Source organism: Triturus cristatus, chromosome 2_2, assembly GCF_964204655.1.
Source record: "Triturus cristatus chromosome 2_2, aTriCri1.1, whole genome shotgun sequence".
Lineage (NCBI taxonomy): Eukaryota > Metazoa > Chordata > Amphibia > Caudata > Salamandridae > Triturus > Triturus cristatus.
In genome coordinates this window covers 599,692,946-599,981,303 of record NC_140582.1, presented here as the reverse complement: position 1 = coordinate 599,981,303, position 288,358 = coordinate 599,692,946, and the positions used below count along the sequence as shown (strand labels likewise).

General features: G+C 43.0%; 1 protein-coding gene across 4 annotated transcripts; it reads left to right on the top strand.

Annotated features, from left to right (window-relative positions):
- The first annotated feature begins 117,522 nt into the window (after positions 1-117,522).
- NPY1R (neuropeptide Y receptor Y1) lies at positions 117,523-262,401 on the top strand. Of its 4 annotated transcripts, XM_085641776.1 has the most exons (5): positions 117,523-117,693; positions 171,276-171,357; positions 189,269-189,355; positions 243,315-244,163; positions 261,241-262,401. In XM_085641776.1, the coding sequence occupies exons 4-5, from the start codon at positions 243,468-243,470 to the stop codon at positions 261,655-261,657; spliced, it is 1,113 nt and encodes a 370-aa protein (XP_085497902.1). In that variant the 5' UTR covers positions 117,523-117,693; positions 171,276-171,357; positions 189,269-189,355; positions 243,315-243,467; the 3' UTR covers positions 261,658-262,401. The 4 variants fall into 4 exon arrangements, with proteins under 4 accessions (XP_085497902.1, XP_085497900.1, XP_085497901.1 ...); XM_085641774.1 differs by lacking the exon at positions 189,269-189,355; XM_085641775.1 differs by lacking the exons at positions 171,276-171,357; positions 189,269-189,355.
- The last annotated feature ends 25,957 nt before the right edge of the window (positions 262,402-288,358 follow it).

Below are 288,358 nucleotides of genomic sequence, written 5' to 3'. Positions count from 1 at the left end.
ATAGACTGAGAAGGAGTATACGTCCGCAGTGTTAGACCTGGCATCGTTGGTGTGGCATTCCCCCAATCATATTGTCTTCACCCCTCCGGTTTGCTGAATTCATTTTCGTTGACGTTAGGATTCTGCGCACTTTACCGCTGCTGACCAGTGCCAAAGTACTTGTACTCTCTTCTTCAAACATGGTAAAATTGGACAACACCTAATAGATACATTTAATTTACCTGTAAATCCCTAGTAAATGGTACTACCAGTACCCAGGGCATGTAAATGAAATGCTACTAGTGGGCAGCAGCACTCATTGTGCCAATTATGAACTTTAAGCTCTGTAAAATATGGCTCAGGCAGCCTGTGTGGGCAGTTTTAAACTGCAATTTCGACCTGGCAAAATAACCTGTTAACTGGCCAACATCTTCCTTTTTAAAATATATGTATTCCGCAAAGTAGGCCCAAAAGGCTTATACGGCAGGATGCATTGCATTTAAAAAGTAGGGCATGTGTACTTAAGCCTTACATGTCCTGGTGGTGAAAATCTCAGTTAGTCTTTTTTCACTTTTGTAAGGCCTATCTCTCCGAGTGACGAACACTGGGTTACCTTATTAAATGTAATACAAAGTAACTCCAGATTGAGAACAGATAGAGATATGCTGTGTGTACTCAAATTAATTGTAATTTAAATCCCTCTTTAATGGTAAGTTAAAATTCTGAAAATGCTCCTTTTAGAAAGATGGCATTTTCTTGTTCCACCTAGCTGTGCCTTTATGTCAGTGTCCTGGGTCACATAACTGTGAATGGCACAGCTGTTGCAGGTTGTCTGTTGCTTCCAGGCAGTGACACAAAGGGGACTTAGATGTGGGAAGCATTGACCATCCAGAGGGAATGGCTAGGGAGGGCCTCTACCCTGCCCCACTTACAATTCAAAGGGATTTGCCTACAGGACACCCAAAGGAATCTAACACCAGGCCTGCACTGCCTTTAGTCACCCTTGTAAGTTTGGAGCCTGGACCAAGGGAAGGGGAGGAACTTTCCAGAACCAGTTGTGGGAGTAGGGAGCCACCAGCACAAATGCTTGCACCAGTTCTAAATACTGGTTTTTCAGAGCTCTGATTCAGAACACTTCTGAATCTGTGAAAGATTTAGAAGGACGACCTGCTGCCAGAGGACTGCCCATCTACGTGAAGGACTGCCTTGCTAAGAAGGGAGATTGTACCTGCTTGCCTTCTGGCATCCGCTGGATTAATTCATTTTCCCCAGAGGTGCCCCTGATGCTGTTGTTTTCCTTTTCTGGGCCCTAAATTTAGAAAAAAAATTTTTTTGTCATTGGTCCTTCGATGGATCCTGCTCATCACACTCAGGGGTGAAGGACACTAGAGTGTCTCTGTTGGCTACCCAATGAGGACCAGGAGTTGGTAACCGACACATAAACTTGTAATCAAATTCAGATATATTACTTTCAAAATCATGCTTTAAATATTCAAGATGGCAACACGAAGTCCAACTTTCTCGAAGAAATTCTCACGGGCTAGAATCAGAAAGACTAACAACTCTGTTACCGCAATACAAAGCAGCAACAACGGAACCGAATGTTCTGTAAAGAACTTATAGCTGTTACTACTATACATTTAAATATCCCACTCACAGTCCCAGTGAAAAGAATGGTTATGCAAGTTCAAGACTTAGACATTTAAAGAGTTCCAATTAGATTTTATATTAATTAGTAGTAATAATAATCAATGCATCACACATCATTTAGAAAGCTAATTGATGAATCTCGAATAATTCAAAAAGTTAAAGTTCTCCTAGTCCATAGTAAAGAATAAATCAGATGAAAAGGCTTAAATGTGCAAGTTCAAAGGGAATCTAAGCAGGACATTACAAGATATGGTTCGGCCAAGAGTCCAAGGAAAGCTCCCTAAGCTGCCGTTTGAAGGGAAAAAAGTAGTCTGTAAAGTTCCCACCATATGCAAGGCATCTGGTCAGGAAACCCAACTGACTGTACAGGGAAGAAGAAGTAGTTGCATCAAAACTCCATCCACACAAGAGAAGAACCCCTGTATTGAAGTCTTTTTAAAACATTTCTTTCCTCTTCCAGCAGCAAAATCTGGCTGACGCGCGCACTCCGGTCCACCCTGAGATTTTTCCCATTTGTGTGGAGAGTGCGCGCGGTCTAGCTGCTGGAATCTCCTCATTCTGGGCACACCACTTCCAGCCTCGGAACTTTAGAGAGGGCGGTACTCACTCCCCGAGCCAGCCCATTTAATGGACAGAAGCTCACGGACGCGCCGCTGGCGCGCTGAAGGCGCGCCAAAGGCAAGCCCATCTGCGCCCGTCCATGCCCGGTTGGCACCAGGAGCCAGGCCCCCTGGTCCTGGGAACTCCCATTCTACATCCAGGTTCACTTACACTCACGGAGAACACAAACAGATACATCAGTTAGTGAGTTGGGATGGCATCCCCTCATAAATTTCTTGCTAACGCCTGTTTAGCCTATTTGGAGGGGCCATCCGCCTGCAGATACTGTTGCTACCAAAGTCTGATAGTAAAAGCCTTGGGGGAGGCTAAAAAAAAGGCTACTCTTGGGGCAAGAGTGAATAGAAAAGATATTATAATAAATGTGAGATCGCTACCCAAACACTGTACTGAGTTATGGGATATATTGAACTCCCAGGCCCCTGATGTAGGTTTCCTAACGGAAACTTAGTTGAAACCCTTTTCTATTTCGGCCATTGCCTTGGCCCTCCCAGAACAGTACCGCATCCTGCAATTAAATAGGGATAGTAAAGTAGGTGGAGGGGTTGCAATTGTGTTCAAATCATCTCTTGAAGAGACGATTATAAACACTTTCCTAGATAACTCTATCGAGATCTGTGTCTTTAGAATTGAATTCTCTCCCCAAGATCACTGGAAGGGCGCACTAGTATATCGCCCTCCAGGGCCCCTAAAAGATCTCTCCCTAAAATTGATGGAAAGGATCGCCCCCCATGTCAATGCATCCAAGTATTTTCTCCTTCTTGGGCATTTTAACCTACACAGCAAAGACAAAGAAAATACCGATGCCGCGCTGTTCTTAGCTGACATGGCTACGTTAGGGCTGGGCATTGACAACACTGGGTCGACCCATGTAGCAGGTCACACTCTCGATCTCATTCTTACCAATTTGCCCAATATATTTTCCCTTACCCCAGAACCAGTGATCTAGTCAGATCACTTTATTTTTTTTTTTTTTTTTAGTCCTCATAAGCAATTTTTTTAGGAGTTTTGGAGGTGTCGGGGGCCCCTTTAAACACTCTGTTTCCGAAGCGCCAATACCTTAGAGTGTTACATGGGGGATAGGTCCAGTCTTAACCTTTGGGGCCCCTTTTTGTCCATCTCCTGGCACAATATTGTTGGGATTGGAGGGAGCTAGTCATGATGACTACTCAGTTCAAGACCCTGCTTGAAATCTTTGTTACCATTGTCTTAATCATTGGACACCCTTTGTTTGCTTGACTATAATGTTCCAAGATATTCCCAAAATTTTTGTTCTTACTTTTTTCTCTTGTTTGTCTAATTTGTACACCCTTAGTATAGAAGCCAGCCATTCTCTGTGAGTTGGAGGTGTAGTTTTTACCCAATTAATACAGATCTCCCTTCTGGCGAGCAGAATGAACAGGAAAAGGATATTTTCCAGATCCCTGTTCAATAAGGGGTAATTTGTGTTTTGTTGATTATTCCCAAAAATAACGGTTTCCATGCTTACCTGTATGGGCTGCCCCAGCAATTCGGAAAGGGTCTTACCAATTTGTTTCCAGAATTCTTCCAGCTCAGCACAGTGCCGGAACATGTGGAGGTCATCCACTCTTTCTTCCCCACATTTAGGACACTTCTTTATCATGTTTCTGTTGATTTTAGACAGTTTTTTGGGTGTCCAGTATGATCTGTGTATCGTGAACAAGTGGTTCTTCTTCAGTGGGGCTGATTTTACCACGCGCCCAAGAATTGCCATTGAGGTGTGCCAGTGATGAGGAATGTCCAAACTTAGAAAAGCTTTTCCCCAGATTTCATTCAGGACTTTATATTCTGTTTCACCTGCTCTTTTAAGGGCCCAATACCAAAATGATATCTCCTTTTTGAAAGAATTTGTATTTAACAACTTTTGTTCAATGTCGTTATCCCCTTGTAGATTTTCCTTAATGTCTTTTACCCAACTACTGAGTTGGTAATATTTAAATCTTGCTAGTGAACCTGTAGTCTTTTTTTGCAGGGTCTCCCATTCTATGATTTTGTTGTTTTCTATTAACTGTCCCAAATAGTTTATGTTTCCTTTTCCCATGGGGGTCCCTAGACTGTCTTTTAGACACTTTGGGGTACCTGGTGAATGCCAAATGGGTGCATTTCTGCTGTAGTAGGGAATTTTCAGAATCGTTCTTATTCTATACCAAGTTCTTGCAGCTGAATTCAATGTCTTTGATTTGATCTTTTTGAAAAATTTTGGGTGACCAAATTTATAAAGGAAATGGTCTCCATCAGGTTCGACTAGGGCTTCCATATATGTAGGCCATGTTTCCCGCTTACCCAGGAGTTTCCTTATGTTCTTGAATTGGAAAGCTCTGCAGTACTCGAGTATATCTGGGCTCGCGATTACTCCTTGTACCTTATTTCTTCTCAATTTTTTCCATTGATCCTAACCCCCTTGGTCGCCCAAATAAAACTGGATATCTCCCCTTGCAGTTTTTTTTATCTGTTCCATCTTAAAATTCAATGGGATGGAGTTGAATAAGTATGTGAATTTGTGTAGTATATTCATTTTGATCAGGTTAGATTTACCCAGGAAGGACAGTTGTAGACCCGACCAGGCCTTGAGAAGTTTTCCTATATCTTTATGAATTCTAGTAAAATTCATACTGGCTATCCCGTCTAGATGTTTTATGTATTCTATTCCTAAGTATTTTATTTTTTCCTTTACTAATGGGTTTCCAGAGTCTGTATTCCATTCTAAGATTTCCGTTTTTGACTGATTGACAAGGTATCCTGAAACTGCCCCTAACTGGTCTATAACTTTTTCTATCTTTGGAAGTGAGCTATTTAAGTCGCCGGTAAATATCATTAAATTGTCGGCATATAGTGCTACTTTCTTTTCCCAGCCTCGATGCTTAAAGGGTGCTATCCCCTCTTCTCTTCTCAAAAGGCAGGCTAAAGGCTCTATAGAAAGATCAAATAGTAGCGGGGAGAGGGGGCACCCCTGTCTTGTGCCTCTTTTTATCTTTATATTATCTGTTAGAGCGTCATTAACCATTACTTTAGCTGCTGGATTTTTATATATATTTATGATTGCGCCCTCAAAGTTGTCCCCGAGATTGAATTTGGCTAGGGTTGCGTTCAGGAAGGGCCAGCTGACCCTGTCGAACGCTTTTGCAGCGTTGATGGTTATCATTGCCAATGATATGAAATTATGGGTTGCGATATCGATTGCACTAAGTAGCTCATGGGATTATTCATAAATTTGTCTGCCTTTAATGAACCCTTTTTGATTTGGGTGAATCAGAGACCCTGCCACATCCCCTAGTCTCTTAGCCAGTGTCTGTGTGTAGATCTTGTAGTCTGAGTTTAAGAGTGAGATGAGACAGTAAGATTCACATTTGGCAGGGTCCTTTCCTGGTTTTAGTAAGATGCTCACTATAGCGTCATTCCATGAGACTGGAAAGTCGTTTTTCCCAGAGAAGATATTATTTAAAAGGTCTGTTAGGGGGGATATTAAGACTTCCTTTAAAGTTGAGTATAGTTCATTTGGTAACGCATCCGGGCCTGCCGCTTTTCCTTTTTTTAGGCCTTTTATTGCATCCAAAACTTCTTCTCTGGTAATCTCCTGGTTCAGGGCTATTCTCTGCTCGGGGGTTGTTACTGGGGTTGTTATCCCATCTAGAAAGCTTTGTATTTGATCTTTAGTTCTAGATATCTCTTCCATATATAATTTATCAAAAAAATCCTTACATTCTCATCTAATTTCCATGTCTTCCGAATAGCAGCCAGGCAGAGCTTCCTTCTGAATTTTCGTAACCCTGTTACGTATTGATTCTGGTTTGACTTTCCAAGCCAGAATTCTCCCACACCCTTCGCCATACTCATATTGTGATAATTTACTGGCCTCCCATCTGTCTCTAACCTTTAAATCAAGAAAATCTGCTAGTTCTACTCTCTTCTTTTTCTTTTTTTCCTCTATTACTCCCTTTTCTTGTGCAGTTTTTGCTTTTGTGTGTTCTACATCCAATGTTACCAGATCCCTTTCGATTTCTTTAATAAAGGACTTATTCTCCTTGTTTCTATGACCTGTGATGCTTATGATCCTCCCCCTAATATAGGCTTTATATGCGTCCCAGGCTATTTGTTTTGTTGTACCTTCTTTATTTAGTTGAAAAAAGAGCTCCGTCTCTTCAACCAGCCTATCAATGCAGGATGTGTCCGCAAATATAGCTCTATTCACTGTCCATCTTTGATTACAAGGGGAGGTTTTTAAGTTGAGGCTGAGTTGCACAGCTGAATGGTCTGAAATATGTTCTGTGATGTGTTCAACCTTGTTTGTGCAGTCAACCAAACTCCTATCAATAAAAAAATAAATCAATTCTAGATGCATGCCCAAGCCTTTTATTCTGAAGGGTGAATCTATGATTTTTGTTTCCCTTTTCTTTCCAGATATCTACAAGCCCCAAGTCTCGAATGCACATCCAAATCCATTCTCTCATTTTTGGTAGATTGGGAAGATTTTTTACTGGACATCGATCTTCCTTGGGATTTAAAATTATGTTAAAATCCCAACCCATTATTATCAGGGCCTATGCTGTCATTAAGTGTGAATATATTTTTTGCAGCGGCTCAGGATCGTCCATGTTAGGGCCGTAATATCCTGCTATTGTGTAAGAATGATTGTGTATTTTTGCTTTAACAATTATCCATCTGCCTTTTTTATCTACTTCTGTTTTTTTGATGATCGCTTTCCAAGATTTTTTGAAAATTATTGCTACGCCCTTTATATCACAATCTTGGTTTGTGCATATACAGTGATCGACCCATCTTTGATTTTTGCAAATCAATGCCCATTCTTCTTTTAATAAATGAGTTTCCTGAAGTATGATTATTTCACAGTCGATATTTTTAATGTATTCCAGGATCTTCAATCTCCGTTTTGTTATCCTTAGCCCATTTGTATTCCAAGATGGGATGTTGAGCCTCTTTTCTTTGGCCTTATTACCCGTGGCCGGCATCTTTATCTTTAATCCTTTGTAATTTGCTTTTAGGACGTTTTTTTTCCTTTTTTCCCCATTTTGCTCCCCACCTCGTGTTATGATTTTTTTCTTTTTCCAAGTTTTGTGACATATATTTTTACGAGAGCCCCCCCTTCCCTGGAGAAGGCTCCCGTTTCTTCTTTTTCCTGGGCAGATTTACTGCCCCTTTGAGCTCCTTGCCCTTCACCAGTTTTTTACAGTGTTTGCCGTCTTATTAGTATTAAAGATCTAATCAGATTTTATATCTTATGGTTTAGGAGTGATCTTTTCTTTGTGACTTAATTTGTTCTATGAGGCCTTCAACCTCCTTCGGGTCTCTCATGTTATGCATTTTGTTATCCCACATAACTTTCAGGGATGCTGGGAAGCGCATTTGGACTGTGGCGCAAAGTGATCTTAGTTGTGGCATATGTTGACCCAGTTCCCATTGCCTGTCTTGGGTTGTTCTAGATAGGTCAGACCTGATTCTGTAAGACCAGTCATCCTTGGGAAACGAGCCAGCTTTGAGACCCTCGCTCAGAATTCTCTCTTTCAGGGAATATGTCATGAAATTGATCAACATTTTTCTGGGGTTTTTCGTGGCCTTCCCTTTCCTAAAAGGATCTCGATGTATCCTTTGGATATCTTCTGCTAGGTTAACTGATTTAGTCCAGGGGATTTTCTCCTCTAGTAACTGAATCATGAACCCTTTTATATCTTCCCCTTCAATACCTTCAGGCACATTTAGAATTTTAAGGTTCTTCCTTCTAGCGTGGGTTTTCAGGGATTCCATCCTCTCGCTGATTTCCGTTTCTTTAGTTTTCAGTCTAGTTATCTCTTCACGATTGGTCTCTGTTTTCTTGTTCAGTAGCTCTACTTCTACTTCCACCTGCGACACTCTATCAATGAGTGTATTTATTTTTTGGTCAAGTACTTCACAGGCTTCTTGTATTTTTGTTTGGTTTCTCTCTGAAATCGCAAAGTTAATTCTCATTTCCTTCATCATTTCGTCTAAGATGTTTTCTGAGTGGCGACTTACGGAGGCTACTGGGTTTTGACTTATGTCTGGAATGATTCCTGCCCCCTCCTCGGCTGCGACTCCTTTTGCAGCACCTTCTAGTGCCTCTCCTGCGGTTTTTAGTTCCTGATTAGAGAGGGCTTGGAATCTATTGTTCAACCCTGTTTCTGTGTTTCCAACCTTAGTTTTCTTTGCCATTTTTATAGTTTTTGGTTTAGTAGCTACTGCCAAAGGAGAACAAGGCAGACAAGATAATTCTGTGATGTTGTTACTTGTGATTTTCACCGGTGTCTTTGATCCTCTCCTTCCTGAATCTGGCTCCTTATCCTGAACCCTGAAGTAGGATCTCAGGGAGGGGGTGATTTTCTGTATTTTACCCAAACCCGGTGTTTTTAGATTAGTGCGACTTGCCCTGAACAGTGGGGCTTGTGGCTGCCCTGAGATATACTTTTTATTGTGACTTCTTGCCACTTTGAGTGGTGCGTTAGCCAGTGTTAAAAATTTCTCTTTGCTAACTTTATTGATTCTGGTATCTTTAATAGCTGGGGGGGTCCTGAGGTCTGTACTCCCTTTAGCAGGCAATTGCCTACTCCTGTGGCAATAACCCTCTCATTCGATGTATCCACTCTTAAAACCTATACTAGTAGTTGGGGGGGGTTTGATGCCTTCCAGGTTCCCAACCACAGCTACCCCTTGATTTCCAGATAACCCTGGGGAAGAACCCTGAAACACCCCTGAAAAAGTCTCTCCCTGCCCTGCCCCCGTTTCTACTAGCACTTTATCAGATTTTAATTCAGAGCCAGAGCCTAGCACACTTACCGGCTTATATTTAAGCTGTTGTTCAATCTTCCGCTCAGTGTTGATTGTGCAGTCTGTTCTCCCGCAGTCTGAGCTGCCCGTGCTACTGTAGTTACTATGGGTGTAACTGCACCGCGTTCTTCCCCTCCTGTGTGCTGCTTCAGTTGCTACCACAAATCTCCCCCGGAAGGAGACTCTACCGGCGGCCCTCCTGCTGCTGCAATGCGCTCCAGCAGCCTCCGCCCACACTCCCGCGGACCTTCGCTGCGAGACCTCCAGTGTGCTCTCCCGCGCTAGGGCCAGGCCAAAAAAAACCCTCCGGGAGGCCCCCATGCAGGCGATCCCCCGATGACAGGCAACAACAGCGCGCTACCGCTGAGATCGACGCCGATGTCAATCTGCAGTGAGGGCACCGATGCAGACGCTGGCAAGCAGCTGATCCATCAACGCAGGTATTTTAGTTTTTGTCAGTACGTTCTTTTTTTTGGGATCTGCTCCTAATCCATGTTGATTTAATCTTTAGACCCACTTTACACTTCGATATCGACAGCCATATCCCGATTCATTTGGTGAGGTTCGGGGCAGGGAGCTCCCGACCGAGCTCCTCGGTCAGCCGCCATCTTCTCCTCGCCCTCCTCCTGGAAAGAAATGCTACATTACGTATTACTAGGTGGTCAGATCACTTTATTATCAAGTTTCAGATAAACAGTCCATTTCAGATAGTTGCCAATCCTCCCTACACTGGGAAGGCTACACGCCAATGGCCAAAATCTGAGTGGCGACTTACGGAGGCTACTGGGTTTTGACTTATGTCTGGAATGATTCCTGCCCCCTCCTCGGCTGCGACTCCTTTTGCAGCACCTTCTAGTGCCTCTCCTGCGGTTTTTAGTTCCTGATTAGAGAGGGCTTGGAATCTATTGTTCAACCCTGTTTCTGTGTTTCCAACCTTAGTTTTCTCTGCCATTTTTATAGTTTTTGGTTTAGTAGCTACTGCCAAAGGAGAACAAGGCAGACAAGATAATTCTGTGATGTTGTTACTTGTGATTTTCACCGGTGTCTTTGATCCTCTCCTTCCTGAATCTGGCTCCTTATCCTGAACCCTGAAGTAGGATCTCAGGGAGGGGGTGATTTTCTGTATTTTACCCAAACCCGGGGTTTTTAGATTAGTGCGACTTGCCCTGGACAGTGGGGCTTGTGGCTGCCCTGAGATATATTTTTTATTGTGACTTCTTGCCACTTTGAGTGGTGTGTTAGCCAGTGTTAAAAATTTCTCTTTGCTAACTTTATTGATTCTGGTATCTTTATGAGCTGGGGGGGTCCTGAGGTCTGTACTCCCTTTAGCAGGCAATTGCCTACTCCTGTGGCAATAACCCTCTCATTCGATGTATCCACTCTTAAAACCTCTACTAGTAGTTGGGGGGGGGGGGGGTTGATGCCTTCCAGGTTCCCAACCACAGCCACCCCTTGATTTCCAGATAACCCTGGGGAAGAACCCTGAAACACCCCTGAAAAAGTCTCTCCCTGCCCTGCCCCCGTTTCTACTAGCACTTTATCAGATTTTAATTCAGAGCCAGAGCCTAGCACACTTACCGGCTTATATTTGTGCTGTCGTTCAATCTTCCGCTCAGTGTTGATTGTGCAGTCTGTTCTCCCGCAGTCTGAGCTGCCCGTGCTACTGTAGTTACTATGGGTGGAACTGCACCGCATTCTTCCCCTCCTGTGTGCTGCTTCAGTTGCTACCACAAATCTCCCCCGGAAGGAGACTCTACCGGCGGCCCTCCTGCTGCTGCAATGCGCTCCAGCAGCCTCCGCCCACACTCCCGCGGACCTTCGCTGCGAGACCTCTAGTGTGCTCTCCCGCGCTAGGGCCAGGCCAAAAAAAAACCTCCGGGAGGCCCCCATGCAGGCGATCCCCCGATGACAGGCGACAACAGCGCGCTACCGCTGGGATCGACGCCGATGTCAATCTGCAGTGAGGGCACCGATGCAGACGCTGGCAAGCAGCTGATCCATCAACGCAGGTATTTTAGTTTTCGTCAGTACGTTCTTTTTTTTGGGATCTGCTCCTAATCCATGTTGATTTAATCTTTAGACCCGCTTTACACTTCGATATCGACAGCCAGATCCCGATTCATTTGGTGAGGTTCGGGGCAGGGAGCTCCCGACCGAGCTCCTCAGTCAGCCGCCATCTTCTCCTCGCCCTCCTCCTGGAAAGAAATGTTACATTACGTATTACTAGGTGGTCAGATCACTTTACTATCAAGTTTCAGATAAACAGTCCATTTCAGACAGTTGCCAACCCTCCCTACACTGGGAAGGCTACACGCCAATGGCCAAAATCTGAGTGGCGACTTACGGAGGCTACTGGGTTTTGACTTATGTCTGGAATGATTCCTGCCCCCTCCTCGGCTGCGACTCCTTTTGCAGCACCTTCTAGTGCCTCTCCTGCGGTTTTTAGTTCCTGATTAGAGAGGGCTTGGAATCTATTGTTCAACCCTGTTTCTGTGTTTCCAACCTTAGTTTTCTCTGCCATTTTTATAGTTTTTGGTTTAGTAGCTACTGCCAAAGGAGAACAAGGCAGACAAGATACTTCTGTGATGCTGTTACTTGTGATTTTCACCGGTGTCTTTGATCCTCTCCTTCCTGAATCTGGCTCCTTATCCTGAACCCTGAAGTAGGATCTCAGGGAGGGGGTGATTTTCTGTATTTTACCCAAACCCGGGGTTTTTAGATTAGTGCGACTTGCCCTGGACAGTGGGGCTTGTGGCTGCCCTGAGATATATTTTTTATTGTGACTTCTTGCCACTTTGACTGGTGCGTTAGCCAGTGTTAAAAATTTCTCTTTGCGAACTTTATTGATTCTGGCATCTTTAATAGCTGGGGGGGTCCTGAGGTCTGTACTCCCTTTAGCAGGCAATTGCCTACTCCTGTGGCAATAACCCTCTCATTCGATGTATCCACTCTTAAAACCTCTACTAGTAGTTGGGGGGGGGTTTGATGCCTTCCAGGTTCCCAACCACAGCTACCCCTTGATTTCCAGATAACCCTGGGGAAGAACCCTGAAACACCCCTGAAAAAGTCTCTCCCTGCCCTGCCCCCGTTTCTACTAGCACTTTATCAGATTTTAATTCAGAGCCAGAGCCTAGCACACTTACCGGCTTATATTTGTGCTGTCGTTCAATCTTCCGCTCAGTGTTGATTGTGCAGTCTGTTCTCCCGCAGTCTGAGCTGCCCGTGCTACTGTAGTTACTATGGGTGGAACTGCACCGCGTTCTTCCCCTCCTGTGTGCTGCTTCAGTTGCTACCACAAATCTCCCCCGGAAGGAGACTCTACCGGCGGCCCTCCTGCTGCTGCAATGCGCTCCAGCAGCCTCCGCCCACACTCCCGCGGACCTTCGCTGCGAGACCTCTAGTGTGCTCTCCCGCGCTAGGGCCAGGCCAAAAAAAACCCTCCGGGAGGCCCCCATGCAGGCGATCCCCCGATGACAGGCGACAACAGCGCGCTACCGCTGAGATCGACGCCGATGTCCATCTGCAGTGAGGGCACCGATGCAGACGCTGGCAAGCAGCTGATCCATCAACGCAGGTATTCAAGTTTTCGTCAGTACGTTCTTTTTTTTGGGATCTGCTCCTAATCCATGTTGATTTAATCTTTAGACCCGCTTTACACTTCGATATCGACAGCCAGATCCCGATTCATTTGGTGAGGTTCGGGGCAGGGAGCTCCCGACCGAGCTCCTCAGTCAGCCGCCATCTTCTCCTCGCCCTCCTCCTGGAAAGAAATGTTACATTACGTATTACTAGGTGGTCAGATCACTTTATTATCAAGTTTCAGATAAACAGTCCATTTCAGACAGTTGCCAACCCTCCCTACACTGGGAAGGCTACACGCCAATGGCCAAAATCTGAGTGGCGACTTACGGAGGCTACTGGGTTTTGACTTATGTCTGGAATGATTCCTGCCCCCTCCTCGGCTGCGACTCCTTTTGCAGCACCTTCTAGTGCCTCTCCTGCGGTTTTTAGTTCCTGATTAGAGAGGGCTTGGAATCTATTGTTAAACCCTGTTTCTGTGTTTCCAACCTTAGTTTTCTCTGCCATTATTATAGTTTTTGGTTTAGTAGCTACTGCCAAAGGAGAACAAGGCAGACAAGATACTTCTGTGATGCTGTTACTTGTGATTTTCACCGGTGTCTTTGATCCTCTCCTTCCTGAATCTGGCTCCTTATCCTGAACCCTGAAGTAGGATCTCAGGGAGGGGGTGATTTTCTGTATTTTACCCAAACCCGGGGTTTTTAGATTAGTGCGACTTGCCCTGGACAGTGGGGCTTGTGGCTGCCCTGAGATATATTTTTTATTGTGACTTCTTGCCACTTTGACTGGTGCGTTAGCCAGTGTTAAAAATTTCTCTTTGCCAACTTTATTGATTCTGGCATCTTTAATAGCTGGGGGGGTCCTGAGGTCTGTACTCCCTTTAGCAGGCAATTGCCTACTCCTGTGGCAATAACCCTCTCATTCGATGTATCCACTCTTAAAACCTCTACTAGTAGTTGGGGGGGGTTGGATGCCTTCCAGGTTCCCAACCACAGCTACCCCTTGATTTCCAGATAACCCTGGGGAAGAACCCTGAAACACCCCTGAAAAAGTCTCTCCCTGCCCTGCCCCCGTTTCTACTAGCACTTTATCAGATTTTAATTCAGAGCCAGAGCCTAGCACACTTACCGGCTTATATTTGTGCTGTCGTTCAATCTTCCGCTCAGTCTTGATTGTGCAGTCTGTTCTCCCGCAGTCTGAGCTGCCCGTGCTACTGTAGTTACTATGGGTGGAACTGCACCGTGTTCTTCCCCTCCTGTGTGCTGCTTCAGTTGCTACCACAAATCTCCCCCGGAAGGAGACTCTACCGGCGGCCCTCCTGCTGCTGCAATGCGCTCCAGCAGCCTCCGCCCACACTCCCGCGGACCTTCGCTGCGAGACCTCTAGTGTGCTCTCCCGCGCTAGGGCCAGGCCAAAAAAAACCCTCCGGGAGGCCCCCATGCAGGCGATCCCCCGATGACAGGCGACAACAGCGCGCTACCGCTGAGATCGACGCCGATGTCAATCTGCAGTGAGGGCACCGATGCAGACGCTGGCAAGCAGCTGATCCATCAATGCAGGTATTTTAGTTTTCGTCAGTACGTTCTTTTTTTTGGGATCTGCTCCTAATCCATGTTGATTTAATCTTTAGACCCGCTTTACACTTCGATATCGACAGCCATATCCCGATTCATTTGGTGAGGTTCGGGGCAGGGAGCTCCCGACCGAGCTCCTCAGTCAGCCGCCATCTTCTCCTCGCCCTCCTCCTGGAAAGAAATGTTACATTACGTATTACTAGGTGGTCAGATCACTTTATTATCAAGTTTCAGATAAACAGTCCATTTCAGACAGTTGCCAACCCTCCCTACACTGGGAAGGCTACACGCCAATGGCCAAAATCTCAGAAGAGAACTTTCTGTAGGAGTTTAGACCTCCTACCTTCTCCAAGTCCAGAGATATAAATAGCAGACTCAATGAACTCCATCGTGTTATAGGGACGGTCTTAGATACATTAGCGCCTTTAAAGCCATTACAGCCTAAGTTGCAAAAAAAGCAGGCAGTTTGGTTCTCCCAAGAACTACATAGAGAGAAATTGAACTGTAAAAAGCTGGAAAGAACTTGGCGTAAATCTCATCTACAGTCAGAAAAATATGTTTTTAAAGCAGCAATAAGCGCATATCATAAGAATATCAATTAACTCGGAAAAGACACATCTATGTTAAGCAGGAAATTCAGGGAAGGAACTATACACAATTCTCATATCTTTTACTTTTCCTTTGGCTTTTACTAATCCCATTCCTGCCTCCCAGACCTCATGTGACAATTTCTCCAACTTCTTTGGTGATAAGACTGCAAAAATCTCTGACACGTTTCCTAGTGGGTTGAGTGTTGTCGATACTCTCACTCTGTCTCGTACAGACTCTAGCGAGTATGAAGTGCTGGCCCGTTTTTCTCCCCTGTAGGAGTCTGAAGTAGAAGAGTTGCTGAAAGCAGCAAAATCAGGAACCCCTACTGATATTATGCCGGCAAAATTGTTTGCCTTATTGGCTCGGCCTCTCGCCTTTTCTATTGGTTCATTACTCAACTACTGACTGAGTGAGGGTAAAGTGCCCTTGGCCTGGAAAGCTGCGCAAATCCTTCAGATTATCAAGAAAACCAATTTAACGCCCACTGAGTTATCTAACTATCACCCTATCTCGCTCCCCCCCCTCATGAGCAAAGTCTTGGAGGGACATATCAACTCGCAGCTCATGGAATTTATGAAAGCTCAGTCATGTTTGGACCCCTCACAATCTGGTTTTCGGCCAAAACATTGTACTGAAACGACCCTGCTTGGCATTATAGACATTATCAAAGTTGCGCTGGACAAGGATAAGGCAGTGTCTTTAGTTCTGTTGGATTTGCCCACAGCCTTTGACACTAGCGCATCATAGACTATTGCAAAGACTGACGGAAATTGGCGTAAGAGGTTCTGCCTTTCAGTGGTGTTCCTGCTTTCTGGAACAGCGAACCCAAACTGTGAATCTGGGTATTTTCCGCTCTGGAGCCAAATCTCTTAATAAGGGGGTTCCTCAGGGCTCATGCCTTAGTCCCATGTTATTCAATATATACGTGGCCCCCCTTGCAAAGGTCATTAGAGATCACAGCTTTGTCCCTTTTTCATATGCAGATGGCAGAAAACTTCTGTTTTCGTTTGATAATAATTCGGAAACAACTAAACAACTGTTTGCAGAGGGAATGCATGCAATCTCCAACTGGATGACAAAGAACGTACCCCAGTTGAACGCCAATAAAACCAAAGTCCTCCTGTTTGGCAAAGCTCAACTTCTCTGGTCCCCTGATTGGTGGCTGGCAGAATAAGCCAGGCTCCTATTCCTACTATCAAGGTTAAAACTTAGGAGTGTATCTGGACCTTTCTCTATCTATGAAGGACCAGGTGGCGGTTGTCTCAGGTAGCTGTTTTGGTATGTTAAAGTTTCTGCGGGGAGTGTTTGATCTTCTTCCCCTATCGGTCCAAAAGACCAAGCTCTGGTAGTTAGTCGATTGGACTACTGTAATGCACTTCTGGGACCAGCAAATGAGAGAGTGCTAAACAGGTTGCAAGTACTGCAGAACACTGCTGCTCGGTTGGCTTTAAATCAACCACCTACGGCTCCCTCCCGGACGTTACTAAAAAGCCTAAATTGTCTTCCCATTCGTGATCGAATGAAGTTTAATATTTGTAGTTTGATTCACAAAACCATCAATGATATTGGGCCCAAGTATATGACTGATAGTCTTGTCCCCTATCATCCCAATAGTGCCTCGGGTCAACAAACTTTGTGCGGGGGCAAATCCTTTGCCTATGTACTCTGCGCATCTTTGGAACTCACTCCTCAGTGCATTACATATGTGTCCTGACCTGCTTAAATTCAGAAACCTACTGAAAACAGATCTCTTTTAAAGACAATTGCTTTCTACTTCTTTGCCTCATGTTTCGCTGCTAGCTCGGAGATACCCCTGCTGGGGTGAGTCCAGCACTTTATAAATCCCTCAGTAATTAATTAATTCATTCATTCATTAATTCATTCATTCATCCAAGAAGCAGAAGGAGCAGAAAGAGCCGTTTCTCCGCCGAAGAGCATTCAATATAATAATTCATCAGTCCAGATGTAACACCCACTGTGTTAACATGAACCATCAGGCCTCCATAAAGCAATCTTCCGCTCATAAGGTGCAAAAGTAGAAACAATTGAGAATTTTCCCACCACAAGCATGGGAAACCCCTTTCCGTCTCAGGCACACAGGTTGGATCGCAAAAGGCTATTCATCACAGGGCCTTTCTTGTGTACTACTTGCTAATGTCTGGTTCTCATAGCAGTATCAATATTGTTAATACAATATGAATCAATAAAGTACAAGAATGTTACATGAGTGAGAGCTAGAACAAATTACCTTCTCACAGGCATCATGAGAACGTGCTGGCCTAAGAATGAAGTCAAGTTAATGTACTGGCAAAAGCATTATAGCATATTTAATGTGCAATCATCTCGATACATATACGCATGAGTATATTCCTTAATACATTTGTCAAAGCAGCCAGTTGTCACTGATTGTCTCATGCAACTGTTCAATAGTAAGTATGGCTGATTACTACATTGAAAAACATGTATGTGTACCATATGTGCATACATTTAGAAACTAATATTTTAGGAAATTTGAGACTCTACATATAAAGATTACTTCAGGAAAGTCATGGCTTTCTAACTATTTCAATAACAGTTTTACATCAACTTTGCAAAATAAAAAAGTGCATTTCAAAGAGACATAAAGAATAGCTTTTCGGGCATTTCAAATTTAAACTCATCATGAAATCATTATAGTTGTGAGTATCCTAATAATGTTTCATAAGGATATCTTCTGTACAAAAATTCATATTAATTCATTAATTTCTCAAGGTTCAGTTTGATAAGTAAATTCATAATACCTTTTGAGTGTTTAGCGTGATTCAACTTATACCAGAATCAACTGTTAGACATTTTAGTTACACATTCTGGTGCCGATCACGATCCGGTAAAAAAATCCCCGTACGACTCGTATCCGGTCTTTTTACCGTACGAATTGTACAAGTGCCGTACAAACTGCCAATTACGATTCGCATGGTAAAAAGTACATACAAATCGCATTGGGAATTATTCCCCACACATCCTCGGGTCGGAAAATGTGTCCGACACGTCCACGGACGATTTACCGTACAAATGTGAAAAGTGAAGTCCGACCGCGGAATTACGATCCATCCCGTGCGTCCGATGTTACAACCGTATGGAAAAAACACCGTCTGCACCGAACTCCCATAGCAACCATGGAGACATGTGCCCGCATACACGCCGAACACCCCCCCCAGCCCCCGTATGTACGCACCGATCCCCCCCAGCCCCCGTACGTTCGAGTCGAACCCCCCACCCAGCCCCTGTACGTTCGAGTCGAACCCCCGTGTATGTACACCCGTGTACGTGTCGAACCCCCCGTGTATGTACACCCGTGTACGTGCGAACCCCCGTGTATGTACACCCGTGTACGTGTCGTACCCCCACCCGTGTATGTACACCCGTGTACGTGTCGTACCCACACCCGTGTATGTACACCCATGTACGTGTCATACCCACACCCGTGTATGTACACCCGTGTACGTTCGAGTCGTCACTTCCCGTGTATGTACACCCCTGTACGTGTCGAACCCCCCCCGTGTATGTACACCCGTGTACGTGTCGTACCCCCACCCGTGTATGTACACCCGTGTACGTGTCGTACCCCCACCCGTGTATGTACACCTGTGTACGTGTCGTACCCCCACCCGTGTATGTACACCCGTGTACGTGTCGTACCACCACCCGTGTATGTGCACCCGTGTACGTGTCGTACCCCCGTGTATGTACACCCCTGTACGTGTCAAACTCCCCGTGTATGTACACCCGTGTACGTGTCGTACCCCCACCCGTGTATGTACACCCGTGTACGTTCGAGTCGTCACCCCGTGTATGTACACCCCTGTATGTGTCGAACCCCCCGTGTATGTACACCCGTGTACGTGTCGTACCCCCCGTGTATGTACACCCCTGTACGTGTCAAACCCCCCGTGTATGTGCACCCGTGTACGTGTCGTACCCCCCGTGTATTTACACCCCTGTACGTGTCGAACCCCCATGTATGTACACCCGTGTATATGTCGTACCCCCACCCGTGTATGTACACCCGTGTACGTTCGAGTCGTCACCCCCCGTGTATGTACACCCCTGTATGTGTCAAACCCCCCGTGTATGTACACCTGTGTACATGTCGTACCCCCACCCGTGTATGTACACCCGTGTACGTGTCGTACCCCCACCCGTGTATGTACACCCGTGTACGTGTCATACCCCCCGTGTATGTACACCCCTGTACGTGTCGAACCCCCGTGTATGTACACCCGTGTACGTTTCGTACCCCCACCCGTGTATGTACACCCGTGTACGTGTCGTACCCCCACCCGTGTATGTACACCCGTGTACGTGTCGTACCCCCGTGTATGTACACCCGTGTACGTGTCGCACCCCCTCCCGTGTATGTACACCCGTGTACGTTCGAGTCGTACCCCCACCCGTGTACGTGTCGTACCCCCGTGTATGTACGAACCGTACCCTCACCCGCGGACGTATGGAGCGTACCCCAGGCCCCAACACCAGCACCTTCACACAACATCGCGCATGTACGAGTCGTACCAAGCCAGACACAAGGACAGCACTGTACAACCAAATGGCCGAAGTACACACCGTACACAAGTTAAAAACGCACGTGCACAACCAGGACAAAGCAAAACAACACAAGAATACACCATTCGAATGGCACAAAGCCACTAAACATGTCCAACAAGCTCAAAAACAACACAATCACTGACCTGCAACTGCCAAAATCCAAATCAGAGGCCCAAAACACAACCACTCCTTATAACACACCCACCCAAAATTCAAACACAGCCACACCCACCAATGGACCAATAAAAAGGGCCCACACACACAAACCATGAGCCTTTGCAACAGACTCACTGCTGCCAGACCCCACAGACAACCTACAGCACCATAGTAGAAGCTTGACCACACCTTACACTTGCACACATTCACACACACACCTTCACAAACACCCCCACATCACATTCACACACACACCTGCACAACCACACCCACACACCCACAACCATCCCAACACCCCCCATCCACACCCACACCCCTTACCATGCCCACTAACAAGAATCCAAAGTTCACTAGCCGAGAGTTGGAGGTCCTTGTCGATGAAATCCTCAGAGTTGGGCCACACCTCTTTGGAACATTGGTCAGACAGACCAGCATTTCTGAAAAAACATCCATGTGGCAGACCATCGTCGATGCTGTGAATGCTGTTGCGGACACCAGAAGGACCAGGCATGAATGCCAAGCCAGGTGGTACGATCTGCGGAGGAGGGTCAGAGCCAAAATGACGGACGAACACAACCAGGCCAACGTCACTGGAGGAGGGCAGGCCCGCAGACCCGTACACTACCATCCCTGGGAGGAGAGGGTGATGGCCATACTGCCGGTGGTGGCAGTGGACGGATTAGAAGGACACCGAGACCCGGGTGAGTACACAAACAACTCACCTCACATGGGGGGAACGTCATCCACAACCAAACTCACAAACAGGCACGCAACCACCCCAAGCTATCGCATGACTCAACCACACTCCATGAACACGCACATGCCACTAGCGCCACCATGCCCCATGCACCCAGCTGGACAATGTCAAGTCACAGGCCACAGAAAACACCAACACAAGACACGGTAACCTGGATGGCGGGAGTGTGGGCCCCAAAAATCACATAGTGCAACTCAGAAGCAGACAACAATGCCCTCTGCCCATATGGCCTAGGTCACAGCCAATGCTGAACAAACTAACAATCATGTTTCTCACAGCAATTACAGTGATTTTTTAGAGCATCGCCCGAGGAGGGGAGCAAGGAACAACCCGGGACAGGGGAGGGGTCAATACCAACGGAATCCCCCCCAGGCATATCTCAAAACCCGCAACCAGCGATATTGGCGCTAAACAATGAAGTTAACAACAAATTTCCTATCATTAATTTGTCAGATAGGGCCCTAACTAACGAATAGATAGAAGTCCTTAGCAGAGGCTTTACCTTTGCACCTACGTCTAATGTTAACAAATTTACTCTAGAAAAAGATCTCAGAGCATTTTTTAGAAAAATCAGACTCACCAGATTTTTTGAGAACAGGGAATATGTTACGCCAACAAACATCTCAGGCCTTAAGGGTAGGTCTACGTTTACACCACCGATACACTCAGTAGACAAAAGTGTGGAAATATTTGAACATACCATTGACGCAAAAATCAAGGGTATACTCAAAAATGCCTACCCTGATAACAACAATATGGCTAAAAATCTGAGAACAGCCCTCAAAAAACTAAAGGAGGATTTAAACCTGACAATCAAACCAGCTGATAAGGGCGGTGGAGTAGTGGTCTTTAATACAAGAGACTATGACCAAAAAATGTTAACACTGCTAGGAGTCCAGGACCACTACACCAAAGTTCCACATTCCAAACTGGTGGATTTAAACAAACGTGTTAGGGGCATCTTGCAGGAAGCTGAATCAAATAACCTGATATGTGATGCTGAATTGAATTTCCTTCAGAATGAGAATGCTTTAACTCCCGCAATTTATGGACTTCCAAAGATTCATAAAAGTCAAACCAACCCCCCTATGCGAACAATTGTAAGTGGCATTGGTTCTCTTCTAGAACCTTTTAGCCAATACGCTGACTCATTTCTTAAACCCCTGGTAACTAAACAAAAATCCTATGTCAGAGATTCAGCACACATAATCTCGATGCTCGAGGGCACCAGTTTCCATGTTGAGAAACAATGGCTGGTGACCCTCGACATCAAAGCCCTATATACTAATATCCCCCAGGATGACACCATCAGGGTTGTCAGTCAACTGCTAACACCGGAAGCCACTAGGGGCGCCGATAAAAACTTTATAATTGAATGCATCACCTTGGTCCTTAAGAACAACATGTTTCTTTTTAAGGAAGACCTTTATCTCCAGCGCAAAGGTACCAGCATGGGGGCTACCTGTGCGCCGAGCCTGGCTTGCCTTTATGTGGGCAGTTTTGAGGATAAACATGTCTATAATGAGGCGGCGCCATTCTATGAAAACATCTTGATGTGGCGCCGCTTCATAGATGACATCTTCTTCATCTGGGAAGGTGAAGAGGCTGTCCTCCTAGATTTCCTTGAGTGGCTCAACCTGGGCGACGTCAATCTTAAATTCACGGCCCAATATGACAATAACTCTGTCAACTTCTTGGATATCACAATAAAAAACAACAAAGGTACTCTCAATGTTGAATTATTTACAAAGCCGACGGATAAAAACACATTGTTGCATTACAAGAGTTATCATCCCAAGGCTCAGAGAGACAACATACCCTTTGGTCAATTTCTCCGTTTACGGAGAAATTGCACATCCCTTGAGGATTTTTACAAACATTCTGAATCCCTGAAGAGCAAACTAATGGATCGTGGATATCCGAAAAAGTTGATTAAACAATCTTTTAAGCGAGCGAGATTTTTCAATCGGGAGAGTATGTTCGAACAGAACTATCCAAAACAGAAACCAAAGGACCCTGACAAACGTTTGGTGTTTGTCACACAATTCTCCAATATCAGCAACAAACTAAAGAATGTGGTCAATTCGAATTGGCATATCCTGAATGAGGGTATGGAAACTGTGCTCCCCAAACCTCTTTTTGCATTTAAACGAAATGACAACATTCGTAAAGGTTTGGTCACTACATACAGGACTAACAAGCCCCAAGTACAATCCACACTTACAATGCAGAAAGTTATCGGTAGCTACCCTTGTGGCACATGTAGCATTTGTGAACATTGCCATACCGCGAAATCCGTCACCTATAACGGCTTAACAATACTATCCAAAGACATGAGCAACTGCAGAAGCTGTAATGTAGTCTATCTCCTATTGTGTCCTTGTGGTTTAGCATATGTAGGCGAAACCGGAAGAGAACTTAGACTACGACTACTGGAACACAGATAAGCACTAAAGACCAAGAAACAAAACGCGCCCCTTGTTGAACATTACGATCTCTTGAAACACAAACACCCTGAGTTTAAGTGGTTTGTGGTAGAAAAAATCTCAGGAAACCCCAGAGGGGGTAACCTGGAAATGAAAAGAAAAAACAGAGAACAGTGGTATATTTCCATCCTTAATACCATCAATAAAGGGCTCAACACCAGGGAAGATTGGATGAAACTGATTATATAAAATATTTAGACTTATATTACATTCTGTCAAATCAATTGTGATCCAACGATGGCTCTAGAATTTGTCTGCTATCTCAGTAGTTTTTCCCTGAGATTAAATAACAAGAAACCCAGCTTGTCTTCCATTCTCGCAGGTTCATATGTCCCTTTAGTGCCTTCTTTATTTCCAACAGGGATCATGAATAGGATCGCATATATCACTTTGATGGGTTTTTTGGCCATGTGGTGCCATGAGACTAGCCTACCTTGAATGCTACGATAAACATAGTATTGGGCATTTTGGCCATATAGTGTCAACAAACTAGCCTATCTTGAATGCAACGATAAACATAGCACTGTGCATTTTGTCAAAAAGAGTTTTTTATTTTGAAAAAAATCTTTTTTATAAAGCTCCCAACAAACAGCCCACCGTATACATGTTACGAACATTCATCTGTACCCAGCGGATGTATAAATAAAGATGTAGGACAAATTGGATATTAGAAGGTAGGCACGGCATAAATGCACACGGGTATGCCGAGGTCTTTTCACCACTCCAAAATGGAGCGTGCTGTAACATTGGGACCCTATTTCTTTGTTGAATTCAACAATGAGGTCCCTTCTCACTTTCATTGCCCACTTCCGATATCATGTGATCGGATATGCAGCAGTTAAAGGAGGCGGACATGAGCAGGTCTTGTCACAAGCGGTGAGAAGCCAGCGACGTTTGTTTTAACGCGCACATCGAGGAACGGAGGTAAGAACATACGGAGGCTTTTTCCTGGCCTGTTTTCGTTGGTGATTTCACCGTCCTCCCTTTTTCTATTAGATTATATACGGGTTTAGTTCGTTAGACCCACTTAGTACCTATCGGCTTTTAGAACAGTTTACATCTATCAGTTAAAACTTAAAGTGCACTTTAACTAGAGGTCGCCTTTCACCTGCGTATTCTTTTTTTATATGTAGAACGTATCATTGATATCATCACACGGTGGATAAGCACCCATACTTGTGGCGCTTCAATGTATTTATGGAGTATAGAAAACTAGCCTAACCTTGTGCCTAATCCTGAATATAGCTGGTGATCGGACTATCATCGACACTATAAACTCGAGAACAATGTAGGGTCTTTCCTTTACCACTTTAATGAGGGAGAATCAGGTTCCAAATATACCCTAGAACAAACAGGTTCTGTATTTAGGATAATGCGGCTGTCTAACTACCCGCCGCGTACAATTTATTTAACTCAGCATTCATTTGACTTTCATTTTTTAGCCGTACCCAGAATTCCGGGCGGATTAGAAAATTACGCTCTCGCCTCAATAGGACGGCCCGCATAAAGGATGTATTGATACCTCAACAACTAACTTATTAAAGTATCCATATACAGGGTAAGTGTCACAGTCAATAGACTAAGTATGATCCTGACTTTTGACTAACATGTATAAGGCAAATTGGTTTCATTAGATCTCGATTATCATCCATCCCTATAGATCGTACCATCCCTGAAGTGCTATCGAATACATTGGAGACACTCTCCTTTTTTTAAATAAACGCCTTGGAATACTAAACAATGAATATGACCTCGTGGAGGAAGTGAGGCCCTATCTTACTGATCCAAGGTGAGATAATACAGTTAAAAAACACCCTGGTTATTTTTATCAACAATGAGTGAAAATAAGATTAACAATGAGTTTAATCTAGTTTCAAAAATGAAGCACGATATGACTTATTCCTTCTCCATCTTTTCTAGATAAAGTGATTCATCGCTAGTAGGCTTCTCCTTATCCTTAAAGCCACTTGTCATCAATTTTTATTGGGACAGAAATGTAGGTATTATTTTACCTCCCTTGATATAATTAGATTAAGACAATTGATGGCATACCCACGTAATAATAATAAATTGGGTACCTGGACCAAGAAGTTATGTACGCCTATATGGGTGACACTCACGAAAAAATTGTTCTCATTATAAAAGTTGTGAAACTTGCCAAAGTTACCGGTGGTGTGAATGAGGAATGAAAGTTTGTTTCCCTCCCTTTTTTGTGTAAAGTGTGGTGCTCCCAGTGGGATGTTGGAAATTTTCAGGTCATATTATTTAGAATGATGTTTTCTTTTAGAATGTACACAGGGTACTGTTGACTATTCAATAAAATAATGCATTCCCTGCTGTGTAAAGAAACGAATGTATATGTATATTAGATCATGCACTTTTCCCTTTCCTAATTTCCGTATTATGTTTTATATCTAGGGATTATTGTTAGAGTTATGCTGTGGAGGATTTAATTTGTCAGTCCTGAGGAAGGTGGATTTTATCACGGCATACCACCGAAACGCGTCGACGCATAGGTTGTGGGGTGGAATTTGTTGCGGAACAGAACTCCAAGTAACAAGGGTGCACTGTCACCAGACTTTTTCTGTTTACTGTAATTACGAATTCACACATCCAAGACATAATTTTGTTGTCTGCTATTATTCCTCCTGCCATACAACTGTATATTTGTTTTATTGTCTTTTTAATTTGTACCAAAAGTGATAGTTCATTATTGTGTTGTGCCTTTAGATATAACGTACATATACTGTCTCTTTATTCTCATCTTTGAGGTTTGATTTTTAGCCACTTGTCAATAAATCTTAACCAATGGTTTTTATGAAATAGACTTTCTTTACCGATTTTTTCCAACATTACATTTGGGGGCGTTCGTTATTTTATGTGAGAGTGCATAAGTGAGTAAACGTTATCAGATTTGTATACATGACATTTTTCTCCATTCTAGCCCAAAGGGAAAAATTCTGTTAACTAACTAGGTCACAGCCAGACAAACAGTGTGTCCCTACACAGGAAAGACTTGCCAGCAAATGGCGGACGCCTTGCATTAAGACATGGGGGTGAAGGCACTTTTTGCACATGACAGCAGCTAATGAACAGCCAACACTGTGAAAGAGTGGCAGCACACACCACCACAGCAGCAGCGCAGACACAGACACTACACCCAATGGGTGCCTGGAGATCAGAAACAAACTCACATCAACAAGCCAAGGGCCATTCAAAGGTCTGTTAACAGTCTGTGCCCAGGAAGCAGGGCTGAGGTGACAGAGGGTGACACACAGAGGGAGGGAGAGGGGGACAGAGAGGGAGGGAGACAGAGGTGGACACAGGGAGACAGACAGAGGGAGGGAGGAGGGTGACAGAGGGAGGGAGAAAGGGAGACAGAGGGAGACGGACTGAGGGAGGAGGTTGACAGAGGGAGACGGACAGAGGGAGGAGGCTGACAGAGGGAGGGAGAAAGGGAGACAGAGGGAGACGGACAGAGGGAGGAGGTTGACAGAGGGAGGGAGAAAGGGAGACAGAGGGAGACGGACAGAGGGAGGAGGCTGACACACGGAGGGAGGGAGAGGGGGACAGAGAGGAAGGGAGACACAGGGAGACGCACAGAAGGAGGAGGCTGACACACAGAGGGAGGGAGAGGGGGACAGAGAGGGAGGGAGACACAGGGAGACGGACAGGGGGAGGAGGCTGACACACAGAGGGAAGGAGAGGGGGACAGAGAGGGAGCGAGAAAGGGACACACAGGGAGAGCAAATCAGCCTTGTGGGTTATGTGAATGTCTGCTCGTCAGCAGGTGGACTGCGTGCATGTAGACAAGGGTGGCCAGTGCCAGAACCCCCCCTCTTCTCCATGGCTAAACACAGGGCCATGTCACAACCTGTGCATGAGCACAAAGACAGCTACCTGCATTATCTAAGTGTGTGGAACCACTCCATGTGCCCACGTACAGTGCAACACGGAAGGCGCCAATGCATGGCTCTCCACACCTGCCCACTCCACTGCTGACTGCAGTCACAATTGACGCAGCAAGTAAGACTGTGCCACACATAGGTAAAGTCGCTAAAGCTGTGGCCAAGGGACATACCCATGCACAAGTGCACTGTGAGTGGAATGCAAGACATATCCAAATTCCCAGAGGAAATGTGCCAACTTAGAAACCAATGAAACATGAATGTTGCATGGAACAAAATTAACATTGTCTCTCTCACACACAGGTCAACGTCGTGGATCACCCCCCAACACTGGGGGGGAAGACTCACAGGACCCGGCTCGGCGGGATGACGGAGCCACCGGCAGCGATGACTCTCACCACTCTGTGGACAAACCCGACCCCGACCAACCTGGCCCCTCTGGTGTCCAACCACCTGCAGCACCAGCGTCAGGTACAACTGGGCCAACCACCACCCCCACTCCTGCCACATCCCAGGAGACACCCAGGATCCCTGCCCCAACACCACAATGCAGCCAGGCTGGCCAGGAGGGACACGGTGTCCCGGGCACCCAGGAGGAGGCAGGCGACAACGCCAATGCCACCCCTCAGGGGTCCCAGAGACCCGATGTGCCCACAAGGGCAGGCCAGGTGCAAGTGGGCAGGGGTGGTGGGAGTGGAGGACGGCGGAGGCGCGAGCCTGACCTGTTGGCTGGGGAACCGGTATATTCCCATGTCCGTAACATCCTGGACACATACCGGCAGGACACCACGGGCATGGGCCAGGTTGTGTCCACCCTCAATGAGATGAAGGGGACCCTCGATGAGATCAAGACCCAGCAGGCCCAGCAACATGCGGAGCAACATGCCTGTCTACTGCAACACCAACGGCGGATGGAGGACAGACAGGCTGAGCTCGTGACGGTGTTCACAGGAATTCACAGTACACTCCGCCGGATGGCCGACAACATGGGCAAACCTCCCTGTGCCAGCAGGCGTAGAACATCACCACCCACAGGGAGGGATGAGGAGGAGGAGGAGACATCCGACGGAGCATCCCAAACATCGTCACGGCCTGCTTCTGAGGGTCCCCGCAGGAGGGCGGGTCGTCCACGGAAAAGACCGTGAGGGTCGGTGCAACAGCACCATCTCCCAGGACACCTGGCCTGGCACCTGGCCCACTGGAGCAACAGCAGCACAGCATCAAAAGACATTCTCTGCCACATGGACTTGTTGGTCACTGTCTGACCAATGTTGACAAAGACTGTGGCATGGACTCTGAGGATTTCAAATGGCAAGGACACCAACTCCCCTAGTGAACTTTGGATTCCACACACCCGGAAAGCCCCTCGTGTCAACCCCCCCCCCTACCCCAACTAAAATAAAAAGTCACACCATAAAGAGAAGATGCCTACTGATTGCATTATTACCTTACATGTGTCTTGTAAAGTCTAACTATGCCTGAGTTCTCATTTGACTTCAACCATCCACACCCTGGGGCCTGAGTCTGGCACAGGACACACATGGGTCACATTGTAGTAGGCAAGACAGACATACACACCTGTGATGGGCCCAACCAGCTGAGGGGGTGGCCGCACAACCGTGCCGAAAGACATATTGAGTACAGCTACAGCCATGCGCAGAGGTCAGGGATCATGTGGAGTGTCCTGGGGGGCACCCAGGTATGTGTGGACAGGTGGCAGAACCATGTCCTGCAAGCTTGAGTCAGGTGGATGCAGTGAATGGTGGCCTGGCCAACGTGGGATGCATGGGGATGGCACATGTCACAATACCCACACAGTCATTGACTACATGCACAATACACAGTCTAATCCCACACAAACAGCTTGCATCTTGCTACTCGACACATAGACACATAGCCACTATCACGGAAAACCATGCCAGACATGCCGGATGCACCGTGGCAACACACCAGCATTGACTGAGAAGAGGCACCTTGGAGGCATAGGGACACCTTTATTTGTCATGTATTCGGGATTGCAGAGGCAACTCGGAGTACACATGAACGGGTAATGTGGAGTAACATGTGGGTCCAACACTGGAACCCCCCTTCTGTAGCCCAAATGCGTGATAGCCATGGAACTGGCACACAAGTGTCGGCTAACAGCTAAACACCCCCTGCTGCTCACGGAGAGACTGCCATACACCATTGATCCGCTGATGTGGAAGTCCCACAGCATGTCAAGCCAAGGCAAACCGTATGTGTCCGAGGGCAGTGTAACACACATTGATGCCATCATCACATTCCACAATCCCATCACTGATGACTGTCAACAAGTCTGACCATCTATTCAGGTGTACCCAGCTGCATGTAATGTGTACCATGGTGATGCGACATGTCTGCAGAGGAACCAAACATCGACAGGGGCAGTGTGCATACATCATGAAAAACTGCCACACCCAATACACCCCTGATGCATCCCTTACCCTAAGGAGACTTCCAAACTTGTCCGTGCGTGTAACGCTGAGTCAGCACACGATGACGTGTCCATGAGGAATAGCAGTGCCACAACAATGCAACCAGCAGACGGCATGCGCAAGTACCTGGGGATATGAGAGACACAAGAAGTCAGCCACAAAAAGCACAGCCACTTGCATGTGCATGTACTCGACACATGTAAGGATGACAACACGCCAGGTCACAATTATGACTGGGGAAATACACATCACTGCCACCATCACTCCAGTGACACATCCACACACACCTCTGACTCACGTGCCATACATGCAGATGGACACACACATCGCAACACATGCCACATCACTAGCCCCATTGCCAGGACCTTCGTCCTCCACGGGTGGATGGTCCTGATCATCTTGATCCAGGATGAGTGGCACAGCTTTCTCAACTGCCATGTTGTGTAGCATGCAGCAGACCATGAAGATTTTGCAGACCTTCGCCGGGGCATACGGGAGGGCACCGCCGGTCTTGTGGATGCATCGGAATCGGCTCTTCAGGAGGCCAAACGTCCTCTCTATCACTCGCCTTGTCCGGCCATGGGCGGTGTTGTAGCGGAGCTGGGCTGGCGTGATGGGGTTGCGGAGAGGTGTGATCAGCCATGGCATGTTGAGATAGCCAGCGTCCCCTACATGGAAACCACATGGACATAAGTAGGACAGGAGAAGCGGTCGTGCTGGAAGTCTACGCAAGATACAGGACAGACAGACTGTACCCACCAACAACACATGCTCGTTCGTTGCGCAGCTGCGTCATCATTTCAGGCATCCTGCTACACCTCATGATGTAGGCATCGTGTGCTGATCCTGGAAAATGAGCACAGACATGTGAAATCACCATGTTGGACAGACACACCACAAGGGCATTGATGGAGTGGTAGTGCTTGCGATTCCTGTACGCTACCTCCTGTGCCTGTGGTGGTACCAAAGCCACATGTGTCCCATCTATGGACCCAATGACATGGGGCATCCCTCCCAGGGCATAGAATCCACGCTTGACCCCAGTCAACATTGCAGGGGTTGGGAAATGGATGAAGTCATCCAGGTGAATCAACATGGCCTCTAAGAAATCATGCAGCACACAGCAGAACATGCTCTGGGACATGCCACCAACATGAGCTATGGTATTTTGAAAGGTACCATTACCTTCAGCTTGGGTGTCAGTGCCGTAGGATACCTGTGCAGCGGTTGCAGGTGTGGTGCCAGTCTCGCCGTCAACTCCAGAATCAACCGTTGGGGGAAGCGGTAGCACCGGATACAGTCATTCTCCCGCATGTCAGCCAAGTCCGGAATTGGTCGGTGAAGAGGCGGCGCTCTGCAGTAATTTGGAAGTGACAAGGAAGAGTGAGTGCACCACAACAACAATTTATTTGTACTGAGCACATGTTAATCTGTCAATACACATATGCTACATACGGAGTCAGGTATGTGCCACATGCCCTGGACACGTATGGCTGCCAGGTGACACCCCTACCAAGACCAAGCTACACACGGAGATTGTGAACCTCCACATGCCATGGTATGGGATTAGCTGTGTCCCAGTGTAAGTGAACAGCCAGACGCAAGACAGGAGTGACATACATCCACACATCAGCAGAAGTAGGATGTCGATTGCAGCGACTGGTAGCGGAACACTAGAGCCACAGGTCACATGACATTACACTAGGACAGCCCACACACCTTGCCATGAAGGTGTGCATGTGATGACTCACCACACATTCATAGAGAGGATGTAGACATGTCCTTGTTACGCTACTCCGTGTCCCATGCATACATACGCACCTCACATCCAATACCACATGTGCCATGGTGTGCGGAACAGTGTGCCATGTCAATCTACACACAGACACATGGGGGTTGCTGCAACAGCTGCTGCTTTTGAGGGAGCTCCAACATCAACCTAATGGGAACCCCCCACACATACATGACATAGTCACATCGTGCACCGTGGGTAGTGACATGTCAGGTGTGGTAACCCCTGTACCGGGCCTCAGGGGACACTTGCGTGTGTTGTTGTCCGTGCCATGCCAGTGACGCACATCCCAAGTGTGCAGTACGACATGCACACATGTCAAAGGAGTCAAGGGCATGCCTGGCACACATTGCACCGTCACACATTACATGTGTACACATCTCATCATACATCTGGTGCCTTCTCCACTCAGGAGTAATGTGCCACATCACAGCCTTTCACACCTGTGCCCCACACATGTAGTACTGCCCAGACAATGCCTTGATGTCCATCCATGGACAAGTATGTCAGCCCTATTCCTTCCTGTGTGCTGCCTGTCACCACTGTGATGTGTGAAAAGCACCGTACTTTCGCAAAAAGGGCCTGTGTATGTTCCCGTATCACTATGGGAGTGCTGCCGTATGTGTACCCCTAGGGATAGTGAGCATACGCACGCGTGTACGCTCCGTACCACCATGGGTACGCATACGCGAGAACACCCATAGTGAGACGGGCCGTACACGCGTGTGTACGCTCCGTACCACTATGGGTGTTCTCGCGTATGCGTACTCATAGTGATAGTGAGCGTACAGGCGTGGGTACGGCCCGTACCACCATGAGTACGCATACGCGAGAACACCCATAGTGAGACGGCCCGTACACGCGTGTGTACGCTCCGTACCACTATGGGTGTTCTCGCGTATGCGTACTCATAGTGATAGTGAGCGTACAGGCGTGGGTACGGCCCGTACCACCATGAGTACGCATACGCGAGAACACCCATAGTGAGACGGCCCGTACACGCGTGTGTACGCTCCGTACCACTATGGGTGTTCTCGCGTATGCGTACTCATAGTGATAGTGAGCATACAGGCGTGGGTACGGCCCGTACCACCATGAGTACGCATACGCGAGAACACCCATAGTGAGACGGCCCGTACACGCGTGTGTACGCTCCGTACCACTATGGGTGTTCTCGCGTATGCATACTCATAGTGATAGTGAGCGTACAGGCGTGGGTACGGCCCGTACCACCATGAGTACGCATACGCGAGAACACCCATAGTGAGACGGCCCGTACACGCGTGTGTACGCTCCGTACCACTATGGGTGTTCTCGCGTATGCGTACTCATAGTGATAGTGAGCGTACAGGCGTGGGTACGGTCCATACCACCATGAGTACGCATACGTGAGAACACCCATAGTGAGACGGAGCGTACACACGCCTGTACGGGCCGTTGCTATGCATTTGGGGTGCCCTAGGGCCCCGGAACGCACTGTACCTGTGTGTGAAGCTCCAAATTACATAGGGGACACATGAGGGACAAGTATAAAGGCCTACATGCATGCTGGTTGTCATGGAGACCAAGTTTAAAGTTTGAATTTTTTCAGGAAGGTGCACAGCAGAAGTCAGTTGCAATGAATCTACTTTGTTGCAATGTGTTTGTGGAGTTGACATCATGCTCAAGAAAAAAACACAATAAGAACCCACTGACTGCTAGGTTTGAAGGGATTGGAGGAAACATAGGATGCAAATGTGAGTGACCAATCACTCTGTACTCCTGTGCATGAAACAGGCCAGCAAGGTAGATATAAGGCAGCCAGGTCCCATGAGGGAGCACTTGCCTGCACATCTCTGTATTCCACGACCCAGCTGCTGCTACTGATTCCCTGGAACCATGTCAAGGGCTGTGGAGAGGTCACAGCCATTCACCCTGGAGGAGAACCTGGCTTTGCTGGATGTGATCCTCCCACAGTACCCCCTGCTGTATGGGCGACCAGGTTCTCAGGTGAGTGCAGAGTCCACTAGCACAGACTGTGTCCCTTTTTTAAGACTGTGACTTCTGCCATTGTGTCCAGGTGTGACACACATGCCATGTCCTGTAGGGGGGGTCCCAGGGGGGGGAATGCCTGATGTCTCACAGCCAGAGCATGCTGTGGTGCATGTCTGCCTTCCTCACTAGCATGGTGTTTACTGTGACAATCACTGCATGGTGCATGCCACATTCTGCCTGTCTTGTCCTCCTGGGAATGTAGCCTCTACAGTCCTCATGTGATTCTGTGGTCAGCCCAGTGTGACAGGTGACTGTACCCACAGATGTGTGTTAGTTCTGTGTACCTGTGCTGAGAGTGTCCACATGATGTGTTCGTACCCTGGACATCGGTGTGTGTGTAAGTCCCCTGTAATGTGGGTGGGTGCATATGTGGAGTGTAGCACCCCAGCTGCATGAGGGATGGATAAACCCTGGCCATGTGATGTGAGCAGGGAGAAGTGCTGTGTGTCTGACGTGCAGAGCCAGCCCCACACCTGTGGCCCCCCCCCGTCTAGTGGCACATGTGCAGAGTGAGGTATGTCGCTGCATTTGGCAATGGCAGGTGAATGTCCTGTGCCTGTGTGTGTCTGTGTACTCTGCTGCGGTGGCGTCAGTGGCCTGTTGCATGTGACTGCTTAGAGGTGCTGCACATTATCCTGGTGTAGCTTGTGATGCACAGTGTGAGCAAGGATCATTGATTGTGTAGTTGCCCTCATTCCACCTGTGTACTTTCAATGGCACATACTGCTTTTGCCCTTCCGCAGAGGATCATGTCCCTATGACAAAGGTGCAATGCGTTGGATGCATACTATGCCTTGTTGTAAACAGCAAATGTGTTCTAATATGTGTCTCTGTGACATGTGCCAGGTGTATTGATGTAGTGTCACTTGTTCATCCTCACAGGTAGGCGCCTCTGCCAAGGAGCAGATATGGCTGACCACCGTCAGCGCCGTGAGGAGTGCGGATGGTCGGAAGCAGCGCCTGTCCCGGTTGAGGAAACGCTGGCAGGATATCCGGTGCTCGACGCGGAGGATCGCACGGGTCCTGCTGGGGGACTCACCTGAGAGCCATAAGAACCGCGGGCGCCGCCGACTGACCCACATCCACAAGCGTGTGCTGCCGGTGGTATTTCCAGACTTGGAGAGGCGCTTACAGGAGAAGCAGCAGCAGGAAGGGGGTAGGTACATGTGTGTTTGTTGTGTTTCACCAGCATTTGTAAGTGCACAGTTGCCTGGATACACTGCCAGGGTTTAAAGGTGCTGTGCAGATCCTGTTAGCCACAGTATAGCTGTGCTCTCCTGCCTCCCTTCCCCTCCTTGCAATGTGTTCCCTGGTCTGTGTGTAGTCACTCCTTCACAAGGTAATGTAGGCTGGCGCTTTCTCCACGTGAACTATGCCTGTAGCATCATGTGTGGGGGTGGTGTGTAACAGGTTTTGGGACCTTGGCTGTGCCCTGTCCAGTTCAGTACATGTGGGTTCCATGTCAGTTGGCAATGATGCAGAGTCCAGAAATGGTAGTTAGTCTCACAAGTGTCATGCCTTACAGCGCGCATGTCCTCTGTTGTGGCCTGTGACATGATGTGCATGAGTGTGCGATACGCATAGTGCAGGGATGTTGGGGTGTGTTGCAGTCATTCCCATTCAGGACCATCGAGTTGTGTTGTCACTACTGTCCCCTGGGGCATATTTTCCTAGGTGTCATGTGTGTCATCACAAAACGTGGACACTCTCAGTGTCTACAGCATAGGTTGTGCTCTGTGCCATTGTCCCCTGGCACCATGTATATTGACGTGAAATGTAGTACAAGTGTCCACTGTACAGCCTGACCTGATTTTCCTTGTTCATAGTCACAGTGGCCAGTGCCTGTGTGTCTAGTTACAATCCTCTGATGATGCCCATTTGTACATGATTATTTGGACAGGCGCACCTTGGGTATTTGGCGTCCAATCTTGCATTTCTGCAGCCCCTGTGTATTTCACCCAGACTAAGAGATGTAAGTGCCACCTGTGTCTCAACAAATTGTCTCATGTAGGGGGTGGTTGGTGCGGGCCAAGCCTACATGTCAAAACCAGAATTCTCCTTGCTAGGTCTGGCCAGTGTGTGATGTTTGTCTGGACATACACTGAAGGTGCAGTGAGCCAGTCATGGTGGACATGTTTTCAGTATTACCTATGCAGCATGTGCCTCAAGTTCATGGATATGGTCCCTCCTCATCCCTATTGTCGGCAACGCTGTGTGGTGCAGATGCAGTGCTGGATTGTCCCCAGGGCCTGGCTCCTATGTCAAACTCCATTTCATGTCAGTTGCTATTGTGTCATGCTCTCCATGGGTTTTCATTGGCATGGTGGGTGAACCAACTGTGTGTTGCATGCCCTACATCTGTATCTTGTTTTGTAGATGTTACTGATCTTTCTTTGCAGGCTATGCACTGTAACCTATGTAGATTGGACTCATGTGACATATGTATACAGGTGTGTGATTAATTGCTGTCTCTTCACCTTGCCCACAGCATCGTCGGGGGACACGGAGGGAGACATGAGCACAGACGGTGTGGAGGGACTGAGCACCTGTGCCAGCGTTGACATCGTGGCTGGCAAATTGAGTGGTACTGAGGCGGAGGAGAGTAAGGCCGAGGACCTGTCCACTGGCACCACCGAATATGAAGCGGACGGGTCCGAGGATTATCTCTCCGAGTGGGCGGAGGCTGCACCACCAGCTGACAGCGGCACAACATCGCACCCCGCCCCCTCCATTGCCATCAGCCGCCTCCCACTTGCTCGTGTCCCTTCCCAACGTGCCCCGTCACCACATGTCTCCTTCCTGCCAGGCACCGCACCCCCTGCCCCTGTCTCCACTGCTGCCGCCAATGCCGAGTCTGTGGACATCCAGCGGCAGTTGCAGATTGGTCAGGCTGCGATCCTTAATGTCCTCCATGGCCACAGCCAGGTCCTCAACAACATGGATGCATACTTGGAGGGCATTCACTCATCGCAGGCTGACCAACGCAGCATGCTGAGGTCGATAGACTCGACACTGACTGCAGCAGTGGGTCTCCTGCAGCGCTTCATCCAACCCCCTACCCCTGCCCCATCCACACTTCCCACTCCCATGCCTGTCCCATGTACACCCAGACGTCAGCATGCACCCACCACGACGGACACAGGCACCACACCAGCAGGGAAGGTCACCCGCACACCTCCTGGCACGCACACACAGGGTGAAGTAGGCACACCCACTGGGTCGGGGGGCAAACGTAAGACACGCAGCCAGAGTGGGAGTCCGCATTCCACCAAATCCACTCCCTCCAAATCCCCTCCCCTCAGCTCTCCTGGCCACATATCACACAAAGACTCCTTCATGGCCGCTCTGTCCCTGAGCCCCACAGTGACACCACCCCGCAAGCGGTCAAGGGAGTCCCCGGTCAGGGTGGTTGAGTCCCCCCCCCTGTCTACGCCCTCCCCCAGTGGCGCTGCGACCCATCCCTCTGACCCCCCCCTCCTTGGGGCCTGTGGTTCCTTCGGGTGCAGGGGATTCCCTGGAGGACCTTGCTAAGGTGTGCAGCGAGATCCTGGCCTCCGCCTTTGGCCCTGCCCCACCCCCTGTGGTGGAGTCCTCCATCCCTGCACCCACAACGCCTACCCTTCGCCCTCCTGTCCCTGCGGTGCCTGGTTCTTCCCCCCCACATGATGCCCTCACCCCTGTGGAAGACGACGGAATCTAACTGTGCAGGCAAGCTAGGGGACACGCTTCCCACTGTGTCCCCCATCCAGCTGTGACTTCTGGACTGCCCTATGGGCTTTGTAAATATTGAACTTCCTACAAACAAGATTTATTGGATCATGCTGAATAAAGCAATTTATTTTTTTCCCTTGGAACACTACTGCTTTGCTGGTATTGCTGTTGGTGGGGCTGCTACATGGTTTTGGGTGGTGTTCATGTGTTGGGTGTGTGGGAAATGTAGTAGTGTGCTGGTCATAGGGGGGACCCTGGGATCTGTGTGCCATCACATGGTGTTAGCTAGGTTTCTCTGTTCATGTAAGCAGTTGCTGCATGGTGAAATTGTCCAAAGGTGTATTCCTTCCTCTGTGTACCCTGACATCTTCCCTGCAGGGTGTTCCCAATATTTAGCGCTGAGCTGTGTGTACATTAGCTGGGTGTGTGACGGACTCCTTCAACTTTGCACATGCATGCTGAGCGATGTCTCCACCTGCATCATTCGTGGCATCCTTGGTAGTCATTGTACTTGTGTATGTGGACGATTGACATGACTTCATGTGGACATGTTTGCTTTTTGGCGCTATGCATGCGTATACTCCCAGTCTTGCACACATGTGGTACATGTACTGCAGGGTCTTTGTGCACCTGACTGACATTTGTGGGCATGGTATCTGTGGCTACTCCACCCTTTGCGTTCCATGGGCACTGCTGGGAGTGTTAGGCACCCACCCCTCCTGTGTCTGGGCACTGCTGGGAGTGTTAGGCACCCACCCCTCCTGTGTCTAGGTACTGGTGGGAGGACTCTGCACCCACCCCTCCTGTCTCTGGGCACTGCTGGGAGGACTCTGCACACACCCCTCCTGTCTCTGGGCACTGCTGGGAGTGTTAGGTACACACCCCTCCTGTCTCTGGGCACTGCTTGGAGTGTTAGGCACCCACCCCTCCTGTCTCTGGGCACTGCTGGGAGGACTCTGCACCCACCCCTCCTGTGTCTGGGCACTGCTGGGAGTGTTAGGCACCCACCCCTCCTGTGTCTGGGCACTGCTGGGAGGACTCTGCACCCACCCCTCCTGTCTCTGGGCACTGCTGGGAGGACTCTGCACACACCCCTCCTGTCCCTGGGCACTGCGGGGAGGACTCTGCACCAACCCCTCCTGTGTCTGGGCACTGCTGGGAGGACTCTGCACACACCCCTTCTGTCTCTGGGCACTGCTGGGAGGACTCTGCACCCACCCCTCCTGTGTCTGGGCACTGCTGGGAGTGTTAGGCACCCACCCCTCCTGTGTCTGGGCACTGCTGGGAGGACTCTGCACCCACCCCTCCTGTCTCTGGGCACTGCTGGGAGGACTCTGCAAACACCCCTCCTGTCTCTGGGCACTGCTGGGAGTGTTAGGCACACCCCTCCTATCTCTGGGCACTGCTGGGAGTTTTAGGCACCCACCCCTCCTGTCTCTGGGCACTGCTGGGAGCACTCTGCACACACCCCTCCTGTCTCTGGGCACTGCTGGGAGGACTCTGCACCCACCCCTCCTGTCTCTGGGCACTGCTGGGAGGACTCTGCACACACCCCTCCTGTCTCTGGGCACTGCTGGGAGTGTTAGGTACACACCCCTCCTGTCTCTGGGCACTGCTTGGAGTGTTAGGCACCCACCCCTCCTGTCTCTGGGCACTGCTGGGAGGACTCTGCACCCACCCCTCCTGTGTCTGGGCACTGCTGGGAGTGTTAGGCACCCACCCCTCCTGTGTCTGGGCACTGCTGGGAGGACTCTGCACCCACCCCTCCTGTCTCTGGGCACTGCTGGGAGGACTCTGCACACACCCCTCCTGTCCCTGGGCACTGCGGGGAGGACTCTGCACCAACCCCTCCTGTGTCTGGGCACTGCTGGGAGGACTCTGCACACACCCCTTCTGTCTCTGGGCACTGCTGGGAGGACTCTGCACCCACCCCTCCTGTGTCTGGGCACTGCTGGGAGTGTTAGGCACCCACCCCTCCTGTGTCTGGGCACTGCTGGGAGGACTCTGCACCCACCCCTCCTGTCTCTGGGCACTGCTGGGAGGACTCTGCAAACACCCCTCCTGTCTCTGGGCACTGCTGGGAGTGTTAGGCACACCCCTCCTATCTCTGGGCACTGCTGGGAGTTTTAGGCACCCACCCCTCCTGTCTCTGGGCACTGCTGGGAGCACTCTGCACACACCCCTCCTGTCTCTGGGCACTGCTGGGAGGACTCTGCACCCACCCCTCCTGTCTCTGGGCACTGCTGGGAGGACTCTGCACACACCCCTCCTATTTCACAATATGTACGCTTAGAACATACACGTGTGTGGGTTCGCTCCATGCATACGGGGTGGGGTTACGGTCCAGACGTACACTATTGGCATGGGGGTACGCTCCATACGTCCACGGGTGAGGGTACGGGTCGTACTTACACTGTTGGGGGTACGCTCCATGCATACGCGGGTGGGGTTACGGTCCGTACGTACACTGTTGGGGTGGGGGGTACGCTCCATGCATACGCGGGTGAGGGTACGGGTCGTACTTACACTGTTGGGGTGTGGGGTACGCTCCATACGTACGCGGGGGGGGTACGGGTCGTACTTACACTGTTGGGGTGGGGGGTATGCTCCATGCGTACGCGGGTGAGGGTAAGGGTCGTACTTACACTGTTGGGGTGGGGGGTACGCTCCATACGTACGCAGGTGGTGGTACGGGTCGTACTAACACTGTTGGGGTGGGGGTACGCTCCATGCATACGCGGGTGGGGTTACGGTCCGTACATACACTGTTGGCATGGGGGTACGCTCCATGCGTACGCAGGGGGGTACGGGTCGTACTTACACTGTTGGGGTAGGGGGTACGCTCCATACGTACGCGCGGGGGGTACGGGTCGTACTTACACTGTTGGGGTGGGGGGTACGCTCCATGCGTACGCGGGTGGGGGGAACGGGTCGTACTTACACTGTTGGGGTGGGGGGTATGCTCCATACATACGCGGGGGGTACGGGTCGTACTTACACTGTTGGGGTGGGGGTACGCTCCATGCATATGTGGGTGGGGTTACGGTCCGTACGTACACTGTTGGCATGGGGGTACGCTCCATGCGTACGCAGGGGGGGTACGGGTCGTACTTACACTGTTGGGATGGGGGGTACACTCCATACGTACACGGGGGGGTACGGGTCGTACTTACACTGTTGGGTTGGGGGGTATGCTCCATGCGTACGCGGGTGAGGGTACGGGTCGTACTTACACTGTTGGGGTGGGGGTACGCTCCATACGTACGCAGGGGAGGTACGGGTTGTACTTACACTGTTGGGGTGGGGGGTACGCTCCGTGCGTACGCGGGTGAGGGTACGGGTCATACGTACACTGTTGGGGTGGGGGGTACGCTCCATACATACGCGGGTGGGGGTACGGGTCGTACTTACACTGTTGGGGTGGGGGTACGCTCCATGCATACGCAGGTGGGGTTACGGTCCGTACGTGCACTGTTGGCATGGGGGTACGCTCCATGCATACGCGGGTGGGGGTACGGTCCGTACATATCCGTCCCCACGCTGTGGAATGCTTGTGCGGGCCGTACCCAGGCCTTCGCCACGTGGGTACGAGCCGTCCCACCATTGTTGGGGTGACGTAGGTGTGGGCGTGGTACGACTCGTACCCACGCTCTTAAGGCGTGGGTACGGAACGTACCTGTATTGTTGTGTTGCCGGTTCGCGTCGTCAAGAACTTCCGTTGTGGCAGTCGCTGGCTTAGCTGGACACGCCCCCACCCCCTCGTAGTGACCAGGGCCTGAGGGTCAGGTATGTCCAGGGCATGTGTGCTGTGTGACTTTGGTGGGGGTTTTGTGGCCTGCCCCTGGTCCTGCCCCCCCCTTTCCCCCCTCCATTTGTTGTTCTGACCTTCTGCGGCGTCTGCGTCCGAACCTCTAGAGGAGGTCGACTGCTATGAGGGCCGGGATGACACGTAGGTTCGGGTCCATGTCTGTCCGTCGCGTACAGGTACTCCTTGTTCGCGTCGTCCTGTCTGTCCGTCGCGTACAGGTCCTCCTTGTTCACGTCGTCCTGATTTCCCGGCAGTTTTTGGCAGCTGGAAAATATTCACCGTGCGGGATGACGTCGGTGCGAATCGTGATTCCTGGTTCGTGAATGGCAGGCTGCGTGCGTCCCGACGTCACGTCGGCGCTTTCCCGGATCGCATTTGTACATTTATTTTCGGCAGTCGGTGTTTTTTACGATTCGTACGGAAATGGTGTTTCCGTGCGAATCGTAATTCCATGTTTGTAAAGTTTTACAACCGGGTACGAGTCGGACGGAGAAAACGCTCCGACCGACAGTTCGTACCCGGTTTTTACTGGATCGTAATCGGCACCTCTATACTTCTTCTACTATTTCTATATTCTAAGCACTCTTTTACTGTGCATTTACTACTTTTTCTCATCGTCATTTTCTAAAACGTGTGCAAGGTTTATGTGCATGTTATCATTTTTGTTGTAAGCATATGTGTTGAGTGAAAAATGAGCAGCCCCTAAGCTGCATCACCCCACAGGTCCTGGACCATTGGCTGGCATCAGTGGAAGCTCCTTCAGAAGAAAAAGGAGAAAATACTGATGCTAGACTCCTCGAGACAGCCAATAGGCCCAACTGTGACACCCACCAAATCAAAGCTCTAGCGAGATCTGCTCTTTGTGCCGACAGTGACTGTTTGCGGTGACCAGCAAAAAAAAAAAAAAAAAATGTAAAATAAAGTCAATAATACGTAGAATTAAAATAAACATAGATAACAATATTTTAAAATGTTAAACAATTATAAGCAATATATATAATGTAAAAATAAAGTAAACATATACATATCATATATAATATATATACTTAGTAATAATTTTTAATAATTATTTTAATAACTTGTAATATTTTTTAAAATATATAAATTATAAATACATCTATAAACATAAAACAATAATATAAATAACAATTAAAAAAATATATATAACAAATAAAAAAAAAATCTGTTTAATCTTTTTAATAATAATTATATACTATATTAACTAAAATAAATTAAAAAAATATTACATAGCGGAGGTAATAAAATTACTATTCCCACTCCAAACAGTGCAACAGTAGGGAAAATGTTGGGTAGCGTAGGGGTAAAAATTATTATTCCTACTCCAGTGAGTGCAACAGTCGGGAAAGTGTTGGATGGCGTAGGGGTTAAAATTTCTATTCCCATTCCAGAGAGTGCAACAGTAGGGAAAATGTTGGATAGCGTAGGGGTAAAAATTACCATTTCTACTCCAGTGAGTGCAACAGTAGGGAAAGTTTTGGATAGCGTAGGGGTTAAAATTACTATTCCCTCTAGTGAGTTCAACAGTAGGGAAAGTGTTAGATAGCGTAGGGGTAAAAATTACTATTCCCACCTCAGTGAGCGCAACAGTAGGGAAAGTGTTGGCTAGCGTAGGAGTTAAAATGACTATTCCCAATCCAGGGAGTGCAACAGTAGGGAAAGTGTTGGATAGAGTAGGGGTAAAAATTACTACTCCCACTCCAGTTAGTGCAACAGTAGGGAAAGTTTTAGATAGCGTAGGGGTAAAAATTACTATTCCACTCCAGTGAGTGCATCAGTAGGGAAAGTGTTGGATAGCGTAGGGGTTAAAATTACTACTCCCACTCCAGTGAGTGCAACAGTAGGAAAAGTGTTGGATAGCGTAGGGGTTAAAATTACTATTCTCACTCCAGGGAGTGCAACAGTAGGGAAAGTGTTGGATAGCGTAGGGGTAAAAATTACTACTCCCACTCCAGTTAGTGCAACAGTAGGGAAAGTTTTAGATAGCGTAGGGGTAAAAATTACTATTCCACTCCAGTGAGTGCATCAGTAGGGAAAGTGTTGGATAGCGTAGGGGTTAAAATTACTACTCCCACTCCAGTGAGTGCAACAGTAGGAAAAGTGTTGGATAGCGTAGGGGTTAAAATTACTATTCTCACTCCAGGGAGTGCAACAGTAGGGAAAGTGTTGGATAGCGTAGGGGTAAAAATTACTATTCCCACTCCAGTGAGTGCAACAGTAGCGAAAGTGTTGGATAGCTTATGGGTTAAAATTACTATTCCAACTCCAGTGAATGTAACAGTGTTGAAAATGTAGGATAGATTAAGGGTTAAATTAACATACTTATTAATTAAATCATTTTTGTAAAATGAAAAACATATTAAAAATTATTTAACAAAAAAATTAATAATAAATACCAATAAAATTAAATCAATATTTACGTAAATAACATTAAATTACTTCCTACCCTATTCCCCCATAAACACACAAACTGCTACACATAAAAAACCACAATTAATGTAATTGTCAATTAGTCAATTAATTAACATAATGATAAATTCACAATAAATTAATTAACAATAAAAACAAATACAAAATAATCATTAATTAATAATAATTAATATAATCATAAACTAATCAATTAATACAAATTAATTACCAATTAATAATTATTTATCAAAAAATCAATGATCAATAACAATAAATAAAAACATATGAATTAATTAATAATAATTAAATTACTTCCCACCCTATTCCTCTATAAACCCACAACCCGCTACACATAAACATTAACATAATTAATTGAATTATCAATTAATCAATTAATAAAAATTCATTACCAATTAATTACCAATACATTAATTAACAATAACAATAAATACAAAAAATACATACATTATAATTAAAATAATGGTAAATTAATCAGTTAATGAAAATTCATTACCAAATAATAATTAATTAACAATAAATAATAATCAATAACAATAAATAAAAACATATTAATTAATTAATTATAATTAAATTACTTCCCATCGTATTCCCCTATAAACCCACAACCCTCTCTGATACTGACACACAAAATGTACTTTAAAAAAATTACTAATTTCTAAACATTTAATACATCAATTTAACAATATTAAAAATACATTATAAAAAATGTTAAACATATACATAAAATGCATGCTAAAAAACATAACACTAATCTAAATATCGATATTATTAACAACGATATTTTTGCTAACGATATTACTTCGATATTACTAACTTCGATGTTACTTATTTTGATATAAAAATAAACTATACTACTTACCTTAAGGTCAATATTCTGGTCACCGATATTCTTGACATCGATATTCTGTCCCTACGATATTAAAAACTCGATATATTGTAGGTCAATATAAAAAAATCGATATTTTGACTGCTCACCCAGAGAGGGCTAGAGGGTTTCCTTGCAGGTGTCAAATATTACAGAGTGCGCATCTGCGGGCCTTCGGATTATCACTTTAGGTTTGCTTCTTTCATCCATTTCTTTGGAACTGCATTTGTTGCATCTTAAATCAGGCTGGAGGAGTACTATTGGCCAGTAGGTTTATTATTCCACTTCATACAAAGTGCTTTGTTCTTAAGGCATAAAATGCATTGTTTCAGCATCTATCATAATTTATTGGGTGAATGCAGAAGCACTCTTCAAGCGAAGGCTTCCAACACTGAGGGGCCGATTCCGATGCAAAACGAACCGACCGACACGGACCTGGATCGGAGACCGACCGACGCGGTCCGGCGCCGTACGACCCGTGCAGTACGATGCAATGCATGTGAATTACAACCGACACGTACGGAATACAAGTTGTACGATTGATCCGTAGGGAAAACAGTGAGTCGCCCGGAAAACGGATGAGATTCACACCGACCGACACGTACCAGGAATGAACCCGACCAACACGTACCCGCGATGTCCGAACCACGCAGTACGATGCAATGCGTGTAAAGCCAGACCGACTCGCACGGAGCCCAAGCCGCATGACCGACATGCACAGAAAACAGGGACCTCAAGCAATAGAGATCTCCGCGACCGACGCAAATGAAACACAGAATAAAGTCAGTGTGAACGAGCCGGAGAAGCCCGCACGAGCCAACATCAGTGTCCGTCTCGGTCAGAAGAACGTCTCCTTCATGCCTATAAAACCCAAAGGAAAAAAGACAAAAAAAGGACTAAACAAGCAATGACAAAGTCAAAAAATATCAGGAAAAAAAACCTGGAACAAAGACACACCCACAACTCCACCTATATAAAGAACATCAATCACTACCATGATCCTTTGCAAATAGGAGACAACAGCCAGCAGAACACAGCCTTCACACAGCAACCACAGACACACTCACAACTCACCCATCACACAACTTTCACACTAATAGCACCTCATCAAAAGCACCCACACATACAGCTAGCACAACCAACACTAACCCACCCTCACTTGCACCCTCACACACACATCACTCATCACCACCACCCATCGCCATGCCCCCAAAGAAGAATCCAAAGTTCACAGATGATGAGTTAGAAGTGCTGGGAGATGAGATCATCAGAGTAGAGCCACATTTGTTTGGTACATTGGTCCAAAGGACCCCCATGTCACAGAAAACCAAGATGTAGGTGAGGATTGTGGACAAGGTGAACGCACAAGCACCAACATTGCGCACAAAGGACGATATCCAGAACAGGTGGCATGATGTGCGCAGGAGGGTCAAGAAACTCATTGAGAAAGATCACTCCTTGAGTCAGCGCACTAGCGGTGGCCCTCCTGCCAAACCTGTATACTTCAGGACCTGGGAGGAGAAGGTGCGGGACATCCTACCACCAGAGAGCGTCCATGGTCTAGCAGACATACCTGAGCCTGGTGAGTACACAAACAACATACTAAATATTGTGTGGCAAGGAGACAGTGAAACCATGCACCGTTAGCAAAGCCACAGTAACCAATATATAATCATCCCCAGATGTGTATGCTAGTCAGACAAACACAATACCTGCCATCTCATAGTGACTTGGAACTGTGTCATGACATGTAACAACCTACAAACAAATAGAGCAAGGCAGTGACACAAAGCCAAATAAACACTGCCAGACAGTTTGCCACCACAAACACACTACCTCACAGTGCAGCCGACTGACAGGAAGGAATATTGGGTATGCAGGTGAAGTGAGTGTATCCAATAGAATGATGGGGTTTGTAGTCACATATAATGCTCCCCCTCCAAATTGGCACATCAAGACCTCTCTGAACCATGCCCACATCACAGGGAGTGGAAAATGACTGACAAGATGGCTGACACTGGGTCCTGCTGTTGGGAGCACAAGGCCCTGGTAGGGCTTGTGCGCCAATCAGAAACAGGACACCCCTGACTGACATCCTGAAAGACAACGTGCACGCCCTCCAATGGAAGCATGTTTCATGGTGGGATGTCTGGCCGGGTGGGAAGGAGGAGTGACAGCTCTGACCATACTTACCAGCATGTGGAGACACATGCATCCCTCAACACAAACTCCACACAACTCACAGTGTAGAATGCATTGACTCACACCTTAGTGAAATATCAGCTGAAGATACACCGTACTGGGTGCTGCTGTGTGAAGCACAGGGGCTCTCTTTGGACTTGTAGCCAAACAAACACAAGTACTTCACAGTCAGCCATCTTGCCATTGCTGTCACACCCCCTCACAGGGAAGCAGAGTCAAAAGGAAGTAAGTATGGGTATGCTTGGAAGGAGGGTGTGGCCAAGAGCATGATGGGAGTTGCAGTCACAGACATTCCCCACCCACCCACATGGCCCAACAAGCTCACACTGAACCATGCTCGCCTCACAGGGAGTGGGAATGGACTGACAAAATGTCTGACACTGGACTCTGTTGTGGGGAGCACAAGGCCATGCTGGGAACTGGGTACCAACAAACACCAGGACTGCACAGTCAGCCATCTTTCCATTACTGTCACACACCCTCACAGGGAAGCAGAGTCAAGAGGAAGGAAGTATGGGCATGCTGGGAAGGAGGGTGTAGCCAAGAGCATGATGGGATTTCCAGTCACAGACATTCCCCACCCACCCACATGGCCCAGCAAACTCACACTGAACCATGCTCACCTCACAGGGAGTGGGTATGGACTGACAAGATGTCTGACACTGGGCTCTGTTGTGGGGAGCACAAGGCCATGCTGGGAACTGGGCAACAACAAACACCAGGACTGCACTGACTGACATCCTGAAAATTAACCTGCACCCACTGCAATGTTGGCACACTTCATGATGAGTTAACTGGCCTGGAAGAGAAGGAGGTCCCGACTTGTAAACAAATAACACCGATGCTGGCCATACACACTCCTTCTATGCTAAAACACATTGCACACGTGGTACCAGTCACCCACAAAGATGATGCCCGGGGAAGATGTCTGACACGTGGGCCTGAGAAATGATGTGGCTGACAATCACACATATGCACTGGCCAAACAAACACGGTCTCACACACAGCCATTGCAACCAAAAGTTTAAACTCATTGTCTGGGGATGCAGTGTCCAGGGGTGCCCCCTGGCCGGGCTGGGGATGTGTGTCTTGCAGATGACAATTGTGGAGAGCCATATATGGTACATTGCGCAGAACACACAGGAACTCACATATACATCATTGACAGGGGACATCTGACAGTGAATGGAATGGACAAACCAATATAGCCGACACCATAGCATGGTCTCATTCACACTCAGTGCTGTTGTGAGCTGTATTCCACTCTTACATCGTGCTGAAACAAATGCATCCTTCACACAACACACCGCTCACTGACATAGACACTGTAGACACAAGGTCCCACCTGGACTGCATTGGAGGAGACATGCTACTCACAGCAGCAAAAATGCAACACACAAACCACCGGCCCTCACTGTCATGAGCATTGAAAAGCCAGAGTGCTACCTTGCCCAATCCATGTCACCATGGAGAACATTGACAAGTCAAATCACATATGCACGTACAAAACTCAGCACCAGACTCATTAACGATGGTGACATCACCACTTGTATGAGATGGGAACTAGGAACACTGTAAAAAAACACTTTCTCTAAAGAGATCACAGGCTTACCGTACTGTGACCATGTCATACCAATACACCAATGTGGCACACAAAGACTAGCAAAATCTGCTACCACACATGCCCCAATCTTACAACATATCCTCAGTGGGATAGCACATATGTCCTTGTTAAAGCTCACATGTGTACAGGGATGACACACCTGTGTCAGCAACGTGATGGCCCTTGAGTAGTAATGGTCATGTACAGACAAATCTATACATGAGTTGGGCATGCACACACTTCGACATGCACATTGAAATCTTTCATTTTGGCTGCGCAATGTGCAACAACAATATCAATATCTGTCTGTGACAACCGTGGACAAAGCAGTGTACAGGCAGGCATCCGGACGTACAGTAGAAAATGTCATGTATGTGAGCCATTGATGTCTGTAGAAACCTAACTTACATTGTGTGTCTCTTCCAAACACAGGTGGTGCTGGGGACACAGCACCATTGAAGAGGAGTCCCGGTCCCAGACTCTGGTGGACCCTCAGCTCTCTGGTTTGAATCTGTCTCTGTCCTCTTCGGATGAAGACACATTACCTGGCACCTCCGGTGTGAGTCATCATGCAACACCAGCAGCACCAACATCTGCACCCCCTGTACCCACGCCTCCAGCATCTGGAAACAGACAGGGCACCCCCGCCAACACGGACAGACCAAGGCCACAGAACACTGACAGCACAGGGACACAGGACCCCCAGGAAGTTACAGACAACACCAGCAGCAACACCACCCAAGGGGTCCCAGTGTCACCTGTGCGTGCCGCCACTGGTCCTGCCCGTGTGGATAGGGGTGCTGGGAGAGGGGGAGGCAGAGGGCGCGCCTTTCAGAGGGGTCTGGACTGCATGATGACCCCCAACTGGCACGCATCATAGATGTGTACCAGGATAGCACTGGAGGATTTGGCCAGGGAGTGGGGATCCTCAAGGACATGCAACAGGAGCAGGCTGCCCACCATGCCCGCATGGAGGCAAAGTGGGTTGCACTTACTGCGGTGCGTCGGGACATACTCCTATGCCTCTGCCAGATCAGCACAAACATTTACACACCTCCCTGTGTGGCCACAACATCTGTTGCCACACCATCTGCCAGTGCCACAGGAAGGGAGGATGACTCTGGTGGAGAGTCCCCTGCACCGCAGACGCCTGCACCTGAGGATCCCCCCCCCCAAGAAGAAGAGGTGTCGCCCGAAGAAGGACATGTGAGACGCAGATGTCCCTGCACACCACCGATGCTGATACTCCCCATCTCGGGGGGAGGGTTGGCTAAGTCTTCAACCGAAAATACAATTGAAATGATGACAGTTTCTACTACTGCATCTTCTACAGTAATTTATACAGATCCACCATTGGTAGATCCACCTTTGTTGGACTTTTTGAGTACTGCCTTTGAACCTGGGCCTCAGGTTTTTCAACTAGGTACCACTGGGTTTTACATGGATCAAGACGATTTTTCTTCAGACAGTTCTTCTGTTTTGTCACTGACAACAGCATGGATTTGTGTCTTTATTTCATGGTTGAAACACGCTTATCTAGTTCCACCTTGTATATATGTCTGGATCATACTCTCCTTAGTTTTCTTGTTCAGGTGGATGTGATTTGTGACAGTTTTTTCCTGTGGATCAATGGCCACTACCTCCCAAAACATTCTGCAATGGTACTGGTCGACTGGGTGTTGGTCCCCCATTCTTCTTCGCATAAACTGAAAAGAGACCTCATCAATATTTCAGCCATTCAAGTGACTGATGGGATTGTTTGGGATAAATTACGCCTGATTTTTCGACGAGTAGCACACTACTCTGGAACCCAAAAAGGATCAGTGGTGAATTAGTAAAGGAAAATCTGAAACTAATTTGAGCGGTGGACATGTTAATCTGTTATATGGATTGAAAAGGATAGCAGAGGGATAGAAGAGGGAAGGATCTAGAAAGTGTTTTTTTCTAGCTCATAGCAGTAGGAGTTCTGGGATGAGTAAAGGGGAGGAGGAGGGGGAAGAGTTGGAGGGAAGGGTTTAGAAAGGCTTGTTTGGGGGATCCGAATAGTAAAAGAGGTATGAGATGTTGCAAGGAGGACTAAAGGAGGGAGAAGTCTAGAAAGGGTTACTCTGGGGATCATAGTAGTAGAATGGGTATTGGATGAGTGGGAGAGTGGAGGTAGAGGATACATTGGGAGAGCTTTATGGGTGAGAAATAGGGTAGTGAAATGGTAAGAGTAGTACAATGAGGGTTAAGATGAGTCAGAGAGTTGAGTTAGAGAATATATTGAGAGAGGTACAGGGTAGGAAATAGGGTAGTGCATTGGAGATAGTATTGGAATGAGGTTTGAGATGAGTCAGAATTGAGGGAAAGGATATATTGTGAGAGGAATAGGGTGAGATAAAGGGTAGTGATTTAGAGATGCTGAATTAGAAGCAAAGCAATACATATAAATATACATAAGTACATGGAAGGTATATGTTTAAGGAAGGTAATATATGCAGACTTAAGAAGTATTTAATAAACTTTCAAGTGTTGCTGTACTTTAAGTAATTTTGTTTTTGTAATGCAATAGTGGAGCAATTATAGATAAATAGTTATAATAAAATATTTACTTATTTATGCAGTCACCAATATACATGTGAAACATAGAATACAATAACTATAAGTAACATGTATATTTGTTAAGAGGCACTAACAAATAGCTATATATTTAAAACATAATTATTATACACCTTTACACAAAGCAAAACACATATGTAGGTACACATGTATAGTTTAAATAAATGCTTATATACAGAGGGATATGCTGTATATTTATGGCTGAGTATGGAGGTTATGTTGGGAAGAGCCAGCTCTTGAGTAGACTCCTGAAGATAAGGTAGTTATCTGTGGATCTTATGTTCGGGCTAAAGAGTTCCATAGTTTGGCTGCTTGAACAGAGAAGGATGTGCCACCTATGGTTTTTTTCTTGTATGGTGGGATTTTGAGGCGAGGTGCTGATCTAGTGTGGAGGTGCATTTTATTTAATGTATTTGGTGATTTTATTGCAGATGAAGAGCAGGCGTGTTCCATGAATGGCTTTGTGGGTGATACAAAGCAGCTTGAATGTGGATCTTCTGGCAATCAGTAATAATGTAGGGCTTTCAAGGCAGGGGAGATGTGGGTTTGTGGCTTTGTATGTAAGAGTAGTCTGGCAGCAGAGATCTGAATCTGTTGTATTCTTTTCATAGTTGTTCAAGGTGATTAATGGTAGAGGCTATTGGCGTAATTGAGTTTAGACAGGACAAGAGAGATAGTAGCCTGGACATTGTGTGAATATCCCAGCTGGGGGAAGATGCGTCACAGAGTTTTTATAGTAATGAAGCTTAATCTTGTTAGTTTGTCCACTTAGGCATTCATTGCTAGCTTGGAGTGCATGGTGATTCCAAGGTGTTTTACTTCCTTTGCTACTTTGGATGGTGTTCCCAGATCATCAGGCCAGGCGGCGAGTAGGTCATACTTTTTCCAATCGCCACATGTGAGTATTTCCGTTTTGGAACCATTACGTTTGAGATGTCTCCATGTCATCGATTGATCTACGGCTCTGAGACAACAGAAAATTTGTGAGTTTCCAATGTCTTTGGGTCTTTCCAGTTTATGGATTATTTGTGTGTCATCTACAGAGTTATAGCTTGTGAGGTGAAATTGATTGGTTGGTGCTTGTAATGACTTCTTTTAAAGGTTGAAAAGCATAGGTGAGATGATAGAGCCTTGAGGGATCCCTGCCTTTGAGAAGTACGGTTTGGATGAGAAAGGTTGCGAATGTATGGCAATTGTTCCTCTTCAAAAGTAAGATTTGATCCAGTCAAGGGCAGTCCCCTCTATACCGGCTTTGTAGAGTCTTTGTATTAGAGTGTCATCATCAACCATGTCAAAGGCATCTGAGAGGTCCAAAAGAAGTAGTGCAGCAACACCATTCCAGTCAACTGTGTTCTTAAGGTCATCACAGAAGCCAACGTGGAAAGATTCTGCACCTCTTCCTGAATGGAATACTGTTTGGAAGTCTGAAAGTATGGAATTATCTTCAATGAATTGGGACATGCTGTCCTTCCTATTAGTTTGTCCAGGAAAGGTCTATATATAATTGGTCTGTAGAGGATCCAGGTTTGTTTTCCTTTAGTAATGGGAGCAGGTATGACTTTTTTAGTTCTTCTGGAAATATTCCCGTAGTTAAGGAATTGTTGACTATTCTTCTTATTGGTGTGGCAGCAGATGTAGTTAGAAGAATTTTCTTGAAGGTTTGTGGTGGATATGGGTCAGAAGGGCTTTGACCAGGTCCATAAATTCATTGTGTGAAATATGTTGGAAGTAATGGAGGTCTTGGATTGTTGTTTTAGAAAAGGGTCAGTGCTGGTAGTTTTTCTTTGTTTTAAATAGGAGTCCAATATGTCTTCTTTGGTCATGTAATTATTTGCCAGTTTGTCTGTGAAATCTTTAGAAATGGGATGAGGTCCTTCTAGACGATTTGGTTTACGAAATTCAGTGAGAAATTGATAGAATTCTTTATTTGCACATTTAGGTGCCGATTCTGATCCTGTAAAACCCGGGTACGAACCGTCAGACGGAGCGTTTTCTCCATCTGACTCGTACCCAGGAAAAACACCTAACAAACCCGCAAGTACGATTCGTACAGAAACACCATTTCCGTACGAATCGTAAAAAACACCGACCGGCAAAAAATACATACAAATCGGATCCGGGACACCGCATACGCGACATTCGCATGGAGTCAGGCAGCGTTTTACGGATCAGCAAGTACGATTCGTACCCACAGCACTTCGCACGGCAAAATTATTACGGGACCCAAAAAGGGCCGGAAAAGCTAAGTACGCCGCGATGCATGACGAAAAGGGGGCCCGGTACGCACCGTACCCCCATCCCTACACGTCCGCACCGTACCCACAGCCCCCCCATGTACGCACCGTACTCCCACCCCACCCCCATAGGTACAGAGCGTACCCCCACCCCCGTAGGTATGGAGCGTACCCACACCCCCGTAGGTACGGTGCGGACCCCCGTATGTACGGTGCGTACCACCACCCTCGTATGTATGGTGCGTACCATGACCCCCCGTATGTACGGTGCATACCCCCAGCGCATAGCACTGAGGGTATGCACCGTACATATGGGGGGTACGCACCGTACATACGGAGGGTGGTGGTACACACCGTACATACGGGGGGTGGTGGTACGCACCGTACATATGGGGGGGGTGGTATGCACCGTACATATGGGGGGTGGTGGTACGCACCGTACATACAGGGGTGGTGGTACGCACTGTACATACGGGGGGTGGTGGTACGCACCGTACATATGGGGGTGGTGGTACGCACCATACATACGGGGGTGGTAGTACGCACAGTACATATGGGGGTGGGGGTACGCTCCGTACCTACAGGGGGTGGTGGTACGCACGTACATACGGGGGGGTGGTGGTACGCACCGTACATACGGGGGTGGTGGTACACACCGTACATACGGGGGGTGGTGGTATGCACCGTACATACGGGGGTGGTGGTACGCACCGTACATACGGGGGGTGGTGGTACGCACCGTACATATGGGGGTGGTGGTACGCACCGTACATACGGGGGTGGTGGTACACACCGTACATACGGGGGGGTGGTGGTACGCACCGTACATACGGGGGTGGTGGTACACACCGTACATACGGGGGGTGGTGGTATGCACCGTACATACGGGGGTGGTGGTACGCACCGTACATACGGGGGGTGGTGGTACGCACCGTACATATGGGGGTGGTGGTACGCACCGTACATACGGGGGTGGTGGTACACACCGTACATACGGGGGGGTGGTGGTACGCACCGTACATATGGGGGTGGGGGTACGCTCCATACCTACGGGGGGGTGGTGGTACGCACCGTAAATACGGGGGGTGGTGGTACGCACCGTAAATACGGGGGTGGGGGTACGCTCCGTGCCTATGGGGGTGGGTGTACGGCACGTACATGGGGGGCTGGGGGTATGGCACGTACATGGGGGGGCTGGGGGTATGACGCGTACTTGGGGGGGCTGGGGGTACGGCGCGTACTTGGGGGGGTGAGCTGGACGGGTGTTCGTCGCGTATGTGGGCACATGTTTGGACGTCTCCATGCTTGCCATGGGAGTTCGCTCCGTACAGTGTTTTTTCCATACGATTGTGCATTCGGACGGATGGGACGGATCGTACTTGCGCGCTCGGACTTCAGTTTCCCGATTCGTACGTAAAACTGTCTGGGGATGTGTCGGACACTTTTTCCAACCCGAGGACGTGTCGGGGAATTTTCCAAATGCGATTCGTATGGATTTTTTAACATACGAATCATACTTTTCAGTTTGTAGGGGACTTGTACGATTCGTACGTAAAAAAATACGGATACGATTCGTACGGGGAATATTTTTCACGGATCGGAATCGGCACCTTAGTATTTTGAATTCTGTCTGAATAGTATTTTTCTAGCTTTTTCGTTGCTGACTTGTATAGTCTGTTACGTTTCTGGATGTGAAGTTTGTCTTAATTGGTGTTTGTATTGAGCCAGGTATGTTGTAGCTTTCTAATTTTCTGTTTTATCTCTTTTAGCTCTCTGCCTTTTTTATTTTTTCTGTTATGTCGTTCTTAGTGGCATTAGGATATCAAAAGATTCCTGTTGCCACTCATATAGTTTCTGAACAGAATTTATTGTGTCAATAGCTGTACTGGATGTTAGCTATGTTTCTAAGTGTTAAAAATTGAGTTTGTTCCACAGTCACTAGATGGATGCCCGTAAGGTGGTTATAGGTGTGTTGCTTTGTGTGTTTTATGTTGGAAAACAAGCAAATAGTGATCTGACCATGTGAATGGAGTCATTCTTTAAAAGGTAACTTGTTCTGTATTTGCAAAAATTACATCTAGGATGTGCCCAGCAAGGTGTGTGGGTTTGTGGACGATCTGATGTAGGTTCAGTGCATCTAGGTCAGTATTGATTGTTTTTGGATGGGGCATACTGGGTCTATCAAATCAAATGTTTATTTCACCCAGAATGCATAGGTCAGAGTGTAGGGTTATAAGGTTTGAAACTGTGTCTAGAAGTGTGTCGGGGAGTATTGCATTGCTAGGTGGAGGTCTGTAAAGGAGCAGGAAGGTACAGGAGGAAGATAGTGTAGGGTTGCATCTGGTGAAGAGGACCTCACAACCTTGTATGGAGACATTAAATGAATGAATTTGAACTTATAGAGCGCAAAACTTTGCCCAAGGGCATCAGGGCGCTATTGCAGAACTGAAAGTGCAAACAAAATGGCATGCTCAAAGCTGAAATCTGTGAAAAAAGCCAAGGCTTCACGGAAGAGAGGATATGACACCTGACTAGAGAGCTCTTCCGGGAGGGAGTTCCGCAACTTAGCAGCAGCAGTAGAGAAGGCTCTACCTCCCCATTTTGCCTTTTTAAACCTCTGTACTGTTAACAGATTTTTTTCTGGGGACCGGAGCTGTCTGGTGGGAGCATAACAATGGAAAATTGCCTTAATACCATCTGGACCTGAACCATTATAGGCATTATGAGTTAGGCACAATGTTTTGAAGAGGATCCTACGGTCCAGAGGGAGCAAGTGCTGCGTCCTAATACAGGCTGGGACTGAATAGTATTTCGGTAGGCTCATCACCAGCCTGGCCGCAGCATTCTGCACCAACTGCAGACGTCGCACCAGGCCTTTATTAATGCCCAAATAAAGGGCATTACAATAGTCCAATCTGGACATTACCAAGGCAATAACAGCCTGCTTGCGTGAGTCATAAGAGAGGAAATGGGAAATTTTTCCGAGGATCCTGATAATCCCAAAACATGTGGACACTTTCCTGCTAACCTGCAGGCTCAGGGAGAGTGAATTGTCCACTATGACCTCTAGATTTTTCCCATGGGATACAGGGCAGGGACAGACACCAAGCGTGTCCGGCCACCAATCACTGGACCAAATTTCCAGTTTACTGCCGAAGAACAGGACCTCAGTCTTCTCACCGTTCAACTTCATGAAGTTTTTCACCATCCAGGAGGCGACTGCTTGCATACAATTTCTAAAATTAAGGGCAGAATCCCTGATACTGTGAGTGATGGACACCATTAGTTGGGTGTCGTCCGCATAGGACAACACCTCCAACCCAAAGGATCTCACAACCTTAGCCAGTGGGGCAACATAGATATTAAAAAGTGTTGGGAGGAGCCTGAGGAACACCACATGACAGGGGGTTGGAGGCCGAGTAGAATTGGCTGAATTTCACTGTCTGTGCCTGATCACTGAGAAAGGAGGCAAGAAGCCCCAAGGCTGAGCCCCCAATCCCTATCTCTCTGAGGCATTCAACCAGCCTCAGATTGGACAGGGTATCAAAAGCTGCATTGAGGTCAAGTAGAACAAGCAAAGTGGTGTGCTCTGCGTCCACTTGAGTACAGATATTATTAAATACGGCAGTCAGTGCTGTTTTCGTACTATGATGGCTTCTGAACCCATGTTGTGAGCCATCGAGTAATTGGTGATCCTTTAGGTAGGCACTGAGGTGAGAGTTTAAATAAGTTTCCAGGATCTTAGCTGGGACAGGTAGTAATGAGAATGGCCGATCATTTTTCAATTCTGTAGTGTCCAAAGCAGGCTTCTTCAAAAGTGGCTTAACCACTGCAGTCTTCCACAAGGTAGGATACTGTCCCTCTGAGATGGCTACATTCCGAAAAGCAGTAAGGTGAGGAATAATGATCTCACAACCAATTTTTAGCACCTTAAGGGTGCAGGGATCCAATGGTGAGCCAGATTTAACTCCTTCCAGAAGCCGATCGGTAACATCTGGCAACATACAAGGGAAGGGGAGTAGCCTGGGAGTCTCTTCCGTAAATACACCTTCACTTGGAAGGGGGATTGGCTGAGCAGGCGACCCCACGTTAGAGTTGGAAGCTTCCAGCAAGGAATAAATGTATGCAATTTTCATTTGAAAGAAATCGGATATTTTGTCACAGAACTCCTGAGAAAATTCTGAGGGATCTGTGACAGGGGGGGAAGTAGGAGAATTGATTATGTTAAAAAGATCCCTAGAGGATTTCATTGATTCTGTGATCTTTGAATAGTATAGCCCCTTTTCCTCCATAATAGCCGCTTTATACTCTTTCAAACACTGTTTGTGCAATTCCCTACCCAACGTTTCTAAGTCTGTGCGCCACAGCCTCTCCTGTTTACGGCACACCTGTCTCATCTTTCTAAGTCTCTCAGTGAACCAGGGAGCAGAGGGTTTTCTTCTTGTCAGTTTTAGTGAATGTTAGCTTGAACACAACAGCTAGGCCACCTCCTCTTTTGCCTATACAATTTTGTGTGATAGTTTGTAGTCCTGAGGAATGGCTTCATGAAAGATTGGAGCTATATCATCTCCCAACCATCATTCAGTTATGAAGAGTAAGTCAGGTTGTGTGTCAGTGAGAGGGTCATAGATGTGATGCTTGGTTTTTTGGGAGAGTGATTGAGCATTTATTAGTAGGCAGTTTAGACAATGTGCTTTGTTGATAGTGTGACTTTGTTTTGTAGAAGAGTGAGCAGTATTTTATGGGCTTGTAGCAGGTGTGTATTTAGTGTCGGTATTAGCTGTATGAGGATAGCATAGTGTAATTGTTCTCTATTGTGTTCCTTGTCCAGCAGGCTAAGAAGGCCTTTTGATGGGGCTGCATGTGTAGGTGGTAGAGATTGTGGTTGAGGGTGATTTGGTGAGCTGTGTTGTTTTGTAGAGTAGCCTTGTTGTGCAGTAGACACGGAGATGCAACATTGTGAAGGATGGCATGTTGCTTATTTTGTTTGCGTCTGTTTAGGGTGAAAGTTATATGAGTTAGGGGTGGTGGTGTAGCATGTGGATCATGTTGTAAGGTTCTAAATTGTCCAATAGATGAGAGACAGTTAAAAGAGAATTGCTGTATTGCTGTATATTTCTCAGGTATGGGAGAAGAGAAAGCTTGGCATTGGAGTTTGTTTATGGTGTGTATTGTTTGTGTAGTCAGGAAGGTGAGAGTGGGTGTATCTTTCTAGTTTGTGGTGGAAAGCATTACAAGGTGTTGTGTTTCTGAGATTTTGTTGGACTGGGGTGTGTGTTATGTTTTGTTTTTGAGGAGTAGTGAAAGGAGGTGATGATGTATTTGTTTTCTTTGAAGGATTTGTGTATAAAGCATTGTTGGTGATTGGAAGCTGCAAGGTAGAGTATATATGGTGTGTGAGAGGGGATACACAAGAGCTATAAGTGTTTGTGTTTGCCAACCAGAAACCAAACACTAAGCCCTAGGTCCAATAGAAACCCTAGCCCCAGAAATCAAACTAAAAACCTAAACCTATTCACCAATCCAACGTCCAACCCTAACCTCTGTGTTCCAAACAATCACCGTCCCAGGGACCAATCAGAACCCTAGATCTATAATCCAATCAGAACGCTAACCCTAAGACCATTAGAAACACCAGATACAGCCACCAATCAGTGCACAGATGTGATGTCCAATAGCAGTTTATATAAGGTGCGTGTGACTTCAAGCACAGGTTTCTGGGCAGTGGGGTCAGAGCTGTTCCTCAATTCAGAATCTCCTTGGAGACAGACAGGCTCAATCCACATTCTGGAGTTCTGCAGAAGACTACATGTCTGGGATTGGCAACAATTAAAGAAATTAATACCCCAACAATTCCCGCTATTGCCCGCTTTAGTAATTGGAAAAGTTTACCAAATTATACTGAAGAACAACTCAATAGCATGGTGTATAATGGTACACACTTTCAGGTTCTAACTGGTGTTTATTGTAGCCAGTAGACACTAATTATTATCATGCTTACTTCCCACCAAACAGAATAGGCAATTTTTTATGTGTTCTGAGCGGGAGAGGAAACAAATCTGCACCCAGCACTCACCAACCGCAGACAATGTTTTTTGAAGGAGGTTTATGGAGCAAATGTGCCACAGCCAGTAGAAGGTCCCCAGAGGCAAGATCCATTTCACTAGGAGCTGAAGCTTCCCAGGATGACTAAAAAAATTAATTCAGCAGCAATGGAATACCCTAGGACAACGATAAAAATGGGCCTTTAAGGGGTCCACCAGGACATCTATGTCTGATGGCTCAACTAATTGTGATCAAAGGAATACATTCAGGGTACATTCAAAAGTGCATAGCAGACAGTGGAATACAGGCTGCACGCAGGGCAGCCAGGAAGGCTGAAAGGACAAGAACAAATGCTCATTCAGTCCCTGAAGCAGAGGTGTGCTGAAGCAATGCACTATGCATTCATGGTCGAGCTGCACATGTGGTAGTGCTTGTTCAATTTTGTTCCAAACTGAAACATCCATTGTAGAGCAGGAAAATTTAAATCCCAGTCCATAGCAACCAGGAGCAGGACATGCAAAGACCTCCAAAGACACTTCCCAGTACAGAGTGTATAAAAGATGGAATTCCTCCAAAAACTGTCAGTAAGGTACTAACCAACCCAGAAGATATAGCTTTAAAAAAGTGTGTTACTCCCTTCGTATCAGACATATTAAAGATATGGAGAACCAGCTTTCCAAATGCAGTGGGAAGTTAGTATGAAGTAGCACCTTTATCTTAAAGAGGACCTCGCAACCTGGAGATCAAACTTCTCTTTTGCGGATGTTAAGACCACATCTCATTGAAACAACTTGGCTTTCAGTTCGCTCAGAGCATCAAAGCATATGTTCGAAACATTTATTGAATGCGACAGCATTGCCTCCCCAACTGTGCGGGCAGGTGGAAACAGAGCTTGAGTACAACAAGTAACTATGGAATTCACCATCACCAGACAAGCGATGCCTTGTTTCAATCCACAGCAACCTTGGTTGTTAAGTATCAAATAGCTCTCATAGAGAGCAATCTGAAAGTCGGATGAATCATGGCCACTGGGTAACGTTTCAGGTAACAGGACAAATTAGCCACAGAGGCATTATAAGCCTTGTACAACGAGATATCCTTGCAGATCAAGGACCCACTTAAAGTGTTCTTGCAGTCAGAACCACTGACAATCTCTTCAGTTTTCCCATTTCTACATTGAAACTTGAAAGGCAATTCCCAATACTCCTGGACAAACCCTTCGCCTGATGCTTCATATCTGCCTACTTTGTGGTGTTGTAGACAATATTGGAAATAGAATGTCAAAATTGGCAAAGTAATACACCAATGGATTATCCAATCCACAGATGATGTTTCCACAACATTGAAAGATAACTTCTCTATTTTTTTATTGTGTAACATGGTGTATTTTGCATTTTTATGTGCCATGAGTATCTTCTGTTCTGTCTGGCAGTATGGGGAAAACAGACTAGTGGCATTAATATGTCACCTTAGCACGTGACCAGAACGTAGTATTTGAAGTGTCCCACTTAATAGCATAATAGACCTAAATTGTAATGCGGACATGTCTTGGAGTATAAAGTCTAATCCAGATGACACTATGTTGCCCAAAGAGTATATTCTAGAGGATAAGGTGGTCATACCATTGTCAACAAATGCCAAAGCCTTTTCTAAATTAACCCTGTCAATTTTGCGCAGTCTTTCATCCGCATCCTACTGAAAAACTTTCCATAATTCATAGAATATGGCATACAAGAAGTACTTTTGACATGGGTTCTGGAGGTGAAATAAAAAGTCCCTGACATCCAGGTCATCAGAAAAAAGGTACAAGAAGTGTTTCACCTGAGACCATGTCAGGTTTCTAGCCAATCAAGGCACAACTTCCCAAAACTGTAAGTTGTCACCACCCCTGAGTGTTCAGACCGCACATTACACATGCGAGGTCTATTAATCTTGAAACCGTCAGTGTTACCCAGGAATCACACCCTCCCTTCAAATTGAGGTCAGATTAATTATGCCTGCCATTATGCCGCATGGCATCCAATTTATCCTCACTGTAGATTGTAAATTGTTGCCAATTTTTAAAATGTGCAAATGTGGGAATTCGTTTTACGCTCAAATCTTTCATCTTGGCTATTCCAAGACATGTTGCTTGTTGCACAGCTTTGTTCAGAAAAATCATTTGTTATGGTATCAGGCATGCTCTAAACAAAGCGTCAGTTCCCTGAAACTGACAGTCTCTCATTCCCCAAATAGATTTTACATCCAAGGTGTCCCTCCAAAAGTCTAAACCCTATACAGACAGCTGGGAAAGAAAAGAAGCAGAATATCTTACCTTAATGTCAGTATAATTTTCTTTGAAGATGTTGGTGCAAGCCTGTAAAAATATAAGGCTGGGTCAGCTGTATCGTAACAAGAAAAACAAGCAAATGATGGTGCAACTACTTTTAAAATACTCCGTGGTGGTGTAGGGAAATGTTCCCATTGAGTATAATTGTAAATAGTATGTGGACCACTTGCTTTATGCAGAAACTGATGGCTGTAGTGTTGAAAACAAAACATGCCATCATAATTAGATGTACCATCACATCATTCATCAGAGAAAAACACAGATGAATACTCTAGGGGCCAGATGCACGTTCATTGAATTTTGTGACTCGCAAATTGCGTCAAATTGCGAGTCGCAATTTGCAATTCACAATATTCAATGTGCAACAGTGTCCCAGACACTGTTTGCAATTCCCAATGGGATCACAAATTGCATGCCTCATGAATATTATTAAGGCTGTTGTAAATTGCGACCCCATTGGGAATCGCTAGCACTCCCAAGTATGGTGGCCTGCTGGGTCAGCAGACCACAATGTCTGGAATTGCTTTGTCAATAAAGCAGTGTTCTTTTTTTTAAATGCAGCCCATTTTCCTAAAAGTAAAACGGGATTCATTTAAAAAAAGAAAATTAAACTTTTCAGTTTCATTTTTTAAGGGCAGGCATTGGTCCCTGGGACCACTGTCTACTCTTGAAAAATATTTGCGCAGCCATTCACAAAGGGGAAGGGGTCCTCTTGGGACCCCTTCCCGATTGCGAATGGTTTACCACCTACCTGAAGTAGGTGGTAAACTGCTAGTGTTTTGCCACCGCAAATGCGGTTGCAAACCACTCAATCATGAAATGTGCACTCGCTATTAGGAAGGGATGCCCTGGGCACGCCCCTTCCTAATAGCGCCTCGCTAACCCTATTTTGCAAGTAGCTAATAGATTAGCGACTCTAGCAAAATAGGGTTAGTACATTGTGCATCTGTTTTTTGCAGTCGCAAATGGCCCAAATGCCCCTTTGCGACCACTAAAAACAGTTGTACATCTGGCCCTTGATCTTCTAGCAATTCATGGACTGCGCAAATGTCCTAATCATTAGAAACTGTATGAGGGGTAATGACATTATTCAAAGAAATTTTGAACAAATATGGAATTTGTAAAAGGCAGTGAGACCATACACTTCCTACAATACCATATCCCAAACAATCCCTTCGGGAACTGGAATAGCTGTAATGTTCACAGGAAAAGGTCTCTCCGTTCACAGAGTGATGGTGCATGTCATATGAGTACCAAGTTCACCAGTTTTACTTCAGAGCATTCTGGAAGATAATGTCCATTTAGAAGCAGGAAAAGGACTGTCACAAAACTAATTCAGCAGATTAGAAAAAGTAACTTTATTGTAATCAATAGATGTAACCAAGGAGAAACAAAATATGTCCTTTTCAGCCAAGGATAGAAGACATGCACCTTCAGCCTGAAAGGGAAATGTAGTGTGTTGTGGTGATGGATCCGATGCGCCGGAAGAGAAGTCATCAAAGTCGATGAAGTAGCCAGAGGCAGTCTGATCAATCATTGGCAGCTCAGCAGGTTTTGTAGAACTGGAGATTACCTGATCTGTGGTACATTGACATGAAGATGTCGTTACAATAGATTGCTTTCTTACGTTATTATTATTATTTTTGCCTCTGGTTAAATAGACTACAACTTCCATGATGCCTCAGCGCGTAACTAGGAGACATCTGGTCTAAGTAAGCGGGTGTATATATACAACGTTCCATGAGCTCTGGTGTTAAACTCGCTTGCTCATGCTCTTTTAGTGAAAGGGACCATAATTACTTTGACACCGCGGCATTGGCACGTAGCTCTGATGTAAGAGCTTCGTGCGAGTAAGTGTGGACTTTCCCTTAGGAAAGAAACTAAAATTCCCATGATGCCTCGGCACCGGCACGCAGCTCTGACGCAGGATTTTCGGGGGTGCAAGCCTGTGTATTTAAACCATTACTACACGTGCGTCGGCACCTCCCCATCCTGCTCTGTTAAGGACCGAGGTACCGACGGACAGGTTAGTCCACTGTGGAGATTTATAGGCATCGAGTATTATCTTGTATTACCCTTTGACTTTTTGTTAACTCTCCATTATTTACAATGTCAGATGACATATGGGTCTGTTAATGACTGGGGTTCCTTCCCACCAATAATCAGAGACAGATATCTAGACAATTCTGATTGTCACTGCTTTTTGTTTGTCTGTCTTTATAAAGAAATCACTTAGCAGCTGCTGCGGCCTATACTGTCAATGACAATTTTGCAGTAAATAGCACTTGCTTTATTGAGCTTGCTTTATTGAACTTATGTTGATAGAACTATACGGCTGATGCCTTTATCACACGATATTATCAGACATACAATCATGGTTTGATATTACGAGTAATATACCTTATCGTGAGCCTTTTGTAGTCGAGCGTGTGGCCTGATATCTATCTTGTTATGTGCTCTTAGAAATGCGTTGCATTCACAAATAAATGAGGCAGTGATCTTGGGCTGCATCATTAAAACTTTTTAACCCCCCCCTTTTGTTTGGACGTTTGGCAAAAAATGTGCTTGTTTTGTCTGTTTGATTTTAAGACATATGTGTGGCTCTATCAATAAGCTATATACCCGTTTATTTTCACTTAGAGCAGGGCCTCATTTCTCTGAGCGGATGCCAGGTGATGTGAGGAGCGCCCCCGTATACTGACGGGTAAGCGTTTGTTTTTGTCTCTTTGTGGGTTGCTTTAATTGTACACTGTAAATTACATAGTTGTACTAAGAGTTGCTAAAGAACCCTTCAAACATAGCTATAAACGTTGAAGCAGGTTGATGTATTACAATTGGCACTTAATGTCTTTCTCTACTTTTAGGAAATGGATGAACACTCCTGAAAAAGTCAAACAGAGTGTTGAATTATATCATCCGCAACCCAAGTAGGTTGTATAATTTCCATTCACTGTTGTCTTTTCACTTTTGGGGATTACACATCAACATATAGCAGTAGCATAAGTTCTTAGGTCCTGACGAAAGCCTGATTACCACATAATCGAGAGGCTGAAACATGTAGACCTCCTTTACTAGCTGGACTTGAGCAATTATTTTTTCAAAACAGCTCCTGCACTGGTTTTATTTCGTCACTCGAACAGAAACAATAAAGTACTATATCTGTTTTAGTAGATGATTTTAAATTTTCACTTTTTCATTGCACCGCTTCCCTCACCACCACTAACAAATAAACCACATTTTTAAGAACTACGGTAGATACTACATCTTAAACTGATAGTAAGGTTCTTGTTGCCCATTAATGCTGTTGCCCTGTTTCTTCTGGGGGGCACAGTAAGGGCTACTGGATCCCAGATGATGTGGGTTGCTACCCAGGTGGCTGATGGGATTCATTTTAACTAGTAGAAGTATTCACTCGCTTTATGAATTTTCTAGCTTTGACCCTAGGTTTCCTGTTTGTAGTTATAATATATTGAGAATTAGGGGATTAGAAACCTATTGGTCTATAAATATTTTCCCCTGGACCCTAATGATATATCTGGCAGACTTTAGATATATCTAGTTATTTAATACATTGACGTAGACCATGTTCTTTTCAGGTTTCCAAATTGAAATCTGTGTTTCTGTATTAATTGACTGTACAGTTGTAGTTGTAACAGGTAGAAGGCATACTTTGTTATTGGTAATTGTTGTCTCTCGTTTGGAGGGTGGCTGCCTCTTCTTTTATCAAGGCTTCCATCAGAACTTCCTGTACAGTAGTAAGAGGAGGCAGTTGGCTACTCAGGAGCCCATATGGTTTAATGTTGAGAATCGGCCACATAGTTAACCCTGGGCGAAGTTTGCGTAGTAGCGCTATACGTAGCTATGCAAAGTGCACTTCGCACTACGCGAGATACATGTAGCGCTTCACGAACTGCGTAGTGCGCTGTTCGGTATGATTGCACAGTGCCGGATGCTTGTCCGCACTCTGCAATCATTGAAAATGGCATCTCGCACAGTGCGAGCTGTTGTTTTCTGTCGAGTAGATTTTTACTCGCACTGGTAGTCTCTCATCGCAAGTGGTCGTGAGCATACGCGACCACTCGCAATGAGAAACCTGACCTCCCCGCATTGAGAATCTCGCCGGGAAGTTTATTTTCCAAGCTCGCGGACGCCAACTTGATGTTGCTGATCGCGAACGAGGAAAAAGTCTCGCCGGGATGTCTTTTTGTTCACTCGAGGCCGCCAACTTGACGTTGAGGACCGCGAGCGAGCAAAAAATGCCAACTATGCTACGCTACACATTTTTGCACTGTGCTACATGCAATTTGCGTAGTGAGAAGTAGCACAAACTGCGCAAACTACGCAAGAGTAGCATAGTTGGCCGCCCAGGGTTACACATAGTGTAGTTTGATCAGGTCAATGGAGACAAATATTTTGTCAATGTGACTGGCAATAAGCAGAAGAAGTACGGTTATGGTACCTTCAACACCCAGGACAGGTACAGGTGGATGGCCCAAATTCTTTTTTGTCTCCAATTTTCTTCCTGACCAGATCCCCAACCTTCAGGATCCAGACAGGCCTTGCCAGAATTATCTTCACTTCTCCAGTGGTGGTGAGTTTTATTTGGACGTTGACTGGTTTGTGCTGGTATTAGTTCAGTTCCTGTAAAACTGCCAAATGTTCATTCATGTCAAATGGTGTTTCTGCCGCCCCTGTGCTGGGATTGTCAAGGTCCGGGACCCACAACTTTACCCCAAACAATATTTCATAGGGAGTGCGACCACCCAGAGATTATTTGGGCATGTTGTAGACTGCCCCCTGGACCTCATATAGATGATTGACCCAACTGTGACCTGAGCCTAGAACCCTTGCTGTTAATGTCTGCTTTAAGTGGTGGTTTTTCCTCTCCACTACTGAATTTTCCTCAGGGTGATAGGGGGAGGAGTAACGCAAGGTCACCCCAAAACTTCTCATGGCTTCTCTGTAAGCCTGAGAGTTAAATGTCAGACCCTGGTCCGAGCGTAATGAGCTAATTGCTTATGTCCCGATAAAGACTAGTAGATCCTTTATAACAGTTCGGTACTCCGCCAACTGCTGTGACCATACCCACATGGATCGAGAGCAGCAATCCACTGCCACCAAGATATATTTGTAAGCCCCATCTGATAGTAGAGGGACACAATGGTGCAAATAGACACAAGCCAATAGCTTGTTTGAAATCTTAGAGGTGTCTGAGGTGGACATACTATGGTGGACCCTTCATCTGCTGGCAGATGTCACATTTATGGACAAAGTCCTTGGTCTGTTTGTAAATACCTGGCCACCAGTCACTCTGCTGAAACAATGTAATTGTAGCAGTCACCCTCGCATATGCTGAGGTTAAACCCTCATGAGCAGCTAGTATCAACCCCAGTCTGCTGTCAGTGTTTGGTATTACTCTATCCCCCATTCCAGGAATGTGAACATATGGTATGTTTTGTGTATCTTACTTGTAGGAGTACTTGAGTGGAAAGCCTTTAGGCAGGTGGGTGCCATCGCGTTGAGTGCTGACAGCCACCATAATGTCTCTGTCTACCCTTGTGCTAGAAAGAGTGATTGCAGCAACTGCAGCAGTGCAAGTGGTTGTTTTTGCAGCTTCATCAGCCATGGAATTCCCTGCAATGTGAAAACCAACACGTTGATGACTCAATGTGTGTATTACATGAGTCTGTAGCAAGCAATCTTTGAGCTTCACCGCCATTTCCCAAAGCAACTTGTGCTTTATTGTGCAACCCTTTGAATCTATAAATCCATTCTGGCTCCAAAAATGTAGATACTCATTATAGGATTTGGCACAGTAATACAAAGTACACACTATAAGTGTGGGGAATTCCAGAATTACAGCCTTGAGTTCTGCCAGCTGCGCTGTGCAGTCACACAAAAATTATGAGTTTACCCTGAGTCAGGACTTGCTCTCTCACTACAACTGGTACTGTGTCATCTTTGTTGAACATGACATAAGTGTACCCTGATGTTCCCTCGATGACGTAGATCACCAGTTTTGCTGTGTTCGCACAAGTGTGCAAATGTTTAGAAGTTATCATGTCAGCGTGTACGGAACATAAAATGTTTGTGCAATCCTCTGTCCAATGTGTGATTGAGAAGTATGGACGTTTCAAGTCATGGAATGGCTTAACCCGTTCTCCGTAACCTGGAATGCATGTTCTGCCAAAATGTGAATATGAATCTTTACATCGCATACCAATACCATGTGTACCATTACAACGTGGGTATTACTACACAATGTCAATGACAACGACATACCATCACATCACAAACTTTTACCACACCTATACCTTTACCACGCATGCAATTACAACTCAAAGACATGCGTGGTAAAGGTATACTCATGGTAAAAGTTTGAAACCTAAGTGACTCTAGCCTGCCCTACCCCAAACCCTAATTTAGTACCCCTGTACGACTCTCCCCCAACCCCCAGTCCTCTCCCTACATTTGCACTACCCTGCACAACCCCCCTCACACTACCCTAAACCCGAAAACACTACCCTACACTAAGCAATCACCAAAACACTACCCTAAACACTAAAACACTACCCCCAGCACGACCCTCCCTGACCCATAGTCAAGTCCCTACCCTCAAACACTACCCTGCACGACCCCCAACACTACCCTAAACTCTAAAACACTACCCTACACTACACAAACACCACAACACTACCCTAAACCCTAAAACACTACCCCAGCACAAACTTCCCCCTGCCCCCAGTCCAGTCCCTACACTTAAACGCTACCCTGCATGACCCCATGACACTACCCTAAACCCTAAAACACTAACCTACCCTACACAAACACCACAACACTACCCTGGACTCTCAAACACTAACCTCAGCACGGCCCTTCCCCAAGCCCCAATCCCCCTTACCTCTCTCTCCTCGTGGTTCCTCTCTCCTGTTCCAGTATCGTCTGAGGGGCCATGCACGTCCTTGTGAGGAAACAGAACAGCCTCAGTTTCCTCACAACAATGTGGATAGCCATTACATTGCATGTGTTGTAAAAGCGCATGCTTTGTAATGGTAGACGTAGTAATGGTTACGCGTTGTTACATCCCATGCATTGTAATGCATGCGATGTAATGACTTGCAGTGAAACAGCTGCGTTGTAATGGCTGTTTACCCCAAAATGTAAGAATCCTAATATTGATTATAGTCTTTTTAATGTTGTTGGTGGTTGAAGCAGTGCACATTTCTCTAGGACGTGTGTTGCAAGGATTTTGCCTTCACTTGACAGCTCAAATCCCAGAAAATGGACATTGAGATGGGCAATTGTTGATTTTTTTAAATTTAATTTGTAGCCCATGTGAGCAAATCAAAAGATAATGCTATCCACTCTTCTCAAGTGTTTCATTTGGACATCATTTGTCAGATATATGTCATTGACATAGGACAATGCCTGTTTGTCAAACTTTTGTAGTAGTTTTGTTACTCTGACTGAAACAGCCTGGGGCTGTTCTTATACCCCTGGGGCAATTTACAGAATTGCTTTTGAGAACCTAGTGCACTGATGCGGGCGGATATCTACTTCCTGGCCCTATATTTTGGCAGAAAATTAAATTTGCGATATCTAGTGTTGCTTTGTATTTCTTCCACTCAGTGTTATTAGTGCGACACTGTGTGCATTCTGTACTGCAAATGTGCGAGTAACTGTGTTTAAGTGTCTGTAATCTAATACTGGATGATATGAATGGTCTGGTTTCATTACTGGAAATGGATGAGGTGCAACTTTCTATTTGACACTAATATTCAAGTTGTTCTAGGATTTGGCTAACTTGATTTTTAGCTTCATGTTTAATTGAATATTGTCGTTGAGGTTGTAGGGTGGTCCTCAATGGGATCGCATGATGAGGGGAACCGTCATCCCACCCCATATGGTTGCGATATATTGCAGGAGCTACTGCTACCGCCTATTCCTTGGTAAATTAATGTTTTACTATTTCTGGAACAAGGTTGGCGAAAGCAGGTAAAATTACTGTTTCCCTGTTTGAGCATTCCATTACGAAATCAGGTGGCCAATCCATTTCAGCCAAAGCATACTTTAACCATACTGTAACTACTCCCAAAAAGAAAATTGATGTTTCTGGGTTTGTACCCTTCCAATGGGAGTTGTGTGTTTGTATAAACTATGGGGGACACTTACCCTAGTATCAGGTGTTTCCACCCTGATATTTTCACTCAGCACCACTCCAGAGAATCCGTCAGGTTCCGGTGAACTATTGTGACTGTTTAGCATTGTCACTGCCCATTCCCCGCTCAGAAGCAGAGTCCTCAATATACAGGGCATGTCTGACATTTAGTCTACCTTCTTCTTTTTAAATTGGGGCTTGGAAGCTTTCGGTTCATCTTCCTGTTATATTATGTAGCCAGATGTCATGATTGCTCAGCCCTAACCCTCATGCACTTTTATATCTTAGAACATTCACTTGGTGCACTGGCTTCAGGATGCGTGGTAATACCATTCTGTGCCTTGAATAGAAACACTGTGCACCTGCCTGTCTTCTATGGTTTGTGTGTTCACTCACCATGGTATGACTATAAGCGAGAGACTTGCAGTACATTTGCTCATGTCTGAGCTTGATTGGGTCAGGCTGTGTCACCACAATATTATATCCTGCCTTAACTCGTGCTATGCATGTCTCTATCGTAATGCCCCAATTGACCAAATTATTTATGTTCTAGTTGTGTTTTCTGTATGCGACCACCTCCTTAACAATGTTGTGGCAGCCGTCTTGCAACAGGCAAAGCAATTCTGCCCACATCCCAGTGCTTGTGATTAGCGATGAACCTTGATCCTGGCCGCAGTTTGGATAACGATCACCATCTTCACGCCGTCTGAGTCACGATAAGTGTGCTTTAACATCAGCTTAGATTACAGCGACAGTCACATATGTGAGTGTTGTAAAGAAGACATATTTCTAGAATCTTGATTCTGGGAGCGCTGCACAAAACTCAGTATGCATAGAGAACATTGATTATGGGAGTTAAAGCACTGCGCGACATGGTGTAATTGTTTGCAATAGCTCAAGAGAGAATATTGTAAGCTATAACAAAAACAAATTTCTCAGTAAAAAACTATTTATCAGAGTTCAATGTTGCGCTCATAAAACAGCATCCAATGATTTTTCTACCCTCCCATCCCTGCTGCACCAGTACTTTTCAGTGGCAGCCAATACTGTGTTTCTCGGCTTTTTGATCTTGGGAACCAGCAGCAGGCTCTGATTACTAGATCTCAGAGACCTCTTTGGAACAAACGGAGTGAGTAAGCTCCTCATGATGAGTACGCCTTTTCTGTGGATGGCCTGATGCACAATCCAGTGAATTCTCCTTTGGACTGTCAGCCAATGTAGGGCTGATAAAGCAGATCTTGCTGATTCGTGTTTGGGTATTTTTAGCAGAGTTCTTGCAGCAATATTTTACACTACTTGGAGCCTTTTTATCACATATTTAGGACTTCCTAGATAGAGAGAGTTACCATAGTTTAGCCGTGAATTTGTTAAACTCTGAACCACTACCCTCCTTGTGGATGCTGGTAGCATCTGTAATATTTTCCAGGGAGATCTCGGGATAACAAAACAGGCCATGGGCAACTTTCTGTCCAAAATCTCTATCATGAGCTTGTGGTCTATCTAGATGCCTAGACGTTTTACTGCTTTAGCTGGCTTTTATAGCTCGCCTAGTTATTCTGGCAAGGACAGTTCCAGCCACCTCGAGCTATTGTTACCTACCACCAATACCTCTGTTAAGTTTCAGGCTGCTTGCAGACATTCATTCTGTGACCTCCCTAAGACAAGAGTTTAGTTGAGTGGAAGTTCCACTAACATTGGGTGTAGGGGCCAAGAAGATCTAAGTGTCATCTGCATACAACACTAATACAAGACCATGAGACTGCACAATTTCTGCTAGGCGGAGCACATACAGATAAAAAGTGTAGGGCTCAATGGGGAGCCCTGAGGGACTCAATGCAGAGGGTATATAGATTCTTAAAAATGGACCTTCACACACTTGAAAGCTCCTATTCTTCAAGAAGGCTTTCAGCCACTTGATGGCGTCCCGAGTAATGCCAACTTCTATCACCCTCTGGATAAGCATGGAGTGTGATACTGTGTCAAAAACAGATCCATTTATACCTGATAGTCTTCCTGGGCTGGGAGAGGTGGTTCATACTTAAGTTTTATTAGGTTGTGTCCTGCCCTCACACAAAGAGCTGATTTACCCCCGATTGATCATCTGGAGCCAAGGCTGGGCTGACAGGGATTGTTGTGCACTTCTCCAACAGGGTTCTGTTGAAGTCACCCCTATCTCAAAGTCATTTTTGAGTATAAGCACTGGGGCTTATAGTGGAGTGGAAGTTGTAACCAGATGCTGCTGGCTATACAATCTGCACATTTCCAGGAGGACTGCTGTGCTGCCAGAAAAAGCTGCCATTTCTGCTATCTATTTTGTTGTGTTGGTTGCTGCCTGCTGATTGCTAGGCTGAAGGAGGGACTGTCACTTTGCAAACTATCTGGATGTGCTGTCCTGCTGCCTGCTACCTACGTGTGTTCCAAGTCTCCTTCAATGGCTTGTTGGCTTGCCCCCTGTTTTGCAATTTCAGCACCATCAAAGATTGTGTTTAAGCACTTCTGCCATGGTACTCTGTTGCTTCTGAGATTGAGGAGCTGTGATCAAGTGCCCCTTGCTCTACATTCCCTTGCTTGTTGGACGCTTCCTGGTGCCCCTAGTATACATGGATCAGCGTGTGTGAGATGCCCCATAAACTACCAAGACCAGAGCATGCTAAGCGATCTTAATTCAATGTAAACAGTGCATTTTGCCATGTCCTGTGCTTGCTGCAGCACCAAGGAAAGCCCTGTGGGTGTGGTCTCACATGGTTTCCTGTGAAAGGAGCTGCTTCACCGCAAGTTCTGAAGATATCCTCCATTGTAGCCCCCCCAGCAACGAAACTGTGAAGTAAAGGCATTTGAAGATATTGTGCAGTTCTGAAGCATCATCTCCCTGCATATTGAATGGATCAGGAGGGCTGGGTTAACACAGTATCCCATTGGGAGTAGTGCATTGACGTTACCACGTCGGGATATTTCGTCTTCCTGCTTTTAACCTACAGTCACAATACTAAAATCAGCTGCTATGTTTTGAGCACTGTGATTACCTTCACTGTGATATTTGACGATGAAACATTTGAAAAAGTATATATATATTGATTACTTGATTACTCGTTTCCCGCATTAGTCCTTCTTCACCTCATTCTCCATATGTCGTAGGTACGACAAGACAGCACTACTAAGGTAAGAGAAGCATTGAGGTCCATATTTGTTTTTTGGAAAACGGTTTATTCTTTTTTCATTTTTCAGATATCAGCAAAGTGCAAGTGCAGGTAGAAAAGAAAGATCAACACTTTTCGGCTAGGGTCCTTCTTCAGGGTCATAGAGTTGTGCTGTAAAGAGTGTCAATAAATAGGGACTCTCTTGGTCCTCCCACATCCATTAACAGCAAAATTTAAAGGAAACTGTACATTTAATTCATATATGTTGGCATTAGTGTTTTGAAGTCTATCTCATATATCTTGAAACTGCCAAAAGCCTGTTTACATGAGCAGAAAATCATTTCACATTTTATCACAGTTTAAGGTAAAGTACCCACATATATTCTTCGTAACATGTGGCATTCATCTAAAGGACATATGATATATAAAAAATATGATATACAGAACAAAGCATTAAATTTGGCTTACACGTAATCATGGTGAAGTAGCACATAATTCAGAAAGACATTAATAATATTTTGTTCGTAACAAACCCCAATTAAAATTCATTACTCTCCATGTTTTCTTACCTATTTTGATTTAGCCTCAATTGAGAGTACCTACCCAAATGTGTTTATGAAAAATTTACAATTACCTGTGAGAATTTATCAATATTAAAGAATGTAAAATACTTGAAAATATCGCAAAAATACCATCAGACAAAGTGCAAAAAAGTGCTCAACATTGGGCTGGGATGTATCAAAGTAGAATGCCGTTATCACAGCTTCATGATAATCGATCAAGGGGGTATGAATTGTATAAGTCACTGATTACATGAAGGCTTTAAAACAATAAATAAAGTATGCCAAAGATAATAATTTAAAGGCCAATTCCAGAACACTGTGACTTAACATACTCTCATAGCACATGGGTTTCTAAATTGCCAAAGATCTTGATGGTATTGTCTCACTACACAAGACTAGTAGATATCGATGTCTAATTTCACAGAATCTGATATGTATAAAAAGCACTTATATTAAAGTGCTTAGTTCACCATCACATTTTAAAATCAATTTGTACAACCATCTGTCAAATAAACAATTCATACAATCTCCAAATATATCAAGAGGTGCGAAAGAAGACCCTCTATAATCAATTTTCTATTTCATACTCTATTGAAGAAGTCCACGAAATCATTATTGTCATTAAAGTGCAAGATATTAAGATTGAATAGATAAAGTGCAAGATAGTGGGATTGAATAAACATAGATCAAATACACAGTACTTAATTATTGAGAGGCTAAAGGTATAGCATTTTCTATGTGTACTTCGAGTCATGTAGGATACTGTAACTTGGACTGGGAACTCAAAGAAAATTGTGTAGTTTTGCATCCATGTTGAGTCCCCATGGTATTTCTGTTTCCATCGTTATGATCCATTTGGATTCTGCAGTACACAATCCCCTCCTCTTATCTTCCAAGGCACATGTTCGATACCATAAAACGATAGCTTGATCAAGTCTCCTTCATGATCCTTCCAATTAAGTTTCACCATAGCCTACATAAAGTCTTTATTGTTCATCGCTCTTATATGTTGGAGGATTCTCAGTTTCAGTTTGTTGATGGTGTTGCAGATATATTTCGTTCCGCGCTGGCATTCCAGGATGTAGACCACATGGGTTGTTTCACAAGAGATTCTTTCTCTGATTTGTCTTTTTTCTCCTGTAAGGGTTGATACGTCCTGGTGATTGCATCCATACCTACAGGCCTTACATTTGTGACATTTGTAGAAGCCACTTGTTTTCCATCGATTTCCAGCAGCATTTTTTTGTTGTTTTTGTTTCAGTTTCCAAAGTAGCTGTGTGTTAACATGTCACCAGAAGATGGAGCTTTTCTGTATGTGATACTGAGATAATCTTTGGTACAGGATCTCAATTCTTCATCTTGTCTGAGTATTTTTCAGTGTCTTTGTAAGGAGTTCCTGACTGTATGACTTGAGGTGTTAAATTGTGTTATAAATCTCAGATTTTCTTTTTTCTCATCTTTGCCAGTGGATTGTTTCAGATATAGTAGGTCCTCCCTTTTTTTATTCATAACTTGTACTTTGGCATTTTCTAGGACCACTGTAGAATATCCTCCGCTCAAAAATCTGGTATACATTATATTTAATTGTGACATAAATGAATCCTCTTCAGAGCAGTTTTGTCAGGCTCATAGAAACTCGCCATAGGATACGCTCTGCTTCAAAGATCTGGGATGGGGCTATTTGCTACGAGAATGCTGTTGCATGATGTTGGCTTACGATACAAAGTGGTACAGATCTTGTTGTAATGTAAGTAAATTTCAAATGAAAAGCATTCTCATTGAGAGATTTCAAGAAAAAAAAGTTCATCCATAGCTCCTTGCCAAATTTAAAAAAGATTGTCTATGTAACGTACACATAGCACCACTTTGTCATGGCTCTGTTTTTTTCACACCAGACATATTCAGCTTCCCAGTAGCCCATGGTAAGGTTAGCATGCATGGGTGTGAAGGATGTACCCATTGCAGTTCCTCTGTTTTGTTTGTAAAATTTATTGTCAAATATGAACACATTGTTGTGTAGGCAGAAATTAATCATCTCAGAAATCATTTGTGTTTGCTCAAGAAGATCCAATGAGCGTGATCTCAAGCTAAATTCACTCGTTCTAATGCCATCGTCATGGTTGATTGATGTCTATAAGGAGACCACATCCACAGTAGCCATGATGCAGTCCTCCTTCCATGGTATTCCTCCAATATACGTTGGAAAAAATCCATTGTATCACAAGTATAAGATGGAAGGGTTTTTACGAACGGAAAAAGAAAAATATCTATAAATTGAGATTTTTTTTCCAAGAGCGAGCCACACAAACTGACGATCTGCGTCCCAGTGGATTCTCCAAACTCTTATGCACTTTAGGTAAGATGTATAGTGTAGGGATGGTGGGTTGTGTTGTAAGGAGATATTCAAACTTATTGTCATCCAATAGACCTCGCATCTGCAAATCCACAAGCATATTGTGATAGGTGGTGTTGGATCTTCTCTCAATTTTTCATAACTGTTGATATCAATCAGTTATCTTTTTATCTCCAAATAATACTTTTGGCAGTCAATGACTACAATGTTTCCTCCCTTATTAGAAAGCTTGATTACGATGTTTCGATTTTTTTGCAGATCATGTAATGCCCAATAATCGTCCTGAGTCATATTTTGCTCCCAATATCGCTTGTCTTTTTTATCCTTAATGTATATAGAGCGTAGCGTAGGTCTTCGTCATTAGTTCCTGAAAAATGTCCATGCTATTCCCGGGTGGTAATTGGGGACAAAATCTTTAACTTGTTAGTTCTTTTGGTCTTCGCTTTTTTGTCCGCCTTTCTGTTGTTGTTGTTCTTTCTGCAGTTGTATACCTCTGACCTTTCCACATGTAGTCATTCGAAGGAGACACTGTTCTCCAGAAAAATCCATCCTCTGGTGGCTATTGATTGGTCCCTCATCACCTGAGATGATTTCTGAGCTCTCTGCACTTGACACCCTGATTTGTTCCTGTGCCTGGACCCGATCCATAGATTGGTTGTTATAGTTGGTGTGAATCTGCGGGCAAATGTATAGACTCACCCTGTGGCATAGTCAATCTTGCTATGCTGGAACTTCTGATCCTTTTATTCTTTTTATTCTATACTAGATATATATATATATCTGATGTTGTTTGATCTGGTATTATGTGAAAAATAGATATACATATTTGATGTCATTTTGATCTTCCTTGCTTCAGAAGGAGAACTGTACTGTCTTGAAATGTACATTACTTGAGAAGCATACCTTGATTGCTATTGTTTTGTTATGAATGTGTTTATAATATAGATGCCTATTTTCATAACCTTGTGTGGAGTTTCTTTTGTGGTATATTCATTGTGTTACTGTGTGAGTGTGTTGCACAAATGCCTTACACATTGCCTCCTTAAATAAGCCTGACTGCTCTGTGCCAAGCTACAAGAGGGTAAGCACAGGTTATCTTAGGTGTGTATCTGCCTTACCCTGACTAGAATGTTGGGTTCTGCCTGGCTTAGGTGCATACCCTAGCCAACCAGAAAACCAATTTCTAACATTCTCTTTTTAGAAGACAAAAAACTCCAGCGGGATGAATCTGCTGACAAGGATTCCATGAGGCTGAAAACCCCTACTGAGAGGAGCAGCTGTACAGGATTTGCTGCTGCAGAGAAGAACATAGCTGTATCTCCAATGAAGTAAGGAGTCTGACGACGGGCAGATCAACAAGCAGGTAGATCCCGGTTTGCTCTCTATTCTCAGAGCACTTGTTAACCAAAAACTTTTTAGATCCCAAGTTTTGGATTTTTGCTATCTGGTTGCCTTTAGCACCACCTCCAATTGTCCATAACTGGAGAGGCACTATTTGGAGTGCCAGGACTCACACAGACTGTATCCAGGTGCGGGTTCAAGATAGTTGGTGCCTTTTCTATCCCTGCGGCTCACATTAGGTCAGCCAACTAGCCCATGGAGTCACTTCTGGAAGTCCTGGGTTCAAGGAAAAGAGCCGGGCTCCAGCAGCAGGGCAAAACTTTGGGGCTCAGAGCAATTGTCAGGTAGCAGAACAGTCCTTCTGGGTGCAGCAAAGCAGGCTTTTTGAAGTACACAGCAGGCCACAGCAGGAGGCAGTCTTTGGGTATTTCTTTCATACGTCTAGGAGTGAACTGTAGAGTGAGACTGAGGGCTCCTTTTTGTCCATGGTGCCTTCTTTGAAGTGGAAAAAAATTCTGCAGGCTATCCTCCACAGAAGTGACTGGAATTTCCTGCACCCCTGCCCTGGCTCCTGCTTGGGCACAGGCACAAAAGACTAGTGTGAATTTGAGTGTGAGAGGACTCAGTCTATTAATGTGTAAATGGGGTTGTGCACAGCTCTGCCCCCAATCCTGCTGGTGACGGCCCATTCATGCACACATAGTCCCTCTATTGTTTGGCTGTTTGGGAGGATTATACAAAGGCTAGCTGCCACCCACACTTAGTCATGAGACCCAAGAACAGGCTGCAGGCAGAAAATTGGTTATGACAAGAAAATGCCAACTTCCTAAAATTGCTGTTTTCATTTTTCTTTTTTTTAACACAGACTTTATTGGGTTTTACAGGTGCATCATTACATTACTTCATACATGTTGAAGTTTCATTAATAAAAGTCTCACATTATATACGTATCATGTCTTAAACTTGTTACGCAGGATATTCAACTGTCAGTGTTCAGAGTCACGCTATTCCATCAGGAACAAATTTCCATATAGTCTTGTTGCAACAATACAGCATAGATTGCATGAGTAAGGTATGGATTGACTAAAACCCAATATCCAATGCAACCCACCTACCCTATCCCACCCGCGTATACCCAACCCATAACAAAACGAAACAAAACAAGTGCCTCGGTGTAGTTACTACATTCAAAAGTGCTGTTTTCATAATTGTGACTTAAAATACAACTTTACCATAAAAGAGGCTTTTGAATTACAATTCTTCAGATATCAAACATGGCTTTCCTACTTGTTCACACTTGAACATTAGCACTTATTAAATGTAATAAGCTAGTCCAACGTTATCCTATGAGAGAGGTAGGCCTCACAGTAGCACACAACACATTTGTCGGATATTCACTACTAGGACATGCAAAACCTATCAGTACATGCCCATCTTTTTAATTACAATGCACTCTGCCCTATGGGCTGCCTACCGTTGTGGTGACCTATATGTCATCAAATTTGAGTTTTAGGCTTAGAAAAGGGTTATTTTGCCAAGTTAAATTGACAGTTTAAAACTGCTGCCCTTCTGCAATGGCAGGCCTGAGACATGTTTTAAAGGGCTTCTTAAGTAAGTGGTACAATTAGTGTTGCAGACACTCTAGTAGTAATTAATTTACACGCCTGGGTACATGGTATTCTACTGTTCTATGCACTTATGAGTACATTTAAAATATCAATCAGGTGTAAGCCAATTTTACCATGTTTTAGGGAGAGAGTACAAGCACTTTAGGACTGGTTGGCAATGGTAACATGCACAGAACCCTAAGGCCAACAAAAAACAAATTCAGAAAGAGAGGAAGCATGAAGGCAAAAGGTTTAGGGGTGACCCTGGAGAGAGGGCCAAGTCAAAATAAAAACCTGCAACCAAAACCTCAATTTCTCACATTGGGCTGTTGGTTAATCCATTCATCATCAACAGTACAAATATAGGTTCATCTTCTATAAGTAATTGAGCTTCTTCAATCTCATTGCTTCCATATCAGTTGGAAGAAGTCCAAGCTGACTCCAGTTCAAGACATCACGTTTATAGGAGCAAGATTGCAATCAGCCAAAGAAGTGGTGAAAGTTTCAGAAAACATAGTTCTGAGGATTCAAAAGCACTTAGGAAAATAAAGCTTGCCCGAATGTAAGAAAAAAAGGTCTTGCAGGTCCATGCAGACGATGCTATAACAATAAGGGTGACTACTTGGGTGGAAGTCCTTATGGGGATTTTTTTTGCATCATATCCTAGCATCTTGGAAGCCACCATTCTTGAAGCTAGACACCATGATCAATATGAATCTGTTGTGAACATTGTGACAAGTCCTGTTTAGTCCTCTTCTATTTTTATGATGTGCCTGCTTGCAGACTCATCAATCCCTTTTAGTAGAGATTGAGAGCTTTTAGACACGCACAGAACTGTAAGTATCATGACTGCCTCCTACCTAGGCTGGCATGTTTGTATTGTTTTGTTGTTACAGATGCTGCCATAACATTGTGGATGAGTGTAAGCTGACATGTTTTTATTGTTTTAGTTATTGGAGCATAGTATCCATATGTAAATCGAGATTCCACATTTATCGTCTTATTTGATTAGACTCGATGAAACTTTAGTATTTGCAAGTACGGTTTTGTTCTATAAATATGAGATAAAATCAGTAATCAGATTCTATGAAAACCCAGGTGCTTGACTACAATTTAGAGGGGCTTTGAGTTATGACTATCACACCAATGATCATGCTGGTTTTCAGTTTGCAGCAACAACCAGCCTCAGTCGGAGGCAAGTCTGTGGGTGGAGCAGAGAAGTGGCCTTTAGCCTTGCACTGCCTATCATTCCAGGGAAAGAGCTGTGTTAGACAATAGCTAAACCGCTATTTTTTTACTGAGATAAGGTATGCTGTGTGATGCAGCTTAAGAAACTTGATTTATAGGCTTGCTATTTTCTACTTTGGCTAAAATTTAGCAAAGTGCTTAGAAGCAGCAATAGGGTGTTAGGATGCTAGGAACTTACTAACCATATAAGGAATGTTCATATTGTTTTTGCTGTCATGTCACGCACTGCTACATTTCTAATCTCATTCTGTATGGGTACTGTTCATATTTTATGTGCTAGATTTGAGTTTTCGAAATAGATATTTTCAAGTTAATCTCATGTCTCCTTCTGCTATATTGAGTGTGTTATTCATTTTGAAAGAGGGTTTGGAGTCCCACTGTGTCCCTGAACTCTTCTAGAGTGACTGTTTGTGACCAGAAAACACTTTGTACGCAGTAATTCTCAGTGGGTTGTGTATATGTTGCAGTCCAACTAAATTTCTAATTCATATTGGTGCATTGAACTAAGTCCTTGCACCTGCAGGCTAGAAATCTGACTCCTGCTTCTCTTTAGGGGGATGGGGGGGTGCCCCCAGAACTACAAATCGAATAAACAGAAAAGAACTCCAGTGATGGCTATATCCAGAGCATATGAAATCAGGAAAACTCCTGTGTTTACTGGATCCATACATAATCACAATGGACACCAGTAGATATAGAGCCCAATTTACTATGGGGCTCATTTAAATTGCAGAGGATAGTCTATACTCAGAAGTAAAATACTCCATTTACCTAAAGCAGAACACACATTCTCTGAATCTAGGGATGTCCGTCTGCCCAGTAGACATCTCCTACATTAGCAGGAACCACCATCCCATCGGTTACTGTCAATGTAATTAAAGGTTTGATGGACTGCTCGGTCAATTTTTTGACCTGTTATTTTTCTTAATTCCAAAAATAAAATACCAGAGCACAATTTTGTTTTTGAGATTTAAAAAATCTCATGACCCCATAACCACAGGAGTTGTCTCCCATGGTGTGGGGGGCATTTTACAGTTTTCACCGCCCCTTAACACTTGGTTTGAGGTAATATAAAGCCATTGCTGAAACTGGGCCATTTTACAGCCCACTCTAAATTGAACAGATGGGCATATGGCCAAACCTCTGATGGCCCTTACTCTGTCAGGCTGTCTGAGGTATATTTCAGTGGCACAGACTCCGCCGTTGACATACTGTACATCTGCCTGACTCCAAATGAGGAAGGCCATCTTTAGTTTCAGGGAAAGGTTATACTCTGTCACATTTGTGAAACTCTAAATCAGGCCATTTTACTATAGGGCAGATTGCCTTCTCAGTACAAACAGTACTCCTCAAATTGGAAGGAGCTGGAGGTAGTAAGAATGGCTCCCCTACTGGTTGCAACTCATATTCAGGGAGCAGCAGTTCTGATAAGAACTGACAGTATGGCAACCAAGCCATACATAAACAGATAGTAGGAGCTCACTAAAGGAGCGTAGCAAAATGAGCTTGTCCTATATTCTAGTGGGCTGAGATGAACCTGAGGCCACTCTCAGATATTCACATTAGGAGAGTGGAGAACTCAGCAACGGAAAAACTAAGCAGGGTATTCCCTTCCTCACAGATTACTGTCTTAATCCAATAAGATACAACACAGTCTGCTGGAGATGGGGCCATCCAATGGTAGAACTGTTTACCAGCAAGGAGAATGCACTATGTCCAAGATTTATTTGAATAAAGTAAAAGTTCACACAATGCAGGTGGTTAATGCTTAGGACACATATATTTGAGTGCAATCAGAGCGCAACAAATATACTTTTTGCGACCACTGCCCTCATATATTTAATTGTGGCTTTGTCATTACTAAACATACACCATACATATTGGTTACAGTCAAATGTGCAGCCTAATTATGACCTCACATGATTTAATATGCAAAACGTTTGGGATGGAATAGAAACATGCACACTTTTGTCATCATGGGCTCTTACATTTCTAATATCAGTTATTCTCCATTAGTAACCTAACATGTTTTATTCAAATTAAGGATGAATTTAATGTGCTATTTAGAGAGTTTTTTCAATATCTACAATTACGTCATCGCTAAATAAAATTAGTCTATTAGACCTGTATGAGTTAGCGACAATATGCTCCTTTTGCTACAGGAAGACCCACTGAAAATCTCAAAGTACTTCCATATGTTGATGGAATCAAAGGTCGAACAGTTTGCCAAATGGGCACAAAAGTGGTCTAATGGGCTGAGAGAAGATATTGCACCGGAAACAATCTCTCGATCAATTCCCATAAGCTATCTGTCACTATCTAAGAGTGTCTGAACTTCAAATAATTTGCATTTGAGGAAAATTACATAAAATTACATGTAAACAAGTGAAATGCAAATCCATCATGCTTACGGTAACATTTTGCACTGAAAAGCAGATTATTATGCAACATGCCGTAATGTCATATTCTCAGGAAGTACGCGTAACAAGCGCAACATGAAATTACAGAATTTACATGAATTATGTTGGAGTAAATTTCCCCTGTGCCTCTTACTAATATTACCCAGCTCAGACTCCAGCTTCATCGCAACTTATTTGATTTACATATACTCTGCCCAGAATGTCCAAATGGGTCACTGATGGAACACCGAGTTGCCCTAGATGTAGGATCCTTGAAGTATGGGGTGTGCATAATGTTTGCTACCTATTGCAACCTTCAGACCTAGAGGGACAGGTTTTATATAAAATCATCTTGCCGCTTGGTATCCCTCTAATTCAAAATATGACACTGATTATGAACCACATTAGAAAAAAAAATAAAAGACAGCACGCATACTACTGGCTCAGTATTGGAAAGACTCTGTTTAACATACCATTAACTGTGAGAAACTAGGCTTGGCTGCTAGCAGGCATGCTTAACTTAAGAGACAGGTATGTAAAGCATTTAAAAACACCAATTCAGGGAATAATTAAGACATGACATATGATAAAAAATACAACACTAATTTATACAAATAGGAAAGATTTTTATCTTTAAAATGACACCAGAACGAAATAAATCCATGGATGTATGAATTTTTAAAGATTTAGCATGATATAGCACTTGGAAACATATAGCGCCACATTGGGATATCTGGTCGTGCTTGACCGGTACAAAGTCAAAGTTTCAGGCTCGGATACCCCTCGTGGTAGGCCTCCGTTGAGATTTTACCTTCGGACGTAGAAACTTTTGTGGAGCTTTTTCGGTGGGGGTCCCTCTATGCTCTTCACCAGTCCTGGTTCAGTGAGAGTTCACCGGCTTGCTTTCCAGGGAGCTCCAGGCCACACTCTGGAAGTCAGACCTCTGTAGCTTTTCAGTGAGATGAACCAGCAGGGCAGGCAAGCTTGCGTTTGAAGGTCGCAGGGTTGGCTCTCGTGGTTGAGTCGGTTCCCCACTGGAGCTCTTTTCCAAAGTTTCTCCATACTTCTGGAACTTCTTCCTGAAGTTCATCTGGGGGTTCCAAAGTGTCCACAACCCAGTCCACAGGTATGGAATCTCCAAGATGATCCTTGAAAGTTTGGGACTTCAGTTCCCACAATCCAGTTGGACAAAACCCATACAAATCCACTGGAAGCACTACAGGCTGGGGATTCGTGGTGGTGATGGTCCAAAGAAGCTCTGTTAACCTGTAGCTTGCAGGCAGCCCACTCTTTTCGCCTCTTAAAGCAAGGTACATCCAAGGGGCTGTAGTCCCAGATAATGCAGCAGGTGCAGTCAGTCAGAATGCAGGGCCCGATGCTGCAATCAAGTTTCTAGCTTGGAAAGCCTTCTCCTCCTCTTAGTTTCAAGCAGCAGCTATAAGATGATCTGTACCTCTCACATATTTATTCAGTGTTTTCTGGGGTCAAGCAGAAGAGCACTCCTGTCTAATGAGGTGCAGGGCAACACCCAAGGGCATGACCACTTTCTCTAAAGTGTGGCATAATCTTCTCACAGAAAGCACTATTTCTCCAAAATGTAATATGGCTGAACTTGCAGCAGAGGAGCAAGAACTAGTTAAACCAACCTCCAGTATTGCTCATTTCCATAGCTCTCCTCCCCCACCGCCTGCAGATTTCTGCCATAAGCCTGCCATTTGGTTGTGCCAGTGGATATGGTGGGTAGATGGGTCTGGCATTCCCTGCCTGTCCTATCCCCCTTTGAAGTTCCATGGTTTACGACCCCTCTCCTCTGCCCTGGCATTCCTGTGTAGCAGAGCTCTCTTCCAAGAGATCTCCTCTCACTGAGGAAACCACTTATCACTTCATCAAAGCAGCCTGGATAGTCCTCTTAACTCTGACCAATCAGAGGAGACCACGTGAAGGCTGAATTTTGGCTTACAGACAAGAAAGTCTTATAACATATTTTCTGTATATTTCAGGATAAATTCAACAATAGCATATTGTTGGATTTATGAATACCATTCTCCTAAGTCCTTGAATTATATTTGTTTGTGAATTCCTAGCGCATGTTATTCATTAATAAACTGTTGCTGTGTTAACCTATGCGACTGGGATCTACAATGAGGAAAAAGGCAATGTATAGTTTCTCCAACACTAGGGCCTATAAAACATCTTTGATAAGGACCCTTCTTATAGCTACATGACCCTCCCCTCCCCACCCTGGGACACCAGGGGAGACTTTAGGGGAACTGAATATGCAAAGAATAGTGTAGATCCTCACTCCACACTGCTCCTATCACAAAAGTCGATTTAGGGTAGCACTTTACTACAATGGGGAAAGTGAAAATGTGCAATTTCTCTTTTCCCAGAGCATGTACAACCTCTTTTTCAAAATCCCACTATATATGTACATGACCTCACACCCCTTGGACAGCTAGGGGAGTCTTTGGGGGTAACTAATATGCCATAATATTGTAGTATATCACTTTTTAAGTGCCCCTACCACCAAAGTCAAGTTTGGACTCCATTTACATTTAAAAGCAGTGCTGCAACACAGGCCTGCTTTACAAAATGACCGCAGGCTCTCAGCAGTGCGCATGTGCATGTGCAGAAAGGGCTGTTGGCCTCTAATCTGTCATGCCCTATTATATACTAGGGACTTAAAGGTAGTTTTAATCCCCCTGCCCTATTATGTACTAATGTCTTATAGAGTAGGCCATGCCAATCATAGATGTAGCCTAGCACATAGTGTACCCTAATGTCTGTGGGTTTTCACTGTAACAGTGGTTGTTTTCAATATAGCACTGGACTTGGGCTTGCCCAGCAGAGCCCAGGGCACTCTAAGAGTCAGAAATCCAGAATCTAGAGGTCTCAAATGGGGCAAAAAGTGAGGGCACACCAGAGACAGGTCCTGATTTCCAACACTGTCTTTTTTGTAAAAGGTACATGGTAATTAGGTATAATTACTATTGATACTGACAACTTACATGTAAGTCCCTAGTATATGACAGGGCATGTAGGTTTTGAGGCCCAGTAGATTTACTGCACTTAAGTGTGCGCTGATGTGGTGCCTACTGTCATTTTAATCAATAGATACTTTATTCTGTCATTTTAGAAGCCTGCCCTGCCTTGCAGACTGCTTTCAAAATAAAACTATGCCTAAATTTGACTTTGGAGTTAAAGGTATTCCCAAAGTTTTAAACTGCCCTATTTTTACATATACGACACCCCTAAGGTCTACCAAGGGCAGGGTGATATGTTAAATTAAGCAGGGATGTAATAAAATATGTTTTATAAACCCTGGTGAGGGAAAAACTGCCAGTTTCAGTGTTTCCTGATTGTAGTGCATTAGTTCCATAGGCTAACATGGGAAGTCTTTATTTAAAATTGATAAAGTCCAACTATTGGCAGGTGTGAGCAGAAATAATACTTGAAAGTATGAAAATGATAGTTGCAATGAATCCAGCAACTTGCAAAGGTTGGAATTATTATAACTATTTGAGAGAATAAGTTGTAGACCTTGCTTTTCTGATGTGCCTGAATTCAGCCCTGTAGCAGCCTCTTTTGATTGGCCGACCTTTGACAAGCTCAGCAAGCACTCTTGATTAGCTGTGAAGTGGTCTGGGCTGATACAAAGGAGACATCGGTGGGATGAGATTTGCTGCTGCAAAGCAAAAGGTAGGAAGGGGGTTGGGCAGCCGCACTGGTCTTCATAGGGAGAAAGACAGTGAGGACAGGAACCAGGCCCATTCACACTTACTGCACCTCAAAAAGATGGGAGCTCCTGTAATTTAATTAGCAGAGGGACCGGAAGGAGAGTGTTAGAGAAAGTAAGCCACACCTATAGGTTAGGTTAGACAGACTTGAAGCTCCAGGAGAGATTTTCACCATTTTGGATTGTATGGAACAGTGCTCTCTGGGACAAGAATTTGCCACACTTCAGGGGAAGTGGTCATCATTGAGGGTGGCATCCTTGACCCCTTTGGCCAAGGGTGCCCCCCCCTGCTTGCCAGCCCAGAAACCTGGATAAATATGGTAGAGCTGCCTAGCAATTCAGATCCCTACATGGAAGAAACAGGAAGAAGAAGGACTGCCCTCCTTAACATCTGATCTGCACCAAGAGGACTGCGCTCAGACAGACTGCACCTGCTACACACTTTGGACTTCAGCAAAAAAAGGACTCTGACTGGCTCTATATGTTTGAGGAGTAGACTCCCTGTAAGCAATAGGTTAAAAGAGCTCCAACTGCATCATATCCACCAAGAAGAACCCAGCTAAACAGCATTAATTGGACTTTTAAGGATTTGGCCAGGTGCATTGTGGGTATTGTAGTCCCAATGTCCCAAGAAGCAACTTGGATAGGTGTTGTGGACCCTTCAAAAGTCCAAAACAACCTTCTGGAAGAAGAATCACAAGTGTGGATTCATTTGGAGAATTTTTGTGAAAAAGCTTCATCTGTTGACTGACCTGTTGTCAAGAGTAAAACTGCCAACTTTGTACCATGACCCATCCTGAAATTTAGGTTTGTCCCACTGAACGTTCCAGAGTTCCTAGACCACCAGGATTTCACCGAGGCCTTGCTCTCAAGCAAGCAGCATCTCTAACTCACAAGCCGTGCTGAAAAGGAGCCTTGCTCGATGTTGAGAAAGCTCCAAAAAAGTGACTAAGTCAGAAGGTAAAGGCTTTCCCAGGCCCTACCGCTCACTGTATCCAACCCACGATTCATTGCAGTCAGCAAGGGACACCTTCCTGTACATAAACCATCTTTAAAGGTGATTTGCTCTTTCAGTGTGTACTTCAAAATGGGTTCTCACTATCCTAAAAGCAGGAAGTGTGAATGGTGCACCAGGGTAGGACTCCGCTATGATGAATACCTTTGTCATAAGGTCCTGCTGAATCCTTTTTGCTTGCAGCAAAAAGCTATGGGTGGGACAAACTTTGAACTCTGGTCCACTGAGGGTGCACTATACCTGGGGTAGGTTCAGAATCTTGTTCTATCCTCCTAAGGTTGAATAAATGACAATGTCCTAAAAGTTTAATAATCTAGAAAAGTGACTCAGTCTCGAATACAGCTTTTAGGTTTCCAGAATGCGCTAATAGGCGCCAGAAAGAGCTTTCTAGAAGTCCACTCATACCTGATTAAAGTAGAAAGCCCTTTTGGCTTGTATATACCTGTAGTGGTACCTTTACCTGCAGCATAAATACTTTGGTCTTATTTCATCAAACATGAGACAGATTCTTCCTCTTCCAGATGTCATTCCAGGTCCATGAATATTCTGTGGAGATGGTTTGTGAGGTGTCATGTGTATACTCTGCACTAGCCAGTGATTGGGGAGTTCCGTATATTACAATCCAGCCAACTTTCCCATGGAATCCCAACCTCTTTTTAAGGTACTTCCTTTCTCCCTTTACTCTAAACCTTTCCACATTCAAGATGGCTCTGTCATTCTGGCATTATTTCCATTATTGAAGTCTAGGATTGCCCTTCAGCCACATCTACATTAAAATGAGGCAACCTCTCCTTTCTGTAAGTGAGCTGGTTTTCCCTCTGCTGTAGGCACCAATAAAAGTGTGTGTGAACTCTGGGAATAAATGCTTTCTGTACCTGGGAACACCGATTTGGATTTTCATTTCAATAAAGGATAGTTGTGGAACCATTTTTTGTTGTTGTCTATGCTTATCACCTCCTAAATAACTTGTCCTTGCTTGGTGGTCACTTTTTACTCCATCTCAGTCTTTCTACTCCCATGGGTACTAGCATTTGTTTCTGGTAAGCCAGTTGTATACACCTACTATGGGATATTAAATACAGTTTGTGGCGAAAGCCTGGGAAAATGTTTAATTACATTGATGAAATCTGTGTAATTCCTGAATTTGTCATTACAATGCATTGCAAAGTATTTGAAATTTTGCTTTGGGAAATGTTGTGTAATTTGTACACAAAAGATACTTGTTAGTGAAGAAAATATCTCACCAAAAGACATTATTTGCTCAATCAATGTTAATACCAGTATCTTGTTAGCCTTTATTCCTAAAAGTTCGCACTTCCGTGGAAAAGTCACGCAAGATGCTGGCAAACCACATTTTGCTCTAAAAGTGCAACTATGCAAATTTTAATAGAATTTCCTAAAATTTCAAGGGAAATATCCACCTTGAGTCTGAAATGGTGGCAGCCAGGCAAACTGGTGTTAATATCAGTGTGTTCTCAAGCAACGTATAGTACTCTTTTATAATGCTAATTTTCCAACATACTCATCATAAGGTACTTTTGCTATTGATGTACAGTTTTGCTAAGAAGTGAAACAGAATTTTGAGTTAGTGTTGTCCCAACATCTCAGACAAGTTGTGAAAATATTTTTTTTTATTAACAAGCAGTCCTATTCAAATAAGATGTATCTGGTCTCCACATTGACAATCAGATTTCAACAACTTTTCATTTTATGGACATACTTTTATTGTCTCTTATAGTCCACTCTAAAAAAAGTAAGTACCCAACATTATGCACTTGCATAGCTCACTTACAGGTGACTTAGCTAATTTATAGAAATATGTTTCTTACATATCAAAGCACTTTTCTTTAAGATGTGTTTATTCAGCCACAGCAGATTGTCCCATCCAGCCAGAGACTTTAGTGATAGATGGGCTGGAGTAAATATACACTGCTACTAACATATCACATTTAATTTGGGCCAGACTGGGATTGCAAACCAGCCCTGGCAAATACGTCCAACCGGCCATGGCGGGGGATGACGGGGGGTCGACTTGTGGGGACACTGCTGCTGTGCTTTTGGTTCAAGGGGATGATTTTGCAAAACTGCTGAAAAACCACCCCCGTAACAAAAACAACCCCACCGGTTAGAATCTGGCCCCAATCCTTCCCATTGGGGAAACGCCTGGTGCCTGTTACTGGCATTCCGACCCTTCTAACCTACCATGGCCTTATTAGAAGACCAAATAATCGAATTGAGGTTAATAAATTCTAGAGTAAAAGTGAAGGGAAACCATGCACATTTTGGCACTGCATGGCAGTGTCACAATGCACCGAGTCATTATACGAGCATAATGGGAGACCATAAAAGGCAAAAGTCAACGGAGACCACACAGAAAAAGGTGAGTTTCTTCATCTGGTGAGACCTATCAAGTGACACTGTGCATTTAATGATAGTGGACATCAGTGATGCTATCTCCAAACTTTTTCTGAGATTGACCCAGTAAGCAAATTTCTAGTTAATGTCATACTTTTGGAGTGGCTGTGTCCAGGTCCAGAGAGGGCCAGGCTTGGCAGTTCAGGCCTGACTGTTCCTATTGGAGCAGGACTATGACTGATTTGCATGTGGCTGGGTCTAATCTGAGGTGGCATGGTGGGCAAAAGAACAGTGGGTTGGAATGCTACCCAGAGCAATTGCCAGTGGTTAGACTTATTGCAAGCTTTCAAGCCTTCAGCTTTTGTGTGTTTGATGTAATGCCCTAAGTGGCAAAAGGTATACATAACCATGGGTACCTTGCTCACTGCACTGTGCCACTGGAACCTAGCTGCACCTGACTGAAGAGCCCCCAACCAGGACAATAGTGAACCTGGGTTGCTTGTGTTCTGGTTCAGAGACGACCTGGTTCGGCAGGTCAGGCTGTACTGTTCCTATTGAAGCAGGAGCAAGACTGATTTGCATATGACTAAGTCTAACCTGAGGTGGCCTGGCGGACAAAAGAACGGCGGGATGCAATTTTAGCCCAAACGATTGCCTATGAGTAGACTTATTGCAAGTATTCACCTATCACTTTTTTGTGTGTTTCATCTACTTCTGGAGGGTTGCAGCAGGGCCGTAGCCGTGGATGTGAGGAGGGTGAGCAGGCCCCAGGCAGGCTTTAGTTTGATCTGGCACCTCTAATTGAAAGGAAATTTTACGTTTTTATTGTTTAAACAGTAACTAAGTAAAGCTTTGCGTCTGCACGTGATCTGTGGCCTCAGCCCTGCTGCCTACCTAAAGTGAGACAACTTGAAGCTGTGTACAGAGCAAGACAGAAAGACAGGGATAGAGGCCGAGGCACTGGGCTGGGCTGGGGCCGCGGTACATGAATGCCTACACTGAATGATACCAAAATGGCTCTTGAATCATTATTAATGCCTGTACCCGGAATTGATGGCTGCCACCTGGATCCTCTGTCTTGTTGATAAGTGTAGGGCAGCAGGGTAGCATGCAGCATGAGCACACTGCTTCTGGGCCTTTCCTCATGCTGACGTGGAAGGCAGGTGAGTGATACAGCTGCCCACAGCTGACTGCACAAGTGCTATGCTCGGCCTCCACCCAGGCTTTGGTGCCTGCTTAGCGCCATGTGGGGACATAGGCAGGCCGTAGGCACAGGGGCTGCAGGGTCAGAGTGAGCTTATGTTGATATCTACCTCCCCTGCCCCCTCAATCAAACGCCTCAATTTTGCTACTTGTATTTTGTTTTCATATTTAGTTATGTGAAAACATTCTGGTATCATGAAAACACATTTAGTATAAAATTACTACAGTTTGCATTTAAATTGTCAGTCTTGAATGCCTGGGTCATTTGTGGGCTAGCTGGGAGTGGCAGGGACAAGGATAAGCACAACATATATTCTTCCTGCGTGCTCTTGCAAAGCACTGGCTAAGCCGGAGAGGCCTAGGTGATAGTGTGGGTCTCTGCTCACTGATTCAGATGAAGATGTCCAAATAAAGGGGGATATTATCAACAAAAGGCGTTAAAATTATCGCAGCTTTAGCGGCAGAACACTGCAGAACACTGCCGCTTAAGCGGCGATAATGGGCTTGATAATATGCCCTGGAGAACTCCCATAGAAGCCCATGCTCTGGTGTCAACATGGGCTTCTATGGGAATTCTCTGCGGCATATTATCAAGCCCATTATCGCCGCTTTAGCGGCAGTTTTCTGCCGCTAAAGCGGCGATAATTTTAACGCAGTGCTTGATAATATGCCGCAAAGTGAGCTGCTTCCGAGTGTTGGTGACAAAAGAAGGCCTTTATGTCCCCTTGAACTGGCCTAGATCTGCTGAGTCATGTTCCTTTTTGGAAAGTGTGGAGCTCTTAGCCCATGCACCACAGCAGCACCTCTGCACCTGGTGATTAAACTGAGCTACTAAGTATTCTGCAAAAGTAGTGACAGAGAGCTGACGTATGATCTCCGCAGCCCACCTCAGGTAGGTGCGTAGTTAATAATAGTGCTGCGAGTGCAGTGGCATCGCGGACCAGAAACCTGAGGGTGCCTCTGCATCTTAATTTTGGCTGCATGTTATTATGTAGGAGGGGTTACATAGGACTTTTTTCCTTGGTTGCATTGTCTCTTCGCATTGTTGCTTGTCACTGAATCCGGTATGCCTGATGAAAGAGTGCTTTATGTTTCTTTTTCAACGTACTATATGGTTTTTAAGCTTCCAAAAGCCTAACATAGGCTGCTTGATGGAGCTGTTCTTTCTTTATATACTTTTTTCACCAAAACTTCGTAAGAAAGAGCTCTTAGCCCAACATGCAACATATACTCCAGGGATGCAGAGGCACAGCTCAGAGTATTGAAGTTAAACCAGCAGCAAATCCAAACTTTCAACCTGCACTTGCACTCACACCTTCACTCACACTTGTACTAATATCTTCACCAACACCTGTACTCACATCTACACGTGGGCTCACATCTACACTGGCTAGTGCACCAGTGTATATACATACACACATCTGTGCTGAAACTTGCATCAGTAACCTTGCTAACCTTACTCACACCAGCAGTAGCACCATTAAACTCACTCACAACTACACTAATAGCAGCACTCATACTACCACTTGCACCAGCATTCTCAATTGTACCTGTGCTCAAGCAGGTGCTTACACTAGGAACTTCACTTGTATCCATAGTAATAGATACCAACAGTAAACTCACAGGCACCTGACGTACCAGTTTTGGTACCTGCACTCACACCCATGGATCACTGACAGAATATCAATGTAAATATAAATGTAAAAAATATCGATGAAAAAATATAGAATTCAAAACTGTCATCTCCCTATGCTTAAAGAGGTAAGTAAAAAAATATTGAGAAAACAAATATCAATGTTAAAAATTTAGTTGTACAAAATATCGATTTTTATATATATAAAATAAGATAATACATATTAAATATATTGAATAATAAAATTAATTTAAAAAAATAAAGTAGATTTAATATACATTTTAACAAATATAACAAATAAACTGTATTTAAAAAAGTTAAACACACATACATAAGAATTAATATATATATATATATATATATATATATATATATATATATATATATATACTTGAAAACAATGAATAAACTATTAATTTTCTTTTCTTTTATAATTTTATAATTATGTAAAACTTTACATATATATCTATATATATATTTATATATATATATATATATATATATATATATATATATATATATATATATATAATTTGAGTAACTTTGACTAATCGGTTTTCATTTTTACCATGATTGTATGATGTTAAAATGAAATTGGCACTGTTAATATGACGTTGCAATGGGTCTTTTAACAGCAGAACCATTATATTTTAACTAGGCTAAATTGGCTGCCTTTGTTACATCAGTACGTGCGATATACAGTGAAGTCCCTTGTTTGTGTTAATCAAATTTTCGATGAATGAATGAGGTAGCCTGTTATTTAAAGGTCTACAATGATGTAAACAAATCAACACTAACAAAGGCCAGGGTGGCGGAACGCGTGTGTTGATATTTGCCTTGGAAATGCAAATAAAATGAATTTCTTTTGATTGAGCTGGAGTGCGCAGCGTTTTTTCTCTACGAGGGACGTGGTGAATTGGAGTATTTTCTGCTGTACCGTCCACGCAAACTGCGCACCGGCACTGGGGAAAGTGAGGGAATTGGACGGTTTTGTGAGCCTCTATATATATATATATATATATATTCACTGAAACAACCATAGGTTTCAGGGGTGTTATAGTTAGCTGGACTTTTCACTTGTACAAAACCATTGAAATTCCCCCGTTATAAGTTAGTTCAGCTAACTATAACTCGCGCGCCCGCAATGCACTGCTGATGACGTCACATGTAACATCACTCATGACATGGTCAGTGACATCACTCATGACATCACTGATGACATCTCAAATGACATCACTGATGACATCACTGATGACATCATCCAGTGAATGTGTGTTTTTCTGAAAATTAAATATGTTTTATATATGGATATCTCAAGGTCGATGGAAGAATAAATGGGTACATAAGTGTCTAAATGGATGATTTGTTTTTGAAAAATTGATTGTGTAACTGACTGAATAAGTGTATCATAGTGAATACATGGCTTAGTGAGTAATGTTTAAATATGTAAATATCTGTATCAGTCTCTCACTTTGTGTATAAGTGGCTGCATGGGTTGGTGAGTTGCTACATGGGTGTCTATATAGGTTATTAGTTGGTTTTTTGAGTATCAGTCTGAGTGTCGACATGGTTCGGTGGGGGTATTACGTAGTGCATAGGTGCATGAATGAGTGACTCACTCTTTGTATGTGTTGAAGACAGCATGTGGGAAGGACTGTATGGGTGGATGAGTGTGTGTATGGGTGTGTTAGTGAGTGAATGACTGTCTCAATAGTGTCTTTATGAGTAACTACATATGTTTTAAACTAGTATATGTGACTATTGGTGTATATAAGTGAGTATATGTGAGAGTGAGAGATTGAAAGAGTTCCTGTATGAATAAGTATGTGTTTCTATAAGTGATTGTTTAAAAGACTAAGTATGTGTAAGTTTCCGTAGAAGTAAGTGTGGTGGTGTGTGTATAACTGTATATGCAAATAAATGTATGTTTGATTCTTTATTAGCATGAGTGATTATGTGTGTGAGTAACTCTATGGATGAGTGGCATTGTGTAACAGGATGTATAGGTGTATGAGTACATATGATGAGTGAAAAGAATACATGTATGAGTGACTGTATAGGACTGTTGGTGAATGAGTGGATGTGTATGTGGATCTTAGAATTACTGAAGAGGTTGTTTAACTGGTATTGGTATGTCCATTGTTTTGAAAAGTTTAGTCTCTATTTTTGAATGTGTGTATCAAAGGTTATATTAGGGTGAGAGGAGGTCTGCCACTCTATCACAAGGATGATGTCATCAGTGATGTCATCAGTGATGTCATTTGAGATGTCATCAGTGATGTCATGAGTGATGTCACTGACCATCTCATGAGTGATGTAATATGTGAAGTCATCAGCAGTGCATTGCGGGCGCGTGAGTTATAGTTAGCTGAACTAACTATAACGGGGGAATTTCAATGGTTTTGTACAAGTGAAAAGTCCAGCTAACTATAACACCCCTGAAACCTATGGTTTTTTCAGTGAATTTCTGAGGTTTTTTAAATGCTAATTCCTAACTATAATGTGCCTGAAACCTATGGTTTTTTCTGTGAATTTCAAAGGTTTTTTAAATGCTAATTTTTAACTATGCCTACAGAGATAGGACATGTGAAGAAAGAAGAAAAAATGCACAGAAAGAAAAAAAAGAAGTGCAGAAAGAAGCAACAGAAGTCTTCAAAGACGAAGAAAAGTGCAGGAAGAAGGATAACGTGCAGAAAGAACAAAAAGAAGAGCAGAAAGAAGCCTTGTTGCAAAATCATCCTGTACCCTCAACTTTTTCAGACGGATACTGGTGGTAACTGAGTCTGACTAACCAGTCCTAGAGCCAGTGCTATGTTAAAAGACACTTAGAATACAGTGAAAACACCTACATACACTAGGGAACATTATGCGTTGCGGTCCCCCTGTGATTAGCACGACCTCCTCTGTAAGCCCCTAGTATATAATAGGGCAGGGGGATTAAAACTACCTCTTAAAACAGGCCACAGGGCGTTTTTGCACACGTTAACTCAGGCCCCGTCCCCTCCCTTCACCACTGTGTAAACACGCCCTGTGTCCATTTTTAGTTGGGAGATTAAGTTCATTTGAATCCTGAGGGTCCCTAGGGTCCAACTAGCCCACTAGGTACCTCCAGTAAGTGCCACAGAGCTGCGTTGCAGAGAGGTGTAAAAAGTGGCACGGCCTGGACCACCTCTCTACAATGCCGCTCAGTGGCGCTTACTGGAAGCACTTGGTGGGCTAGTTAGCCCCCAGGGGCCCTCAGTATTGAAGGAAAATTATATCCCCAATTTAAAACGTGCCATAGTGCGTGTTTGCACACGTCACCTCAGGCCCCGTCCCCTCCCTTCACCACTGTGTAAACGTGCCCTGTGGCTGTTCTAAGTTGAGAGATTAAGTCCCCTTGAATCCTAAGGGTCCCTAGGGTCAAACTAGACCACTAGGTACCTCCAGTAAGCGCCACAGAGCTGCGTTGCAGAGAGGTGTAAAAAGGGGCTTGGCCTCAGAACACCTGTCTGCAGCGCAGCTCCCTGGTGCATACTGGAGATGCCTGTTGGGCTAGTTGGCCCTCAGGGACCCTCAGTATTGAAGAGGAATTAATTCCCCAACTTACAACTCGCCAGGGGGCGCGTTTGCAGAGTGCTGCAAGGAGGGGGCGTGGCCTCCGGCACGATGCCAGTCTTTTATTTATTTTAATTTTTTAAGAAGGGGGGCTGTGTGGTTCCCCTTCTTATTCTAATTTATTGGCCCTGATGACCCCATCCCCCAGGGCCTGTCTCCTAATTATTATTTTTTTACCCCAATCCCCAGGGCCGGCCACTGTTTTTTATTATTTTTAAAGAATATATATTTATAGACACACCTAGGACATGCTGGACAAACCGTACGTACCTATCACCATGACGATTTGCGTGATATTCATTAAAAGGCGACTATGCATACAATGAATCCACGTGGAATGTATTTACACCACTAGTGAAGCTCTGACATGTCTGATGCCCTACCGTGCCTAATCCCGGTAGACACCCTTGTCGTTTATTTATACAAACATGGGTAGCTATTGACGGGCACATTTAATACACATGCACACCAAGCCATTCAAAGGGGATTCGACAAAAATTCGACCAAACTATGCAAGAAACCCCCCTCACGGTTAATAAAACACACATCCACTGCCGGATGTGTAATACTTTTTATTTTACTCTCTGGAAAGGGGACGAACATCACTTGAGAGTCACAGCGCGCTCCTGGCAGAGCCCAATGCTGTGTTACACCCACCATTGCCTGCTGAGTGCCACACACCTCTGTGTTGTATTCCACTAGCTAGTGCATACGCTATGACACTCTCTAGCCCATGTGCACTGTAACACCGCCCCGTGAATATGTCATGCCACACTTGTCTTCGCACGGGTTATATTGCCCCATCTAACGTGCCTTCCTCGATGCCTATGTTATAACGCACAGTGCTATGCCATACATATTACAATCTGGGATCCATATCTTTGTCACAGTGCATATGCAACGTTACACTCCCCAGCACATATTTTATATTACAACTTTAGAGACTAGTTAGGTTACTGCCCTGTGCATATTACACTCCAAGGCGCATATCGCATAGCACGCGCTAGTGCCTGTGCTATCTCGCGCTCTCCAATGAATCTGTCATTGCGCACAATGTATTGCATATTATATTTCACTCCCGGTTCATCTTATATCACACTTTGTGGTGCATAGTTGATACCATACACTATATCTAGTTTTCATTTTCAATCATGCTCTCAGGACTATGTTCTATATAAAACTGTGTTCACCTACCCTTTTCACGGCCATTACATTTTGCGATAGGGGGTGGAGGGTCAGGGGGTGTTTCTTCCAAGTGAGCCCGGAGTCACAGTCACAAAGTCCTCTTCTTCCTGAATAAAAGTGAGATTATGCTGCATACTTGTTCATATTGTAAGTAGTTCGCACAGACACACGTTTTAAAAACAATAAAGTTTCTAATACCCGCCTTCTCTGAACAGTTAGCTTGCTGCCCCATCCCCCTCCTCCCTATCCTCTGTTGTGTGAATCCATGGACTAGCCTCCTCCCTCCTGCCATGCATGGTCTGATGTGCTGCCACTGCCCTCAATTTAGTATGATGTACCATTCCACTCCTCCTGCCCTCCATTGCCCAATTCTATGCCCCATCATTGACCTCCTGCTTAAACTCTGTGCTTAGCTTGCTGCTCCTATTCTCCTTCCCCCTGCCCTCCGATGTCTTTGTGTATGCCCCTGCTCCATCCTTTTTGCCCACCATGTACCATGGACCTGCCACTCCTATCTACTCTGAGTGTTCTGTTGAGCTGCCACTCCCCTCCCACCTGCCTAGCATTGTCAGATGACTGTAACCTGTCCCTGCCACCTCCACCCTGCCTGTCCACATGCCATGCCCCTATCATCTTCCTCCTGTCCTACATGGTCCATTGTACTGCCACACCCTTCTGCCCTCCCTGGTCTGTTGTGCTGCAACTGCTCCTCCTGCCTGTCCCATGCGGTCTGTTGTGAGGACCCTTCCCCTGAACTTTCTTGTCTGTGCACAGGTCCTGACCCTCCCTTCTATCCTCCATCGTCCTTTGTGAATGCCCCTGCACCCTCCTTCTTGCCCATCATAGCCATTGTGCTACCACTAACCCTCCCACTTGCCATGCATGGTCTTCTGTGCTGCCATGGCCCCTCCCACCTTCCCTGTGTGGTCAGTTAGCTGCCCCTGAACCCCTCCCACCTTCCCTCCATGGTCTGTGTGTATGCCATCACAGTGTCACTGTTGCTCTTCATGGTGTGTCTTGCTTCTAGTGCCCATCCTGCCTGACCTCCATGGCTATCTTGCTGCTCCTGCCCCCTTGCCCCCAGCCCTCTGTTTACATGTGCAGACCCCTACTCCCTCTCTCCTGGCTTGTCTGTTCCATTGTAATGCCCCTGATCCATCCCTCCTGCCCTTTATGGTCTGTTATGCTGCAGCTTTCTCTCCTGTCTGTCCATTATGGTCCTGCCTCTTGCCCCTCTGTTCTCTGTTGTCCATGTGCATGGTCCTGTCCCCTCCCTCTTGCTTTCTATGGATTGTTGTGCTGCACTCCCGTCCCGCATGCCCTGTGTGGTGTATTGTGCTGCTGCAAACCCTGATGCCTGCCCTGCAGGGTCAGTTTGGTGCACCTCTCCATGTCCCTCCTGTCCTCTGTTATCCAAGTCCATGTCCCTACCCCATTTCCTTCCATGATCCAATGTACCATACTTGCGAACATTTTGAACTTGGTAAGAGGGAGATTTTGAAAAAAAACTGGGGTATTGATTTTCCCCTTTGAGTTACATTGAAAAAGAGGAGATTGTATACAGGAGACAGATAAAATAAATCCCATTTGAGCTTAAAAACATTGGACGTTTCCTGGCTGAATCGGGTCTGTTGGCATGTATGGTTGTACTACCATTGCCTCTTCCTTCTGCCCACAATGGTCTATTACATTGCCACAGCCTCTCTTGCAAGTCCTGTATTGTTGGTTTGTTGCCCCTGCCCCCCTTTCCACTGCCCTCCATAGTCTGTTGTGCTGCCACGGCCCTTCCTGCCTGCTCAGTGTGGTTAAATTGTTGCCTTTGCACCCTCCTACCTGCCTTCAATTTTCAGAGTCCGTGCCCCTGGCCTCCGCCTCTCAACAGTATCCTAATGAACAACTAGATTGCTAACATTCTATATTTATTACAAAAGTGTGGAACGCCTGACGTCATCTTGATGTAATCAAAACTGTAATACCTAGAGCATTTCCTTTAGAAATTACATATATGAGAGGGTCTTATTGGCATCAAAATAATGGTTAGTGCTCTAAAAGACTAAAATAAGGACATATTTTCTGAGTTTTCAAATAGCGAGAAAGCACTTTTAAATTATTTGTTACCTTTATGTTTTTTTATCCAGTTGACCACTTGATTAAATGTTGCACTTAGGGGAGAGGATGTGGTGTTACTTTCAGAACTGCAGACTTTGCAACTGGGGAACCAGGTTGGAGTTTCTGCTTCAGCTCGACATTCTGTGATTCTGGTCAAATCACTTAGTCTCCCCATGTCTACAACCAAAATTAATTTGTTCTTGTGTGATGTAACCAACCAATGCTCATGTAAAGCACTCCAATACCTGACAAGTCTGCACTATATAACACTGCAAAAACACAAAATAATAAGTGTTTTGCACACTTCTGTCATTGGGCTATATTTGGGCTACATCTGGGTGATTTTGGGCTACATTTGGGCTCTTTTGTCTCTGGTGGCCATCTTGGGAGATTTATTTGTTATGAAGTTTCCTAATTTCCTCATGTACTGCAGTCTCCTCAGTAGGAAATGCTTTCAGTTTTTTACTTTGATTCCATCATGAAGGTACTCAGATATGTCACACATTTGCCATAAATTCTGAATGTTAGCACTCTAGTTGCTCATTAGATCACTGTACTAAAACTACTGTTCACCATGGAAGTCTGCTCCTGGTATTAAAAGTGCATGTTTCAGTCTGCATGTCAGAAATGTTTAATGAAATAGAAGAGGATTTGAGAAGTCACTCAAAATGTGCCCTCATTTTCTTTCTTCAGCATTAATCATAATTTCTATGGCAAAATGAACCCCCTCATTGTGTTCCTTTTTAAATTAAATGTTTTAAGTGTTACCAGTTTATTCCAATCAAGATGGCTTCAGGTGTGCCATACTTTTGTCATAATGAAGACAGTAAGCACTCTAGTTGTTTTTAAGAACACTCTGGGACATTCTGTCATTGGGCTATACTTGGGCTACATCTGGGTGATATTTGGGCTACATTTGGGCTCTTTTGTCTCTGGTGGCCATCTTGGCAGACTTATTTGTTATGAAGTTTCCTAATTTCCTCATTTACTGCAGTCTCCTCAGTAGGAAATACTTTCAGTTTTTTACTTTGATTCCAAAGGCATTCAGATGTGTCACACATTTGCCATAAATTCAGAATGTTAGCACTCTTTTTGCTCATTAGATCACTGTAGTAAAGCTACTGCTCACCAGGGAAAACTGCTGCTGGTATCGAAAGTGCATGTTTCAGTCTGCATGTCAGAATTTTTTTATGAAATAGAAGAGGATTTGAGAAGACACTCAAAATGTGACCTAATTTTTCTTTCTGCAGCACTAATCATACTTTTTATGGAAAAATGAACCCCCTCATTTTGATCCTTTTTAAATTAAATGTTTTAAGAGTTACCACTTTAATCCAAGCAAGATGGCTTCAGGTGTGCCATACGTTTATCATAAGTAGGACTGTTAGCGCTCTAGTTGTTCTTTGGAACACTCTGGGAAGCTGCAGTAGAACACAAAGGAATCAACTGACAGTCTCTGCCCTTGTTGGATGTACATGTTTTACTGAGAATGTCAGACTTCATTCTCACATGACTGAGAAAGATAATGTGAATTTACAGAAAAAAAGCTCTCAGTTTAGCTTATAGATCACCTTCCAAACCTCTGTGGGAAAAGCATGAGAAAATATTTTTCTCTCAATCATGATATCCCAGCAGAAGGCTTTTTCACATGGTGAAATCACCTTAGAACATACCACAATTCCTAAAATGAGTATGGTACCATCAACAAATGATTTATAATGTAACTAAAGTCTTAAAACCTTCTATTAACTGCAATGCTTTTTAATGAGGTGCTATCATGTATATTGGTCCCAAGATGGCTGCCAACACTTCTTGGATGAAGTGCTGACAGCCAATCAGATCTCAGGATGAGATGTGTGGTTAGGCTCCGCCCACATATATATATGATTTTACTTTTGATTTTCTCAGGAACTACTGAACAGACTGACACCAGACCTGCAAAAGGCACATCCCTGACCTGAGGACTACCTCTCTGCCAAATTTCAAGTAATTCTGTTCAGCCGTTCGGGCTGTACCTTGGACTAAAGGTCCCTATGGAAAATTGCATGGGGAAAACGCGTTTTGGGACCCCCCTTTTTTCTCAGCCCCCGCTTGACGAATCCCCCCGAGACTTTCAGGGTAGGAGCAGAGCGCCCCACCTATTTTGAAAATTTCGCGAGGATTCGTCAACCAGCGCCAAAGTTATTCCAAATAGAATGTTGCGGATTTCCTATGGAAACACGGTCCTAACTATAACTATCTACTGGCGACCGCCAGTAGATAATATATATATCTCAATAACATAAAATCTATTAAAAACATTCTATTATAAATTAAAGCATTAAAATAGACATTCCACTTCAGTCAGTGCAACAGTACGAAAAGTGCTGGATAGCAGAGGGGTAAAAGTAACTATTCCTACTCCAGAGAGTGCAACAATAGGGAAAGGGTTGCATAGCGGAGGGATAACAATTACTATCCCCACTCCAGTTAGTGTAACAGTAGGGAAGTGTTGGATAGCGGAGGGGTAAAAATTACTATTCCCACTCAAATGAGTGCAACAGTAGGGGAAGTGTTGGAGAGCGGAGGGTTAAACATTACTATTCCCTCTCCAGTGAGTGCAACAGTAGGGAAAGTTTTGGATAGTGGAGGGATACAATTTACTATTCTCACTCCAGTCAGTGCAACAGAAGGGAAAGTGTTAGATCGCGGAGGGGAAAAATTACTATTCCAAACCAGTGAGTGCAACAATAGGGAAAGTGTTGGATAGCGAAGGGGTAAAAATTACTATTCCCACTCCAATGAGTGCAACTGTGGGAAAAGTGTTGGATAGCGGAGGGGTACAAATTACTATTTCCACTCCAGTCAGTGCAACAGTAGGGAAATTGTTGGATTGCGGAGGGGATAAATTTACCAGTCCCACTCCAATAATTGAACCAGTAGGGAAAGTGTTGGATAGCGGAGGGGTAAAAATTACTATCCTCAGTCGTAAGAGTGCAAAAGTAGGGATAGTGTTGGATAGTGGCGGGATAAAATGTACTATTCCCACTCCAATCAGTGTAACAGTAGGGAAACTGTTGAATTGCGGAGAGGTAACAATTAAAATTCACACTCCAGTCAGTTCAAAATTAAAAACAAACAAAATATTAACAACAACAATATTTAAAAAAACAAAATAAAAAAATATATATACCTATGTTAAAAATTAAAATACAAATACATTTAATATTAAAAATATGAAATACATATGACAAATACCTTAAACTATTATGTTAAATGGAATACAAAATAATTTTTTAACAAATACATATTTTATATTAGAAATTATTAAGAAACAAAAACATTAATTATTATGTAAATTTACTTTTTTATATTTCCTACCCCAAAAAAACCACACAATTCACAACCTACATCTCAATTGTACAAATAATATACTTCCATAATTAACATAATTAATTACTAGTTAAAGTAATATTATTAATTAAAAAATAAATAAAAACTCATTAAAGTTAATAAACTTCCCACACTTTACACCTATAATCCCCACAACCCACAGCTGAAAGTAAACTGTAAAAAAATGAATTACAAAATTATAACTTATTTTCAATTAAAAAACAACAACTAATTATAAGGAAAGGAAAATTAATTTACTCCCCACCCTTTACCCCTATAAAAGTAAAACCCACAAACAAAAATATAAACAATTTCGCTAATTAAATATCAATTCATTGATTACTATTAATGATCAACTAATTACTAATTAATTAAACATAAATTACTTCCCGCCCTTTACCCCTATAATTCCCACATCCCATGCCTAAAATGTATTATACAATTTCCATATTTCATTTTCAATTAATTAATTAATTAATATTAATTGATAACTACTGATTACTTAATTAAACAGAAATTAATTCTCACCCTTTACCCCTATAAACCACGCAACCCACACCTAAAAGAAATTACACAATTACCATAATTCATTATGAATTAATTAATATTAATAACCAACCAATTAATAATTTATTACAAATTACTTCCCTCAATTAACACTATAAAATCCTAATTAAATAAATATAAATAAATAAAAAATAATCATTAATTTATTATAATTAAATTACTTCCCAACCTATTCTCCAATACACCCACAACCCATTACAAAACTAAAAAATGCAACATTTAATTAAAATAAAATTGATAACTACTAAAATGTTATCCCAAATATTAAAAAACATAAACAATACTTGTACAAAAAAGATCACATACATTTAAAACATAAACTAAAATACATAACACTAATTAAAAAATCGATATTTTAAACAACTATATTTTTGCAAACAATATTAATGACCTCTATGTCTTTTTTAAATAATGTTTCTTACTTTAAATTCAATATTCTTGACCACGATAGTCTTGCTGTCGATATTTAGGTGTCACAATATTTGCAACTCAATATTTGTGTAATTCGATATTTCCAACTCGATATTCTGTCTGAAAACCCACACCTGCAACAACACTTATACTAGCATTGGCTCCTGCCATCACACCTGCATTGGCACTTGCACCAGTGAAATCATTCATGCTTAAAACTGCTCTCATACCACTATGGGCACTTGCACCAGTAACTTCACTCACAACTGCACTGACTGACTGACTGACTGACTGTCTTATAAAGCACACGAAAGCCGAGGCGCCTTGGCGGTGGTTGAGAGGATGCTGGGGCCCACACTGATTAGTCTGTAAGTTTAGGAAAAAGCCAAGTCTTTATTTGTTTTCTGAAGAGAATCCTGTTAGGCTGTAGTCTAATCTGTGTGGGGAGAGAGTTCCATAGTTTAGCCGCACAGTACGAGAAGCCCTTTCCCCACCATCTGGCTCTCTTTATCTTGGGGACCAGGATCAGTTCTGTGTTAGCTGACCTGAGGCAGCGTTGAGGCGAGTACTGAGAGAATAGCTGCTGCACATCCGCAGCTCCTCCTCCAAACAAGGCCTTGTGAACAAGACAGAGGACCTTGAAATCCACTTGCTGCCGAACTGGGAGCCAGTGGAGCAATTTAATACTGGCAGAGGTAGGGTGATGTTTAGGAAGATCCAGTAGCACCTGGGCCATCGCATTCTGAAGGGACTGAGGTTTGGCAATCTTGCTTTTATCTGCTCCCAGATAAAGGTCATTGCCATAGTCGATTCCAGAGAGAACCAACGCCTGAATTACTGTTTTCCTAAGAGTTAAAGGAATGAACTTGAGGATTTTGCGCAGGTTTTTTAGCGTGAAGAAACAGGCAAATGACACCTGGTTGATTTGTTGAGCAAATTTTAGATTGCTGTCGAACATGAAGCCGAGGTTCCTGGCCTTGGTTACCGGAGCAGGACAGTTCCCAGCCTCAGTGGGCCACCATACTTGGCTAAAGATCGAAGGCTTCTGCCCGAACTCAATCACCTCGGTCTTTTCTGTATTGAACTTTAAGAAATTTGAGCTCATCCATGCCATGACATTGTTTAGACAGTCCCGAAACCTAACTGCTGTTGTGTCCACACTTTGAGTTACCGATACCACTATCTGGGTATCGTCTGCGTACAATACAAGCATGAGACCATGATCTTTTATTAGTCTGGCCAGAGGAGTAACGTATATATTGAACAAAGTAGGTGACAACGCGGATCCCTGCGGGACACCACAAGAGAGACAGAAGTTTGCAGACTTGAGACTGTCCCAATATATAATTTGTTCTCTAGAGGCCAGAAAAGATGTTAGTAAGGTTACAGCCAACTCTTTAATACCTGCTGCCCTCAGCCGCCGCGTCAATACCTCATGGTTCACAGTATTGAATGCGACTGATAGGTCAAGCAGGATGAGGATGGCTCTTCTCCCCCCATCCATCACTCTGCGAATCTCTTTAGTGGCCATGATGAGGGCTGACTCGGTATATCAAATTGAAAACAACGGCAACCTGTGATACATCTAATGTTATCTACATGCTCAAATGCCCCTGTGGCAAAATTTATGTTGGACAAACCGAAAGAAAAATGAAAATAAGACTCAACGAGCACAAATCCAACATTAGGACTAAACAACAAAAATCATCAGTTGCCCAATACTTTTTGGAAGTTGGCCACAATGTTAGTCAACTAAAATTTTGCGTCTTGGAAATAGTAACAAAGAAAGAAGGGAGAGACAATCGCAACTTTATGCTGCAAAGAGAAAATCATTGGATTTATTTCTTGAACTCGATGAAGCCGAACGGCTTAAATGACCGTACTGAATTTTCATGTTATTTATAAATACTTATACAAATACTCATCTCTCATACCTGCATTGCTACATGATTTGTGAATATGTTTAACCATTGATTTATTAACATTATTAATTTTGTCAGTTATCGCAAAATGCATTTTTGATTTAGACCGACTTATAACCAACCTTCGTTACTGACTGTTCTGCTCACAACTGTTCCCTTGAACAATATGTATCACCACTCTGTAATTATGTCACGTTTCCTTTACACATTCTCATTGACGCAGTATACGCTAATGAGACTAATTGGGTAACTTCGGACACTTCAGTCCTTTCACCATTTTCACGTCTCACAATTCCTTAGTCCTATGTTCATATTTAATGCTACGGGCACACCAGTCCTTTCACCATTTTCACGTCCACAATCGTTTAGTCCTATGTTTATACACATTGTTACTCGACACGTGACACACGTTTAACGTCCTTCTCTCAATATTTAAACTCGTCCTAAAACGAGTATAGACGCGAACAGCCACACACGGACCACACGGACGACACGATGAGGCGTTAAGCACTCGGTAAGAACACTTTACACGTCTTTACTTATATTTTCTACTCGCACGTTTCGCGGTAGCCTCCTACCACTTGTAACCATTCCTTGGGTATTCCTTAGGGAACTATACTCACTAAAAGCACTAGACACCTCATTTGAGACTGAGCTATACACCCTATTTGAGACTAAGCCATACACACACGAGGATCCGCTCTTCGTAAACGACCTCTTTATCGCTCCGACTAACCCGCCTTTCTTTCACCTTTTTTTACCTTTCAGTTTGTTCGTTTAACCAATAACATCCAATGTAAATAAATGCCACGCTATTTTTGTATCCTACATTTACCCATCCTCTTTACCATTTGTAGATCTCCCCTGATGAAGGCTCAAGCCGAAATGCATTGGGAATATGTAACCTAAGTCAATGTTCACTGTGACGTGTTTGAAATGAACGCCAACAAAAAGGACGAATAAAGCTTTTTTCAAATTGATGAAAGTTCATCTTTACTCATTTGAATAACATTTGAAACCTCCTTGAGAGGACTATATCTGTGCCCGAGGGACACACCCCATGTCTTGGGGAGTGCATTCTTCACGTTTCTACTCACTCTTTTTCGGAAAGCGAGACCTTGGAGCACGAAACAACTAATCAACAACCAAATTACCATTACGCAGTGCGTGTACTATATACCCTGTTTCGTTTTGATACTCACATTCCGAAAGTTAGCACGCAGCACGCAAACCAAATCACCATGCAATTTGACGAAATCTCTCATCTAACGGATACAAGAGCAGAAACATTTGCTTACGGTCAAGAGGAAGTATCTAGGATCTACGCTCTCATAGAAGAGGATGTAACCACCTTTTCAACCAGGAACACAAAGGAGCAGAATATACGTCAGCTTTTATACCTTTCGAAGAAACAAATCAACCAACGCTTACATGCGAGTACATTGATCAGATACCACAGAGCTCAGAGAATTCCAAGGGGACTCAGAATACCACTTAAACCATCTTCTCAATAAATGCTCCCTAGACTTGATCTTATTAATTATAGAAGAATTATCAACTATCTTGGAGGAACTCACTAAAGAAATACATGACATCAAAACCGAACTAGAAAAATCATTAACTGCAGAGGATCTCAATGTAATTTTGGAGGACATTAATAAACAGTTGGCAAAACATTCAGCTGAAGTCAACGAACGCAAAATCCGAAAGTTCCGCAGGGACACAACGGATTATAAAATGGGTGAGGTATACTCCTGGGCCGAAATCTACGCCAGACGGAGACAAAACAAACCATATACTAACAATACTGAAACCTCCTCTTCTGACAGTGATCACACACAACCACAGAGAAGGCCTCCTGCAAAGGACAAAACACCAACAACAACTCCAATAGACACACCAACAACGTCTACTACAACCCCACATAGCGAAACGACTCCTTTTTTAGAGGTAGGCCCCACAGGACAAGACGACCCAGGAGGAGCCACAGAAAAAACCAAAGAAAAGGATCTTCCACATACTCGCACCACCTCAACCAAGAGGGACCGCACAAAGAAAACGAATCGATAAACAACTTGGTCATTAATATCTCTGAATACACCTTTAGTGACATCGAACTGAAAGTCTTACAGAAAGGTACATCTTTCGTACCAACAACAACCAGCAACCTTCTTGAATTGCACATCAGCTTTTACAAGCTCATGAGGAAACTGAGACTCCGACACTTTTTTGACAACATTTTGACACCCACTACAGAACAAGAAGAGGATCCCTTGATGGGTTTACGAGCTAAAAGTACATTTATGGCTCCGGTTAGCCACAAATGTTTGAACCTATTTGAATCATGTGTAAAGAACGATTTATCTAAACTCAATTACAGCAGAAGCAGATCAACACGCAGTAATCTCACCAACAAAGAGATAGGCATTTTAAGATCCATCGCTGGCAATCCTAACATCATTTGTACCAAAGCCGACAAAGGCGGAGCACTAGTTGTACTCAATTCTGATTATTACAACTCTCAAATATCGACCCACGTCCAGGATTCCGAAACATATTTGAAATTGGAAAGTAATCCTACAACACAATATAGTGTGATTCTACAGACCATCGTACAAGCCGCTGTTGACAATGGCATCATTAATGAGAAGGTTCAAAATTTCCTCATTCAATCCAACCCAAAAAGCCCAACTATCTTCATGGTACCCAAAATCCACAAGCATCCCACTAAACCTCCCTGTCGACCCATTGTTTCTACACGTGGTAGTCTTCATGAACCAGTTGGCAAATTTTTAGACCGTCATCCTTAACCCAGTGTTAACTCTATGAAATCATTCTTGAAAGATACCACTGATTTCTTAATTAAACTCAACCAAGTATCCATATCAGAAGATGAGCACATCATCCTATGTACAGTGGATGTTAATTCCTTATACACCTCCATCCCTCATCAAATGGGTTTAGAGGCGATTTAACAGGCATTGCTACATTCCAAACATCCACACAACTTACAGGTTTTCTTGATGGAACTAATGCAATTTACCCTTTTCCACAGCTACTTTGTACACAACAATGAATGGTATCAACAGCTAACTGGCACATCTATGGGAAATTGCGCTGCCCCAGCGTATGCCAATATTTTCATGAATCAATTTGAGGAGGATCACATCTTAAGCTCACCTACTTGGACCAGCAGTTTAAAACTATACCTCAGATTCATTGATGATATTTTCATCATATGGAAAGGCTCGAACCACGCTCTTAAGAATCACCTTGACAACCTTAACCAAATTGACCAACGATTACAATTCACGTTCAACATCCATCCTGACATCATCAACTTTCTGGACGTTACCATCATTAAAACACCTACGGGTTTTGAGACTGACCTATATAGAAAAAACACAGATAGGAACAATACCCTCCACTATCAAAGTTTTCATCCGCCACCACTCAAACAACATCTTCCTTACTCCCAAATGCTTAGAGTAAAAAGAATTGTATCGAATCATGATAAATCACTGGACCAACTGAACACGCTCACACAAAGATTCAAAATCCGTGGTTACCCTGATCAGGTACTACATAAAGCGAAAGAAAGATCTGATTCCAAAAACCGGAACCAACTTCTCACCACACTACCCAAACCAACCAGCAATCAAGTTACTATAGTTTCCAAATATTCCACCATGAGTACAAACTACAGACGAATAATCAAAAAGCATTGGCAATTGCTTAGATTAGAACAGGACTTCAACCATATTTTTGATGAGGAACCAATTTTCGCCTACACACGCAACAAGAACATAGGTGAAATCTTGAAACAACAACATCCACCTTTTACGACACTTTCATTCAAAGGAACTATCCCTTGTTTAAATTGTAACAACTGTAATAACATCATCAAGGGTGACTACATCACACACCCTATGAAAGGGCACAAAATCAAATTGAAAACAACGGCAACCTGTGATACATCTAATGTTATCTACATGCTCAAATGCCCCTGTGGCAAAATTTATGTTGGACAAACCGAAAGAAAAATGAAAATAAGACTCAACGAGCACAAATCCAACATTAGAACTAAACAACAAAAATCATCAGTTGCCCAACACTTTTTGGAAGTTGGCCACAATGTTAGTCAACTAAAATTTTGCGTCTTGGAAATAGTAACAAAGAAAGAAGGGAGAGACAATCGCAACTTTATGCTGCAAAGAGAAAATCATTGGATTTATTTCTTGAACTCGATGAAGCCGAACGGCTTAAATGACCGTACTGAATTTTCATGTTATTTATAAATACTTATACAAATACTCATCTCTCATACCTGCATTGCTACATGATTTGTGAATATGTTTAACCATTGATTTATTAACATTATTAATTTTGTCAGTTATCGCAAAATGCATTTTTGATTTAGACCGACTTATAACCAACCTTCGTTACTGACTGTTCTGCTCACAACTGTTCCCTTGAACAATATGTATCACCACTCTGTAATTATGTCACGTTTCCTTTACACATTCTCATTGACGCAGTATACGCTAATGAGACTAATTGGGTAACTTCGGACACTTCAGTCCTTTCACCATTTTCACGTCTCACAATTCCTTAGTCCTATGTTCATATTTAATGCTACGGGCACACCAGTCCTTTCACCATTTTCACGTCCACAATCGTTTAGTCCTATGTTTACACACATTGTTACTCGACACGTGACACACGTTTAACGTCCTTCTCTCAATATTTAAACTCGTCCTAAAACGAGTATAGACGCGAACAGCCACACACGGACCACACGGACGACACGATGAGGCGTTAAGCACTCGGTAAGAACACTTTACACGTCTTTACTTATATTTTCTACTCGCACGTTTCGCGGTAGCCTCCTACCACTTGTAACCATTCCTTGGGTATTCCTTAGGGAACTATACTCACTAAAAGCACTAGACACCTCATTTGAGACTGAGCTATACACCCTATTTGAGACTAAGCCATACACACACGAGGATCCGCTCTTCGTAAACGACCTTTTTATCGCTCCGACTAACCCGCCTTTCTTTCACCTTTTTTTACCTTTCAGTTTGTTCGTTTAACCAATAACATCCAATGTAAATAAATGCCACGCTATTTTTGTATCCTACATTTACCCATCCTCTTTACCATTTGTAGATCTCCCCTGATGAAGGCTCAAGCCGAAATGCATTGGGAATATGTAACCTAAGTCAATGTTCACTGTGACGTGTTTGAAATGAACGCCAACAAAAAGGACGAATAAAGCTTTTTTCAAATTGATGAAAGTTCATCTTTACTCATTTGAATAACATTTGAAACCTCCTTGAGAGGACTATATCTGTGCCCGAGGGACACACCCCATGTCTTGGGGAGTGCATTCTTCACGTTTCTACTCACTCTTTTTCGGAAAGCGAGACCTTGGAGCACGAAACAACTAATCAACAACCAAATTACCATTACGCAGTGCGTGTACTATATACCCTGTTTCGTTTTGACTCGGTATAGTGTCAGGATCTAAAGCCATGTTGGGTGTCATCAAGAATATTATTGCCATCTAGATAGTCAGTCAGTTCCGAATTAATAGCTTGCTCTAGAATTTTAGAAGGAATCGGGAGACAAGATATATCACGGTAATGTTTCGCCTCCATGGGGTCCAAATAGGCTTTCTTCAGAATAGGCCTGATACAAGCCTTTTTCCAAGGGTGTGAATATACCCCGGAGTTGATGACCTCGTTTAGAAGGGGAGTGAGCTGAGCGCTAATTTCCTCAGGGGCCAGGTGCAGAATATACGGAGTGCAGGGATCCTGAGGTGAGCCGGATTTAGTGTGTGATAGCAGGTCTGAGACTAGCTCTGTTGCTAACAGAGGGAATCATATCAAACTGCACTGAGTTGAAGTATCCTCCGACGGGATCCCCTTTTTCCCTATAGGATCAAACAATGTCTTATGGAGATCATTGTAGACTCACATTTAAAATGGCACATGCACTGGCAACCTCACTCCTACACTTGCACATGTACTGGAACATGCACCAATACTCTCACTCACACCTCACTCACATATGCACTGGCAATAATACAAGTAACTTCAATTGCACTTGCATTCATGAGATTTACTCGCATTTGTATCCACCATGGTCCTTGCATTTACACTACCACTCAAACCTTTAATCACATCTGTACTAGTGCTTGCAACACTAACCTTACACAAAATTGCACCTATACATGCATGTAGTCAGGCAGGCCCTGCGACCTAGGCCTGAAGCAACTGATTAACAGATCACAGGTGGAGTGACTCATAACCCTTTGACAATCACAAAAACAGGAAACTCCAGATTGTTCCTATAGATAGGCAGCAACACTACAATTGTACTAGGAGATTGGCCATGATAACATAATTGGATGGATGGGCACACGTTCCCAAAACACCATAAAGTTAAATGTCACACTAAGTTAGGAACACTCAGCCAATCAGAACACATCATGCATACTACACGCAGTGATCACGTGCTCCACATGCTTGATATATGGACACGTCCCCACTGGCCTCACATTGTGCCCATATAAGATTGAGACCCACCTGCGTTCCTTTTCAAATGACCAGATTTATGGCCCCGTCAGTAGGTCCAGATTTCTGTCTCCAAAGGAATGTACAAATGATTTTATAATGCTTCATGTAAAGTATAAAAAGAAGGCCGAAACCAATGTGCTTTGAGACAATCTTCAGACCCTGACTCTGTTGCCTGTTCTCCCGGCCGCTGCGTTAAATTTAATCAATTGTTCCTGTTTTGTCAAATGCCTCCTGTCTTTCATTTTTTCAAGGTAAATTCATATTTGAGCAACATTTTTGCAAACCAGCCAGAACAGATTGGTTCTTCGAGCCCAACTGCAGCCTAAGGGACAGGACACTGCCGGTACAGATTCACATCTGCGCAGCAAGAACGGTGACTATAAGCCGCAATGAATTGGAAGTTCTGCTTGATCCACGGGATAGATGTCCATTCTGAAGTTGCCGTCAATGGGTAAGAGACTACTTCTGATCCTTAGTCCCAGCATTTGGTGTATGGCAAACTAAGAAAAAGCTTAAAATCTAACCCGAGCACCCTGCTACTAACAGAAAGCCTATATTATGTGTCTGAGCTGAGAAGTCCGAAGGCAGCCTTAGAAGCTATCCCACAGAGGTCACCATTCTCCAATAGTCAGCACTCTAGGAAAGGTGAGGGTTGGTTAGTTGCTTGGACTGCTGGGAGTGATACGGAGGGTACACTTGTCTCTGGGTGTGATAAAGGGATGGCTTGGACCACTGGGTGTGTCACAGATAGTATGAATAGGCTCTAAGTGTGATATAGAGCTAGGATCTATCTTATTGTTTAAGTCCAATTGAGTTTTCTTAGTGCTGTCAGTTTCTTAACACTGGTAGCATCTGAAAGAAGTGAGAGGTGTTATTCTCTTGGACCAGTGGGCATGACACAGCCAGTATGGGGTATAATGTGACTGTTAAGGAAAAAATCGGACGCTGGAAAGTAAGTAGCAGCTTGTGCTTGGCCAAGGTGGGCCTGTAGTTATTTAGTTGCTCTATCTCCTCAACGTAAATTGTTGCTATCTTTGTCCCCAAGCTGATATTGACTGACTATTGGGCTCACTTGGGGGCTCATTAGGATGGCGGGCGGACTTCATTCCGCCTGCCATCCTAGCGGTAACTGGACTGCCCGCCTGCCATGCGGCAGTCCCGTACCCCTAATCATGATGCGACCGCCACCGCGGCTGTCGCAACTGGCAATGTAACATTGCGGCGGGTGCTGCTGGCTGCAGCACTTGCCGCAATGTCAAATGGCCATGTTGTGCATTTCCATGTACAATGTGGCAGGCACCGCGCGGACCTCCATTTCCATGCACCTTGTGTATGGAAAAGGAGGGGGGTACCATGGGTACCCCTCAGTGCACCCCCCCACCCCTAACCCTAGATGGGGCCCGCAACGGGCCGCCAGAGCCAATCACCCGCCAGCCTTTCCATGGCACCTGAAACACCCACATCCTAATATGGCGGACGGTGCCTGCTAGGCACCGCCACCACATTAATGCTCCTGCTTTGCCCTGCAGGCAATCGTGACCACCGGCAGAAAAGCAGCGGACAGACTTTCTGTCCACCGCAATACCCACCACCAACATGTTATGGAGGGTGGTAACTCTCATGACAATGGCGGAATGATCGCCACTGCCTGCCCAGCGGTGCCGATCGTTCCGCCATCGTAATGAGCCCCATAGTTCCGTGTACTGCATCAAGCTTCCCCCATCATTGAGTGACATGCGCTAGGAGCAGGCTAAGGTTTTTTGGACAAAGTCATCATTTTTTTCTCTGTCACTTTTTCTCTTCTATTGTCATTGTGGTTTTCAATTGGAATTCTTTTTCTGGATGTTGTGGTGCTGATAAATTATTGCAACTGTGTTTCATATTGAATGTTATGTTTCAATATCATTTCTATGTGCGCAAGAAGATATCGCCACATTTCATATTTGCTATTTGCTGCTAAAAGAACAATTCACAATGTTTTAAATTAATTACTGCAGTTTCTTAAAAGTTGTTACCTGTTATATGCATTATATTATGTATTGTGAAAGTTTGTTTGATGCATCTTTGTTCTAAAGCTAAGCTCGTAGTAAAGTAGTTATTGCCGGCATATTCCCTTGTACATATTTTTCCCCTTGATCAGGGTAGAATTTAGGATTATTTAAAAATCCTTGAGAAGTTAGAAGTTCACTAAATTCCTTTAAAACTATCTAACCCATCATGGATTTGCTTTTGAAACACATGTGAATTAGATTCCCCACGCAGACTCACACCCACTACTGCCTGCCCCAGGCTGCTTTGAGGAGGAACCTGTGATCACAATCCTGATCAACGAGATCCCTTAACACTTTCTACTAGACAAGGGGGCAACCAGGTCATGACTATGGGAGGGGGGCAGTCATCATATCAAAGACCACTGCAACCATGCAAAGGGTCTCGGGCACGGTGGCAGGGATCCCCTTCACAGAACCCCTCGAGCTGGAAAATGTGTGGAAAAGGAGTGCCTCATTCTTCGCACCTTTGGGGCTCAATGTGCTGAATATGATGCGAGGGGGTCGAACTCCGGGGAAATCTAGTACTGGACTGGGGTAGTCCTAGTATTGGCCAGGACTGCTGGACTGTTTGATTCTCATGCCTGGATCTAACAGTTTGCTGTTTGGTAGGGGACCCTCCGGTTTCGTCAACTAGCAAGTTGGTGCATCCTAATGTGGGGACAGCTGGCATTGGGGAGAGCACCTCCATATCCTGCATCTGGCGGGGGAGGTGTGGACGCTTAAAGTTTTGTCTGTGGGATAGGATTTTTGGTCTGGACCTCCTTGAACAGGGCCCAGAGCTCTAATAGTGCCTCTCCCCTCTCCTTCTTCTGTCCTGCATATTTGGTCTGTATGTGTGTCGTCATGTGTTCGATTGTGTTAGTGTCAAAGGTTCCCTCTTTTGGCAGGGCAACATGTGTGGCATAGTGTGTATGTGCCATTTGTTGCAATATTTGTTAAGTGTTTTAGCCTGCGAGTGGAACCTGGTTTCCATGTGTTTTTGTGGCGACTCCATGATATGTTTAGTACTTTTTTAAGGGACACACTGTTTTTTCTGGTTTTTAGGTAATCGTTAAGTTCTACTCTGGTCATGGGAAATATTATACATGGGGATTTCTGGTTCCAACTGCTTACTATGAGCTCAATGTTATTAACAGATGCATCAATATGTACATTTCACAAACACAAATAGCAATGCATATGAAGGGTCACAGCCTAGAAGAAAGTGCAATTGTTAAAACATCATGAGATTTGGTAGCAAATAGCAGACTTTACTGTGATATGAAAAACGATTGTAAAAATAGCAGCACCTTCATATAGCACATTGAGACATCAACAAAACACAATATTCCGACAAAATGCAGTTGCATTAATTAACCAGCACCACAGTATCAAAAAACATCAACATCAAATAAACCTTGCATCAATTTCAATACTACAATGAGAAAAAACTGACAGAGGAAAACTTATGACTTTGTCAAAAACTCATTAGTCCACTCGTAGCGCATGCTATCCTGTGACCAGGGAAGCCCTGTGCGGTACACAGCACTAAGTGAGCCCGATAGACTGTCAATATCGGCTCCAGCAAAAAGAAAACAACATTTTCTTCTTGGAAAAAAAGAAATAACTCAAAGAACCACAGGCCCCTCTTGTCCAAACAGGAGCTACAACTGATCTCCCAGATCCAAATCTTTTCACTAATGTAAAGATTGCACCCTGTTTCACACCCAGGGGCTTAACTGTCCAAACAAACAACATCTCTCACTTCTTTCAGATAGCAACAGTATTCAAGAGACCGGTAGTACTGGGGAAACCCTTTTAGACTAGAAAATAAGATTGATGTGTCTGCCCTGTATCACACCCTGGGCCCATGAGTAACATCTGTGTCACACCCAGTGGACCAAGCGTTGAGGCCTCAACCTTGCGGTCCAAGCGACAACCAATTTCACCCTTCCGAGCGTGCTGACTATTGAAAAAAGGTGTAGTACATGAGAACGCCTCTGAGGATGCCTTGCAATTACTCAGTTCGGACACATAAAATAGGTAACATGCCAGATTTCTTTCAGTGGCAGGGTGCTCAGGTTACATTTTTTCCACTTCTTCCTAGTTTGCCATATGCCAAATTCTGGGGACTAAAGATCAGATGTGGTCTCCTGCCCTTTGACGGTGACTTCAGGTTGGACCTCTGCCCAGCGGATTCAGCAGAACTTCCAATCAATGGCGGCATCCCCTCACCTTCCTTGCTGCGACAATGTGAATCCTTCCAGGCAGGGTCCCTTTACTTTGGCTGCAATCGGGTCCAGTCTCTCCTGGCTGGCTTGCCAAAATGTTGCTAGAATATGAATTTACCTTGAAAGAACAAAAGACAAGAGACGTTTTGCAAAACAGGAACGGTTGATTTAATTAAACACTTCTGCTGGGACAACTGTACAGAAGTGGGTCTGAGGACTGTCTCAAAGTACAATCAATCTAAGCAAGTCTTAATACAGTTTTTGAGTATCATAAAAGTACTTCCCGCGATCCTTGTGTGATGAAAGAATGCAGGCCTTGTCTGTGGAATCATAAATATGGCCCCTGATAACAAATGGAGGTGGGTCTCGATCTTGCGTGTATAAAATGGGGGCCAGTAGGTAACGTGTCCAGATGTGCAGTCTGAGGGGCATGTGATCACTCCATGTAGTATGTGTGCTGTGTCCTGGTTGGCTCTGTGGTCCTAATTTCATGTGGCATTCGACCTTATGGTTTTTAGGGAATGCCACAACGCTCTGGCCATGTGTGCTTTATTGGGGCCAGACAATTTCCTTGGACCATTGTTTTGTTGCTGCGCTTATCTGGAGGGTGGACTTGAGTTTCCTGTTCTTGAGTATATCTGCCGGCTACATGCCACCGTACCTGTGACCTGTCAAACAGTGACCTCAGAGCGAGGACGCAGAGCCTGCCTGACCACGTATTTCTGAGTCAGGACTGATGGAGAGTTCATGACTGGCAAATTTGACGATAGTGGTGCGATTTCACTCGTATATGGGAATGTATCCTATCATAGGAATTGGCACCGATTTTATCAATATCAACCTTATCTCTAGCATAGTGAAGAAGTGACCTCACCTTATTCATGTGTTACCCCATAGAGACGGTGAGAAAGGCGGCATTCAATAAAGCAAGAAACTGGCTTGCTGCAGGCAGTGCTTTAAATGGGCCAGTACTGTCCGGTACGGAGTACAGGCACTTTTTTATTTTGAGAGGGAGAGTACCGACACTTCTCAAGTGAAATGCAATACCTTTAATTGGAAAGTACCGGCACTTCTCAGAAATAAGCAGGTACTCTGTTGCAGAGTACCTGCGCTTCTATTTTTCCATTTCATACACTGGCTACAGGCCATTATGTGTGCCCCATATCAATGCTGCAAATTTACGCAGTTTCTTCGTTTTTGCCTCAAATTTTAGGCCATTGTTATCTGTTTGATGAGCATTTCACGCTGTAGGAATCCGAAGCCTGAGAGCCATCCCTAAGTTTATAGTTTCTTCCTGGAAAAGGTTGGCAGGTAACAACAGAAAAGCATTTATTGGTTGAGCTGTTCAGTGATCCAGGCTTCTGCGGATTGCATGCGGCTATAAACGGGCATCTTTCTCAAACCCAGGGCTGAAGTGCGCGGTCAATGTTACACTCAGATTTTAACTCTCGTTTTCGTCCTGTGTACGAGGGGAGAAAGCAGGGAAGATTATTTCGCCTTCTGGAAACAAAATAAATCAGGTTTTCCAAATAAACTGCAATTGGAATCAAACCTTTTGACTATTACTGTGCTTCAATAAGAAACATCACAAAAAGAGCAGCTTCAACCAACCACAAGATGGCGCTGAACTGCAAACAATCTGTTGGTGTTCTCTGATTTAGGTGCAATGTACTTTTCCCTTCCCAGCTTCGCCGTGCCTTGCGCGAATGTTTTCTGTGCCTACTGTACTTAATTGCATTTCTTTCAGAATTACTAAGCAACCCACCCCCAGAAGGATAATTTAAAGGTGATGTGTAAGTAGATGGCACGGCAGATCTGCTCCACTGTGCACCATGTGATGCCAGAGGGGGCGGAGTACTTCTGTAAGGGGGCGTCACTAGTTTTCCTCGCCAATCTTCATAATCCTAGCCAGAGATGTACTAGGGAATCTATCTATTCTCACCCTCCCTCTCTCTCTTCTCTCTCGCTACGTTCCTCTCTCTCCCTTCACTCCCCCTTTCTTCCTTTCCTTTCCCCATCTGCCCACCATCTCATGTCTCCATCACCCCCATCCCTTTACTCTGCTGCACGCTAGGACAGGATCAAGCAAGGATTATCATGGAATAAAATAGGTATGTTTCCTTTCCCGCTCCCTTTTCTAGCGCCTTGTGTTAGTCAGGACTTGGTGTGTGTCGCTAATTGCTCATAGCAGCTCGTGATGAGGGGTTTTCTATTTTCCGTGCTGGTGGTGTGCAGTCCTAGTGTCAGTGTTTCTTAGCTGTGTAAATCCTTCGAGGTACAGAACACTTCTCCGTGCGTGCCGTTTGCTCCTGCGCTCTGCCCTTTTCGCGCCGTAATCTCCTTTGAGTTTTGAGATCAGCGCTCTTCGCGTACAGGGCACCTGGTGATGCGAAATACGAAACGTTAGTCCACCTCAGCTGCAGCCTGACAGGCATTTTGATGTGAATTGACGGTGGTAGAAAGGGCAGATCTGATGCATCATGCCGGGGCAGCCTTCGTGAACCATCTGTTGCTATCTGGGCATTTACAGCATGACTATGCACACGTGAAACTGATTGTTGTACATTATAGTAAGGAAGCATTTACGTTAAATATGTGACTGAAACTTTACTCAAGAAAGGTGTTCGCACACCCATAAATGTCGGTCGTTCCTCTACCCCTATAGGGACCTCTGTACACGGATGCTGAAAACAGAACAGTTCAAATCAACAGAATACAATGTGTACCAAAATGTCCTTGACCGTATCATTAGTAGTTGCGCTGTCTCCGCGGCGAACCCGAGCGAACGTTTTATGCGCTTGCACTGTCTGAAGTGCATCGAATTAACACCATAGTTCTCCGAGTTGGAGTGTGATGTGCAAACAGCACAACTCGGACATAATGACCAGGGTTTGCTTCTTTCAGTTTCCGAAATATGCTGTCTTTCACTTCTGCACTAGGTCGGGATAATGTCGATTTAAATGCACTTTAGTGCAAGCGCGTAACAAAGGCACTCTGCTCTGAGATGCGCAGCTGTTCATGGTACAGCCCCATTAGTGCATCTAAATTGTTCTCTTGACTGGTCACCAACATGCATTGTTTTGTGGGCGCAGGGCGTATAATGTTCCTTTGTGGGTGATGTGACTGGACTGGCGCTTAACTTGTTATAGATATGCTTAATTGGCCTGACAGAATGTTTTCAAGCAATGCACGGAGGCCGCTAGCTTCAATAGAAGCCGTGTGCATGGACCCCTTAGGCAACAGCCTTCAAAGCAGCGGTCTTGTTTGAAGAAAATCGTACACACAGAAGATCTGAAAACTAATAAAACCACGACCGTCCTCAAGGGCTTTGCGTTTACATTAGCGATGTATTTCAGAATGTCGATGCCCACCGCTATGATATGAACCGAGAGGTCCGTGGGAGGTAAAACGTGTTAAAAACCACAGTTAAATAGACACACAGTTTCTGCCGATTGATTAATGCACCTTGTAACTCTGGGGGTTTAAACTGCGCAGTCTATAAGACTTGGTAAGGATGCTATTCAAGCGAGGTGCACGGCGGGAGCAGCCCCGGCCTGGCAGCCACATGGCTCTAGTCACTAGGCAATTCTATACATAAAAAACGTACTTGGACATCACATTGACCCAATGCCAGGGCGATGGGAGTGACCTGAATCGGGAATGCTTATGGGGTAATCGCGACTTCCACAATCGATTTCGGGGAAGGAGAATGCACACCTCTTGAAGACTTCACATATCATCCTCATCTTCGTCATCATCACGATTGTGATTGTCATATTAGAGAATTTGCGTGTGACAAATATGTTGAAAGCCGACGCGCGTCCCCTCGCGCTAACTGACCAGGACCCAGCCCAGGAGAATATGGATCTGTCCCTGTACGCGAGCGTCGAAGCCGCTCAGTGCGTAGTTGACCGAGTAGCGCGCGGACGCTCGTGCCTCCTCAGGTGTTGCCTGTCCGTGCTCGGCTGCAGCCGGGGCATTGCCTTCAGACGGTGACCGTGCTCCACTTTCAGCTTTCACAGCCCTTCAGCGTGCGACGCGCTACATATTGCCACAGTGACGGGTGCCCATTAGATGACGAGCCCGGCAAGCAGATCATTAAAATCGCACTTATGTTGTAGTTGGTCGTATTGTGTTTCTCAGTGCTTTAATTTTTCTCTGAATGTCATAGAATGTGCACGTGAAGCAATCTATCATCAATCTTAGCGTGACTTGGGTTGACACCAGTGGCGAAACTACACCGAATAAAGCAGTGCTATTAATTCATTTTCTTTCTTAGATATATTATTGGGAAATCAAGATGGCAATCGCTGCTAATCTGCCATGCATCTGTTAATTGCACCGAAAATATGGCGGCATTGCTACAGCTCAAGAGGTTCAGTGGATATTTAGTAGTTATGAGTGAATATTTGCCCTTAAAAGTGTACTTAAAAAAGGCAAAAAGGCATGTTGTTGTGAAAAAGGTGCATTGTGTAAAAAGACACAGAATTCAGTAAAGACTTTGAAATTTCAACGAAAAAGAATATTGTATATAGAGACAGCCTGTGCCTCAATCCAGTAGTGCCCCACTGGAATCACTTCACACTCCACCAGCACCTAGTTGTACGAACAATGGAAAACAAAGCTGTGTCAATTAAATATTGGATGTTGCAATATGAGTCTTTATCCCATGCCTTAACTTCACATTTATATATATTTATTTATTTATTGGGGTGAACCCCAACATCCCTTTCGTGTTTTCAGGCTAACCTCTAAATCCCCTTTTTATTATTTTAAATCCTCCCAGCTCCTTTTACCTCTACTCGCACCCAAAGCCTAAAAAAAACCCTACCCCTTTGCCGCTACCCACTCCTGAACCCTAAAAACCGTTACCTCCCTTTAACTCTGCCCGCCCTGATCCTTTTTTACACATAACATAAAAATCAAGTTGTTTAAAAATATATACATAAAAACCTGTGGCGGCTGGCAGGGAACGGGGGTGGTAGGCGTTGAAAAAAAGAAACCAAAAAACCCCTCACTTACCTTTTCGGCCAGCCGCTTCTCTCCTCCGCTTCCCTGCTGACGTCTCAGAACGGAAGCAGGAACTGGAAGCACACACAGGCTCCCTCCCCTAAGCCGATCGCAGCGCTGCAATGCAGCGTTGTGATTGGTCTGAGCACTCTGGTTTGGTGCTCAGATGGAGAATGGAAGCCTGAGCATGTTCCTCACCAGGCTGTGTAATGCAGCCTGGTGAGGAACATGCAATGTGCGTATGACTGTTTAGCCGGCCCAAAAGTTAGAGTGCACCCACCACTCGTTCCCCTGTGACCCCAGCCCAGCCCCGCCCCCCCAACCCAACCCAGCAGCTACCAAATATAAAATGATAATAACAAAATTATTATCATTTTTTTTTCACTGCTGTGAAAGCAGTGGAACAACGCTTTTCCTCCTGAGCAGAGGAGCTGTCCCTGATAAAAACCCATTATGTATAATTTCTTCTTAGTTACTTAAAACTGCATGCTGAAGACTCCCGGGTGAAGGTCATGCAGGATAAAGACCTCAGTGTAATGGCTTCAAACCATGTGCATTATGCACAGGGTCTCAGTGGGAAAAGGCTACAACTTCTTGCTGAATTTACACCCTCTGTGCACCCCATTCGGAACACTAAGGGGTCGATTCCGATCTCGTAAGGAAAGCGTCCCAACCAAATCGGATTCGGAATGCTTTCCATGCAACTCGAAGCACTGGAGTCCAACCGAGAGAGTACGATGCATCCGTATGGTGACGGACTCAGTTCACTCAGACTCCCATTGAACTCTATGGGAGCCTGTATACTGAATGCGTACACAGGCTCCCATAACAAAAAGGGGTGGGTAGGGATAAGCGTACACCCTGTTTCAAGCACCCCATGGTGCCTGCCACACTGTGCATTCTTGGGTCGGGGGACCCATGGGCACCCCCTTGCGACCAATTCAGAGAGCCTGAAATGGCCCCCGAAGTCCGATTCCGACAGCTGTTTTGTCTCGCTGAGACCGAGTCGATACAGCTGTCAAAATCGTGCATCGTTCTCGCTCATTCTGAATCTGGCTCCATTGTGATTCGGCTATGAATGAGTCGTACTGACAGGATCGGGTTCGGAAAGGATTCAGGCGACGCGGACGAGCTCTTTGCATCATATGTGGTCGTTCGGAACTGTGTACAGTTCGGTCGGAAACAAGGGTTACAAATCAGATGCGGGAAAGCTAAATCCGATTTTGAGGCCTAATCAGGCCCTAAGTCTGCTGTTGGCTGCTGGGGGGACTAAGAGCACCAGCAATCACCATGCCAGGAGATATCGGTGTATCCTGAAAGCGTTATAAAGTGGCACATGCTCTCCAGCAGCGAGGGCTGTGTGCGGGCTGCGCCTGGTCAAATCCCAGGCTTAGGGAGGGCCCTGTGACACCTGTCAGAGCCCAGGGGAGTCTGGGCTTGGCCACGCCCCTTGGTTTTACTCCTGAAAGGAACTGTGCTTGTTTACGGGACTCCCCATGAAGTGTTTTTTAATTATCCGACATATGCTGTTTCGCCAGTAGTGGGCAATTAACTCTCCCCTTATGTAACCTGACTTTTCCACAGACAGTTGTTCGATGCTCATTTTTTAGGATGGTTCAGCACAGGTTAGGCCCCAATATCGATGGGGCTGCCGCAAAAATAGTACTCTTGACAGGCATATTGGAAAGATATTGGGGGTCTTAAATAAACAAATTCTTCTTGCTGGAAAACGGTTATCATTAGCCACTTTGCCTAATGACTGTGAAGCCCAATTGAGTCTATATGCCCAGGATGCCGTGGGGGAGGGGGTGTTCTACTGATAAATGTGTTTCTACCCCTAATACGCAGACCGCTAAATAAACCTCGCTGCCTTACATCAAATGAATGTAAGGGCCTACACTTAAAACACACAACTAGTATGATTAATCCCAAACCAATGGGGAACCCAACACCTCATATTTTTTTTAACAATAAGAAGGCTGTTAGGGATTTACTTGCACAGTATAGTAAAGAGGTTATGCACCTCCTTGTTTCTAAGTTATTGGGGCTAGTGAATGTCTTGGGGGGCATTTAGGCTAAATTATGTGAACTGGATGTTAGATTGGCACACGGTGTAACTAGAGGGTTTGACACCATATCTTGGCAGTAGCCCGTAGGCTCTGCCCAGGAACCCTGGTTGCCGGATGGAGGACGAAAGAGCTGCCAGTCTGGTGGAACCTCCGTGCCTGGTTCCGCATTGTCTATCTACAATTGTACGAGGGAGCTCAAGGAGCTGGGTACACAAGTTGAGGGCCAGAGAAGACAGACAAAATTCCATTTGCCCTCCAAGCAAGTAAGGCTTGCTCCAGGATCTGACTCAAGATGTGACCCTCCACCAGGAGCATGTCCCTATCTCACAGTCATGGCTAATGTTCCAACATTACGCACTGGAGTGAGTGAGCACTGTAGATTTAATTAATAAATCTACCCATTGGATTCACGTGAACATCAGGTGCCAGGGTAATATATACTTTGAGATCCTTATGGCAAGAAGGGGGGATGGGTTGGGAAGATGCACAAAGAATTCATGGGGTATTGTGTCATTGTCACCTTCAGGAGTCCCAGGGAAGTAGGTGATCTAATTCAAGCCTCTTACCCGGGACAAAACAAAAGTGGCAATGCTAAAATCTTGCCCATTGGTTATTTTTACAGAGATCAGGGCAAACACCTTAAAACACACCAGGGTTTTGACACCCAATATATCCCAGCCATCACTTTACAATATTTTGACTTATAAGTGCTTTACCTCGATTTGTCAGAAAATGACTCAGTTAGAGCCTCTTTATGAGTTTGGTGGTCTACTACTGTATCGCGGCGGCACGAAGAAGACTGCCGCAGCAGCGGTCTCCCGCTGACTATATTTGGATGTTCCCAATGGGCCGGTGGTGGTCTTTCTGATGGCTGTGAAAGTTCTTTTATATCTGTCGATGCGTGTGTGTGTGTGTGTGTATATTTTGACTACAAAAGTGTTGAATATACACATATTCATCACTCAACGAAAAAATACCTACTTCCCATTGCTGGAGTCTGAACTATATTTGCTCAGTCCCGTCAACGGGTAAAATAGTACAAAATGGATTTACCTGAATTTTGGTGCCAAAAGGGTCATTTTCTTCGGCGTCAAGATGCTGCTGTGAGTGGGAGGAGCTGGAGAAAAAGACCCATGTCGGAGACTGAAGGGAAGAATGAAAAATGGCTGAGTATGCACCCCAAAACCCTCAATTCCGCCTCCTGGAAACAGGCGGTCCCACCACCACGGTCGGCTCATCGACAAGCCAACTTGTAATTTGGATTACAATGAAACTTCTCTGTACTGCATATGACAGCTTCTTTCCCCCGACCTCCATTGAGGCAGTCTGCTTATGGCTGTTGGTGTCGGGAGTGCTCCGGCGGTCTTTCATTCTGAAATTTGACAACATCGTAACACGGCAGGCGGACCACCTTGTTAGTGGCGGTGAATTCGTCGCCGACGACGCCCTGATGGTGGTCGGACCCCCAAATTCGTAATAAGGCACTAAGTGATTGTAGTGAATGTTGTGCGTTTGAGCGGATTTTTGTTCAGGATGCTAGCCATAGAGTGGGTCCACCAGCTGGCCAATCCAGTACACCACCTTATTCATTAAATTGCGGGATCCGCCAGGTGTTAACCATAATGTGATACCCCTGCTAGCTTGCAAGGTGAATCCAGCCATCCCTGTGGATCATGCTCATGAGGTCAATATTGTCTTTTAAAACATTGCAGGTCTTGCCAGTTAAGTGTACTGAGAGGAGCATTGTTATTTCAAAAGTAAATATGATGATGTTATTTTTTCCAAGAGTCATGGGCCACAGAGATTATCAGCATGGATGGCTACCACTTCCACATGGTTTCAGTAGTCCCTTCTCCGTGTGGCAGGGTAAGAGCTGGCTTAAAGTCACCCTGGAGTGTAACATCATCCAGATCCCTTCTAGCAGTAATTTATTTCAAGTATTTTTATCTACGTGGCCTAATGAATTAAACATAACTAGTTTTCATAAGGGATATTTTGAGTCTGATCATCTTGCAATCTTAAGGTATTATCTGATTTTATTCTTGGGCTTGAAGTACAACTTTCATATTTACACAAAGGATATCATATCATTTTAGGTGGGAATTTTAATATCAAACTTGTTCTAACCCAGGTGGGAAAAAAAGGTGTGGCAACCAAATCAGGGAGAAGAGGGGCAATGCTCTACTTCAAACTATCAAGATGTGTATTCTTATCAATAATCACGAAATTCTCTGGTCCATCTTTTTCTGCTACGGCTACTTTTGAAAGGGGAAAGTGCTGCTCTGTTATTGATTGTATTTTAGTAACCCATAATTTGCTGGCCAGTGCCTCTAGGGCAGCTATTGATGGAAGCCCATACAGGGACCATAACTCATTAAGCCTTAGGTTCTGTATTCTTAGGGGAGGGGGGCAGTTATGAGAGCATGGCATCTCAATCCCTAACTGTGAAGACTCAAGGTCTGCGTTTAGTGTGGAGAAACTCCAATTTGAATAGTCTTCTGTAAAAAATATTGACGGCTCACTGCCCTTTGGCGTCTAACTCTTTTTCTCACTGACGATCACTGGGCTCTGGCTGTCCAATTCATTAAGCTGCGATTAGATGTAAACATTCTGCTTATAAAACCTAGTAGACCAGGGGCTCAAAAGGCCAAATGGTTTGATGATCCCTGTCGAGAGGCATTAGCACGTTTACACGAGGCATTGACGGAAATACCCAGGGATACATGCAAAGTCATACACTGCAGATCAGAGTGGAAGGTAACCCAACGGCTCAGGTGCAAAGAGCTTCAAAATGAATCATGGGGAAAGTTGGTTATGGCATGTAGGATGAAAGACACCAGGGCGCTCTGGACAGTGGCAAACAACATCAAAAATGTGATTGTAAAACCTAATACTGTTGTTACTACCAGTAGTCCTGAGGGCTGGATTAACCATTTTAAAGAAGTTTACAGGTGTAACATGCCTAATCAGCCTCAAGAGGAGGAGGTGGCTTTCCTATTAGCCCTGGAATTTATCCTCGGTTAAGGTATGGAGCCGATTGACAAAAGTTCTTCATGCAAAGCCCCAGGGCCAGATGGGGCGCCTATGGATCTGTATATATCACTTCCGAAACTGTGTGGCTCCCCTTTTATGTTACTGTTTTAATGCCATGAGCAAGTCGGGTCACCCCTAATTATGGTGAACAGCCTTTATTGTACTGATTTTTGAAAGGGAAACCCCCAATCCCCAGGTTGCTACCAGCCAATTTCTCTGCTGGAATCTGCTGTTAAATTGGTGGGGAGGACTGTTTTGGAGTGCCTGCTAACCTGGGTCAAGGAGTCAGATATGCTGTCGAGGGTACAGTGTGGGTTTCATAAGGGGATTGGCACAGTGGAGCAATGACTAAATCTGCACCTGCTGATCTGTGAATGCACTGTTGTTAAACAGAGCTCCATCTGCCTGGCCTTCATGGACCTCTCCTGTGCCTTAGATGGCATGGTGAGGTCCAAATTGTGGGAGATTCTGACAAATGTTGGGGTTGATGGTGGCTTAGTGCATTTTTGAGGGCTTTGCATAATTATGTGTCTGCCTCAGTCAGGTATGGTCCTTCAAGTGAACAGACAGACAGTTATAAACTAAGGAGAGGGGTCCTTGCTCCATTGCTGGTTTTTTAAATAATGGTTTAGGCACTGCCCTGTCCAAAAAAGTCTCAGACACCCCCTCAATTGGCAACACAAAGGTCCCTGTTTTATTGTAAGCAGATGATGCAGTTTTACTCCCCGGAAGCCCCAAAGCCCTTAATATTTTAATGCAAGATTTTGTTATTTTTATGGGGTCCCTTATTGTTGCTAACGACCAATTCAATATTTTAAAATGGTTCTTAACAACTGGCAACAGAAGATGCAGGATATAGCTTTAAAAGGTCGCCCTGTTGCCATGACCCAGGATTTCTCATATCTGGGTGTTGTTATTGATGCGAGGAGTAACTGGGGATTGTGAACCACTAAAGTGCAACAGAAATATGTAAGTGTGTTTGGGTATGTTTTTAACCCTGCTAACTACATTCGGAAAAACAGTGGCACCCTTGTTGGAGGTCATTAGAAGCAATTGTCTCCTAATCCTCACCTATGGGTCAGGTATTTGGGGATATTGTAACACAATTACTGTCCAGGGTGAACAAAATAGGGTGTTAGGCCACCTCCTGGACGTGCCACCTTCATGTTCAACGTTTGTAACACATCAGGAGCTTGGGCTGGAATATGTGGAAAATATCATCAAACTGGACCCCCAGCTTTTGTGGTGTTCAATCTGGGAGAATCCTCAAGACTAGTTTAAGCGGGAGGTCATTAGGGATTGTCTCTTGTGTGAGAAACACCTGAAACTCCCTTGGCTTATTTACGTCAAGATAGAACTGATGAATTTCGGGGGGGTGAATCGTTGTTCTAAGCCCGATACATGACTAAATCTGATATAACCAGGGTGAAAAATATCTTCAGGTGAATAGGTGCTGCCTTAGGGAAGTACATGAGTTCACAAAATCAACTAAAGGGGAATATTTTGAGCTACATAGCACAATTGCCCTTGAGCTGCATCTGTATTGGATTGACAGTAACAGGGACATAATATTTTTGAAACTATTTCAGGTTGGGTTTTGTGAGATGGCATCTTGGTTTTCCACTTGGTCAATTTGATGCAACCCGAATTTTGTTTTGCCCATGTGACGAATTCTCCCCGCAGAGTCTGTTGCACTATACTTTTCTCTGCCAATTAATAATGATTTTACCAAAAGGTTTTTAATTTCTATAATCATGGGCTGAGATTATAATCCTTGGTGTAGCGCTGGTTTATCTGAAGCAACTTGATTCTCCATCTAACTATTTGCTCCTTCTCAAAATGTGCAATTAAGACAAGGAAAACAATGTTGTTTAACTGAAGGGGCTATTTCATCTGGGTTGGCCCTAGTTTTCTTTTTTTTTTTTAAATCAGAAGTGTCAATTTAATGGCCACCATTTTTATCAATGTTGTGTTGCTATTGTATATTTTGTTTTTATTTAAATGAGCATTGGTATATGTTATTTGGGTTTTTTGTAACCCTTTGCTATTCATCAATTGCACTTTATTTGATATTGCTGTAGCTGGGAGAAGGAGTCTTTCATGAAACAGAGTTATGTATTTGTTGATGTTTTTATCTTTGTGTAATGGCCTATTGTGAGTGTTATAATGGTATGATTTTGATGTACTTTTATGACTACCGAAATAAAGAACTTCTGACTTGAGTACCTTTAGCATTTATCAGACCCCACAGTCTTATGCGTCAAACACATCGAGCCCAACATTAAGCCTGGACGGAGTTTGTGCAGTCTTACTATGCTGAACACCACAAAGTGCCAGAAAAACTCCTCATGCTCCGTGGAGTTCAGCCAGTGGCGGAGTCTGTTAAGTCATGCTGCTCGCACTGATTTTTAGAACTGGTAGTTTGCCCCACACTGTAAAACCAGCGCAAATGGCACTTCGCATCGTGCCAGAGGGTGCTGCTGCTTTCTACCACAAGTGTAGACATTCTTCTTGAGGGACAGTTTCCTCAATGCGAATAGCATATTTTTCGTCGCGAGTGATCGCGACCTGCCACAGCCGCCCAAGATGAGAAATCTGACCTGGAGAAGGTCCAGCGCAAGATTTTTTCACTCAAGCGGTAACCAACTTACTGTTGGCGAGCCGCTTGAGAGACAAAACTCCGCTCCGCCGGTGGAGCAGAATTCTTTGCCCACCTCTACACAACATACATATTAACCAGTTTCATTGAGCAGGGCCTCAACCATGAGAAGATAACACATCTTCTACCAGATGAGAGCAACCCGGGTGTCAATGCCCATAAATGCCCTGCAAAGTAGTGTATCACACTTGAGTCCATGCCAATAGGCTGAGAGTCATTTGGACTTATCGCTATATGTCACACCCATTTTGGCCTATTCATCCTAACAGGTTGCTTCTTAATTTATGAGTACTGGAATGCTAACATATGTATATTGTTGGAGACTAAGGCACCCATTAAGGCCCTCATTAAGTCTTTCTCAATATTCAAAATGTTGTAAAATTGCACTTGAAAATACCAATACCATTTTTTACTGTATGTCTTGGAATACCTGTTTGGACAGATATGTCTGTTTCCATTCAGATCAGTATTTCTGATGCACTCAGAATGAAAGCCTAAGTGTGGATTTCGTTGGACCAGAGTAGAGTATTCATTGTATGGTATTTTGACATTTGCACTTTCAGCAAAGAATCTCTTGGTACAATTTTCGTGAGCAGTGTCTTGTTACTCTTTTTATAAATATTTGTGAATTTGGATCTAGTCCATATCTTTTATTCTGACAAATGCACAATCACATGAATAGTGCTTTTAAGTTATTCTATAGCTTGGGTCAAAGGGAAATGTTTGGCAAGCTGTTATTAGCCATGATTATCATTTTGGTGACTTAGATTATGGTTCATGATGGAATAATTGTATTGAGCCAGCACAGGACGGTGAACAAATTTTCATAATTTCTACATGGAGAGCAGATTTACCTATTGTAGGGCCCGTGAAACTGAATGCAGAAATGAATGGCAACATCCTGTATTTAGGAGCCAATAAGGAGGTGGTTCGAAAACTGCAGGTAGTACAGAACTCGGCGGCAAGACTGCTTTGCCAGGTGCCTAGAAAGACACCTATTTCAGGCTACCGTCACGGCCTCCACTGGCTTAGGATGGAGAACCTCATCAAATTCAAGGCCCTGTATTATATGCATAAAATTAAAATGCGCACAGCTCCACATTATTTGAGTGCCTTAGTCCATCCCTATATCCCAACACGTCTTCTCCGATCTTCTACTCAGGCCAAATTCTCAGTACCCAGGATTAGACGGTCTCGTATGGGTGGCCAGTCCTTTTCTTATATGGCCCCCTCACTATGGAACGCACTTCCCACGCCACCTCGACATGAAAGTATCTACACAAATATTCGCAAAGGTCTCAAAATGTGGTTATTTAATCAATAATGCTTTCCCTCTCTTGTTGCGTTAGTCCGATGGCACCGGGAAACCTCCGGGTAGCTGTGTGCCTTATAAGATTAAATTAATAATAATAATTATTATTATTATAATAATAATAAACACAACACATAGCCGTAAAACTCTGGAAAGGAAGTTATAATATAAAATGACACAAGGATCCGTAGCAAATGCAAGTCAGGTGTATACAGCATTACAGAAGGGTCAATTCCCTACCAGATTTTCAAGATAGCCACTAAAGATGTAACCAGGTTCCTTTTGTATTCATTGTATAAAAATGTATCTTTTGTTGAAATGCATATGATCTGAAATGACCATACTAGACATGCACTGGACACCCCAGGTTTAGACGTTGCCAAGACTTCTCCCTCAGTAGGGATTCCTACATCCAAGTGAAGTCTGACCATTAGCTGTCAAAAGTGTGGTTGTAGACTAAGGGCCAGATTTAAAGTTTGACAGACACAGTTACTCAATCAGAATGGCAGAGGACAGTACATCTGCCATTCGGAGGGACCTCTGCTTGCCAAACAGGAACCGGAGGTCAGCCTTATGACCCTTGGTGCTTACGTCTTGGTCCTGGGTACAAGAGAGAGCTCCAGATTTTCTTAGGTCTCAGACAGCAGATTCAGTCCTCTTCTGAATAATATACCTAGGAGAGGCGCCAAATAGGTACCATAAATAATTGTGTCATATTTCTTAAGAATTCATATAGGTTCACAGAAAGCTATAAAGACAATAGTCTATCTAAGAAATGTTCTTTATTCGGATAAAGTAATCCTCAGCAACATAACCAACAAACAGTCAAAGTGTTTTGCTCTTTCAAAAAGAGCTTTGTCAACACTGTAAATTATTTGTAATAAAATAAAAAATATATATAAAATTAGTACATACAATTAAAACACACATATATAAATACAACAATCCGTGCATTAAAAATGTACATCGGCTGTGTAAGTTGTCTCCTCAAAGTTTGTACTATTCAATTCTTTTCTGATCTTCCTCATGTCCAGTAGTGTTCTGAGGAGGGTACTGGGGATGTCACATATACTCTGGACACCAGCTTGCGGTGCATGTGAATTCTGGCTTTTTTCCTAACCAATAGGGTTAAAGTTCCCAGAGGTTACCTTGTCCACCTTTGCAGCGTTTATTGTGTGTCCTATTGCAAAGAATCCTACAGTGCCATTCTCTGCCTAAATGCAAGATGATAAAAACCTTCAACCTTTGTGCAGAGCCCAAGTCCACATCGCAGAAATGTGGCCAGGCAAATCATCATACCTTCCGCTGTGATCACATCAAACCAGTTTCAGGGGCAGCTCTCTGCTCACTGGCATTGCAGCTTGCCTGGCTGCTGGAACAAAGAATGACCCTGGCCTGCTATAATTTGATATCTACCTGCAACAGGGGAGGCCCCTCTAAAGTTAATTAAATTCCTGGGTATTGCCCAAATAGTCATTCTGCTGGAGGAAAAGAAACACCTCCCTATACCATGGCCTTTGACTATGTTCTGGGAGCAGATTTTATATCCCATTCAGGGCTTAAGCAGTCAGAGGACTGCGGCTGGAGGCTAGTGCAATGAGCCTCCAGAGTATTTAGTCGGGGAATGAGGCTTCACCAGTGTATTGGGATTTTATTAATTACAAAGAGTCCAAGAATGAACTTTATAGGTGTTTCGTAGCCGAATATAGCATTATTTAATTTAATATTGCAACCTAGTGTTTTTTTATGGAACATTGCTACAATGAAATAGCGTTTAGTTGAGGTGCTAGTCACTGTAAGGACATGTTTAACATTACATTTCAACTTGTCCTATTTTAAAATACAATGCACCTGCCTTACGGGCTATGAGTCTTAGTTAGCAGTGATGTACTCATATTTAAAAGGACAGTTTAGTTCTGTCAAAAGGGTTTATTTTGATAGGTCAAATTGCAATTTAAAAACTGCTTTAGTGAGGCTTAAATAGCAGACCTGAAGAGATGTTTGCACTGCCACTGTAGTGGATGACACAATAGAAACTGGAGTCCACTAGTGGCTTTTAATTTACACTTTGTACCTTATACTAAGGACTTATCAGTAAGTGTAAAATGCCAATTAGGGTGATGTCAATTTAACCATGTGAAAAGGGGGAGCACAGACACTTTAGTATTGGTTTGTATGGGTAAAATGTACAGTGTTATACAGCCAGCAGAAACAGACAGGGACAAATCCTTTGGGCACACCATGTAAAAATGTCCATTTTCAAAATGTAAACACAACCTTTCAATTTTTAGTAAGTAATCTTATTTATTTACAGACATCAGCTTGGTGCTTCAGACTGATCCTATTTTTATATAGAGGTATGTTAAGATGTGAAAATGGACGATTCATATTTTAGAATTTCTTTCAAACCTTAAAAGTTTCATAAAGTGCAAAGGTTAAAAATGAAACAGCAAGCAAGCTCCAATTCACCCCCTCACAACTTCCAAAGTCCTGGCCCTGCTCAAACCACTGAATGACAGCCTGTTGAAGGACTGTCTGCCTACACCCATACACTCAGTTCTCAGAGCCATCCCACCCCTGACCAGTCACCTCTCCTGTGCTATTAGTCGCCTCTCACGCTGCCTGCTCCCCGTCCCCACATTTCACACATGCAGGAAAAGTGTAGCAGGTCACCTTGATTTCCTTCTGCAGGGTGTTCTATTCACAGGATATTCTTTAAGTGGAAATTGTTACCTCCAAAGGGCAGGGCAGATTAAAATGTGTTTTTGTCACTTCAAAACCCAGCAAAGCTGAGAAATTTCATGTGGCTGACCACCCATTTTTGTAAGAAAAGCACAAACCGTTGCCTAAAAGAATCCTCAAGTATAATATATACATTTTATCTTGCCAGTCATAGAAATCGTGTGTTTAGGTAAACCATCACGCGTTTCGACGCCCACAACATGCCGTAATCATTGACATCACCTGAAGCAGTGTCCCAGGAGCCCACAAAGCTAATTGACACCTGTGGCGTGTAAAGTTGTCAAGTTTTTCTTTACAGCCCTCGTTGAGCTCCATGGAAGCTTCACAGCTTTGCTAAGGTGGCAGAGGTTTCTGCTTTGCCGTACTGGTATGAAAATCATTATTTATATAGTAATTTTTATAACTTGTATTCTTTTTTCACAAAAGCAAAATTCACTTCTTATAAAACAGGGCTCTTCTCCTGCACAACACCACAGTGCCTAAAAAAAGCTAAACATGCAGATACAATTCTACATTCATTTGCCTTTGAGCACAAGAGCTTCTCAAAAAGTGATCTTGTCTAGTAAATGGCTACATACGCTTTCAGCTTGGCTGGTTCCATTAAAGTTAAAATTGTGATAAAAGCAGTGTAAATGAGCCCAGAAAGTTCAGAAAAGCTTTGTAGGTAAACTTACCTCATTGCTAAAGGCGGAAAATAGGGTTCTTCACAAAACCTTAGCTTATTCTGTGTAATGCTGTACCACGGGCGTTCTCCCGATACTGTCTCCAGATACTATTTAACATGCTGCAGTGTTTATTTGATTTTAATCACCCATATTAAAATAGCAATTAAATAATTATGTTTTTCTCCAAAGCTCTTGGAAGATTTTTTTGTGGGTAGAGTTCAATGGTGAGACAATTTACTAACTGGGAGTATATAGAAATATACTCTCTTATTGACCACATGAACTGGGGAGCTTACTGAAAGCACTAAGTTAACTTTAGTTATGATTGATGTGTTGGGCAAGGGGAGATCGTTCAATGAAATATAGGTGTTGAGAAAGAAAGCTCATATATACAAAGATCTTTTATTATAGTCCCCATGTAGCCAACAAAAACATCCATTCTGAGTGGGTAGCAGGCATTTTGATATGTGGAATTTATCTGGGTACACCCATATCCTTCTTCAACTCTAACAAGTTGCATATGGTTATCATATGAATCACAAAACAGAATGGGCTTGTAGGATACCTCATAAAAAATGATCTCACACTAACTCATTGCATACTTACATCTGTAGGTTACCACCTTATTAGGTCGAGCCTGAGCCAGCGCGCAAGCACTGCTCTGGCGTTCTGGTGTAGATACTGTATGGAGGAAAAGCCCCGCCTATATTTTTCATTGGCTTGTGTGTTTGTCCTTTGTAAATGCTGTCTTCTGAATCATTATGAGGCCTGTTAGTCCCTCCTTAGTACAGCCAGGACGTCATTTGTATCCTCCCATGGCTACTGGACCCTTTACTTGGTTGTTACACAGGCGTGTACTTTTTCTTTATTGAGACGGGCCACTTGTTTCCAATGCCATAGGTCTTGCATGTAAATGCGAGATCTATGGCATTGCAAATATTTTACTGTGAGGAAACCGTTCACGTTCTCCAACTGCATTATGAAGTCAAAACCCCTTTTCGAGGTGCAGCTGGAGGAAGGTACACACGGTTGCTGAGTGGGGGAGACGTAGTTCTAGAGCTGCGTGCGGAGCTAAGAGCCCCAGGCGGTGATTCTTGTGGGTCGAAACTGTGCATCAGACAAAAGCACACATCCTCCACAGAGGTCAGTGATCATTATAGTGATCATTATACGGAAGCCCCAGTTCTCTCTGGATCCCCACAGTATTGCCTCTGCAGTGTTGGTGCTATCCGAAATGGCGGCAGGGCACGCCATCTTCAAGGTAAGAAGGGGTGTGTCGGTGGGCAAAGGGGGGATAAATCGTTGACAACCGGTGCTCAGAAGCTGAGATTCCTGTTTTCAAGATCGTTTTTTGCCCGAGTATTTCATCATAGTCGTCCCATATAGAGCAAAAGAACAGGAATTAAACATCAACACCTTCTTAATCAACAAAAGTGTATCCCGTCACCAATGAATCCTGTATTTCTCATGTTTTTACACTGCTCTTTTTTTGTTGCCAGCGCGGCATGGGCGCTGTCACTTTCACACAATGGCGCGCGGCAACGCATCCTCTTTCCTCCACCCACAGCCTCAGTTCAGTGGATACTCTTTCTGGTCATTTCTAAAGATACTAGTACAGAAGGTAAAGTTTGTTTATTTGAATTATATGACCCAGTCCATTTTGGCTCTATTGGGGTAACTCTCTGATTTTGAAGGATTGTCATTTTCAATGCCAATAGTTCAAACTTGCATACACATGAGACCTAGTTCTTTGCAAATGCTTGTTACTTTACCTTGCACTTTGTTTTATAACGTATACTCCGGTGATTTATATGTCAGTGGCAAGTTCTATCCTGGCTGCCTGGACTGTAACTTGAAAGCATTCCAAAGCTCTCCCCCATGCTTTTGACTAACTATGCTGGTAATTCTATATTACTGTTAACGTGTCTCATTTTGTTTATTTCGGTATGATGCAGCACTGCTAACTTAAGTTTAGGGTGACTGTTCCAACGACCATTAGAGTACGTAATTAGTTCAGAGTGTTCCACCTCCTAATCAATGGAAACCTATCTTACTTTTTAGCTTAATGCCTATTATGAAGTAGAATATGTACTGCAAAATTAATTTATGGAAAGTAGTGATTTTAAATGGATGAAAGTGCTGCTCTTTGTTTTTAAGTTTTTTTTTAAATATTTGCGTTTTTATCATTGTACTGTTATTTATGGTTTGTTATGGCATATACATGCTGATAATAAATACTAAAATTATTGTACCAATGGGTATCATCCAAGTCTCCCCCCCTCAATTTAAGAAGTGGGGGTTAGCTTTAAGTCGTACCTCAGCTCCTATGCTTCTCAAACTAGAGTACCCTCAGCTGAAAATACATTTGAATAGGTTCAGCTCAGTCTCATCTTTGGTAGCTTTTCGAAAGCAGAGGATGGTATATTTAAGAAACCAAATAACAATACAGTATAAAACTCAGACCATACAATAGCCACACCCAAATTAAATAAAATCTACCATTTTAATAAGATAAATTAAGCATAACAATAGATTAAGAGAAAAGAGGAAAACAGTTGCTAGGGAGACAAAAATGTATTGACGGATTTAACTTCAAGAGTCACTTCATGTTTTTTTATCCAATAGTAACTGAACACTTGTTCCCCAAAGAGTATGATGGCACTAACAGTAGCTGAGAGAGCGAGAAGAAGACACAGTAATCTTGACGCCCACCTTAGGGGGTGCAACCTAAATGCTTTCTAAAAGAGCAAGATTTTTAAAGCATGCCTTAAAGTTTTAAGATTAGTGAAGGATCGCATATGCATTGTAAGGGAGTTCCAGATGGTCAGTGCTAATACCGAGAACCTGCAATCTCTGAACCTTGATTTGCAAAATCTCTGCACCACCAGCAGATTGGCTGTGGAAGAACGGAGTTCCTTCGTAGGGGCATATTGCTCCACTCTACTAATGAAGAGATCCCACGCAGAGCTTTGAAGACGAAATAGCAAGTTTAAACTGAAGACGCTGCTTCGTTGGTAACCAATGGAGCTGTTTCAGAAGGGGTAGGGCGTGTGATCTGCATGGGTCTTTGAACAACAACCTAGCTGCTACATTCTGAAGCAACAGTAATGTCGCAATTTGGGAGGCCAAGATAAATGTTCTCTGGCATAGTCTAATCTTCCACTAATCACAGCTGCCATTTTCGTCCTCATCTTTTCGAAGCAAAGAAACGGTTGTAGTTTCCTAATGGTCCATAGAGTAACAATACAGTTAGGGACCACAGAATTGATTTGCGATCCTAATGAAAGCTGTTGGTCAACCACTGCTCCTTTACTGCTTGCTGCTGACTTGGGTAAAGGTAACGGTCCCACTTGACTGTGCCAATAAAGGCTATTTCGGTTTACTCTGCATTTAACTTTAGATAATAACTCCTCATCCAACCACTGATAGAGCGCATCATGTCTTCCAATGGAGACTGAGACACAGCTTGGAAATCAAGACATAGTAAGATCTAAGAGTCATCAGCATTATTACAGATCCAATACTCTCTATTAGTGAGTTCCTTTATCAGGGGTTGAATGTAAATGCTGAAAAAATGTGATAGGAGGGCAGAACCTTGTGAACCTCACAATCAGGTTTAACCCCTGCCACGCTACACAACGCACATTTTTCTTCCTGAGTTCTGTTATTCAGAAACAAGGCCATCGATTTACGTGCCAAATAAGGCCATCGATTTATGTGGATTTTTTTTTAAATACTTGAATGTGAATACAGATGGCATTATAAAGCAGAAGATCCTTACTGAGGGTAGTGTATTCAATAACAATTGGATATATTCTATCTTTGAAGGTACACATCCTAAGTGTGTCTACTAAAGGCACGTATTGCTTTACACTTAGTCCTACCATTTGATCCTGTAAACTAGGAGGGACCAGAGCTTTAATAATGGATCTGTATCCTGAAGAAGGCCAGGGTATTTGAATAGGCTGAAACATGTTGATACATGCAGACAAGGTAATGGAGATGTAGCTTCTCCGATATACCTGTTCAAAACATTTTTAACTCTGCCAAGGGGGCCCATAATAAACAAAGATAGGGGCACCCACTTAAACAGTTTTAAAGAATGTTTCTCTCCGCAATAGGGAGACCTCTCATGAAAAAATCCTCTTCTAAAGAAAACACACTCCACACTGAGTGTTAGTCTATTTCAGGCTGTTTTAGCAACCCCATGATGAAGCATGCCACTATTAAGTGGGTTGGGGTGATTTCAACAAACCAATGGGTTTTCCAGTAGGTTTTTCCTCCCTTACTGTCTTTATTTCCCATACTCCCAGTACTCTACTAGGCTGACTGTTACCCCCTCCCCTTTTTTGCCCTTTTCGTTTGGTGAGTTCTATAGTTTGGTTGGGAGAGTGAGGGAAGGCTTACTCTATACTCCCTCCAAGGTTTGTGTTTAGTATAAAGGAAGGACCTCAAACAACAACTCTTCAGTACAATTCTTGACTTGTGGATACTCTGCCAGGAAGAAGGACTGCTGTGCTGCTACAAGCACTGCCACTCTGCTGGACTGCTGCTCTAAAGGAACTGCTGCCCCATTGTGCTGACATGTTGACCTGCTGCCCGACGCCCTCTTGCCTGGGAAAGAAGAACTGGACCTGCAATTTCACCTTGAACCCAGGACCCCAGAGTGACTCAAAGGGCTAGTCTACTAGACTCCTGATTTGATTCTCATGGACATAAAAAGGCTCCCCAACAGCTCCTGGACCCATTTGCAGCAAGTTACTGAACCCCAAGTTTTGCCTCTCAGATTCTGTATCCTTGGTGAAGCTCATGAACTCCTGAAATCAAGCTTTAGGGCTCTTTGTGACTGCAAATGATCCTGTTGGCACCGGACTCATGTCAAAATCCAGTGTGAGCAGCTGACAGCCTGTCACCTCACACTTGAACAAAATGGGAAACCCAATCTACCCTTGAGGGCCTGGGCAAGTCAGATGAATGGGTAGAAAGCGCCTTCAAGGGATTTATTTAAAAAACATTGTTATATTGTTTTTTGTATATATTTATAGCTGCAAGAGTTATTAATACACTTGCCAGAGAAATATTATTCAGATATTTTTTATCCAAGAAATATTTTTGTTCTTTGTGAAGACATCAGAACCACGGAACCCATAAAAAAACAATGAATATTCAAAACACGGGTATGTATAGAAAAAAGTTTTCTTCTTTGAAATTTATCCTTGATAAATATATAAAAAGCAATATAACAAAGTTTTCTAAATAAATCCCTTGAAGCCTCCTCACACAGCAGCATCGACAGCCTGTGGTAGACCACCAATGTGAAGCTCCAGCCCGCCCATCCACATCGCCTGGCCTGCTCTTCCCACCATGCCACCCCCAACACCCCTAACACTTGCCTTCCTCCTCGTGACTCTTGGCACAAAACCTGAGATGGTAAAACTTCAGTGGGAGTAATTTAGGACTGTATCCGACTCAAAATCTATTGCAGTCAGCCTCAATGGTGGCCTTAGTTTTTTACTTTGACCCGGCCCATTGTGACCAGCTAGTCACAGTTGGCGTTTTCAGCTTTTAGGTGCTATTTTGCAGTTTATTCTTTAAAAATACATAAATCCAGTTCTACTGATTACATTTATGTTGTAATGGTCTTGTTTTATTTAGTAGATTAAGCTCTGTTTTTCTAACCTGGTGTGGAATTTTTTGTGTGTGGTGTTTTCACTGTTGTTCTCTTTGAAATATTGCACAAATACTTTACAGATTGTCTCTAAGTTAAGTCTGACTGCTCTGTGCCAAGCTACCGGGAAAGGGTGAGCATGGGTTAATTTGGGGTTGCTTGTGCCTTATCCTGACTAGAATTGTCGTTTCTGCTTGACCAGGGTACACACCTCAGTCAACCAGTAACCCAATTTCTAATAGTAAGGCAATAGAGAGATGCAATGGTAGTTCTTTAATATCTCTGTGTCATCTCCAAGCTATTTTTAATAGTGGTAGCACTGTGGCTTTGTTAAAGTCATCAGGAACTATTCCAATCTTCAAGAAGGAATTTAATAAGACATTCTGGGGCCGATTACGATGTCAGGCGGAATTGCTTCCACCGGACACCGTCTAGTAAAGGAGACCAACCGACCTCCGGTCGGTGGTCCTGACTGCCTGATTTGGATGCATTCCGACATTTCCCTATGGGAGCATGTGTTACGACCATAAACTGGCAGTAGCACATTCTTCCATAGGGAAATGGGAGGCCCCTCAAGGAGCCTGCCACGTTGTGCAGGGATTACGGGAGGCCACCATAGGTGCTCCCTCTGCCCCCAACTGGAGGCCATGCACACAAGGGGGCCCTGCTAGGGGTCCCCGAACACGCTTTCCAACTGGGTTTCAATGTTGGAAAGGTCGGCATGGCAACCCTGCCGGGAACTATCCATCAGAATCACAAGGGTGGAAAGACCGCCCTTTGGGATTATGGGCCAGCCTCCAAATGACTTACGGGCTCTCGAGCCCATCGGAAGCCAGCCGTAATGACTGGCTGGTTTCAGTTCAGATCTGCTGATTCATAATCAGCCGGTCAGAATTGAAACCGACGATGGCGTTCAGAAAGCCTCCAACCAAAGGTCAGAGGCTTTCCAACTGCCATCGTAATAAGCCCCTAAATTGTTTTACTATGACCGGAGCTATAACCTGAATAACTCTGGGTGGACAAGGATCTTGGGGGGAAGGGCAAACTGATTTTATTTTGGTCAATAGGTGTTGTAAAGATTCTTGGTTTAGAGTAGTAAAAGTGGCTAACTTTATTGACATTATCTTTTCAATGAAGAACCTATTTACACCATTGCAACATTCTTGAGAAACCGCTGCAGGGTGGCAAGTTCTGTCCATAGATGAAAGAGTGGACATCGTCTTGAAGGTTTCTCTCTTGGATTCTTTTAGAACAGTAGACAATTTGTTTGCATAATCCATTTTTTAAATAATTTATCATAGCTTTCTTATAATGAACTTTGCATATTTCTTAATTTTTTCTTTTCCATTTCCGCTTCAGTGGTCTTAGGCACAGTTTGATATCTATTACATCTTTAGAAAACCAAGGGGCAGATGGCCATCTTTTAATTTCGGACTGCTAGCAGGCAGAGCAAACACATTTCCTTTCCTATCAAGCCAGTTTTTCAAAACATGGACTGCTTTATCTGGGCTATCACTAATTGTTCATTTAGTTCCTTGCATGTCCTATATCACCCTCTTCATATCATTTTCATCCCATTTCCTACAGGAAATGAAATTAGCTGTTTATTATTTTATTTAGGAGTTAATCATTCCATCTGAATTGTGTGGTGATCAGTCCAGGTTCATGTTACTCTAGTGCAATTCTTCAATAGCCAGTCAAAATTCTAGACAAGATCGAGCATGTGGCCTTTACAGGGCATAGGTTAAATACAAACCCAAGAAACCACTAGAACCATTTGGAAATAAAACCTACTTAATCATTTACTCGAAAGTGAATAGAAAGAATGGAACATTCAACAACAATAATAACTATTTTTATTTTATTTATTGTTCACTTTTTTTTAAAACCAATCACATAACATTCTAAATTTATATTGTCACAATAATATTTAGACATTTGTTATTTCTTTACACTGTATCAACAAATTTCAATAGTACATTATCTGATAAAGATCAGTCTGAGCAGAAGGCCTATAATCCATACACAAATCCTTTAAGTCTAAAGAAACTAATAAGAATTTAACTGAGCAAAAATATCTACCTTACACCAACACCTCATTCGCAACTTCAACACTCATATCACTGAAAATTACTACTCACAATCATATTCCCCAGTACCGCATCGCATAAATGGTAAAAACAAAACAAATCGGGGTAGGAACATCAACCCTCAGGTGCTATGCTGATAGCTGGGGCATCATAATCTCAGGTCTTTTTTTTTTTTATTGAACAAGAAAGTAGTAAAACAACAATTATACATTCAAAACACATTACATCATCTAAATTACACATAGTTAATCAGTAATAGCATTTATCTAATTAATATACTATACTATAACCAAAAATAAAGGCAGAAAAAATAAATATTGGGAGTGCAATTTCCAGACCAAAAGGATATAGACTAGCATGGCGTGAATTAATTAGATACAAACAAAGGCTACTTTAAAATATGTAATAGGAGCAATTCATAATAAAAATATCATAACAAGCTAGCATTAATACCATATAAAGACCTTCAGATAATTAATAGCAGTTCTGAAATAATGTACAAGTACTTGAAGCTTAAATAAAACAGCCAAGAAGCATCATGGCTCTTATATTTGATAAATAAAGGGGCACACATTATTTCAAAGTGCAAAATGCTAGTAGGAGCAGCTCTTAAACAAGATATCATAAAAAAGCTAATAAAAAGAAGCTTTTTAAAGTGCTAGATGGAACGTAGCAGCAGTTATCAAATAAAGTGCATAATATTAAAACTACATTTTAGTCACCTTGCCCCGCTACTATCGCCAACATAATACTAATATAATTAATCTGACCTGGCTTATTTGGTTGTGTGAAGGTTAGAGACTCTAAAATACCTTGCTTTATAAAATTCTTCTCCTTCCCTCTCAACCTATTCAGAGTATTCATGCCAGATAGCTCTAAATATTTTGGTTGCTCCTACCCTTCTCGCATAGGCCTCCTCAAACCTAAAAGTTCTGTTCATTTTATTAAGCCAGTGGTCGATCTTGGGTTGTTTATCTGTTTTCCAATTTTGTAGGACTAATGATCTTGCCACAGCTATGGCAATGAATATAAAATCCTGCTGATATTTAGTAAACCCTTTCACCTCCTCCGAAGTGTCAAATAAAACCAGCATAACCGATGGTTGAATATTCAAAGACAAAGATGATGAGATCTTAACAAAGATCTCATCCCAAAAAAGTTGTAGCTTAATACATTCATAAAAAATATGCACCCATCCACCCTCATCCTGAATATTTCATCTAAAGCATTGGTTTGGGTTTGTTGGAAACATCTTATGCAATTTAAGGGGTGTGTAATAGGCGCGCCATCTAGATAAGAAATTCATCCTCTTATAATTAGCCCCTCTTAGTGCTTTTCTTGCTAACTCATTAAGTTGTTGCCATTCCCTTATATTGAATTTACAGCCGGTCTCTAAATAGATTTTTTGAAGTTCTGTTATCAGAATCTCTTCTGAATGGGCTTTTTGATGCAGTAGCCGATACCAGCCTCCTATCCCCAACATTTTATTCGCCATTTGCCTAGCAATTTGCTCTGGCATTTTATTCAATGTTACATAATTGATTTTGAGAAAATTAACTAACTGATAAAAGCTCAGAGGGAGGGCTGTTGTTAAAGAATTAGTTTGTAACCAAACTGTTTCCCAAGTTATTAATGTCTCATGATTAAAGAAATTTCCAAGCCTATTAAAGCCCAATTCTTGCCACTGTTGAGAAAGGCCACTAGATACTATGAGACCACCTGCTATGCAGTCCTCTATAGAAGTAAAAGCATGAAATGCTGGAATATCTCGTAATTTAAAGAAGAGCTGCATCCTTTTTACTAATGATGAAATCACTTTATATCTGGTCCTTTTGGGCAATTTTGCCAGCCGTAAAAAATTCGGCAACCTTATTGCACTCTCTTTCAACATCTGCACCAATATAAAATGATCAAATACTGAATTTTCCACAGCCAATTGAGAAAACAAATCTAGTAATGATGCCTGGTAATATGTGGAGAAATGTGGTAAGGCTAGACCTCCTGAGGCTACATCCAGTTGTAATGTAGCAAATTTCACTCGAGGATGTTTGTTATTCCAAACAAATTTCCGAATAATTTGATCTAGTTCCTTAAAATAGGAACTCGGAATTTTCAGCGGAAGATTGCTGAAAAGAAACATAAGCAATGGAAGTATCGACATATTAATCACCGAAATCCGTCCTATTAATGATAGATTAAGCAGAGTCCATTTGTCCAATAAATGTTTCACTTTTATAAGCATTCTATCATAGTTCAGGGGGAACAACTGACTAAAATCCTGTGTAAGGTATATCCCCAAATATCTAATTGGATGCGGTGGTCTTATGGCGATGCAAGCGGGAATATCCGCTAGAGTGGAGTTAAAAAGAAGGATTTCAGCTTTTGCTTGGCTTACTTTGTAACCCCCCACCTGCGTAAATTTCTGTATTTCATCCAGTGCGTTTTGAACATTAGATCCCCCGGCCTTCAGATATAAAATGATGTCATCTGCATAGAGTTTGACTTCTGCCATCCCCTCAATTGGAGGCAAAATCAACAAACTCTTCCGCAGCCTGACAGCCAAAGGTTCAATAAACAAGGAAAACAAAAGGGGGGATAAAGGACAACCTTGACGTGTGCCTCGCTTACTTTGTACCCTACCAGCCTCTTCTCCGTTTATAACAACCTTGGTTTCCGCACAGCTATAGAGTTCCTTTAACATTCTTAAAAAAAATAAACGGAAACCCAAATTTATTCAAAATAAAAAATAAAGCACTCCAATCTACCAAATCAAAAGCCTTTTCGGCATCCATCATCATGACCACTGCATCCATCTTATTGGTAGAAAAATAATCAATGGCTTGTGTTAAGAAATATGTGTTAAGTGCCATCGATCGGCCCGGAATAAAACCATTTTGGTCCTCATGTACCACCTGTTGTACAGATGGAACAATTCTTTTTGCCCAAATTTTCATAAATATTTTATAATCCGTATTCAATAGACTTATTGGGCGATAAGAATTAGGATCGCTGGGATCTTTATCTTTTTTAAGAAAAATTACTAGGACAGATTCCTTAAAGCTTTTTGGGATATCCAAACCCTCCTTTATCTGATTAAACAATTTTACCAGAAAAGGAAGGATTTCTTCCTGAAATACCTTAAAAACCTCAACAGGAATTCCATCTGCACTGCTGGCCTTAGCATTGGGCATACTTTTCAATACTGCTAGAATTTCTGTAATCCCGATTACACTATTCAATATCTCAGAGCCATGTGAGGGTATCTGGGGTAAATCCAACAATTCAAAATAACCCAACAAATCTACTACGTCTACCCCCTGCGTTTCCCTATTAATTTGGTTAAAATGTGATAGAAGCACCTCTGAAATAGCTTGTTTATCATCAATTAGTATCCCAGTTGATCATAATCTCAGGTCAACGTACGTTTTAATGGACATGACACTTTGTCTCCATCTTCATCAGGACCTATTGTATTTTAAATATTATATATTCTTTTTCTGGAGGATTCTAAAAACAATTTAATGGAAGAGAAAAAAAGTACAGCATGAGTTTGACCCCTGAGCTTCCCTATTTTGCCCCTAAAAAATCCTTAAAATTTTTTCTTAAATTTGTGAGAATACTTATCACCCTTTAGCATCAGAAAAAACCTTCACCAGTAGTGTTCTTTTAGCGAAGAAAAAAAAAAGGAGGAATGTGTTGAAATAGAAACATCCGATTCTCATCACATCTGCTACTTACTAATCAGAGAGAATCAAGAAACCAATTGTGCACAGTTTTAAAAGACACATTGTTTTCAGAAAAAAGGAAGTAAGAAGAGAGAATCACTAGCGATAGCACCCTTTTTCCCTGTTTGTGCTTGGTACTTTGCGTACAAATACCTGTTGTTTCTTGTTGTATTATAGTTACACTCCAGCCGGAGAGATTGCATCGAGAATGTGGCAAAACCTCAGCACCATTTATTTTTATCTTCCTAAAAACATGTAGTAATTGATATCTCAGCTTGAAGTGCCAGTGCTGTCACAGGTGGTCTATGCCAACTTCCTTCGCATAGGACTTCCTAAACTAGACATGTTCCCTAGAAAGCAATTCGCCATGTGCCAACAGGCTTGCTGCAGGCTTGTGCTGCTGTGAACGATGCCACCTGACTAGAAATCCCGAAATAGAACTCACAGGGAAGTTGATGAACTTTTGCACATCTTGCCTGGTTTGAAAGGCAATTCCTAACACCATATCTGAATACCAATGGGTCCATTAGGATGGCGGGCGGCCACGGAGCCAGGGACCGACTGCCGAAGTGGCGGCCGTCCCGCCATGTGCATTAGGATGCGCCCGTCACATTGGCGGGCGCATCCTGGGCCATATACATTGCGGGTGGATCTGCTGGCTGCAGACCCACTCGTAATGTATACAGACGTGCACAGCATTGCCATGCACTACGTGGCAGGCACCGCGTGGTGCCTGCCACATAGTGCATGGCAATGACGGGGGGTACCATAGGCACCATGTGCACCCCCCAGCCCCCCAACACCCTGAGGGCCCGCAATGGGCCCCCATAAGCAGGAACTGCATGCCTTTCCATGGTGGCAACACCGCCATGGTAAGGCAATTCACCGGCTGAACCATAATATGGATGGCGGTGTCTTGCAGACACCGCCAACATGTTATGCCCTTTTTCCGCCCGGTCGGTGAGTCGACCAGCGTCAAAGCGGCGGACAGTCTTTCCGTCCTCTGTGGACCCCCCAGCCATACTAATATGGCGGGGGGTCAATCAGGCAAGGATGGCAGGCGGATCGCCCCCACCGGCCCAGCAGTGGCTACCGCCGGCCCGGTGGGAACGATCCGCCAGTCATCAAATGGCTAGTTTCTGGGGGAATAGTTCCAGCTAAGACTCAGCGAAATTCTCCCACTTCTTCTGGGGCAATACAGCAAATATATGTATCTGGATCCCCATATAATTGTGCCAGGTCACTTCCTATTGGAAGTTCATCATTATTATTTCATAGCGCAGTTTTCCTCGTTAGCCCATTATCTGTTCTGCTAGTTCAAGCATTAGATATATGCAGAGTGGCCCGATCACTGGAAACACACCCAGATGCTAACATTTATTCCAACCAAGAAACAAGCATATTTTTGTAAATTCTTTAGTGTGAAAAATTCCTGGCGTATTAATTTTCTTTCTATAATTTTCTTTCCTGATTGCCCGATAGTGCCATGTTAAGGATTTCGGGGGCACCGGACAAGGCATATTTTGGGGCCCTCTGTTGCGAAAAAACCTTGCGTTTCATTACCCTTTTCAGCTATTTCGGGGCTGCATGATGCCAATCAATATTGCATTATATGATAAACTTTCATCAATGGGGGTCACACGACAAGAAATGAAATGTGTCTTGCCCAAGCCCCAAATATTCTCAAGATGATACTTGGTAGAGAGAGAGACTTAGTTAGAGGTAAAAGTAGGCAGAGAGAAAGAGAGCGGTAGAAGTAGGGAAATACAGGTGCGAAATAAAGAAAAATCTCTTTCCTAGGGGGCCCCTTTTAAGGTGGGGCTCTGGGCAATTGCCCACTTTGTCAACACCTTACAACATCTCTGTTGCCCGACACTCTTTAACATGCCCTTGATAAAACGATGTATTATGAAGAGCAGTCTGCTGTTCTGTTTGAGCTTCGTTCGCACTTTATGGTTCTGCAGGTAGAGGTGTAAAAAAGAAGGTTCCACGGCATTGGGAAACCATCAAAGAGTCTACATTGTTCCTGCAGTCTTGTAGCAGTGTTGAAGGGTGCCATCGAAAGAAAAAGGAACATAGGGGTGATTCTCAGATGATTCTGAGAAGAGGAATAAATTTCCTCAATCTCAAATCCTTTTTCCACGATGAAGGATTTTCAGAATTGTCTGCTTCTTTACTTGGAGGGTGTGTGGATTTTCTGCTGTTTTAAGTTCACAAATGGGGTGAAAACATGTTTGTACCCACACTAGAAACAGGGCGAATACTTACAAAAAGTCAGTACTTCGTGGGTCTTCACAAGCATTATGAGCAGGCAAATAAAGTTACTTAGAAAACTTGAATATATGCATGTATTTGAATTTTCATGAGAAGACAGTAAACATTCCCATGTTAATTCGATGGGTAGGTAAAGGAGTTTGTCCCCATGTTTAGTTTTCCACATAGAGAAATAAAAGGAACAATATAAGCGTTACCACATTTTCTCTAACTCTAAATCTGTGGATTTTTCTTCTGGCAGACAGGCAGGATTAGGATGATGGATACAGATATAGACTGATTTTCATCCTTTTCCAGGCGCCTGTGTTGGGAATTTTGTGCATCATATGCAACTAGTAAATCTGCAAAAACATAGATGGAAGCATATACTTACTAGCTTTACTTATTCTTCGATAAACTGACCCTTGAATATTTTGTGGACCTCTGGTATGTTAATGCATTTTCGCACTATGACTACGCAATTACATCACTGCTTCTATTTTAGACAAATATATTGTCATAAATGTCATGTGTACTACTGCTGCATTTCAAACATGGCTTGCAATATTATTAGCCCGACCATCTAAGGTTAAGAAGAGCAAAATAAAGCAGCCATGATCCATATTAGCCTAGTACAATTTAGGGATCTCTCTTAAAGCACCAAGAGGTTAGAGGATGAATGCTGCATTTTCCAAATAAAATGCAAAGTATAAATGTGCTTTATCCGCCATTGGATAGTGAATCAATACTTTGCAAAGCAGAATCACACAGTGCTGGAATTTCAGATGTTTTCACAGATAAAGCTGTAGGTTTGATTGGAAATATTCCCACTGCACTTATTACTACTTATTATCAAACAAATTCACTGAAAAACAATAAAATAATTGCAAAAACTAAACAACAAATTGAAATATAAATATTTATTAAAAAACAAAAATATTTCATTTAAAAATATTCATAATAAAGACATATTATAATGTTTAAAAAATCATAAATATTTACAAACGTTATTAAACAGTTAAATCACAAAATAATTTTAATGAAAAACATATTTTAATTTAAAAATAATTTATTAACAAACAAAGACCCTACAAAATATAATCCTACAAAATGTACAAGTAACACCGAAAACTTAACTTTAAAAAAGTAATTATTCACATCATTAACATAAATATTTATCAAAAAACTCATTATCAATAAACAAAAATTAATCATTCGTTAATTAAATTTAATTTACATTACACAATATATCCCCCACAAAATATACAACACACTCTTTTTTTAATATTTATTTTTGTTTAAAATTTTTTATTGAGCAGAGCATCAGGGATATTACAATAACAACATTATATGAGAGTTTAAAAAACTGCCTTTGATCCAGACATACAAATCCAGGATAAAGCCATACTTGAAGATGCGAGTAAGTGCAAAGTGACAATTGATCAACATCATACAATTGATCTGGTACAGAGAGTAAAGAATACGCACATAAATAACAAAATTATTATGATTGTCTGGCTAATAGCATACTTCCCACATACATTTAAATTAGTATCCCCAGATTTTACTAGCTTTCTAAAGATCTTAAGTGCTAAAGTGCTTCAGGCGACCTGGCTGCTAACCCGTCATAATTTTCAAGATTGACTAAGTATTTCCAAGTCTCAGTAAACCTTTTTATTGCCCCCACCCGCTTTGCAAATGCTTCTTCAAATGTCCTGGTTTGAATCATCTTGTTTAGCCATCTTGCATATGTAGGTGCTTCCGGCGACCTCCAATTTTGAAGAATTAAGGAGCGAGCAACCTGGGAGGAAATAGCTAGAAAAGTCTCCTCCTCTTTTATCAAATTCGTAATACTAAAGACGGGTGCCACTGGATCTATCCACTTCTGGGTTGCATGACTTATCGCCGGGAAAATCCTGCCCCAGAATACCCCTAGCCTTGGACAAGTGAAGTGTAGCCACCCCCCTGCCCCTTCTGCCTGACAACAAAAACATCTATTCTCCACCTCTGGATATTTCTTATTAAGGGCTTTGGGAGGGAAGTATGCAATCCATCGGGACAAAAAAGCCATTCTTTTAAAGTTGGCAGCAATTAAAGCCTTACTCCCCAACAGGGATATAGCCTGCCACTCCTGGCTGGAAAAGGTACATTGGGTTTCCTGGGTTACTCTCTCTAGGAATTTATCAACCAGTAGAGACTCATTTTGGGTACGCAAGAGACAGTACCTGTTGCCCAACCCTCCAACTTTTACTCCAAATAGAGCGGTCGCCAACTTGGTCGGGGCGCAACTAGATGAAAGATTATATCTATTTAAAAAGTATACAGTTTGTAGATATAAAAAAACAGGCTTATTCCGATCCCCACATCTATCCTGAACCTCTTGCCAGGTAATAACTCTATTCTGAATTTAAAAAACGCCCCAGTTCTTCTAGACTACACTTAATGAGATGACTAGAATGAATTTGGAGACCCAAACTTTTACATTCACTTAATTTCATTGAAACCCGGAAAAAACAATGTGCTTAAAAAAAACCTGTACTCTAACGGAGTATTCCAGAAGAGTTTTTATATCTAGTCCTTTTGGGGAGTTTTAAGAAATGTCGGGATCTGCGATCCAGATTCTTGCACTAGTTTATCTAGAAAAAAGTTATCTGATAACCTATTTGAAGAAAGTAAACACGATGTTAAATCTAAAATCGCCGATTCGTAATATATACGGATATGCGGTAATGCTAGCCCACCTTGATTAATATCAAGTTGTAGCACCGAAAGTTTAACCCTGGGAGCTTTCTTGCTTCATAGAACTCTCTCAACATAGATTCAAGCTCTTTGGAATAGCTAATACTGATTTTTGTAGGTTTATTAATAAACAAGAAAACTAGTAGAGGGAGTATGGACATCTTGATAAGGGCTACACGTCCTATCAAGGTTAGTGGTAAACACGACCATTTTTCCAACAATTTCTTGATTTTGCCCGGCGTTGCTTCATAATTAAATTTATATAACTGCCCTTATTGATTTCAAACATAAATCCCCAGATACTGTATAGGATTTGACTTTAGGGCCTGTTGTTTAAGATTTACCGGGAGAAAATCTGTGTCGGTGTTCAATGGTAAAATCTAATGTCATCTGCACACAACTTTAATTTTGACATGCCCGGGATCGGGGCATTAATTGCTATATTACCACGAATTTTAATAGCCAGGGGTTCGATAAAATGGTAAATAATAAGGGGGAAATGGGCACCCTTGTCTGGTCCCGCGGTTTATATTTACTACCTCTACTTGATTTGCATTTATCACCAGCTGAGCCTGGGTCCCCTGATAGATGTTCCTGTGCATTATTATGACCTGAGAGGGAACACCAAACCTACCAAGACCATAGAAAAGGGCGTCCCAGTTGACCAGGTCGAACGCCTTTTCGACGTCCACAATCATTATGCATGCTGTATCTTATTAATACTGAAGAAATCGAGAGCCTGTATGAAGAACCTTGTATTAGATGACATCAACCTCCCAGCAACAAACCCCGACTGGTCTCTGTGGATCACTTCCTAGGCTAATAGGGTGAAACGCTGCGCCCAAGTTTTCATTAAAATCTTATAATCAGCATTGAGAAGCCTGATTGGTCTGTAAGAGTTAACGTCCTTAAGGTTCTTTCCCTTCTTCACAAAACTGAAAACAATGGCCTTCTTGAAGTCTGAGGGGACAGCACATCCAGATTTTACATAATTAAAAAGCTTAGTCAAGAAGGGAATCAGCTCCTTAGCATATACTTTATAGAATGCTATGGGCAGCCCATCATCACCCCAAGCTTTTGCTCCAGTAATAGAATTTAGGACTGCCACAATCTCTGCACTTGATATATCTTGTTGAACTTGGCCTACAAGGGTATTAGATAGCATTGGGAGTTCTACCCCTTCAAAGTAATTTGTATCTCAATCTGGCTAACCGCATATTTAGTAGTGTAAAGCTGTTGCTAATGTTCCACGAAAACTCAGGCAATCGCCTACAACACACTCTTAATTACTTAGAATTAATTAACATCCCACCTTGTACCTCTATAAATCCCACAATCCACATCTAAAAATTAAAAAAATATTTACACAATAAAAATAGTTCATTATCAAATAAATAGAGGGCACGCCGCAACCTAACGAACATTGAACTGGCTACAACCCAAACAACACAAGAATAATTCCGAATGGGAACTCTGAATGCAGTGATGGTTAGAATGTGCGTCATGTGACTGAGACCAAGGCGATGGACGAATGAATTTGTAAGGCCAATGTGAGAACGGATGTTGAAGACAGTTGTGCTGGTCATTAATACATAATGGGCGAGGATGTACCCTCTATCTACTTTCCACCTTGCCTACCCTGTTTCACTATTTTCTATCTTCCCTACAGTGTTATATCTGACCTAGTCTCACATCTATTTTTTTCCCTGACTTTATTTAGTGTTGTGATCTGCGAGGTTGTGGTGTAAGTGTGTGAAATTATAGGATTTGCAGATGAGTGATGAGAGTCTAGCAGTATGCATGGAGGCCAAGAGATGAAGTGACGTACTCAGCGATCCACAGCTGAGGCCTGACGCAGTTAACCCACTCTGGCTGCAATTTTGAGATTGGATGACTGAAAGTATAGTGTATGCACGATATCTGGTAGTATGAATTAATATTGCAGTTGCTTATAGCATATCATCATCAGACCATAATAGCAATTGGACATGTTGTGCTCTGTGATGTATGATACAGATGTTGATGTGGATTTAATGCTATTGTATATTGGTTGGGATCTGGGGAGGTGCAGTTGGGTTTACAGCAATTGGAAATGCATGAATTGTTGGGACAGTGCCTACCCAGGGGAAGGAAAGCTTAAAATGTTACAGAGGGGGAATTTTACGTTTTTATCAGCTGTGACGGTGTCAGACCAAAAAAGGGAAATGACGGGACTGGGGACAGATAGTCAATTGCATGGGACAATTTAAGATATTAACATGGAATGTGAGAGGGCTTAACTTGTACACAAAACAATACTGGGGATAGACTTATCTGTGCAGACAAGGGGCACAAATAGCAATGCAGCAATATACCCATTTATTTGATCCCGAAATTCAAAATCTGCATAAGAAATGGAGGGGCAACTATATGCTTCCACATATTTCACATATGCAAGGGCGTTATTAGTGTGAGTCGCAACCCAAGTTCCCTTTCAGATGCATAATTACACAGAGGATATAGAAGGCAGATATATAATAATACATGGCATGCTAGATGGAATGGAGGTATGCGTTGTCAACAAATATGCCCCCAATATAGATGATGGTGGCTTGGTCCTGGAACTAGAAAAACTCCTCATTACATGCGCTGCAATACCCATTATCTGGGCCAGAGACTTCAACTGCATATTCAGTGGCAGAATGGGTAGGCACCCCCTAAAAATGCACACCAAGCCTAACATGACTGCTGTATTGCAGGACATGATGTGTCACTTGCTGTGTGTAGATATCTGGTGAGCGACTCAGCTGGAGATGCAGTGATACATCTGCTTTACGCCAGCACGAGAAGTCCACAGTAGACTAGATAGATTCCTTCTCTCCAGCAAGGCCGTGCCAGCTACCATACAGACCTGTATACTGACTCAATTCCTTTCAGACCACGCCCCAGTCCTGCTTGAGTGGGGTCCAATTCATGCTAGACCTAAACTGCCCATTTGGCGGCTAAGACCCAATGCGCTAACGGACCCTATGTTCCGTACAGAACTTAGAGAATCGATTGTTGGATTCCTTAACTTGCACTGGTCCACCGTTAGCTCTAGAGGAAGAGAATGGGACACACTTGAAGTGGTGATCAGAGGGGAATGTCTCTCTAAAGTTAGGGGGATGAGATGCAAGCTAGAAAGAGAACTAAAAGAATCGGAAGACGAGCTTTCCCGGTTGCAACATGGACTGCAACCAACGATGCAACATAATGACTCCCTGCTACAGGCCTACTTCCAGGTGAGTGAAATATGGGACAGACTCGGCTGTCTCCCCAGGCGGAAATGTTGCCAACTTTTACACAAAGAAGGAAGACTCCTAGCATGGTTATTGAAGAGGGAACGCCCGCCCCGGTGATCCTTACGTTAATACACCCGGATGGGAGCATTATGAATACACAGATACTCCATGCTACCACAGCAGTTCGGATAGTACAGATGGTTAAACACTGCCTACTGGGGGTACTCCCGACTCCAAAAAGGGAACACATATCAGACACAAATATGCCCTCTTAGGCCTAGTATTGGCAAATGGTGCATTGTAATAAACTAGATTTAAACACTCCCTCCAAAATTTGACGCATGGCTGTCAGACATGCAGGAGTGGGGTTGGCGGAAGAATGTTGTCTGACAATAGTATGCACAGATGATCATGCTGAACAAGATCTAGAGTACTGGGGACACATGCTGGATGGGTTGTTAATGCCAGACTCACAACTAGAGCTGGAGTCGAATAATACAAAAAAAACACAACCAGACATCTCTTTGCCACATACAGAAACAAGGGATAGTCCGGACACCCCTGCGTGGGAAAGTCAGATATTGCTAAACAGTGGGGCCCCTCCTACACCGATCAAATAACCCCTTAATGATGGGCAGACGCCAGGTCCCGCAAAGTGAATGATTAACGGTTTGTTAACCTCAATATTTAGAGCGAATTCCGTCACCAGTCACTGCTGCGCTATGTTATAGTTTTTGTTTCTTCATACTGTATGATTCTTATCACTGTAATTACTGCATGTGGACTGTAAGCACAAATCATGATTGGGTGAGTAAACCCAGGTGCACTACGCATATCTCAATGTAATCCTTGTTAATGGCCCATGGGCAGATTACGGGAAAATGTAGAATGTACCAAGCCCTGTGATTCACAATGCAGACTTATAATAAAAATAAGTTACAAAAATATATAATTTATGAATTAACAATGAATTATTTATTCATTAAAATTAAATTACTTCTCCCTCTCTACCATATAAATCCCACAATACACGCATCAATACACACATTAAAATTAAATGTAATTATTTTTTTACACCAATAACATAATTAATTATCAAATAATTAATGAATATGAATTAACATTGAATTATTAATTAATGAAAATGAAATTACTTCCCACCCTGTGCCCCTAAAAAACGACAACCTGCTACAGTAGTAAACATAACAATTACTTACATTAATTTAACAGCTACTAAAATATTACACATACATTAAAAACATTAACGATAATTATACAAATTAATTATATCATATTCATTTAAAATATATACCAAAATACATAACAATAATATAAAAACAAAATTAAAACAATCCAACTATATTTTTGCAAACTATATTAATAACTATTTTAAAAATCGATATTACTTACCTTAAAATTGATATTCTGGACAATGATATTCTTTATTACGATATTTCCATGCCATGATATTTTTAACTTGATAGTTTTGCAAGTCGATATTTTGTACTCAATATTTTGCCTCAGCACCCATCAAGATCTAACAACTGCGCTACCTAACAATGCAAAGCTCCAGTATACCTGACTCTTTGCCCCACAGTGACCACTAGCAATGGCCGGCAATGAGAGATCTGCACTTCGCCCTACAGTATTGTCAGCCAAAGATGACCATCCATGTGCATGGTGGGGCGCGAGCTATACTTACGTTATAGATTTGAAATTGCATATGTCTAGTTCTACTGATAGCATTTTTGTTGCTTTGGTCTCAAATAATTTATTACGCTTGTGTTGTCTTTTCACTTTATCACTGTTTGAAGTACTGCATAAATACTTTACACATTGTCTCTAAGTTATATAATGTGACTGCTTTTGTGCCAAGCTGTAGAGGGTTAGGCACAGATTAGTTTGATGTTTGCTTGTGACTTTACTCTTACAGAAATTTTTGTTTTTCCTTGATACGGTTTTGCTCCCCTCAACCAGTGGCCCAATGTCGTACATCATTTATGTTTGTGCAGATGGTGAATACTAGGGCAGTAAAATGTCTCATTTAACATCCTGGTAAGAGCTCAACTCGCCATAAGATTCTCACCTCCTTTTTTCATCATTGGTTCAGACTAATGGAGGCTCAGTCAGTGATCAGAGAACTTGGCAGAGTTGTGGGCAGGAACTTAGCAGCAGCATGGTAGCCATTGAAACGTATACAACTCACTGAATTCTGATACTCTCACGTCATGCTCTATTATGGACATGGTCTGTTATTCGCCTGTCCAATTCTCACTGCTGATGCTAAGATTGAGTGTGGTCTCAGTTGCAGAGAGTTTTCTGCCTCCAGATCTCAGGATTCTTTTGAGGCATATCTGTGGCATTAGAATCTCCCATAGCCCGAGTAACCCCTGTCTTCATCGGCACCTGGACTCAGGATGGAGAATCATCCAAAATCCCAAACTATCATCCTTCTGACTCTTAGGTGAGGTCGGGGGCTCCTCCTAAATTGACCCTCCCACACCAGGAGCTAAAGCATGAGCAGAGCATCGGTAAGAAAAGTAATGCTTTGAAGGAGCCTGCGAGCACACCTTTTGTTCAGACAGAGTGTTACAAAAGGGGGTCTCTAGTTGGCAGAGTTAGGTACCTTTGTCCAAATAGGGACCCTTCTTCCTAGTCAGGATAAGGGAGTTACATTCCTAAAATAACCCCTGCTCACCCCCTTGGTAGCTTGGCACAAGCAGTCAGGCTTATCTTAGAGTCAGTGTGTAAAAGCATTTGCACATAACCAACAGTAATACAGTGTAAGCACTACAAAAGGACACCACACCAGTTTAGAAAAGTATCAAATATTTGTATATAATTCAGACAAGACCAAAAACGAATTAAATTCACAATACAATACTTAGAAATCTTCAGTTATCAAAATACCCATGAAAAACGGTTCTGTGAAGTCGAAAGCTCTCTCCGGGGCTATCACGGCGTTGTGAACAAACAAATCCAAACAGTTCTGGCTGACAGCGGCATCACGGGCCAGCTACGGTAGCGGCAAGACCCACGAAACAGTACCTTTAGAAATGCAGGGCATCAACGACCTCTCGTTGAGCTTCCAAAAGCACAGCATCTGCAGGCGTCAGTCCTGGAGGTCGATGCAGGAGTCGTTGGGCCCTTGAAGTCACATGCGTTGCAGGTAGAACTCCTCGCGGTTGAAGTCACGAGCGCTGGTTTCGGCAGGCGTCGGGTGCTGCAGCACGAAGTGCAGCGGTGCAGCGTGTGGTGCCCTCAGATTGCGGTGCGAGCAGCGGCTCAGTGGCGGCATCAGATGGCATCGTCGGTGAGACCAGGGTCGCGGTGTGAAGTGGTGCGGTGCTCGTTGCGTTGGCGGCAGGTCACGGTGCAAGCAGCGTCGTCGTTGCTGAAGCGCTTTCGTCAGCTGACGAACTGGAGTCGATGGCCCCAGCATCGGTAGGCCAAGGCTGCAGTGTGGGATGAGGGTGGTGCGTCATGTACCTTAATGAGCAGTGCCCTCGAACCACGGTGCAGGCAGCGGTGTCGATTTTGGCATGGAGCGGCGTCGTTGAGGATACCAAGGCGGCATTGTGAAGCAAGGCAATGCGGAGTGCAGTGCCCACAGGTCGTGGTGCGAGCAGCAACTTGGTGGCAACATCAGCAGGCATCGTATGTGAGACCAGGGTTGTGGTGCAGTGTTGGGGCGGTGCCCTCTGCGGTGCCTTCAGGACACGGAGTCGACAGCGGCATCGTAGACGGCGTCTGGTTGCTTTTTCTTCTGTTACAGCACAAAACACACAGTTCCCAGAACTTGAAGTATTTGCTGTTCCTGAGACTTCTTGAACAGGGGGAAAGTTCTACCTCAAGCCCTTGGAGAAACTCACAAGAATAGATTGCAGAAAGTCCAGTCCAGTCCTTTCACTGCCAAAGAAAGAAGCAGTCACTGCAGGCCAACACAGCAAAGCACTCTGCAAAGTGGTAGTTCCTCCTCACAGCTTCTCCAGCTCTTCTTCTTGGCAGTCTTCTTGGTCCAAAGGAGTTCTAAAGTTCGGGAGTTTGGGCCCCACTTTTTATAGCCCAAAATCCTTTGTCCTCTTAGGCAGAGAGTGTGTGTGCCCAGCCAGAACCAATTCTGTCCTCTCTGGTGTAGCTTCTTGGCAGGAGGTGGAGACCACATTGTCAGGGGCAGACCAGGCCCATTCAGGTGAAAGGAAATCTACTCCCCCTATTCTAAATGCAGCCCAGGTCTATTCAGCCCTTTCCTGACCCACCTAGACTATCTGGAGTCACTGCTCTTCCCCAGCTCCTGTCATCCCAAAACCTGACAGTCAATCCACAAACCCGGCAGAGGTCTATTGGATGGTTGAGCAAGAAAATACCTACATTCCAAAAGTAGTATTTTCAAACAGAGAATGTAAAAATCACCTTCACTTAAAAAATGCATCTTTAGATTCTGAGTTCAGGCATACTAAACTTAATTTCTCTACCTAGTTCCCAGGACCAGTTTTGTTTTATAAGATGCTATAAACAAACTCCCCATTCTGTCCCGTGGGAACAGGTAGCCTTGCAATAGTGAAAAACGAATTGGCAGTAATTCACTTTCAGGACATGCCACACATACCAGAGCATGTCCTACCCTTTACATACACTGCACCCTGCCCACAGGGGTAACATGGGCCTACCTTAGGGGTGATGCACAAGTAAGAAAAGGGAAGGTTCTGGCCTGGCAAGTGAGTGCACTTGCCAAGTCTACATGGCAGTCCCAGACTGCACACAGGCTCTGCAATGGCAGGTTACATGTACAAGCTGTTTGTGTGGGTGACACAATCCAGTGCTGCAGCCCACTAACCGCATTTGATTTACAGGCCCTGGCACACTCAGTGCACTATACTAGGGACTGCCACATAAATCAAATATGACAATCATGGAAACACCAATCCATAACACAATTTACAACAGGGGCACTTCCACTTTAACACTGATCAGCAGTGAGAAAGTGTGCAAAGACACTAAGCCATCAAAAACAGAGTCAAAACCTGGAGGTCAGAAAGCAAAAACTCAGGGATACATGCCACAATATGCCAAGTCTACCACAGAGGATTTTTCAAATGTAACCTCATTTCACAATTTTTCGTCTCTGCACATTGGACTTGTCAGCTGTCAGGCTGTTGCGTGTTTATGGAATTGTTAATACACCTCAAGATCCAGGAAGGTTGAGCGTTATACATATTCTCATTTTAATTTTCATGTTCAATGTCTAAATTTATTCTGACTGAAGCAAGAAGACCTTTCTGCGGATTTCCATTTTATAATGCAATTAACTGTGCGGGTGTCCTATGTACTGAGCCAGATTGTCTGCTGGGCGGTTAATCTCTTAAAGAATTAAAATCCTCTGCATTTACGGTTTGGGGAACGTTTTAAATCATTGTCTGTCGTTTTACCTTTATATAATATCATGGCAAGATGGTATAGATATGTAACATATGCCACGAATGTTCTCACTCCATATCCTGTGGCAAGTCGTGTATCTCAAAGAAGAGAAATCAAAAGGGCAAGTGACTAATGCGAGAAAATGCTCTCAGAAGATCATCGAAAATAAGAGATCAGACTCAAACCTGTCTCATGCTGGGAACATTAACCTGTATCGTAACCTTGCCTTAACCTTGAAGTTCGCTCATTACTAGCTTTGTCACCAGCAATATATGTCATTCTGAAACTTGTAATATAAATATGAACAATGTGGTGTGAGCTTAAAAGTTCCAGCATGCAAAGTGTTGATGGATAATTGACATGCAAAGGCTGCAAGTGTCAAACATGACAATCACCCTCTTGGCAGCCATGTGTAGTAAGAAGAACCTTTTACGATCATGGTAACAGCATTAGTTCTCAAGCACATACGACGTTAGTCAAAATGTCTGCACCTTTAGGGGCAGATTTACAAGCCCCTTGCGCCACTTGTGCGTCACTTTTAACATGGGAAAAGTGACGCAAAAGTAGTGCAAGGGGCTTGTAAATCTGCCCCCTAGTTTTAACATAGTTGTGCATAGAAGATAGCTGGGTTAAATGTGATGGCATCGCAGCCTGTTTGTGAAATGGAAAATATTTGTGATGCTACACCTGCAAACTTTCTCGGACAAAAATACCCTTTATCTCAGCAGGGCTATTTCAAATCTTGCAAGTTGAAGCTCTGCACCTGTGACTCTGCAAAGCACTGCTAGGGACAAGTCACATTTATGGCCCCAAAAGCCTAACTGAAACACGCTCACATTGGCCATATTATCGCCGCTTTAGCGGCAGTTTTCTGCCGCTAAAGCGGCGATAATTTTAACACCGTTTCTTGATAATATGCCCCACAGTTTATACAACTTCGTATCTCAGTTTCGAATTTCAGAGCCCTCGCTTGAGTGGCTCCTGTTGTAATAATATACTCCCTGTGGTATTCCTTGGCCTCTGAATGCAGTTTTTCGGAAAATTCTAAAACTCTTATGGGGATTCAATATGTTTATCAAAAATGTAAACTACTACATGCTTAGCTAAGAATACTTACTGCTATCGCTTAAGTAAGGGCAACTTTTTCTTTGGTGCCAGAGAATTCATATCACCATGTCTGGGGCTATATTTCATAATATATATATATTTTTTATTTGTTTCTGGTTTTATGTAGTCTGAACCAGATCCCTGGGGCATTAGAGCACTTTACAAGTCACAAGGCATTAATGTTAACTATAACTCGCAGCCCACCGTGCACAGTGCAGTCGTCGATGTCAGTTCAGTTGTCGTCAATAATGTTATCACTGATGTCACAGAAGATGTCATGAGTGTTGTAATATGTGAGGTCATAACCACTGCATGGCAATGGCACGAGTTATAGTTAGTTGAAATAAATATAACAGTTGAATTTCAGTGGTTTTTTTGTCGGTTTAAAACGTTATGTTTAAAGTGATATTTTTACCTACCTACAACATCACTTTAACCTTTGTTCTTTTCCAGCAAAAAAAAGATATATAGATATATAGATAGATGGATGGATGGGTGGGTGGGTGGATGTATGGATGGATGGATGGATGGATGTCTCCTAGTGGCGGTTGCCACTGGGAAGTTGTAGTTAGTTCAGCATTTACATAGTTCTGTTTATTGAGTATTCAAAACATTACAACACATTTGCAATTGAAAGAACAATCAATAGGCATTTGCATAGCAGTTGCAGTACATACAATAATCTATGTAGGTAATACTGTAAAGCTGTAAAGCTGTCTCAAACCCCTGGGAAGGGGGGATTCTACAGTTTTCTCATTTGCTCCAGGTGAAAAGACCAGGAAAGCCTAAAGACAGGGCACTTTGCTCTCATGCCTGTGCATGCCTATTTGAAGAGTAGATCTAAAATCAAACAGGGACAGTGAGAGAGGGAAGAAGAAAGGCAGCAGGGAAGGTCAGGGGGTCTCGAGCTAGTCTCTCTGGGCTGTGGAAATGCAAGAAGAGGGGTGGCGCTGATCACAGCGGGACTTTGAACTACTAGACCCTAAAGGGGGCAGGGGAAACAATCTCTTACCCTGACATGATAAACAGGTGAGGCGCGTGCAGTCTGGGGGTGTGGAAACATAAGTATTTTAAGGGGTACATGTAATCAACAAGAAGTGTCTAGAGCCTCTGGAACATGTTATCTGTGAAGGACAATTTGGGTGTGCTATCTGCGCTATAGAAACGGTATGCCAAAGCTATGTGAACCAAGACGCTGCTGAGGGACCTCCAGGCTCGAGCTATAAGCTGTTTGGCCGTGCCCGTCTTATGGCGTATGAGATACCAGTTCGCATGGGTTATTGCAACCATTGCTGCTGGGTGGATACCCAAATTGATTGCATGATAGTCTGCTGATATAAGATAGTACAGGGAACCCTATATATAGCTCAGGATCTCCTTCCAAAAATAGTAAGAGAAGCGCATGCCCACCATATGTGATGAAAGTCACCCACCTGTGCTCCACATCGCCAACATGTGGCAGGGGCTGCAGGGAACTTGGAGTTGAGACAGGCTGGGGTATAGTGCCACTGAAGCATTACCTAATAAGCTGTTCTTGGTGAGAGATGCTTCTATGTGTTTGTGCTATATCTTTCCAGAGCAGCTCCTATTGTTTCAGGGTGATATCAGGAGCATTGTCTGGAGTCCATTTTCATTGCTATGGATGGCGAGGGCAGAGGCGTGGTTGTTGTAGAACATCATACGTCTTAGACACCAGACCGTGTTTGCCTTCAAAGCTGCAAACAAGCTCCTCGAAGACAGTATGGGGGCAGGTGGTAGCTTCTGCTTTGGGGGTATTGGAGGGCCCATTGCTGGGGCTGAATGTATTGATGACTAGTAGATTCACAGAGGCAGAACTCTTTCTTACACTGGTCAAAGGGCTTGACAGTCTGGCCCTGAAATAGGTCCTGTAGGAGTCTGCACTTGCCCATGACCCAATCTGGGTAAGGAATCGCAGAGAAAGGCAGGAGAGGAGTTGGGATTTCGTGCAATCAGAGTGTTCAGGGACGGGAATGTAATTAGACCCCTTTGGATGGCCAATTTGTCCCATATCTCCAGTGCTGTGCGTGTCAGAGTAGGCACTTTGAGGGTGGAGCTGCTTTGGAAGCCAGGCAAGGTCCCAAAGCTGCCGACAGGTGACTGCTCAATCCAAATGTTCCCAATGCTTATCGCTCTCCTATACCACCCACTCTGAGATGTAGAGTAGATGGGCAGCCCAGTAGTAATCCTGGAGGTTGGGCCAGGCGAGCCCACCCTGATTCGTTGGGAGCATTAGAAGGTGTGCTTCCCCTTCCATATGAAGGAACGACGATCCCTTTGCAGTCACTTGATGTCGTCGGAGGGGATGGGAGTGGGCCATGACTAGAATATGTAAAGGGCCTGGGGAGAACATTCATTTTTACCATGTTGATGTGACCTAAACATGTGCTATGGAGCTGTCTCCAACGCCGGAGGTCTTCAAGTATTGCCTTAAGATAACATGGCCAATTAGTCCACGTTTAGGTGGCTATGGAGTACATGATTGTATGGCCTAAGTACTGAATGGAATGAGAGGACCACTGGAAGGGGGTAAATGCCTGTAGATGGTGGAGTCAGAGTGGTGAGAGAGTGAGGTTGAGCGCTTGCGAATAAGCCAGATTGATTTTATACCCAGATACCTGTTCATAGGTCTGTAGAGCAGGGACCACCGTGGAAGGAGGGTGTCTGGCACCATCATGTGAAGAAGAATGTTGTCTGCGTACAGCAGTACTTTGTGATCTTGCTCCGCAAAAGGAATACCCCTAATATCGGACAATTGCAGCAGATGGATGGCAAGTGGCTCCACCACCGGGGTGAATAACAAGGGGCATGCATGGCAGCCCTTTCAGATTCTCCATGACAGAGAAAAGAGTGAGTTGTCTGGCCATTAATTTGGATGGAGACGGTGGGTGCCGACTACAAGGCCATGATCCTTCTGACCATGACTGGGGCGAGTCCTATTTTCTGGAGGACCGATCTTAGGAAGGCCCAGCTCACAAGGTCTACAGCATTTTCGGCATTAAGGGAGAGAAGAAGGGCAGGAATGCGTGTTTTTGGACCTCTTCTGGCACTTCCCCAGACCCATCACCTGGAGGGTTTGGACGCCACAATGTGGGACCTCACTGTGGAATCAAAGTCTATTTGGGATAACATAGCAGGCTTCCATGACGGGGTGGAAGGGACAGAGCACCAGCTTTTAATGGTGGAAGAAAGCCTTAATAGCCTTCAGGACCAAGGCAAGAAGCTTTGGCACCTATGCAACAAACTTACTGACCTGGAGTAGTGGAGCAATGGAGAAAATGTCTGTTTTTTTGCCTTCCCTAAATGCATTAAGGGCTTCCTCAGGAATCTTCTCCCTATGCTCCTCCCTTAGAGACCTAGAAAGCCCACCATCTGGGGATAACCATCAGACATCAGAGTGGGCATACCCTCACATTGTCTGCTTCCTCTCCCATGAGCAGGTATTGCAGCTTTTTACTGCGGCCCCTAACCATGGTTCACATGACTTCAAGGGGCACGAGATCTGCATCCTTGCAGACTTCTCCTGAGAGACCAAAAGTAAGAGAAAGGCATTTGTGGCCCTCCATCATAGACATCAAATTCAGACTCTTCTAACTAGCACATGTATGGATCATGACGGATGGCAGGTGTAGGGACTTCCTTAATCTGAGGGGCCTGCTCCCATTCATGGAAGATCTCATAGAGCAACGGATGGAAATTGTGCCTTTGGACTCCGAAGTTGTACCCAATCTGCCGACTGACCTCCTCTCAGCAGGAGGGGGCCAGGGTTACAGAGGGGAACACTAGAGGGACAGATCACCAAACTACTCAGCTCAATCGCAGACCAGCATGGACATGCAATCAAAGCAGTGGCTGAACTCACCCAAGAGGGGGAGTGGGATTTATCTTGTGGCCAAGATAAATCCCACTCCCCCTCTGAAACCCGGCCCGCCTGAGGACTGAAGCGATTGGCACTTCGCTCTGGTTGCTGCTTCCCTTGATTGGCCATTGCTCCATTGGACATTCTGCGCCCTCCAGATGGACATCTGAGCATTTTCTTACTGCCTTTCTGCCTGCCTCCTACATTGCAGCTGTGCTGCATTCCGCTATGCTCTGACATGTTTTTCTCTGTTTTGCAATTTTCTGTTATGGTTGCTGCTGCTAGCGTGCCCCCCACACATTGTGGGCTGCTGCTGATTCAAGGGATCGGGCCTAGGCCGGCTGTTAATCTTGCCGGGCCCCCTCCCTCTGCTCTCCCTAACCCCCCTGTCATTGCCCTCCCACCCCACCCCCTTTACATCCAGTGCCACTTATTAGTGCCACCAGCGCACCCTCTGACACTGCACCCACACCACCATGCTGCCAAAGACCGACTACCCCAGGACCTTGGGGCCCAGTGACCTTGGCTCAGTCTCTTCATAGCCCCAGGGCTCTTCCACCACCCTGATAGTTCATCCTCCTTCCCCCTTAGGATCTCCAGCGCACAAGGACTCCCAAATTTGGACTTGTGATTCACGATGTCCGGTTCCCACCGAGGCACCCGGCCTCAGCTCCTAGTCGGCTTGTCTCACCTTCCCTCAGCCCCAGACACTCTTTAACACTCTCGTGTTTTGTCCTGAACTTTGAGCTCCCTCCCGGCCTCTACTCCTAACCAGATTTTAGTCCCCCACCATCTTTACACACTCTCCCCACCTGGGTGTTTCTTTCTTTCTTTCTTTCTTTCTTTCTTTCTTTCTTTCTTTCTTTCTTTCTTTCTTTCTTTCTTTCTTTCTTTTTTTTTCTTTCTTAATTTCCTTCTTTTTTTCCCTATCCTCCCTCTATCTACCTCTTCTTCTCTCCCTCTATGTGCCTCAGTGCTGCCGTGGTGCGATAGCCACTAGCATCCCAGAGCCCTTGCAAGCTATCTCTTGAAATGTCAATGGTCTCACGCCCTGTATTAAGTGCAAAAAAAGTATTGACACACCTACAATCTAAATGGTTTGACATGGCCTTACTACAGGGGACTCACCTCTCATGTGAGGAATCAAAGAAATTGTGACAGGACTGATTGGGGAGGGTGATCCACAGCATTTGCCCAACCGCAACAATTGATGGTCCTGGGCAGCATCAGAAATGTGGTGTTGCAATCCTCATACGCAAGTCCTTGCCCTTCACTGTTCTGAAGACATAGGCCATCCCCGAAGGCCACTATGGATTTGTCAAACTTTGACTTGGTTCTGCTTTGGATTGGTATACCCTCCGAAGGGGCCCAAGCACCAGGTCTTCATCTGGCTCAAATGCCTCTTCACAGACATCAAGACCACCCACTGGATCATGGGGGAATTGGATTATGGCCACGCATGTAATCCTCGACCGCACCGGCCTACTGGACATAGACAGCATACAGTTCAGGCTCTCCTGGGGGACATCACTTCAGACCATGTCCTCGTGGACCACTGGTACCTTTCATTTCCTGGAGACCAGGACTACACCTTTTTATCACCGGTTCCTGGCACCCAATCCCACATGGACTACTGTCCCCCGCCCTCGCACAAGAGGCATGGATCCTGGAGTGCGCAATCTTGTACAACTCCCCGACCCTCCTCACCCTGGATTCGGAGCTATCTTCCTCAAAGCCACAAACCTTGGCACCTCAACATTTCATATTATTGCTCTCCCAAGGCAAGTCCCAACTGCAGTCATGTCTCCACTTATCTAGAGAACAATACGCGGTCTGTCACCTCTCCTCAAAACCTGTGGATGGCTGTTAAAGTGACCATCCGAAGCAAGTTGATTAGAGATATTGCCCTTGTCAACGCCCAGAGAGCAATGCAAAAGAAGGCCCTCAAAGGCAACATGGCATCCTTCACTTGCCTCTACACTGACAAACCCACAGCCCCACTCCGGTGCAACCTGGAGAAGGTCCGTATGGACCTTAGTGCATTACTCTCCACCAAGGCTGAGTACACTCTCTAGCGGTGGAAGGGCTGCCATTATGAGCGGGATGAGAAGGCAGGGAGGCTGCTGGCAGCCCAGTTGCTCCAACAAGAGCCAGCGCTGGCCATTCTGGCTATCAAGTCCACAGATGGTGCCTTCTTTAGCCGACCACAAGACATTGTGAACAAATCAGCGTTCTTATACCAGGCCTTGTACATTCCAGAGGTGGAGGCTGACCCTGCCCTTCCCGAGGCCCGCTTTGACAAAGTGCACTTCCCTTGCCTCAATGAGTCCAGCAGGGTCCTGCTCCAGTGGGAGATCACCAAGACGGAATTCACGCAGGCGATCTCTAAAATTCCATACCATAAAGCCCTGGGGGAAGACGACTTCACAGAGGAATTCTACAAATGGACAGGTGAGGAGGTGGTGTACTCCTTGTATGAAGTCTTTTGTGATTCTGAACCCACAGGCTCCCTTGGCACAATCTCCGATAGAGCGCTAATTGCAATTCTCTGCAAACTCAGGAACAGCCCCCAACTCTGTGGGAGATACAGGCCCTTATCCCTGCTCAATGGGCATATTACGATTCTGATCAGAGTCCGTGTAACCCACCTTGGGACGGTTATTCAATCCCTGATCCACCATTCAGAGGTAGGGTTTGTCCCTTGGCTCTCTTCCAGGAACAACCCCTACCCATTGGCTCACATCCTGTGGTCGGCCAAAGACACACAAAAAGATGTGCTCACCCTCTCCCTGGATGCCAAGAAGGTGTTTCACAGGATCAAGTGGGGATACCTGTTTGACACACTCTGGAGGATCAGCCTGGCTGAGGATTTCATAACGAAGCTTCCAGTGGCTCTATGACTCACCAACCACCTAGGGTAATTGTGGAGATTTCCTCTTAGGTCCATTCCCAGTTTGCTGAGGGACTCAGCAAGGTTGCCCACTTTCACCCACCTGTTCCACCGTGCCATGGAAACACTTGCAGTCTGTCTCCCTTTGTGTAAATCAAAGTGGTTGACTGACATCTTAATCCCCAGGGGGATGTAGACTGTTTACCTATATGCTAATGCCATCCTACTTACACTTTTGGACCTCTCCTACTCCCTCCTGGCCCTCCTGGACATCATCTCTGACTTTGCAGAGCTCTCAAGCTACTGGAAGTCGAAGTACCCCTTCCAGCTGACATCCTCACATCTGAAGTACTTGGGGATTTCCATCAACAAAGGTCTGGACTGCATAACAATGGAAAGCCTGACTCCATTGGCGGCGTTCATGAATCTGGACTATGAAAAGTGGGCCCAGCTTGGTCTCTCACTGTGTAGCAGGGTGCAGGCAGTCAGGATGGGGACCCAGCCACAATACACATATGTCCTTTGTATACTCACCATGCTGGTGCCCCTCTTGCAGCTCCGAACAGTGGATAAAGGAATAAGGTCTTTCATTTGAGGGTCGCCCTCCCCTCGGGAGGCCAGCGGTAAAGTCATGGCCCATTGCTCATGTGGAGCCCTCTGTTGAACCTTACTCCCTGGCCCTACACTTGACGCAGCTCACCTACATGCTTCCCAGGATGCAGGACTCACCATTGTATGTAACGGTTGAGCGAACCATTTTGGGATGTCCCCAAGGGCTATACCCCCTTTAGAAGGGTGACACCCATGCCCCAGGCCCCAAGAACCCCCTGCTCCATGTGATGGCTAAAGCATGGCAGAGAGTCACTGCCTTTTCAAGGTGGACACTCACCTCCATGAATATGCGCCCCTAATGGGGTAACACCGGCCTCCACAACAGCGTCAAAGTACTGAACTGGGTAGTTTGACACATGGTGGGTATCCACACCCTCCAACACATGCTTAAACAAAGTGCCCTCAAACCTTTTGATGTGCTTCATGAGGAGTTTGGGCTCCTGTCCCATCAGTCCCGTCGGTACTGCCAACTGTGACACTGACTCACCCATTCTTGATTCTGGGCATCCGAACTCTCAAATCCCCCTTGATCTACCTCGCAACATGGAAACGTTTCCCGGGGGAGTGATGTCCGTCTTTTATATCCTCCTGACTCATCATTTATTCTCCTTACCCCTACTTCATAGTCTCCACACCAAATAATGGTAAGCCGAATTGCAGTCAGAATATGTAACCAGAGTACTGGGCAGAAGTCATAGAGCCACTGGATTGTGGTGCCAGGGAGGCACAGTTGAAATTTTGCTTCTTTAAGTCCCTGCATGACTGTCACTTCAACCAAATTAAACTACAGGTGGCAGGCCTCGTGCCCCATCCTATTTCCTTTGCTGTGAATGCAATCGCTATGACCTGGTTCAAATATGCTACGAGTACCCTGTGGTTCAACCCTTCTGGGAAGCAGTCAGTACCACACTGAGTAAGACCCTGCCAGTCTCAGTAACTCTTCCCCCACCCTTGACCCTACTGCATGACCTCTCGGACTGCCTAGACTTCTGTAAAGAAGTCAGTACCACACTGAGTAAGACCCTGTCAGTCTCAGTAACTCTGCTCTAACTCTTGATCCTACTGCATGACGTCTTGGACTGCCCAGACATCTCACAGAGTGAGGGTTGGCTGCTACAAACTGCGCTTGTGGCAGCAAAGAACTGCAACCTTCGTCATTGGTGTTTACCCATCTCCCCCTCCCATAAAGAGTAGCTCTCGGCCATGTATCAGACATGCTCATATGAGCAGGTCATCTACAATCTACAGGATGGTAGACGCTAAGTGCCATTGACCCACTATGGTTGAGCTAAGCCCTGCCAGTTCTGCTTGACATTTTGGCCTTGCCCTAGTCCCCACAGGCCAACACTTTCTCTCGCTGCTGCTTGCCTTCCCGCATCACCTTTGCTCTTCTATTTCTCCTCTACTCACCCCCCTGCCCCCTTTCTACTCTCTATCCTGCCTGTCCGCCCCCCACTCTCTCCCTGGGTCGATGGGCTCAACACTCACTTCCTCACTCCCCTGTTCCTTTGCTCCTGCCCTTCCCCTATCCAAGCTAATCTACTTAGTGCTGTTCATCCCGAGTAGTACCTTAGCTGCATAATGAGTCCCGGTGATGCCCCTACCGCTCCTTCATGCACATTGGACCCGACGGGCTACCACATGCCTTGTATTACAATAAGCACCAGCTCTGTTGTGACGGTTTGATGTACCATGGCCCCCACACCTCCTTACCCTTCCCCAATTTATTTATTTATTTTTTAAAATACATTCATGGGCATTTAGTCCAGAATCTCCACAAGTTGTGCAGGATACAATGATAGACATTTTCATAAAGTGGACGAACAGACACATCCAAACATGCTTGCACTGTATTTGCTCTAAAATCAGTTTCGACAGTGATAAGGAGGGGTATTAGGGCATAGGGAATAAATAGGATACCATAATTGCATTGTGTGCAAGAAAAAGACCTGCTCGTAGAGTTTTTGCAATCCCTGGAAGGAAAGCAGAGCACCATTGCCATATAATTCACCCAGTTGGGTGAACCAGCTTCTAACCGCGGAGAAGGATCATGGGCCCCCAGCAAAATGTTCATGGCTGGCATGCTCAAAAGGGCAGCGGTGGTGCATGAGTGGTCAGTGCATTTGTGGGCTGTATATATCCAATCCAGATGAGCTTGAAAACACACGTGACCCTACCCAGTCCCCTTGTCAGCCCTCCTGGCGAGAGCAGCCATTCCAGAACATCCATGCCCCTCAGGTCTGCTCAAACCAGGCTACACTCTGCCGTCTCATCTCTGGCTAACCAGCGCATAGGCCACGGCATTTAAGTCGCTGCAAAAAACAGCTCCAGGTCAGGGATCCCCTTGAGCATGGGGATCTGAAGCATGGGAATTGAAACCCATTTCAAACCGGGTCCCCAAACAAGCTTAGACTCTAGACTCCTCAGAGTCCTGAAAAAGGATCTGGTTGGTATCACTGTCAAAGAAATATAAGAGCCTCGGAAGAATCGTCATCTTTACTACCAATGCCCTGCCCATAGGCTAGAGGGGTAGTTATGTCCAGAAGTGCATGGGTTAGCAAATCAAGGTCAGATTACCATCTAGCAAGTCCCTGTTTCTGTGTTAAACATTTATGCTGAGGTCTTGAAAGGTTTCAAAACTCTAGTAGAGGTGCCCAACTTCCAGCACCTCTCGACATTTCAGCTCAATACAGAATAAAGGGAAGACACAGGACTTACCCTAGTTAACCTTGTGGCCTGCCATCTCTCTGAAGGTCATAGAGGGCCACCAGTGTGCGGGCATAATCTCTTTGGTCTACTAACACCTCATCCAAGAATAATGACAAAGTGTGCCACTCTGATTCCCCAGACAGGACACATGGTGCACAGCTTGGCAGCCAGGGGCTCCATAGCTAGCGCAAGAATTACTAGAGATAAAGAGCACCCTTGGTTGGTCCCTCTACCTTTGGGAAAAGATTGCAAGATCTGATGGCCAGTGTGGACTCTCGCCTGCAGGGCAGTATATAAGAGCTTGACCCAACCAAGGAAGTTAGGACCTATCTCAATCACCTTCAGCACCTGTAGCAAATAGTACCAACTCAGTTCCTCCCCATTTATGTATCAAATCCTCAATAATGAAAGATGAAACAAAAAAAGAAGCACAACTGCAAAAAATAAATTTGTCGGAAAGCTAGATCTTGGTCCAGAAAGTATGCTATTTGGGATTTGATGTGAATTCATTCAGTAGTTTTGGAGCTATTAAGCTCCAAACATATTTGTATATCTGGATAGCTGAGTCCGAGGGACTCTTGTGAGAGTACCTCAGACCTAATTTTTAAAAATAGGGTGTTCTGGTTGGCCCAGGGAAATTGTTTTCCCTTGGGCCATCTTGCTCCCACCAGAATCCGACTCCCACAGAAGTGAGCACTCTAATTGGCTTCCAACAACATGAAGAAAAATGTTGCTGGCAGCCATTACAGGACTCAAGGATTTAGTCCCCTGTTCTGAAGTTAAATAGAACTATAAGGGGGCAGAGAACCCCCTCGGGCCAAAACTATCAAATGTAACCTGTTTTTGCAACAATACTATGGAACTCTTGCTGGATCGCTACAAACAAAATAAAGAAAATGGTATCTCACCATTTCTTATAAATTAATTGGGAGGAGCAGGTGCCCCAGTTGAAGCTCCACTTCTGTAATGTAAACATCTATAATGGGCACTAGAAACTGTTGAATTTCAGAGGTTTTTTTTGTTCAAAATGTTAATGTTGACACTGACAAATTCACCTAACTATAATTTTAGTTAAAACTTTTAATCACACTGATTTATATTTTTAAAAAACCTTTGAAATTCACTCTAACAAAAGGTTGAAGTGTTGTTTTTCACTCATGACATGTAACGCTCACTGAAGTGCAGTATAGGATATAGTGATGGTGTTTATACCAGATTGGTCTTTAAATTATTGATATATTGCCAAAGTACACAATTCTTTCCCCATACAGTGGGTAGGTATGTATGTTATTTGTGTATTCAAAATGATAATTAAAGCTAATAATAAATCACATTATAGTTCGGTGAAAATTTCACTGCCATAGTAATGCTTTGAACTATATTACATCACTAATGACAAGTTCTTTGGCATCATTTATAAGATCACTAATCACTTCTCAAAAACTAATGAATGGATTTAAACCAAACCTGGCAAAGACTGGTCCTTGAATAAAGGACTACTTTCAAGCCAACTTTGATGTAATTCCATTAAGTGTTTCTTTCCTTATAGGAGAGCAAAGAATCCTATGGAATTTAAACTAAAAAAAGTAATGTATTGACCCCCTCTATCGTTTGGCCCACGGTTTATATATGTGCATAAAAATTGTCATGCCAAACCGTAATTGGATCAACTTATTATAGCAAGATTTGTGCATGTTCATCGAACAGTGGTACAGTTATTAAAAATTAAAAAAAAGACAATTTTCAATGAAAATTCTGACCTAAATTTAACTGCCACTACTGCATGCTCTCTGTCACCATGCAGGGATGGAAAAGGCATGCTACCTTGTTTTTTCTTTTTACTCTTCATCTGCAGACTGCTGCTTTCCTGGCTGTGGGTTTGCTGCGAACTACCAGAGATGGTGAGCTTTGTCAGTCAAACTGGATGGAATCACCTTGTGAGTTAAATCGGATTAAAAATAAATTGTCCATGTATAATAGGTGTTACTATTACGTAAATGAATGTTTTTCAAACTACTGACCACTGAAGGGTAGAAGGCTGGGTTGTTCAGGACAGGATTCACCAGCAAGCATTGAGTTCACAGAGCTATCCTGCCAGCTTGGCATATTAAGAATGAATCATTTCACTAGTGCCAGTTATGTTTTCTTCCAGAAAGCAGAAAGTGTTGTAGGAACCTATGCCAATATAAAACTGCACTAGAACCTGACCTGCAAGAACCATACAAAGTCCTTAATGGTTGCAGGCTTTGCAGCTTTATAGCTTTTATTCAAGTAATAATGCAGAAAGTGTACTCGTTAATGGTTAGAGCAGGACATACTTACTGTAAGTGCTCTCTCATTCAATGGGGCATATAATTGAAACCTGCTCTGAAATGGCTGCTGTACCCTTTGGAAAACCAGGAAAGGGGGAGCAACACATGCTCGGGGTTTAGAAACTGAAGACAGTGCGTAGTACAGTTGTCATAGCCTGCGAGAGGGCACTGACCCATTCTTACCATCACTCTCCGGTCAATAGACTTTTGTAGTTGCCTGAGAGGTAAAAGGTCATTATCATGTATATTGTGTAGTCCTCTTGACTACACAATATGGATTCAAATTGATGAGAAAGATTAAAAGGTTTTATTAAAAACTCAAAGCCAGACTACTATATAAATGAGTCTCAGAAACATATTGCAGAAATACAAAATTACCAATGCAAAACTGAAGATGTGGATAAAATTAAGCTTAATTAATTACAAGCATGCAAGACATTCAGTAGCAGCGATACATAAGATGAGAAAGATACTCTGATGAGTAGATTTCAGGTTTTGAATCTCCTGTCTATACATGAGGATATCTAAAGTCATATAATTACTTCCATCCTAATTCTAGGGATTGGAGAAACCCTAATTCAAACAGAGAAGCAAGAAAGGGCCAGCATAGTGGAGACTTCAGTAAAAGTTCTCCAATTCAAAGGCAAAGCATGAAGCCACATAATGAGGAAGATAGCAAGAGGTCTGTATCTCTAAGAGTCTAAGGGGTATCTGAAGCCTGTCTAGCAACGTGAACACCAATTAACACACAAAATCTACATCATTGGATTCAGTGAAATTCCACCTTCACATGGTAGAAATTGGCTACATCCTTCAATTTTCCCATATTCCAGTTTGTACATCAGGGCAAACTTGGACGTCCTTTTTCAGCCATGGTAGTTGGTCTCCTTACTTCATTAATGTGTTGTCTTCTTGCCAAAAGTTTCGTCCCATACCTCACTAACTCTACAACACACAATAGGCCTTTCAATAGCTAATGAAGCCTTGAAACTGCACCTTCAGAGGAGATAACATGCAAAGCAAGCAAAACGTTCAAGTTGGAGTTTAAACATTGTCAGCCCAAAAGCTTGCCAAGCTAACTTTAGCACAACAAAATGTGCACCAAACCTTTAGGTGTATCTCTGCACAAAACAGTTATAAAATCAATAAAGGTAACTTAAGGAAGCTTGATTACATATGTGATGACATTTCTGATAAATGTTGAAATATGCGTGTAACTATAATATGAGAACTAAATTTTCCTTGGTAACCTAAACATTAATATGTACACATTTATAAATCTCTAACAATCTACAATGAAGCATTTCAAAAGTCAGTGGAATACTCCATATTCATCAATGTTGTAGGGCACACTAAAAATAATAAATGATAAATGCACATAAGTATGCTAAGTTTCTGTGACATGTAAGGGTGATTCCAAAATTACGCTGCTCAACGTAATAATTCAGATGGGTTTATCCAAAACAATAACATAACAAACCCAAAGGAAGAGAGAGTGACCTCACATCACTCCCGTACCACCTTCGGGGCATATTTATAATAACTGACGCATCCCTGCATATCAGCAGGGATGCGCCAGTCATTTTGCGCCCCAGCTCCGCCATCATGGATGCGCTGCATTTATAATGCGGCGCACCATGGGGCAAAAACGGCACAGATGGGTCACGCATCTGTGCCGTAAAAGTGGCGCATTGCTGGAGTTGCGTCGCAAGCGCGACGCAGCTCCAGCAATGCTCTGGGGGGCCCTATCTGCACAATGCTGCGTCAATCCTTACGCCTGCTTCAAGCAGGCGCAGGGTTTTGACGCAGCATGGGCTCAAAAGTGACTGAGTGAAATCTTGTAGATTTCACTCAGCCACTTTTAGGAGGCGTTCCTGCGCCGGAACGCCCCCACCTGCCCTGGAACGCCTACATGTGGCGCAGGGCTTTACAACGTGACGCATCTCCCAGATGCGTCACGTTGTAAATACCCCGCACCATGGCGCAGGATTTGCGCCGCTGCTGCGTCACAAAAGTGACGCAACGGCGGCGTAAATGAGGCGCAAGTGAAACATAAATCTGCCCCTTCGAATTTACACCCTCAAGCCCGTAGCTGCATTCCTATGATTGGACTTGTTTACTGTAGTGGAAGAAACCCTAGCTTGTGCTCCAAGATCTGTAAATGTCTCTAAGTGTCTCAATGTTCTTTTGGGCAATTTAGTTGGGTTTTTTGGGCTGAATTTAATTGAAACTGTCAAATAGAAAATCATTTATCATTCTGGGGTTTCAAAAAGACGAGTTTCCGGCGACTGTGTTGATAGAGTCCAAACAGATGCGATCTATCAACGCACAGGTTTGTCAGTGTCCTTTTTTGAGCAGTTTGTCAGAGAAGCATGAGCTAGCAGCGCAAACAATCACCTGGCAATCCCGTTATCGTCAGATCGATGGCAGATGCTAATGGCTAGTTTAAAGCTGTGTATTTCTAGTCGCATCATCGCATGACAACAAATTCTTGCATTAACCAGACTCCTGTTGCATTCAGAAGGAGGTCAGTCGATCGGGGGATTGTTTATTTTACCCTCGTGTTTCTAAACACACATTCCAGCTTTCCTGCGTTTCAATAGAATGCAGGTGCACTGAGGACCGGAAAACGGCTTAAGCGGTGGCTTCAGCAGTTTCCGGTCTGCATTTGTGATTCACCGGCAAACATTGACGCCTGACTGACCTCCCTTAATCACTCTCTGCTCTTCCCGTGCAGCCGTTCTGTTGTGAGGAAATGTTAATTGACTGAGCAACCAATTAACATAACTATTATCATAAGGCGTAGCCTGTCATAAACACAATCCATATCCTATAAATATTTCGCACGAGGTGAAAACGGGGAAGGTTTTTTTAGCAGCAGGTTGTCATTTTTTATTAAACTACGCATTTGACGAATACTTTACTTCGTTTTCTTTAAATGTGGAAAGTAGAATCAGATTTGCAGCAATATTATTTCATGCCACTACCTTCTCATCTGTCTCTTTCATCACATTCCGTATGCCATAGCTTTCACCTGGAGACAGAGAGCCCCAGCCTCTCATAGAAAAGATCATTCCCACAGTCCGTCCAGATGGATTCACTACTCATTTCCAGTGAATTCACCCTACCCGTTCTCAACAACCCTTCGTCTCCGACGACCCTTTCTACTCTTTCTGTATTGTTCTGGAAACCGTAGATCGAGAGCCTACAGGTAAGTGCCGCTCTCTTTCCTTCTTTAATTTATCTTTATTCCCTTACACATGGTTCAGGCTCTGTGATAGGAAGTGGAGTAAATGTTGCCACTGTGTATCCCGGACCTTAAGTAGGGATTGGATGATTATCACCAGTGCTTTAAATAGGCCGGTACTCACCGCTACTGAGTACCGGCACTTCTAAATTTTCGGCGCTTGAGTACCGGAACTTCTCTTTGTCCAAAGAGAGTACGGTACTCATGGGGTTGTAAGCCAAGCAGTGAAATTAGCATTTACAAAGAAGCACAACACAGCAGAGAACGAGTGGATCCGTTTTCGTGAAACACTCTGATCGAGTGCTGATCTCCCCTTACAATGTGCTAATTGAGTGGCCTTCAGAAGGCATTCATTCAGAGCTGGCTTCCTGCTGGTATAGCAGAGTACAGCAGCACTTGTTTGCAACCAGAATAAGGAGGAGGGTGGCAATTGTGATGCTGTAGCACAGCACGTGGGATGAAGGTTTAGTAATAAGGGCAACAACAAATAAAATACATGTACTGAATGCCCTTCCTGCCCGCATGAATGCTTAAATGAGTGCACCGGGCTAGATCCCTTTGCGCTGCCCATAGCTCCGCCCCCTAGCCCCACCCAAGCCCCGCCCCCTAGTCCACATCTCAATTTGGTGAGTACCTGCACTTATTTTTTTCATTTAAAGCACTGATTATCACATTGGGGGATCCACAAACCTTAGAGGTGCACTGCGCAAGCAGGCACTAGCCCTGCCCTTCTCATGCAGATGGGTGTCTAGTTGAGGCTACAGGGGATGTTGGCCATGCACAGTAGCCTGGACTCTACATGTTGGGGTCTCGACCGCCATGTTGGGTTTGCCAACCAGGTGCGTAACAAAGGCCCCCGAAGCATTGCGGTGAGGTGGGGCAGGCTTACCCATACTGAAGGGGGCTCCCTCAGCTCCTACTCGAGGGAGTAGGGGCCTCTTCAGCATATCTTGCAGGGGCCCCCCTCACGTTTTGTTACACAACTGTTGCCAGCGAAAGGGATTAACAAAAAGCCTGCTCCCACAGGGCTTGCGTCATGGATATCACAAAGTCACACAAAAGATAAACTTCCAAACCATACAACACGTTCCTTGAAGGACCTGATGCTGAATAGAGTGACCAGCTGCCACCTTCACAAAATCATGAGCTCTTATACACATTTGATAAAGCAGTAACTACAGATTTACACACATTAGAATGGGTGTCCAAGTGCAATCCAGAAACTCAGTATCAGGAGAATCTGGACAAAGGGCAAACAGGAGCCCAAGGTGGTGGGAGTGGTAGCCCACATCAAGGTGCTGGTGGCTTTTAAAGAATCAGAAAGTCAGTATACACCAGCAGCTTCCAAACCCCTATTGCTGCACCAAAGTATTGGAGACATTTTGTTGAAGAAATTATAGGACAATAAGGGACATTGAGAAGACAGGATTCAATATTTTCTTGTCACAATGTTTATCTACTAGATGACATTGATTAAGCTGTAGCTAGCATTTTCAAGGTCAGCTGTGATCTAGAATGAATAATGTTTTTTACCTAACTGCATTCAGAGGAAGCTTCCCCATAGGGTGCTGTGGACAAAAAAGGTAGACTGCTCATTTTCTTGCAGCCAGTAACACTACCTCGAGAGTATTTGTAAAGTTTATAACCTCTTCATGGTCTTACAGGATCCCTATGTTGGGACACAAAGAGTTGAAGATGTCACTGATCTATGGTGCTGAAGTAAGGTTTCACTCTGAGGCCTCTTTTGATATCCTCTGATCCTCAAGAATAACTTTAGTGCAGCTTGAAGACAACTTTGGACGAGTATGTCTTCCATAGGTCCTCATAAATTAACTTCCGTTCCGGAGTCTTCAGCTTTTACGCCTCTAACTGGATAAACATATTTTGCAGATAATGGATGAAAACAAGATGCTGCTGTTCTCCTGGATCCATCACCCCAATTAAGTCACTGCCTTTGAAATGTATTTCCCGAGGGAGTATGGGATGAACGTGACAGGAAAGTGTCCTTTTCATTGCAGGGCCTAAGGCTACAGAGTTAAATATGTCGGAAGGGCCTGGAGGATTTCTTATCCGTATACCTTGTGCCAATGGGGTATTAGAGTCCTATGTTAGACTTGATGGTATTCAAAAACCTATACAGTACGTTGCCTACCAGAAGGCGATGCTACAATCCACCCTGTATCCAATTACCCCTGTATTTCTATTTGTTATTATGGCATGACATAATTAATTCTTGAATATCTACAATCACCATGTCACCTCTTCCTTAGGTATGCAGTAGGGTAGAAACAATTCTAATGATTTATCCAATGGGGTTCACCAAACAGTTAAGTAATAGATAACTATTTATAAATGGTCTTTAAAGAACCCCTAGAATAAATTATACATCTACTATATGTTTTTGGCTCTTCCACCAAATGTAAGGGCACATATTAAATGAAGGATTCCAATAATCCTTGGATGAGTATCAGAAACATTTTCTAGTGCACATGCAGCTGCACATTGGATCTTTTGACCACAGTATTTGCATGGGGTACAAATGAATGGTGTGTGTCAAATATGATTCCTAGATGTTCAGCATTTTGCAATGTAACTAGAGTTCCTTGTGAAATAGCAATGAATCACAATCTATCTACTCAATCTACCCTACTAGGATCTCTGTTTTTCCAAGTTAGACAGAGGACTTGTGGGATGCATTAAACTGGTGACACTGGCCTAGAACCTCAGTTTAATCTCCATGCATAAATGATTTGGGTATCATTTGTATATATTGAAATAGGTTAGGCTGAGGGGCTCTTTTTGCCGATTTCATGTCGCACCCCCACTACAATTAGTAATTTGTTCTACCTTGTATTTTGTAAACCCCAGTGTGTAACTACAGGAACCTCCGGCCTCCCCCGTCATTATGAGGCGTAATAGACCAAAACCTTCTAGTTTGGTATGAGGGTTGAACGGTAAATTCACTCCTTAAGAACGTACACAATTACTCATTGATATATAGGTTCACTACCTACAATCACATTTTAGAAGAATGGTTTGTAATCTTGTAATAACACATTTTTAACCTCTCACATTGTGGATTATGAGGCACTGTTGGTACATGCCACAATTTTATTGCCAGTTAGCACTGTGCTTAATCTCTTGACATGGCAAACAAAACTTTAGACAGATTTTGCATAATAACCTGTCTCTCTTAATCCACATATGGCTCAATTTAGAAAAGATATGATTGATATCCCAATGTAAATTTGTATTCTTGTGTATGCCTGTACAAACGGCCAGCATGGTATGACTGTTGGCTTAAAAAAAGGATGATTGAGCAATACAATGATAAAAAAGAGTGCAAAGGCTTAGACAGTATAAGGGGTTCCGATACAGCGAGTCCTGATGAAAGCCACAAGCCTGAGACAATGAGGTGGCTGAAACATTTTGACCCATTCACTCTTTAGACATAATCACTCACTAAGAAACTCGTTTTGTGTTTAATCTCACCAAAGAGTCACTTCTATTTAAAACAAAGACTCCTTGGGTACTTTTAACCTCAGGATCTCTCTCATAAAATCAAATATCTCCCTTGTTTTTGAAAGTGAAGCTTATGCAGGGACAATAGGTCTTGGCACAAGGACTCTGTGATGAAGCATACCTCTGACAGAGGGCGAGAGTCCTTATAAAATACCTAATATGTGTCCAGTTAGATGAGTTTTATGCTGCCCTTAGGTATGAAGTCAGTATAGTATTTACACATACACTATGAGGGTCACATACTCTTTGATTGATTGATGATCAACAAATCAAAACGTTTACTATGGTTTGTGGGCATAAATCAACTAAATGAAGATCTTTTATTATTGATAACACCACAATTTATTGAGTTAATTTGTTTTTTTATCTGGGTGTTTTATTTACAAGCACTGGTTCCTGGGTTCAACAGATTTAAATGCCAAGGAAAAGATGAGAATAAATTCTCATGGGACTTTTAGGTTCTCCTTCGAATTGGAGTGTTGCCCCATCAAAGAAATGGTGAACATATATAGGGCAAGGAGTGTGGTCACTGCTACCTATGGGTTGGGCCTTTGGGGTCATACCCCTTGCAAGCCATTGCAAGTAGAGGAAAATAGTTTCCTGAAAATCTTACTCTGTTTACCAGCCTCTGCCTGAACTTCGATTGCTCACCTTGAGGGTGGCTTATTGTATTTGAAGGATCTGATTTCAGTAACACTGCTTTTACTTTGGTTGTCAATCTGGTCTAACGAAGAAACAAGTTTTACTAAATGAATTATTTTAGATTGTCTAGCACTGGATAATGTTTTGCGTAACCCTTGGTTGACATATATCCATTCTTCTTTCAGCACCATATTGAATCTAACAGTGTGGTCTGACCCCCTTCAAGTGTCATCCCTATCCAAGGAAAGTATTAAGGATGTTTTCTTACAACATAGAATTGAACTTTGGGGGAGGTATCGAGAAGTTGAACCCAAAAATAGCATTGTACATGTCTCTTGAGCTCGAGGAAGGCTTCCAAAGTTAGTTAATTCATGTTACCAACATTCAACACAGTTTTGGTTTAGTCAGGTTAAGACTTGGATCTATGCATTACTTGGTTGTTTCCCCTATCATAAGCTCCTGCCCCTCATACATGACCCTTTCCCATACGAAGCTATTAGTAAACAGAGGACGTTGCACTTTATGCTGATTTGCAATTTATACTCCCAGCTTAGGCGCTATTATTTGAGACCACTGTTTGTCACACAGAATATAAGATCTCATAAAAAAGCTCTTTATTTTCTGCTTTCACTAAATGAAAATCCACTATGTTTTAATGTTGCTCTTTTTATCCTGAAAGCCATGAACTTGAGGAAAAGTGCTATGTATTAGCTTTCTTTTCGACCATGTATTCAATTGGATGTAGGATTTTAGGTATGTTTTAATGTTGCTCCTTCTATTTAGAATGTTATGAAACGGAGAATAAACGTCATGTACTAGAAATAATTCAGTTTTGTGTCCCCCTGGTTGCATGGTTTTGAGTGTAATATGAGGATTCAAAGAAATGTTTTTATGCTCTGTTTTATTTTTTGTACTTTTATGACTGTCATTTTTTGTGTTTAAAAAGCTTTATTAAATGACATAAAAAAGATACAAAGGCCAGCCAGTACAAAATAGGAATATTAAGCAACGAAGTACACAGTATAGCCAGCAATAAAAACAAAGAGGAAAGCTATTTATATTTTATAACGGCAATAAGGGCAAGGAAATAAGGGGTGTAGGGAGGGAGGGAAGAGGGTAGAAATACTCTTCCAACTGAGGAACATGTATATTGCATAACTTTAAATGATTATATAAACAATCATACTTTAATTTAAAAAAACAGTGTGCCAACAAGAAAATCAGAGAATAAAGAACAGAGAAAAGAAAATAATGATGGAGGTTTACAATTTTCAGCACATATACGAGAACTTTGTACAGACGTAGCTAAATAGAATGTAAGTGGCAACCTGAAGAGATCTCTATTAACAAATGGTTTACGGGAGGAGGCAAAAGCAATATCAAGTCGATGGTAGTGACATAGATTGTTCCACCAGTGTTGAACGGAAAGTTTTAATGAGTTTTTCCAAATAAGCCCATTTTTTGGGAAGGCCTAAACCAGCATAAGGTCAAATAGGCCATGCTTATGATTAGGGAGATGAAAAGACTCCAATAAACTCCCTGAGAAAAGAATGACATTGGAAAAGGGAAGGTGTATCTTAAATATAAGAGAAATATAGTGCAAAATCTTTCTCCAAAAAGGAATAACATTAGGGCAGAGGAAGAGAAGGTGCATTAGATCAGCTGAGGGAGATCCACATGTTCAACAGTTCATGTTAGTTGAATGGGAAAAAGTAGCAATAGATATAGGAGTGAAATATAGTCTCTGATATAGAAAGAACATAGATTGAGTGACAGAGGCAGATCTAGAAATTTTGAGAGATCGGCTCAAGAATTTGTTCCAGAAGGTGATGCTCCATCCACAAACCAGATCAGATTCCCAAGCAAGTTCCACCTTACTTTTAGGTAGAGTAGGATCCGGAGACAAGGCGTGCCTATATATTATAGAGGCTTTAGGGAGGGTAACAAGAATCTTAAGAAGAGGATTCTCCTCAGAAGATATCGGAATTGAGGGAAGAGAAACAATATATCAAGAACGATTGCCATTAAAATGGAGAATCTATGCCAAAAACAACAAGGACATTTAAAAGTGGATTGGGACTGAGGAAATAAACAAGGGGTCGTACCATCAAATAGGTCATTGACCCAAGCTATTCCCCTCAGTCTCCAGGATTAAAAAAAAACTGTTCAGTTATTAATGGTAATAAGGCGATTGTGCCATAATGGTGAACATGAAAAGGATTCCTTTGAGTTAATTATTGGTTGGGACAGTGGTTTCAGTAAGGAACATATATGCTTCAATAGAGGAAGAGAAGTTTGAAGAGTCTTGGCTGAAAAGGCCAGTACCTCCTTTATAGAAAAGGGTAGAAGCAAAGAATGTTCAATAGTAAGCCATAGAGGCCTGAAGGAGGAGGAGTCTGTGAGGAGCCATTTAGAGGCTTTCCAGAGACAAAAGGACTTATGATAGTTTCAAAAATCAGGAAAGTTAACATCTCCGTTGGATTTTGTCTTTTGAAGAAGTGATAAGGAAATTCTGGCTTTTTTATTCCTCCAAAGAAATTTGGAAAGAAGAGAATCTATCCTCTTTAAATAACAAGACAGAATAAAAATAGGAAGCATTGAAAAAATATAAAGTAAGATTGGAGTAATCATCATTTTAATGGCGTCAAGTCATCCCCACCATGAGAGAAATAGGGGATTCCAAAATGAAAGTAGTTTATCAATGCGGGACAGAGCATCTGTCATATTTAGTTTGACAGAGGAAGAGATGGAGTTGACAAACCATATTCCTCAATACTTAATTTTAGAACTATTCAATGAGAACCCCGTAGAGGAAATAGAGTGTTGAGTGGAGAATATTGTAAGAGGGAGAATTTCTGTTTTATCATAATTAATCTTATAGCCAGAGACCAGGGAGAATGAAGAAATTTCATGTAATAAGGAAGGAATAGATATTTCGGGGATGGAGATAAAAAGTAAGATGTCACCTGCATAAGTAGAAAGTTTCAAATTGTGATCACCATAGGGAAATCCGGAAATAGAATCGTTATTACCGATAGATGATAAAAAGATTTCGAGAGCTAGAATGAAAAGAAGAGGGGAAAGGGAGCAACCTTGATGGACTCCACGTTGTAAGGGAAAGTAGGAGGATGTACAACTATTAACTAACACCGAAGCTGTAGGGGCAGAATATAACAAGGAGATAAAATACATTATTTTGGGTCTGAAGCCATGCCAATTAAGAGTTTCAAATAAAATGGACCAATCTACCCTATCAAATGCTTTTTCAAGATCAACGGAAATTGCCGCTAGGGAATTGGAAAGGGAAGGAATTTTATTTAGGACATTAAGGAATTAGTGAGAATTATCTGAGGTTAGTCTTCCCTTGACAAAGCCGCACTGCTCCTTACCCACTAAGTAGAGCATAAAGGGTTCTAGTCTTAGAGCAAGTAATTTAGTGAATATTTTGTATTCAAAATTGACCAGGGATATAGGACGGTAATTTTTTACTAAACACAGGGTCTCTGCCTTCTTTGTGAATTAAACAAATCATAGCTTCTTGAAAGGTACCGCTCATTTCGCCAGAAAGAAAAAATTAGTGAAAGAGATGTAAAAGTTTGGGCAGCACTATAGAAGAAAAATGTAAACAGAATTCAACCATAAAACCGACCGGGCCGGGAGTTTTACCGTTTTAGATTTGCTAAGGCACTGGAGATTTCTTCAAGAGATAGATCCAATTAAAGTGTAGAGAAGTTAAGAGGACCATTAGAAGGGGCAGGGATGTTATTGAGATAACATTGGATACATGGGATAGTAGGAGGGGATTCTGGAGTGTATAAGTCTTCATAAAATATTATAAATTCATCGCAAATGTCCTGATCCTTATCGATAAGCTTTCCATCCGAAGAGTAGATAGAGTCAATTAAAATACGATCCTTCTGAAATTTAAGATAATTAGCCAGAAGTTTACCCATTTTAGTACGTCCGCCTTAATAGCAAGCACTGCTTCGGAGAAGTATAGAAGACGCATTATCCTCGGTGGCTTTATTAAATTTTAGTTTAGCGCAAACAAGTTCTTGCTTAATAGAATCCGACGGTGAGGTATAAAATTTGTGCTCCAGGGATTTGATATTTCCAAGTGTAGATTTGTGTTGTTGAAGGAACCGTTTCTTTTTTTTGGAGACAAAGTCTATAATGAAACCTCGAGCCGTAGCTTTAAAGGAGTCCCATATGATATGAGAGGAAGTATTGGGGTTATTATTCAACACAACAAAAATCTTTAGCAAAGGAGGTAAATGAAGAAGAGAAAAGAGGGCCTAGCAAAAGAGAATCAGTGAAGCGCCAACGGGAAGATCTGCGATGTGGGGGGAGCCAATCAAAATCAGCAACAACTGGAGCATGATCAGAAATAACAATAGGTTCGATTGAGGAAGAAATAAGATTTTGAGATAAGGATTTATGAAAGAAAGATATAGTCTAAACGGGAAAGAGAATTATGAGGAGGAGAGAAAAATGAAAAATCAATAGTGGCAGGGTAGGAAAGTCTCCAAGCTTCCACCAGATGTGATTGGGAAATAGAAGAAATTGTTTATGAGTTTTATGAGGGATGAAACGTACCAGGGACTGACGGTCAATAAAGGGGTCAACAACCTGATTTCAGTTGCCTCCTAAAATAAAGAGATCATCTCTAAACTGAACACATTTTGTGTAATAGTATGCCAAAAAGTAAAGTCCGGCTGAATAGGGCCATAAACATTAAACACAGTCAAAGAGATATTATTGTCAAGCAGTTTTTCTAACAACCATCTCCCCTCTGTATCGATTTCTTGTGAAAGAAATTTACATTTCAATTTTTATGACATAAAATAATGACATCTTTTTTTTTAGAGGAGGTAGACTAAAACTGAGCCAACCCAATTTTAACGCTTCTGTAAGTTGGGTTTCTTGTAGAAAGGCCAAATCTGGATTGTAAGAGGCAAGGTGGGATAATATTCTCTGTCTTTTGATTGGATTCATAAAACCATTCACATTCCAAGAGATAACTCTGAATGAAAAATATCAACAATATATATAGAACAACACGTTCAACAATGAAATAATAATGCAGGAGAAAAGAAAAAGAAGAATGAAAGAGGAGAATAGACTGGAATGGTGCCCATGATAGGAAAAAGAATGAAGAGGTGAAAGATATCAAGAAATTAAGTAAGGAGAAAAGAGGAGAGAGAATGATGCAATAACACCAGCAGATGGAGAAGGAAAAGACACTGAAGAGGAAAGAGGAAAAGTGGAAGAGAAGTAAGAGTAAGAAGAGGTAGTACATGCCAGATGACGACTGTAATACGTACCTTCACAGGGGAACACAATGAAGAGATGAGAGGAGGCAACAGACATTAAGGACGGCACACCTAACAAAGGGCAACACACCACAACGGGATGTCAATTAAACATAGACAGGGGCAGGAACATGAGGTAGGTACAAAATGGAATCCATAGAACCTGAAATAAAAATCAGGAGGTTATATAAACAAAAGGACAATGAAACCAAGTAACTTGATTTAAGAAAGGCAGTATCAAAAATATGAACATTACAGAGGAACCATTAAAGTCAAGTATTAGGAGGAGGACCAGAATTCTCCATCGAGGAAGTAGAATGAGAATGGATGAATTTTCTGAGATCTGCAGGATCCTCAAATGTAGAAGTTTTGTTTAAAAAGATGACTTTGAATAAGCACGGGTGAAATAAGCCATATCGAGCAACCAGAGAGCAAAGAGCGGGACAAATATCCAAGAATTCCTTTCTTTGTTTAGCGGTGGCTGTGGAAACATCTTGAGAAATAAACAATTTTGTGCCATGCCAATTTAGCTGTTTCTTGGCTTTAGCTGCATTTAGAACTTGTAGCAGATCCGTGAATTGCAGAAGTAGGAGAATTACTTCCCAAGGTTTAGATGGAGCAGATGAGGAAGAAAAATGTGAACCCAGTCTATGTGCCCTTTGAATATTTAATTTGGAAGAAGCAGGAAGGCCCAAGACTGGTGAAGTAGGTAACAGGGTCATCACCCTCAAGGCCTTCAGGAAGTCCATACAAGCGAAGATTGTTACGACGATTTCTGTTTTTGAGGTCTTCAGTCGATCTTCTTAGTTGTAGAACCTCTTTCTCCAAAATTGAAATTCTGGAAGATGAGTCCTGTATGTCACTGATTTGTTGTTCCACCACAGAAAGGGAGGAGTCCATAGATGACCAGTTATTACTGATAGTCTGCAGGAGAGAGTTTGTTTCCTCAATAAATGGTCTTAGAACGCAAATTTCCTCCAAAATGATATCCAAAGAGACAGGAGAAACAGATTGTGGAGGAGAGGGAGGATCTTGTTTAATTCTCTTGATGGTAGACAAAGGTAATTGTGATTTAGACGCCATGGTCGTCAAAGCTATAGGGCGAGAATGCGCCATTTGCGCCAATTCCTCAGAAGGCTGAGAGGAATTATTGGGGACTGCAGAGTAAGCAGGACAAGACACTGGTTTGCTGGACTTAAGTTTATTGGAGTAGTACATTTTTACTCCTACCCATGAAATAACACAGCCAGGAATCAAGAAAAGGCTTGTCTTATTACGCACAACTAATTTGAGGTAAAATACTCCACGTAAGTCCAATATTGTGATAAATAACTGGACCTCCCAATATAGAGATCATTTTCAGCCGATGAAAATGCGACAAGAATAGTAAAGAAGTGTGAAAAATGGCATTTCCGAGTGCAGTATATTGGAATTTGAGGAAAAATGAAGTAAGTCAGCATACATAATGGCAGCCGCTAAAGCAGCTGAAAAGCCACCTGAATAAAACTGGTCCTAAACCAGGAATAGGTACCTCCCGTAGAGAAGGTGATCCGATTTAAGGATATACCCGCATAATGAAGAAAACGGCATTGAACCACCGAAATCACATCCGTGATCAGGCGGCCATCTTAGGTGGTGTTGTGCATGACCCCCCCTTATGGCTGGTTTTTTAAACTGCCAAATAAAGTTTTTGAACTGACCTGATTGATCACTCATAATTGGGAAGTGAGAGTGACCCGTATTAATTTCCTCTCACTCCTGATCTGAGTATATGTTAATATTTAACATCAGAGGAGCCAGAGTAATAATACTTTTTCTATTGATCATGCTACCTTTTGTATGGATAATTATTCAGCCGTAGAAGAAGTACCAATACTCATCCTTTTATCCTTTTAGGTAGCATATGGTATTCGGTATTTTGTATGAAGCAGAAAAATGTATACAGGTTAGGGCAGTTTCTTTACCTTCATTAATAGTGTTGTAAAGGTTTCCAGTTATACCCACACCACAGTTTCTTATTTTGTCATGTAGCTGAAGCAAGACTGTGGTTCATGGAGATAACTGTTTTGTTCCACATATTACTACAGGTGTTTTGACATTGTATTAGGGTATGAAAGGTTAGATATATGATAATAAATGGTTTATACGTTTGGTTTCTGCTGCTATTTTATTTCTTTCAGGAGGGATTTTCTGATCACTTGTCTTAAGTGCTTTGAGTTATATGTCTTTGCAAGTCATGCACTCAATGTTCCACCGAGAGCAACTGGAAGCACGTTTAGAAAATTTCCATATCTGGATCCTTGTATGTCTTTACAGGCAGATATGATCTTCTCTCCTCCACTTGCTGTTGCAGTGTAGGCTGTGCACTAAAATGTAACATTGTTACTGGTTCACCCAGATCTATCTGACTAGTATTACATTCTTTCTCATTTACAGTTCTTAAGTTCTAGCAGAAATCTAGAATGGAATGATTCCTACATGTTCTTGGTAGGCCAGGGTGAAATTTTAAATCCATTGATGTAGTTTGTGGAATTTTTGGAACTTTACGTTATTCTTGTCATGCAAAATTCCCAAAATTGCTCCATTATGCCACCTTGCGTAATTACACACCATTCATGGTAAAAATGTACTGCGAACGCAGAGGAACAACAGGACAAAAGGGGCTATTTTTCATGGTGCTTTGTTCAAATGTATCCTCATTCCGAATATTGATGGAAGGCCAGACTAGCATTTGACCTAATTATATATAATTTCATGTAAGTTTACAAAATATTTGTATAATTACTCAAAAGCAAATTATGCTCATTTTTCCACCAATCCAAGCTGGATCATGAATGGGGAGAGGAATAGCAGATGATCACACCAGCCCTGTGTTTGCAGGTAGATTGTTTTACACAAACTTTATGTTCTGAATTTTGAGTGGCCCATATATTCTGATTGTCCAGGTGCAATCAGATTTGCTTGTTGTGTGTAAAACTCCAGACGAAACCATGAAACCATGCAGGAATTGGTGCGTCTACACTGATTCAATAATTTTTGCATGTTATTCGCCAAAAACATGTCATCCCTTATATTTCCCGGCCTGAGATAGATGTTTACTGACCCACATGAACAGCATTATCCAGGTTTTGGCTATAGAAGCCTGCTTGCCTATGGCATGTCCTTTCTGATACTGCCAAAGTTTCTGAAGACAGTGGAAGCTGCAGTCATCTAGAAAAGAACCAGTCGACAATGTCAACTATACATTTATTCATCCAGGTCATGTAAATATGGAAATTAAGAAATCCCTGCAAAATGAGGGAGTTGGAGCTACTGGATACGAATTGCAGAAACTAGTCTCAACATAATATTTAACAAAGCATCTGCATGTGAGTTAACTGAAGGTTTCCTACACTTAGCACATACAACCTACAGCGTTATACCAAAGAAGCTTCTCTTGAAGGTTGCAAGATTTGTGGGATACCAGAAAAGAAATTACAGTAGGTTTTCTGAAAGTAAATATTTAGTCATCTGCATTGTGCTATCTGTTCTTATCTTGGGTGTACCAGGACAAGGTTCAAAGCTTGCCTGAAGGGGATGCATCCTACTTTAATATATTTTAGCACTTTGTTCCTCAAGTAGTGGTTGGTAGCAAAGTTCTAGGTTGTTGTAAACCACAAAAAAGTACCCATCTTAATGGAGACCTGCCTATCTAAAGCTTCCAGTGTAGATCGTTTGAATTTTTTTTTAAAGTTGAATATGTTACAGTTCTCTGTTATGTTTGACTGAGATGGATCACTGCTTTTTTCAAATGTGTCCTTCACTAATCAGAAGGTGTCTAAGTCCTATTCTGTGCATCCCATTCACTAAGACCTCTGTATATTTGTCTGGAGTGCAAAGTCACTAAGACATCTTCCTTAATTGGAACCTTGTTTAATATTTGCGAGGCCCTTTTGGCACACCTTACTAGAGCCTACAGTTTTGATATGAAGCCATATGCGGTTTGCATGCTAATTATTATTAAAAAAGATTAAAATGTCTCTATGGCATTATCCACCTTTAATATCAGCATTGCATATGTAGCTGGATGGATGAGAGATAACTGCTTAAAGCTTATTTCAGACAAGACTGAAGTTCTTATTCTCAGAGGGGGGCCACCTTCTATATGGACGCATGTTTGGTCGCCTCATTGCCTAGGAATTTGCCCATTTGATGTAAATTTATACTGGAATCTCGGATTCATCTTAGATGGCAAATTGGATTGCTAGGCACACATTTCCAAACACTATTCATCATGTTTATATCACTTGTGATTACTAGGGAACATAATCCCTTTATTACTTTCTGACGAGAAATTTACAGTGATCCAGGGCATCATAGGGACCTGTCTTGATTATTACAATTCGCTATATCTTTCCCTTTAAAAATGTACCCTGTAGATTCTTCAGATTGTTTTAAATATGGCCTGAAGGATTACCAAGACTCTCTTGTGTAGAGTTTTAGTTTAATATTTAATATTATCTCCCTTGCACTGGCCGGCAAGTGAAAAAAGGATAAAATTCAAAGTGTTTTGTATTTGCCCTGTAACCATTAATGGGTCAAGCCTGGAATACATCAGGGAACTGAATACCATCTACACACTAGATCAAAATGTGTGTTCTTAATCAACTTGTTTACTTACCAGTCCTATGGTTTGCAGGGCTAAACAATGAGCATACTCCTTTTTTTTTTAAATGTGGCATCCTCTGTTTGGAACATACTCTCGCAACATCTCCATCTCACAAGCAATGATCATGCTTCCAAGAAACTACTGAAAACCCATCTTTTTTTATAGATTAGCTTGGATTCATAACACCTAAACTCAGCGCCATGACACCTTATTGGTAATCACGTGCCTACAAAACAATTAAACTATCGTAAGGTAAGATAAAATTGAGTTTAGAGTTCCAATTGTTTCTTATTGAACACTTTTTGTTTAATCAATAACTCCTCCTCCCTAGATCTGATTGTTTTCCAATTTATGTTATCCTAATCATTAAAATGTTCTCGTCTTAACTATATTGCTATGGGCATGATAAGTAATTTATATCTTAGTTTTAATCTTGTTGGGTGTTGTGGCACATGCACCACACTCAATTTCCACTGAAGAATGCCTTTGTTCTTGAACCATTCTAGCAGGTGAGCCTGGGGCTCCTTATAGAAGCCACTGTGGTTCATAGATATGATAGTTGTGACTTTTATGAAGCTCAGCCACATCTCACATCAAGACTGTAGCATGTCTCGCTCACAGCTTAGAATTGTGTTTTCCCATGAAAAGATCATTCTGAGTTCCCCATTAAGTTCATGGCGAGATATAGGGTTCAGAAGTATTAATTGCAGACGGTATCTCCCCATGAGTTAACAGGGATTACGATTTGGTTCCCCAGAATGGAGAATAAAGTGCAAGCTGGGTAATACTGGACCCAGTTCTGCTGGCTTTCCTCCATTAATGGGAAAGAAGGGCCTAGTTCGACAGAATTATTCACGTGCTTGAAGAAGGTGGTAAATGCTGAAGTGGGTGGTGGGAGGGAAGGATTCTTTCTTCTGGTTGTGGGAGCTTCATCTCCACCCATACTGAAGAATGCAGAGCAGGCTGGGGCTGGGCACAACAGCTGCCTGCAGTCCTTGTATCTCTGCAGATAGTGCCAGGTCCGGTGTCTCTGGGACTTAATTATTGTGTGTGGAGTAAGAGGGCTCAAAATTACAGTCCCAGAAACTCCAAGAAACCTGTTGTTGCATGAAGCGGTATCCCTTCAGGGGATGCTGCTCTGAACCACTCATAATGAGGGCCTAAATTACTAATTATTGCTAAACCCATCTAACCAGAATAGATTTATTTCAGATATGAATAACCTTTCTATCATTACAGGTTTGAAACTCTAACAACATTTGACATACTATTCACTCGTTTATTGCTGTATGCTGACCCGTATCTAAACTCTTCATGCATTTTCCATGTTGCTGATCTGCAACTATCTCATGGTTTCTTATAGATTTTATTTTTTATTTCCCTACTCCGGCCTATATCGTAATTAATATTCAGTTATTGAATTGGTGTAAGACAAGTATTATTTTTTAATTGTGCTACATTTACTTTGTCTTTTCTTACAGCATTTTAGATCATCTATTATAATAATATAATGTCTTATTACTCCAGTCTCGAATGCATCTACAGAACAATCCTAAAATGGCATATTCATATTAAACACACACTAGGAGGTAGAGCAACAAAAAGGCGGCCTATATATGTTTGCAAATGTAATGGATTCAAAAGAGCACACACACTTTGTAAAAACTGCCCTCACCCACAACAAGTTGTGGCATGCTTCATCATAGGGCTGCTACTAACGCCTCTGCACAAACCCAACGCTAGAGGCGGAGCAATAGGGAGGGGTAGACAATACAACAGTGATAAAGACAAACGGAAAAGACAGGATCTAAAGTGCAGATAAATCATGAGTTTAAAACTGGCTCAGGGATATGTCTATAATTTTATTCATGGATTCCCTAGTCAGGATTAAAAAGGTATATAAAAGAATATATACATAATGGATAGTGGTGGTGTGAGTAAATTAAGTGCTCACCACCCCTCCATTCTGCATAGCGGTCAGCATGTTTCTGCCGGTTCAAAGCTTAGTCTCCGGCATTCCTCAGGACAAGTTGGATCCCTATGCTCCTTTTCCAAAACCCCTCTCACTCCCCACTATATTGGGCTATACTCCACCTATAAGTCTGGAGTGTTTTTGTAACTTTACTCTTCCAATAGGAACTGAAAGGTAAAAGACAAAACAATAACAACAATTGTTTTCACATCAAATACAAAGACAAAATTATTAAATGTGTGCTCTCAAACAATCCCAAACAGTCGCAAACGACCCAATTGGTGTGACCAGAATCTTTCATACGTAGTGCAAAATCCACCATCATAAATCAGTGGGCAATCAATGGCCCTCCTAATGGTATATATATATCACATAATCTGTGATTCATATCCATTTGAACTAAAAACATACTTTACAATAGAAGCAACGTGCTGAATAAAAAGAGAGAAGACACACTCCAACACTCCAACATAATGTGAAAGCTATAGAGGCGTCACTCCCCATATCATAATCATAGATTTTTAGTTCAGGTACACTCAATCTGGGTCACACGATGTCCAGCATTCCCCACTTCTTACCAAAGTTTATTAAGTAGATAGCTAGAAATGGCACTGGAGTAGAGAGCGACCCTCTGTAGTTACACACTGTGGGAGGGAAATCACAAGATGTTCAATTCTTTGTTTGATTCCCCCTCCAAATGATATCCACCCTACTAAGCCGATGTTTTCCCCTAATATTGTTGCCAAAAGTTTCATCAGGCAAGCTCTACACGTATTGTATCTTGTCAGTATCCAAAGGCACACACCACTCTCACCATATACACCACCCGTTTAAATGAGGGGGCTCTAGGGAATATTACCATGAGTGAGGCTGAATACCTAAATCACCCCCCAAAAGGAAAATAACTTATTTTTCAATCGACAGCCTTCTCTTCCAAACGAAAAAATCTTACAAATAGGTGTAATATGGATCTCTTCTCCCCCCAGTATATGGCCAAATACTCCTTACTTTGTCAAGAGTGGTACGCCGCCTGCAATACATCTTTGGTTCTGAAAATCCATGGCCTGACAACATACGGGTCTGGAAACGATTTATAGATGACGTCCTCCTCATTTGGAGGGGAAATGAAGCATCTATAAATGAGTTTATGCAATGGTTAAATGCACAAAATCATTTCTTACACTTCACCAATACTATCACTAAGGATAGTCTCCCTTTTTTGGTTTTGGTTATCTCTCCGATGGAGGGTAAACTGTCAACAAAAGTTTATCACAAATCAACGGATAAGAATGGACTCCTGCATTTTGGTAGTTTCCATCCTAGAGCTTTGATGGAAAACCTACCAGTGGGTCAGTTCCTGCGGCTTCGCAGGAACTGTTCAGAACTGGATGAATTCATGGCAGAGGCAGCTCGCTTAGCAGAAAAATTGGATGACAGAGGTTATCTGAAGCAAATAGTCAGGAGGGCCCAGAAGCGAGCATGGAATTGCCCTAGAGAGGCATTACTGACCGAAGTAGAAAGACCAACAAAAAAGAACACTGTTTGTGTTACTACGTTTAATACATCTTCTACGGCTATTAAACGTATCACCTTAAAACATTGGCAGATCTTGAACTCTAGCGGCCTTAAGCTTGAGAAACCCCTCTTTGCATTCAGGAGGGGTCAAAATATTAAGGACCAATTAGTACATTCCCGCCCACAGAACAGCGCCCGGGGGGCTCCTTGGGCGGCTGGACACCTAATACCTGTCACGAGACACACACGGTGTGGGTCATGTGATGTTTGCTCTCTGACCAAGAACACAAAAGAGGTAGATGTGGGTCTGAAATACCTTTGGCAACAGCGAGTACATATGAACTGTAACTCGTCCAATGTGATCTATATGATCAAGTGTCCGTGTAATTTGATTTGCATTGGGATGACTTTTAGAAAGGTGAAGGTGAGGAATATGGAGCATAGGAGCAATATCAGATGTTCTAGGACCAACACACGCCTCACATTACATTTTGCTGAGAAAGGGCATACAACATTGGATATATACTGGACTGTGTTGGATAAACCTGCCTTTAGACCATCAATGAGAGACATTTCACAAGCCCTGTTCATACGGGAGCAGAAGTGGGTATACCGCACGAAGAGTCATGTTTCTGGACTCAATGATGAAATACCGTGGTCAGCACTAGGTAGAAAATGAATTGGAACCCGGAGGTCTCACTCTATTTACTCCAGTCTTTATTGGTAGAGAGAGTTGAAGATTATTGAGATAAGAGTACTCTATTTGACCTCGGAATAACCAGGAGTACCAAGGAAATTTATAATGATAGCCTATAATTACCCCCTGAATTATAAGGTCCTTTTGGAGGATGCCACTGATGTTATTTTATTAGGTATTGACATCTCACATATGATTACCAACTCGTGTATATTGATGAACATTGATACCTAAATGCGAGATCAGACAGTGATTAGCAGCACGGGGAATCTGTACGTAATGTGTATGGGTGTGTCGTTCCCCGTGATAGTGTACGCATAGCCTTGACGGTGTTGAGAGGTTGGCGGTCTAGTTCCTTACGTGGTGCGTACTCCGTCACTCGCACACACCACGTGATGAGATAGCGGAAGAGATATTACGAGACGGAAACCTGTGGCACCTACACGGCACCAGGAGAGATGGATTCCGCAGGCGGCGTACCACTCTTGACGAAGTAAGGAGTATTTGGCCATATACTGGGGGGAGAAGAGTTCCATATTACACCTATTTGTACGATTTTCTCGTTTGGAAGAGAAGGCTGTCGATTGAAAAATAAGTTATTTTCCTTTTGGGGGGTGATTTAGGTATTCAGCCTCACTCATGGTAATATTCCCTATAGCCGCCTCATTTAAACGGGTGGTGTAGATGGTGAGAGTGGTGTGTGCCTTTGGATACTGGCAAGATACAATATGTGTAGAGCTTGCCTGATGAAACTTTTGACAACAATATTAGGGGAAAACATCGGCTTAGTAGGGTGTATATCATTTGGAGGGTGAATCAAACAAATAATTGAACATCTTGTGATTTCCCTCCCACAGTGTGTGACTACAGAGGGTCGCTCTCTACTCCGGTGCCATTTCTAGCTATCTACTTAATAAACTCTGGTAAGAAGTGGGGAATGCTGGACATCGTGTGACCCAGATTGAGTGTACCTAAACTAAAAATCTATGATTATGACATGGGGAGTGACGCCTCTATATCTTTTACATTATGTTGGAGTGTTGGAGTGTGTCTTCTCTCTTTTTATTCAGCACGTTGCTTCTATTGTCAAGTATGTTTTTAGTTCAAATGGATATGAATCACAGATTATGTGATATATATATACCATTAGGAGGGCCATTGATTGCCCACTGATTTATGATGGTGGATTTTGCACTACGTATGAAAGATTCTGGTCACACCAATTGGGTGGTTTGCGACTGTTTGGGATTGTTTGAGAGCACACATTTAATAATTTTGTCTTAGTATTTGATGTGAAAACAATTGTTGTTATTGTTTTGTCTTTTACCTTTCAGTTCCTATTGGAAGAGTAACGTTACAAAAACACTCCAGAGTTACAGGTGGAGTATAGCCCACTATAGTGGGGAGTGAGAGGTGTTTTGGAAAAGGAGCATAGGGATCCAACTTGTCCTGAGGAATGCCAGAGACTAAGCTTTGAACCGGCAGAAACATGTTGACCGCTAAGCAGAATGGAGGGGTGGTGAGCACTTAATTTACTCACACCACCACTATCCATTAGGTATACATTCTTTTATATACCTTTTTAATCCTGACTAGGGAATCCATGAATAAAATTATTATAGAGATATCCCTGAGCCAGTTTTAAACTCATGATTTATCTGCACTTTAGGATCCTGTCTTTTCCGTTTGTCTTTATCACTGTTGTATTGTCTACCCCTCCCTATTGCTCCACCTCTAGCGTTGGGTTTGCAGGCGTTAGTAGCAGCCCTATGATGAAGCATGCCACAACTTGTTGTGGGTGAGGGCAGTTTTTACAAAGTGTGTGTGCTCTTTTGAATCCATTACATTTGCAAACATATATAGGCCGCCTTTTTGTTGCTCTACCTCCTAGTGTGTGTTTACGTACTATTCGAAGAGGATGAGGTTGGGTTTTTCGCTTTCTCCCCCCTTTTCTTTGTTGTGGGTATTAAATTCGTATTAAACCACTGTACCTTAGTAGTAGAGACACTGCGACATGTACCACACTATATTACAACAAAAGGCTGTTTACAGGATTCTGGAAAATAAAACATGAACCTGAATAAGTGGTTCCTCAAGCAGTAGATGTTCTGGACTCATGCACTGGTTTTACTATATCCCCAGTCTTAATTATGCAACACCGTTTTCCTATAAAAGCCAAGTAATTTTTCAAGATTGTATTCCTTTCACAAACGGCTAAAACCTACATGCTCAAATGCTTAAGATCAATAAAGGGCAAGGAAGAGCTCTACTGGGAAAACACAAGTTAAAAACTACAGATTGTTTAAAGTACCTCACATGACACGCGACCAAGTGGCAGCTATCTAGATGCAGGTTCATGCCTACAATGTACTTATTGTTCCATATTTCTCTAATTTACAAACAATTCCAGTATAATAAATTCACAACTATGATTTTTTTCAGTTTCCCTGCTGTTTTCCTGTCAGCCCTTGCAGTGTTTACGCAGGTATCATAATTCCAAACGGGCTCTTAACTGCTTTCATAGTATTCGTCAGAATCAAGAGGCCACTCGCACGGAGGGCCTAAGAAGAGTAAAAAGAAAAAACAAGGCAGGAGGCCTATTTCATCTATGAACTAAGGATCTGTAACAATAATCCTGTATCAATAAGGACAGTCCCAATACTGGTCCAATTTAAGAAATGATTGAAGACCTCCTGAAAGAACACTAGATCACAATGCAGTAACCTTCCAATAATCAGCTGCCTCCTCTACCACTCATTAACTGTATGTTAACCTCTGACCATAAACAGTTCTCCGTTGCCCTTTTGACTATATTTGCACTATGCCATGATGGTGTACCAAGTAATATTGAAACCACAATATCAATGGGACACAATATCGAGGACAGAATGTCGAAAGTAAAATATATCAACAGATAAGTAAGTCTAGATTTTTTATACTTAAAATATTTGTATCTATGCAGAACACATATCTGCAAGGTACGTGGATGTGGAGTTAGGAATAGTAAATCAGTACTTTACTATATGCTGTTACCTTTTGAAATGTTGTCCCTCGATATTCTGTTCTCGACATTCGTCTACCACAATTATGTTGGTGTCAATATTCAATCAAACAATCTACAATTATCACATACATACATAAGTAAGTCAGGCTAGCAAACTAGGCCATTAGTTAGTACACTTATTTTTAGAGATGGAGAAACTCCCATGATTTTGTATGCTGTTGCCATGATTCTCATTGGGAAGTTTTGGGAGAAAAAGGAGCCACCCTCTATCTGGGAATGGTGGAAGGAAATTAGAGAAGCTCAGGCTCTAGACTACTGGGTTTCAGAGGCAAGAGGCAGCTATAAGAAGTATAGGAGTGTCTGGGGAATGTTTATACTGGAGTTTACCGTTGCAGATATTATTGATTCAACTTAGCCCTAATGAAACTAATTTCTATGTCAGTTTGCAAAATGATTTATTTTGAGTTGTAAAAGTGAAAAAACAAATAACATATTCACTAAAGCAAGAAAGTGTTTGCTGGTCTTAAAGAAATTTCGAAATGACAATGCAGTCTCCACCTTTTAGTACTGGGCACATATTTATACCTCTGTAATAGGGATACATGGCATTCTCTGCCAAAGATAGGATGGTGTGTCTGGCATAATCTTAGAGGTGCTGCTTTTGGAAACTGTGTATTGCTGTCCTGACAGAGTCCTTTTTGAACATATGCCACCAGACAATTCACACTGGAAACACATGTAATACTATTCTTGTGAAAGTAAGGAGTAAGCATTTTTCCAGTGTGGGAAAGGGAAAGGCTACTTTCTATCAGACAGAAGTGAAATGGATAAAATTCTTCAGAGGGAAAATATGAATTATGGGACATATTTATATATGGATTGTGTCACTTTTGCACCATGCATCAGAGGGCATGCGCAACGCACCCCAAAATGCAATTTATCAAGCCACACAAGGCCACTTTGCTTGGCCCTGAGCGGCTTGATAAATCTGGAGTAACAAAACACAGCACAAATTTCTGTGATGCGTTACCCTGCCCCACTCAGGCATTGAATGGGCATTGACATCATTCGATTTTGAAGCATTCACAGATTTCACTATTACTGTTAGAACTGGGAAAGTGGCAAAATGCTACGCCTTCCCAGAGGAGGTTTAATGAAGAGAAATGTCTTTATTCCTCCTTGTTACATTCTTTTTTCTGTGTGCTGTAGAATAGAAAGAGGAAAATGCTTCAGGGGATTGTTCTATGAGCAGGAAGGTGCCCCTTTCTGCACAAAACAAATCCTGCTTGCAAACGAGGCACCCTTGCACCATGGTGCAATGGTGCAAGGGTGCCTCCATTGACGATAGACAGCACATTTTGCCCCAGCCCTGGAAAAAGACTAGAAGGCACAGTATTGGGATGAATACAACACGTTGTTTCCCTTTCCCTAACGGAGGGTAGCACAACAAGGTTGCTTGGTGCACTGCATTACTTTTTTATAAATATGGCCCTAGATTTTCAAATGCACATTACTACACCATAAATTCATGCAGGAATTGTCCAACTGGTGGGACTGCCACAAGTTGCACCGGCGGCACCCCAACACCAAATTACATCTGAAAGAAGGGCAAAAAGCTGACTCAGAAAGTATAAGTGAAATGAAAGTAGTTCTACAAATTCTGTTATAAATAAGAGAGAAAGCATTTGGCAGGGTCCTTAGCCTTGGTTGCTGTTCATATCTCGATTCCTACGATCTTTAAGCATCACGATGAGACGCTTGAACTTACATTTTCATTTCTCTCTCTACACCTCATCCCACATTCAGTTTTACAGCCTGCCAGAAATTTTTTGTTTTCAGATTCCTTTTGTAGCTCAAAACTGCTTTTTATCCTTTCTCTGAAATGGAACATCAAAAGCCTAAAATTGTGATAAAACAATCTTTCCAAGATTGAGTAAGGAGGTATTTCTTAGCACCCAGAGTCTTTTCTACAAAGGGGATGACTGGGGCACATGGTATATTCTCCTCAAGTATTTCTCTTATGCTTCAAAAGTAAAAGCTTCTTGGCCCAGAAAATAGATGTTGTAAGTGTGTGGAATGTTCTGCTTGTAACCCATCACTGGTCTGACAGTAGATGGGGTTTCTCTTTCAAATGGGAGATTGTCATATTGTCTGTCCTTGTGGTAACACCAGCTGATTTTATTCCTGGAATAGTGAGTTTGAAGAATCAAACCAGTTTCCTAAACATGATGTTTTCAAATCACAGGGGGATTTGTCCTTCTATAAAAGGATAGAAAAACTTTTTTTTAACAAATGAGCTTACTGGAGCGACGTTAACCTCATAATAGGCATGTCTTTTTGTGTTTTATTACTCATTCAACATTGTAATGAAACCTGAATTTACAAAGCATCCTTTTCTTTTTAAATCCAAAATATTCTTATACTGCATCCAGTCATTCATACAAAGAAGAGGTAATTGCTATTTGTGTATTATCATGCCTGGAAATACGTAGGGATGTGTGAAAACAGAGGAATGTTTACAGTGAAGCTAAAAGTACTTGGTCTGGGGGTTTAGATGGCGCTTTTATCAACCTAATCGCGATCTTTGTGCTTATGTTTATTATCTGTCTTGCTGTATGAGAGTCAATAATATTAGTTTGTTAGCCATAGACAATTCAATAACGCTGGTTGCCACATCTGCATTGAACAAACGGCCAGATGTAAAAAGCAGTTTTCTGTTTGCAAAAGTTCAGTTTCGGAGCTTGCCACCCAAAAACTGCTTTCAGCGATGTACTCAACTCATTTTAGGAGCTGGAAACATTTGACCAATTATTAAAATGGGTGTTTGAAATTAGGTTGTTGGTTGACTAGGATGTGAGCCCTGGTCTAGCAACATTCACAATCCCTGGCAGAGTGAACCAAAAAAAGGCACTAATTGAACTTGTGTTTGGAACAAAAAGCAGATAGGCTTAACTTGGAGGCAATGTGTAAAGTATTTATGCGGCATATAAACAGCAATAAGGTCAAAAGTAAGCCTGGGCAAAGCACTACACTACGCTCGCGTAGTGCAGCGGTCATTTTTTGCTTTCTCGCGGTCCTCAATGTCAAGTTGGCGACCGCGAGCAAGCAAAATGACATCCCGGCAAGACTTTTTCCTCATTCGGGATCAGCAACATCAAGTTGCCGATCGCGAGCGTGGAAAGTAAACCTCCTGGTGAGCTTCTCAACGCAGGGAGGTCAGGTTTCTCATTGCGAGTGGTCGCGTATGCTCGCGACCGCTGGCGATAAGAAACTACCAGTCCACATTGAGAAAGCTGCCGCTCGAGTAGAAATCTACTCGAGCGGCAGAAAACGACCGCTTGCACTGTGCAAGATGCAGTTTGCACTGATTGCACTTTGCGGACAAGCATCCGGCACTGTGCAATCAGTGCGAACAGCATCTTGCACAGTGCACTACGCAGTTTGCGAAGCCACGCGTAGCTCGCGTAGTGCGAAGTGCACTTCGCGTAGCTACGCGTAGCGCTACTTCGCAAACTACGCTCAGGGTTCGTCAAAACACAACTCAAGAAAAATCCCACACCAATTTAGAAATATAGACTACATTTAAACAATATGTTTTGGGACCAAAACAACAACAATCTAATTAGTAGTACCAGAGTTATGAATTTGTAAAGATTTAGGTAAAGATAGAGCCAAAATGCGCAGAGTGCCACTTACCGCTATTTGGTCATGAGAGACCGGGTGAAAGTCACAAGTTCAGGTTGACCACAATGGAGGCAGCCTGGATACATGGATCACGTTAGTTCAGCTGAAAGATTTGCATTCACAGTTCAGTGCAAAGAGGTCCGTTTGTGGTGGAAGAGGTGAAGAGTAGCAGGGAGATTATTGAGGGTGGCTGTCAAAGCAGCACGAAGAGCAGTCTGGCCTTGTGGACAGTCATAAATCTTTAGAATATATCTTGAGCAAGAAATTGTACACTTTAGATTACGGGCATATAACAATACACTGATAACTTGATCTGATAATACATTAATCATGAATATAATACCAAAAATGTCAGTATCTAAGTTATTTTGTATTTAAAGTAGCAAAATATTTATTTTGTATACAATTAGGAGAAATACTAAAATGTAATTTTAACATAAAACAATGAATCTTGTATTGACACAATGTAATGTTGCCAACAGCTCAGCATGTTAACAGTTAGGCATTATCTTCCCGATAGACATGAATGTTAATTTATTGACTTTAATCCCTAAATATGTAATAACCATACAACATATTATGGATGGCTTAAAGATGTTACTACTAAGCGCCTGATTCGGATGCGGTTAGGAAAGCATTCCCACCTAGGGCAAGATTATGATGCGGTTAGGAATGCCTCCTAAAGGCATTTGCTCCTTCTGAATCGGATCGGTAATGTGTCTTCCCGACCGTGGGCCAGATTACAATGCAGTTAGGAACATAGGCCCCCATAGAAGTCAATGGGACTCCAACCAAATCGTATCTGGAAGCATCCGGATGCATCATACTCGATCGGTTGGACTCTACCAATCCTAGTCGGTCGGAAACCATTTCCAAACCAATTAAATTGGGATGATTTCCTAACAGCATCAGATGCGGGCCCTAAGCATGTCTGTTGTCCATACTCTATGACATAGCTATCCTCCTGCTTACCACATTTCACAGTATGCCTCTCAGCACTGGCCAACATCGTATTTGCGGTGGGCACTCCAGTACCCATCTTCAGGATTGACTCGTGTGTGGCTCATATGTGGTATTGGCAACAGCAGTATCTACATACAGGTATTCCTTTACTACTTCAGGGCGCTCTATACCCTTCACTTAGGGCCCAGAATACTAAGGGTTTTGCATATTCTCAGCATGAAGGCCCACTTGAGTGAGTTATACTAACCTATCATATTTAGTGGTTAATATTCACGAATTGCGCACTGGGCATCAATTTCTTCGATTTTTCTTATTCCCTTTCTTTTAGTCATAAATAATCTTCCATTGTGCACAATGTTTCTCATGGTGGTTAACTTGGTTGTAAGTACACATAGGGCCCCATTAGCATGTCGGGCGAATTGCCACGGCCGGGCCGGCAGTGGCGATCCGCCCACGGAATGTCCCTGGTACTCACCCCACCACATTAGTATGGCTGGGGGCACCGCGGTGGACGGGAAGAGTTGGGAAGGGTTGACTCGTTGACTGGGTGGAAAAGGGACACGAAATGTTGGCGGTGTCTGCAAGACACCGCCATCCATATCAGGATGCATACGGTCATTGACCTATCCATGGCGGCAACGCTGCCATGGAAAGGCATGCGGGGGCTGACATTGGGGGCCCGTTGCAGGCCCCCAGGGTGCCGGGAGGGTGGGGGGTTGCACATGGGGGGTACCTATGGTACCTCCCCTCATTGCAATGCACTACGTGGCAGGTACCACGTGGTGCCTGCCATGTAGTGAATGGTAATGATGTAAGCACTGCATTGCATTGCGTGCAGGTCTGCAGCCAGCAGATCCAACTGCAATGTAAAATGCCCAGGATGCGTCTGCCAGTGTGGCGGGCGCATCCTAATTTGCATTGCGGGACTGCCGCGACTTCGGCGGTCGGTCCCATGCTCCGTTGCAGTCACCATCATAATGGACCCCATGCTGTTTTTAAATAAAGTTTATCACCCCTTAAGATATATCAATTATTCTCTTGCAGGCATAATACAGATTAAGACTATTCCCTATTTTGCTGTTCATTTATAGGTATCTATGTGACGGCTTCCTGTTGAAGGCATTTTGCCGAAACACGTGTTGTAGTGACATCTTTAAACCCTCCATAATATGTTGTATGGTTATTACTTATATTTATAAATTAAAATAATTAAATTGACATTCATGTCTATAGGGAAGACTATTGCATGTCAGAATAGCTTTAGCAAAAATATAGTCTTAGAGAAATATGTGTGCTAGATCTAATTTCCCAAACTTTTACCCCACTGTGTGTAGAATTTCTATTATTAACTCTATTGGAAATAGCCCATAAGAGGACATAGGCTGTGTTCAGTGGGGGAGTTTGAAGAACTGTCCCATTTCTTGCTTTATCTTACATCGTAGCCTGATCTAAAAGTCACATTGTTTTTTTAATTGTTCAGTTAAGGTTTATTACTTTTTTGTTTACAGTTATTATTTTAATGTTTAAGTATGTTACTATGTTTACATTTTTTGTGTGGTTTTAGTATGGTTTTGTGTTTTTTTTCATTCGGTAATATATTTTAAAATAAATTGTAATGTCTTGGTGTGTTGCTGGGTTGTAGGGTAACAAGGTGGGACATGTTAGAATTTTGTCAAATTGATTATCCTCTTATACATTTTATTTTGATAATTTGACAGTTAATCATTTAACTTATTTTTTTAAACGATGTAATAGAGAACTAAAAAATATAGTAATAACATTTAATTGTAAATTGACAATTAGGTAATTGATTATGTTAATTACTTAATAGTATTATGTTTTAATTTTTTTTTTTTTAATTATTAATTGTATTATTTTTTTTAATAATGTGCATTGCTAATTTTATCTGTTATTTATTTAATTTGTTTTTGAGTTTGAAATTAATACAACCAAATCTAAAACAATGACTATTAGCAGCTGACCAGGGACCTCACTCAAAATCTGTCTGGATGAGAAGAAGTTAGAGGAGATCAATAGCTATAAGTACTTGGGAGTATATATTGATAGTAAAATAAATCATCAGGAGCATAAGAAATATATATGACAATAAAAGGGAGTGCTATGCATTTGCATTTTGCACACTTGCCAAGAACTTAGGTGACCCCTATTTCTAGCCATTATTGTCTGAAATAGTGTCTAATTTGCTACCTACTGTAGCTTATGCATGGGAAAGATGCCCTCCTTCTGAACAGCCTGCAGGTGAGGGCATTCAAACTGTTCTTTAGGCTTCCTCAAAATGTCTCTCTGGCACAAGTTTGTCTGGAATTTGGCCTCACCACCATAAAGAGCTGCTACAAAATATATCAAACAAAGAAAGCTCCTTCCTAATTAATTCATTATGGCCAGCTTTCGGATCCGCAATCTACATTCCATAAATATCTCTATCAGGCACTACAGCTGACAAATATAGCCGAGCTTTGGACCAAGAATCTGCCCATCTCAATTTTCAGGAAAGTGGTAAATAAAGCAGCGAAAGTGCACTTGTATCTCTTCAACAAAAACAGCATCAGCTGCTTTTCGCATGCCTGGACTGTGCTCAAGCATTATGACAGTCTGAAGCCAGCCTCATATCTAAGCCTTACATTTCCGGTGCTTTTAAAGAGAAAGTTGTTGATTCAATTTAACCAATTTGGCAGGTGAACCATCTTGGAAATACAGTGGTTCCACATCATGTAGACTTTGTGGTTCAAAGAAGGAGGGCTGCATACCATTGATTTGTACATAAATCCTACTTCTAAAAAGCATGAGTTACATTGTTAAAAAAAGAGGAACGAGGATGGAGGCATAGGTACATGTAGGGTTGTGATAAGGAAATGCTTAAATCCTGCAGACTCCCAACTGAGCTGCAAGCTGATGAAATACCTCCTGGTACATGATAAAGTGATTCTTAACGCTAATGGCTGAGAATGGAATGGTGAAAAAGACACTGAGCTGACATAGATTTGCACTAATTAGACAGTGGTTTTTACATTGGTACTATTTTGTTGTTGGACTCTAGTATATACCAATGAAGCTAAATTATTGCCGATTTTATCTGTTAAAGAGTTGTATTTGAAGCATTTCACCTGAGGTTGGCATATTTGCCCTTTGCCAGGGGATCTCAACTTTTTTATTAAGGTCACATCGTCATCTACTCTAATTATCAATGGCTTGGATACGCTATATTTGAACAATGATTGTTATTTTATATATTTTACTTTGTATATTGGTTTCTGTAAGTTTATTAGTAACATTGTTACAGTATATTGGTTTCTCTAAGTTTATTAGTAACATTGTTACGATTTTAATTTACCAAAACAATAAAGAATCTTTGACTTTTGACTTTGCATTTTCTTCTAGTGGTTTTTGCAATTTTAGGGTGCTAGGTTGGGAAGATTTGTAAATCTAATTTTCAAGTTGTTCAATTTATATATCTTTAAATGTAAGTTTATGTATAATTGTAAATGTTTCTTTCATGTTTTTTGTCTCTACTTATATAATGCAAGATATTTTTATATGTTTATGGAAATACATTTTATGTGTAGTTATTTTATATATGTGTAATTTATTTTGTACAAATTTAGGATCGGGAAACATAAATTTAGGCTTTCTAAAGTTCAACATGTTTTCTACTCTTCCTTATGTAAGAATGGGAATAGTAAATCTGACCCCTTCATAGTCAAACACATTCCTTACTCATGTTGGAGTGAAAGGAGTAAGTCCAACATTTTCTCTACTGTTTTTCAGGTTGGAGTGGGAAAAGTAAATGGTACCCCTTCAAAGTATGACGTTTTCCATACTTGTAAGACATTGGGGTATTAGTTGAGGCCAGTAAAAACCCTCTTTAAATAACAATCACAATCCTTATCAGGGTCACTAACTAAACTTGTGCTCAACCTTCAGGTAACTTGTTGCAAAAACAGTCAGGGATAACTTAGAGGCAATATGTAAAGTATTTAAGGAACACACAAATTGTAATAAAGTGAATACAGAACAAATGAAAACTCTCTGAACCAGCTTTAAGCAATAGAGTGGAGTTTATTAAATATATTGACACAAAAATGACAAAAATCCAATAAGCAGTAATGGAGTTCTTAATTGTTTAATTAAAATTTGAAATAGCACCTAATAGCACAAAGCTCCAACTGGGGTTCTCTGGTGGCGCTATACCAGCTCAAAGTCAAAAGGTAAGGCCGCTCACGATGGAGCGAAGGTCAAATGCAGAGGCCAGGTCCATCCCAGTGGAAACTTTACCTTCTGACTTAAAGACATTTCTAGAGGTAAAAGTGTTCATTGACCAGTTAATGGCTGGGCAAAGCAGAACTCGATGATGGCGTGTTGCTGAAGAGTAGGGTCCTTGTGTATTTGTCGATGAAGGTGAGAAAGCTCAGAATGAGTATAAAGTACAAAAAGGACTCACCTGTATATCACCGCAAATAGGGTTGCAATTCCCAGGGTGAAGATGCTGCTGTGAAGGGAGGACCTGAAGAAAGGGATCCACATTGCATTCTGACCGAAAGAACAGGAAAGGGGTTAGTATGAACTCCAAATCCTTCATTTCTTTTGACTTGAAGTTGGCGGTGACACTGCTGCAGTCAGCTCTTCGAAAAGCCAACTTGGAATACAGATGGTTCTGATATTTCCCTGTACCACCCTATGGCAGCTGCTTTTCCCCGACCTTGACCCTCGGCAGTCTGTGGTGTGCTGGCAGTGTAGGGATTTCAGCTGCAGTCTTTCCAAATGCAATCTGCTCATCTGTGTCCTCTGTATTTTTTAAGCTCATATTTCAATTGGAAGCTAATATTTCAATTGGAAGTTATCGTTCCTAATTCGATTCTTATAAGATTGTATTTATTTGGGAATGTGTATGGTATTGAGATGGCCACATGAGCAATGGAGTGCTAACAAGAACGCAAATGTGAATAAGCCCACAATAAGGCAAACTAGACATAAATCATGGACAGCTAAAAGCAATTGATGTTCTGGTATCATTATAGATACAAGTTAGCCAAGGCCAATATTACAGAGTACATAGTAGCAGTTCTAATTTTGTGCTACAGAGCTACCCGACATCAGTGCAACAAAGCCTTCTATGAATTACTCTGATAAAGTACATTTTAAAAATATTTTGAATTTTTGGGCATGATTTTAAAACATCAAGTAATCCATTTTAAACATGTTACATTATCCTTGTTTAATCATTTAGATCAAACATTAGTTTGTATCCACTTCTAATGTATACAGTTTTAAAAGTAATGGACACCTGCTTGAGCAAGTGAAGAGTTTTGATTACCTTGATATAAATGTTGTAGCCATATTGTTGTAGCCACAAAAGGCTGAGAAATCAGCAATAATATGTAAACATGTTACAAATATAAATGTTTTAAACATCTTCATCGATGTAGTCATTTGCAGTCATCAAAAATGTATTAACTAACAGTGTCTCTGCAGCAACCAATGATTGTGAGTTATGAAGCTGCAGTAAGATCAGGTCAGGCAAATCAAATTGGTAAACAATTTGATTTGATGAAATATCTTCCATTTGAGACCTGGAAGTCCACTGAGGTAGGTGAGGATAGAGCTGGGTTTCCATGCAATCGCAGTTGTAATTTTTTCTAGACCTATGATATATAGGCTGCAATTGTGACTGAAAGAACAGAATTCAAATTATAAAATCACTTTGATTGAGTTTGTACAGGTTGTAACTTCCATTAACCTGTAACTTTGTGACTTCTATTAATAAAGGAAGTATGGTTGTGGTTAAAGAACAATTATTGGATGTTAGATTTTGACAGACAGTCTGTTTCTCCACCTGTGGGACAGATTAAATAGGTTCATCATCCTGAGGGAGATGTGGCCCTCCAAATTTAAAAATGACGCCAAGCTGGAGGTCATTTATAAAGCATTTGCAGGACCCACAATCACAGATATTTCTGTCAATGCCTTATGCAGTTTGGTGCAGGGCTGTGGTAGCAGGATGGGGCCCAGATGGGTGGAATTACACGTCTGCTTCCAACAGAGCTTACTCCACAGGGCCTTCAGAGGTGATTAATCATGGAGTAGACAGAGTAGCCTCCATCGTCATTAAATCTATGTTCAATCAATCAATCAATCAGGAAATTGTAAGTGCACTACTCACCAATGAGGGTCCCAAGGCGCTGGGGGTTAAGCAGTTCCGTTCAGTCGAATAGCCACGTGTTGAGATCCTTCCTGAAGGTGTTCAGGGAGGGAGGCATCTGATGCCGATTGGGAACTTGTTCCAGGTCGCAATATAGGAGAAGTCTCTTCCTCCTGTTCTGGCTCGGCGGATGCGCGGGGTTTTGGCGAGGGCTTGGATGGTGGATCAGAGGTTTCTATTAGGTACATGGAGGGAGATTCTCTCATTGAGGTATTGGGGTATAGTGTTGTGGAGGCATATGTAGGTGAGGGTGAGTATCTTGAAAGTGACTCTCATCTAAACGGGGAGCCAGTGGAGCTTCCGTAGGTGTTGGCTGATGTGCTTGTGTCGAGGGATGCCGAGGATGAGTCTGGTGGTGGTGTTCTGTATCGTCTGGAGTTTGCGGAGTAGAGACTTGTTTATGCCGGCGTAGTGGGCGTTTCCGTAGTCCAGCCTGCTGGTGATTAGTGCATGGGTGACTGTCTTCCTTGACTTGGGGGGAACCATTTGAAGGTCTTTTGGAGGATGCGTAGGGTGTTGAAGCAGCTGGAGGTGACGGCGTTGACCTATTGGTTCATGGAGAGGGAGGAGTCGGGTATTATGCCAAGGTTTCTGGCGTGGTCCGTGGGGCTGTCGAAGGCAGTGAGCCACCAGTTGTTGTTCCATGCTGACAGGACGAGGACTTCTATCTTCTCAGAGTTGAGCTTCAGGCAGCTGTTGCTCATCCATGATGCGACGTCCTGCATTCCTGCCTGGCAGTTGAGTCTGGTGGTGGTGGGGTCCTTGGTGAGGGAGAGGATGAGCTGGGTGTCATTGTTGTAGAATACTATGCTGAGGCCGTGCTGTCTGATGATGGCTGCGAGGGGTGCCATGTAGATGTTGAAGACGGTAGGGCTGAGCTATGATCCCTGGGGGAGAGGAAGGGTGGAAGTCTGATTATTTGGCTTCTGCCGGTGAGGAACGAGCGGATCCATTTGAGGGCGGTTTCTTGTATGCCGGTATTGTGTAATGTGGCAGTGAGTGTGCGGTAGGAGATGGTGTTGAATGCCGCTGAGAGGTCAAGTAGGATCAGGTGTGGCCTTTGTCAAGGAGGGTGCAGATGTTGTCTGTGGTGGCGAGTAGGGCGGTCTCCTGCTGTGGTTGCTGCGGAATCTGGATTGAGAGGGGTCCGGGATGGAGTTGTTTTTGATAAACCTTCCTAGCTGTGCGTTGAAGGTCTTCTCAGTGATTTTTGCTGTGAAGGGAAGGAGGGAGATGGTCTGGTAGTACTTGAGGTCCATAGGATCTGCTGAGGGCTTCTTAAGCAGGGGTCTGACTTCTGCGCGTTTCCAGTTGTTGAGGTAGGTGCTGGTCTTGAGGGTGGTGTTGCTGCTGCGTCATAATTCTGGGGTGATGGCAGGGCAGCTCTGTGGTAGATGTGTGGTGGGCATGGGTCTTTGGGGCCCAAGTGGTTGACTTTCATGGTCAAGGCAGTCTCTTCAGTCGTGATCAGTGTCCAGGAAGAAATGGTGGGCTGGCTGGCATTGCCAGAGGAGGGAGTGGTTGCGGTGTCAGGTGTTTGCTCGTTGAAGTTGTCGTAGAGGCTCTTGATTTTCAGGTGGAAGTATGATCTGAGCTTGTCGCAGAGATCCTGGGAAAGGGCGATGTCCGTGGTTTCGCTGGGGCGCTTGGTGAATTCCTGGATGACACTGAAGAGTTCCTTGGAGCTGCTGGAGTTGGAGAGGATTTTGTTGTGGATGAAGATTCTCTTGGTGGTTCTGATGAGATGGTGGTATTCCGTCATGGCATTCTTGTAGGTGGTATAGTTTTCAGGCATTTTGCTTTTCCTCCAGTTCTTCTCTAGGTGTCTGCAGGTGCGTCTAGCTTCTTGGAGATTGGTGGTGAAACAAGTGGCTTTCCTGTGGCGCTGTCTGTCGGGGTTGCGCAGGGGGGTGAGCTTGTCTGCACAGTTGGAGATCTATTTGTGCCGCTCCCTGGCTGCAACGTTGGCGTCGGTTGCGGTATAGGGGGTGTTGCGGTTGAGGGTGGAGTTGAGTTGCTCCACAGTGTCTTTGCTCTAGTTTCTTTGCGGAGGGCGCAGAGCAGGTTTGGGCGGCTTGGGTTTGTCGATGAGGAAGTGAATGCAGTGGTGGTCCATCCATGGGGATTGCGGGGTGTTCTGCTCATGTCTAAATGGGGGGCAGCCAATCATCTTGGTGCTATAAATACTCTATCACCATTGCAAAAGAGTATCTATCCACCAAGATATAAATTGTCTTCGTAAGTATACAATCAAAAAGAAACATGATATAGGTCTGGAGTTAATTTTACCAGATTAAAAGCTGAAAATAACTTCCCCTTGAATTTACAGTTCATACTCGTGTCCTGCTCTAAACATCCATTCAGTGTTATGGAGAAGGATAACAACAAACCTAGTGCGGAAAAGTTTATTTATGATGGAACCATTAGGGAAGACATACAGCACCTTATGTCTTTTGTCGGTTATACAAAAGTCTGAGAGCTAAGTGACTTATCACATTGTTTAAAAAGTTGTTATAGTGAATGTTGGGAGAGCTTTGTCACTGTGCCTCTTGATTCGGCATCAATTAGAAAAACATACAATATATCCTTTCAGAGGTGATACCTGGTAAATACCTAAAAGCGTCCACAAGATATTCTGATTGAGCAAGTTAAACGTTGTGACCTCGTCCTCCTTGCATAGGAATAGCAGGACATTACATTAATTGTTTATCATTTGAAACTAAAACTGTTAAGATGTAGTATTTATATGGAGATATATTGAATGCTGTGAATGACATGATTTTATCTTTGTCAAATAAGTGTGATTTTTCAACTAACGAATACATGTATTGCATTTGTTTCTGTACCGCACACTTGGAGGGGACCTCTGCAAACTGGGTGGCAATCTCCCTATGGTAGAGTAGAGGAAAATGTTTAATAAAATTTGCAGAAAATATTTACCATTATGTATATTAAATGTTAATGAAATATAATTGTACATATATATTAAATTAAGAATAATTTGGAAAAAAAAAACAAATGATAAAGCACTATTAGCAAAATTTAAAATTTTAAATGTAACTAATATAATTATATTAAATTAAATTCAAATTAAATTGCATTTTTGAAAGACTAACACACACCTAAAGTAAACGGTTTATATTTATTTACTATGTAATAAAAGATACTATAAGGTATAAATAGTATCAATTTTCTTTTTCAAATGTACATTTATTTTGAAACAGAAAAAAGACTGTTCAAATATATTTACTAAAATAATATTTATTTTATGATGTTAAATATATTAAAATTAATATATATATATATATATTTATATATATATAAATATTCACTGAAAAAAACATAGGTTTCAGGCACGTTATAGTTAGGAATTAGCATTTAAAAAACCTTAGAAATTCACTGAAGAAACCATAGGTTTCAGGGGCATTATAGTTAGCTGGACTTTTCACTCGTACAGAACCATTGAAATTCCCCCGTTATAGTTAGTTCAGCTAACTATAACTCGCGCGCCCGCAATGCACTGCTGATGACGTCACATATTACATCACTGATGACATGGTCAGTGACATCACTGATGACATCACTAATGACATCTCAAATAACATCACTGATGACATCACTGATGACATCATCCAGTGAATGTGTGTTTTTCTGAAAATTACATATGTTTTATATATGTATATGTCAAGGTTGATGGATGAATAAATGGGTATATAAGATTTGTTTTTGAAAAATTGATTGTATAACTGACTGATTAAGTGTATCTTAGTGAATACATGGCTTAGTGAGTAATGTTTAAATATGTAAATATCTGTATCAGTCTCTCACTTTGTGCATAAGTGGCTGCATGGGTTGGTTAGTAGCTACATGAGGGTCTATATAGGTTATTAGTTGGTTTTTTGAGTATCAGTATGAGTGTCTGAGTGTCTGTATGGTTCGGTGGGGGTATTACGTAGTGCATAGGTACATGAATGAGTGACTTACTGTTTGTATGTGTTGAAGACAGCATGTGTGCAGGACTGTATGGGTGGATGAGTGTGTGCATGTGTGTGCTAGTGAGTGAATCACTGTCTCAATAGTGTCTTTATGAGTAACTACATATGTTTTAAACTAGTATATGTGACTATTGGTGTATATAAGTGAGTATATGTGAGAGTGAGAGATTGGAAGAGTTCCTGTATGAACAAGTATGTGTTTCTATAAGTGATTGTTTAAAAGACTAAGTATTTGTAAGTTTCTGTAGAAGTAAGTGTGGTGGTGTGTGTATACCTGTATATGCAAGTAAATGGATGTTTGATTCTTTATTAGCATGAGTGACTATGTGTGTGAATAACTCTATGGATGAGTGGCGTTGTGTAATAGGATGTATAGGTGTATGAGTACATATAATGAATGAGTACATGTATGAGTGACTTTATAGGACTGTTGGTGAATGAGTGGATGTGTATGTGGATCTTAGAATTGCTGAATAGGTTGTTGTAACTGGTATTGGTATGTCCATTGTTTTGAAAATTGTAGTTTCTATTTTTGAATGTGTGTATCAAAGGTTATATTAGGGGGAGAGGAGGTCTGCCACTCTATCACAAGCATGATGTCATCAGTGATGTCATTTGAGATGTCATCAGTGATGCCATGAGTGATGTCACTGACCATGTAATGAGTGATGTAATATGTGACGTCATCAGCAGTGCATTGCGGGCGCGCGAGTTATAGTTAGCTGAACTAACTATAACGGGGGAATTTCAATGGTTTTGTACGAGTGAAAAGTCCAGCTAACTATAATGCCCCTGAAACCTATGGTTTCTTCAGTGAATTTCTAAGGTTTTTTAAATGCTAATTCGTAACTATAACGTGCCGGAAACCTATGGTTTTTTCAGTGAATGTCAAAGGTTTTTTAAATGCTAATTTCTAACTATGCCTACAGAGATAGGACATGTGAAGAAAGAAGAAAAAACGCACAGAAAGAAAAAAAAGAAATGCAGAAAGAAGCAACAGAAGTCCTCAAAGACGAAGAAAAGTGCAGGAAGAAGGATAACGTGCAGAAAGAACAAACAGAAGAGCAGAAAGAAGCCTTGTTGCAAAATCATCCTGTACCCTCAACTTTTCAGACGGATACTGGTGGTAACTGAGTCTGACTAACCAGTCCTAGAGCCAGTGCTATGTTAAAAGACACTCAGAATTCAGTGAAAACACCTACATACACTAGGGAACACTATGCGTTGGGGTCCCCCTGTGATTAGCATGACCTCCTCTGTAAGCCCCTAGTATATAATAGGGCAGGGGATTAAAACTACCTCTTAAAACGTGCCACAGGGGTGTTTGCACACGTCACCTCAGGCCCCGTCCCCTCCCTTCCCCACTGTGTAAACACGCCCTGTGGGCTTTTTAAGTTGGGAGATTAAGTCCCCTTGAATCCTGAGGGTCCCTAGGGTCCAACTAGACCACTAGGTACCTCCAGTAAGCGCCACAGAGCTGCGTTGCAGAGAGATGTAAAAAGGGGTACGGCATAGACCACCTCTCTGCAACGCAGCGCAGTGACGCTTACTGGAAGCACCTGGTGGGCTAGTTAGCCCCCAGGGGTCCTCAGGATTGAAGGGGAATTATTTCCCCAACTTAAAATGTGCCATAGGGCGTGTTTGCACACGTCACCTCAGGCCCCGTCCCCTCCCTTCCCCACTGTGTAAACACGCCCTGTGGCCATTTTAAGTTGGGAGATTAAGTCCCCTTGAATCCTGAGAGTCCCTAGGGGCAAAATAGCCCACTAGGTACGTCCAGTAAGCGCCATTGCAGAGAGGTGTAAAAAGGGGCACGGCCTGCACCACCTCTCTGCAACGCAGAGCAGTGGTGCTTACTGGAAGCACCTGGTGGGCTAGTTGGCCCCCAGGGTCCCTCAGGATTGAAAGGGAATTATTTCCCTAACTTAAAACGCGCCACAGGGCGTGTTAGCACACGTCACCTCAGGCCCTATACCCTCCCTTTACCACTGTGTAAACGCGCCCTGTGGCCGTTCTAAGTGAAGAGATTAAGTCCGCTTGAATCCTAAGGGTCCCTAGGGTCAAACTAGCCCACTAGGTACCTCCAGTAAGCGCCACAGAGCTGCGTTGCATATAGGGGTAAAAAGGGGCGTGGTCTCAGAACACCTGTCTGCAACGCAGCTCCCTGGCGAAACGGGAGATACCTGTTGGGCTAGTTGGCCCTCACGGACCCTCAGTATTGAAGGGGAATTAATTCCCCAACTTACAACTGGCCAGGGGGCGCATTTGCAGAGTGCTTCAAGGAGGGAGCATGGCCTCCGGCGCGATGCCGGTCTTTTATTTTATTTTTTTAAGAAGGAGGGCTGTGTGGCCCCCCTTCTTTTTCTAATTTATTGGCCCTGGGGACCCCATCCCCCAGGGCCAGCACCCTAATTTTTTTTGTTGAAAAAAATAAATTTGGAAGGGGGCCGCATGGCCCAATGAACAACTAGATTGCTAACATTCTATATTTATTGCAAAAGAGTGGAACGCCTGACGTCATCTTGATGTAATTAAAACTGTAATACCTAGAACATTTCCTTTAGAAATTATATCAAAATTATGGTTAGTGCTCTAAAAAACTAAAATGAGGACATATTTTCTGAGTTTTCAAATAGCGACAAAGAACTTTTAAATTATTTGTAATCTTTATGTTTTTTATCCAGTTGACCACTTGATTAAATGTTGCACTTAGGGGAGAGGATGTGGTGTTACTTCCAGAGCTGCAGACTTTGCAACTGGGGAACCAGGTTGGAGTTTCTGCTTCAGCTCAACATTCTGTGATTCTGGTCAAATCACTTAATCTCCCCATGTCTACAACCAAAATGAATTTGATCTTGTGTGATGTAACCAATGCTCATGTAAAGCACTCCAATACCTGACAAGTCTGCACTATATAAAACTGAAAATACACAAACAATAAGTGTTTTGCACACTTCTGTCATTGGGCTACATGTGGGCTACATCTGGGTGATATTTGTGCTGCATTTGGGCTCTTTTGTCTCTGGTGGCCATCTTGAGAGGTTTATTTGTTATGAAGTTTCCTAATTTCCTCATTTACTGCAGTCTCCTCAGTAGGAAATGCTTTCAGTTTGTTACTTTGATTCCAAAAAGAAGGTATTCAGATATGTCACACATTTGCCATAAATTCTGAATGTTAGCACTCTAGTTGCTCATTAGATCACTGTAGTAAAGCTACTGCTCACCACGGAAGTCTGCTGCTGGTATTAAAAGTGCATGTTTCAGTCTGCATATCAGAATTTTTTAATGAAACAGGAGAGGATTTGAGAAGTCACTCAAAATGTGCCCTAATGTTTCTTTCTTCAGCACTAATCATAATTTCTATGGCAAAATGAACCCCCTCATTGTGTTCCTTTTTAAATTAAATGTTTTAAGTGTTACCAGTTTATTCCAATCAAGATGGCTTCAGGTGTGTCATACTTTTGTCATAAGTAAGACAGTAAGCGCTCTAGTTGTTTTTAAGAACACTCTGGGACATTCTGTCATTGGACTATACTTGGGCTACATCTGGGTGATATTTGGGCTACATTTGGGCTCTTTTGTCTCTGGGGGCCATCTTGGGAGATTTATTTGTTATGAAGTTTCCTAATTTCCTCATTTACTGCAGTCTCCTCAGTAGGAAATACTTTCAGTTTTTTACTTTGGTTCCATCAAGAAGGCATTCAGATGTGTCACACATTTGCCATAAATTCTGAATGTTAGCACTCTAGTTGCTCATTAGATCACTGTAGTAAAGCTACTGCTCACCAGGGAAGTCTGCTGCTGGTATTCAAAGTGCATGTTTCAGTCTGCATGTCAGACATTTTTTATGAAATAGAAGAGGATTTGAGAAGTCAAAATGTGCCCTAATTTTTCTTTCTGCAGCACTAATCATAATTTCTATGGCAAAATGAACCCCCTCATTTTGTTCCTTTGTAAACTAAGTGTTTTAAGTATTACCACTTTATTCCAATCAAGATGGCTTCAGGTGTGCCATACTTTTGTCATAAGGCAGACTGTTAGCGCTCTAGTTGTTCGTTAGAACACTCTGGGACATTCTGTCATTGGGCTATACTTAGGCTACATCTGGGTGATATTTGTGCTACATTTGGGCTCTTTTGTCTCTGGTGGCCATTTTGGGAGACTTATTTGTTATGAAGTTTCCTAATTTCCCCATTTACTACAGTCTCCTCAGTAGGAAATACTTTCAGTTTTTTACTTTGATTCCATCAAGAAGTCATTCAGATGTGTCACACATTTACCATAAATTCAGAATGTTAGCACTCTAGTTGCTCATTAGATCACTGTAGTAAAGCTCCTGCTCACCAGGGAAGTCTGCTGCTAGTTTTGAAAGTGCATGTTTCAGTCTGCATGTCAGAATTTTTTAGTGAGATAGAAGAGGATTTGATAAGTCACTCAAAATGTGCCCTATTTTGTCTTTCTGCAGCACTAATCATACTTTCTATGGCAAAATGAACCCCCTCATTTTGTTCCTTTTTAAATTAAATGTTTTAAGAGTTACCACTTTATTCCAATCAAGATGGCTTCAGGTGTGCAATACGTTTGTCATAAGTATGACTGTTAGTGCTCTAGTTGTTCTTTAGAACACTCTGGGAAGCTGCAGTAGAACACAAAGGAATCAACTGACAGTCTCTGCCCTTGTTGGATGTACATGTTTTACTGAGAATGTCAGACTTCATTGTCATATGACTGAGAAAGATAATGTGAATTTACAGAAAATATGCTCTCAGTTTAGCTTATAGATCACCTTCCAAACCTCTGTGGGAAAAGCATGAGAAAATAGTTTTCTCTCAAACATGATTCATGATATCACAGCAGAAGGCTTTTTCACATGGTAAAATCACCTTAGAACACACTACAATTCCTAAAATGAGTATGGCACCATCAACAAATGATTTATAATGTAACTAAAGTCTTAAAACCTTCTATTTACTGCAATGCTTTTTAATGAGGTGCTATCATGTATATTGGTCCCAAGATGGCTGCCAACACTTCTTGGATGAAGTACTGACAGCCAATCAGATCTCACGATGAGATGTGTGGTTAGGCTTCGCCCAGATATATCTATCTTTTTAACTCTCATTTTCTCAGGAACTACTGAATGGATTTACACCATTTAAGAAAAAGGCAGCAGTCTGAAGTGAGGACTACCTCTTTGCCAAATTTGGTGTAATTCCGTTCAGCAGTTCGGGCTGTAGCTGCGTCATCATGTCCTATGGGAAAATGCATGGGGAAAACTTGTTTTGGGACCCCCCTTTTTTCTCGGCCCTCGCTTGATGAATCACCGTGAAATTTTCAGGATAGGAGCGGACCGGAGCTGGCCAAAAGTTTGGGACATTTTGCGAAGATTCGTCAATCGGCGCCAACGTTATTCCAAATAGAATGTTGCGGATTTCCTATGGAAAATAGGTCCTAACTATAACTACCTACTGGCGACTGCCAGTAGGTAATATATATAAAGACAGATAGATAGATAGATAGATAGATAGATAGATAGATAGATAGATAGATAGATAGATAGATAGATAGATAGATAGATAGATAGATAGATAGATAGATAGATAGATAGATAGATAGATAGAACCTAGTTTCCATAGGAAAAGTGTTTGTTGATTTGCCAATAACTTTGGCGCCGTTTGACGAATCTTCACAAAATTATCAAAACGAATTGTTCACTCAAGTCAGCTCTTGCCTTGAAAGTTTCGGGGTGATTCATCAAGTTGGCCAGAGAAAAAAGGGGTGTCCCAAAACATGTTTTCTCCATGTCAATTTCCATAGGAAACTTTAGGCAGGGCAACAGCCTGAACTGCTCAATGGAATTACACCAAATTTAGCACAGAGATAGCTCTTGGTCCAGAGAGCACGCTTTTGTTTAAATGGTGTAAATCTGTTCAGTAGTTTTTGAGATATTTAAAGATTTACAGATATCGAAATTTGAGAATTGTGAGATCTGATTGGCTGAGCCATCCCAAGCACGAGCTTGCCTCTGATTGGCTGCCAACACTTCAAACGAGGAAGTGTTGGCAGCCATCTTGTGACTCGGTACCAAAGGAGAAGGAAAAGGTGAGAGAGACATTAAAAAGAAGAAACGGGGACAGGATAAAAACACCCTGACCCCCTATGCCTGGTCAGAGGGTCTCACAGAGATCCCCAGGGCCAAGAAAAGCATTTCGTTAAAAAACATTTGTCTGGATTGGCGCACCTGGCACGACTCCGGCCGAAAACTTTTAAAAAAATGAAGCATGGTCTCCTGCACTTCTTTTTTTAAAGCCCCCAGGTGCGCCAGGTCCCTGGGGCAATCCCAATATATGTAGCCGGGGCCCGCAGGGGCCCCCGCAGACCCGGGGACCGCCACCTCTCCGGGCCTTTATTATTTATTTATTATTATTTATTTATGTGCAGGACTTGAAAAATAAATGCTTGGGGGGTTCCAACCCCCCCATGCTGCCCCACGGACCACCACCTCCCCGAGGCTTCATTATTTATGTGCGGGGGCATGCACCCCCCGCAGTCCCGGGGACCACCACCTCCCCGGGGCGAACTTTATTTAAATATGGGGGTCCCATGCAAATGATGGGAGGGGGCCGATCGCACCCCCCTCCTGGAGCCTTGGATGGCCCTTGGGACCGCCACCCCCCAGGACCGTCTCTGGCAATATCCCGCCCTATCATAGCAAACTTTGCTTCACTTCATGGAAGCGAGAGCAGGAAACCTGCTCTTGCTTCCATGAAGTGAAGCAGAATTGCTTTTGGGCATGGGTAATTGCATGTCCGCAGCTCCTCTTGCCCAAAAGAAATGTCGGCTCCCACAGAAGGCAGGGAGCTGGCAGGGACTGCAGGGACATTGGGGCTCCCCCCGTGGTCCTCAACATGAGGGCCGGCCCCAGAAGATGGGGTCCCTGGGGCCAGAAGTAACCCGGGAGGGGGGCTACTTGGACCCCTCCATTAAAATGTATTTAAAAAAGAGGCTGGCCAGGCCCTGGGGGATGGGGTCCCAGGGGCCATCATTGGCCTCAGGAGAGGGGCCACGTGGCCCCATCCAAATAAAAACAAGGCTGGTCAGGCCCAGGGGGATGGGGTACCCAGGGCCATAGTTGGCCTGAGGAGGGGGGCCATGCGACCGCCCTCCAAACAAAATTTTTAAAAAAAGAAGGCTGGCCAGGCCCCGGACGATGGGGTCCCTGGGGCCATATTTGACTTTTGGAGGGGGGCCACATGCCCCCTCCCAAAATTTGTTTTAAAAAAACCACAAGGCTGGCCAGGCCCCGGGGGATGAGGTCCCCAGGGCCAGAAGTGGCCCAGGAAAGGGAGCCACGTGGCCCCCTCCCATATAATTGAAAAAAAAAAACTGTCAACTTGCCGGTGGCCCCACCTCCTCCCTGCATGACTCTGCAAACATGCCTCCTGGCGGGTTCTGAGTTGGGGGATTAATTCCTCGTTGCTAGCGAGGGTCCCTCGGGGCCAACTAGGCCACCAGGTACCTCCAGTAGCCCACACATTGGGATTGCTGAGAGGTGGTACGTGGTCACGCCCCCTTTTTATACCACTCTGCAAACACGCTTCGTGGTGCACTGCTGATGGGGTGAAGAAGTCCCCTTGTGTCCTGAGGACCTCAGGATTGAAGTGGACTTCATCCCCCAAGCAGCAGTGGACCAGGAGGCGCGTTTGCAGAGTGGTGTAAAAAGAGGGTGTGGCCTTGTACCACTCTGCAATCCAGCTATTTGGGGCTTACTGGAGGTACCTGGTGGCCTAGTTGGCCCCCAGGGACCGTCAGTATTCAAGGGGACTTAATCCCACAACTTAGAATGTGCCAAGAGGAAAGTTTGCATAGTGGTTGAGAAAGGGGGCATGGCCTGTAAAAAAACCTTAGGAATTCTGTGGTTAAAAAACCATAGGTTTCAGGAACGTTATAGTTAGAAATTAGCATTTAAAAAACCTTAGAAATTCACTGTAAAAAGCAAAGGTTTCAGCATCGTTATAGTTAGAAATGAGCATTTAAAAAACCTTTGAAATTCACAGAAAAAAACGTAGGTTTCATGGACGTTATAGTTAGAAATTAGCATTTAAAAAACCTTAGAAATTCACTGAAAAAACCACAGGTTTCAGGGATGTTACAGTTAGTTGGACATTTCACTCGTACAAAACCAGAGCAATTCGGCCATTATAGTTAGTTGAGCTAACTATAACCCGCGCCCCCGCAATGCACTGTTGATAACGTCACATATTACATCATTCATGACATGGTCAGTGACATCACTGATGACTTTACTCATGACATCACTGATGACATCATCCAGTGACTGTGTGTTTCTGTAAAGTTTAAATATGTTTTATATATATAAATACCAAGGTGTATTGAAGAATGAGTGGATGTATGAGTGTCTGAATGGATATTTCGTAGGTGCGTGACTGACTGTATCAATGAGTGATTAAACGTGTCTTACTGAATGCATGGGTTAGTGACTAAACTGTCTGAATGTGTGCATCAATATGTCTGTTGTTGTGTAAGTTGCTGCATGTGTTGGTCAGTAGCTACATGAGTGTCTATATGGGTTATTGATTGGTTGCCTGAGTTTTTGTATCGGAGACTAAGTGTGTGTGTGGGTGGGTGCATAGATGTGTGAGTGGTTGATTGGATGTATGGGTTCAAGATTGCATGTGGAAACAGCTGTATGGGCAGGTGAGTGTGTGCATGGGTGGGTTCGTGAGTGATTGGATGTCTCAGTGGTAAATGTCCAAGTAACTACATATGTGAAAGGCAGTGTATGTGAGATTTGGAGTATATAAATGACTATAAGTGAGAGTCAGTGATTGTGAGAGTAGCAGTATGGATGAGTGTGTACTTGTCTCAGTGATTGTATAAGAGAGTACGTATGTGTTAGAATATGTTTGAATAAGTGAGGTGGTGTGTGTATAACTGTATAGCTGAGGAAATGGGAGTGTGATTGGTTCTTTGCATGACTGACTATGAGTGTGAGTAACTCCATGGATGAGTGGCGGTATGTGAGTGTCTGTATAGGTGTATGACTGCATATGATAGTGTTGTATTGATGAGTGACTGTATGTATGAATGATTGTTTGGGTGAATGAGTGGGTGTGTGTAGACCTAGGAATCAGTGAGTGCATATGTAATAACTGGAATTGGTGTGTAGATAGTTTCGAAAATGGTAGTCAGTCTTTTACAGTGGGTGTATCAAAAGTTATATTAGAATGTGAGGAGGCGCATCAGATTTTGACGTGGATGATGTCATCAGTGATGTCATCAGTGATGTCATCAGTGAAGTTACTGACCATGTCATGAATGATGTAATATGTGACGTCATCAGCAGTGCATTGCGGGGGCACGAGTTATAGTTAGCTGAACTAACTATAACAGGGTAATTTCTATGGTTTTGTACGAGTGAAATGTCCAACTAAATATAACATCCCTGAAACCTATGTTTTTTTCAGTGAATTTCTAAGTTTTTTAAATTATAATTTCTAACTATAACGTACCTGAAACCTATGGTTTTTTCAGTGAATTTCAATGGTTTTTTAAATGCTAATTTCTAACTTTGCCTACAAAGGTAGGACATGTGAAGAAAGAGGAAGAATAGCGCAGAAAGAAGCAAGACAAATGCAGAAAGAGGCAACAGAAGTCCAGAAAGACGAAGAAAAGGGCAGGAAGAAGCAAGAGATGTGCAGAAAGAACCAACAGAGGAGCAGAAGGTCCTCCTGTGCCCCCAACCTTTTAGTGACGGGTACTGGTGGTAACTGACTCTGACTAACCAGGACCAGAGCCAGTGCTATGCTAAAAAACACTTAGAATACAGTGAAAACACCGACATACACTAGGGAACACTATGCATTGTGGTACCCCTGTGATTAGTATGACCTCCTCTGTAGGTGCATGAGTTAGTGCCTGGGTCATTGCATGAGTACATGGGTACAGAGTGGATGATTAGAGTACTGCAAGGAGAGTGCATGGTGAATTTATAAGTGCTTGGGTTTTGGCAGAGTGATCGGATAAGGACATGGTGCTGGCTGGGTGATTGGAGGAGTGTATGGGTAGTGACAAGGAGATGGCTGGACTGCATCAGGAGTGCTTAGAGGATTGTAGCAGTGCATGTGTTAGTGCCTGGGTCATTGCATGAGTACATGGGTAGTGACTGGCTGATTAGAGTGCTGCAAGGACAGTGCATGGTGAATTTATAAGTCCTTGGGTTTTGGCGGAGTGATTGGATAAGTACGTGATGCTGGATGGGTGATTTGAGGAGTGCATGGGTATCAACAGAGGGATTTCTGGAGTGCATGGGTACAACCTGGGTAATTGGAGGAGTGAATCAGTACTGTGTTGGTGGTTTGAGATCTGCATGGGTAGTGCACAGGGGATTGTAGCAGTACATGTGCTAGTGCCTGGGTCATTCCATGAGTACATCGGTACTGACTGGAATATTTCAGTACTGCAAGGAGAGTGCATGGTGAATTTATAAGTGATTGGGTTTTGGTGGAGTGATTGGATAAGTACATGGTGCTGGCTGGGTTATTGGATGAGTGCATGGGTAGTGACAGGGAGATGGCTGGACTGCATGTGTACTGCTCAGGGTATTGTAGCAGTGCATGAGTTAGTGCATGGGTCATTGCATGAGTGCAAGGGTAGTGACTGGATGATTAGAGTACTGCAAGGAGGGTGCATGGTGAATTTATAAGTGCTTGGGTTTTGGCGGAGGGATTGCATAAGTACACACATGTCACATCAGGCCTCGGCCCCTCCCTTCACCCCTGTGCAAATGCGCCCCCTGGAGGGTTTTAAGTTGGGAGATTAATTACCCTTGAATCCCAAGGGACCCTGAGTGCCAACTAGCCCACCAGGTACCTTCAGTAAGCGCCACAGAGCTGCGTTGCAGAGAGGCGGTCCGAGGCCACGCCCCTGTTTACACCCCTTTGCAATGCAACTCTGTGGCGCTTACTGGACATACCTGGTGGGCTAGTTGGCCCCCAGGGACCCTCAGGATTCAAGGGGACTTAATCCCCCAACTTAAAACGCACCACAGGTCGTGTTTGTACATTTGTCACATCAGGCCCCGCCCCTTCCCTGCACCACTGTGCAAACGCGACCCCTGGTACGTTGTTAATTGGGGGATTAAATCCTCTTAAGTCCTGAGGGTCCCTAGGGGCCAGCTAGCCCACCAGCTACCTCCAGTAAGCACCAGAGAGCTGCGTTGCAGAGAGGTGTAAAAAAGGGCGTGGCCTCTGAACACCTCTCTGCAACGTAGCTCCCTGGTGCATGCTAGAGGTACCTGGTGGGCTAGTTCAACCCCAGGGACCCTCAGGATTGAAGGGAAATTAATCCCCCAATTTACAATGTGCGAGGCGGTGCATTTGCACACTTGCTATGTCAGACCCCGCGCCCTCCCTGCACCACTGTGCAAACGTGACCCCTGGTGTGTTGTAAATTGGGGGTTTAATTCCCCTTGAGTCATGAGGGTCCCTGAGGGCCAACTAGCCCACCAGGTACCCCACTAAGTGCCGCAGAGCTGTGTTGCAGAGAGGTGTGAAAAGGGGCATGGCCTCTGAACACCTCTCTGCAACCCAGCTCCCTGGCGCATACTGGAGATATCTGGTGGACTAGTTGGTCCCCAGGGACCCTCAGTATTCAAGGGGAATTAATTCCCCAACTTACAATGCGCCAGGAGGGCGCGTTTGCTGAGTGCTGCAGGGAGGGGGTGGGGCCTAGCCACTGATGATGGCTTTTTAATTTTTTTTATTTTACAAGGGGGGTTGTGTGGCCCTCCTTCTTTTACATTAATTGTGGCCCTGGGGACGGGAAGGGGGCCTTCATTCAGATCTCTTGCTTTCTCTCGGTTATTAAGCGCCAAGAAGACACAGGATTATAAGTGTATGTGTGTGCTTCTCTCACTCACGCGCACACACATAAATAGGGAGAGAGATAAACATATATATATATGTGTGTGTTTGTATGCAATGTATTTATACACGTATGCGTGTGTGGCTTGGCACTGAATGCAGACACCAGGTTCCTATACTATAGATATGTATAAAATCCTTAAGACAAAAAGAGTTTCGTTAAAAAAAAATCTGCCTTTCTGGAGACATTTGCCTCGCCTCCATCGAAGTGCGTGCGGTATGGCTGGCTCTGGGGCATCGGTTCATATCACCCGCAGACAGGGCAGGTTATTAACACACTCCAGACTGTAGATGCAATCTCCAAGAAGCAGGTGGCTGGAGAGGCCTCGCTGGTGCCTGGCGTGTCCATGCTAGCAGGCAGGGCGCGTGTCCGGCCTGTCCACTCTTCAGGTACTCCTTGGAGACTCTGTGAAAAGGGGCGCCTGTGCTCGCGAGGAGGCCTAGGCCATACCTGGCAAATCAGCGCTGCCAGCACTTGCCGTATCCGGGGGCTCTGGGATAAGCCGGGCTCGAGGTGCTGGGCTTGTCCATACAGCGGGTCATCATCGGAATGTCTGTAAGCAGGGCCCCCACCCCGAGGAAGAGGTCTGGGTCAGGCCTCACAGGTCCGCACAGCAGTACCCGGCTTATTCTCTGTAAGAAATGGCACCATAGCTGAAGGAGAGGCCCGCACCAGGTGTTGCAGCAGCGGCATACCAAGCAGAGGTAAATCCCTGTAAGAAGGGTGTGGCTGTGGTCACAGAGAGGCCTGTGCCAATGCCAGAATGGCCTCGGTGTCATCACCAAGCACAGGGCCTGTAAGAGGAGGCATCGAGACTCGCGAACACACCAGGTTAGTGCAGGCATATCTGTTTTGAATATGCTCCGCGCGTGGTGTGTTAGAAGGGAGTACCAGGGCTCATGGGCAGCCCCTGGGCATGTCTGCAGGGCCGGTGACCGGCGGAGGGTCTGTAAGAAGCGGGTGTATTCCTCTATAGAAGACCAAGGCACCTCTACAAAAATATATGAGTGTTCAGGTAGGAGGCGTCGTGCCAAGGTCTTCCTCAGGCAACCCCATCCCGTGGCCCATCCCCGTATGTTAATGACTGGTGTATTTAAAACAAAGCCCCGAGATACCTCGCTTGTGGCGACAGTAAGGACCCATGTGTCTGCTGCACCAGCCTTTGTACGCAAGTAGAGGACATGCCTGAATGCAGCACCCCCCCAGGCCTGCTACGTGGTGCTCTCTGAGCATTGTGGCAGGTAGTGTTGTCTTTTAGACACATCTCTCTGTAATATGAATGCAGGCGTTGGTGTGAGTTGTACAAAATCTCTCTCAGGACCTTTGATTCTTTCCAAACACCATACAGGACAGCATCACAGGCCCCACACCACTAGCATTAGGGTCTTTGAGCCAGAACGCGGACTTTAGCAATAACCTACAACGTTGACATTTGGGCCAGCCCCCAATATGACATTTTGTCTGCACAGTTTCAATAACATTGTGCAAATCAAGTAGTTTTTGTTCACGTGAAGAAGCTTTCAATCAATAAATTCATATATGTTCCTTAAATGTCCCCAGGGAGTCATCTCGACACCACGGGCATTTGAGGGAAATGTTAACATGTGCAGGAGGGTAGAAGTGCCTGTCAACTGGAATTTGTGTATGTGGGGGAGTGTCTGTGTGTCTACTAGAAAAAGGGTGTTTGTACCTCAATGTGTGTGACACGAGTTTGTGAGTCTATGTCCGTATGTATATTTATATTTTAATCCGAACGTGTTTCAGCGCGAAGGACCAGCACTAAATGCTAAAGAAAAATCACAAAGTACAAAATATGGGCTGGTATGGGAGAATGACAGCGCCAAAGAGAAATAAATATATAAAAACTGAAAATGTAGAGAAAATGAGAGAGAGGCATGAAGAGACATGGAGAAAGAAAGAGACAGGGGACACGGGGAGTAATAGAGCCAAAGGAAGAAAGAGCGAAAGAAATGGAGAGAAATTATATATAGGGTATTGTTTTGATAGATATATAATATATATATATATATATATATATATATATATATATATATATATATATATATATATATATATATATATATACACACTCCAGGTTGCCCTGCTAAAGAGACGCCATCACAGGTAAGGAAATGTCCTTTCTTTATTGTGGGTAGCAGTAACAGCAAAATACACCCTCCATCGGTAACATTGCCAAACAAGTTTCGGGCTCATAAGCCCTTGATCACTGGCCGTATGCAAAAAGTCACTGCAGCTGAAGGACTATTTGAACACTTGACCCCACCCTCTTGGGATTTCCTTGCAGGTATGCTTTCTGGGTCTTGAAGTCCTTTAACCTTTCCACAATGGATGCTGCATAATTATTAAAACGGGCTCCGTGCACAACAATTTCATTCCCCAGAGTGGGTCCTCAGGAGGGGGAACATCACAGCAACTGCCCATATTTAGGTCCCGCAATCGTGGCTCCTCACCTCCGTACAGCACACTTTTGTTTCTGTGCCCGGCCCGCTGGGGTTAGCGGCGGGGCGTCTCTGCGGCGAGGCGCGCCGCTATTAATACAAACACACTCCAGGTTGCCCTGCTAAAGAGACGCCATCACAGGTAAGGAAATGTCCTTTCTTTATTGTGGGTAGCAGTAACAGCAAAGTACACCCTCCATCGGTAACACTGCCAAACAAGTTTCGGGCTCATAAGCCCTTGATCACTGGCCGTATGCAAAAAGTCACTGCAGCTGAGAGGACTATTTGAACACTTGACCCCACCCTCTTGGGATTTCCTTGCAGGTATGCTTTCTGGGTCTTGAAGTCCTTTAACCTTTCCACAATGGATGCTGCATAATTATTAAAACGGGCTCCGTGCACAACAATTTCATTCCCCAGAGTGGGTCCTCAGGAGGGGGAACATCACAGCAACTGCCCATATTTAGGTCCCGCAATCGTGGCTCCTCACCTCCGTACAGCACACTTTTGTTTCTGTGCCCGGCCCGCTGGGGTTAGCGGCGGGGCGTCTCTGCGGCGAGGTGCGCTGCTATTAATACAAACACACTCCAGGTTGCCCTGCTAAAGAGACGCCATCACAGGCAAGGAAATGTCCTTTCTTTATTGTGGGTAGCAGTAACAGCAAAGTACACCCTCCATCGGTAACACTGCCAAACAAGTTTCGGGCTCATAAGCCCTTGATCACTGGCCGTATGTAAAAAGTCACTGCAGCTGAGAGGACTATTTGAACACTTGACCCCACCCTCTTGGGATTTCCTTGCAGGTATGCTTTCTGGGTCTTGAAGTCCTTTAACCTTTCCACAATGGATGCTGCATAATTATCAAAACGGGCTCCGTGCACAACAATTTCATTCCCCAGAGTGGGTCCTCAGGAGGGGGAACATCACAACAACTGCCCATATTTAGGTCCCGCAATCGTGGCTCCTCACCTCCGTACAGCACACTTTTGTTTCTGTACCCGGCCCGCTGGGGTTAGCGGCGGGGCGTCTCTGCGGCGAGGCGCGCTGCTAATAATACAAACACACTCCAGGTTGCCCTGCTAAAGAGACGCCATCACAGGCAAGGAAATGTCCTTTCTTTATTGTGGGTAGCAGTAACAGCAAAGTACACCCTCCATCGGTAACACTGCCAAACAAGTTTCGGGCTCATAAGCCCTTGATCACTGGCCGTATGCAAAAAGTCACTGCAGCTGAGAGGACTATTTGAACACTTGACCCCACCCTCTTGGGATTTCCTTGCAGGTATGCTTTCTGGGTCTTGAAGTCCTTTAACCTTTCCACAATGGATGCTGCATAATTATTAAAACGGGCTCCGTGCACAACAATTTCATTCCCCAGAGTGGGTCCTCAGGAGGGGGAACATCACAGCAACTGCCCATATTTAGGTCCCGCAATCGTGGCTCCTCACCTCCGTACAGCACACTTTTGTTTCTTTGCCCGGCCCGCTGGGGTTAGCGGCGGGGCGTCTCTGCGGCGAGGCGCGCCGCTATTAATACAAACACACTCCAGGTTGCCCTGCTAAAGAGACGCCATCACAGGTAAGGAAATGTCCTTTCTTTATTGTGGGTAGCAGTACCAGCAAAGTACACCCTCCATCGGTAACACTGCCAAACAAGTTTCGGGCTCAGAAGCCCTTGATCACTGGCCGTATGCAAAAAGTCACTGCAGCTGAGAGGACTATTTGCGCCTCGCCACAGTAGGGAAAGTGTTGGATAGCGTAAGGGTAAAATTTACTATTCACACTCCAGTTAGTGCAACAGTAGGGAAAGTGTTGGATGAGATAGGGGTAAAAATTACTATTACCCCTCCCGTGAGTGCAACAGTAGGGAAAGTGTTGGATAACTTCGGGGTAAAAATTACTATTCCCAACTACCCCAAAACCCATACCCACCATAAAACTTAAAAATCTCCATTATTTACCTTCTAACGCATTGTAATGGCATGACTTGCAATGGTATGAGTTGTAATGGCATGCATTGTAGTGATATGCGTTGTAATGGCATGAGTTGTAATGGCATGCGATGTAAAGGCAGTTGCGTTGTAACAGTTGCGTTGTAAAAGCAGTGTGATGTAATGACTGCATTGTAATGGATGTTTCCCGTTGAAGTACCGTGAGTGGCCAGGGATGGTACTGGACTTACTGCAGCTCTGAGCTGCTGTACATTTACAATTGTTTACAGTCCTTTTCATCTGTAATAACTTTGGAAGTGCAATTTGCAAATAGAAATGTGTTATTTTGTGGCAGGGTTTATGTTCCTCCCTAAACCCCTCCCCACGGTAACAAGTATTCCTAATTTTCCAGCCACTCTCACCTGTCCATCTGTCTTTCCCACATTTACTACTAAAATGTAGGCGTATATATACAGAGATTTCTGTTCATAAAAATAGGAGAGGTAGATACGGAGAACTCTGCACATTGCTTTGTGGATAACATTTTGTAGGACATTAGTAGTATTATTGCATTGCTACTAAACTAATGCTAATGCCATGCTTTGAATAGGCCCCAAGATGTTGAGGAATATTACTCTGTGAAAGACCCCTCCTTGGTATCTCATTATCGCTGCTACCCTCTTTATTGGACTCTGTTCCCCTCTTGAACCTCAAGTTCTTCTTGTGCTGGCTCCTCTAGTAGGCCAGCATGTCCTTGTGGTCCTTCAACTGAACTTTTTGTCCTCTAGTGGAAGTGCTGCTGCTGCTAATTCTGCTCACCAGCCAAGGCTACAGCTGCCTTCTTCTCAGGTGACAGCCCCAGCTCCTAAAAAGCAATTGCCACCTTTTTCTGCTCCAGAGTAAGGTATGTAAAAGTTGCACAATTTTCTTTCACATAACTGTGTGAAATTTTGGGAAAGTTACACAATATTACGCTAAGTGCAAGTTCATCATTTAGTGCTATAATTAGTCTGAAATGTGTCCTCGCATCAAGTTTTGGTGCAAGTATTCATTTCACACTGAAAAAGTAGCTTGAAAAACACAATTGCCACAAACAACAGTCGCTGTCTTTTTGTTTGGTCATGTCATTCCTGCTATCCTGTACTGTAATGTTTCTATGAACAGCAGTCATTACATGATTTGGCATATTGACATAATTTAAGGAATTTCCAGTAACAGGCATCATGAAAAATGCCCAACATTATGAGAACTATGCATGCATATATTAAATTTCACCCTGGTTTACCCAGAGCCCTTGCTATCTTTTCACTTCTCTGGCCAGGGCATCCACCACCTTTCATTCCTCTGTAGCTAGACAGCTGTTTTTCCTCTTGGGTTAGGGTAGCCAATTTCCTATATAAGGCTCTTTTAGCCTTCCTGTCTTCAAGCTTAAACTTGCAAGTTTCCAGCTATTATGGGGACAACTTAAAAAGGACACACTGCTTTCAGCTCTGGAAAACACAGGCTAGGCAACTACTTATGCTAAATATTAATTTTGCACTGGTGCCTCTTCAACTTGCATATGGCCTTTATCCCAACAAAAGTAAAACATGACAGCTAGACAGATGTACTACCATGTTCCTACAAAAAAAAACCAGCTGCCTCAAATGTAATCAAATAATGAAAAGATTTGAAACATGACTTAATCATAAATGAATCATAAATACTCTTGCCAAATAAAAATCCCAAAATAAACGGTTGCCTCTAAACCTGGAATGAGATTTTTAATGGTAAACATTTAAAACTGAATGGTGAATAGAGCTGTGGTATAAGACAGAACCACAGCTGAACAACTTCAGAAGGTTTGGGCATAGGGGCCCTTACCAATTTGATAAACACACCCCTGGAAGCTAAAGCACATCAGCAGGCGATTTCCCCAGAGAAATTTGTTTTAAGTTCAAGCAGTACCACTAATTTTAAAGTAAAGAACACAACACTATAACATTCACAAACCAATTTAGAAAGTTAAATAAAAACTTAATGAAGAACAATACACTAAGATCATTAACATCTGATAAAGAGAACGAGGGATATTATTTTGGATTATTGTTCATCGGAGATATCCATGCTCCCAACTCCTACTACCCACCCCCTGCTCCCACCAATGCACTGATGACTCTATTTCAAAAGGGCCCACTCTACCCACCCACTAGTCTTGGGATTAAAAACATAGAACTAACCTCTATTCACACCCCCATAGAATTCCCGAATCTCACACCCACCAGCACATTCTATGACTCTGGACAGCCGTATCCCAGTCAGTCGGAACCGACACACTTGCACTCCCTCCCCAACAAATTAAATGCCCATGTCCAAGCTAGATACACAACTAACTCACATTGAAAACCAACTAGAGAAAGTATTACAGGGCCTCAATAATATTACCATGAACATCAACATATGTTTGAATCCTGCCCATCACCACCACCTCCCTACATGCACCAGCAGACAACTCTCAAGATGAGCGAAGACACAGCCACACAGCTGGACCACAATGTCTCTCAACAACAAAGCTCAAAGACCTAAAATAACTAGATCCGTGTTGTCTCCGAGTGAGGCAGTGGAGCTAGTCAATTAATCACAGGTTTACGGAGAATCTCTATTCCAACCAGAATGACTGGGTCATCAGCATACCTCACGTATATCCCCTTAATTTCCTCCCCTCAAGATTCTACAAACTGCAGAGAGACCGAATGCATGCTCATAAACTGCAGATCTGGGAGCAAGCATGCAACAGAACTAGGGAAACCATCCTGAATCACGGTTTAAATATCACATTCATCAAGGAAACATGGCAAAATGATTCCTCATACCTGATCATGGACACGCTAGTCCCACCGGGATTCTCAAACATCAAGAAAAACAGGAAGGGCAGCTACGGTGGAGGCATTCAAAAGAACAATATCAACATGGGGGAAGCATACGCCTTCTCCTACAAACACATTTGACAATATCAGCACCACCCTAAGGATGAAATACAACATAATAATGAAATGTTACCTAACCTACCACCTACCAGGTAACCTACTCTCAATGAAGCAGCCAAAATTGTCACAGGAATAAACTAATAGGACCACATAACCCCCACACTGAAAGAACTGAAGTGGCTCCAAATTGAAGCACGCTGCAGTTTCAGAACTGCTTGTCTCACTCACTGCCTACTCCAATAATAAAAGCCAGAAATCTAGGAGTGATCATAAACAATCTCCTTCGACAATCAGGTCAACGTCTTGATGTCATCAAATTTCTTTATTCAAAGAATGAATAAAAAGATCTTATTGTTCATTTCCCCAGACTCCCAAAAAAACGTAATGTCTGCATTGATTTTGTCAAGGCTGAAATATTGCAACAGTCTGTTCTGAACGTACAGCAACAACACATGAAGAAGTTGCAAAATGCAGCGGCAAAACTTCTGTATTACACTTTGCAAATTTTGCTCAGTTAAAACTGTGATCCAAAAACTCCATTGGCTACCAGTAACACATAGGATAAAGTTTAAATCTCTCTGCATTGCATAAGCCCATCTTATCTCACACAGAAGTTTAATTAGTATGTACCCAACAGGGCACTTCGGTCGGCTGGCATCAACACCTAGGTAATACCCACATTAAATAAGCTAACTGAGGAGGTAGAAGCTTCTTTACAGGCACTGTCAAGGCCTGGAATGAACTACCCTTTTCCATCCTGGCTGTTCTGAGCTGGCTGGCATTTTGAAAGGCGTTTTGCAACTAGGCTTCAAGTAGGTCATGATCAGGAAGCTAGCACCAGGACCCCCTAGGGTAACAGTGCACTCTACAAGTCTAAGTATCATTAACATTAACAAATCTCCTCACACTGGGAAACCAGCCTACCTCACCAAAAAACTCAAAAATGCAAGTCAGACAAGAAACATAAGAATCTCAAACACCCTACTTCTTATTCTGCTTAAAGCCCACAAACATAAAACACTGGCACATTCTTTCTCGAGAAATGCCACTAAGATCTGGAACTCCATCCCAGTACATAGCAGAACACACCCTTCCTTCTTGAGCTTCAAAAGACAACTAAAGGACCTCTTCCTAAACCGGCATCTCAACTAGTGAGTCATCTACCATGCAACTCGACAGGATCTCTACCCCCAGTCATCCCAACATTTTCTTCCTTGATATCTTTGCTGCCTCATGCTCAACCACTGATCTGATCTGAAGTGACTCAGCTGCTCTGCATACACTTGTTATTTTTGATGTAAAAATGTCCTGTTATAAAGCGCTCTGATACCTTTCAGTTTAGCTAGCGCTATATAAAACTCTAAAATAAATAAATAAATATATTTTAATACAAACAGCATGTAGCAACATTAAATTACCTTTGAAAACACAACAGTTCACAGTAGAAGGGGACCTAGGATTTATTTTAGGCCAAACATAATGTTGCAGAGGTTGTATACATCAAATGGGTCATCCAGTCAATGTTGTTATCTTAGAACTTAGCCTGGAAGTCAAAATCTTTTAGCAAGCAAGGTTCAAGGATGCAGCTAGCATGGATTCCTTGAACTCAGAAACATCATCTTCGAGCTCATGCTGAAGCCATTGATTTTGATGGCAATAGGCTTAAGTGGAACATAGCTGGATTTGATAGCTTTTGTGGGTTGCCTCTTCACTGGGATAGGTTTGCCACCTCACCCACTTGCTCAATGTTTTACCTCAATAGTTAGGGCCAGATTAAAGTTTGACTGATAGCACTCCGTTCACCAGGATAATGGAGGACATTAAGTCAACCTGACAGACTACCCTCTGCCAAATTAAGAGATCACCACTGGCTCAGCGGTGATCTCTGTATCTTGATAAGGAACTGCTTTCATGGCAGTTTCTTTCTTTGTACAAAACCTTTGGTGGGATGCTGATCATCAATTATGACGTGTGTCTACCAAACTTTTCACATGTTTTTTATTCAAAAACAAACTTCCATATTGGGAGTTTGTTACTGACAACACAAAGATTAATGTCCCCTACACCTTGGGAGGTTTCTCTCAGGGTGTGGGGGTTATACTTTTTTTTCTGTCCCTCATTGCTAGGTTTTTCTTGGTGGTGAATGAATTAAAAATAAATCAGATCTCCACTCTTAATAGAGAGGGCTGTGTGATGGCTTTACTCTGACAATTCTACTCTGTTGGACTATTGGAGGTAGCTCTTGGTCGACTGAGCCAATGGGGGGATCATCAATTGAAAGTTTATTGGCCACTCATCTCTAAATGAGGCAGATGAGGCTTTAGTTTGACGTGCATGGCACTCTGACACAATTGTGACAGATAAACCTGCCAACCAAATTCTCAATTATCCCCTTGGTCACTTGTTTGGGTCTCAAAATCCTCCAATGGGGAAAATCTGGAAGGTGTAGCACTGCAGCGCTCCACAAGGTCAGAAACCTTTTCTGTGAGGTTCCACTGAACCTGTTTGTTGCCCAGCAAAAAGCTTTGAAAAAGACAAACCTGGTTTTCTTTCTTACCTCAGATGTGACCTCTCTGAGGAAGCCTCAGCACCTCATCCTGGTCCTGTAGAGGTCTAATAATATATAAGTTCTTTTTTCCAACTGCTGGGAGAGCTCTTTTAGTCACTCCTGGTGTCTCTAGATCAATGGAGGGCTATACGACACTTAGCTATCTCCATCTAGGTGTACCGCTGCATCCAGCCCTCTATAGTGAGTTAGGCCCTCTTAAAGTCAGGAGTCCTTCTCTTTTATGTGCGCCTGGAGCCGGCAAGCAGGCCAGCCAGCTGACCCTTAGAGACCAATTCCAGTCTTTGGGTGGAAGGTAGATGTTAGAAGAAAGGAGTCTTCCTTGCTCCATTAGGGCCTTCTTCTTCAAACGTAGCCTTCCCAGGAATGTTATGAGGATGTGAAACTGAAATGTCAGTCTTATCCTTTGCACTATAAAGCGATTGCAGAATTTTCCTAAGCCAATCCTGTATACTTTCCTTCCCACCTCCTTTTGCAGCACTACTTTTTCACGTTACTGTATTAATTCTCCAACACCCTATATTCAAGATGGCTGAACCATTCTTCCATCTGGAACAGTTCTAGGCAGGACCATAGTCTTCCCCCTTTTTATATGAGGTCACCATCCCTCAGTCAGGGTCCTAACTGGTCTTCCCTCTTGCTGGGATTGGGACCAAGGGGTCTAAGAATGTACTGGGAAAGAATAAGAACAGATCCTGTCATCACAATGTGGCATCATCAAGTCAAAAGAAGAAGTGTACCAGTTGCCCCTTGTTCTGCCAGCTGCTCTGTTCCAGATGGCAAAATGTAACTGGCCAGTTGCTGACAACACTATTGCCTTTCTGGACCAAGAGGCTAAGCAGAGGCTCACTTTGGAGAGTGAGCGCATTAACTCCATTCATTAATTTTTACTGGCCTGTGTGGGTGTGAAGAGTAGTAGCACCAATGTAAAGTCAGTTCTGGCTCAGGCAGCCCAAAGTACATTTTTTTAAAGTTACATTTCCACTAAAGTTATCAAAAATCTTATTTTATCAGTCAATCAGATTTTTAAAACTAGGAGGGAGGGATAACTTTAAATTATTTTTACAGCATTTTCCCAAGCGGAGATGCGAAGTAAATATTTTAATTATACTTGGCCTATTGAGTGAAATTCTAATCCAGAGCTCAACAGTGGAAACAGCTTTTAGGCCTTTAGTCAAGGTGAGGGCATATATTTCTTATATATCATCTTGCATTTTTATATATCATTCACCCTGCACTGTGGGCTTGCAAGGCATCCATTAAGGGGTAACCTTTTGATGTGTCAAAATATGTTTTTTCAATGGCAAAAGCATTTTCCTTCCCTTATGTAAATGCAGTGTTTTTTAACTGCATCTGAGTCAGGGCACAGTGATGCCCCTGGGTATGATAGATTTTGTCATGATAGTGGGTGTTGTAAAAAACACTGCAGCCCTCATATGACTTTTAACTTCAGCTCCAATGGGGCAATTTCTACAGCATCAGCTACGGCCTTACAGGAAAGTTCAATAGACAAACTGCATGAAGCACATTTATCAACACCAATTTAGGGCCAGGCCACATACACTGTGGTGAAAATAGCAGTGTCAAAGAGTCACTGTTAGGCCTGTCAAAATGAGGGTGGTCTTGCCCCTTAACTTTTGCCTCTCTTCCTCAATTTTGCTGAACCTATTTTTGTTGGCCTTAGTACTATGTGCACTTTTCCACTGCTAACCAGTGATAACATGCTTGTGCTCACTCTTTAAATCATGGTGAAATTGGCTTATACCTAATTGGCATATTTCATTTACTTGTAAGTCTCTAGAAAAGTAGCACTACATGTGCCCACAGCATGTTAATTAAATGCTGCTAGCGGGCTTGCAGCACTGGTTGTGCCATCCACCTAGGTAGCACTCTAAAACATGTCCCAGGTCTGCCATTGCAGCCTGAGTCACGTTTTAAAATGACATGAAGACTTGGCATTTAAACCTCTTGCCAAACTTCAAACTCCCCTTTTATTACAAATATGTCAGCCCTAAGGTAAGCCCTAGGTAGTCCATAGTGCAGGGTGCTGTGCCATTAAAAGGTTGAACATGTACTCCTATGTTTTACATGTCAGTTAGTGAAAAATTCCTAAATTCGACATTCACTACGTTGAGGCCTACGCCTCCCATATAAGAACATTGAGGATTTCTTATTACATTTAATAAGCTGGATTTACCAATTGGGATTTGGTGCCTATGTCATGTTTGGTATCTATGAAATTGTAATGATAAACCCACTTAATGGTAAAGTCAGATTTTTCATTGCAATTTAGAAAATGCCACTTTATGAAAGTTTCCAATTTTCTGTCCTAAGCCCGTTTATGCCTGTAGCCTACCTTGGGTCACATGAAAGGGTGCAGCTGACAGACTTTGTGAATTCCTCCCAGACAGTCACATCATAGAGTGATTAGGTGTGCCTGAGTGGGACATCTACTGGCAGGATGGGGTGCGGAGTTGAGCACTGCCCCATATTTACCTGAATAGCCTGTGCTCTGCCTTCACACAAAGGGCCTAACAACCCTACATGGCCAGTTCAGCCAGCTAGAAGTCCGGGAAAGGGAGGGAGGAAATTCCATGTACTTCAAAGCGACTGTTTAGAAGCTTCTTACAGAACCAGGGCACCAGGGTAAAAAAAGGAGGACCTCAGACCCTATTTTTCAGTACACTTCTGGACCTGTGGATACTCTGCCACTCTGATGGACTGTTACTCTAAAGAAACTGCTGCCCTACTGTGCTGACCTGCTGCCCCTCTGCCTTGAGAAGAAGAAGAGGACCTGCAACTTAATCTTGAACCCAGGACCCCAGCTTGACTTTAACGGCTTGTCTGCTGGATGCCTGACCTGAGCCTGAGGGGCATAAAAGGCTCCCCAACAGCTCCTGGACACAGCTCCATCGAGTTCCTTACTCCCAAGTGGTGCTTCTCAGGTGCTGGACCCTAAGTGTGGCTCACAAGCTCCTGCAATCAAGCTTTTGGGCTCCCCATGACTGCAAACATACCCACTTTCACCGAAGCTGCACTGCTCACACCGAAAATCAGTGCGAGCAGCTGCCATCCCACCTCTTCACACAGCAAGCATCAATCACTTGCAGGGAAAAGCCAACGCAAAGCTCCAGCCTGCTCATCTGCATTGCTGAGCCTGCTCTTCCCTCTGTGCCAACCACCACCTGCAATGCTCTCCTTGCTCCCTGAGACCTCTTCAATCTGAACGAGATAAAGATAAACCTTCAGTGCGACTAATCTGGAACTGTACTTGACCCATGCTCCATTGCTTTTGGCCTGAACATTTGACTTGTCGAGCGTGACCAGATAGCTGCGGTTAGTGTTTTACACTTGTAGGCACAATTTTACAGTTTATTCTTTACAAATTCTTGACTTCAGGTCTACGAATTAGCTTTTTGTCATTTTGGTATTTTTTTATTTAGTAAATTCTGCTTTATTGTACTAACCTGGTGAGGGAGCTTTTATGTGGTTTTTTACTGTTTGAAGTGTTGCACAAATACTTTACAATACAAATACTTTACTCATTACCTGTAAGTTAGGCCTGACTTCTTTGTTCTAAGCTACCAGAGAGTTGAGCACAGGATAATTTGGGTTTTGCTTGTGCGTAGGCCTGATTAGGATAGCGGCTGCTGCTTGAATAGGGCTCACACCCGTGTCAACCAGTAACGCAGTTTCTACCAGGCACAGAGTCCTAATGCAGCCAAAAATCGGATCCAGAAAAAGGTGAAAATTAGGGTGCCCATGCAAAAATGTAAGTTTCGCCCACTATTCTTCAAGGGAAAATGAAACACCAATGTCAGACACTTAGGAGCTCACAATACAAAATGACAATAATATGGGGATAACAAACTGGACCATACCACTCTATATGATAGCACACAACACCACCTATCACCCTTAAACACACTGCAGTGTAGCACATCATATTATCCAGCGCTACACAGCATCATACGATATACAACACAGAAAATGAAACTACATAACTACAGACCTCACCACGCAACTCCAATACACATCAAAAGATAACACAGAAAACAAACCACAGTGTGCATTTCCACACATTAAGACACTACTTGCCATAATACATTATTGCACTTGATGTAAAAATACTGTATGCCACACCCTGGCATAGGACCATAATGCATCACCAACAAACTCCACATCAAACCATACTAAACAAAAACATACTGAATGGAAATATTGTGATGCCACAGCAAGGTACTCCACACCACAGTTTGTATATATACATATGTGCACTACCCTGCATGTTATCATATCCAAACTACGCCATATTGTACACCCTATTAAGCAGCATCCATCTCCATAAAATAGGATTGAAAGATTTCCTTGTCCAACTGTTCTGGCTGCGCCCGAGGACTTATTCACTTCTGAGTTATAAAGATCCATCCTACTGCTAAGGTTAAAAAACATAATCTCGGGTAGTGCCACTCTGGACCAGCATCTCATGTAACAATCCCTTCACTGGAGAGACGACGATTCTGCATAGTGGTAATGTTTAGCCTTTCAAAAGTTCTGTATCAGTAAGCCAAGAGACGAGGACAAAGGAATTACAAATCCATGCAAATGAACTATTTTCAAGTAAATGATAATGTGTTTCATTAGACACGCGAAAGTAGAATAGGATCAAAGATAAGGAAGAGGTTTGGTAGACTTTGAAGAAATGAGCAAGTGGTGAGCCTATGCATAGAAGAAACAGCTGGCCACCTGTGACTATCCCTGCTGGTTCTGTTAATTACAAACCTGCTACATAGGGCTGTGTTCAGGGTTGTGCGGAAGATGCACAGTTTCATATTTTGGGAAATTATGCAAAATCATACGAGGTGCATAAAAGTGTTCACATCCCTTTTGTAGGCTAGACAATACTTCCCATAGAAAAGGTACTACAGGTACCGCAGCCAACTGGTTCCAGCATAAATCGTCTCTCAGTAAGATGTTTTATTGTTTCTCTGCTCAAGGCAGATTCTTAAAGGGAAAAAGAACGCAAAATGTTGCTTTATGCAAAAAGAAAGGAGTACAGAGATGATGTAAGATTATGCACGTATAATACCAATTAGGGCCAGACCTAGTTGTATTTACAGGAGTGACTGCATGTTTTCAGTGGCCCACTTAAGACAGCAATATACTTCGACACCGAAACAAGAAGAAAGCTGAGAAATAAAAGTAGTAGAGTTAGTTATAATGAAGTAGAGAGACGTATTCAAAGTAGGAACAAATGCAATTCGAAAGCAAACTGAGGAATACGTGATACATGCATAAGGTGGAAGAGATATGGGGCATGGTCTAGAAACATGAAAGAAAGGGAGCAGTGGTGCTCCTGGATCGGAATAAAAGAGGTGAAAGATGTTGAAAGACACAAGATAGACTATGGGCATATATTTGAATGAGAAACAGAAAACATCAGAATATGCACACTGTTGTAATAAGGGGAAGGGGCGAACAAGGACAGACAAGACAAGCTTGAAAACGTGGTTACAGTGGTAAAATATAGTAAGTCCTTTAATAAGCTCTTTCGAAAATCTGTCGTGTGGGACCGTGACATAAACTTTAAGATATCCATTAAGCATGATGTCATTCACTGTAAACCAGATATCACGCCTTGCGTGCTGGAACAAGATGCCTGCTTGTTCCGTACAAGGGCGGCTCATTCACCCTTCAAACTATTTTTCATAAGACAGGGAGCGCCGGGTTCCAGAAATGGAAAGGTCCTGGTATTTTAAAGGTGCGCGCGTCTTCACTGCCAACAACTAGTTAGAGGTAATTAATATGCCCCATCATTCTTGTGTTTTTCTGTGTGCTGTGTTCTGTACAGTAGGTCTTTGCAGGTTTATTTCCACCTGTATTCGAGAGCAGAGTGGATGAATTGTAGTCTACAACATCATTAACAGATACACGCAGAGAGCATGATCGCTCCTTTTGCATCACAGCAGACTCTGGGAAATAGACTCACTTTCAATGTGAGGACGAACACAAACCGATCGAAACATATTCATTTTCTTTATTTTAGTGTTATACCTAGAGTGATTCATTGTATGATGTGTTTTATTTACAAAAATGAACATTGACACATTACATTTATAAACTTACGTTTTCTGTAGTAGATAATATTTTAAAAATCTGTCCTCTGGCTGCAGGAAGGTCAATATTTTTGCCCAAGATTTTCGAAGTCTATAACAGAAAATATCATCAGAAACAGGAAACATCGGCAATAGCGGAGGTGGATAATTTATTAGTTCACCAAGAAAACCGGATGAGGTTCAAGATTTTTGGTTAGACATCATAATGTTATGGCGTTTTAGTTTGACTTGCATCCATTTATGCACACCTCGAAATCTTGAACAGCGTGGGATGGTCAGTATTAGCGCGCACGAGGCAGTCTCCTACACGCCAAGAGACCCTCCCACGTCCTTGAGTGCAGTATCCCTTACGGAGAACCCCTCGGCCACGATGGGGTTGCCGTGACGACCGCATCTTTCAAGAGGAAAAGGGTACCGTGATACAACAATGTAGAGATAGAGGGTGCCTTTATTATGCACTAACTGAAGCTCTACACTAAGCCGAGCAACTCTTGGCTCCTTACGTTGATGACAAAGACAAACACGGTGATACCATCGTGATCAATTCTGGCTGCAGTTGTGAAACCACTGAGGTGAACCTTATTTCGAAACGTAATTGGAACATTCTTCGTTTTAATGATTGTCTAGGTCAGAGACTAGGGGCATCATTAGGATGGCGGGCGGCATCCCGACGTGAAGAGGGTGCGCCCACCATATGGGCGGGGGTCCCGTGGGGGCAATTAGGATGCATCCGCCACAGTGGCGGGCGCATCCCGCATATTTAACATTGCTGCATGCGGTGCTGAAAGCACCGCCCACCGCAATGCTAAAAATGCATGTCGCACATTCCAATGCACAACGTGACAGGCACCGCACGGTGCCAGCCACGTTGTATATTGAAATGCAGGGGGTACCATAGGTACCCCCCATGTGCACCCCCACCCCCAGAGTCCCTGGAGGCCCGCAGTGGGCCCGCAAGCAATTCCCGCATGCTTTTCCGTGGCAGCAATGCCGCCACAGAAAGGCATGTTTCTGCACCCATAGTAATATGGCTGGCGGTGTCTTACGGACACCGCCACCATATTAAACTCTTTTCCGCCCGGTTGACTTGTTGACCGGGCGGAAAAGCGGCGGACGGTCTTTCCTTCCGCCGCGGTCCCCTCCACCATAGTAATATGGCGGGAGGAAAATGGGTGGCGGGCGGGGACGGATCTCGGGCGGATCGCCACTGCCATGCGGGCGGTGGCGATCCACCCGAGATCCTAATGGGCCTCTAGGTTTTAATCCTTCCGTTACTTTTAGAAGATCTAAATCCTTGAAAGACTCCAAAGTTAGGAGCCACTTAGAGCAAGAAGTAAAACACACTGAGAACAGTTTCAGAGAGGATACTATAAAACCTCAAACTGCAAGATATGGAGAAACGTGGCAAAGGGCGCCACACCCTGCACTGGAGAAATGTTACTGAACAGAAAATGCATCACATGTACAGCATGCTTTAATGTATATGTTCTCACTTGCCCATGCTACAAGCGGTATGTAGGCAGTACTGTTTTTTGTGCGAATATCTACGCACTAGAACACAAAAGAGCTTTAACCAAGAGAGATCAAATACACCCTATTGCCAGACATTTTGAACAGCGCCATGATAGTAAGTGCGACTGAAAGAACAACTTTGCACTACATATGTACTGAGCATCTGATTAATTTTTCTAATAATAATTTGGGCAATTACATTCATGACGTAATTTCACACCTCTATTGCTGGTAATACCATGCACCTGTTATAGTAGCAAGAGTTACACAGCAAATAATTGAAAAAAACCTAACCTCTAGGGTAAATTCAGAAGTATTTTATTATGGGCAGATTAGTGCTGTTGATACGTTTTGTGGAAGTTGCTAAGTCGGGGCAGGTGAACCATTGTGGATAGCTGTATCGTGTCCCTGCCATCACAGACTGCCATGAAGCAGCCTCTGTCTCTGTGTTACCTGCTCATATCCTATGTTCTAGAATCCAAGCAGGTTGTTGTCCATGTCTTCCTCCGGAATGTCTCCCATGCTGACCCGAAGACCAGCTTCTCATCCTTAATGTGGCCTCCACATGTCATAGCATACTCTCTTTTTCAGACTACTGCAATATCAAATATCTTCACTTAATCCAACTGGGTCCGCTCGCTGCCATCCAGCTCATCGCTATTTACTGTTCGCTATGATCAGTGCCAGGCCGGCACACTTGTCAGTTGCTTTCTTATTTTTGGGGTATGGTAAAAAAGGTCCAGTCAATAGGCTTCAGGTGTACAGTTCACACTTCTGTACATGGCCTCATTGATTAAAATTACAATCTATTCTCCATACAGCTCCAGACTCAAACAGCTCCAGAACATGGGAAAGAAATCTGTGTCCAATTATTTGCTTCTGGGGCCATGCACTAGTGGTCCGAGCTGAGTTTGTTGACTCCCCAGGGCGTGATGTAAGTTTTATGTAAGAAATTGAATTCTATCAGCATAAAGTGATCATTTCAATAAACACTTGGGTATTCGCCCCAGTCTTCATCGTGAATGGGTTTATCAATGTTTGTCAAACAATTGTCCCAAATATCATCTAACAAGCACTTATAGTGTTCATGAGGTGCTCAGCACATTAGCACTACCGCCCTATTCCTAGTGACGGCTGCTTCCGGGAAGCAGCAGTAGGGCACGGAGGGGGGAAGAGGAGGAGGAGAGAAGAGGTTAAAAAATAAAATAAAATCACTTACTTGCTGGCCGGCTACCACCTCTCCTCTGTCCTCTCCGTCCTCTTCCTCTTCCTGGATTCTTCTCTGGAAACAGGAAGCACTCGGGCTCCCAGGCTCTCCATAGCCAATCAAAACGCTGCAAGGCTCTCTGCCTTACATTTAAGGCCTTTCATAATACAGGACCAGCATTTTTTAGACAAGCCATATCATAGTACATCCCTAATAGAAACCTCAGTTCAATGGGAGCTTATAAGGCTACCACCTTCAGGTATAAAACAACAAATGGGGTGGAAGCAGCTTCCTTTTTGGAGCAACCAACAGTGGAATCTCCTGCCAATACACATCAGATGTAAATGTAATGTAAATGTAAATTTGATACTTGTATAGTGCACTACTCACCCACAAGGGTCTCAAGGCACTTGTACGAATACCGCTGTGGAACCCATCCTGGCTTTCCCTGTGAGGCGTCCACTCCTAGGCACCCCCAAGGTGGAGGCCAGGCATCCTTAGCGTTGTGGGGGCCGTTGTGGAGATTAAGCAAGCTATTGCCCAGAGTTGCAGAGTGGGACTCCATGATTGGAATAGGCACCGAGGCAAGAATTATCAGGTCTGTGGAATTTTTGAGCCCAAGACCCACCGGGGTGGGGAATTGAACCCTGGTCCCAGACTAGACCTCTGCATCAGGGTCTGCTGCTCTAATCATTGAGCCCCACATTTTTCCAGCCAGATCGGTCTCCTCTCTAAAGGTTTTCAGAAGGCTCCTTAAATTCTGGCTTTTTTATCTTTAGATTCCTCCTTTCTCACATATTCTCTCTGCCAAGCTAGTGCTAAGACACCCTTGGGTATATGTTGCACTCTACAAATCTTCTAACATAACATAGACAAAGGAGTATTCCTGAAAAACTGTGACTTTCACAGAATTTCATAACTACTCCTAGAATTATTTGAGAATTACAAGAAGGTCTAAAATTGTTTGTAAAAGTAGCAGAAACCATAGGGAAGTAAAATCCCAACTTTCTAAGAAGCCCCTTTGTGAAGTAGATCTTTGTGACAACTGTAGTAAGAATAGATGCTCTACACTAAAAGACCATAATACATTCTGAAAGATGAATTCTGACAGGTGAATTTTGGAAAGGTAATTTATTACAAAGCCAAGAAAAAGGGTGAAGGGAATCATAAAAAGTCATGGAAAAAGCTAGAATGTAAGAGCTACCGAATTAACAGAGTGCTTACGACCAAGAGTAGTCTGATACAACAATAATATATAAAGATGTATGCAACAATATAGCACGCGTCTCTGAATGTTGCTCCTTTGTATTTTTCCAAAATGTATCCTAAATTCTACTTTGTGTTTTTTTAAAAAGTTTTTTAAATGGTTATCAAATCATTGCTTCTAGAGGCATTGCATTCTGTTGCATTAATACTCTATAATTATCAACATGAATGATCATTTTATGCAATGTTCCCTTTCAGATGCTGTAGCACAAGAATGGCAATGAAGACTCTGTCCGAGGTTTCAGAGATGACCCGCAGCATAATTAGAAAATACATCTTCTAAAAATTATTTTGAGACACATTTGCACGAAAGAAACAAGGACTGAGAAGACAACATTGAAAAGACCAAAAATGAATCAACACATTCCATATCTTGGAAACCTCTCAACCTTTCTGAATTTATCTGGAAATAATCAAACGGATCTGACCTATGACTCGGTTGAATGTCAAATGCCATTAGCCATGGTTTTTGTCTTGGCTCTTGTATATGGTGCCGTCATTATTCTTGGGATTTCTGGCAACCTGGCGTTGATAATTATCATCCTAAAGCAAAAAGAAATGCGCAATGTTACAAATATCCTCATTGTCAACCTCTCCTTTTCTGACCTCATGGTCACCATCATGTGTCTCCCCTTCACGTTGGTGTACACTCTGATGGACCACTGGATCTTCGGGGAGGTTATGTGCAAGATGAATCAATTTGTGCAGTGTGTCTCAGTGACAGTGTCTGTTTTCTCTTTGGTCCTTATTGCTGTCGAACGGCATCAACTCATCATTAACCCAAGAGGATGGAGACCAAATAACAGACATGCCTGCATTGGGATTGGGCTAATTTGGGTTCTTGCCTTTGTGTCGTCTCTGCCCTTCATGATGTATCAGGTCTTAACAGACGATCTCTTTGTCAATGTAACCATTGACATTTGGAAGGGCAATTTTGTGTGCATGGATCAATTTCCTTCAGAGACTTTGAGACTGTCATTTACAACAGCCCTTGCCATCATACAATACTTTGGACCACTTTGTTTCATATTTATTTGCTACGTAAAGGTAAGCTTATGAATACATTCTTTACATTTGGTTATAAGTATTATATGTGCCCGAAGATCACTAAGTATGTCTAATAATCATTGTTGTTAACCCATTTGTTAGTTTGTACCTATATTTCAGGAAATTGAACACCTATGTAATACAGCGGCAAAACTGGTGTGTGGTATGTGAATTAAATTAAGTTTAATATGTTTCACAGTTTATAGGTGTTTTGTCAAATACTATTTGTCTCGCTTAAAATTCTTTAAAATACTAGTTGTCTCTTCCACAAAGATATATCCCAATATAAATTAGTCTAGACAAATTACATCAATCCTAACGTACAGAGCCCTAAAGTATATTCATTTCACAAAACAAAATGGCAAAATTCACAATACTTTCCATGTAAGTGTTCGACATATATTTAACCGTGTGCAACACATGCATGCATAAGGCATAAATGAATTATGACTGTGGAAAAGCAGGTGTGCCTTGTGACATCACATGGGAATAGCCAAGGGTACATTGTGCAAATATGGATGACAGGCATAAAGTTGTAATACCTTGGGAATTCACATGTGTTTAGGAATGCATTATATACACTTTAAGAACACACAACTTCCCCCTACCTAGACATGGCATACACTGTGCTTAAATTGGAATGAAACAGCAACAACCCAACACTGATATACAAGACATTTGTATTCTTTGCATTTACTCTTTCTTGAAAAACGTAGGTGGAAACCTGACTTTAGCAAAGAAAAACTAAAGTTCGGCACTCAAGTGTGCAAAAGCATCAATCATTCAAACTGGATTTGTAAAGCTCTGCTATTCACCCCGAGGGTATCCAGGCAGTGAGAGCAATGCTGCTCATTTGAAATCAGTTGAACAACCATGTCTTGAGTCCCTTTCTGAAGTCCTTAAGAGAGTGTGAGGTCTGGAGGTGGAGACAATTCTAGGGCTTCATCTCAAGGTAGGAGAAGGAACATCTTCCATTGTTGCTTCATTGGATTTGGGTGGTTTGAGCGAGGGAGAAGGAGGTGGAGCGCAGGTGTCTGGAGGGTTTGTGGAAGATTAGGCAGTGGTTAATGTATGCTGGTCCTTGATTTTTCAGGGCTTTGTAGGTATGGGTCAGCATCTTGAATAGACATCTCTTGTGGATGGGAAGCCAGTGGAGTTTCTTGAGGTGTAGGGTGATGTGGGTCCATTTAGGGAGATCGAGGATGAGTCTTGCCTCTTCAGGGGATGAGTGGTAATTCCCACTTAGAGTGCATTGCCGTAGTCCAAGCAGATAGTGACAAGGGCTTGAGTGATGGTATGCCTAGTGTTGACTGGGAGCATGTGAGGATCTTTCAGACCATGCTGAGAGTGAGTAAGCAAGCTGAAAATACTGAATGAATGAATGAATGAATGAATGAAAACAATATTTAATAAAGCGCACTGCTGCCAAGCGGCTTCCTGGCGCTGGGGGACCTGGGTCAGAAATCACAGAGGGAGACACAGGGGACCTAAGAGGGGAAAGCCAAAGAGAAAAGAAAAGTTTTTAAGGCTTTACGAAAGTGGCTGAAAATAGGAATGGAGCGAAGATGAAGTGGGAGACTATTCCAGAACTGGGGAGCCAAAACGGAAAGACGAGTGCCCCCGGATCTGGATTTGCGGAAGCGGGGAATATGAAGAAGGGAGAGAGAGGAAGAGCGGAGAGTGCGACTAGGAACATAGGAAGAAATGAGGGAAGTGATGTAGGCAGGGGCAGAGCGGGAGTGAGCGCGAAAAGCAAAGCAGGCAAGTTTGAAAAGGGATCTAAAGCGGATGGGGAGCCAGTGAAGGGATTTCAAAACCGGGGTAATGTGCGAGGATTTGGGAAGGGAGAGAATGAGACGGGCAGCCTGGTTTTGAATGGCTTGTAAACGTCGGGATTCGTGGGAGGGGATACCCACGTACAGGCCATTGCCATAGTCGAGGCGTGAGATGACTAAAGCCAAGACTATGGATTTAAGCGCGTCGGTAGTGAAAAAGCGTGATATTTTCCGAATAAGACGGAGGGAGAGGAAACATGAAGACACCACAGAGCTGATCTGGCTGTGCATGGTTAAGTCAGAGCTGACTTTGATGCCAAGGGTACGAACAGAGGGAGAGGGCGTGGGGGGGGACCAAAAGAGGGGGGCCAATGTGCAGGGGACCAAGGGTTAGAGGGACCACCCGTGAGGACAAGTTCCGTCTTATCGGGGTTAAGCTTAAGATGATTGGCGCTCATCCATTCCGAGATAAAGATAAGGGAGGAACTGAACTTGGGAATAGAATCAGGAGAAGAAGACAGATCAAAGACAAGCTGGAGGTCATCTGCGTAATTATATACAGAGACCCCCCGCTTGAGAAGAGAAGAAACAAGGGGACAGATATACAGGTTAAAGAGGAGAGGGGAAAGAGAAGAGCCCTGAGGAACACCACAAGTGACCGAACAGGAGGGGGCAGAGAAACCGGAAAGATGAACAGCCTGATGCCTATCCTGAAGAAAGGATGCTAGCCAGGAGAGGGCCACGCCCCGAATGCCAGCTGCGCAGACACGGTCGAGAAGAATGGAATGGTCGACCGTGTCAAACGCAGCGGACAAGTCGAGAAGCACCAAGGCTTGGAGAAGGTTAACATCTGCCTTGCCCTTGAGTTCATCCAAGACCGCTAGAACCACCGCTTCTGTAGAATGGCCAGGGCGGAAACCCGCCTGGTGAGAAGCTAAAAGGCCATTGTCCTCGATGTATGAGGAGAGGCAGGAGGTGACGTGGGTCTCTAGGATCTTACCCAGGTAGGGAAGAAGGGAAATGGGACGGAAATTAGCTGGGAGGGAAGGATCTAGACCAGGTTTTTTTAGAATAGGGAGGACAACAGCAGATTTAAAGGAAGAGGGGACAGCACCGGAGGCCAGTGAGGAGTTGAGAAAAGAGAGGGGGGGACCAGAACAATTAGTGAAGAGGATTTTGAGGATCCGTGCAGGAACACCGTCCAAAGGAGAGCCAGATTTAACTTTAGACAGGTAGTTGTGAAACAAGTCCAGGGAAATAGGGGGGAAAGTGTCGAGGGAAGAAGAAGGGAGGGTAGCAGGGCTGGTGAGGGTAGGCTGAGGCACAGTAGGAATGTCAGCTTTAATTTTCGCAATCTTGTCAATAAAAAAGTTATTAAGTGACAGACAGAGGGGTTGGGAGGGAACCAGGCTGGGGGTGGAGCGATCAGAAGTAGCAAGATTGCGAACCAAAGAAAAGATTTCACAAGGTTTATTCACGGAGAGCGATACTCTCTCCGTGAAGTAAGAGGTTTGAACTGTTGAACTGTTTTTTTAATGGTGAGTTTGCTGTCCAGGACAATGCAGAAGTTCTGGGTGTGCTCTGGGCGAGTGGTTGAGGATCCAAGTTCAGCGGGCGATCGAGTATTGCCACAGGCGGATGCTTTTCACAATGATCATTAATTCTGTTTTGTCTGTGTTAAGTTTGAAGCAGTTGCTTTGCATCCAGTCGGTGACGCTAGTCATGCACAAATGAAATGTTGGCTCTCATAGTGAATGGGTCTTCCAAGAGAGTAAGGATACGCTGGATGCCGCCTGCATAGCATTTGATGTACAGTCCATGGGTTCTGACTATGTTGGCCAGGGGGGTCATGTAGGTGTTGACCAGCATAGGGCTGAGGGACAAGCCTTGAGGAACACCACAGATGGTGTTCTTTAGTTCCAAGGTGGAAGGTGGATCCTCTGGATTCTGCCGGTGAGAAATGATGCGATTTATTTGAGGGCGTCCTCTTGGATTCCGATTTGATGAAGCCTCTTGATCAGGATGTGGTGTGATATGGCGTTGAAGGCTGCAGACAGATTGAGGAGGATTAGGTTGGGCGTTTCTATCCGGTCTAGTTGGGTACGGATCTCATCGGTGGCTGCAACTAGGGCAGTTTCAGTGCTGTGGTTCGTATGGAATCTGGATTGCTATGAGTCCAGAAGATCGTTGTTCTCCAGGTATTCTATGAGTTGGTGGTTGATGGCCTTTTTCGAGGACTTTGGTAGGAAAGAGGTCCAAAGAGATGGGCAGGTAATTCTTGAGCTTGCTAGGGTCAGGGGACAGATTCTTGAGGAGGGATTTCACTTCAGCATGTTTCCATTCTTCTGGGAAGGTGGCCAAGTTGATGGATGTGTTGAAGATGGCGGTAAGTTTGTTGCTGGTGGTCCTGTTTCCAAGGTTGAATATATGATGGGGACAAAGGTTCGTGGTTGCTCCTGAGTGGAATGAGTACATGATGGCTGTAGTGTTCTGAGTGGTGAGCTAGTCCCATGTGGTGATCTGGTGGTCAGAGTTTGCATCTGTGGGAGCGAGGAGCCTGAGGATGTCGGTGGTTTGTGGTTTGAAGTGTTTGTATATCATTGAAATCTTGTTCTGGAAGAAGTCCACCAGGGTGTTGTAGAGTTCTTGGGTAAGGGTGATGATGTTTTCGGTTGCTGAGAGGCTGGAGAGCTCCTTAATGATGCTGAAGACTTCTTTGCTGTGATTAAAGCTGGTTTTGATGCAGCCATCCAGGGTGTTCTTTTTTGTTTCTTTCAAGAGTTAGTGATAGTGGTGGAATGATGTTTTGAAGGTGTTACGGTCTGTGGGTTCCTTGCTGTTGTGCCTTACCTTTCTAGTCCCTTACAGTTGCATCTCGTAGTTCTCAGTTCTGCAGTGTACCAAATGGCATGTCTGATGGATCTCTTGAGTTTGGTAAGTTTGATAGGGCAATTCTGCAGGCCCAGTCGGTAATCCAGGTGATGAAGTTCTTGACAACCTGTCAATGGTTGGTTGTGGTATCCGGGTGAGAGGTGTTGAGGGTGTTGGTCCAGTGGTCTTCAGTTACTTTGCTCCAGCTGCAGTGTGGGGTGGTAGGAGCTACTGTAATAGTAAAGTGGACTATTCAGTGGTCCGCCAGGTGAGCTTGGTGACATTGCTTACTTGACTATGTTGTTGGTTGTAAAAATAGGGACAATGCATGCCTCCTGGTTGAGTGTGGGGTTGATAACTAGTTGGGTCAGGCAGATGTTATTCATGCTATCAAGGAGGTGGAAAGCCGCTGAACTTTTGGGGTGTGAGGGTGCCCTATTTAAAATAGCGTTTAGTCACCAGTTTACCTTCTCTGGGTTATTAATTTACCGGCCTCCGGGCTGTGACTCTGTTGTTAGGGCTGCTCTTCCTGAGTATATTAGTATAGAGGCACTAGGATGCGCACATTTTAATGTTGTGGGAGATCTTAATCTCCATTTGGACTGCCCTTCTTTACCCTCTATTAGGAGCTTTCTGGCGGATCTTGAGGCTTTACAGCTCTCGCAGATGATTACTTTCCCCACACATAAAGGTGGTCATATTCTTGACCCGTTCTTTACAAATCTAGAAGGACTCAGAGTTCTTGATTCCTCCCAGTTGGTCTGGACAGACCACATGCTGGTGAAAACGGCATGCTCTTTGTCTGACTCTCCTTTCCTATCTCAGGATAGACTTGTTCTTAAACGACACTGGAACAAATTAAGACTGGAGGATTTTTACCATCAGCTCGAGAAGGTTCCTTTAGGTCCGCTCACCGAGGTCGATTGTGGATACGACTCCTTCTGTGAGTGGATATCTGGTGCCCTCGATTTTCTGATTCCTATGTGTTGGTCCAAGTGTCACCGGAAGGAGCCGAGCCCTTGGTATGACATTTCCTTGGCATCTCTTAATAGGGCCTGTAGACAGGCCGAAAGATTATGGAGGAAGTCGTACGACCCAGATCTGAAAATATGTTATCTGGCCAAGGTCAAGATTTATCACAGGGCAGTGTGTCAAACTCGCGCTTCCTTTTATGCTCAACAGTTTCAGAACTCTGCTAATCCATCAAAACTTATTTTTAAAGTATTAAAGGACTTGATGGCGAAGAGAGCAACTGCAGTGGAAATATGCTCGGACTCACATTGTGAGGGTTTGGCCTCTTTCTTCCATGAAAAAGTGCAAGCCATCTATCGCACTTTCCCAACGGGTTCCCTGATGCTAGAGCAGGTTGGTCGCACCTTAGGTGAGGGGGAATGTCTTTCCATCTTACCCCCCTTATCTCTGGAGGTGTTTGACTCTCTCAGCGCCAAAATCAAGTCTGGATCTCCGGCAGACCCGCTGAAACCGGCCCAACTCAAGACCCTGGCACCGGTTTGCCGTACCCCGGTGCTGTCCTTGATCAACCTGTCTCTCTCTTCTGGAGTGGTTCCCGTTAGATGGAAGCAGGCAGTAGTCACGCCAATTCTGAAGAAGGCGACCCTTAACCCCCTTAAACCTGAAAGCTATCGCCCTATCTCCCTTCTCCCTTGGGCCACGAAAATAGCGGAGGCCCATGTGAATGCCACTCTTACAGACCATCTTGGTAGGCTTAACATTCTCGACCCTACCCAGAACGGGTTCCGTGCGGGTCACAGCACGGAGACGGCCCTTCTCTCGATGGTCGAGCATCTGCGTTCCATGCTGGATTCCGGTCGGACGGCGGCACTACTGTTATTAGATCTTAGTGCCGCCTTCGACACGGTCTCGCCCGGGATTCTGATTCGGCGTCTTGAGGAGGTGGGCGTTTCTGGCTCCGCCTTGCACTGGTTTAGTTCCTTCCTTACGGATAGGTCATTCCAGGTGGCGATCCCGCCAGGTAAGTCGTTATACTACCCGCTAGACCAGGGAGTCCCACAGGGGTCTTCACTGAGTCCCACCCTTTTCAATCTGTATGTGAGACCATTGGCTGCGGTCGTCAAGCGGTGGGGCCTGACCATGGTCTCTTACGCAGATGACACGCAGCTGGCGGTCACACTGAGTGAAGACTCAGACCTGGAGGCTCCCAGGTTCTGTGATGGTCTGCGGGAAGTGGCTAACTGGATGAATTCCAACTGTCTCCAGTTAAACACCAAGAAGACGGAGATTATGGTGGTTGGTAAACAGGTGGCTTTGTGGGATGACAAATGGTGGCCTTCGGAGTTGGGTGTGACTCCCCTCCCAGCGGCAGAGATAAAAAACTTGGGGGTGTGGCTTGATCCTTCTCTGAGTTTCATCTGTCATACCAAGAAGGTGGCGGCTTCTTGCTATGGCATCATCAGAGGACTTCGACCCATCCTCAAATTCTTTGATGCACCCACAAGACAGCTGGTGGTCCAAGCATCAGTGCTGTCCAGGCTGGACTATGCCAGCTCCCTACTGGCGGGGATAAACCAGTCAGAATTTTTGCGGCTCCAGCGGGTTCAAAACGCTGCGGCCCGACTGGTGACAGGTCTGCCTAGGCGATTCTCGGTGTCCAATACTCTGCGCTCTCTCCGCTGGCTCCCTGTGCAGCAGAGGATTAGATTTAAGGTTCTCTGCTTTGCATTTAAAATCCTAAAGGGTACTCCTCCACAAATCTTGGAGAAATTGCTGATCCCCTATGTCCCCTCTTGCACTCTTAGATCGCTAGGCCAGAACTTAGCAGTGGTCCCGCGTTTTAAGTTGAGCAGAATTGGTGGCCGCTCCTTTCGAGTCCTGGCAGCGAGTTGGTGGAATTCTCTTCCTCCACAAATCCGGGCCATCGATGAGCTCCTTCAGTTTAGACGGGCTATCAAGACCTTTTTATTTGTTTAGCTTATCTGTTGTGTCTCATCTCCTTTTGTCCGCTTGTAGTGCTGTGTTGTGTTTACCTTCTCAAAGCGCCAGGACGCCCCTTTGCTGGGGCAGCTGTGCGTGGTACAAATAAAAATAACATAACATAAATAACATAACATGCCTGTGTTGGCATTGTTAGGGTCATTGAGGTGAAAATTGAGGTCTCCGAGAAAGATGTAGTTCTTGGTGTTGATGACTTGTGGTGCAATTAATTCATGGATGGCATCACAGAAGTAGCAGTGGTCCTGTAGGTGAGGGTATGTAGGTGAAGATGCCTCTGATGGTGTTTTTGCCATCTGTTTTGAGCTGGTAGTTAAGCTGTTCCATGGTCAGGGTGGTGTAGTATGCAGCAGTGGTGCAGTGGTTGGTTTCCTTGTGGATAATGGCGAATCCACCTCTATGTTTGTTGATGCGGTACTGGTTGCGCTATCTTGTAGCATTTGGGCATGACTGTCACGATGTCAGTTGCAAATGGAGATTGAGCCAGGTCTTGGTGAGAAAGATGACGTCGGGGTGAAGTTGGTAATGGTGTCCCAGATCTGGGTGGTGTGTTTGCAAAGTGGGTGTTGAGCAGCAGGCAGTGAAGCTGTCCAGGACCAGTCATGGTTAGTGTGGTGGCGGTGGCTGCATGTACAAGCGCCCCTGTGTTGCAGGAGAAGAGACAGTGGTGGCATGAGAAAGGTCCTACTGTTGAGTGTGGAGAGGTGTTACAGCAGTTGTTATTGCGGAGTCTGGGGTCCAGGTCTATGAGGCCTGCACTGGTGTACTTGTGGGTGATGAGAGATCCAGAGTTTCTTGCGCTGGGTACGGTCCAGGCCGGGACGGGTGCAAACAGGCTTTCCTTTGGCACACAGGCAAAGCAACTGAGCTATGGCCTCCATTAAGTAGGTCCTGAGAGGGGGGGAGGGTTGGATTAGCAAGAGGTGGGAAGCACAAGAGGAAAAAGACAGCAACAATGGTGGGACAAATGCATGGGTGGTTGGGTGGAAACAGAGCACAACAGCAGAAAAATCGAGGCAGTAGAATAAGGCACAATTAAGGAACAGCAGAGGATACAAGGCAGAAGAAGAACACTGCACAATTAAGGAACAACAACAGCAGAAATTATGAGGCAGCAGAAATAACAAGGCACAATAAAGGGCTGGAAAATCGAGGCAGTTGAAAGAACCAGACAAAGTTAGGGTACAACAACAGCAGAAAAATCAGAAACTCAAGGCAGTAGAAGGAGCAAGGCAGCGGGAGCACGAGTGAGGCAGAGGTAAATGGGAGCTGGCACGGGTACCTGCTCAATGGGCTCACACTGCGGCCTCCATTAATGAGCTCCTGGGAGGAGGGGAGGGGTGCTGGGTAGGGTTAGCAAGAGGCATTTGCTTAAAATATTTATTGCTTAGCACATGACTTAACCCATGCCCACGCTAACAACAAGTTGGCTATAGTCCTCTGATTAATTTCAGTCCCGATAATAGCATTTGAACATGTTTCAGACAGATCTCACATCTCTTTAGTAAAATAAAACACTGCACATAAAGCATAGCACCTTTAAAATATGACCCAACCTTTGGACAGAGCTTCACATTATGAAAATCACAACTATTTTTTTCATATTATATATAGGAGCAACTATAAATATCATTGCATAAATGTTTGATGTCAACACAATGATCCTTATAGCATCACCTTCAATGTTTTAATCCGACTAAATCCCAGACCGTACTGAGGTTCTAAAAAGGCTGTAAATGATTCTGTGGTGGTAATGGGCCTATACATTTTAAGCCGTATCCAATTCACGATTATTCTCTAGCTCAGGCTATCAGTAGAGCAAGTAGGCACATTAACTGAATTTTGTGAAAGCTGAAGACAAAATGTACAGACCTTCAGACAAAAAACAGCAGACACTAATGTGTGACTGGTTACCTGCTGCACAGACATGCAGTGTTCTCTTTAAGGATCTAGGCCTCCATCTTTTTATCCCACCTGGCCAACCGCTCAGCTTTGGCTTTGCTAAGATGAAAATGCAAGGAATTGGCTCAAGGTATGTGAAAGAAACAGCAAGATTATCCACCTCTCAACAGTTGACTGTGATTTAGAATAGTTACAACACATGCCAGAGTGTTCTACTCCACCTTTGACCATCATTTTGTTTCAATATGACCAAATTTTTGTTTGAGGGAGTGGTATACTACTGATTGATATGGGGTTGTTTTGGTCATCTTGAATATTTGAGTTGAGTGATATTATATTGTTCATCATTAGTCAACCTATGCCATTTTATCTACAAATTTTGTTCCTATCACTCAAGGCAGTTGGAAATCCTCATATAAGGGTGATAGGAATTAGACTAATTTTGGTGCTTTCTGAGTTAAAGTTTTTTGTGCATCCTCGGAAGTGCTGAAACGTCTTGAAGAATGGCACAATTATTGGTGATCTTTATGACCATGGAGAAAAAGCTGCTTGTTTTTAGCATGCAGGTTGTAGCCTCTCTTCTCTGTTCACATGCATTGATGTGTTTCTGTGGCTAGGGAGGCAATGTTTACAGAATGGAATAAAGGATTCAGTTGGTGTGGGGCTAATATATTGGCAGAAAGTGGTATGTGACTTCGCTATGGTTTAGATTATGCTGGACATTGCATTGTCGATTGTTAAGGCAGATAATACACCAAGGCTGTCACTGCTTGTGGTACTTCATGCTTTTGCTCCTGTCTATGTAAATTATGGATGGAAAATATGAATACAACTAATAATAATTGTTTTAGTTGAGGGTGCGCAGGTCAGTTCTCTATAATCACTGACATATATTCCTGTAGGTGACTATTAGAGGTTTCAGTCATGCAGTCCTTAGCGCTGTGTGTAAACTCAGTTTGTGATCGTGGTGCAAAAGTTAATTTATGTTCAGCTCAAAAGGAGAATTTATTTGAAACAGCCTTTACAACACAGTCTTTACAATGACATGCCCTTACCATGCATCCTTTACCACGCAATGCCTTTACCACACAGTGCCTCTACCATGTATGCCTTTACCACGCATGCCTTTACAATTAAAGGTTACTATATTTAAAGTGTGTATATAACAAGCAACCAAAACAAAGACGAGAATCCGGGACGAATTTTGGCGGCAGCCCCCTTCTGCAGCTGAAGAAACTTGCACCGGCCAGAGGACGACAGCGGCAGGGTCGGAGGACCCGTCAATGATCGAAATCAAGGCAGTGAGTGAGACGGCATAAGGCGTAGGTGGGGAGGTACGATAGACGGTGGTAGTGACAAAAGTCAGTTAACACTGGGCTTAACTCACGCATAAATCAAATCCTCAGCATGTCTGTGGACGCAGTACGTGAGATGGAGGCAGCAGCAGAGGAACTATTCAGCAACCTGCCTAGAACAAGCGCAAGTTCACAGAGCTCGCATGGTAATGTGGCTAGTAAAGATAGCGCTGTGAAAACGCTATTAAAGACATTGTAAAAGAAAATGAGAAATGAGATCACCAAATGGTGGGAACATAAATCTTTGACAAAATATGTGTAAGTGGGAAAAGTCCCACATGGACTAAAGATTCTCCTTGCGCCCAATTTTGATAATCCGAACCCCAATATGCTCAGAGAATGGGGGAAAGCAATTTAGCAGCTTCAATGAATTTAGTTAATATCCTAATCAAATACACAGAAATAGACCGCCAGGTATTATTAGAGGAAATTGATGAAATCAATGAGGAATTGAGCAAATCAGAAATGAAGGATTACATAATGACAACAAGGAATGAAATAAAAGAGCGGCTAAAGAAGCATGAAGACAAAATATAAATTCGAAAGGTGCATAACTTTGTGCGCGACCAGGCAGATTAAGAGCAAGGCCAAATATTTAGGTTTGCGCACAAATATGGAAATGCCAAAAACCTAAGATTCAATGATAGGACAAGAAGCAATGATATGAAAGGGACACAAAAATCTGGTAATACTGTAGAATTATCTAGCACAGATGTGGAGTCCTTAACAAGTGAATCTGACTCGGAATGTGGTAGCCTCAAAAGCGCGATAGAAAAAACCAAACTCAGCCTTAGAGAAGAGGTGGAATTTTTAGGTCTAGAACGCTGGCAAACCCTGAGGCTGAGGAATCAAAAGAGACAAAACCGGAAAGAACCCAATGGAGCAGAAAGTAACGACAGACGACAAAAATATCATAAATCTTTTGTCCATTACGCTAAACAAGGCTGAAAAGCAACTATTATCACTTGGACTAAACTTCTGTCCTGAGAGCAACTTTGATTACACCAGTACAAGAATAGATGTATTTTGTTTCATTTGTAAACTTAAGCTCAAAAAGTTCTTCACTATCAAAACTGGCCTGCAAAATTAAAAAAACGGCGCAATTTACTGAGAAAAGCAACCTACAAGTTTCGGACATTCCAAATTTGCTAACCCTACAAGAATTAAGCAATGAAACAAGCACTATAAACCAGGAACTTAATTGCGAGGATTCAACTCAGGCAAAACTGCAAAAAATCAACATAATGCAACGAGGTGCAGGGAGCAGTCCATTCAGACCTAAATCCACTTTTCTTCCTGTCATGCCAAAAGATGCTGTGGACATCTTTCACAAGAGAGTCATGGAGGATATTAAAAAACTATATCACCAAGTGAAACAGAAAAAATGGAGTAAAGAATACAATAAAATACAGTATGCCAAATTGATGTAAAAATTGGGAGACAACCTAGAGATCATAATAAAGAAATCAGATAAAGGAGGGAACATTGTGTCGTGGCCCAAAAAAGACTATATCCAAGAAGCGAGGAGACAACTGGATAATCAACAATGCTATGTGAAAACAACTATGAAGGAATATAAAAAAGCAAAGGAGATTCTAAAAAAAGATCTGCAACAATGGAAACGGAGGGACTAATTTCATCGGATGAATATTAATATATGTACAGAGAAATCCCAGTCCTCCCAGTTATATACTTCATCCCGAAGGTCGACAAAAATGTTGTACCCATACCAGGCAGACCCATCGTCTCCGCAATTAACAGTGTGGGAGAACATGTTGCACAATATGTGGACTATGTTTTTACAGGTCAAAATATTGTCTACGTATGTAAAAGACACAGGGGATTTTTAAATGAAAATTAGTGGCATTGTATGGGCAGGTGACTTGATACTTATTACATTAGACATAGAGTCACTGTAGACAGGTATTGAACACCAGACAGGTTTAAAAGCGGTCAGGCACTTCTTGGATACAAGACCCTGTGGGTACCTTGAACATAATAAGATGTTGCTGGACCTTACCTCTTGGTGTCTCCACAATAACTATTTTATGTTTGGCAAATAAATGTATAAACAACTAAGAGGAGTAGCAATGGGAGCCTGTTTCTCCCCCAGCTATGCATGCTTGCATGTTGGCTGGTGGGAGGAACAGGTTCTTAAAAAAAGATCATCAGGAAATATATGCACAACACATAAGGTACTGGCTCCATTATATTGACAACGTTTTTATTGTTTGGCAAGGTGATGAGGGGAGTGCCAGGCAGTTCATCAGTACAATTAACATTAACGCTGCCAATCTCAATTTCACATCGCATATGAGTAGATCTAACATTGAATTTTTAGATGTGAAAGTTTACATCAATAAGGGGAAATTAGAGACAACTCTATTTAGGAAGACGACAACAGGCAATGCTACATTGCACGCCAGCAGTGCGCATCCTAAGCACCTCATTAGGAGCATCCCGTATGGGGAAATCCTAAGACTGAAACGCATTTGCTGTACACAAATAGATTTTAAGTACACAAGAGGCACTTGCGAGGCTTAAGAACAGAGGATACAGTGAGAAAATACTGAGGGAGGCAGTAAGCAAAGCAGAAGAAAGGCCAAGGGCAACACTGCTACCACTATTGGAAGAACCAGTAGAACCCTCACTTGTAGATGAAGGCCCCCAGTTGATAACTGCATACAGCCAGCAGGAAAGAATAATAAGGTCCATAATAAGAAGAAATTGGCCTATTGTTCTCACCGACAATGTCCTAGGAACTAGACTTCCAACATTTCCAAACATCACCTTTAGGAAATGTCAATCCATGGGGTCTAAACTAGTTACAAATAACCCAGAATTAGGCCCCACTGATACATGGCTTAAACCCAGACAAGGTTTTTTCAAATGCTCATCATGCTGAGCGCGAACATTTGGAGTGAACACAACTAAATTCACTACTCCATTTTGCCAACTACAACTGCAGAACAGAGTATGCAGTGTACGTTCTGACATGCACCTGTGGCTTGAGATACGTTGGGAGTACCAAGCTGCAGGTGCATGTCAGAATCCTGGAACATCGAAAAGCAATCATCAACAACGATCCTTCAAGATCTTTCAAGAGCATACACAACAACAACATGAACTGTTTAACGTATTATGTGATTGATGCCATTCCCATACTTCGAAGAGGTGGGAATAGGGAACTACTGTTGAGGCAGTAAGAAACTCGCATGATACTTGAACTTGACAGCAAAGTACCAAATGATCTCAATAATACTGAGGACATGCATAATTTTTTGTAACCGACTCATTTCATATAAAGATTGATACCGCCCGTATGAGAATGAGTACTGTGGATACAGGAGCAGGGTTTTAAATTGTTATAATGATTATTAGTCACTTATCCACTGTCACTCAGATGTAAATATTGTTTTAACATCTCAGATGTTATTATTAGAGTTAAGGTTTTCATAATAGCAGTAGAACTTTAATGATTAAATTAGTATTTGCCCAGCATTTGACACTTTACTTTAGTTGAGAATTTTTGCACAAAATGTAGATGCTGTTAGGCACAGAAGCACTTTAGATGAGTGTAGAAACAAAACAGATATTTAGTGATTATGAATATCATTGAAAAATGAAGAAAGAATAAATGATCTTTTTAGCACCGATTAAATAAGGGTATCAGTTACATGTGGCCATTATACTATTAAGGTGAAGCAGGACTACATGATATTCTATTTATTTGAAGGCACAGACAGAAGGGATGCCCTGAGTGAGGTGATGAGTCACCATGTGAAGTAACCATACATGTGTATCTGTACATGTAGGAGTAGACCACAATGGTCAGTTGTGAGGGCATGAAGGGTCTCCTAAGGACCTATGCGCACTCCTTGTCTGTGCTGTTAGTCTGAGCTTCTTGTTGAAACTAGCACCAATACTGATATTTATGTGCAAGAAACTGGGTTATTAGTTGACAGGATGAAGGGATGAAAGTGCCATTCAAATAAACGAAATCCATGTAATAGTGAGTCACAAAATCACTAAATAAACCTGTTCTTAACTCTCTAGTAACTTGCCATAAAAGCAGTCAGACTTAACTTAGGGGCAATGTTTAAAGTATTTATACAACACTCAAACTGTAATAAAGTGAAAACATAACACAAGAAAAATCCCAAAGCAACTTAGAAACATAGTGTACAGTTTAATAAATAAAATTAAACTAAATCATTAATAATTCAATCAGTAGAGCCAGATTTATGAGGTTTTTAAGTTTCATGTAAAGCTTGTACCATGCTAGAACACTCAACCTTGAAGCTGGGGAACAGGGTTCGAGTTTTGGCAGGGACACTCAACATCCTCTGATTCTGTGCAAATCACTTAATCTCACTGTGCCTAACCAAAATATGCATGTATCCATCTGAGATGCAACTGGTGCTCATGTCATGCTCTATAAAGCTCCCCCTCCCAAAAAAAGAAACACAAAGTCTGCTCAAATGGAGAATTGGTCAGAAACAAGGACGGACGTGGTTTGTCTCAGTTAAGAGTTTACCTTCTAAAAATCCAAGCTCCAAACATCTTGATTTTCACCTGGAGTGCAGATTTCTGTAGGCTTAAAGCAGACTGCTTCCACTCTGATGCCAGTCAAGGGTTCCAGCACCTGGTGGGCACCCTTTGTAGATCAAGATTCATTCCAGAAGAGGCCAGCAAGAGGACTCAGGAACATCCAGGGGGTGCTGGTCAGCTGCGCAGTTGCAGGGAGGCATCTGAAAGTTTGCTGTGTCCCTGTAGCTCAAACAGGAGGTCAGTAACTGACCCTTGCAGTTACATTGAGGATCCTGGGTTCAAGGCAAGCAGTTCCAGTCTTCCTTCTTCAGACAGTAGGGCAGTCCTTCTTCTTAATCTTCCACAGGTCCATCAGCATTTAAATGAGAGGTTCTGAAGGTGTCACATTTATACCTAGTGCCAGCCTTTGTATTGGGACTATTCCTGGCCTACTCTCAAACTAGTTCTGGTCTTTTCTTCCACTGGGATTTGGCTCCACACTGTCTGGGATGATACAGGAAAGGTCTGGTGTCAGGTTTCTTTGTGTGTGCTATAGGCTGGGTCCTTTGTAGTGTAATCAGGGTGGGGGACATCTCCAACCCAGCCATCCAGCAGGAAGATCTACTCCTGCTACCCCAGGCCCATTTTGTCCCCATATCTGGTAAAAATACACCACATTCCACAGGAGAGCCATTCACATTAATGTGACTCTGGACAATGGTAGAAAGGCACATTTAGTTTAGGCAGAAAATGCAAACTTTCTAAATGTGGAATTTGCATAATATTAACTTTAAATCTGACATTACGATTAAAGAGGATTCCAAACTACAATTCAAATGAGTGGCAAAAATATGTCTCTATCTATTCACAAACTGAAGTTATCACTCACTAAGTGTAATACGCTAACCTAGTGTTAGGGAGATAGCCTGGCTACAGTGAAAAACAACTTTCGGGGATTCTCTATCAGAACATGTAAAACTAAAGTATAGAAGTCCAATTTTATAAATACCATGCACCCTGCCAACTGAGCCTTTTAGGGCCTTTCTTCCAGGTTACTTATAAGTAATAAAAAAATGTTTTTGCTTTGCAATAGGTTTATTCTGCCAGGTTGAATGGCAGTTTAAAACTGCCCTACATGCTGCAGTGGCAACTCTAGGACATATTTGTTTTACAAGGCTACTTTAGAGTGTGGCACAATGAGTTCTGCAGTCCACTAGTAGCATATAATGTACAGGCCCTAGGTAGTTATATACCATTTAAATGTACCAATCAGGTGTAGGCCAATTTTACTATATTTATGAGAGAGAGCATAAGCACTTAACTACTGAAGCACGGGGAAAAAGTGCTAAAGAAAGAGTCCTAATGCCAACAAAAATGTGTTCAGCAACAGAAGGCAAAAATCCTGAGTGACCCTACTGAACAAGGCCCAGTCCAACATTATCCATCTACAATAATATATCATAAAACATTGGCTCTTATGTTAAGCTATTGGGAAGGGATGTCCTAATCTGAATCCAGATTTCCCATAGCATTATTTACTAGGCAAAGTGTGCCAAATAGGAAATAAGTTTTGAAACTGTTGAAGCATATTAAATAAGCTCTTTATTTGTTACTTTGCAATTACATTCCTATTTTAGGTTAAACATATTCATCACTACTGTTTTTCTCTTGCAGATATACATACGATTAAAAAGAAGAAACAACATGATGGACAAAATGAGGGACAATAAGTACAGGTGCAATGAAACTAAAAGAATCAATTTCATGCTTATTTCTATAGTGGTTGCATTCGCAGTCTGCTGGTTGCCGCTCAACATTTTCAACTTGGTCTTTGACTGGAATCATGAGCTTATTTCCGTCTGTAGCCACAATGTCTTGTTTTTGATGTGCCATCTCACAGCCATGGTATCAACCTGTGTGAACCCTATCTTCTACGGATTTCTCAACAAGAACTTTCAGAGGGATTTGCAGTTTTTCTTTAATTTTTGTGACTTTAGGTCCCGGGAGGATGACTACGAGACCATCGCTATGTCTACCATGCACACCGATGTTTCCAAAACATCTCTAAAGCAAGCAAGCCCAGTTGCATAAAATTTGTACTCTAAAATAAGATAGAGATAACTGCTTGAAGACACATATGAAATGTTTAACTAAATATAAGCACAACCTGGTTGCACCTTTACTGTAGTGGTGTCAGATTCCTCACAGTTCATCAAGGATCAATACATAAAATATAGATGTGTCCCCCTTCTTTTAGACACAAGTGCAGGTTTTGGACTTTTGGCCAACAAAATCACAGATATGGCGAGCATGATGGACCATACCACCTGATGTAAGATTCTTACTAGACTCTCCGACCTCTATGGCTATTACTTTTAAACAATTGTCTTTATTAACTCTTTATACTTTATATCAATTCACGTGGACCTTTTATTAGCGATTTGAGCTTGTTTTTGCCTTTGAACACCAGAAGAGATAGTTCATTATATTTCTTTTATGTGTTTTGAACTTTTAAACACTGTACAATGTTGTATGCTATTGGAAGGATATTGACCAGATGAAATATACATTTGTTCATTCTGTATATTGTAAATTACAGGAGAGAAAGCATATTGAAATCTTTTTTTCATTATTACAAAATATAGCGAAAAGGACCTGTTGTCTGTCGGGTATCTGTAAAGAGGCAGTACAAAAAACGTGTAGATAAAATGACAAGATTATTATGTGTTGTCAATCAAGCATTATTAAACATAGAAAACCATCATAATGGAACTATATACATTTCTGCACCATTTCAATGTACTTAAATATATAATTTATTTGTTATATGTGAAAGTATGAGTTGTGACTATGTTTAACTACCACTCTGAGGAAATGTTTTGTGTTAAAACATGTGTTTCTATTATGACACTGTAATCAGATAAGGAGTTCCTTTGTCAGGGAATCAAGGGAAAACAGGGCTAACATATTCCTCATTTCTTTGCAGAGGTCAATGTTTCCTGTTCTTTTAAAATGGATATCCAAATATCTTCATAATTTGATCATTTGCTAGAGAGAGTAGGTCCTGCAATGAGGTTAGTTGGGCTAAGATGGGCAGAGTAGGAAAAGGACATGTTGGTCCTTACCTAAGAAATAAAAGAAAGTGGCAGTGCTGGCACACGGCATCATTGTGAAAATCTGGCACACTCATACTCAGCTGTAAAGATTGTTCTAATATGTTTGAGCTCAGATCATGTTTTTAATGCACATATCTTGCAAACATTAGAAGTGTCACTCTTTTATACATAGTACATAAAATAAAATGAGTGAATTTGTTAGACATCCCATTAAATTTTTATGTTTTCATATATTACTTAGAGTTGTTCATAGAATCATCATAAAAGGCTATTAGGAAAACAATTTCTGGGGTATAAAATAGGGTATATGTGATTCTGGAGAAAATGTTACCAAAGGAATACTGTTCTGTGGAAGCGTTCTGCACATACCTCAATATTTTCCACATGAATGTCATCCATATAGTGAACCACCCTGTTGAATGCCTGTAATTCTGAACAAAAACCCTACCAGCTATTTATTCCAAGATCATGCAGATTCCCTTTATTTCCATTTTATGATGGGACTATGTGTTGATCATTCTTCCTAAGTCATATCTACACTCTTTTAGTCTTGTTTGAAGAGGAACAGGCTTACCCTCTTTTCTCTTCCATCTTCCTATACTCAAAATGGTTCCATCACCCTTTCTTTCAATTGCGTTTTTTCAATGTACCCAATTAATTTAACCTTAAATCCTAAAATCTCTACTTCTTCATATACCATAGTACTTGTGCCCCTTCTTATGCTCTAGTACTCTACCAGTGCCTATGCTCTAGAACATCTACTGCTGCCTATATTTCAGCGGCACTACATCTACTTTTAGCTTAGTACCTCTACCGTTTCCTATGATCCAGGGCCCAGATTTATGAAGCCCTTGTGTTACCATATCTTCATGCAAGATGGCGCAAGGTCACGAAAAGCCACCTTGTGTGGCTGTGTATGGTTTCGTAAATCTGGAGCAATACAAGGCAGCACCAGTCGTTGACTTGTGTTGTTCTGCCCATGGAAGGTGTTCCATGGGTGGAGGGTGGGTATTCTCACACATTCACCAATGGATTTTGGTGTATTCTAGATTTACTCAGAGTAATAAACCTGGAAATGCATTAAAATGCTACTCCTTCCCAGGTGAGTTGTAACGAGGAAAAATATGTTTATTTCTCCTTGTGTTTCCCTCTTTCTACCTGTGCTGCATTGTGCAGCACACATAGGAAAAGAAAAATGCCTCTGGGTATTGTTTTTGTGCAAGAAGGTGTCCCTTCCTGCACAAAAGCATTTCTACCTGTAAGGCAGCCACTCGTGCACCATTGGCACAAGGGTGCTTGCAATAGCACTAAGCTGCACTCAATGCACCAGTACAGGGAGAGAGTAGGATTGTGCCGTATGTTAGTAGATATGGCGCATTCCTAGACTCTCACTGTTATGCAACACAGCACAGCAAGTTGTCTTGCTGAGTTGCGTTGTGTGACCTTTTAGTAAATTTGCTCCTAGCTTCTTTATCTCTGCCTAAAGCCTAGCATGAGTATGCAAACTTACTTCACAAGAGAGAAATTCTGGCACCTATTCTCCTGCCTATACCCTAATTAATCTGATTCTACCTATACCATAGCGTCTCTTCCCCATCTATACCCTAGTAGCTCTGGCTGTATCGTAATACATTTACCCTTCCCTAATAGACTCCCTACATCTGTCTATACCCTTGTACACCTACCCCTACCTATACCTTGACCTTTTTCCTAGTCGACTGACCTACACTATATCGAAGTACCTCTGCTCCGATTCTCTACCCTAGTACTTCTAACTTCCTATATCATTGATCCTTTATTCCAGCCTATACCCAAATTCCTCTTCCCATACATTTCCCTGGTACCTCTTCTATTGCAATCTTCTCCTGCCTATGCCTTAGTCCATACCATACTAGCTCCACCCATATCAGTGCCCTAAATCGTCTATGCCTAACTACACTTCTCCAATTTACCACTGAACCACATTACCGCTGCTAACGCCCTATTACCCCGTCCCTGCTTATATGCTGGTGCTGGTACCTTGCCATCTTTTTCCTGGTGCTTATTTCCTCAAATTCTTTCATAGTTTATTTCAGTTTGCAAATTCACCTAAATGTAGTTTCACCAGCCTGGAGTCATCCGTTTGTTTTTATCTGAGTGAGATAGAGACATAAAAAGGCGACCAAGATAATCACAAACAATGGCACTTCATTGCACAAAAGCAGATCTGTTAAAAAGAGAAAATGCAACGTAAAATGTATTCTTAAGAATTAATTTTAGTAAGCTGGCTAATTTTCTCATGGTGACAGTTCCACTGAATTGGACCTGTTTCTTAGTAAATGGTTTGTACCATAAGACATTTGCATTTCGAATTTGTCCAGAACTAATTCATCAAAAGAACTGTGGTATTGTACTTTTTTCTATTGTACTCGTTCCATTCTTGCTTATAGTTCTAACAGTGTCGATCCATGTAGGGAAACGTGGTGAGGCGGAGGTTGGGGGTGGAAATTACAAATGATGGAATAGGGAAAATAAAATATATAAATAAATAAAACCACTTACCTTGTGTTCACCGCATCGCTGAGACTGTGCCGCCACGAGCTCAAGGTAAGTGGTTTTATTAAATTATTTCCCAATTCTGTGGTTTAAAACTTCCACCCCCTGCCTCAACCCAATGTGCCTACCTGCATGGGCCACCACTGGTTCTAAAATGGCTTAAAACCCAAGAGAAGTGCTGTATACTTGTAGCTAAAGAGAAACATGTGAATTTAATTGATGCACATAAGCCTCCCACTTAGAGATAACATTATATGCAAGCATTGGAAACAAAGAACACACTGAAAGGGTCAATCTAAATGTTGAGCACCAATTGGTAATGCCTCAAATACCTTTTGACAATATATCATTGCAGTCCACAAATTATGGAGTCCTCCCAACATCTCTCCATCAATCAATCATTACTTGATTAAAACTTAGCGATGGTATTGTCTGACTGCGAGACATCCATTTTATCACAGTTATAAGATCATTGTTGAATTTTCCTACTAACCTTGTATACGTCCATTTTGATTCTGTGACTCAAAGAGGAATACATTCAGTGAGGGACAAGGCAGAGTACTTTAATGGGTGACTCCCTTACTGCATTGAAGTCTTTCCCATATGAGCTATTTAATTACAGTTAATAGGCGAGAATAAAATATATCTTCAAGCCTAAGAACAGCACACTCTGTTCTCATTTGAGCATTGATAAGTTATCAAACAAAACCATCCTGAAGTATCTGTTGTTGGAGATAGTTAGCGATACAGGACGGGTTAAAAATACCTGTCTTTTTGAACCACTGAGTGGGCGCTTTAACCCCTGTATAGTGAATTACAATAATGTATTTGTTATTTTGTGTACTTAAAATTGGACTTTGTATACTGCAACAGAAATCCATATTGTAAGTCTCGTGAATCCTAATCGCCTGTTTCAGCACAAGTATTTATTTCCTGCAGGCAGGGAAAGCATTTAGGTGCTGGCAGGCTACTTCTTTTATTTTAACCTTGCACCCATAGTAAAACATCTACAAAATAAACAAGATGTGGGAAAAATAGATGCACACAACACAGGGGTAGGCCTGAAGAAAGCTCTGCAAGTAGGTCACCTTTCCACGGACTTGCAACCAAATCATATCGCCTCATGAACACTTGACTTTCAGCCATTTCTTGTGATTTTCATGTAAACAGATCGAAGGTGAAACATTTACCCGAAGCACGTGTCAAAATGTCTAGACATATCTCAGCCTGTTCATGCTCTGTTTTAATCACTTATACACAGAATCACTTCGTGGATTCATATTTTCTTGCATATATCTTTCCCAGACAGCTTGTCCTCTTCGCTCTCAATGATTCTGCTAATGTTTGTAACTATATGAATCGAGCCTTGAGCCTCCCAGATTACCGCCAGATGTTATTGTCACAAACCCCCCCTGAGTCATCTGCCCTCCACATTTCTAATAATGTTGGAAATGACCAACATGCCTTGAGTGTCATCAGCTCCAATGTCAGCTAGAAACACAGGAACCTTCTCTGTTCTTTAAACCTGCCCTTTAAGGAGTGTTACAGACCGCATGTGGCATTTTATCCTTCAATCCTCGTCACATGGAACTAGCATTTCCCTGCAAGATTTATTGTTCAAAACACGACTACTGATGAAGCCAAATCTGCCTCTTCAACAATTACTCAGTCACCTCCGCATGCCACTGTCTAAGGGAAGGAATATTTCACTATGAAATCATCCGTAAATAACAGTTGAGGAGACATATTTCTAATGTCCCTAACAGAACGATCCCAGAACACAGTTTATAAGAAAATATGAATAATAAAAGTGTTAAAATGCAAATAAGTGCCTGCATGAGAATAATAGATGTTCAAATAATCCACCTGCAATCACTTGTTATTTAAATGTAGCGAACAATCTGTTTTAAACATAGTTTTGATGTATATAGGAGTTGTCATTTTCATAGCACTGAGAAAAAAGAGAAAACGAGAGATTTTCTCATGTTGAGAAGAGCCTACAAATTCTTAGAGCCTTGAAACACCTTTTTAGGACATTCAGTTGAATTCACACTCCTGTCTTTTCTAACTATTGTGAACTTCGTATGGTAAAGAAATATCGTTTCTAAAACATTTAGTGCCTAACTCAGCCCAACAATAAAATGCTGGATAACTAGCTGTGCACATAGAAAAAGAAAACAAGTTAAATTATGACTGTAATATACTCAAGACTCCTGTGAGTAATTGCCTTGAGATCTAGCCGAGCGTTTTTAGCAAGTGGTAATAGAATAATTGTGCCTTTGTTTAGCCTTATAAATATTTATTATACAGTATACAGTGTCAAACTAGCCTGTGTGTTCTACTTATGTTAATGTAGCACAATGCCTCATTTTTGTACAATAGGTTTTATCCCAAATGAACACAGTTAAGAATTCTTGCATCTGAATATCATGACCAGAACATGAAATGTATTAAAATAGGTATTTTTGAGTAAGAATCTGGGTTTAGATGTACTATTCAGAGGTTGCAAAATACTGGTCTCAATTTGCGACCGCTATATTTGTAATCATTAAAGAATTTTAGGAACTGACTTATATACTAATAGGTTGGGCTCTAAAAACTCTAAGCCACAGTGGGTCAGAATCCGATGTATTGCATGAATATACCAATGTAGGCCACAAATTGCAACTCGTTACAATTGCAAGCCATCCGAGGGATGGTTCCCAGCTGAGGTCAGCTGACCACCATGTTTGTGACTGCTTTTTTATAAAACCAAACTTTTTTTTATTAAATGCATCCCATTTTCTTTGCAGGAAATGGAGCTGCATTTAAAATTTAAAAAGAAAGGTTTGCTGTAAAAGTTAGCAGTGGTCCCCTGGACTACTGCCACTCTTCAACAAACTTTTTTTCCACATTCACAAAGGAGAATAGGTCCCCAGGGGAACCCTTTCCTTTTTCAAATGCATTACCAACTCCCTTTGAGGTGTTTGTAAAAACAAAACAATGGTTTGTAGCTAGATTTCGGTTGTAATGCATTGAGCTGAGGTGCTGAATCAGTATTTGGAAATTATGTCAACAACACATTGGGCCTAATGTATCAAGCGTTTTCCCGTTCGCAAACGGGCCGATTCTTCAAGTTGATGGTAATTTGCGAATTCCAACATTTTTCTAGATGCCATGTGGCGTACATACATGCCCTTAGGGAATGGGCATGTATGTACGCCACATGTGCACACATGCTTATTTCAGGGGTACAACAGGGTGTCCATTTGGCATACGCAATTTGCTATACCTATTGGGTACTCGCAAATGGCGCATGCAATTCCCATTCATTCCTAGCCATTCCTTATTTGCTACTCGCAAATTGCGAGTCGCAAATAAGGAATATGTAGGAATTGCAATTATTGTTGCGAAAACTACATACATTGCATTTTGCGATTCCATAATAGCGAATCGGTAAAATTTGCTATTATGGAATCGCAAAATCCAAAATTGATAAATCTGGCCCATTGTTTCCAGATAACGAATCAGTATCATTTGGAATCCCATTTTAGGAATCAGGAGGGCTTTTCCGAATTCTAAATGAGATTAGTTCATAAGAAAAAGCATTTTAACAGTTGCAAATGCTGAATTGTAACATTTGCAACAGTTAAAGTATTTATTACTTCTAGCCCCTGTTGTTAACCTTTTATGCAAGAAGCAACACAATTTAAATTTAAGCTTCTGCTTATCACATGCAAAATTCATTACAGTGGAACCAGTAGCGGTCCGTGGAGAGAGTTCCGTGCACAGAGGTAAGTACACATTTAAATAAATAAAACAAATTTCGTTGCGCCCGCTGCATCGCATTTTGTGATGCAGCGCGCGCAAAGGAATTCGTTTTATTTATTTAAATGTGTACTTACCTCCGTTCGTCCATATTCCGGTGTTTAGATTTTCCCACCCTGCCCCTCCCCCGCCCCGCCTCACCGCCCCACGGAACTCCCTCCATGGACCACTACTGAGTGGAACCATTTTGTCTCAATACAACAGTCAGAAAATATTCTTGTCCGAAATTTAAGCAGAGAGGATAGTCAATATACATGCAGTCACAGACTAGTTTTGAATGGGTGTTGACTTATGGCTTAGTCTTTAAAAGCAGCTCTTATAGCAATTGATGCAAGAAGCATGGGGAATCTCTACTAAAAGCTTAATTAATAATGTGTATTACTGCAGTGGTGATCATAAATCATCAATACATCAAGTGACGTATACTGAAAACTTACATTATTGATAGAATACAAACACTCTTTTCACAGGCTGTCCACTGCAGCATCTATAAAAACAAATCAAGTTTATTTTATAGCTAAAGACAACTACAAGCCAAAACAAAAGCCTCATTCATCTGGAGTGCTCAAGACTTCTTCCTCAGACCCAGACATCCCTAGCCATTCAGGATACCCTTGTTTAAAATGGTAACATCCAATTCAATGCAAACGATGTGGACATAACGTTATAGCTATAGTTCTTCTATTATAATCTCTCAGAGACTGATTCCTTGCATAATCTTTCCACCTTCCACCCACTCCCACTGCACTACACACACTATAGGCTACTACAAGGGCTCTGGCAATACATGTTTATTGATGTTAATCCAAATCATCATCTATGAGTAATCTTTGTCAACTCTTTTTCACTCATGGAAAACCCTAGTTATCCAGCAGGACATGATTTTTTAAGATTAACTTAGTTCTAATATCAAGTACACAGTGCAACATACACTTTATCACACTATTCATTTTTCAGAGGTATAAAAACTTCACAACAAATATCCTTCATCAACATCTAAAATGTGTTCCCCTTAAAACATCAATCAGCATTAAATGATTTGCTAGTGATAAAAATACATAATACTCATACTAGAATGAATCATGACCTGATATAAAATGACTATCTGCTGTGACTCCCACCATATAGTTTGTGTTTTTTTGATAAAATAGCAGTACATTCATATTCAACAATAAGAAAATTTGACCAATCAACGATATTTCAAGCTTACTTTACTGATAGGTAAAACGTTACTCTTGGCGATGCTACAGAAGAACATAATTGAATAGATGAGTGGTCTATTCCCAAAAGAAGACTGGTAAACTTATACTAGATTTTAATAACGACCTATGCCTTTTCCAAAATGGTGTTATCATGTTGCCTTCTGATTTGAATTTAAGCCTAAAGCGTGTGTGTGTGTGTATATATATATTCACTGAAAAAACCATAGGTTTCACACACGTTATAGTTAGGAATTAGCATTTAAAAAACCTTGCAAATTCACTTAAAAAACCATAGGTTTCACACATGTTATAGTTAGCTGGACATTTCACTCGTGAAAAACCATTGAAATTCCCCCGTTATAGTTAGTGCAGGCAACTATAACTCACGCGACCGCAATCCTCTGCTGATGACGTCAGATATTACATCACTGTATTTAGACACTTATTTACCCATGTCTTCTTCCATTAATTTTTAGCTATACATATATTACATATACATACATATATTACAAATATTTTTTTTTTCGCGCGACCGCCACTCTATCACAAGGATGATGTCATCAGTGATGTCATGAGTGATGCCATTGACCATGTCACGAGTGATGTAATGTGTGACGTCATGAGCAGTGGATTGCGGGTGTGCGAGTTATAGTTATCTGAACTAACTATAACGGGGGAATTTCATTCGTTTTTTACGAGTGAAATGTCCACCTAACTATAACCTGTGTGAAACCTATGGTTTTTTAAGTGAATATATATATATATATATATATATTATCCACTGGTGGTCTCCAAAAAGAGGTATAATTGTTAATTATTTCCTATAATTTACAGTGCTGAATAATGTGCAAAACACATTTCAGTGATGGTTAAAAAATATGTTCCCAATGACAGTGGTGCTTTTAGACCCATAATTAGCACACCTCTCAAGCTCATACTTGCTGGCCTATCCTTGATGGAGTATCTATGAAGGAATCCTATCAGTATGTAAAAGTAAACACAAAAGCCTCTCAGCAAAAAGGTACACTGTACCACAAGCACTTTATGTTCTTAAAGCATTATCTATGGATAATAAATCCCAGTGTGTAAATGTATACATTGTAAACACAGAATACTGTTAGCAAAAAGTTACACTAGCCCACATTCACTTTATGTTCTTTCTTAATATGTTTTGCTAACCCTGTTGTATAGTGTCAATGTACTACAAAAGAAAAACACATTTTAGAATTATTCTTTTTAATTTCCTAACAAAGTGCTTTGCATTTAATATTTGATTTGTATTGTTGTTTACAAATTATTTTAAACATTAACATATTATCCCCACCAAAAACAAGCAATTTTTAAAAAATATTGACAGATATATCCCCAGTTTCAGGGTAGCAATGCATACTAAATGGACGATGTTCAAATGCTTCAAATCTTTCTAAACAGTACTCAAATCAAGTTATAATATATTTAAAATATATCAAGTAACACTTGCACTATGGACTTATATTGGCAACTTGGGGATGGGGTGACATGGCAATACATATTATGCAGTTACCTGTGTCTGTCTGGATGTCTCTCTCGCTCTCATTCTGTCTGTGTTACTCTCTCTCTCTCTCTCTCTCTCTCTCTCTCTCTCACTCTCTCTCTCACCCTCTCTCTCTCTCTGTCTCTCTCTCTCTCTATATATATATACATACACACACACACACACACACACATACATACATACATATAATGATACATAAGTATACATACACATTTCTATACTCCAGTCACTGGAAAAAAATCAGCTCCCAAGTAAGTTCCATTTAGTTTTTGTAAAATAAAATTGTATTCCTCTCATCAATGGCCAATACTGAATTTAATATTACAGTACAGAAAAATTGACATAAAACAATGTTTACTGCCTGGAAGACTGCATGTCAAAACTAGTCACCAGGTCACTTCCATGTAATTTTATCATACAGCACAAATTTAACCTGTAGCTTGCTGATTGTGGTTAAATACCTGTTGTTATAAACATTAACAAGAAATAATACCATATCATAAACCATATACGCAGATGTGCTGATATAATATATTCGATATATTACCACAGTTGAGGTAGGGATGGGCATTATGACTCACTCAAGGCTTCACCTCTTGTGAGTCATGGCCTCTCCCCATACTCAATAAAGGTAAAAAATCATCTTCCACTCGCTGCATCTGTTTATACCCTATGAGAATGAGAGAGAGAGAGAGACAGAGACAGAGACAGAGACAGAGACAGAGAGAGAGAGAGAGAGAGAGAGAGAGAGAGTTTGGGCATTTTTATTTGCACAAAATGCAAGGAGCAGTGAAATAAGGATTTCATGATCATAATAATATCCCTTTTGTGAAACCTGGAGATCATGCTAATGATGTGTCAAGTTATGCAGCAAATGTGATAAACTCATAAATATGTAATACATACAGCAGCCACAGAATCATATGTTTTATAGAAAAAAATTCTCATTCCATCCAATGGCAGTTCTTTAAAGTACTTTCAAGAATATTGCTTTTTCAAGCTAAGTACCTAAGGGAACATCTGGATGGCAATATTTGAAAATATTGCATGTGTAAGAACATGGGTTATTGATTGAGGGGGTGAACAACCTCTTCAAGCAATAGCCACAATCCTTGCAAGGGTGAACCACAAAAATCACTAAACTTATTTGTGCTTAACTTTCTGATAGCTAGGCAAAAAAGCTGTCTGGCTTAACTTCGAGGCAAAGTATAAATGATTTATGCAGCACACAAGCAGTAATAAAGTCAAAACACAACATAAGAAAAATTCCTAAACCATTTGGAAACACAGAGTAAATTTTAATAAATTAAAAGAAGCCAAAACAGCGAAAATCCAACCAGTAGAACTTTTTTTAAGGTTTAGGTAGATATAGCTCCTAAAGGCAAAAAGTACCACTCCTAGTCATCTGCTCGTGGTAGACTGGGGGAAGGTCAAAAATTCAGCTCGACTGCGATGGAGTGTGGGTCAGTTAAAGGGACCAAGTTAGTCCAGCCGAAAATGTTACCTTCTCAAAATACATCGCGCAGAGTTCAAAACCTCAGGATTTCTCCTTGTCTTGTAGAGGAGGGCACTCTGATGCCAGTCAAGTCCAGTGCCTGGGGAGCTACCTTTGGGGATCAGGAACTCTCTCTAGCAGAGGCCAGCGGGTCTCAGGCAGGTCCAATTACATGCCCAGGCAGGCCCAGTTATAGCACATGAGCAGGGCAGCTGCATGAAGCCACTGGAGCTTGTTGTGTCCTTCGAACTCAGAACAGGAGGTCAGCCACCTGACCCTTAAAGTCATTCAGGTAGCCTGGTATGAAGGAAGAAGGTTCAATATTTAATCTGGAACCATCCTTTGAAGTGGGAGAATTGTCTAGGCTACTCCAACATTTGGTTCTGGAAAGTTCTCTCCTTCCCCTGCCAAGGCTAAAAAGTCTAGGGCCAAAAAAAATATATTTTTTGTGTGTGCTGTAGGCAAGTTCTTTGAAATGTGTGTGGGGCACAGAATAGCTCTGCCCTATCAATTCTGGCAGGATGGTCCATCCTTTCACAACTAGTCTCCTATTGTTTACTGTCTAGGCCCAATATACATTCTTAATGAAGGAGCTATTAGCAGGCCCATGCAGCTTGAAACTCCTAGGAAACCTTAGAAACTGTTTGGGAGAAAAATGCTAGTTTTCTGAAGAGGCATCTTCAGAATTATAATCAGTTAAAGAGGATCATAAGTTACAATTCACTTGAGTCCAAACATGACTGAAATGTCTTCCTGCTCCCAAACAAAAGTTAGCACTTATAAAATATAATAAGGTAACCCAATATCATCCTATGGGAGAGGTAGGCCTCACAGCAGTGAAAAACAAATGTAGGGGTTTTCACTACCAAGACATGTACAACTTTAAAACCATGCCCTGATTTTATAAACAATGCACCCTGCCATATGGGCTGATTAGAGCCTACCCTGGGGTGACTTACATGTATTAAAAATGATGGTATAGGCCTAGCAATTAAATATGATGGTATAGGCCTGGCAAATGCTATACTTTTGACTTTAAATAGCTGTCATGAGACTTGTTTTCATACTATGTTATTGGGTAACTCAATGAGTGCTGCAGGCCCAGAAGTAGAATTTAATTTACAGGTCCTGGGTACATGTAGAACCATATACTTCCATGGACTCACAAGTAAATTAAATGTGACAATAGTAATGGTTAGTAGTGGTAAAGTGCACAGAATCCTACTGTCAACAAAATTGAATTAAGAAAACAGTAGAGGGGAAGGCAAAATGTTTGGGGGCAACCCTGCAGAGAGGGTAAAGTCCAACAATATGGTTACATGTTATGTATCACAGAAAAGCAAGGTAGAACTATTTAAAAAGACAAAAAAGGAAAAAGAGACATGAAAAATAAATAATTTGACCAAAGTTAATATCCACCTAGAGAAAGAAAATTGCTTATACCATATAACAAAAATGTTAGTTAGAAGAATGTATACTCTCTCAAATCTATTTGCATTGTCATATATGGTTTAGTTTGCCAACCATTAAAATGTTTTTATATGATTGCTGCCAAGTTCACTTTTCTCTTAATTTTTACACATCCACTGCCACTAACACTAAGAGGCCTATTACGATGGAACTCGGAAAGCCTCTGACCTCGGGTCGGAGGATTTCTGACCCCCATCATCAGTTTCAATTCCGACCAGCTGATTATGTATTGAAACTGACCAATCATTCCAGCTGACTTCCGACGGGCTCAAGGAGCAAGTCGGCCAGTCGGAACCAGCTCGTAATCCCAAACGGTGGGCCTTTCCACCATTGGGATTACGATGCCTGGTTTCCGGCATGGTTTCCATGCCGGCCTGTCCGTCATGAAAACCATGTCAGAAAGCGTGTTTGGGGGCCCCCAGCAGGGCCCCCTTGTGTGTGCGGCCTCCGGCTGGGGGCCGGGGAGGCACACAAGCTGCTCCCCTGTTGATCCCTGCACCCCGTGGCAGGCCCCTTGAGGTGCCTGCCACGGGGTGCAGGGATGAACAATACCTCCCATTTCCCTAGAGGACCATGTATTATGGTCAGTTTACAGCCGTAATGCATGCTCCAATAGGGAAATGTCAGTATGTGACTGAACAGTGTTTGATCGCATCCTAATGAGGTAGGTGGGACCGACAACTGGAATCGGTCGGTCCCGTTTACGAGACATAGTACGACATCGTAATCGCCCCCTAAATGTTCCATTGCTCAAGATTGTTTTGCCAATATTTTGCTAATTCCTCACATTGCAAATTCTGGGTAATATTTCATGATTTCTTCAGCTAAACCTTTATTGAATACCATAATATTGACAATGCTGGTAGCAAAATTTAAATTATGCATGGGCAGCACTGCTGTCATGTCAACTTTTTCATCTTTGACCACAGCCACCATATTCAATTTATGCAACATATAATAAATATAAACACATGGAAATAAATATCTTTAATATTTCACTCCAGTACAAGTAGATCTCATCAGACTTAATATGCAGTCAAAAATTTTTTTTTAATTGACAACTTTTCAGTTTGTAATTTAGCCAGATTTGTGTCCTGCCATCATTCTAAGTCACCACCGATCTTACATTAGAACTGTGAGGTGAGTTCTGTTTCTATAGGTTGTAGACACAATCTGGATAAAGCATATAATGTTCCAGCAAACATGCTCTGACTTGGAAATAAAGAAAAATCTAGAAATAATTGGCACTTGACCTATTGTTAACTTAGAGCCTTATTATGCAACTGGCCGTCCCCCAGTGGTGGTGGCACCACGCCATCTGCTGGAGGACCCCATAATCCATGGTGCACCTGTCTGCCATAATACAAGTGTAATCCTGGTCAGGCAGGTGGTACTAGGGTGGTCTGATGGCGGAAGTCTGTTAAGCTCATAGGAGAACCTAACATGCAGACCGCTGCCATGAGAGTACGGACTGCACATTCCTGCACAATGTGGCATGCATGCCATACCTTGTAGGAAATGGGGGTGCAATACTATGTGGGAACAACATGTGCCCCCCTGCATGCACCCCTAGGCCAAGGAGCAGCAGGGGGCCGTTTTAGGGACCCCTGAGTTGCCTCTCCACCACTCTCTTCCTGGCGGGCTCACCACCATGAAAAAGGCAGTGAAAAGTCAACTTAGAATATGCTTGGCTGTGCTGCAGTGGCACTGCCAGCATATTTTAGCTCCTGACTGCTGTGAGACTGCCGTGAGACCCTGAATCCCTGGTGGTCACAGCGGTCCTGTGGCAGTATGACTGCCACACTTGTAATACTGCAGCGGGCCCGCAATGTGGCGGTTGTTGGACCGCCACCGCAAGTACTCTCGTAATAAGCCCCTGAATCCTTCAGGGGGTCATTGCACTGGCAACAAATTATGTGGATAGTCACAGTTGTACCATTTTTATGTATTGCAAGAGAAACATGGATATTAGACACCTCTCAATGTATCCAATGGATCAATTAAATAAGATTGCATCATTGTCTCTCTACAGAGTGATTAGTGATTGAATCAACTTAAAGCATGTTGCCCAGAACTGCAAATGGTCATTTCATTGAAAAAGTGCTAATGCTATTTTTACAATAGTGTTTGTTGCCCAATGTTAAAGCATACCAGGTTGTGAGGGGCCTATGTGTCCCAAGAGAAAACAATAATTATGGGATGGGTAAATGGTCTGTCCATTTATTTATGAATTTGGGGCCAGGTGTATAAAGCATTTTAATGGTTGCAAGCACTCCGATTCAGAGTTTATGACAGCAAAAATGCATTTTGGCTGATCTTAGAGAAAGTATGGGCACAAAACAATAAGCAAGCTCTGGTAATGGTGAGATTTTGAAGCCTGGCTTATAGAGGGTTGAATCGAACATATTAGATTGATGCCAGTGAGCATATCTAAAGATTGGATACAATTAATTAACATAATCCTCCACTAATTGTTTCTAAACCTCTATTTCAGGTTTCTTGGAAAGATGTTTTGTATCATCAATCTAGGTATGTGCTAATATATGTTTGCAAGAGAACTTATAAAAGGACCTTTATGAAACTGCCCAAAGGTTTGTTGACAACATGGCAAATAGATTAAAAAGCTCACCAAAGTATGCTGATCACTTTCACTGACAAATTTGGCAAAACTTTCCAATGACAGTGGTACATTTTAAATTGTGTGATATAAAGCATTGTGATATAAACAATTGTCTACATCAAATACATGCTGCATGTATTGTCCCAGCTTGCTTTAAATAATATTTAATACAATGTTTAAAATCAAATCAAGTAAGGGTGTACAGGCAAATTGAAAAAATTATACCGTATGAATGAGTTCTTACAAGAGCTATCTTTGTGCTAATATTACCAATCATGATAATATAATTTAAATGTTGCCGAAGCCACAAAAACATTGCCATTAAAAATGATGTAAGTTAACAATAAATTGGAAAACACAATGGACCAATAGTTGTTAATCTATTAAAAAATGTGATTGGTGTATTAATGTATTGTGTCACATTTCTGAAGAAACACATGCCATACATATTGAAAAGTGATAGACATTTTAAAATCCATAACCCAATAAATTCCATCAATAATGAAAATTGTCCAGAAATATAACATGCAAAAAACAATGATAAACCAATACTGCCTTAAAGTAATAATAAACCAACCAAATATAAAAGGCCAAACATTTAAAATATATGAATTAATTAGAACACTCTTGAAATTGTGGTACAATATTAATATATTTACTCAAGCATCTCAAGCAGGTCCATTGTCTGTCTTTTAGGAAATGGGCCATAGCCCTCCATAGTTTTAGACAATGTTACAGAAAAAATATTGACTTTAAAGTCAGAAGCAGATTTCTTCTGAGTTTTTACTTCAATTATTCAATAAGCAAAGTCATGTGTTATGTTATGACTGTAACAAGTTAATGTTATTTTATTTTAAAGCTTTTACAAAATGCATAGTTTAGGAGGAAGTGAACTGTAAGGATAACGCAGTGATAACTAAGATATTGTTTAAGCTAAAAGCAAAAGATTGAAAATAAATTTTATTGAAATGTACAATTTGAAGCAATGTATTTAAAATTACCCATTTTTTTTACCTTATTTGAAAAACAAAATTTCACATAAAAGATAACTCAAGATCAGCCTTAATTTTCCTTCAAACAGATTTTGGTGGGAAATGTATTTTCAGATATGAAACACTCTGAGAGTAGAATTTCAATTTTCCATAGCCCTTAGATCGAAAAGTATCCCTTTTAATCTTTCGGAACATTTTGCTTGCAATCCTTTCACTTTTGGAATTACATTTCTTTGAGATTTTGTTTTGTCATTTCTGAGGCAATCTTTTTTTAATGTTTCACTTAACACAGATAACATTATATGGTTTGGCTTAGTTTGAGAGGACTTCTTTATCTAGTTTGAGTCAAAGTCTTATTCCATTTTTGTTATCCAAAATGGCAGTTGCTGCATTTAGATCTATACCTGTAAAACTGTTAAATATTCAATCTTTTCTTATAAATGATGTGACATTGTATGTTTTTCTATTCAGAATGATTTATGTACAGTTTAATCAAAGCCAAAATCTATCATTATTTAACAAAGTAAACTATTTATTAAATATTGCATATTGGTATCATTCTTTCAGAGTGTTTGATTACTATACATGAAGATGTTATATGTCAAGTTTTTAATTTCTAGGAATTTATTAACATTGTTTATTTATTATGTAATAAAAATGAGTTGAGATCTTTCACTAAATTCAGTATCTATTGACATAAAATATTTGCTATGTTTTTACTACATTTCACATGTGTGTATGCAGTCTTACTTCGAATGACTCATCACTCTCAGTGAATACCCCTGGGTAGCAATTCAGCAAATGAAAGTAAATGTGTAGCACCAGAAGTAAACACATTCACCTGTAGACTAGAACATCAAATTTGTCATAAATTGTTCAAGAAATTGCAATAGTATTAGTGTCTAGTTTAATGAAACAGTGAGTGTGTGCTTATGCTTAATAATCATAGGATAGTTAGCCACTAAATTCCTCAGCAGATTCTATCAGAGTTATATATAATCCTACGTATTTTACTCTGAATGCTAACTTTCCAGTTCCCTTCTACAAGCAGCAGAAAAACACAGCAAGCATAGCTTTAAAAATGTAGAGGGCAACAATTTCTTCAATATGTATGTAGTGAGGTGCCTTGTGATGAACAAATTAGGAATAAAAAAGAAGACCATAGTTAAGAAATGTTGATGCCCACTCAAGGCAACAAAATATAATTGAATGGATGCCAGAAAACAAACAAGCCTGATTAGGACACTCTGTCAACAGACCGCCCAACTATAGCATCGTAAGGTTGGACAGGCACTCAAAGAAAAAAGGAGGTGGCATTGCCTGTATCTACCGCTCCAACCACCTTGTTACGGAATTGCCGGTGGACCCCACGGACTCTTGCGAAATACCTCGCACTCGCCATCTCCAAAAACACCTCACAGCTGTGCAAACTGCACATCTTTTACCACCCCCGGCAAGAACGACACCTTTACGGACCTCCTCATGGAAATCATCACTGCCAGGGTGTCCCCAAACACTAATGACATTTTTCTTGGTGACTTTAACTTGCATTGGAACAATCCCAAAGATCCTCAGGTCAATGCCATCAGAGACTTCTTGGCCGTTCAAGCTCTTACCCAAGCCTGCTCCCTCCCCACTCACGCGAAAGGTGCCACCCTCGACTGGATCATTGCTAAGGAATCAGCGGTCAAACTTATCTCCATTGATCCTTGTGATTGGTCTGACCACCACGCCATCACTTTCCTCCTGCCCAGCACCCACAAATCATGGGCCCCCCAACCTGTGGTTCCCAAACGATGAGTTAGGGACACCAAGAACCTCGACCACGAGAAACTGGCAGCTCGTTGTGAGTCTGACCTCCCCCCCTCCACAGTGCACATCGGTCACAAACCTAGTGGACCACTACTCCTCCACCATATCCGACATTCTTGAGGACCTGGCACCGCTAAAACTAAAAAGAACATAGATAAAAGACAGAAATCCCTGGTTCAGTGGATCCCTCAACAAGGAGAGGAGATCCCTTCGACAGTCTGAACGAATCTGGAAAAAATCCCCATCTGCAGCACATCTAAAACTCTTTTGCCAGGCCAGAAATGCCTACAATAAGAAAATCCTCAACACAAAAAAGAATTATTCAGAACTGAACTGGAGAATGCTAAAAATCGGCCTCGCAAGATGTTCGACTTGGTCAAACACCAATCCAACAAACTAGTGAAAACTGCCAAAGAAACACCGAAACCCTTAATATTAAGCGAGGAATTCTCTTCCTTCTTCTGTGACAAAATCTCTGCCCTAGGAAATGAACTTAAATCCGCAACCCACCACCAAAATCAAAATTAGCCAGCTCCACCTCTTCTCTCTGTGTTGTCCTCCCAAACCTCACCCAAAAACCTAGCGCACTGGTCCAATTTTAAAATCTATGACGATCAATCTGTCTCGAGAATTCTTGCCTCCTTAAAACCGAACAATCACTTTAACGATCCTCTGCCCTCTAACTGCCTAGCTGCCGCCTCCAAGGCCATCATCCCTTCATGGAACTCAATAATCAACACCTCCCTCCTACAGGGCTCAATTCCTGATTCGCTCAAGACGGGCCAAGTTGTCCCCATCCTAAAAAAACCTACGCTGGACCCTGCCTCCGCCGAGAACTATAGACCCATATCCAACATCCCACTCCTTGCCAAAGTTCTGGAAACATGTGTGCAACAGCAGCCAAGCCTACACATCAACAACTTTCACCTGACTTTCAATCAGGTTTTAGACCTGGACACAGCACGCAAACCACCCTCCTCCACATTGTTGATGACGCTCTTCAAGCCCTAGACCTAGGCAGAACCTGTCTCCTAATCCTTCTAGACCTTTCTTCCGCCTTTGATACGGTGAACCACGAAATTCTCCTTGAACACCTCAAACTCAGGATGGGGTTGGATGGCACCGTCCTTGAATGGTTTAGATCCTTCCTCCAAAACCGCTCACAGAGAGTCCTCATCAACGGTGATCTATCCGTCCCCTCTCCAGTTTCTGTTGGAGTCCCCCAAGGATCAACCCTCTCCCCCACCCTTTTCAACCTTTATCTTGAACCTCTCACCGAGGTGCTTCGTGCCGCCAACATCTCCTACCTTATGTATGCCGATGATACACAGGTCTAAATAAAAATCTCTTTCCCTGAGGACATTTTCTCCCTAAACGAGGCACTGAAGTTGACAGTCCACTGGCTCACTGCCAACCAGCTTAAACTCAACACAAACAAAACCAAATTCCTTCTGATCTCCCCACCCAAACCAAATTCAGACATCCAGGAATGGATCAAGACCATTACTACACTAAACTGCCCTCCTACCATTGTTGACTCAGCGAAATCCCTGGGAATAACCCTTGATGGCAGCTTGAATATGCACGGCCATATAAACGCGATGGCCAAAATGGCTAGATTCCACCTGAGCTACATAAGAAACCTAAAACCCTTCCTCGATGTGTCCGACCTTAAAATGGCAACCCAGGCCCTAGTCATTTCCAGACTTGAATATGGATGCTCTACTCTTGCAGGGCTACCGAAGAACTCTCTGGCCCCATTGAAAGCCTGCCTCAACACCGCCACCAGACGGGCTCAAAAAAATTTGACCACATCTTTTCCCACCTCAAAGCTCTGAACTGGCTTCCCCTGGAGGCCAGAATACAATTTAAACTGGCTTGCATAACTCAAAAAGCTCTGTACGCAAATTCACCTACATTTCTCTGCCAAAAACCTGCTGCTGCAGCCAGCACGCTTCCGGAAGAAAAAAACCTACAATAGAGCTTTGTCTGGGGCCGCTCCAAGAATCCTGAACTCTCTCCCACCCTCCATCAGAAGACTTCCGTCCTTGGCACACTTTAAGTAGGAGACCAAAAATTTCTCAATGGGAAAATACCCCCTAGACCAATAGCCCCCAAACTCTCAATATAGGAGCTGATCAAAAAAGAGAAACTTTTTGGATAATTTCGTAAACCTTCATCAAACGACGCCAAAGTTATGAGCACATGCAGGGCTCCAAGAGGGTGGCCGCGCAACTCCCCTCCCAACATGACTGAAGCCCCGGAGCTGCGGGGACCACAGTGGCCCCCGCAGCCTCAGCAAGCCTGCTATTATTTTTTAACAAATACCCACTCGGGGACCTCATTAAAATAAAACGCGGGAACCCGCGGCCCCAGCGCCAACTGCGCTGACATTCATTTTTAATTAAAACTGCTTTTTTGGCCCTGGGGGTCGTTTTGGGACCTCCTCAGCACACCGAGGGGGTCAGGGTGTTTCTACACTGCCCCCTACTCTTGTTTTATATCTTTGTTTCTCTGTTTTCTGGAGACTCGCTTCTACCGAGTCACAAGATGGCTGCCAACACTTCCTGGTTTGGAGTGTTGGCAACCAATCACAGTAAAGCTCATGCACAGCACTTAGGCTCCGCCCAGATATCAAAACTTTTATTTTTCTAATTTCTCTGCAATTACTGAACGGATTTACACCATTTAAAAATAAGGTAGGTTTTTTACTCAGGCACTACCTTTGTGCCAAATTTGGGGTAATTGCATTCAGTAGTTTCAGCTGCAGGCTTGCACAAAGTTTCCTATGGGAAATTGATTTTTTTACTCTTATTTTTTGTATTTCTCAAAAACTACTGAACAGATTTACACCATTTAAAAAAAGGTAGTTTTCTGAGCCAAGCTCTACCTTTCTGCCAAATTTGGGGTAATTCTGTTCAGCAGTTCGGTCTGTAGCTCGAGGCAAAATTTCCTATGGAAATGAACATTGGGAAAATGTGTTTTGGGACCCCCCTTTTTTCTCAGCCCCCACTTGACGAATCACCCTTTTAGGATAGGAGCTGACCTGAATAGACTTTTTTGGGGGAGAATTTCACAAAGATTTGTCAAACAACGCCAAAGTTATTAGCAAAATAAAAAATGCTCTTCCTATGGAAACTTGGTCGCAACTATAACTACCTAACATATATATCTATATATATATATATATCTATATCTATATATATATATATATATATATATCTATATATATCTATATATATATATATATATATATATATATATATATATATATATATATATATATATATATATATATATATATATATATATCACAATAAATCCACTGCATCTCACTTTCCAGGTGCTGGAGGAAAGAACAAACACTGGAGCCGCGGCCTCAATAAAGAAATGTGTTTATTTAAACACTAGGTCCGACGCGTTTCGGAGTTTACTGGCACTCCTTTTTCACGGGCAACAGACTGTGTTTAGACAGATTTTTTTAAAGTGCAAGTGCCGGTCACGTGCTATGAACATAAAAGAAATACCTCCACGTATTCCTTGAGCAATCCAATAAAGTTCAGATGACAAATCATTTCGTTAAATGCAAACAATAATTGTTAAATAACTCAATACATAATGTTGTGCTGCTATCTGTGCGCTCCTTAGCATTGTGCCGCAATTTTGATACTTCGCATTGGAATATCAACAAATCAAACTTTATCGAGTTACATATGCAAGAGCAAACATCATGGGTTACCATTGTGATTCCCTACGGTTCACTAAGATGCAACTCTAATCCTTACTAGTGCATTATGTAATGCCTGGTAGCCTTTGTTGTCGAGCCCAAGTGGGCTTATTCATCAATCTTGTTGTATTCATAAACAAAAGAAATTAAGGCAATCGAAACCCCAATGTGTTACGTTGCTGCACCTTAATGGTATATGAGGCAATGATAAAAGTTCCAACATTAGTCTTCAAGAAATTTTCTTCACTCAGTTCAGAAAAGTCTTAGCATTTTTCATATTTTGTCATAATTCCAATACGTCACCTGAAACAAAGTGGATAGAAAAAATTTGTTGTAAAAACCATAACAAGTGCACAAACCAAATTACTTAAACTTAACACAAACTGTTAAAAGACAATCAGGAGAACAATACCTTGGTACGGGTGTTTTATGGCTTACAAATGTACAGACAACTCCTCATCAAGATTTAGACCCATAGGGGCCATGGTATTTTATTTTATTATTGTTTTTGATTCCAATCTTCTGAGTTCCCTCGTCCTATTGCCACCCCTGCATCTAAGTGGGATGTGGTCAAGGACCACAAATCTCAGAAGATTTGAATTTTGGCCGTGAAACTCATTGAAGCATCGTGCGATCGGGTATGTTTTGTCATTTTTGTTTATGGCTCTACGATGTTCAAGTATTCTTATTTTGCATTTATGAATAGTGCTCCCTACATAAAATTTATTGGAGGGGCATCTTAGCGCATAAACAGCATATTCCGTATTAAAACTCATATGTTTCTGTATGACAAAGGGAGCCAGATCATTTGATAATTTGATGGATTTACAATTGCTGCTAAATTTACACGCTTTGCAATTATTACACATGAAGAATCCCTTGATATCACTCTTTTTGTTGTCTTGCATAAAATATCGCCAAGTGATCTAGGTTTCTTAAAGGTTAGTGAAGGGTATTCACCAACATGTTCCTTTAGGTCATCATCATTTCTCAATACTTCCCAAAACTTCTTGAGGCTTTTCCTGACTTCCCAAGACTGGTTGTTAAAAGTAGTGATGTATCTTAAGGGTTCTTTTTGCTCATTATTGCTGTTCGTTCCAGCTGGAAATAACAGCTCTTGTCTCTTCAATTTGTCAACTTTGTCAGAGGCCTCCTTAATTAAAGTTTTGCCATATCCCCATGCTAGGAATCTCTCAGTCATAACTGCTTTCTCTGTCAAATACTTTTCATGATTGCTACAATTCCTGCGGGCTCTTAATAGTTCCCCAAAGTGGATACTGCGAATAAGGTTTTTAGGATGACAGCTACTTGCATGGAGTAAACTGTTACCGGAAGTGGCCTTCCTGAACAGTTTAGTACTCAATTTGATATCATTGATTTCAAGTTGTAAATCAAGGAATTCAATCTTGGTAGTATCAATGGTGCTGGTAAACTGCAAGTTGAGATCGTTCTGGTTAAGAACACTGACAAACTCTTGTGCCAAGTCCTCTGTACCTCTCCAGATACAGAAGATGTCGTCAATGTATCTCAGCCAGAGGACGACGTGGTCTTTGAATAGTCGGATTTTATTGACTACCAGCTCCTCCCACCAGCCGAGGTATAATCCTGCAAAACTGGGGGCGAAGCAGGTTCCCATCGCCGTCCCTTGGATTTGTTTGAACATTTGGTTATCAAAAAGAAAAAATTTATTGCTGAGACATAATTGAATCATGTCTATTAGCATCTCGGTGTGAAAAAGGAATGATAGTGATCTGTTTTTGAGAAAAAATCTGCATGCCTGAATCCCCAATTCTTGTGGGATGCAGGTATAAAGGCTACTGACATCCATACTCATCAGCAAATAATTGACATCCCAGTCAATGTTGTTGATGAGTCTCAAAAAATCACTGGTATCCTTCACGTACGATGGAAGTGATTGAACCAATGGCTGCAAAAAGTGGTCAACATATTTGGATGTGTTTTCCAAAAGACTGTCACGTGAAGACACAATCGGTCTTCCTGGTGGTTGTGTGGCATTCTTGTGTATTTTTGGAAGAAGATAGAGGACAGGGATTTTTGGTTTTTTACAGTGTAGAAATGTATATTCTTTATCACTAATCAGCTCCCTGTCTCTCCATCTTATTAATTTGTTGGCAACTTCAATAACAGCTCTATCATATTTAGTTTTAGTAGAAGTACTGTATCTGGCTTTATCGGACAATTGTAGTCTGCATTCCTCAAGATACATAGCTCATGGCCAGATCACCACATTTCCTCCTTTATCAGATTTTTTGATAACTATGTTAGTGTTGGCTTCAAGCTCACTTATGGCCACCTTTTGAGTTTTAGTCAAATTAGACCTTGCAATAGATTTGCGTCTAGATAATTTTTTTAACTCATTAGTCATGCCCTTTTCGAAGCAAAATATTGCTTTGTTGTTAATTTGTGGTGTGAACACGGATTTAGATTTAAAATCAGTGTGACCTCCCATTTCCAAATTAATCTCGGTATTAGCTAGATTCACATATGGGTCTTCTGAAAAACCTGCCACCTCAGCTAGCTCATAAACTGTCTGTAGGACCTCGGCGTCATTAATATTGAGGTTTGAAGGTACAGTTGACATTTCTATTTGTTTTCTACTTTTGTTGATAGCAAACCATTTTTCAAGTTTCAATTTTCTGACAAAAAGAAACAAATTTATACGAGCCTCAGTGTAATCAAAATAGGACGTGGGACAAAATGATAATCCTAAAGATAGAACGTCAGATTGATCTTGAGTCAATATAAAATCAGAGAGATTTACCACTGTCTTATTATTCATTGTTTCTTGGCAAATCGGCCCCTTGTTCGTGTTCCCACAGGGCTGTCTGCTGGATTTGCAAATTTTGGTCTGCTTCCTCCTCTGCCGCCTCGACCACGATTTCCTCTTGGACTTCCGCCGTGTGCCTGTACATTTATTCTTTCTTTGGCCATCAGCGTGTACTCCTTTAAAAAGCGTGCTTTTGCTGAGTTCGGTTCATGCATTACTATAGTTTCAGTATCTTCAATATCTGATATTCTATCAGTGTTTGACGTGGTCGCTATCTCATTTGTACTGGATGCTGCTGTAGCGGCAGACTTCGTAGGTCTTGTTTCCAAGTCTATTTTATCATTAGTGTCATTCCTTAACCGCTCAAATTTTTTGCCAAAAGTAAGTATCTGTCCTTTGTTGTAATCAATCTCATCTCGCTGAAATTTACTCAGTTTCTTTAACTTGATATCATCTTCGATTTTTTCCAATTTTGTATCCATTTTTGACATTTCCAACTCGAACTCGTCTGCAGTGTGCATTTCTTTTAGCTTGGCAATAATCTCTTCACTTTCATTCGTTAGTTCACGACTTTCTTTTTCCGCATATTTAATCAATATATTCAGCATGTTCATTGAGCAGCTATGATTGTTGGCTGTCCATTCCTCAATCATATCGGGATCAGTCTGTTGTAAAGTGGGGGTGATGAATATTCTCAGTCCTCTTGGTATCCACAGTCTACATATTGCTATAGAGCTGTTGCTTCCCACCACTTTGATTGTTCCTTTTTAAGAACTTTCCAAAGTTTATCCCATAATTTCCTCTTATCAGTCATAGTGCATGCTGGAATCTGTTGTACATTCGTTTCACCTTGAATCTCAGGAATTTTCGTGAACAGCTCCTTGGCTGCTTCACGTCTCCTGTTGTCTCTAGTGTTTGACATTATTACTGTCGGCAACTCAGTTAGAGAAGCGACGAACAGCAAAACTTCGCTGTTGAAACACAATGCTTACTTAACTCGAGACTAATAAATAATCCTTAGTCTCGATATCCGTTTAGCTCCTAAGCAACACTTAGATGTGTATGGACTCACACTCACACGTCACGGCTTACCTGGAAACGAAGCGCGAAGTGGATCAGAAGGCTCCGTCCTCCGACCGTTCCTTCGTCCGCCTCACTTTCTCCCGTTCCAGACTCGGGAACAGCCACCAATTCGGGGAATATATATATATATATATATATATATATATATATATATATATATATATATATATATATATATATATATATATATATATATATATATATATATATATATATATATATGTATCCTTTCGAAGTCACTCAATGGTGCAGCTTCCCCGGCTGAGCCAAGCCGTAATCTATGTTTTTAACCCTCTTTTGCAAGTAGAATGGAGGCGCACTCACCGGGTACTTTTCACAGTGTTTTTTCTTTTATTTTATCCTTATATCATGGGTCATCGCTTCAACCAACGTGTTTCAGTCTCCTCCGAGACCTTAATCACGGTCTCGGAGGAGACTGAAACGTGTTGGTTGAAGCGATTACCCGTGATTTAAGGATAAAAGGAAAAACACCGAGAAAAGTACCCGTGAGTGCACCTCCATGCTTCTTGCAAAAGAGGGTTAAAAACATATATATATATATATATATAAATTACCTACTGGCGGTTGCCAGTAGGTAGTTATGGTTAGGA

What these genes read in the sequence shown, in the direction of transcription:
- NPY1R (XM_085641775.1), top strand. Translation starts at nt 243,468, where the DNA reads ATGAATCAACACATTCCATATCTTGGAAACCTCTCAACCTTTCTGAAT. An exon ending in TATTTATTTGCTACGTAAAG is followed by an intron (nt 244,164 to 261,240) that starts GTAAGCTTATGA and finishes TTTCTCTTGCAG; the next exon opens with ATATACATACGATTAAAAAG.